Source organism: Cinclus cinclus, chromosome 11 (genome assembly GCF_963662255.1).
Source record: "Cinclus cinclus chromosome 11, bCinCin1.1, whole genome shotgun sequence".
In the NCBI taxonomy this organism is placed as follows: Eukaryota; Metazoa; Chordata; class Aves; order Passeriformes; family Cinclidae; genus Cinclus; species Cinclus cinclus.
Genome location: NC_085056.1, coordinates 6,618,831 through 6,863,336, shown reverse-complemented (window position 1 = coordinate 6,863,336; position 244,506 = coordinate 6,618,831). Strand labels below are relative to the sequence as shown.

The window sequence follows — 244,506 nt, the reverse complement described above, 5'->3', positions numbered from 1 at the left end:
GTGGGAGCTGCCCAATGTGCTGTAGTGGGGGAAAAACCAGAGGAAGAAGATAAACAGTGTTCACCTTTCAATGTACAGGGTGGGTTCATGGTAATCCTATGGAAGGTCCCCTCTCCTTTCAGGTGGATTTCTGCTGGTTCCAGATGAGCCACTTGAACCTGGAAAGTCCTGCAGAAGACTCCTAGCTTTCCTGGCAGATAATAGACTTTCAACACTTGCTCCTTGCCAGGTGCAATGGAACCCTGCAGGGACAAAAGAAGAGGAGGAAATGCATCAAAGAAAGTTTCATGAGGATGGCTTAGGTGACAGACAGGCTGAGAAGACAGGCTCTCATCTAGAAGATGAGATGAGAGCTCTGCTGCTCATGGCATATACCCTCTGCCAGCAAGAGCCATGTTCTGTGGAAAAGGAGTGAAATACCTGCAGAAATGCCTCAGGAGGGCCAGCAGCCCCTGTCACAGTACATCAGCAATTCCAGGCTGGTGTTGAAGGGCCTGACCCCTTATTATGATCTCAACAAAAACACCTTCTGCCTCTGTGGTTACATGTGCATCTTGACTTACAGTTTCTTTCAAACATACATCTCTGGAAATGCAGGAGCAGAGGCTAGGATGAGATCTGGGGATGAGAATGGTGGCAGGAAGGGCCATCCTGCTCTTTAGGCTACCAGAAATGCTGTCCAAGCCCCAGGCTGGGCTCACACCAGTGAGGTTGAAGGAAAACACGGCTCTGGGTGACAGGACACAGCTGCAGCTTTCCTTGGCACACTGGGCTGGACCCTTGGTTCCCCATTCCCGTTCCCAGTGCAGGGAGAAGCAGCTGAGCAGAACAAACCCTGCCCCTTGGTCTCCTGAGTTACTCCTGCACACAACACAGCTGCAGCTGATGCCTAAAGAGGCTACCTAGAACACAGGCTAGACAGCATTAAAGGAACAAAGTAGGTATTTATTAAAAAGGCTTTCAAAGGATACACCTTGGGCAGTGCAGGAGCCTGGACAAGGCTACACCCAAGATGCACAGTGTGTCACGAGTTTTCACACTTTTATAAGTTTTGGTCCATTTATATATTGAGGTTCATTGTCCAATTATAGCTTCAGGTTATGAAGTCCCATCCTCCCAGATTCTCTCCTCAATTCACTGTTGTTTACTTTTTGGACTTGAAGCTGCAACAGTGTCTTTGGTTCTCAGTCTGGAAAAGGATTGTTTTCTCTGACTAAACTGTGAGGAGAACTTGCTAACACGTCATATGAAGTTCAGAGTTATAATACTAATGCAGTGCAGAATCTGGAAAATATGAAAGCTAAACCTTAAGGCATCATTCCCCCCTAAAGGGGAAAGGGAGCCCAGCCAAGCTGCCAGTACCAGGATGCTGTTACAGCAACTGACTTTACAGCCCACGCAGGGCTGTGTCTGCAGGTGCTCACAGGAGGAGGGCATCAGCATGACATCCCTTGCACAAGAACACATGAAACAATGAGAAAGCCATAGTTGGCTTCCCCTTCCCATTCTAAAGAAGGCCAAAGACAGGAATACTGCTAAAGCTCCAACACATCAAGGCAGGACTGAGAAGCTAGGATGGTGGGATGCTGAAAACTGTTTTCCTTGCACTTTTAGCCCTGCTCCTCCCTGGTCCCCTCACTGCCCCACAAAGCTCCTGCAGAGAAGCAAAGCTGGAGGAGGAAAGAACCAGCAGAGATGCTGTGCAGTTTCTAGCAAAGGAGCTTCAACCCTAAGAAAGGAAAATGTAAATGCTGCTTAGTGCTGGCAGCAGCGAAGCAGGGACAAGGGAAAAAGCAACCCTCAGAAGAGCCAGCATCACCCCACTCCAGTATCAGCACAGCCAGAGAGCTCAGCATTCATGCCTTTGGCCAGTGTTACCTGCCAGCCAAGGCCATGGGGGAGTCTAGCAGGTGAGCACTTGCTTGAGCTCTGCCCCCAGCAGCAATTGCTTACAGCCCTGTCTCTCTGGGCTGGGATTGGGGGTTCCCCCTCACACTTTTTTTCCCCTCCTTCTTTCCCTGTTTTCTTCCTTTAACCCTCTCCTGGGCTACCTGACATAGGGCCAGAGCCAATGATCTGTGCTACTCACTGTGCTGGGCATGGCCAGGGGCACACCAGGCAGAGGGTTTGCTGCAGTGCCAGTGCTGGGGTTTGGCACCATGTAGGTAAATTCAATAACCCCGGTGTTCCGCAGGGTGACTTCTGCTTTGAGGACTTTGTTAAACACCTGGAGAGAGGATAGAGTGGGGAAAGTTATAGATACAGGCCTGATGCTGGCAATCTCCTTCCTCCTTCATGGGGTTGAAAGCAAACAGCCACAATGCAAACACGCAACTACAGAGAGGTGGTAAAACTGTGTAAGGGCCAGTAATAAATGAACCAGGGGACACTGCACTCTAAGGAGTCACCAACAGCTGGGAGAAACAAAGGAGGTGGCACTGAGGCATTCCAGAAGAAAAGGCACCTGCATGCAAATATTGGCAAGAAACATACAGGCAACAAGAGAAACACACAGGGCAACACAGACAGGCCAGCAGCTGGAAATATCTGTGGGCTTTTAACTGAAAAGAAGTAAAGTGGGGATTATTCTGGGCCATTGTCTTCAGATACTGAGGGACTGAAAGCCCAACTTCCTCCCTGGATTATTTTGTGGATTAAGAAAAAGCATTATACAAGAGCATCTCCTTGGAGCTCAAGCTTTAGGAGCAGATCAGTGGAGGGATGTCTCAGGGGCATGTCCCTCTGGACATCTTCACTGGGATCCTGCCTTCCCCGGGAGGTCGTGTTAGGTGCCTTGAGGAGGACAGTGTGATGTCCCTCAGCCAGGGGGAAAGGGAGGGGAGGGGTGGAGATGGCCACTTTAAATCAGCTTGGATGCTGGACTTGTCTCTCAAAGGTTGTATTCTAAGCCCCAGAACCAACACAGGAACCAAGAAGGGGAGAGAGCCTGGATTTGAGATGGGCAGGAACCCACTGGCCATGATTCCAAGACAAGGAGCTGTGCCAGGAGAAGCCTGTGGTACCTGCAGCCCCCAGTCAATCTCCTCCACATCCAGTTGGTAGCTGGGGCATGAAGCCTCCCCGGTCACCACCACCTCGTAGGTGGGGCCTCCCTCCACGTGGCACAGTGCTGTGACACGGGCGACGATGTTGGCGTGGCCAAAGAAGGTGAAGGTGACCAGCTGGCTCTGTCCTGGCTGCAGCTCACCCCACAGTGGTCGGACATCAAAAACCTGAGGGGAGGGGAGGAGAGATCAAGGTGTTGAGTGTGGAAATGGATGCAGAAGAACAGAAGTGTCTTGGAGTGAAGTACAGTCATGGCTGGAGGGGCCTGTTCTCCAAACACAGCCAGATTCACCCTGATCTCATCCTGTGTCCATGGCACTGTGCAGAGCAGGGACCGTGGGGGAAATCTTCTCCCATAATCATTTATCCATGAGTATACACTACATTCAAATAAACTGGAATATCTCCTGACAGCAAGAATTTCTCTCTGCTGCAGAACTTTTATTTGGAAACAATTCTCACTGCCTTCAGAAAAGCAGGAGACTTGGAGGTGGGAGCCCTTGGAGCTAGGGAAGGACTTGATCCCAGCTCATGTGACTTCTGAGGCTTTTCCCTCTCTCCCTGATTTATGTGCTTCCATCCCAAGCTGCTACAGCCAAAGTTCCTAAAGAAATATCCTGTCTACCACCTGATGAGGTAAATGGGAGCAATGTCATCCACAGATACTGCACAGGGAGCATCCTGGGGCAGCCCTACAAAACATCCCTCGTGGCCTCTGCAGTGACCAGTTGCTTCAGCACAGCTTTGTGATGGGCTTGGAGGGATGTGAGCCCCCTCTGTGAGCAATGCTGAGGGCCACTACTGGGAGTGGGGCTACAGAACTGCTTCTCACATTGGGAACGTGGAAGTGAGACAGATTCCCACTTACCTCCTGCATGCCAGGGTTGGGGTGCTTCACCTCTGAGAATTGACCCAATCCCCACTTCCTCACCGGCCTCTGAGGGTCCACAGCAGTGGATGACAGCACCTGGAAAACAAGCACCACAGGCTGCAGCGAGCAGCTGGCTGCTCTGAGCAAGATCTCTCTGCTGCAGGCTCCACCACCTCACCACAGCAGCAGCAGCAGCTGAAAAAGAGACCTGGGCACAAATCAAGTGTGGAAATGTTCATGCCATCAGTCAAGTGTGGGTCCAAGCCCACGCACAGATGAGACCTGGGCTCCATCAGCACTTCCTGCATCAAACTTGCGTGAGGGAACTGGGTGCCCCCAGCACTCAGGCAGGGCACAGGACAGAAAGGCAGCAAAAAGGGATGTTGGCACAAGCATGACTTTTTGGTGGCAAGCTGAGGAGGCAATGCAAGCGGTAGGTGCACAAGAAAATCTACCTCTGCTTCCAGGGAGTCCTCTGCATCTGCTGGCTGCTGGGCAGAGTCCTCTATTGTTTTTGGGGTTTTGGTCAGCTCCTCCACATGTTCAGTCTTGGAGTGTCTCCTTGGAAAGCCTCCCTTCTTCTTTGGTGACTGCTGTTTGAACTGAGGTGGTGAAGGCCTGAACCTGGAAAATAACGTAGCTATGATCATGGACTTGTAGTGGGAGAGATGCCTGCAAGAGCAGCTTCTCACCGGGATGCGGCCCCTGGCTGGGTACTGGGGTGTTGAGCTCAGGAACAGCCACTCCAAAAGCAGGCTGGAGCAGGTCCATGCTGGAGCAGCACAGGGATGATGCACATACCTTATGGTGTTCACCTGGCGGTCTGTCAGGAATGACCAGTGGTACTGGGCAGGAATTGGACCGCAGTTGGTCATCTCCATATGCAATTCTTGTTCCGTGTGGTTTATGATGCAGCCAAAGTCCACGGCCTCAGCCTGGAGATGGAGATTTGGGAAGTAGACTTCTCCCCGAACAGTGATCTGCTCCTCATGAGGATGCTCCATGAAGCGCATCCTGAGCACCCTCTTTACCATCCGGCTGTTCAAATTCTTCTTATAAGCTGGGTTAAACTGGATGTAGAGATGAAGTTCCTCCCCTACATCCAGCATCATGGGCTGCAAGGAGATGAAAAGCATTAATCACCTTTGTGATCAAGTCCCAGGGTCTGACAGCAGGAAACAGTAAATGTTCAAAGTGTGACCCCAGCGTGGGATTCTTGGTTCACCCTCATTTCTTTACAGTGAGGATCTGCTGCAGACCCCACTCTCTGGTCTGAGATTCTCTCAGGCTCACGTTTCTGTGCTCAGCAGCAATACAAGGGGATGGCTGCTGGAGAGCTGGGATGCTTTCCAGGAGACACCTGTACTGTGTGGCTTACCCTGATCTGCTTTCCTGCCCCCCTCTCCTCATGTCTTAGAGCCAGGATGATACTCCCAATTCAAATGTGATTTTGATTCCTTCAGCACTCTGCTGATTCAGTTCAGGCCATTCCACTGCTGGCACTACAGAAAAAACTTCTCTATTTGAGGACCTCCCAACAGAAATGCACCACCACATCCCTCCTCTTCAAACCCCACTGAGTGAGCCCACAGATGCTCACCTTGGAATCTGCAGGGAGGGGCTGCTGGTCCACACTGCAGATTTGGAACGGCTGCTCCAAGTCCAGCACAATGCTGAATGGCAGCGAGCAGACATTTTTAAAAGACAAAGGCTGGTACTGCAGCGTCAGGACATCACTGGGTTTCTACACAAACAGGAGACAAGGGAAAACAACCTCAAGTAGCCATGGACCTCCTTCCCCTTCCGATGCATTTCACATTTTTCAACACCAGAACTGCATACATCTCTATTTACTTCCAGCCAATTTAATAATTACACCTTAAAATGCCAGGATGCAATCCAGAGACTTACCTTTTCCACACGGAAAGTGATTGCTCTGGCAGACATTTGCACAACAGGCAAAATGAACTTGCAGGTGACATCCACTTGCATTATCTGTTTCTTTGCTGTCTCTTTCCCCACAGTAGCATAACACAGCAGCCGCTCCTTCACCTCCTGCATGCAAGATTCACTTGTCACCCAGTGCGTGCTGGCAGGCCAAACGCCCCACACTGCCTTGCCACCCACCCATGGGTCCTATTCCTGTCACTTATTAATTAGTAACTGTAATTAATCTCTGCTCTCCTCAATAGCTCTCTTTTCTTTCTGTGCTGCTGCCTGTTTATTCTAAATATCTGTTCCCAGGAATCCTGAAGCCAGGGAATGCATACCAGGGTTAGCTGGCAGTTTCTGTGCAGAGTTTCATTTCCCCTGGAAAGAAAGGTCGAGGTCCCAGACTCTGCTAAAATCTCTTCCTTTGAGTTGCTCTCCAAGGGTACTGCAAAACCTGGCTGCCCCTGGGACACCAGGGCTGGCTGAGAGACTGGGGCAAGCACTAATAGAAGAGTTGACAAAAGTCAGTTTCTCAATTATAATGATCGCTGGGAACAGTTCCCCTCGTGGATGGACATCACACTGATCATTAGAGCTGGCACACTGTGGTTTCCTCCTCCGGGACTCGGAGCTAGACCAGCCCTCTGCTCACATTTGTTTGCAGAGGAAAAGCAGTGCTGTTCCCAGACACTCCCACCCTTCACAGGGCTTTTGTTTTACTCCTTGCTTCTCCCGAATAAAGCGCTTGGAATTTGTTTAATTTACTTCCTACCTGGCTTCTAGTCTTAAGTGTAACTCACTTTCCCTGCCCTTCCTTTCTGCCTCAGCACACAACACTGGTAACCTCCTGTTTGCCCTGAAGGAGCAGTATTTCCGTCAGCCTGTATTTTGGGATCAGCACTAGGTTTTGGTAGCTATGGAAACACAAAAAAGCCTTAGCAACTGATGGTGGCCAGCAAGGAAAGCAACTGGTGCTGCCATGGAAACCTGTGGCCTTAAAACAGTTTCTTGAAGTCACTTGCTCCTTTTCCCAGGCAAACGTCAAGGGGCTGCAGAAGCAGCCTCAGTGGAGGGGATCTGATAGGGGGAAGGCTCAGCCCTTGGCAGGGGCCTCACCTGGGCAGTGCTGGAGCAGCCTTCCAGCACCATCTCCACACTCTGGCCCGGCCTCAGCTCCATCTGCAGCGGCCACAGCTTAAACACGGGGCTGCCAGGTCTGGGGCTCTGGGAAGCATTTTTACTCTTGGGGCCACTGAGGGCAGGGGGACGAGTGCTGCGCCTAAAGATGCTGAAACCTTCTGTTCTCCAGTACAGCCAATGGATGCGGCGTCCTTTGTTCGTCATTTTGAACTGGTAATGGCAGGAAGTGAAGCTAGAAGAGAAGCAGAGATGGAAAACGTCATGGGAGCTGCCATTTCCCTGCAATCTCTCAGCTTCAGCTTCATCCTGATGGCATTCCCTGACTGCACACTCTGCAATAAAACTTCCACCCAAAAGGCTGCCCAGGCTCAAAGCTTCAACCACAGTCAGGCCTTCCAGTTTTTCCATTTCTATGGCTTTCTAGGATATCTAATAGCTCTCAGATGATGTATTTCTAAAGGAATTCCTGTGGCTTCAGGGAAAGAGAGCTGGAGTATTGAAGAAGATCTAGCCTTAAGGACTATGGAAAAATTGTTCCTTACTGAGCCCACAGCAGAAGTGGAAGCTGAGAGTCTCCTACCTGAAGTGGGGCTTAAAGTCAAACTTTGGAGCAAGAGGTTTGTCAGTGACAATTGTGGTGCCAATACCCTCAGCCTGGACAGAGATGATCATTGTAGGGCTGTTCTCAATGAACACCTTCACCTTGTCTCGGAATTTCTTTGTGTCATCCAGGTTTGCTGTGACAATCACAGACACCTGAGACTTAGGGGGGACAACTCCTTTACTGGGTTCAATCCTCCAGTGTGAACATTTCTCAGCCTGTAAGACAAGCCAAACACAAACTTAGGAGGGAAACCATGGACTCTGCTCTGTTGAGAGGTGCGGGAAACAGGAGGACTAAAGAGAGGATAAAAATCATAAAGCCTTTATTACTCTAAACCTACTCTAAACCTACAGAGTCTGGCAACAGCAACTCTCCAAGAGCTTACACAACCTGTATTTTACTCTCCTTTAAGACTCGTGTCATTAGCCCAGTTTTGCTCAACCCAAGGGATGCACATCCTCACATAGAAGGTTATTCTCCCTCCACTCTCTCTTTGGAGTGCTTGCCAAGGGAAACTATTTACTCTCTCTGGCTTCCTGACAGCAGAGCTGGGTCTGCACAAAGGTTCAAGGCCAGAAGAAGCCAGGACTGCTCAAATCCCAGCCCAGCAACCACACAGCTGGAAGACATTGCTAAGAGCCTGAAGAATAACTCTGCAAAGCCAGCTGAGCAAAACCCCATCACCAAAGTTCCCTTTCCCAAGGGGCTGTCACTGCTTCTCAACAGCCCCTGAAGGACTGTTTACATTTATCCCCCAAACAGCTGGAAAAGCAGCAAGAGGAAAAATCACCCCACTCCTCCTTGGCCCAGGAGGCTGAGCCTGTACTCTCACACAACACCCAATGCTTTATCCACAAACACAAACAATTCCACAGTGTCAGGGCTGGCTTTAACCAGCTCCGGAAGTGAAACCAAGATGTAGAAGATCAAACATCTTCTGAAAGCTGTTTTCAAGCCTCTCACAAGTGCACCCTCCATCAGGGAACACATCCCACTCAGCCCCAAGCCATGTACCCTGCCTGGCTGCACCAGCCTTGCTCCTCCTGCCAGAGGAGCAGCTACAGCTCCAGCCCTGCCACTCATCCCCCCCTGTGTAACCTCTATGAATTAAATAGGCTTTCTCTGCAAGTGATCTCCAGAGATATTCTGCAATGCTGCAGAGACCACAGGCTCTGGGGGTGCACAACCCTCCCAAGTGCATTTGTGTGCAACAGCCCTACAGGTTTGATCCACAGGAGCTGTGAAACTTGCCTTCCCTCTAGCGCTTTGAGGCCAGATCTCACACCATGGTTTCTGCCATTAACAGAAGTTTGACACAAAGCAAATGCAGATGGAATGGGGAATCCATGGGGAAATCCATGCCCTCTCAGGAGCAAAGTGCCACAGGCTTCTCTTGATCTCAGAGCTTCAAAACCATGACTTGCACAGCTAAGTATCTTCCACAAAATAAGGAGAGAACTTGCAAACATGATACAGACTAATTTCTGCTCCAATCTCTTTGCCAACTATTTCACTGAGTCAAGCCTGGGATCCCCTTGCTGCACTCGGATGAAATATCTTACTTCCACTCACACTGAACAATACAGAAACATTGCATACAAAAAACAAGTCAAGGGCTGCTACTAAACAGCCATTTTCACTGAAAAACAGCCCCACAGGCACTTACCATCTCTACCCAGAAGGGTGCAGGAATGTCAGTCTGATTAGAGAGCTGAAGAATTTTGGAAATATCTTGTAAGACTCGGATAGTGCCAAAGTTTATCTTCCTCGGATGGACACAGACCACCGGTCCCTGGCCAATGCACTGTAAATGGATTTCCTGTTCCATGGAAGAAAGTAGAAAAGATTAAAAAAAATACTAAACAAGGAGAGTTTTAAAAACTTAGCCAGCATTCCTAGACTGGGGATACGTATGGCTGTTAGAAGTTGTCAGTGATGTAGACTGAAACAGAAGGCCTGGAGCAAGTATGGGGTCTGCAATGATCCCACCTGAAAGCCACAAGCGCCCCTTATCAGGAGACAAAGAACTGGTGTTTGCAGTGTTTGCTTCTTCACACCTCCTTCACATTGCTATTTCCTCTACCTCCTGTCTGCTTCCTTCACTGCTCCATCTTGCCCCAAACCACCTTCCCAACTTTTGTGGCTGCACAGCCATCCTTGAACACTAAGTTGTTTAACAGTCTCAAAACTACACTAGTGAAACCAGCACAAGTCAGAAGCAAACCAGGCTTTGCAGAGTAGAGATAAGGCAAAGTTAGCTGCCTTCAATTCATGCTTATGTGTAATTTTCAGATATATTAATAAAGGGCATTTATTAGTAATTGCATCGTTCAAGTATTTTTTTTATTTTAAAAATAGTCTGAACTGACTTTAAAACAGTCTGAAACCCTAAAGGGCTGTTCTTGCAGAGCTGGCACAGATGGTGGGACAAGAAACACAGATCCCTTTGCTAAACTACCTGCTCACACCAGTGGAAATCAGGAGAATTTATTCAGTCTTGCTGGATTTTACTGGTTCAAACCACCTCAACTCTTACACAGGACTTTGAATGCATAAAACTCACAACATAAATAAGATTCACTGGAAGGCTTGAAGTATGATTTAACTACAGAAGAAACCAGCCTCCATGATGTAAAACCTTTAGTGATGTCTGACTTGAGGGAATGGCATTGACAGCTGCCAGAATTACCTTCAGTTAGAAGGAGCAGCACTCAGTTAGTGCACTTCAGTTAGAAGGAGAAATGCACTTCCCTTTGGGACATACATGACTGTGTGCAAAGAGGAACCGAAAATTATGTACCATGGCTGGTACCTCAAGAATAAGGAACTAAAGCCTTGCATGATGATAGATCTTTTATCCCTCTGGGATAAGGAAGGCCCAGAGGGCTGCAGCCTGGCTGATGCTGCCCAAGGCTCCCTGGAAGGAGAAGCTGGAGGGAGGATCTGTGCCTCACCAGCTGCCTTTGCTTCCAGATGACGGTGGGGCAAGCAAAAGCAGGGCAGAGCCCTCTGGAGATGAGCAGAATAGCACCTGGAGGATGCCTGGCCCAGCTTCAGTTAGGGCATAACAATGGGATATAACTTCACTGGGGAAAAGGTATATCAAAAAACCCAAAAACTTCATCTACAGTATTTTTAGAAGGGACAAGAAAAGCCCTGTACACCAGCATTACAGGCAACGGGACACACAGGAACAAGAATAAAAGCAGATGGCAACTCTGTCCTCAGTGTTACTGCTACACACACACCCCCACAGCCTGCAGCACTGCTGGCTTTGGTGGGGTGGTAATGTCAAAAAATCAGACTATTTAGGGATGAAGAGCAACCATGCCTGGCAGACAGGGCCTACATTTTGTAGTCACTGTTGCTGTTATGACATATGTCTGAATCCTCTTTTAGGAAACCTTAGTTCAGGAATTGTTTGCCTCATCCATTTCCAAACTTGGTGAAAAAACAAGCAAAGTCTGTGCTCCAGATGCAAGTTGTGTGTACATTCGTGTGTCTTTGGCTGGGCTTCTGTTGAGGAGATATGATGGATATTTCTCAGATCTGAGGGACTTGACTTTCAGAGAGGCCTCAATCCAGCTCTGCACTAAACATCCCTTCAGGGTGGCCATGTACACAGTGCTTGCTTTAGCAGGAGTCAGGGATGTCCCTATGTGATCCCAAACAGTTGTCATGAAGCAGCACTTGTGTTCATGTGGTAACACAGCAGAGTGTGATACCCAGGGACTGGTCTGGCTTTCAGACCGGGCTTGTTATCCCATCTCCCAGATTTGGAGCTACGTGCTGGGCCAGGCACTGAGATTGCCACCTATGAGGGTTCCACTCTTCCTCTTTTCTAGGCAGAAATTGCTGCTTGTGCCACCAATCCCTTCTGTCCTTGTCCACACCAGCCATGTATCACAAGTTCCTGGAAGAATCCCTGTCCACTTTACGCCCCACTGGGATGAGTTGCTCAATGCACACATCTCCCCTGGCTCTCACCAGTGGGGATCCTTCTCTCCCAAACACGGCGACCTCAGCAGTGATGTTGCACACTCCCAGCTGCTGGGCCTCAAGTGTTATTGGGATCTCCACCGAGCTGTGAGCCTCGATAATCCCAGATGGCATAGAGCTGGAGTACCGTGCAGCAACCTTCTCCTTCTGTTCCTACAAGGGACAGAAGCAAAAGCATCTTCAGAGCTGAGGAAACTTTGAACTCCTTAATGTCTACCACATCAGCAACTCACACACACACTTGTAAAAATCCTCAGGAGAAAGCAAAAAGGCAAAAAACAAGATGCAAGATGTAGGTGCTGAGCATCCCCACAGGGTCCAAAAGTTGCTGCATTCACAGACACCCATTTCTGTGCTAGCAGCCTCCTTGCATCAGATTTTCACAACCTTCTAAGCTCTCCCACTTGAAAACAAGTCAAAGACTAGAATATAAACATCTTCCTCAAGATGTTAAACTGCTTCCTAAATTGGTATTCAGGTAGGTTCCTGCTCTTAGCAAACCTTTAGGTTTGAGCAGAAACCAGCAAGGTCTTATCCAAAGCCTTTTATTCCCCTGATAACCTGCCCAGTAGCTTTCGAGGGGAGGAGCTGGAGGCAAGCCCAAACCTGAGGGAGAACACCGTAGCAGCCAGGAAAGTCGCTGTCATTCACAAGGGTCACCTTCTCCTCGTAAGGGAACTTTAGGCAGCAGCGCTCAAACCTCACGACAGGGTTGAGCACTCGCAGTGCAGGAACAACGCATCTGAGCAAAGAAATGACCCCAAGGCAATTAGAGATACTGAGAGCATTGAGAGCTTTTGTCCTCAAAGAGCATGGAATGGAGCCATAAGATGTTTGTCAAATCGAATAGAGATTTAATAGTCCTACAGTGATAGATCACCTTTCACTTACTTTTATTCAAACACCTCTTGTCAAGGAGGGGCAAACGCTAAGGCTCAGTACTACAGAGGCTTCCAAGTGCCCAGGCAGAGCACATGCCCTATTCCAGAGCTGTCTTTGCAGCTTTGCCCCTTCTTTGGCCAAGGACACTTGCAAGGAATCCTCCAATAGTCCCAGTGGTCCATGAGCTCTGGGGGAGACTTGCCAATGAGGACCAGTGCCCACTAAAGCTCAAGGAGCACAAGACTGGTGTATCAGTGAAAATCACTCCCTCTTCTCCTACAGCACTGTTGTCCTGCCTGAAAACTGAGTCATCTCTTCAGCAGTGGAGGGCACAAGGCCCACAGAGTGGGTGATCAACCTCTTCCAGTGCCTACAGCTCCCTTGATTCTTTACCTCACAGGTCTCTACACTGACTGTCCCCACTTGCACTTGCTTGACAAAACTGCAGCCCAGGCACTCACTGGATGGCTCTGCCTGGGAAAGGGAACTGCATCTCTCTTGTCATTAAACTGATGCCCACAGCAGCACAGCAGGATGGAGTTTGGCTGCAGCAACAAAAACTTTTGGCCTCAACTCTGAGAATATTACTTAAAAGAACCAGAGGGAAGCAGTGAAACCTGAGCCCACCTGCCACATCAAGGGCTATATTCCTCTTCCCAAGATCTTTTCCCCTCCCCACTGCTGCCTTGAGCCTCTTCCCCACTGCACGTGCACTGTTGAAGTGAAGCAGAGCCCAGCTCTCAGCAGGCTACTCACTGTCCCAAACCAATGCTGCAGGGTGGTCACAACCCAGCGCAAGTTCACCACTTGCAGTAAAAAGGAAAGACAGCCCTTGGAAAATCTGTTACAACTCAAGCACCAAATCCCAGGCCACCAGCTAATGCTCCCTTTAGAAAAAGGCCTAGGGCCATGCCTGGCTGTGAGAAGGGGGGCATCTCACCATGGGCTGCTTTTCTAGCGCTGTTCTCATATCTAGATGGGCAGATGCAGCACATTAAGCAACACTTCTCCTTTGGACCTGCAGCCAGGCAGTGTGCTGGTGCTGGATGGATGAGGAAAGACTGCATGGAAAGCGTTAGTACCTGGCTGTGAGGGGCAGTGCCAACAACTTCTTGCCAACACCAACCACGTCCACCACCAGCTCCAGCTCGTACTCTCTGACAGTGTTGGAACAGAGGGTGACCTGGCAGAAAAGAAAAGAAGAGCAGTAAATATTTGGTCACTCCCAAAACCTCATCACCCACGTGTGCTGTCCTCCAAATCTTCCATGGTACAGAAAGGGAGGATTTTGCCTTAACTCTTCTGCTGGTCCATAAGTAGAGCACAGTCTTTGGGAGGCTAACAAAAACCCTCTGGCAATATCAGATTTGTTAAAGGGACTAATTCTTCACCTAACTACAACAACATAAACACAGAATAAATCTATTCTCTTGTACTGAATGAGTTCAGCTTTACAGTAGGAAGCTGAGGGCAAAGTTTGTGGCTGCAGAGTATTTTCTGTCCCCACTAAAGGTCCCTGCAGTGAATACAACTCATCTACTCCCCAGGAGAGGAGAAATGAGACCAGGGAGAAAAGCAAAGTGCTCTACACACAGTGATATCTCTCTTTCTGTAACAGCCACCTTCTGTTTTCATCCTTCCTCTGCCCACTTTCCAGGAAATCACTCTCAAAAACACAAGAATGGCTTCTGCATTTGACCATCCGGTAGATGATTTCAGCCTGTGATTTTGGAAACAAAACAGTGCTCCTTGAGGAATATCCTGAGTAACCCAGCTAACCTCACACCAGTGCAGATCTCTCCCTCACACGATGCTCAAAGATGGCAGAGCCAAAACCCTCCCACACACCAGCAAAGCTTCAGCACCACCAGCTGGACTCTTCCCATACCTCGATATCCTGGGATCCCAGGGCATGGACAGTCCCTCTGCAGGGACTTATTTTAAATTCCCTTGGCTTCATAAAACCTTGGGCACCCTTCGTCCAGGATGGGTGAGTGATTTTGAATATCTGAACAGAGCTGCAAATGCTGGGCTCTCCCAAGCCATCCTCAGGAATGCAGAGGTTGAAGGCCATGGGTGCCAGGGAGGTGTTAGACAGGCAGCACCTCAAGGTGCGAGGAAAACCTAAGAAAATTACACAAATTTAGGCATCAATTATCTTATTTTTCCCTGTGTGAATGTCTTGGTTGGATAAAACTGCTTAGCTCTTTGTTATCTGAACTACAGCTCATTGAGAAGCGGAGGGAGGAATTAATCCTCAGTTCCCTTTGACACTGATCCCAGATTGCTGCCTTGGCAATGCTCAGTCTTAGAACACCACAAATTCCTCTCTTACTCTGACAAGGAGATCTCTCACTTGCCCCAAAGCAGCACCAGTTATTTCTCACAGATGAATGTACATCCAAACTGACCAATTACTCTGAAATTTCAATCTAAAATTCCCTGTTAACTCCACTAACACTCAAGACATAAAAGCAGTGATTTGTCATCAAGGCAAAGCTACAGTTAACAAAAAGGGAGGATGGAATTAGGAACTAGAACATGATGAAAAGCACCCTAAAGCAGTTTCTCTGGGCAGGATCCTTATGGCATCTCCTGATTTGGGGCAACCAGACTGAGCTCGTGACAACTCACAGCCCACCCCACTGGAGGCAAACCTGAGCCTTGCCTCAGATATTAGGAACCAGCTCACACAACAAACGGGGACATCACACCCACGCTGCTCAGTGGCTGTGATTCCTGCCCACAGAGGTTTATACCAGTTCAGCTCTGAGACTTGGTTTCCATAATGGAAAGCCAGGGATACAGCAACACCTCATGGGGATGCCCTGCAGAGCCAGGACACCAGCCCACAACCTGCTCTGCAGGGACATATGGCTTGGCTGGCCAGTTATGTGTGGAGCAGATATCTCCCACAACCTGCTTAGCAAGAGTCACTTGAACACAGAGGGGAGGCAAAACCAACTGCAGGCACAGCCCAGAGCTTCTCCATGCCTATGAACAGTGACTGCTGCCAGCTCCAGCAGTGACTTCAACAGAGGCAGGAGGGGCACAAGATGGACAAACAGCACAAAACAGGCACAAGAGAGGCACATAAAGGATGCCACAATCCCAAATGCCACAGAGGTAACTAGATGCAGACAACAGTCAGCCTCACAGTTAAGAGAAACAAAGATAAAACACCTGCCCTCAGCTGAAGAAGCTTTAGGAATTAAATCAGATTAAGCAAGATGCATCTGCTATTACAGAACCATATTCCTGCCTGGTGCCTTTTTTTATTGTGCCACTCATTCAAAAGGAAACTAAGTAACCAGTGATGCTGACTTTCTATTCCTTTGGTCCTATTTGATCTCACAATGGCAAAATGCTGCCTAAGGCACCAGTAGGCCTGGAGTTAACACCCTGAAGAGGCTGTTGTGGAGGAACACGAATGATAGATGCTCTTATGTTCAAGTGCTCCATTTCAGCAACACATAAACCTCTCACACGCTGATGCGAGCCCAGGGCACACTCACCAAAGGAGATGTCACCGAAGTGGAGGGCAGGCACATCGAAATGGAAATTTGGTCCCATGACGCAGCCCCTGCGAGGACAAAGGCAGGGAGGCGGAGGCTTCGTTCAAGGGAATTGTAAAGGGTTGGGGTGTTGTTAGGGCTGGGGTGGATAAAAGCTGCTGTCAGAGCCACCCTGGGTTTTACATCAACCCAGCACCCTGTGCTCAGCACAGCACCCATGTGGACAGGAGGTAGCCAAAGCAGAACCATCAGCAGCTGACAGACTGTCTGGGACAGGCCCTCAGGCTGCTGTGGTCCTGAGAAGTGAGTTTTACTTCTCCTATCACCACTTTTCTTTTTTCCCACCCCTACCCTTTGCTGAGTGAGGATTTTATCTTTTGCAATGGCACCAGCCCACAGGATGATGCCCACGTCCTTGGGACAGCTCCTTCTGCACAGTTCCCTGTCTCTCACATCAGCCCTTTCCTGGCTGTGGAAAGGAGGTACTGTGGAAAGGAGCACTCTGCACAGGAGCTGGGAGCACAGCTTGTCCCCCACACCATGGCCATGAGAGGTGAAGTGAGACTGCTGCTGCCCATTTGGGATGGATTATTAAGGGAAGTTTTTAAAATCACTGCTGCTGCCCATTTGGGATGGATTATTAAGGGAAGTTTTTAAAATCACTGCTGCTGGTGCCCAATCACCCAGGCTGGCCCATTTCCAAAGCCCTGGGGCCTTGCTGGGTGTCCAGGTGGGACATCCCAGAGCAGCTACTGCCCAAAACTGATCCATGCCACTGCCTGCCACAGCCTAAGCAGGAGACATCCCTACAGGGAGTAGTCACTCCAGCTCCCAGGTAGCCACACAGGGCAGCAGGCACCCCCACATTAAAGGGATGCCAGAACCAGAGCCAAGATTAAGACCTCAGGCAATGCCCTTTTTCTCTGCTCCACCACAAAATGATGTGGATGGGAGGTGATTACCCAGACACAGCTACAGATGTGCCCAGCAAGCTCCCAAAGCCCTCCTCACCTGATAGTCAAGGTCACAGGCTTAGGGGATCCAGTCACATGGAACCAGAATTCTTCCTTGAACTCCCCCAGGATGGTGGGAAAGAAGGAGATCTGGATGGCCTGGAGCCTGTCTGGTGCCACGATGCCCTCCTGGGGCAGGAAGGTGAAGCAGGAGCCCATGGCTGTGCTTGGAGGGAGGATGCTGAAGGGAGCCTCAAGAGGCCCATTGTTTAACAGGATCGCCTGCAGCAGCAGAAAAGCAAAATGGAAATGCATGAGGAATCTTCCTTTCTTACAGAAGTCTGAGTTACTTTCAAATTAAACAATTAACACCTGTAAAAGGCAGACTACCTCTGCTTCTGCATGACAGAAGCCAAAAAATACAATTTTGAAATAAAACTTTGTATGCCTTTGGGTTTTTCATGCAACACAGTGATAAATTTCACATAACCAGATTCACTCTGGGGTTTTCCCACTGGCACAGACAGTCCACTTTGACCTGCAGCACAGAGGAGCTGCTCAGCATCACCAAGTCCATTCACACCCAGCCCTAAGAGCAACCCTGGGCATTGCAGCACTGCGAGTGAAATCAGCACAGAGCTGCTGCTGCTGCTGCTGCTGCTCCAGGTGTGCCCAACCCCACCATGGGCTGGGCACGTTCTGCTTCCACTGCAGCCAACCTGTTTACTGCATGTGGGAGAAACCAGAAGCAAAGTTGTAGAAAGTTCCTTTTCTTCCTTCACAGAAATACTTTGCTCTTTCTAGAGCCAGAGATACAGCAAGTGTGGTGAGGGACTGGTCAGCAAGGGAAAACACTGCCAAGCACTCTGAAAGAGCCAGTGCTGAGCCAGGAGGAAGGATGGCTTTCCTCTGACTCTCAGAACAGGCAGGAGGGACTTCACTAAAACTCAGATGCAGCCAGTTTGCTCCAGCTGCTCTGTGCTCCAGCCTGAGCAACCACACATCAACAAAACTTCTCTTAACTTACACATAATATTCATCTCTTAATTGTGAGAGCCAGTCATGCCATTACCCACCTATAACACCTTCCCCAGGTGATCTCAAAGGGAGGCTGCCAAAAAGCAGGGATTGGGGTTTCAGGAACAACAGACACACTTTTCCAACCCCACCAAAAAGATCCAGATTCCAAGAAACCCTCCAAATTTGACTGGTATCACAACTGCCCAAGTTGCCAGGAATTCCACAGGTCCACCAGGCTTACTGCTGCCCCTGGAGCCACCAGGATCCAGCCCAGCCCTGCTGCTCACCTCATATCTGTGGGTTGCTCTGAAAAAAGCCTCCCCAATGTTCAGTTCCTCAAAGTCGAAGCAGAGCCTGGGCCCAACACCTTCCCCTGTAAGGAGCAGGGGCAGCCTGGTTTCACGGCCTGGGGAGAGATTTCTATTTCAGTATAATAATTCCTTCTGCGATCTTGCATTTTCCAGGCTGCCTTAATGCTAGTCCCTGTCTCTGAGCTACCTGGGAGCAGCTCCTGATGTTCCAGGAGAAAATACAGACCCTTCTCTTCCCTCAGGAAATACGGTACACCCATAGAGACCACCCTTTCTTCTACCCCTATGTGGATAATGGAACTTCACAAATTGCCAAAAATTTTGTTGTTCCTCCTGGGTGCACCTCAGAGAGTGTTTTTCCAAAAGGAGGAGGAGTAAACTAAATATAGGCTGCATTCAGAACAGCTGAGAGGGGTAAAAAACAAATAGAGGAGATCCCCTGGAATCTGCAGGGACAGTAGGGATGTGCCGGCACTGCCCTGCTGGCCCCTGGACTCTTCCCAGCAATCCCACAGGAGCCCAGTGAGCTGGGGGAGTGTCTGCACCTCGCCTTTACTGGGCTGAGAGGGGCAGGGGAAGGAGCCGTACCTGAGATGTCACAGTAAACTGCTTGATTATAGACCTGGGCTTCCTGGGGCTTAAAGAACACACTGATTTCAGCTGAACATTTTGGCCAGATCTCTCCCTCCTAAAGCAGAAGGAGACAGCAAAACATTTATCTTCAAGCATCACATTTCTTGTTTTCAGCCATAGCCTTCTAAGCCTTTATTTAGAGCATCAGTGACAAGCCAGGAGTGATTAACTTATCAATAACACTGATAATAGAGTTTGGAAGCTTTAGTCAGGCTCCTGTCCCTGCCAGGAGCCCAGAGGGCAAAAATACTTTCTACATCCAGCACTCTGAGCTCACCAGAATCCTGATGACTTCTCTCTTGGCACACAAAGGCAGCTGAGGCAGGGATCTGTCAAGTGACCTCATTCAGGGATGAGGAGGAAGAGGAGGAAGAGAAGCAGGAAGGGAGGTTCTCAGCCATCACTTACCTTTGGCTCAAGGCAGAAAATGTCATTGTAGAACAGCATAGGGTCTTCTTGCACCTTTGCCCTCACTCTCTGGAGGGTGTGGGTGAGAAGAGCAGAATGCTCTCGGCAAGTGGTGTCCACTCTCCTCTCCTTCAGAAAGTCAGACAACTTGTCCTTGTCCTGCTGACACAGCCTGTGATACTGCCTGCAGCCACAGGAGAGACAAATCCAGCAGGCTTTTTAATAAGCCACATATTTGCAGGGAGAAGTGGAAGTGCAGGAGGAGCAGCAACTCCTCAGCAAAGGGCTGACCCCAAGCTACAGGGTCCCAAATGGATCAGAGGATCACTTGTTGTTCACTGGCACAGCAGGTAGTTCTACTCCACACTTAGAAGCTCAGTAGATGTTTTGAAAGCCAGCAGTCCTCAAGAGAGGGCTCAAAGCCACTGCCACAACTGAGGGAGAATCCACCAGCCACCTCAACTGGCTTTACTAAGCCATTCAAAAGCACCCATATCTCCTGAAGCCATTATAGTTTTACACATGGACAGGGTATCTCATTGAAATGGATCTTTCAAACCTACCTCAGCTTCAGCTGGTCCTCCTGTTCCTGAGTATCAACAGCCTTCCACTGGAAGTGGGCTGTGATATCACTCAGGTTGTGGATGAGCACGGTTGCGTGGTTTGACAGTGTGATGTACGTCTTCTCAAATGTCACACTATTCCTGTCCAACCCGATGTGGACATCCACAGCTCTTCCATGAAGGCTTGTGTGGGTGTCTTCACCTGGAACAAAGCAAAGGGGAGTCTCTGCTTAGCTCACTGCCTGATGGAATCACAAGGGACAGAACAAACAAGAGGTCCCAGAAGGAAGTGTCTCAGCTTTTAGTGAATGAGCTGTTCCATGGATCAGTACCTTTAACACAACCTGAGAGTTGCATGTGCACAGCATGAGGATGTCCTGGACAACCTGCCAGCATGTCACCCTCTAGAACAGACCCCTACCAAAGGCTCCTTCATTTCCAGAGCTTTCAAACCTTCATTATTCACAACCAAGTAAGTCCTGGGATTCATCTGGGCTTAAACTTCAATATCAAGCTCACCTTTCCTTACTGCATGTGAGTGTTTCCCAGGAAAGATGGAACATCAAATATCAGACATGCTTTCTAGAAATGGCATTTATATGGAGCTCTACAAAGATCCAAGATAATAAATCACTACAAAATTAACACCATGAAACCTACCATCATCCCTCTCTTTAAACCCATGGCCACATTAGTCTTTCTGCTTAGAAAGGGCTGTGCTCTGAGAGATGTAGAGAGTGCCCTGTGCAGTGCCCAGCACTCACCTGTGTCGTAGCGCACAACAAGGGACGTGGAGCAGTCACCAGTCCTCAGTGGCAGAAATCCCACTGTCACCTGCATGCTGTCACCAATACCCAGAGTTCCCATGGCCGGAATGACGGAGAAAGGGCTGCAACACAGAGATATCAGGACTTTTGAGGGAGATCTGGGGATCTTATCCCTTTTGCAGTACAGTTCACTTCTGTTCACTTGTGCAAGCAGGGAGAAAACCAGCCACAGTCAGCAGAAGACAGAACAGACAGGATCAGAAACAGCTACTGACTCTAGTGGGAGGAAATATTGCCCTCACAAGATCCTGTGGGATAAAATTACCTCATCTGCCCATCCTCTGCCTCCAGCTCTCTGCAATGAGGCTCAAGGGTCATTTACATCTTGCTTACTTTCATCAGGTATCAGCTCTCCATATTGACAGAGCTGGGCAAAAGTTATGGCCATGAAGATATCAAGGACCAAGTACTTCTGACATAATTTAGAAACAGAGATGAGAAGTGAACAAAGATGGCAGTTCTGTGACCAAGGCTCTCAAAGCATCATGCACCTGCACTTTTGGTAAATTCCATGTGCAAGGAGGCTGCAATCAACTTCAAGTCCTGTGGTATAGTTATCTTCTTCAGACAAATTTTCTTTTGTCCACTGGTTCCTTAACTGCCATTGTTAAGTCCTTAGATTTTGGGAGAATTGATCTCATTAAAAGCTACCTCTCACCCCAAGGAAGACAGAAAAAATATTGCTAATTGAATTGCCTCCTCTGTCCATTAAATCCTAAGAAACCCAAATATAATTTAATCTTAACATTTATTACTTTTTAGTGATGATGTAATAGCAGACATCAAACAGCTCTGACTATTCTAATAAACTCAGTCTGTTAGGTTAAAGCAGCCATTGCTCCATCTTTGTGCTGAAAAATTCTGTTTTTCATAATTTTCAAGAATCAGCAGCTCACAAGCTCCATCTTTTCCCCCTGTCACTCAGGCTCTATTTAATCTACTTCAATATTTAATTCCCAAAGTTCAGAAACGCTTTAAATGCTTATCAAGCAGGATCCAACATGCTGTGTAGCACTCAACAGAACAGCTGGCAAGTACATTGCAAAAATATGCCAGAATTTATTGGGTATTTATTTTGGCGGTGACAAAACAGATCTGGAAACCCCAGAGAAAAACTGTGTAGGGATTTACAAGTTCCTGCCTACATATTTGCACAGTCAAAAGCAGCAGCCTGTTTGAACAGCATCTGAGGAGCCTGCTTAAATAGCTTTGGCAAGCTTTGGTGGAAGCTCCTCTCAGACCTTCATGTTTCACAGCAGAAAACATTTTGACCCGTTGACCTCTGTTTTGCCAGGGAAAAAATCAACTCCACTCAGCTGCCCAGGTTAGAGAGCAGGTCTGTGCTGCATTCCTCACCACCTCAGCTCCTACACCAAGACGTCTGGGGTCACCTAACCCTCAGCTCACCACCAGCCAACTGAACTGGTTTCCTTGCAGATACACTGTCAAAAATGAAAAAATGCACAGGAGAAACAGTGATTGTCTTCTGAGACTGACAGGAACAGCACAGGCTGTCTATAATACAGCTCACACGGGGCATCTCATGAGAGGACCACTGGACAGCCACGTGCCTGTGGCCTCCTAGAGAACAGGTCTATTTGGCTGCCAGCAGTGAGTAACCATTTCAGAAGCTGCTTGTGCTCAGGAGGGTGCAAGCCAGCTACTAACATGTTCCAGCACTCTCCAGGAAATCTGGGACAGAGAAAGCTCAAAGGTTGCATCCTGTCTGAAACACCAGAAGCAACAACAAACCCCACAATGCTCTGGTTCCTTTTGTTGCTCTTTACCAACTGTTATCACCCAAAGGTGTTTTGCACAACAGAAGCTTAGCTGCCTCACCTCTGGGTGCTCAGTTGGTAATGAGCTGCCCGGTTACCACAGTTTCTAACCAGCAGAGTTTTCTGCGTGCTGTACTTGACTGGGCACTCTGAGAAGTTCAGCTGGTCAGGGAAGTCCAGGATGGCTCGGGCACCAATGGTCCGAATTGGCACAATGAACTCTTCCCTTTTAGTGATGCAGAGGAGCTGGTGGAAATAATCCTGCAGGAAAAGAAACTGTCTCAGCACAGGGCATTTATCCCCATCCTCAGCACGGGCAAAGAGTGTCTCCCCTTTCTAGATCCAGTGCAACTCCGTTGAAACCAGCAGAGGTCCTCAAAACCCAGGCCAAATGCCCTGCATCCAGCCTTGCAGGCTCGCTTTCCACTGAAGCCTCCAATCCCTTGGGAGCTGCAGGCTCACCTTGTTCTGCTCAGGGGTGAAGAGGATGCGGACAGTCGTAGAGAGGCCCGGTGGCACCTTGCGGTACGCATCGTTGGGGCCCACCAGCTGGAAATAAGGTGAGCTCTCCAAGGTTACCTTCACCAGATGAGGAACCTGCGGCAAAGACACGGAATGATGGTTTTGCCCCTTGTGGAGACAGGTGGACGTGGCCTGGAGCCATCCTTAACCACCCTTGTGCGCGCTCCTCTTCCAGCACAGCGTTAAATCTCCACCTGCCAGCACTTACCTTGTCCCTGTTCCTCAGAACCACTGGGATTTCACAGACCTCACCAGGGGTGTAGTTCTGAAACACTACCTCTGGTGGGCAAGGCTGAATTGAGCTCTGCTTTGGGTCAGCTGCTGAGACCTGCAAGGAGAGGCAAGAGAGAGCAGGGAGAGCTTCAGCTACTGGCAGGAAGATTCTGTTCTGATCCCCAGTGAAATACAGATTCTGGGTGAGTGCATCTGCCCAGATCACACTGGAGAAACAGTGGCTCTTCCACCTCTGCCCTGGCTTGATCAAACACTCCTAGACCACACTGAGCAGCCTCAAGCCAAGCTGCTCTTTTAACACCCTCCTCAAATATCACATCAAACGGCAAGGACAGGGAAAGGCTACCTTGTGATGGGACATCTCATGCTTGTGTTGAGGCTGGACAATCTGGGGCAGATTCAACTTCTTAGTGCTGGCCAGCCTCTGCTTAATGGTGAGAGACATCTTCTGGAAGGCAGAGAGAATCAGATGAATGGTAAAAAACCACCAAGAACCTCAGAAATGCACTTGTTCATAGAGGCTTTTCTTGTTCACTTGCTACTGATGAATAATTTGTGATCACAGCCACTAGAACAGTTCTGGAAGCCCTGGAAGTTACCTACTGAAATATTTAACATTAGTAAATTAATGATATAGAGCAGAATGCACATGCTGTAACCACGTGGCTCTGTCCCATTAGCTGCTCCGTGATTTGATGTGACATGTTTGGGGATTTCTGCTCTTTGGGCATTTGTTTCCTCTTTAGTTTCACTGGATTGAGCTGGTGACCTTTGCAGAGAGTGGGGAGGAGTTATCAGAACTCCCCTTACTCCATCCTTGTACAACACTCACAACCCACAGTGTGCAGAGGCCACTGCTGGGTGGGTTCGAGGGAGGCAAGAAAGCAGAGCTGTGCCAAGACTGAAGTGCACAGGAGTGGGTCCAAGTTTCAGTGCTCTCTTTTTAATTAGCATTTGTTTTCTCTGTCTGGCCTCACAGACCCCTCCACAGAAGAACACAGAGATGTCCTTGACAGAGCACCAGCACCAGGGCATCTCCAGTGAAGTGAGCTCCAGTCAGCAAAGGGACATTTGTGGGTGGGAAGAAGGAACTGCCCTGACTCCACTGCTGGGCTGGATCTGTGCTCCACACAGGAGATGAGACAGAGCAGCTGGTTTGGAATCTGTTCTAGCTGGGACCAGCCATGTCTCTCAAGGCTCCAGGCAGAGCTTGAGCTGCCCTCCACATGCCAGGTGCCCAAGGGCAGGTTGGTGAGAGCAGCACAGGTGAGTGTCCAACCTGACAGAGGGAATTACACAAAGGGGATAGAAAGAAGCACACACACACTCATGGCTTCAGCTTTACATTGATTTAACTTGGCTCTAGTAGTACAGCCAGGCAAGACAGTGGACTGTCCCTGAAGCAAAACACAGTGTCCCCTACTATACCAGGACAGCCCCCACGAACAGGATCACCCATACCCGCTCCTAGTTAGCAGAATTCTGCTAAGGGGTCTCCTCATGCTATGGAAGCACTTCAGCAGGACAGAGGGAAATATTAACTCCGGGATAGAAGCAGCAGTTTTTAGCCTGGGTGGCTCAGCCGAGGAAGCAGGAACAGCCTCACGATGGCATCGTCTGCTGCGGCGAGAGGCAGAGCTCCGCCAGCTCGGGAAACTCCGCAGGAGCCTCCCGGGGGCAGAGCGCGGTGTGAGCTCCTTGGGGCCCTTTCAAGAACAGAAAAGGACGAAAGACGTGTGTCCCTTCCTCATACCATGTCACATTAGGGCTGGGGGGTCAGCTCAGGGCCCTGACCGAGGGCTAGGCATGGGTGGGTTTGTTCCTTATCAGCCATCCGGTGGGCGCCCAGGGGAAGCGGTGCATCCTCTGCTGATGGGGGCTTTTCCTCTCGGCGGATGCTGGCCAGTGGTGGCCGGGGGCTCAGCTGCACCACTGCCCTGCACCTCTCCCAGAGACAGCATTTGTCCCAGCACTTGAGAGTGCTACCCCATCCCTCTGTCACAGCTCGGAGGAGCCCTCAGCGGGTCCTGCTCCTTGCAGTTGGCTTGGTCCTTAAATTTCACCCCACCGGTCTGGAGTGGGTGAACCTGCAGTTCTCTGGAGTCCTGGGCTGGGGCTGGACAGGGAGGATACCCGCACGCAGGGAGGACTCTGGGCTGTGGTCCAGGTCAGTGAGAAGGGACAGACACGTCTGCTCTTTGTGCACAGTTTTGTTTTGGTGCACAGTTATGGACAGGACTGCTTTTGCTCATAGCCCTGGTTTGACATCAGCGCTGTCCTAGGGGGCGAAATTGTTCCCCAAATAACACTTTGAATCCCACACATACCTCATCTTTGCTTTCTCCAGTTCTTCCCTGCTGCCTCCTTGGGTTGATACGAGGAATCATAGCCTGGGGCAGGAATCTCTTTACCCTTATCCACGGCACTCTCTTAACTCTCCCCAGCCAACAACAAAATGCTAATGTCTGGCATCTGTTGCTCTTTTAGGCAACAAGACAGCTGCATTGACCCTAAAAACACACCCACAGTCACGACAGCAGGTCAGAAACTCAAGAATCTCATGCATCAAGCAGTGAGACTGGCATGACGCTGTCATGGCTCCAGAAAGAAAGCTTGGCTAAGGCAAAAGCATGCTGCCCTGGAAACAGGCTGACTCTGTTCATCTAAATGCACTGCTGAGGGAGCAGCTCCCCTGGGTTACAGCTGAAACCCACGGGAGTGTGGAGGCTCTGGACAGAGGCAGAGGGGGAGGATGCACCCTGTTCTTATAATGCAGGGTGCAGAAAAGCTGGGGTGGGAGAGGGAAGGGGTCTGGTGACTGCCGGCTTTCTCAGCTGAGCCAGCAAGGCTTGAAAATGGTTAAGCACCTGGGCAGGGAAATGCTTGCCTGGGCTTGTTTTTCTGCCCAGCCCAAGTGTACATTTATTGTGCTGGGCCAGGGAAAGACTTGTTAGCTGTTGGAAGCTGTGCAGGCTCCTGGACCTGTTTGTTGCTGCCTTTGTGTAACCCTGGGCACTGGTGAGGGCTTGGGACATGCCTGTGACTGAGGCACAGAGAGCCACTGGATGAGTGGGGTGACAGCTCCAGTCTGGAAGGCTGTGATGTCCCATTTTATAGGAAACGTGCTGGGATAGAAGGGCTCAGCTCAGCCCGGGGGCTGCCAATGCCCCAGCACAGGCACATCCATCAGGTCATAACACTACACATGGCAGCCCCCTTTGTTTTTGGGGCTGGTCCACAGGTGCCACCAGCCCTCATGGAGACACTGCTGGGGATCAGCCCCATGGCTCCACTGGAGAGAGGTTTGGGGATCTCTCCTTCACCAACCATCACTGCTTAATGATAACCTCATGTCAAACAATTCCCACAGCCTTTGCTGGAAGGCTCACAGACATCTTCTGCCAAGAGGAGATGGAAGATATGAGCCTTTCTGAGAACAGAGCTGCTTCTGGTAAGCTCCATTCTTTGAGACTGTCAGCATGTGCAGACACGCTGGATGGAGAAGTGGGAAGAGGGGATGTGGAGAGGTGCTGATTGTGTTGGCCTTCGCACGCTGTGGGATGGGGCCCAAGGGCTGGCTCTGTTGGGGGAGGACTCACAGCACCCCAGGCAAAGGGATGGGGCCAGGACCTGGCTGTTCCTGCCAGGAAGACCCTTCCAGGACATGAGGATGCCTTGCACAGGCACTGGCTGCTCCTGTTGACATGGGAGGGAGGAATAGGGAGGTAAGTGGGGTTGCTGCAAACAGGCACATGCCTTATCTTCTCCCACAGCCAAGGCAGCAGGCACTAGCCTGGCCTCAGGCTCTGACAGAGGTGAAATAGCAAAGCCATGGCACTTTGCTGCTCCCCATCTTCTGTCCAATCCACAGGGCCTCCAGAAGAATCCTTTCCCAGGAAGCAAAGGAGGGGAGACCTCCCTTTATCACCCGGGGACAAAACACAGCACAAGGGAGAGCCTGGCAGCAACTCCAACAGCAGCCATGGTCTCCTGTGGCACATGGAGATTTCTGCCTTGCCTTCCTGTTGCTGCCAGTCTCACCTCTCCTTCCTGCAGGGCAGTGGCAAGAGACTGCCCTTCCATGGATCATGGAATCACAGAACAGTTTGGGTTGGAAGAGATCTTTAAATGCCATCTAGTCCAACACCCCCTGCCATGGGCAGGGACACTTGCCACTAGACCAGGTTGCTCAGAGCCTCGTCCGACCTGGCCTTGAACAATTCCAGGGATGGGCCAGCCACAGCCTCTCCACCCTTATAGGGAAGAACTGATTCCAGATATTTAATCTAACCTTGCCCTCTGTCAGTCTGAAACCATCTTGCCGCGTCCTGTCATTCCATGCCCTTGTCCAAAGTCCCTCTCCAACTCTTTTGTAGTCCTGTTAGTACTGGAAAAGCTCTAAAGTCTCCCTGGAACCTTCTGTTTTCCAGGCTGAACAACCCCAGCTCTTTCAACCTTTCTCCATAGCAGAGGTGCTCTAGCCCTCAGAGCATTTTGGTGGTGTCTGGACATGCTCCAGCAGCTACACATTTCTCCTGGGGCCTCAGAGCTGAGGGGACAGGTTGTCTTTCCTCCATCATGCCAGCTTTGTGGAACTGTTCCCTCCAGGGTCTGCAGCTACATAGAAGGGTTGGGACATCAGGATGTCTCCCCAGCTCCGTAGGCAGAGCTGGGCAGGAGCCCGGGGCTTGATGTGTTCAGGAAAGCCTGTTCTGGTAGAATCCTTTCATGTTCCTTCCCCTCAGCTGAAAAGCTGCCCAGGTTTCACCTCTGCTATCCAGGCACCTTTCCCAAGAGTTCCCCATCCCCTTTCCTAGGAAAGAGCTTGCTCCCAGTGGCTGTGTTGCTCTGTGGGAGGTGTCTTTCTCTGTTTAGAAAGAGCATAACCATGTTGTGCACTGAAGAGCTCTGTGTTTGTTTCTTTAGACACAGTATTTTCAAACAGCTTCAACCTTGTTCCTTGCAGCAGACAGTGCAGCCCTTGGCAGCCTTCATGGGACAGGATGAGTTTTCCTCAGTCTGGGCTGCTCCAGCTGCCAAGGAGAGGCAGCAGTTCTCACTGCAGGTGTGCACCTTTCCCTGCAATGTCCCACTGGGATCAGCCAACAGTTTGCAGTGCAGGTGTGATGCTGCCGGGGGAAGAGCTGCATTCCACAGCCTAGCTGCCTTGGGATGCTGACTGGTAGCTGTGGGAAATACAGAGTATCAGCATTTTACACTGTGTACTGGACCCCAGATTGGTTTCATTTATAGAGAAGGAGGAAGCCACTGTGTTCAGAGAAGTGAAAGTATGATGTTCTTTACTACTTTTGAAAACATTTTCTATGTAAAGCAGTTTCCTTAAAACACAAGCCTCAGAGCGGTCAGTACTCCCAAAACTGGAGTTTTTCTGTCTCCTGTGGAGACACTGGCTGCAGACAGGTCCAGACATCTGCTTCTCATTTCCTGCTTTATTCTCAAATGTGAGAAAATACAAAATCATGTGGTGCCAAGCAGACTCTCTAGATCCCCTGCCATTTAATTCTCTCCCTTATTACATAATAGTTCAAGAGTTCTACATGGAGCACACAGGCTTCTCCAAAGGGCATCGCCAAAGCAAGAGGCCACATTTGGCCCTAAAGAACTTTCTCCTGAGTCTAGCACTGGTGTCCTTGGCCAGGTGGGTTGGTTTGTGTCAAAGCAGTGGCTGAGCTGCCAGTGCCACTGAAGAGAGGTGGGTTGGTGTGAGGATGAGGATGAGGCATCTGGGAGCTTTGTCAGGGGGAAGATAATCCCATCATTTGCCCAGAGCTGAAGTCGTGTGTCAGTGTCTCCCTTGCAGCACCAACACTGGCTGGGTCATCCCAAAAGCTAAATGTTCCTGCTGCCTCTGTCCAGCAAACCTCTGGGATGGAGGACAATACTGTGAGCAGACAAGGATGCTGTCAATACATGTTACCAGGCCCTGCTCTAGTGTCACCTACTCTGAGACCTTGGGAGCTCCTGAACACACTTCCCATAGAGTGGAAATCATCAGCATTCTCATCTGACCCACTCTGGCATATTTCTTTCAGGTCAGACACAGTCTCCTAGCTCTCACTAACTTTCCCTTTTATTTCTCGCTCTTGTCCTTATTTCAAGGAATACAAATCTACTGCAGCAAACAATTCTTTCACAAAGAATCAAATAGCAAAAGAATTGCCAGCATGGAAACTCCCTGAAGGAGATGGGAGGCTTTCTGGGGCCATTTCCTGTTTGTTTAGGACACAGCCCACATTCTATTCATACATTGTTTTGCATATGAAGTCTTGCAGGTCCAAGGTGCTTTTTGCCTTCAGGAGCAATTCCCCAGGCATTAGTCATATATTCCCTAGACCTGTGAGGACTTTGACCCTGGGCACAGTTTAAGCTGGTTGTGAAGAGCCCTGGCAAAGCTGTGGTGGGTGGGAAATGCTGGAGCTGCTTTCATGTCTCTCCTGGGTAAGATGGGACCTGGCACTTTGACCTGGGATATCTGTGGTTTGGAGCAATAAACTAAGTTCCTGGCTAAGGGTGCCAGGGAGCAACCAAAGTGCAGTGGATGACATCAGATCAGATCCGTCTTCTGAGTGTGCCTGGTGCCTGTCACCAATGTCCCCTTGTTCTCCTTTTGTGTGCATCAAAACCTGTGTTTAGGTAGCAGAACATGTGTCCTGATACAAAAATGTCTTTAGAGCAGAGCAGGAGCTGGAGGCAGAGAGCTCATATTCCAGCATGGACACTGAACTCTCTGGACATCTTTTTGTGGATGCTGAGGGTCACGAGGGTCACATCTGGGGCAGTGCTGGAAGGGGCAGATCTTGCAGGAGCCCCTGTTGGTGTCCAGTGTCCGGTGTGTGGTCCCTCTGCCCACACTCCATGGCAGGAGCACAGGTGAATGTTTGTGAATGTTTTTCTCTTGTCCATGTTTCCAAGCCTTCCTCAGCCATACTGTAGTTACACACATGAGCGGAGGAAACAACCCTCTCCCTGTTATCTACTGCTTTTTTTTTGGTGCTGTAACACCCTTCAGAGAGCCTTTGGGTGCAAAAGGTAACCTCAAGAAATCTCTCAAGGAGGAATGGAAACAGGCTGGGATAAGCTGGCCCTGGTTCCCAGTTCCTCAGATTTTCTGCTCTTTGTTTCCCCAAAGGCTTGGATGTCCCTGACTTGCAGGGTTGTACACTGCATCACTTGGATGTTGTGATTATGGGATTGCTCGTGTGGGAGGTCACCTGCCTGCTTGTGCTCATCCATATCACAATTTAATCTACAGGTCCAGCTCTACACTTAAAAACAACCTCCTATTCCTGGAAACTAAAGTGAAACTAAATCAAATTGAGAAAACAATTGAGAAAACAATTGCCCAGACAATTTCTGCTCTAACTAAAGAGGCTAAAATCTGTTGAAGGCAAGCTCAGAGAAATCCTAAGATCCTTCACTGTCAGACTGAAATAACACTTGTAGTTTACCACTAGTTATATCAGGAATAACTCCTGGAATACATCAGATCCTCTGACTTTATGTTCTTCAATGCTGCAAGATGTCAGAGAAGTACAGTAAGGGTCTGCCACTGGTGTGGAGGAGCAGATGTGAGATGGATGGGATGGGATGGGATGGGATGGGATGGGATGGGATGGGATGGGATGGGATGGGATGGGATGGGATGGGATGGGATGGGATGGGATGGGATGGGATGGGAGGCTGATAGAGGAAGTGGGTCGGGAGTGATGGTGCCAGTTTTCTGCCAGCTACATTCCAGGTTTGTCAGTACTCATTGGAGCTGCCTGCTCCCATTGGAGGCAGGTGCTGTGCCTCTGTGTCCTGCTTTTGGTGGGAAATACAGGGCTTGGTGGTGGCTTAGGCCCTCACTGCTGCCAGCACTTGATGGCTCATGGTGTCCCATGAAGCCATGATGAGGCTGCGGCTGACCTCCACACTCCTGCTGTGGAATTTCCTTGTGCAGATGTCACCTCCAAATCCAGCTGCCGAGCTCATACAGAGGAAATTGAGATGTCCAAAAGTGACCTAGAGGAGTCCTCTGCCAGGTAAAACAGCTCCAGCCCAATCTGCAGAGGAACAGCAGCTGCATTATCTGCCAGAGCGCAGCTGGTGCCTGAAAACAACAACGCCTATGGCAAGTCATGCCTTTGGCAAACAAAGCACTCCCCCTCCCACTCACCTGAATGTCAGAGCCTTTCCTCAGTTTTACCTATCTCTGGCAGCAAACCCTTTGCAGAAGGAACAGAACCTGTTTCTTCAGGGGAAATGTGAGCATGTGTGGGCTGTGCCATCGCTTGCAGCAGCCAAGTGCCCGATGGCTTCTGGCAATGGCATTTCCCCGAACAAAAGTTTCCTGTAAGGCTCTGTGGAGCCTGAGAAAACACCGTTTGGGGAAGGGCCAGAAAACTACCCAGCAGACTTAGCATGTTCTGCTCTTGCTGGATCAAACAGACTATTTAAAGCCTTAATTTTTATTTTATTTCCTTGAAATGGGCTTTTTCTTATAATACGGTATAAACAAAAGCTGAATTGCAGGCTGGGATTTTCACCAAATGCATTATATGGAAACCTGGGGATTTTCTATTTTGAAATCTAAAATCCAAACAATTGGAATTTCCCACAGCACAGAGATGCCAGACTTCCACCAGCCCTAAGAGAACTTCAGCCAGAAAGATTTTTGAGGCCGTCACAGACTCAAGTCTTGAGCTTATCTTCATCTTTCAGTTGAGGGAGTCGGCAGGGGAAAATTGTTCTGTTTGCTGGGACCTGAGATGAAAGAGAAAGTGCAGGATGTGTTTGCAGTGTTGGTATGTCCGCTTCTGACCTGGCTTGGGGCTGGTGCCGGAAAGCCCCGAGACAGCTTGGTTCTTGCAGAGCTGGGGGTCTCCTGCTCCTGCTCTCAGCATCAGCAAGCCCCTGTGTATATGGAAAATCAGGCTGGCATAGTGAGCACACACTGCAGACAGCATGGCCAGGGCACAGGAGCTGCCTGCCGAGTCACTGGGTCCCTGCTCACCCCTTTCTTTGGTGATGCTCCTTAGGGGCAGCCTAGCCTGAGATCAAAATGTAGCTGATGAACCCATCACCCCGATTAGTAAATTCCTTCCCTTTTGGCCTAATGACTGATGTTGTAAGATGGCTGCCAAAAAGGAAAGAAATAACTGCTTTGGCGTTTGGGTAAATTAATGAGCTTACTGAGCAGCGGGGAGCTGTAGTTGGAGGTGGGGAGAGCTTTGCAAGCCTAAGGACAGTGAATAAGGACAGCCACAGGCCAAGAGACACACTGGCGGGAGAGGAGGAGGGAGCACCCGACCGCTGAAAGTCCCTGCCTGCATGATTTGCTAAGTAGTCCGCGCGTGTTAGGAAAAGCTGGGAAATTCCAGGAGCCATCCCGCTCCGCTGCAGTCACTATTCCCTCCCCTCTCCCTCTCTTCCCTCCGCCTCCTGTCGTCACCGTGGACGCGTGTGAGCGAGCTGAATAACAACTAAAGCTCTGTCGCGGGGCTTCATAATCCTGGAATGAGCGGCCGCATCTGTGTTGCTCCTGAGGATGCAATAAACAGCCGGGAGTGGGAGATACTGCCCGTAATCCCTCCCTGCCTGCCTTTCCTTCTGCCGACCACGGGAGCATGAAGGCTGCCTGTCTCCAGCTGCTGCTGTGGGCCCTGTGCCTGCTGACCCTGGCTGGAGGTGAGCCACAGCTCCGCTTCCCCCAGCCTGCCAGGGAACCGGCAGGCGCAGGAGGGATGGGGATGGGGACGGGGCTGTAGGGACCTCCGTGGGATGCAGGAGATCTCACAGCAGGATCAGACTGGGTTTGGGAAGCGGGACGGGGGAAGCCAATGGCCGCAATCCCGGCAGCAGGGACATGCGAGCAGCCCCGGGATGGCTTTTGTCACGGCTGAGGGCAGATGGGGAGAGGGTCGGAGAGACTTCCTGATAACCTGTATGAGGTAAAAAGCATCGTGTACTTCTTGTCCCCCTTTTTTCATGTCCCTGGGGACGTGACAGGAGGACTGCAGCCTGGCCAAGGGTAGGTGGGTGTCTGAGGAGACGACACCCTGTCCTGGAGGTGCCGGTGCTGCCATGGCTGCGAGGCAGGACTGGCACCTGCAGTGTGTGTGCGCGAGTGGGAAAATCTCTGGATAAAGACCTCAGCGAGCTGCGGGGCAGCTGAGCGGGGTCGGAACCGGGACGAGGTGGGCTGGGCTCCGGGATCGCCCGGCTGTGAATGGGCTCGCCCTGCCCTGGGGGACTCGCCCTGCCGGTGCCGGGCTCGCTGTCCGTGGCCGTGGCACAGCGCAGTGATCGCTGCCCAAGGCTGCCCTTCGGCAGGGCGGTGCTGGGCTGTCACACAGGCTCTCAGCAGGCAAGGCTGGGCTTTGCCCAGCACCGAGGGGTGATCTGTTCCCGCGATGGGAAGGGAGAGGGGCAGAGAGCCGCTGGGATCTGTGTCCTGTTGCCACCAGACGGGAGGGGTGAGGACAGCCCGGGCAGCTGGGCATGGAGCTCCTCCCTCCTCACACCTCCGGGCAGGTTCTCCAGGGCTGGCCAGAGCAAAGTGGACACCAGGCAGCTTACCCTGCCCTGGCACTGCCTGGCTCTGCTCAGCCGTGGCCAAGCATCCATTCCCCCACAAAGAGGATACAGGGCTGGCTCTGCTAAAAAGCTGCTGGAGCTCCCTGAGTCTTTTGAAAAGTAGGTGTCAGTGGCTCCTAAGAGCAGTGGTCCTGGGTGGAGAAACTCCCAGATCCCTTCGGCAAAGACTCGGATGCAGCTCAGAGAAGCTGGGCTATGCTCCAGAGGAGGAGGGCTCCATGCTCCCTGTGGCATCCCTCTGTCCTTGGAAGGTGCTTTCCAAGCTACTCCACTCTAGGAGAAACCTACCAGGAGTTCAGCCAAATGGAAACCATTTGCATTGGTACCAGTAATTGTAAAATCAGTTCAGGGTTCTTAAAGGAACAGGGCCTTTGGGAACAGTCAGGGACTGCTCCCCACCGTGCATGTCCCTGGCTGCCCAAAGGGACAGTGTGGCCCTCTTGTCACTGTGCCTGTTTTGTTGAACTGTGCTCTTGAAGGTGGAGGACGCCAGCAGAATATCTTCTGGCTAATGAGAGTTAATTAGCAAGTCAAGTTCCTGAGCAGGGAATCCTTGACCCTAAAGTGCCACAGAAGGCATTATTGCATGAAAAAAGTTTTGCTTTAACTTGACTTGACCTAGAGGTGGAAATAGGCTTCTGTACAGGGGCCACAGGAGTGTTTGCTTGGGACTTCTTTGCAACCAGGGTTTTCCCCTGTAAATGATTCAGACTGCTCCTGAATTGATGCTCATTCTTGTACCTGATACTTGGATCATTCCTAACTGAATTGCAGAAAATTCACCACATTCACTTGGGAATCAGAGGCAACATTTTGTAAGAGGAAGCCTGATTGAAACCAGATGCCAGTTCCTTTCCTCACAGAGGTCCCAGATAAACCAGGGCTTGTTTTTGTAAATCTTTCCCCCAGGGATATCAGGAACAAGTCGGCAGGATGTATTGTGCAAGTGCCTGTTGTGGGAGGCTGGAAGTAGTAGATGCAGGCATGAATGATCCCCAGTGGTGTGACTGGCCTTGCCCTTGAAGGGGTCAAGGAGGGGTTTATTTCTACACTTTGCAAACTGAAAACTGTATTTTCTGGTGGAGGTCAAAAAGATGTGTTAGGCAAGCTGGGCTGCTGAGATGTCTGTGGTAGTGAAGCATCATTTACCACAAGGTTCTTTCTCTGCACCCTTTCTCCGAGCCCAGGTGGTGTTCAGAGATCATGTACCAGCAAGCAGAGAGATGGGACACTCACCTGGAGGGGAAGTCCCACAGGAGGAAAATATAAGACTGATAAGGAGAGAGCAGAGCACCCTGCCCCTTGGTGAGGGTTGCAGCAGGTCTTTGGGGGATGAAGAAATATATTTTCCAGGCATCGTGCTGAGACCAGTCCTCCTGGTACCCAAAGGGGAAAGGACCTGCAGGTCCAGGGGCTTGCACATCCTACAGGACAAGCTGAAATGCTGTCCCAAAAGCCCACAGTTTTCATAGAGCTTTTTTTTTTCCCCTCAGTTTTCTGGATACATGTGTGGGTGCTACAAGCAAATTTGGTTTTGTCTTCCTCAGGATCTGTCTTTGTCTCAACTCAGCAGGGGTGGGGAGCTTTTGTGGCAAGCTTTGGACTCTTCCCTGGAGAAGGGGGAAAAGAAACTGTGCTGATTTTGAGAGGCCCTGATAAAAAAAAAAAAGCCAATGCTTAATGAGATGAAATTTTTATTTCAGGGCAACCCAAAGCACCTTTGAAGTGTTCAGTGGAGTGCAGAGGTTTTACAAGGCAGTTACCAGAGAAGCAGATCAGGAGCTACCGCTTGACCGAACCCAGCTGCAAAAAAAATGCCACCATGTGAGTGCTGCCCCACTTTCAAGTGTGATCAGGGTTAAAAGGATGGGGAAAGGGACTGAGGGATGTACTTGACAGGAAAGATGGGGAGGGAGCTCCCATGTTTCTCTGAAAGCAGATATTTTGTCTGAAGACAGATTCAGACTTGTGAGCTTGTCTGGAAATGAGAAAAGCTCAGTTTCTTTTCTGTGGGATAATTGTTGTTTTCTGCTTTTGCTAAAGTTGATGCACCATTGCACCATTTTATTGCAGCCCAGGGGGTGGCTCCAAAGTGAAGTGCTGGGTTGACCTTGGAAAGTCTCACATCACCCAGTAAATCAGAGGGTTTTGCCTTCATGCATGAGTGCCCCAGGGCAGCTGGTGCCTGTGGAGCTTTCTGCCCTGAGTGCAAGAGGGAAATGCTATGTCCAAGCAGGACAATGCTTTGGAAAGTGGAATCTTCTTAGGGGAAAACCCTTCACCAGTGAGTCATGTTCAGCTGATACTCATTCAGTCAGATATCAGCAGCACCTGCCTGCCTTTCCTGAAATGAATCATCCAGACAACACTTGGTGTTTACACACCTTCCCCATAGCTCTGAACAAGTGTTTTCTTTATTCAGTAAGTGATCCCTTTTAATTTTCAGATTTATTACTCTGAAGTTCAAGGAGATTTGTGCAGATTCAAACGAAACCTGGGTGCAGAAGATCAAAGACAAACTAGACAGGAGTAAGACCACAGTGATGCCACCACGTGCTGTCACCTCAGCAGAAGAGCCCGGTAGTGTTGAGAGACATGTTGGTCTTCCAGAAATGGCTCCAACTGGTTCCTTCCAGGGGACTGGAACAACAGTGAGGGAGAGAATACATACTCCTGCAGCCAGGACAGAGGTGTCCAGCAAGTCCCCAGTGGGCAGGCAGGACCCCACCCAGCTCCCTGCAGGATCCACCCCCGTGGTACAGGAAGAGGCTGTGTGCTCTGAGGTCACTCCAGAAGCAGAGAGTGAGTCCTCAAACTCTCCTGTGTCTTCAGCAGCTGTTGCAGCAGGCGTGGACTCCAGCCAGCCCACCCCCCACCCCACTGTTCAAGATAAAACTTCTCCTAACTCAAATTCAGACCTGATGCCTGTTACTAAAGGATCAAACCAACATGTACTTTCTCCAAATGGATCCCTGGACCCTACAAGTGCCAGAGCCAACACACCAGACATCGCTTCCAGCAGTTCTAGATCAGATCTCCCCTCCACCTGGGACTGTATGAAGGCCACAACAGCCACAGAGACAGCACCAGAGCCTACTTCAGTTTCTCCTGTAAGCTTCACCACTGCCATAGACAAAGCTGCTTCTGCACATACCAACAGGGTTGTTGGTACTACAACATTTGATCATTCATTGCCTGTAGGGAAGGAAGAGCCTTCAGACACAGTACTTTTTACTCACCAGTCATTCTCAGGTCAAGCCAGAGTGCAGATGATCACAGTCAGGCCAAAAAATCTGCCTCTGCCCAGCTTCTTGTCAAAGTCTCAAATGCACTTTGTCATCCCAGTTTCTGTGGTATGTGGACTGATGGTTAGCAGTGTTGTTCTTGTGTGGGTGTATCTGAAATTTGGAGTCAAACCAGAAGAAACGTCAAGAGAAATGGTACAGGGCTTGCTGTACCAGCAGGCAGGACATCAGGACAATGCCTATCCAATGGAAGTAATATGAATGCTCCATGGCATGGACATTTCTGGCCTCAGCTATGTGTGTTGCTGCAGAAAAGCTGTTCATGCTGAACTGGTGACCAGTAGGAAGCAAGCCTGGGAATAAAAATCTCAGAGAAAACCGTTTTTTTTTTTTTTTTTTTTTTTTTTGTAGAGCAGAATGTCCAACAGTGTATCTACTTCATCACTGACCAATCACAGTGTTTTGGAAATAAGAGAGACACTTCTTTTCTACTGGCACTGTTATGTACAAAGGCTGTGGCTGTTCTATTGCTGTTGGTGGCTCTCTGCCAGGTGAAGTGGTTATCCAAGTCACTGTTGGGAATTTTTCTGTGGTTCATCGTGGCCCAGGCAAGAAGCCACTCACCCTCCCACACTGTTGGACTTGGGCTCAGCCACCTTGAGCAATCTTAACACCAAACCCACACAGTTTGCACTGAAACTCTCTGCTGCTTCTTTCTTTGCACTTCAGGTCTCTGCTCTGTCAGACCAAGACTGAAGCTGGTGGCCAGCTGGGTGCTGGCTGTCCTTGGGCTGGTTGAATTTACTCTCATCATTTTCTCTTGCTGAAGACATGAGGAATAGCCCAGCTTTTCAGGAATAGTTGACCAACACTGCATCTGATCAGGGGACTGAAGGTCAGTGCTGCAGATCTTTATATGCAGAGAAGCTGGCAACCCACAGTCTATCTCCTCCTTGAAATCAGGCCCTTCCTTTCAGCAGCTATGGGTATTTCTTCTTGCAGATTAATTCTGAGATCTGGGTCTTGGCAAGCCCAATAAATGCAAATGCAATAAACCCCTTCTGCCAGCTGATGAACCTTGTGTCCAGCTGCATCCAACACCAGGGCAGGATAATGCTGGTGAATCTTCTCAAATGGGAGAAAATAAGAAGTCACCCAATAATTTTGCTATCCCTGTGTTTGGAACATTGTTGCTGTTCTCTGCAAGCACAAAACTGAGAAAATGTGGAGCTAGAAGCAATTCTGGATGTAGTCACACAGGAATTACTCTACCACAGCAGACATAACATCCTTGTGATCCCATTTTCTCCCTAGAAATAAGCACATTTGCTGATTCACAAAAGCACAAAATGCCTGTTCATGGTCCTATACTTCAGCCACATTTTAGTTTTTCTATTTTGGATAGCACTGATCACCAGGCTATGAAAGCACTGTAACAGAACCAGGCTTTTTTTAACCCCAAATTAATTTTGATTTTGACACATCCTTACGTTGCTGTACCTAAGTCTTATGTTTTATCTGTGGCCAAGTCCTGAATGCCTGTATTAAACTTTGACTCCAGGATGAATTCTGCTGGAGTGTGCAAAGGTCTTGATGCTATATGATGCTTTGTGAGCAGATACATATCAAGGATCAGATCCTAACCAACCTCAATGGATCAGATCCCTAAGAACAAATATGTGTACAGAAAATGAAAGGAAAAGCACAATAAGAAAGACCATAAAAAATGATGGCCCAGCTGTAAAGCAGAGCTCAAGGAATGTGGCCTGTTAGATCTGTCAGATTGCACCTTCAGGGCATCCTTTAGCCCTGCAGGGAGAGAGGACAGTCTTCAACTGTGTTTGCTTTCTGCCATCTCACATCCCTTATTTCTGCATTTTGCTGACTTGAGAGATTCATCTTGGCCTTTGCAAGCACGGGGTGCAATCAGATTAATTGCAATGATTAATTTGGAGTGAAATTCTTCCTTGTGAAGCAGCTCAGCTGTGGAACTCTGGTTGGGGTTGATTTTCCTCGAGGGTAAATTTGGCTCTGCCAGTGCCACCTCCCCATGCACCCCACTTGTTCACAGCTGGAACTCGTGAGGCAATGTACTGTGGCACTATTTTTATATGATACACTAGAAATGTTATTTTTGTAAAAAGGTTTTATAGCTTTTTGAATGTAGTTAATGTCCTGTCTGAGCTGCTTGGAGTTGAAACCTTTTTGGCAGCACTGGAAAACACTGTGCCTTGTCTATTTTGTTGCTGGTCTTAGATGGCTTGTGCATGTCCATGGGAGCTGGATCACTCTCCAGGCCCTTCAGCAGATGCAGTGGACACTTGTCTGCTGCAGGTGAAGTGTTTGTCTTGGAGCAGTGCTTGGGAGATGGATGGGCACCAGTCAGACCACCTGGAGTCCCACCAGCCTTTGGAAGGACACTGCTTTCAGCTCTACCACCAGCTCCCACCGTCTCCCAGCTGCTGTGATCCCACTGGAACTCATCAGGAGGAGGGAGCTGCTTCTCCAGGCTGGCCCTGTCCTTGTGCTGTCCCTGCTCCCCTCTGCTATCCCTGCAGGCAGGGTGCTGGCACCCTCACAGGGAACAGGTGAAACCAAGGACAGGGGACACTGCTGCTCCTCTCTCTGCAATGGGCAGTCAGGGAGGGAAGGAGGGAGGGAGGGAGAATGGAGCCTGTGGTGTCACCCATTTTTGGGGGTTAAAATACCACTTGCTGTAGAGCACAGTGACTGTTACAAGCTCCAGCTCATTTGTATATTGAGTGTATGCATGAGATATGAGCTGTACATTTTTACAGATGTAAAAGTAATAAAGTACTTATGTTAAAAACTTTCAGGGGATTGAGCCTTGAGCTGGGTTACCAAGCCTGGTCCCTGCAGAGATGAACACCCATGATCAAGGACTGTGGAAAGCATCCCAGCATCACCAGGAGATGGCAAAGCTGGCACAGCTGGATGAGGCCAGGCTATTGCTCCATCACCTTTAACGGTTTTGATCTTGCAGATGTTTTCAGGAAATGTATTTCCTCACAGAGATTTGTGTTTCCCATCTTACTAAGGCAGTAGAGAAAACAAACAGCTGGGGTTTTGCAATGCTTAACCAAAGCTAAGGCCAAACAGCAGCTCAGAGACAACAAACATTATGCTCCAAGTTGTTCTGTAAGGAGACAAGAGGGCAAAGGCTGAGATAAGACCTCTCCCACCCCAGACAGGGCTTGGGCTGCCCTTGTGTGCTGCTCTCTGGTGCTGGAAAGGTGGAAACTCAGTGAAAGTGTCAGTTCTCAGGAGTTTGACTGGAGTGGGGAGCTGGCAGGAGCAAGAGGGATGAACGTCTTCTCTACATTTCAGGAGCTCTCATCCCAAGCATCTCTTATCTCTCAGCTTCATACCCTTCTGGGTAGATGCAGAAATCAATGAAAATTTCCTGCAGATGATTCACCAGGCCAGAAAGATCATTTGGGGGATAACGAAACTCTAAGGAAACGAAAGCACATTTTGTTTTTTTAATTTCATTTCTCTGTTGTGGAGAGGGAGGCAAGGGAGGAGGAGGTGGTGCAAACCAGCCAGGCCTGACAGGATGAATCATTTCCAACGGCAGAGCTGGTGCCAGCAGGGCTCTTGGGGGCTCCTCTGGAGTTTTTGGGTGCTCAGTCCCTGGGCTGCGGGTGGCACACGCTCCCTGGCTTTGCTGGTGTTGGTGTCTGGGAATGCAGGGAAAGAGCTCGTGCCGAGGGTGTCCCTCCACACACCTTCCCCTGCTTCTCCTGGAGCTCCATGGGCTGCCTCAGGGGTAGAGTTTGGTCCAGGGGATAATTAATGGCACATCTGTTCTGCTCAGGGGGGATGAGAGTTGCATTCTTCACCTGGTGTGAAAGATGCATGTCCTGCCTTGATGCTTTCCCACAGCCCACAGGAGATGGGGGACCCATGGTCATGAATTGACCTCTGTCAGCCCTTACTAACCCATGTGTTTCATTTCAGCTCTGCAACATCACCATGTCATGAGCAGCTGCTTTGTTTGAGCTTGTGAGAAGAAGTCACTGGGACTCCATACAGGCTCACCTCCATTCCCTTATGTCCCCACAGAATCCATCAGATGTCAGGCCTTGAGGGCACTAACTGGCTATAATCATCCTGACCTCATCTGTGGGTGGGTTCACCCCCACAGCAGCTCCCAGTCCTCTGCCCAAGCCTCAGGAACCCCACCTAAGCTCAGGCTTGAGCCTCTGGTCCCTGCTGTGCTGTGAGTGCTGCTTTCATGTCCTGGCTCTGATCCAGCCTCTTGGAGAGACCTTGGGTCTGTGCTGTAGGTATCTTGTCGCCTGGCTGGATGGACCCTCTGGTGTTGCAGCCCTGTCTCTGTCCCTGTTTCCTGTTACTACTGAGAAGATTCCCATAACCTTCCCAAATGGATTCTGGATTTGGTTCCTCCCATTGGTGTGCCAGGGACCATTGATGGAGGCTCTGACCCCTGTGGGCTGTCACCTCACTGGTGAGGACCCAGCCTGTGCTCAGGTCACCCTTGGCTGCTGCCTTGTCCCCTCCCACTGCTCCCTGAGGTCTGGACCTGGCAGAGACCCCTCTGCCCTCTGCCAGCCTCTCCTCCAAGCTCTGACCTCTCCCCAGGGCGGTGCACGAGATGAAGAACAGAAGATGCCTCCTCCATCCTCTCTGCTTTGGGCTGTGATTTATGGCATGTCTCAGCACAGCTGCTTTCCTGTGAAATGTTGCACAAGAGCTCTTCTGCTTGGGGCAGCCTCTGGTGAAGCTGAAGCACCACTGTCACACTGCTGGCTCAGCAGAAGGCAGATGTCCCCCAGCTGCTTTGGCTCTCAGGTCCTGCTGCGTGCCTGTGGTTCTGCCAGGCTTTGCATTTGCCTTGTCTCCACTTTTATGAGATCTGTGTCCCTGTTGATGTCACTGCAAGGGCTGCTCTTGTTGCTAAATTCCCCCTGGGTAACACAGAGGTTGTTGGGACCTCTTGGGTGGTGGTCACGGGTGATGGAGGAAGGCTCATTTCTTGTGCCTTCAGAATTCACCCTTGAATCCTGCCACAAGCCGAATAATTTAAAAAAGAAAACGATAGATACAAGTGAGAGTCACCCTTCAAGGAGGGATGTGATGTCAGCTTGCTGACTCTGACCATAACTCCATCACAAACACATTTTAATTACACTATCTAGGTACCTTAATGTGTCTTGCTCATCACATCACATTCTTTAACTGTATTTATTTTTCTGATTGGGGTTTTATTCTAATCAAACACTAAGGAGCAGATAAATTCATAACTTATTCTAGTGCCATCCTTAAATTATCAGGACCAACTCTGTTCAGAATTAAGTCACTAAAAATTCTATTATCTCAGCTTTGCTTTAAAAGCTGAGCTGAAGCATCTCTCTGCTGCTTGCTTAAACACTAGGAGTTCTAAAAGGCTCAAGGTTGAATAAAGGAGCCTAAAGTCCTCATCAAGCATCATTTCCTCTGATTGCTACTCGACACAGAAGCCTCTCCAGTGCAGAGTCTCCCTCACATCCCAGTCATCCTTCACTTAACCCTGAAGTTGTTGATTGACCTCATTGGATAAAAACAGAAAAATGTCTCATTTTGAGTGTGTTTGAGGAAACTGACATCAGATCTATTATTTTATGTTCATTAGTAAGATAAGACCACTTCCAGTTTCTGGCACAGGTGCATTGAGCTGTGGCTCTTCTTGGCTGTAGTTGTGAGGTTTCCTGCATGCCCACAGTGAGTTTCTGCTCTGTCCCTGTGCCTGTGGATGAGCTTGCCCAAGGAGTTAGAGCAGACAGAACCTTGGGGAAGGGCTCCTGGACCCAGCAGCCTCCGTGTCTCGTGACTCTGGGCAGAACTTCCCGCACAGGATGCACCTCAGATCACCAGCTTACAGTACTTGGTGGTCCCCTGTGTCCATCTGCAGGAAGCAGACTTTGGAAGAGATTCTCATTTTTCTAATTTTAGAGTGTCTTTCCAGGCTGTAGGACTTGGCACCGCTGTACCTGGAATAATGGGGATTTGGGGAAGGAAGAAGAGGATCACTTTTGGTTTCTGATTGTGTCCTGAGTCAATCAGGGCTTTGACATGGAGCTGTGGAGACCCTGGAATAAGCACCCCAAAGAAATGTGAGGAGCTTTACACACAGAAAGGGTAAAGAGGATTTAAAGAAGCCAAACAAGAATGTCTCATATTGTAAATGGAAAAGATTCAAAGTGACTGAGTAGAACAGAAGAAAACAGGGAAAACTTATTCCACTAAACCCTCCCACTCCCTCCCTGGGAACATGTTTCAGGCACTGGGTGAAGTTCCCTTTCTCCTGCCCTGGCATCCCAGCTGCTCTTGCAGTGCCTTCCCAAGGGGAAGATGTCTGGGTTGTGTTTTCCAGCACAGCTGGGAGTGCTCAGTCACCCACTAGGACCCCAAATCCTTTGTCCCCTCACTGGCACCATTGCTGGCAAAGGCTGAATCTGATGTGTCCCTCAGTTTCCCTACTTCTCCTCTTGCAGAACATTTTTTATGTAAACAAACACATTCTTCTGAGTCCATTCAGATTAAAGAAAAACTTGGGCTGGCAGAGGGGCTTTCCAGCACTTAACAGCTTTTCCTTTTCCAAAGTGTAAAAGAAGAAAAATCGAAAGGTCACCTGGGAGTTGTGAGTCATCTGGCTTCTGCAGACATGGCTTCAAATCCTGGGAAAAGGGAAGCAGAGCATTCTAGGCCAGATCTTCTGCCAGTAAAAGAAACACAACTCTGCAGAAGCTTCTTGATGTCCATCCAGAGCAATGGATCTTGAACCCTCATCAGAAGGAAATGTGTCTGATGACTCTGGGCTTGGGGGAGAGCCGAGCATGACCAGAGCAGTTCTCAGCATTGGGTGGTTCTTCTCCCAAGTATTTTAAAAATCTTCCAGGGATGACAGTCCCAGGGACAATGTCCTGCTCCAGAGAGTGGCTGGGGGGTGAAGAAGGGCCCTTGGATAGTTCACAGGGAGTGAGTGGGGGCCATGGTGACAGGGGATCTGCATGGGACCCCACTGCTCCATGCACCCACTTAGAGGTTAAAAAGAGGGAAAGGTGAACATGAGGTGAGCATGAATGACAAGGAGCTACAGAGGGGCTCCTTGGAGCTTTGGAAGGGCTGAGGAAGGGGGATCCCAGCACAGTGGGGGAGAACTGTCCCCCAGGTTAACACAGATGGGTTGACCCCTTCCTGCAGGATCTGGGATGCCTCAAGGCTGTGGAGGGAGGAAGATGATGGAAAGACACCCAAAAAACCTTTGAACAGTAAGTTTTCCATCCATTCCCCTCAGCCTGATGCTGATTCCTGCCCTGCCCTGTCCGCAAGGAAAAGCTCAACTACCCCCCCTTCTCTTTCCCCCCTCACTGCTCAGTTATAAACAGGGAGTTTTGGTGGAAAACTTGTGTTCCTCTCCATAATAGCAACATGTAACAGGATACAATTTCTGCCAGTATTTGCCAACTTGCTGCTTTCAAGCCACAGAGGGCTGGTGGCAGCAGCAATCACTGTGCTTCTGTTTAATGCTTTCCAGGATTCACAAGCCATCCAGGCATCTCCAGCACATTTGTGTTGGCTCTGGGCTGTGACCTTGCATGGAGCACCAAGCTTTGCATTTCCTACGGCTACAAATCCCCTCTCTGAAATACCAGGAGCTCTTGACCTTACATCTGCAGAGAAGATTTCACTTCCCTCATTATTTTCCCTGCACGAGTTAACACAGAAGCTGACACAATTTATTTAGTTTTTCCAGGTATTGTCTGTCCGTAATTTTGATGATCCCATGTGACATGAAAATCCCCACAGGCAATGAAGCAGTCTCTTTTCCTTGGAATTAGTTCCATTTTTTTGAAAACGGGTAACTGGAGAGGAGGAGTGGAGAGTATAAATTGCAGCACCTCCTTGCCTGAGCTCAGACTTGAGCACCCCCAAAGAAGCAGAGCAGCACCCTGCAGGAAAGAGCCTTCCTAGAGCCATCATGCTCACTGCAAGGACATCCCTGCTGCTCGTGGTGCTCCTCACCCTCTCCCCATGCTCCAGTGCAGGTACAGTACCTCAAGGGCCACTGCTGCTGGTTGGGACTCGGGGTTGTCCCATTGGGGAGGTCAGGAAGGAAACCCCAGTGTGGAGCAAGGATGGTGCTGCTGGCAGGAGGGGCAACCCTTGGCCAGGGCAGAGCAGCACATCCTGGGGTGCAGGGGAGGATGGAGACTGCTCCTGGGGCTGGGTGGCTTTGGCAGAGCTGCTGCAGGGCTGGCTGATAACCTGGAGCATCCTTCTGCCCTGGGAAGGAAGGAGGAGAGCAGCTGGGGCTCCTCATGGCAGCATTTGCGATCTTGGGGGATGTTGTGTTCATCAGCCTTGTCCTGGGTGAAGGTCCTGCAGACAGGCTGCCTTCCAGAGCCAGCACTCACCATTTGTTTTCTCCAGGCCCTTACTCTCCATACGAGTGCTGCTTCCGCTACGTGAAGCGTCCTCTCCGCCTGGACAACCTCCTGGGTTTCTACTCAACTCCCAAGGAATGCTTTTCCCCAGCAATTGTGTAAGTACTGGCAACTTCCCCACTGCTGTGCTGTCTCCTGGGCTGCCTGGGTTCAGTTAAGCTGTTCCATCTAGGGGCAGGACAGGGACAGGTCTACGTAACCTCCACGGTCTTGCAGCATGAAGAGGGGAGGATGTGACTGTCTGGGAATTCTATGAGGCCGTCACAGCTCCTGAGAGCTCTGCTTGGGCTCTAGAGGGGCTGGGCTGCAGGGTGAACTGCATGTAGGACACCAAGGACACAGGGCAGCACACAGGGACGAAGGGAAAGGAGAAAGTGCAGGGGAGGGAGGATGGTGTGGGTGCAAGTGGAATCACAGCTGTTGTTCCTCACAAAGCTTCACCTTTAACCTTGGCAGGTTTGAGATCAAGGAAGGAGCCAAGATCTGTGCAAACCCAGAGGACAAGTGGGTGAAGAGAGCACTTACAGAGCTTCCAAAAAGGAAAGGACTTCGTGCCTCGTGATGTAGAGCGGGTGCCCTGGTTCAGGCTACCCAACATCCTGGTGGGAAGGAAGGTTACAGTCCCTGTAAACTCCCAGGAAAGGTTGTGGATTTGTGGATGTTCCAGCTGCTGGGAGAGAGCACTGACTCCCCAGAGCCCTGCACTGCATCCGCAGCTGGGCACCAGCTCCTGGAAAGCTGCTGGCCCTGCCAGCACCTGCCTGCTGATCACAGCCACAAAATAAAATTTACTTCATGTGGTATTGGAAAGTGGTGTCCTTTCTTCTCACAGCTCCACAACTGTGGGGCTGGGATGGTGGCTCTTCCCACTGGGTCTCACTAGGGCAGGAAGGGAGGGGGATGGATGAAACTTCAAGGGAACCCAAAAGGGGATGGAGACTCCTCTGAGGGTTTTTAGGTGCAAAACTAAAAGCCATCAGTTTTACCCTTTTGCTGTCCCGTGGAGGAGCACAGCCTGTCTGCTGTGTGTGCCCAGGCCTGCGGTGTCTGAGCTGGGCTGCAGGGGAAGGGTTTCTCTGCACAGCTCCCTGGGCAGGTAGGACAGACAGGAGATGCTGAATCAGACCGGGATTCCTGCACATACAGCCCTGGAAATTTTACCCCTGCCAGGGGCCATGGAGAGCTCAGCAGTGATCCTTGCCAGGGATTTGGGAGGGGGAGCAGAACTGGAAGGGCAAGAGTGAGGAAAATCGTGAGATACAGACAGTTTAATAAATAAAGCAAAATAAGGGATTTGTTCTCTCCTTCCCATCAGTGGGCAGGTGTTCAGCCATGGGGAGCAGAGCAGGGCTCCCTCATGTGTAACAGTGACCTGGGAACACAAATGTTGCAACTCTTGAATGTCCCCCTACTTCCTCTTTCCCCATGACCATTGAATAAAGGGGAAAAAAGGGAGAATCAACCAAAAAAAATATAGAAATTTACCAAAAAACCTTACTTTTCAGTGCCCCAGATGATGCTCAGCCAGTCCTTGAGCAACAGCCACCCATAGAGCCTTGCTGCCAGCACTCACAGCTCCTGGGGAAGGGGATTTTGTCTGCAGCAGCTCCAGGGATGCTTTCACAGCAAAGGTAAAACCCACCCAGAGCTGAGGGATGACCCTGACATACTGCAGGTCTGGAACCTGAGGTGTCACAGGCACCAAGAAGGTGGAGAACTCTGAGTGCACCAGGAGAGGCTTCAGGCTGCAGAAGCCTCTTAAACTGCTCCAGGAGTCCTCAGGCCATGGAGTCACCCTGTTTGCTTGGAATTGGTGCCCTCCCCTGACAGACCTTGGGGCAGGGCAGGTCCAGCCTGACATGGGCATTTATCACGGGCAAACAGATCACGTTCTCTCTTAAGTATTAAATTTTGTGATTATCTGCTCGAAACCCAAAGCATTTTATGAGTCAGAAAATATTTTGCACCTCTACTTTTTTGTTTGTTTTTGGTTTCTTTTGTCCGTGCCTATCTATTTTAATTTCTAAAGCAGGGGTTTTCCTCAGTCAGAAAATTTGTATTCAATTATTAATTATAGTGAGGTTGCAGGTGGTTTGGACACCCATAACATCTTCTGCAGAGTCTGTACCCCCTCTTCTCTCCACTTGCCTTTGCATTTGCCTAACCAGGAGCTGCACACCTGGGAAGAGGCTGTGCCATTGGTGGGGATGGCTCAGGAGGGCGCTGGGAATGCCCCAGTCACTGCAGAGGAGGCTGGAGACGACTGAAGCCAAACCCAAAGTTCCACTGCTGGGGAAGGGACACAGAGGGAAACCCAGTCCTCCAGAGCCTTGTGGGGTCTTTCCAAACCTTCAAACATACAGCATGTACTGATTTGCTCTATCAAGAATAGATAATGGAAGGATCTACTAATGCTTCTGGAGAGAGGAATGAATAGCTAAGGGAAAGGAGGAGCAACTGTGTGCCTCAGACAAGCCTGAAAAGGGAGCTCAGGGCTGGCATGTAAGGTTTTCTGCGCCAGGAGGTGCTGGTTGGAAAAAGTCATTAGCTCAGCTCTCCCTTAATTACAGTTATGTGTTTTTAACCAGTGCCCAGGAGCTGGTGTGACCCTGGTGGCTGCTGGCCCAAGGGTCTGTGCTCTGGAACGTGGACAGGGAGGGCAGGAGAACCTGGGGGTTATACAAAGTCCGCAGAAGAGGACTCAGACTGCTTTGTGTCACAGGCATTTTGTCCCTGCAGAGCCCTGCCAGGGGACAGTGGCTCTAGAGCCCAGTGAGGCTGTGCCCAGGTCTCTGCGTGACCACCCTGCCCCATGTAAGGCCAGCAGACCCCACATCCTGTAGACCATTTCTTCTAAACCAGCATTTTCAGCACACTGGATCTGTTTCCTTCTCCTTTCTCCTTTCAGAGAAGTCGTACAGACATGAGATAATCTTCAAAGAAACCTATTTCCATCTTTCTTCCCCTCTGAGAAGCCTTGGGTTGTCTCACCCCCCCACAAGCCACAGCCAGGTCCTCTCCTGTGCTCCCACTCAGCATCATCCTCTGTGGGCTCCCAGCAGGACCTCAGCAATTCCTCACACACCGCTGCATCTGCCTTCCCAGGGAACAGATCCTTGCATGGAAGCTGGGCTGATGTCCAACTGTGCTCTATGGTGCTGCCACTGTGATCTGTGCCACCTGTGCCTCCTCCCTGGCACCTGGGATGACTCTCCTGGGGCTGTGGTAGGATCTGTCCCATCTCCCTGCAGGAATGCCCTGTTTGTGCACTGATGGCCACAAGCCTTCATCTCCCTGACTCTCATTTCAATCCCAGTGGTGGTGTGGGAGGCAGAGGCAGCACATGGGCTCAGCCTTGTGCTCAGACCCAGACCCTGCTCAGACACCCCACTGCCCCTGCCCCATTGCTTCCCCTTCTGTGAAGTCTGCTGAGCCCACCAAAAGCACCTCTGACACCCCTGCTCTGGGGTCCCTTCTGGATCAGACCAGTGTGGCTTATTCTGCCTGACATTCCATTCCATTCCATTCCATTCCATTCCATTCCATTCCATTCCATTCCATTCCATTCCATCCCATTCCATTCCATCCCATTCCATTCTATTGTGCTTTCCTTCCTAACCCAGTGCTCTCTGTGTGCCCAAGATGTCTGGGGAGCTCAGTTTGGATGGGACTCCATCACTGGCCTTTGACACTGGGCAAACTAATTGAACCCACCCAAGACCTGGGATGTCTCTCCTTTAGAAGCAGACAAGCACTGAACTCAATGTTCTGCCTGCATGGGAAGATGGTTTCAGTTCCACCAAAGTTTCCTGGAAGTTCCCTTGCCACGTCATGGCTCTGCCATAGAATGCAGAACTGCTCTTCAGAATTTTCCACCCACCGCTGGATGCGTCCCAAAAATAAAGGACAGAAACCCCCTTCACCCTGGCTTCTTAGTACACGTCTGAAATTTTTGGAAATGCAGCCCTAGTGGGCGGGCAGGCAGAGGATAAATGTCAGCATGGAGAGAGCCACAGCCACAGCCACCGGGCAGAGCAGCACAGAGCACAGAGGAAGAGCCACCCCACAGCCAGCCATGCTCCCTGCAAGGACTGTCCTGCTGCTCACCCTGCTCCTCACCTTCTCCCTGCACCATGCCACAGGTAAGGAACCCCAGGGGCCACTGCTGCAGGCCAGGGCTCTGAGCCCCCACTGGGGACATCCCTTTGGGGAGGTCAGGCAGGGAATGCCAGAGGCGAGTGGGGATGGTGCTGCTGACAGGAGGAGAAATCCCCCTGGACAGGGCAGCACATTCTGGAATACAGGGATGGTTGGAGAAGGTGCTGGGTGGTCTCAGCAAAGCCAGACGCGGGGAGAGGCTGCAGGAGCTTGGAGGAGGCTCTGGCAGTTGTTCCCCAGGTCTCAGCTGGATGAGCAAGGGGTCGGAGGGAGGGAGAACATGCAGCTATTTGGAGCCTTCCAAAACACCCTGCAAATTGTGCCCCTGCCTTGGAAAACCCCAGAACCTCATCCCCAGATGGAGCACCCCAAACTTACCATGTGCTCTGGGGGCTGCAGCAATTGGGGCTGGGAGGTGGCAGGTCCCAGGCTGTCCCCTGCCCCACCTCTGTCCCCATCCTGTGCTTGCTGTGTGGTGACAAACCCCTGTCACAGGGTGCTCTGGGAGCTGCTGACATGCTCCACAGCCTCCACGTTGTGCTCCAAATCCAGTGGTGCCATTGTCTAGTGATGCAATTCACAACATCCCCCCCTTCCCTCCACAGCTCACTTTGCACCCGTGGAATGCTGCTTTAAATATGCACAGAAACGCATCCGACACCCTCAGAGCTACTACGAGACATCCAAAGATTGCCCCAAGCCTGCAGTTGTGTGAGTATCTCAGGGTTTGCTTCCCATCCCAGATCTGGGATCCCAGATCTTTTGCTCCCCCATCCCATCCTGCCCCACAGACAGTTCAGTCCCAGCCAGGGGAGGGGGGCTGTGATAGGAAAGCAGGTCTGGGGGGTGGGCAAAGAATGGGTTTTAGTGCTTTCTGCTAATGCTAGTGATCTGGGAAGACTCAGACACTCACCATCAGCCCAAGGAAGGCCCAGGGTGCTGGAGATGGCTCCAAACTTCAATGCAGGATGGGGCTGCAAAAAGGGAGGGGAGAAAAAGTGCACAGGAAGGGAATTGCTCATGGTTCGTGTTTTCACTCTTTTTCCTCACTTTCTCATTGCAGGATTGTGGCTGCCAATGGTGATGAGATTTGTGCTGATCCCAAGAAGGACTGGGTGGCTAAAACCATAAAACGGCTTCAAAAGAGAAAATAAATCCATCCACTATCTGATTCACCCATCCAGTCCTCCTGTCTCTCCAGGGAGCCAAAGGTGCTGGCAGCTCTTCTCCAGCAGGTGCTGTGGCACCGGCACTGCAGGAGGAGCCATCCCTGCACCCCGGCAGGATCAGGTGTCCCAGGGCCATGGACCAGCCAGCTACCGAGCTCCTCCTGCTGTCACTGCCCTGCCAACACGTGCCTGTGGAGCAAATATTTATAATAAAGACTCATTGCCACGAGTTGCTGTTTGAACTTCTGATTATCCAGACCAAGGAATAGATCCTAACAAACCCAGGGCATGCTGCAAGCCACAAAAGCCTGTGCCACAAGCTCGTGTTTCTCCAGCAGCAAACTGTGCCTGGTCACAGTGTGCTTCACTGGGAATGTGATAACAGAGCCAGGTCTTGACCCAAAGGTCCAGGACCCACAGGTGAGGTTACCCTCACCCCTAGGAAAAGCTGCACATCCTCAGGGTATGCTCACAGCCCCCTGGGCTTTGCAGGTGCTCCAGAATTAAGGGAAGGGTTCTGGGAGAAGACATTGATCTACCAAACCATTAACACCTTGACAGTTTCTAAATGTCTGGTGGCCACTGTGAAGTATCTGAGGGAGATAAGGAACAACGTCCACAGTGCCAGCAGGGTGAGGACACAACCCTTCAGCTGGACAGAGGTGTCCTGGCCCCTCTGCGGGGCTGGGGAAGGGTGGGAGCAGCGGGATCCCAGATACTCAAACCAGGCTGCTGGCCCATCTTCTCATGGGAGAGGTGCAAAAATACGAGGGAAAACCTCAGAAAGGTGAAAGCAAAGAATGTGGCAAATGATCCTCAGCCTAAAGCTTCATCAGTGTTTTGTGCTCATGGCTAGAAAACACTTCAGGGCAGTATTTTCCAGGCCACTGAAAGGCACAGGAAAAGCATCCCTAATGACGTTTTTTGCCTATGAACTGTAAGCACCATGGGAAGAAACAATGGTGGAAAGGGAAGCTGAAGCAGAAATAGATACTGGGGGACAAACACCTCAAGGACTGTGCATCCCCTGTCAGAGGAGACACGAGCATCGTTTCCTGGTGAGCAGAGACTGACAAAGCACACAGCTTGACACTGGGTCTTGCACATGGATGTGTATTTTAATAAAAATAATTCTGTCAATATACAGGAGAATGTCGATTTCTTTACCATATTTCCAGTATATTTTCATAGGCTTTTTCTTAGTTAAAATCCACCCCTCCCCAGCCCCTTCTTTGAAGTTTTCATGCGAAGCATCAGATAACTTAATTCACAAATACTAAGCGTAGACTGAACCAATGTGCACAGTTTGTGTAATGTCCACGTAGCCAATGTTGTACCAAAGAGGTGAAACTCCCTTCTGAAGGCGATGAGAAGCCTGGAGTGGCACAGGGAGCTCTGCCCAGCAGTGGCTGCTCCTCCAGGGCTGCCAGGAAACCTGCAGAGACCTCGCACCCCGAGCTCCAGCTGAGCATTTCATACCTGAGTTTTGAGCAACCAGCAGGAAAGAAGAGTTCACTGTGTGCTGGGCAGGTCCTTGCACTGCTGAGTGCAAGAGCTTCAGGGGCCACAGCCTCCTCCTGCCTCCCTGGCTGCACAGGGGGGACCGATGGACATGATCTCAATCCAGCGCCAGTGCAGTCCTTGGTCTGGAAGTCACCATACTTGTGGTTTTCAAACTTCCTTTAAAATCTGGATTATCCCCAGTGCTGCTGCTGCTTCTCCTTTCTGTAAGTCTAAGCCTGTGAGAAGCCCAGCATGAAAAAAATCCCACTGTGCTCCCTTCTAGAGGAAAGATGCACCTAAAGTCCCCCAGAGCAAAAACATCCGAGCACAAGCCTGGGCCCAAGTGGAGTGACCAGAGAAAAGGTGTCTGCCTGGCCATGGGACTTTCAGCAAGGAGCAGAAGGTTGCATGGCCTCCAGGAATGCTTCAGTGGTGACATGGGTACAAATTCCACATGGGAGTTTCCTGTGAGCAGGAGAGATTTAAGCTTCCCTCCTGGAAATAAAACAGCTGGCAGGACACGTGCTCCTCAAGCCTGGATGATGCTCTGGCTTGCCAGGCACTGGTCCAGCTCAAGCTGCAGGCTCTGAGCTCTGGTTTGGGATGTGGAGAGAGGGCCAGACATGCCAGGTACACTCATCCATCACTGTCACCTCTTGTTGCAGGGAAGGATGGTAGAGAGCAGCTAGTGCTGTCTATGGAAGAAGCCTCCAGGCTCTCAACTCCTCCCTTTTCCTCCCAAATCTGCTGTAGCCCCTCTCACACAGGCCCAGCAACATTTCCTCCAGCTCTGCCCTTACACAACAGATGGGACAAGGCTCACAGCCAGCTCTGGCTCTGACCAAGAACTGCTCGACTGCAGTTCCCTCCGTCACTCATCCCTCTGGGGCAGAAGGGTCCAGCAGCTCCCAGCATGTCCCCTGGCATGTCCACACCAAGTCCTTCTGTAGAAACACCTTAGTGCAGCTGGAGACCCATCATTTGCTCTCTACAAGAGACCTGCTCTCTCCCTGCCCCAGTACTGAGGCTGCTCTCATACCAGCAGGGCTGGAAGGAAGGTGCTCCTTCTCCAAAGAGGACTCCTGGGTGGACCAGGGGCCCTTGTTCCTTCTCCCAGGCTGTGACCAGCTCTATGGGGCCTCAGTGCACCCAGGACTGGAGCATCAGAGACCTCTCTTTCCACCTGCTGCCACAGCACAGTTCAAGTCTGCGCTGCTTCTTTATGGGAAGAAATTCCTGATCCCATGTGGTGCACCACACAGCTTCACGGCACTTACACACTGCTCTACAGCCTGGCTGCCAAACGTCACCTTGTTTATCAATCCCACAACAGCAGAACTCTGAAATGTGTGTCTAGGCAACATGTGCTATGTATTAGCACAGACAGGTACCAAAGCACAGCTGCAATCCAGCCTGGCTTGCTCTGCTGAAGGAGGAGATGGTTCATCATTCCTCATACCCAAGGTGGAAAATTATACATTCAATCCCCAGAACTAGTTCCAGCAGCTCTGGTTGCTCCAGTTTTTCAAGGCAGCCTCAAGAACAAAGCTCTTTAGAGAATGATAAAAATACCTTAATAAAACATGAAAAACAAGGATTAAGGAGAGATTGAGATGTCACTGTGAAAAATGAGAAGGAAGGATCTGGGAAGATCCCAGGTGTAGGACACCATGAGGAATGATACTCCCAGAGTGGCCCACTCTCCATGTCAGCCACAGCTCCACCTCCCAGTGTCCAAATCCAGTGGGCAGAAGCACAGCAAGGACCACCAAGATGCTGGAAATAGAAACAGGCTGTAGCACCCATCTTTCACCACACACCTTTGACACATCCCAAGGCAACAAGCTGCAACTTTGGTTCACATGGGGCTGAGGAAGAGCATCCACTGGACAATCTCCCCTAAAGGGCTGGACGCTGTGTACTGTCCAGTGCTTCACTGGGAGTCCGTCTCTGTTCTGCTGGCCACACACAAGAGCTCCTAAAGACTCCAAAAGAACAGCAGAAGTGGTGCAGCCAGCCCAGCTGCTGGCTGACAGGATGCTGCATGGTGGCCACAAAGAAATGTCACATGTGGAGCTGCCCCTTTATGGAGCTGCCCCTTTATGACAGCAGGGAAGAATGAGGCAGGAAGGGCAGCTGGAGTTGTCATATCTATACTTGGCACAGATACGAGCCACAGAGCTGGCCCTGGTCTTGGAGCAGCTCCCACAGCACCCAGCACTGCAGATTACCATTGCGGTCATGCAGCTGGGAGAATACTGGGATTGTGGGAGACAGAGAAGCAAGAAAGGATTGCTGATAGCAGTAAGAAGTTTTCCCAAAACCAGCTAGCTCTAGGAACACACTGGAGGATGCACAGGAAATAGTCTTGCTCCCAGGACAGCTTGACTAAGAGCCCTCTCAACCCTGTTTTGAAATAGCTTTGGTTAAATACTTGCTAGGGTAGGCTCATGGAGCAGCAAGAGTAATCATCTGGAACAAGACGGTTCCAAGAGGGACAAGATTTGGCTCCCCTGGTAAAGGAGAGATATCCACAAACTGGAATCCACCCAGCAGAGCCACTAAGATGGACACAGGCTGGAGTACCAGGTGTATGAGATGGATACTCCTCCAAGAAACACTTATCCCAGCTACTCCAGTGCATCTCACTCCAAAGTTGTCCCAGTGTATTCTTGATGCTCTCACTCTTAGCTTGTGGGGGCAGCATGAACCCTTGTCCATGGGGAGAGAGGCCTGGTGATGTAATTCAGCTCCATGAAACTCTCTCCACAGAACCCCCAAAGGACACTTTAACCAAGGCTCCAGGTCTGCAGTTCCCAAAATGCTCCTCTCTAAAGGCCACTTAACAGGCAGGGTATTGGACTCAAAGGCCAGGATGTGCAGACCTGAAATCAGGTTCCACCAGGCGCCTGTGAAATGTTTTCCTTCTGCAAGGCCTTTACTGCAGTGCCAAATGTCAGAAAGGTGGGTGGGGTGTCCAGAGCACAGAGCTGGAGGGTGTTTGCTGCCCTCTAGACCACAGCTCTTTGGTGGTGCCTCTACACTGATCAGGGGACAGCTGAGACCCTCTGAGTGTGCAGCAGCCACAGCAGAGCTGGAAAAGGTTCAGTTGCCCCAGCAGTGGCATTTCCCAGGTCCTGGGGAGGACATGCAGCTGGAGAGTCTCTCCTGGGGCTGAGAAATGCTGCTTGTGCAGGGTCCAGCTGAGCTCTGCATGCAAAACCTTCTCCCAGCATCTGAAGCCATCCCAGCAGAGAGCGACCTGAGCCAACCACACATGATGGAAGTCCTACATCCAGTGCCATCAGCACTACAGGGCTGTAGCTGAGTCCTTGTCCCCTCACCAGAAATGGGAAACCAGCAGTTCCTCCTACAGGCTCCACTGTCATTTACATGGTTTTACTGACAGGACTCTTGGGAGTAGTGACCAGGTTGCTTGAGGCACTTGGAATAACAAAACCCAAATCATTTTTATAAAAGTAACTTCTGAATTGCCATGTAGCCTCTGGTTAGGTATAAGCCACATTCAGTTATAGACCCCATTTCACTTTAGCTCTGTTTGAAGAAACTACTGCAATAATCCACGTTTCAGCTAACGTGAACAATCAAAGGGCAGCCAGGGAGATAAAAAGGCAAGAAGCTTTGAAATACAACCTGAGAAAACCACATCAGAAATGCCATCTAGGAATCAGGGGTAGGTTGGTACATCCCACCACACACCACAAACATGCTTCTCTTCCCCATACTGAGTTATGGCCACATTAGTCAGCATCTGAGTACAAGAAGCAGAAACCACTGGTGAAACCACAAGAACACTTGAAGTAAATCTAAAAAACAAAAATAACTTCCGTCACACGTTTCTTGGCACCAAAATAACCAGGTATCTAGGAACATCTCTTTTTTTTTTTTTTTGGTAGCGAAACCAAAATAAAAAAAAAGGTGCTCCAGGACAGTTAGCAAAGCTTTGCTGAGAGACCAAATGGAGCATTAATATGACACATGATGAAGAGACTTTGCTTAAAGAAACCACAAAGAGAAGGAACACAAAAAAAAAAAAAACCTCAGAAAGAGATAAAGATGGTGTTGCTCCAAAGATGAGAGAGAGGTCTGACTGCAGCCAAATTGCTGCAAAGTGCTGACCAACAGCAGAATATGCTGCCAAATGGGGAAGGCAAAGCAAGGAGTATTCCCGGAGAATTTCAACCTCAGTATCCAGAATCAGCCCAGCAGTGTGCTGTCAGCCTGAGCCTAAGGAATGTAAAACCTGTAGGAGAATCCCAGCAGGCAGAGTTCACATGCTGCCTTGGCACATCTGGGAGCAGAGGCTTTGGGAAGGAAACCTGCCCACGGAGTTATCTCTACACTTGCAGCAAGGCAAGGACAGCAAGCTGGGCTAAGATCCAACAGCAGAATTGAAAATCAACAGATTTTCAGGCACATGAGCTGCAAGAGAAGACCCAGACTGGCAAGTTAAATCTCTGTCTCTGTCTCCCTGGAAGAAAGGCTGTGGTAGAGCTCCCTCTGCTTTTTCAGCTGTAGCAGTGATCTGATAAAAGCATCTTCTCCAGCTCTAAACCTCCTGTTTTCTTAGACCACCATGGCTCTAGCACTGCCCCTACACACTGCACACACCTTCACCAAAAGGCAGGGATAAAATTCCCAACCACCTCCAACACCATTTGCACATCCACTGCCACAGTCTGCCCTGGCACCTGCCCCCCCACTCTGCCTTGATTTCAGACATCATGTGGCAGCTACAAATCCATTCTGCAAATTCAGAAAATCCTTAAAGCTTTGGGCTGCTGCTACTTTCCTTCTCAGTGGTACACAAAATTCCTCAGTGCTTGAAGCCCTGGCACAGGCTAACCTCCATTTTAAAGACAAACCTCAACAAAACCTGTTCATCATTCATTGACCTTCCAAAAAATAAATTTGTGAACAGCTGTAAAAATCATGCTTGGTTTGAGTTCCCTTGGGTCCTCCCCACAGTTACTGACCTACAATTAATTTGGTGTAGAATTCCAACTCCTCGAGGACCATGCAGCCAGGCTGAACCTGCCATCTCCTAAGGGTACAGCAGAGGATGCAAAGCACACAGTGCTGCCAGGCTGCCAGGCCAGGTAACAGAACATGCTCAGAAACATTCACAGGTGGTTTGAATGCTTGGTGGCACTCAAGTCCCTGGGCCTGGCACACAGCATGGGTACATTAGTCCATTTTACTCAGAGGTTACTCACCCACAGATCCTTGTTGGTTTCTTTTGAGCCTGAAACTTTGATAATTATCTTGATAATCCCTAAAGAAATATTGCTGCTCCTTTCTGAATGGCTCAGGCCTGACAGAGCTGGAACTGACCCCCAAAGTGCAGCCTGACCTCAGCTTGCTCCACCTACAAGGACAAGCACAGCTCAACCCAAGTTTCTCCAGACACTTCCAAAATTTGGAAGTGCTCATTTAGATCACTGTTACAGGGGTGGGAGAGGGCAGGAAATACTGTCGTGGCAGAGCCCTCCTCCACGGCGAAAAGGAGGATTTGTTATTTAATTAAAATTGTCAGCCCACCAGGGCAACACCCACGGATGTTTCTGGCCAACTCACATGATCTAGTTCTACCCATACAGTGGCAAATGACTTCATATTCATCAGTCCTGTCCCTCCAGCTGTCCAGAGAGCTGGATTTAACTCTTCCCCAGGGCTGTGAGATGCTTCTACAGCACGACCACCAATGCAGGCAATGTCAATCTTCTACTCTTCCCACTCACAAAGCCAAGATTGAGAGCCTTGGGCTGTGAAGAGAGGCACCATGAAGGACCAGGCTCCTCCAATTACCATCATTAGTGTGTGACAGGACCTACCTCACCCGGCCTCCTGAGGGGTTGTATGGTGTGTGTGGCTGGGACCGAGTCTGTGGGCAATAAATACATCAGTGACTTTGTGGAGGTGGAAGAGACCTTTTTAATAAACATGATTCAAATAAAATAAAAAAAAAATTCCTCTGAACTGCCACTGTGAGAAGAGTTCGGATTACTAGCACGGATGATGCTGTATGTGCACGATGGAGGGAGAAGGGAAGAAAAGAACAAGCTGTCACCAACTTGATGAGCTTCCTCAGTAAATCAGCATAAACCAGCTCAGCAAAACTCTCCAGATAAAATATCGGTGGAACCATGAGAAACAACTCAAATCAAAACAAAAGAGAAAAATCCCTACATCAGAAGGCGCTACATTAGAATAACCAGCGAAATACTGAGTGCCGCTGGAGCCGCAGCAAAGGCAGGGAGATGGGTCAGATCTGCCAGTCTTCCTGGGGGAGGAACAGCCACACAGTGAGGGACTCACTCAATCCTTGCACAGGCAGTGTGTGTGTGCTCCAGGGGTGTCGGTGGCAGGGAGGTCAGGCTATCCAACGAGGTGGCGGTGCAGAGTGGCAGCAACAGAGGGTGAAGGGCAGCACTCCACGACAGCAGCTCCGTCCCGCTCGGGTGTCAGTGCAAATAATCGTCTACTCTGGCAAAGGAGCACGAGCCCAGGCCCACACGAGCCATGAGCCGCAAACACTCTGAGGCCTGGCCCAGGGCGAGCATCAGCGGGGGCTGCTTTGGCAGGTTCTGAGATTCTGTGGGGGCAAAGAAAGAGCTGTTCAGAAGGGCTGTTCTGGCTGGTACTGGCTCACCTGTGCTCACACCTCTCTCCATCCCAACTGGGCACCAAACTTAGATCCCTGGCAGAAGGTGCTGGCTAGGGAAAGAAGTTACTCCCAAATACTGCCAGCTCTGTGCTGCGGCTCCACACACCCCACCACCCATGACACATCCCACAGCTCAGCAGGGCCTTTGAGAGAGTGCTGCTGTGGTGGCCAGAGCAACAAAAAGGCAATGAAGCTACTGCTGATGCCGTTTGCCAGAAAACCCTTAAAACATCAGATATCAAAGAATGGAGGAATAAGGAATGGCAGGAGAATGTGGTCCCAGGTGGGAGGCAACCTCTCCATTTTTCCCACTTGTGCAAGGCTGCACAGCAGCACAAGCCGTGGACAAACTCGCTCTCATCACCACGTCTTTCCAGTGGCATGTTTTCTGAGGGAGCCCTCAGCTGAGCTACACAAGGAGTCCGGTAACCTGTGTGAGGAAGCATGTCCTCAAGCACTGGACAAACAGCTGCTGACTGTCAGGGGAAGGGACTGAACTTCCCAAAACATGCAATTTCTGTTCCTCTGCTCAGTCAGAACAAGAGACCTCATGGGTCTGTCCATCTAGTTGTTCCTTTCCCCAGAATGTAATCTCTTAAATTCTGGAACATTCAATGTGAGATATTCAGATCCCACAGGAAATCTGCCTGGGCACAGTGAGCCAGACTGTGCAGAGGATGCAACTGCATTCCCTCCTAGAAAATAGGATGATACCAGGGCTGAACTCTGCTAATCCATACAGCTGGATAAGAGCCCTGGTAAAGTCCACAAAATTATTCAGGTAGGTTCAGAGCATGAAGGGAGAGGGGGTGGGAAATCCATCAGAGAGATCTTGGTTTCTTCAGTAAGCAGGAGAGGAAAATCCTGAGGCACATCCTTGGGAGCAGCATTGAGAAGGATGCAAAGAAGGGAGTCAAAATGGGAGTGTATCAGGAGATCTGTTCTCTGCAGGCTTCCCTCCTACTCTCCTTCCTGCATTACAGCCCTGACAGTCCCCAGCAACAGAAAGAAAGGCCAAAGCTAAACACAAGTATTTCTGAATTTCCCTAACACTCACAGGCTTGCCTGCCACAGGACAGCCCTTGAGAGTAGGTATGTCTGGAGAAACACTCCCACAGGAACCAGATCTTACCCAAAATAGCACTATTGAGAGCAGCACACACAGGTTCCCTCTGGATTGGGTCCAGCTGTTGGCCAACGGGGCAGTTCCAAGGGTCTGAGTAAGCTAACAAGCTAAAGGCATCCTGTGAGAGAACAGAAAGGCACAGTGAGACCAGGCAGGGCTGCAAACAAACAGGAAAACCATCAAGTCCAGCTGGGGCACCTCCTGCAATCACCATGGTGACAGGTGCCTACCTCCTGAAAAGAAATGGCCCTTTTCTTCTTGGCAGCAAGGGACCACAGTGGGTCATCAAGACAGAAGGTTAAAGAGGGTATCCCCTCCACCTGGCAGGGAAGCCAGCACAGCAAGGCAGGTAGAGTGTCACCTGCAGAGAAGAAGAGCATGCAGTTGCTCCAGGAAGCCAGGCAGGAGCTGTATTTCTTCTGCCTTGTACTCAGAATTTGGTGTAGATGCTCTACATTCGTGTTTTGATCTCTGATCCCTTCTTGCTCAGCAGGTGCAGAAGTGGGGGCTTCCCAGACGTGTGCAGGGGAACCCCCAACCCAGACCTGGCCCAGAAAACTGCTGCAATGCAGCACAAGGCCCTGTGCCTCACCTGAAGCATCTTTTTGTGCATGGTGTTCTTCCCATACTCTCTGCAAAGCTGCTCGCTCAGGATCTGCAGCTCCCGTCCAAACTGGATCATTCTCTCTGTGGCAGCGTGGTTCCCTCCACAGAGCTGCCTCTGGGGGCAGCTGTCTTCTGAGGAGAAGCAGTAGAGAAGGAACAATCATCTTGCATTCCCCACCAATGCCCACTGTGTGTCAGGATATCCACAAACTCCCTTTTGGAGCAGGTAGCTGCTTCCTAAGCAGCTTCCCCAAGTTTATCCCAGTGGAAGCTTTCTGTGATCCCTGCCCTACAACAGCCAGCAGTGGGTTTGTCATAGTGCCCATACATACAGGGAAGATTCAAGCTGTGTTTAATGCCTGAGGACTACCTAGAAATCCTGAGAAAATCCTGGGAGCTTGCAACTCCAATCTGCTACCCCTTCATGTGTGTAACACAGCATCTATAATATAATCCAGAAACCCCTGGTCTAACAAATTCTGGACTCAAAAAACTTTCAGTAAGAGATGCCAACACCATCAGCTTCCCAGTATTAGTGGCCACAACAGCCATTATAACTGGATGAATCAGTTTCAGAGGTAGTGCAGCTGATTCATCTGCTCCCTCCTGGCTAAAGCACTGACAAACAAGACAGTCATGGCTGACAGCTGTGCTGAGGCCACTCTGCAGCTGGACATCACCAGCCTGGCACAGCCCAGCTCAGCTCAGCTCCCCAGCAGGCACTACTGACAGGTCTGCTCTGAGCTAAATTTCATGACCAGCACAGAACAAATCTTCGGCTTCTATTGTTTTCCCTGCTCCTAAATATCACCAGCACTGCTGTGAGCCTATGAAAAGCCAGACTTAGTTTTAGTTCCAGGACAGATTACTTTTCCCCCTGAAGCAGGCACTTCAGACACTGGGTGAGGAAAGCAGCCCAAAGTACATGCTTTTTCCCCACATTCCAATCACAGTTTTAATTCTTGACACCAGCTCCTATTTCCCTTTACCCCTCCTGCCTCTGAGGACCTACCCATGCTGGACTCATCTGTCTGCAGGATCTCTTCATGTTTGTAGGTGCCATTCATTATCCTGGTGGATGAATTTTCCAGGACTCCGTTGGGGTAATGCTCAGCCTCCATTTCCATCTCGCTGTCACTGAGGTGAAGGGAGGGAAGAAAGGTCAGATGACTACATTAAAAAGGAAAGAAGTGAAGAGCTTATGTGCCAAACAGCACCCAGCAATGGCCAGCACACCAAAAAAGGTGCCAGTTGGACTACAGGGAGCCAGATGGTCCAAGTCAGTGCAGAAAAAATTGTTGCAGGCTTCTGAAAATTTATGAAATAGGCCTCTGTTCCCTAAGTGCCTGTCATAATTCCAGGTGCAGAACATTTTGCATTTTCCCTTCAGGAAGCAGTGATCCTTGGGATAGTAAACAGCAGTCAGGTAATAGATAACACACTCAGAGACTGCACAGGAGGGAAAACCTGGCTATGATACATCCTCACTCCTTGCAAACAGTGCACTACTGAACATTTAAATGTCCAAGACAGCAGGCTGACTGATACTGCTGATTAACTATGATTAACTGAAATTACGAGATCTTACTGGAACTTGGGCTCTATATATATATATATATTAAAAAAAAACCCAACAACAAAAAAGCCTGACAAATCATTAAATGATTCTGGTAGATTGAGTCTGAACAAGTGTTTCTCACTCAGTTACATGCTATACATGCTAAGTGGCCCTCCAGAGGTCACAACTGAGCCTACAAACTGCCCTGCAAGCCACGCTCAGCACAGCACTTGAATGAGTGCCAGCTGCAATTAGCAAAAGATTCTTTTAATCACAATGACACCCTCTGCTTCAATGAGGCCTCAAACAGCCCTGCAACAGCAGTGTGGTGAGTGAACCCAAAGGAAGCTCAGTTTTCACCACAGGTTACTCTGCTCCACACTCCAGAAAAGGCAACAGTGACTGCACTGAACTGCTGCATCATTTGTGGCTTCTTGCACAAGGGAGGCTCAGTCTGATCTGCTGTCACCAGCATGAAATAAAATACTGCTGGGTCAGAGGCTCACCTGGAAGGAACAGGGCAACAGGTAGCCCAAGGAAATTACACAAGAGGCCACTGCACCAAGCCAGTGGTGGCCTGAGCTGCTGTCTCACCCAGTACAGGGCAGGAAGGCTGCTCAGCAGGAACAACTGCCTGGCTGAGGCAGCTGAAACATCACTAGGCTGACTGGGAAAGCTTCTGGGCAAACCATCACACTGGGATCAAAAGGCACCAGTGTAAAGGGACAGCTTGGTGCCTGAAACAAGAGCATCATAATATTCCTTATGAGATGAACCTCCAAGCCTGAGCCACAGGGGAGCCAGAAAAGGTTTGTGTATGCTGGGCATAGCAGTGAACCTTGTACATAACCAATACTGTTCAAAAGGGCAGGACAGATGCCCTCCAGGCTCCTTAGAAAGCAGACTGAGACTTTTTCCACCATCTCACCCCCCTCTCCAGAGGAAAAACAATACCTGGTTTCTTGATTACTCGTACTACTGTGCTGCTGAGATTTGGTAGAATCTGTAGAATTGGACTCAGAGTAGTTCACAGATGAAGGGGAAGAGGAGGAGGAAGATGAAGATGATGAACTCAGTGTTGGGTATTTACTGTGACTCTGTTTGCTTTTTGTGGACATGACTCCATTGCTACAGGTTGGACTATCTGCTCCTGAAAGCCAAGAAGAAAGAAAAATGAGACTAGACTGACTATGCCACTCTGTAGTAAAGCCAACAATTTAGCAGGACAGCAGGCCCCAAAGAAAGCAAGCAAAATAAGACTGCAAATCTTAAATTATGTTTAATCATTCTTAAATTCAATGGGGTTTAGAGAAGACACAAATAAATATGAAAGGAACCCCACTGCTCACCAGCAACATCTGAGCTTCATGAAGTTCTAAAAATGGGCTGTAAATCAGAAACTGGCAGAAACAGTTCACAAATACAGAAAGTACTGCCAAAAGCAGAACTGCCCAGGCTTTCCACAACCTATCTAAAGTTAGAGATGTACATGATTCACACAACACTCAGCAAGTAACAGCAATCCTCTTAATGAGCACAAGCTAACCTTCCTTGTTCAGGAGAACAGAAACCACTGAGAGTCAGGGTTGAAATTTCACCTAATCCTCCACAAAAGGTGCTTATCAAGCTGCAGAACACACTGACACAAGACACAAATGTTTATTCATTACCACAAGTTTTATATGGATTCAGAATTGACAGTGACTAAAATATTTTGGAAAAACCTCACTATGTTCTTCTTCATGTATTCTTCCCTTGGCAACCAGTATTGATCACAGGACCTTGGTTAAATGATGTGACCTGTCATGGCTCTTCTCCAGAAGTGATGGTGATATATCCAAATTGATCAGCTGATCCCACAATTATGTTTATAGCAGGGAATGTATTTCTATTGTCTATCACAGCAACACAAAGATTCAAATGGGCTGTTTTGTGCATTGAACAGAGTACCCTGTTCACACCAGTTCTGCTTCATCTCTGAAATATGCTCTGATGAAACTGCCACTCTTTTGAAAGAACAAGGTCTGACAGAGAACTGTAGAAGGTGATGTCCATGTGTAGAGACAAATATATATAAATGCTGCCTTGCACTGCAGTTGCAGATGTAGACATGGGTATTACCAAGAGCTTTTATGGACTGATGGGATCATTCATACTATCTAGTCAAAGGAACACAACCAGAGTTTCTCGCAACACAGCAGAGGAAAACAAAGATACTGGCTTGGAAAGGTGAGTGACAGCTTGGAAGTATTCAAGTAATTACGTTTTCCTTAAATATTTTTCCTTAAATATTTGGATGTCCACAGTTTGTCACAGGAAGCAGTGAGAATACCAACCCAAAACACACTCAGATGGCTGTGAGCAGCTCACAGCTCAGTGAAGCAGCTCAGCCTGTTTCCAAGGGCTCTGCAGGTCATTCTTACTGGCTCACTCCATCTCCAAAGCTGCAGTCAGTAATTACCTAGGGAAGATATCTCAGGTGTCCTCATTTATCTTGTTCTTTCCACTACAAAACTTAAAGTTTAATTTCCCAAACTCTGAAGAGTTGATGCTCCAAAGCTGGGTTTTACTGGAACAGAACTGTTCCCTTCTCACGTGTTTAGAGCTTGAAAGGTAAAGTCCATGGGGTAGGGAGAAGCTTTTTGTGCAATGCATCCCCCTGACCTTTTGCTCCATTGGCAAAGCAGCTTCAGTTCAGTTCTTTCTGGAAAGGAATTATTTTGCAGACTCCAAGGTACAGAAACCAGGCTTTGCTTTTCAGACCTCCTCTCAGCATTCCATCAGTGAAACACTGAGTCACAGGTGGCTGGAGTAGAAGACCGCCTTCAAAACCTTCTTTATTCTGAAATAAACCTGCTCTGCCAGACAATTGTGGAAAATAACTAATCCAAAACAAATTCTGTAACAGTGTAGAGACACCCATGGTAAAAAACAATCCCCTCAGCTGGGGAAGGGAAGGAAAATTTCAGAGAATAACACAAGGAAAGCAGCAGATAACGTTAAACACCACCACATCCACCTTCATCATCTGGAGACACAGGACACACTTACCAGTACTGTGAACGTGTGAGTTGCTTGATCCATGTCTAGGACTTAAGCTGGGGGACCCGGGGTAGCTGTCCTGGGATCTGGGGCTGCGGGCACTGAAGCACCGCACTTCGCTGTCGGTGCCGTTCACCATCTCCACAAACTGCCGGCACCTGGTTTCATGGGAGGCAAGAGGAACAAAAGGGTGCGTGACAGCCAGCATGCTCTGCACTGAGCTCCCGAGTGGGGAATCCTAGAAACTTCCAAAAAGACGTTTCAGACTCCTGATGCCTTTGTATTGTGAGTGCTCTGACAACGCTACAGAGGAAGGAGCTCGGAAACTTCATCTTTGATGCTAATGCATGTTGAGACATTCCCAAAAAGGCGAGTTTAATTCTACTGTTCTAAGAAAAAACTGTTCCCTTGCAGCTTTCACTTCCAGCGCTTCTGCAGGCACTCCAAAATTCAATTGTGGAGGGTTTTTTTCAGGGAGAAGGTACTAAATCTGTCAAATACCATCACTCCTTCACTATTCTGTTAACCTAAAAATACTGGTGCCCAATGGAAAATAGAGAAGGAAGAGTAAAAAATGCAATATCCACAATGACAGTGAGGACAGCTCCTCATTTAGCTTTACCGGGAATTGTCCTCATACGTCTCAGAAGTCTAGGGAGAGCCACTCTGTACTGCTGGGAGAACTGGGACACTTTTTCCTTTAATCTCTACCCCAGACAGCCTTTTCCATGCATTTGCCTTTCTAGGAACCTTCACAGTGCCTGAAACTGCTCTAGCACTGCAAGTTCTCCACAAGACCAGTAAATAAACTCCTCTGAAGGAATTTCTGGCAGTCAGCAGAACTAAAATTCACCCACCTATGCCTGACCTCATGAGGCAAAAAGCTATACTGGGTCTGAGCAGCAACACATGGGCTACATCTACAGTGCTACAAGCACTGTGCAAAGGACTCCCAAAGGGAGCTCAAACAGTTTGAATTCGGAGTAAGGTGTGCAGCCACACTGAATGCTTGGACAGGTTCTTCCCTCCTTCATTTACACATTTCAGCATTAGTGAGCACAAAGCTTTTCATACTTACTTTAACATGAAGAGCAGGTTGGGGTTATGTTCTAGGAGGCCAGGATAGAGCTGCTGGGTGGCTTCTATAGCCTCTCCCACTCTGCCTGCTAATACTAGCTTCTGTATTCCTGAAAGCAAAAGGAGACCTAGTGACACACAGGCCCACCCCACAGGAACAGCCAAAAGAGCTGTCTCATCCATTCCACCCAGTTCCCCACTACCACCTTGCACAAGGGCTTGGGAGAACTGGAGACCATAATTGGTTTCTTATGGATTAGGGTGAGGAAAACCCTGTGAAAATGCGAAAGCATATCTCAGTAGCCAAAAAACATCAACAGTAGAAGGATCTGAAGGATGAAGTAGATGGGTTGGAATGCTCTGAGACTTTAGTCCTTTAGTCACAGAACTCTGCAGCTATGGAAACAAAAGCAGGACATGCCAGCTGGATGGAAACAAGGAGGCTGCTGGGGAAGTGACAATTTCAGAGGGCAAGCTCCTAGGTCACCTTTGTAATATACTCTCTGTCTGGCTCAAGCTGGGAAGCAAATATATGGCTCAGTATGAGATAAATAAGAGTATTCTTAGAGGGTCTGTGGTCTTAAACCACAGCACAGTACTGCTTCCACAACACTCCTACTGCTAAGCAGAATGATATCAACAAAACTATGTTCCTGCAAGTCCACCTCAATGTATTTCCAGAGAAGTACCAGCTATTGACTATACTAGAAACAGCTCAACGACTTGTACACTTCTAGGAGGTGCAAAGACACGAGGCAGAAGACATTTATCATGCTGGGTGTTCATGTCCCATGTATGTTCCTTCAGCAGGTCAGAAAACAAAAATGCAAGACTCAACTCGAAATCCCTGAAAGCTCAGAGAAGCTGCTGACCTATGGTGAGTCACATTTGTTTTTTCTAAGTATACTTACAGATAAAAATTACATGTACTTAAAACTAAAACTGTATTGTTTTTCCAGCACTCTTTATGAACAGCACAGGGAAGGTTTGGGATGGCCCATGAGGTGTTTTCCAAGCTGGGCCTTTGATAACAACAGGCTGCGGCTTTTGCAAAGTGTTGGAGCAGTCGGAAGCCCAGCCTGGTAAATCTTCATTAACAATCCCAGTAACAAACTGCAATCACTTGTCTTGTCTCCCACTTCTCAGGGTCTATCTGGTTGTTATTGTAGTTGAAATCGGGAACCAAAGCCGTGGCTCTCACACCAACACAAGAGCTCTCATTTCACTCTCTTGCACGTCCATTTTCTTGTCTCGCTGCTTTTGACAACTCTGCTTTGCCTTGTTTGGCAACTCTCACAGATGTCATTCCCTTTTATATTTCCCCCTCTTTTTGTTTTCCCATCTGTGTTTTCCTCACACCTTTTATTCGAGCCCCAACTTCAGGGCTCTGTATTCCTTCCCTCCATCTGCCTTGTCACCTGTCCTCAGACAAATGAGCCCGCACTATCTCGCGTGCCACCCGTCAGGCTCTGCCCGTGAAACCCACACCACTGGGAGCACTGGCTGGGGTCAGGGTTGCATAATGCATGACCTGGAAAGCACAAAGCCATCGTCACTAACAGGCAGCAACTGCAAGTTATTTAAGAGCAGAGTCCCCAGATGAACCTGAATGCTGGCTAAGCACATGCAATGTATGGACAAAGGGCACAATGCTCTGATACGTAACAGTCACACGAGAAACAGTTCACAAAGGGAAGGGAAATGTACAGAGATGTGGCCTGAATTGAGCAGCCAGGAGAATGCAGAAAACACACCAACATTCTGCCACTTTGCAGGCTGAGCCTGTGAACAGAAAACTAAAAAAAAAAAGGTAGAGCAGGAGAAAGCTGCAAGCCTTAATCTGCAGGACCGAAAGTGCTGACAGCCCTACCAACTGAGATGAGCCACTTGGGAGCAAACAGCAGCAACCCAAAAAGACACAGAATACAAATTCTTCACCCTGTGTGAGCTTAACACGTTGGCTGTAAATTTGAAAAAACCTTTTTTCATGTAAAAGTTACCTGAAATTACAATGTGCAGAGGGACTGGAAGAGTCCTTAACTCGGAGCTGCAGTGAAACTAAACATATGTGTCTGAGTCCCTGTGCCCAAGCTAATGGAACTGCTCCTGCTGCAACAGCCTGCAGTGAAGAGCTCAAATCCAAAGGGAACTCTGGGCCACAATGACCTCAGCTCAGGTAAAGGCCAAGCAGAGCAGACAGGGACAAGAAGGAACAGGGCAGTTCTCCAGGCAAAGATGACAGGATGGAGAGGGCACAGTGATTTATGATAGGAAAAGTGCTCCTAGCAGAGGTTCCTGAGCTCTGCTCCATGGTCAGCAATGTTCTGTGGACAGCTCTGTACTCTCATGGAGTAACTTCCACAGCACTCACTCCTCTGCAGAGTCACAAAGGGAACACATTTGAGGAGTGACACCTGAGAGACTTACTTTGTCTATTCTTTATTGAGGTCTGTTCTTCTTGGATTGTGGTGTCTGTGACTCTGGCAAAGGCAGTTGCTGTTGAACAGTAGCCGTGGTGAACCAAATATGATGAAACCATACTAGAAAAAAAGAAAACACAAAGAGATGATGAGGCACTGGTGAAGCAGAGTCATCACATTGCAGAAAAGAGAAATCAACACAACATAAGTTGCAGTTTCACTGAGAAACTCAGCTTCCTTAGGACATAACCAAGGTTCTACTTCTGGGTCTAAACTGTGTGCATTTACAAGACAAACACCTGGTCCTCTGCAAACAGGAAGGAGGTTCTAAATTCACTTTACAGTGTGGAAAAGAATTAAAATATGAAGAATCTCAGTGCATATACAGTATTTACTTATGACTGCTGTCCAAGGGTCAATTGTAAGGTCTCAATACTGTATTACTGCCAGTGACATCCTATACAGACATAAATCTGAACCTCAGAGAGGTTCATGTCTTTCAAGTAGATCTAAAAATGAAGAAAGGATTCTGGTCCAAAATTGCTTCCATCACTTATTTGCCAGCAATTATATCTTTAATAGTTCAATTTCCTTATGAATTCTGCACATTCACAGATGCTTTAATCTGGTGACTGTCAGCATGGATTTCAGAAACATTAACAGGCTTCGAAGTTGTATTTTTAAAAAATCTTGGGGAGAGAGGAGTATGGCTGTCAGAAAACAAACACAACAAAACCATCTTCCTGAACAGATAATTTCTAACACACTTGTGCCTTCCCAGAAAACAGTGACTCAATGTAAATGACCACTGGATTTTAACAAAATCTAAGAAGCCAGCAATAGGATTTCATAGCTTTTCAAGATGAATCTCAAAACAGGCTTCTAATAATGAAGCTGGCATTGATCTGATCAAGTCACAGCTCACAGCACACACTCAACTTGGCTGCTTTCAGTAAAAGAAAGAAGTATTTTAGGAGTCAGCAATCATTTTTAGGCATAACATTGTACATTGCAGGTGTGTGATTTTCAGAAGTTGTTTTAAATACAAGTACTTCTGCCCAAGAGCTCCATAGGAGGAACTCCAGAGTGGTGACCCTGACAACAGCACTATGCACATCAGACGAAAAAGTTCTGGAGAACACAAGGAACAAATACAGGGATAAATTGGTCCCACTGCAGCAGAATCAACAGCTCTTGTTAAGGGAGGTCCTGGCTTTCTAATTTGGTCCTATTTTAGAAGGCAAATAACAGCATCAATAACACTCCAGACCTCTGACAACTCCTGCCAACTGTTCTCATCAAGTTCCACTCAATCCTTTCTGCAATGAGAAGTGCTTTCAATATTCATAAATTTATAAAATGCCATAACTATACTTTCTGTTAAGTTTTGAAGCCTTTGGTTTAGGCTATTTCTTGCTCTTTCATTTCTGAATTCAGCTGACTTACATACTGACTTTTCTCCCACATTAAGAGTTCTTATGGCGTCTTCTCCCCTCCTGCAGTGCATCACCCCAAAATGTGTGTTCTTCCATTCCTACAAGCTTTCATGCAATCTTTGCCTGAAAACTTCTTCCATATCTTCTACATTTGAAACAGCAGCAATCTACACAGGAAATACTCTTAAACAACAGAACAGTTGGAGGGTAGAACAATTTGAGCAAAATGTGCAGAATGGCAATTTTTGCCATAAGAGAGCACGAATTAGTATTTAAGAAGTACTTAAAGCCTAACAAAAGGGAAGAAGCTGAACACCAAGGCAGTGACTTACTTCTGCAGCATGGCTTGCCACTCTCCCAGCCTGTCTCCTATGGGAAACCGCTTAATGGTGCTCTGGATCTTCGCCCTCCACTCCCTCATGTAGTCCTCAATGTCAAACACAAAGGGCTGCTGCCCAAAGTTGGCATCCACGATCTCTCCTGGCGTCTGGAGACCCACAGTAGGGTAGAGGTTTGACTGGGAAAGAAGAAAAACAAACCTGCATTAACCACAGACTTCTCCTTCTGGTTCCAGTTATGTGGTTTGGTAATATCAAAGAGCTGCTCTTTAAATTGAAATAAATATCATGGAATTGCAAGAGGCAACAGCCCTTTGGGTATTTCTCAAGGAATTCTGTGACTTATTGTGCATTTATGGAAAGCTATTGCATCAAACCAGAACAATAGGTTCAATCCCCCAGCAGCCTGTGATGGAGGCCATGACTGCTGTCTGTGGATGGCCACTTCTGGTTTAGTTTTCTGCAATTTCTACCAAGCTTCAAGAGCCAGCAGGTAATATGACAACAACAACAACAACATGAATAGTAATGGAAATATATATCAATATTAAATAGCATAATTATTAATAAATATTAATATTAAATAACAATAACAATGAGAGGTGCGTTATCTCAATCTCTGTATTCCCTCCTGTTTCAACCCTCTTTTATTCCTTGGAAATTGTTATCTCAGTATTGTACATCTCTAATGAAAAGGGAACAGAAAGTGGTGGAGCTCTGAGGTTAGGTCTTTGATGATACCAAGACATTCATACAAGAAATTACACTACTGAGAGAAGAATTTCATTTTAAGAATAAGTTTATGGATCCAAATGGAAGCTTTGACCCATCACCAGAACATGAGGAAAATAAAAAGGTTACCACCATGAAAGTGCTTCTAAAATTCAGCCAATAATTCAGCTTCTAAGGATGATCTAATTGAAAATTGGTGTTCAAAGCCTATCAGAAGCTCTCTGAATTCAAGCTATTTTAAGAATAACATTATGGATATAAATGGAAACCCTGAGCCCACTTAAATGTTGGGAAAAGGGAAAAAGCATTCAGAAAAGGTAGAGGGGTGCCTTGTTCTCATCACTCTGACCACATTTTTCAAGAGCATGTTCCATTCACTGTCAAGTGAATGTGCAGTAAAAATAACTTTTCTGTTTGCAAAACAGACACAAACTGCACTAATTCTCTGCTTCACAGCATGTGCTGAGTCTGCAGGGTAGGGGAAGAAATCTCTCTCATGCCACTCAGGAACTGTTTGGTGCTGGGTTTTCTCCACTTTGCTCTAAAACAGTGGAGCCAGAAACTGGACACTGGGCAAGGCACAGGGACACATGTATGGAATGGAAGAGCCTGGCTGTAGTGCCTTGCTCAGGGCTTAACCCATATCAGATATTAGAACAGTAGAGGGGCAGACCACTCTCAAGTCCTATCAGAAAGCAAGGATGATCCTCTCCTCCTCTATAGCAAGAGACACGTGCTTTCCTATGATTATCTGGAAAATTTCTTCAACTGAAGTCTTCAGCTGAAGAGTTTCACTCTTGCAGATGATGATGATTTAGGCCTGGAATGGGTTCCAAGAGGGACTGCAGCATCTCTGTTCTCATTTTCAAATCTGAACTGGGTAAGAACCTGACCAACCTCCTCTACCTTTGAAATCATCAAACCTCAACAAACAAATGAAAGAAATGAATTGATAAATACAGTCTGGAAATTGAAAACAGAGATCAGGATGACTACATTACTGGTGATTCACCACACCTCCTCCTTTCCTGCTCCCACACCAAGGAAGTCTCTAGGTCAGAGATGTGCAAAGTAAATACTGCATGATAAAGGAAGAGCTACCAGAGGAAAATGCTGTAATTACATTTAGTCCCTCCATTCTTTCAAAACTGGCTGACACAGAAATATCTCTAATGAGGGATCAGATATTTTTAACAGTCTATACTTCAGACTTTTAATTATCTTCTCAGTATCTTAAACCCAAGGGCTTTCAAAGCAGGAATCAGACACCAAAAATACTTGGAAACTGGAAGCAAACCCACCCCAGTTTACAAGATGCCATGTATTTTTCAATCACTTATGGCTATGTTCATCTTTGAGCAGAAGCTGCCTACCCTCTACATCTCTCAAATCATCTTTGAGGTAAAATTCCATTTTTTACAGAGGGATGTATTCTCTGTTTAGCAGCTGCTGGGAACTACATGTATCTCCAGCACCCTGCCAGATGCAGGCAGACACGATCCCAGAGCCCACTGATCCAGGAGATGCTTTTCCTGCCAAGTTCTTCAGGAACACCTTCCCCATGACATTTGGCACACCTGCTGCCTTGATGTTAATCACCAGTTGCTCACAACCCCCTTGTTCATCTTGACCTGGTTTTAAACCTCCTTGTCCCTTTGTACTCCTACAATTCCACCCTGGGTTCTTCTGTTTTTTTTCATCTCCTATTATTCCTTCAAACCTCCAGGCAGGATAGACCTGGTCCAGGCTTGTGTACATAAGAGCTGGGCCTGAACACTGACTTAAACTTGGACCAAAAAAAAAAAAAAAAAAAGGGAAACTCCCCAACTTCCTCTTTCCCTCCGTGGGAATTCACTCCTATTTCAAGCAGTTATTTTGGTTTTCACTTCAGCCTGTGCTAAGCCAAAATGTGTTTCTTCCTATCACTGTATTTTTGTACAAATGAAAACAATCTTCAGAGGAAACTGAAACAAGCCCAAGCAAATATGTTTCAACATGTGGGCCTCTGGTTTTCAAATTAAAGTATCCATTTCAACTTCTGAATATTGTGAATTTTGCAAAATAATTGCCTTCACCATTTGCCTCTGAAAGAGGAACTCTGAAACAAGCATTTCAAGGAAATTATTTCAAATCTGGCAATGTTTTAAAGGGTCAATTTAATTCCTTGTGTAATCTCACTGATATGCCAACCCTAAAATTTAAGCTTAAAAAGTCTAGAAGTAATAATGGGGCTTATTGGCCAAGCTTCTCACTGATGGGTGTTACCAGTCAGCTTAAACATCCCTTAGGCTGCAATGCAAGGAAAAGCTCTCCCTTAAAGCCCTCCCGGAGGGGTGAGTAATGAGGAATGGATCAGAGCCAAAAAATCCATGTGGAGCTGCTCAAACCAGAGCACTTCAAGGGTCACTCAGGTAAGTTTGCTGTTCCCACTCCTGTTTGCAGTTAAATTTTCAGAACTACAGCTTTAGCAGGTGATGAACACAGACCACATTCCATCTCTTTCCTGTAATGGAAACTTTCTCTTCTTTACCTTATAATTACTGAATACTGTGTTTGAGTCTGGATTACAGAACTAAAAAAAACTAAAAACATCACCTGCAAGTGATCAAGAGTTCATATTCTCTACTGCCTCAGGAACTCTACAAGCTCTGACAATATTCATTATATTTAAACCAAAGTCCTTCCTGGGTTCGGCATCCCCTTCTTTAGGAAAGGCAGTAACTTGAACTCTTTGAACAACCAATAATCCATGGACCAAGGAAGCAAAAAGAGCACATGGAATACACTGGTACCTTCAAGGGTGAAGGAAGAAGGCAGTAATCCAAGTGAAGGATATTGGAAAAGAGAATGTTGAAGTCAGGTACAGGCATGCTAGGATGAAGCTGCCAGCAGAGCAATTTAGTATATGCAGAGGGATGTCCTAGATCCACTTGGAGGTCCCATCCTTGCTCCCATCCACAGTTAAGGGGTGAAAGGACCCCACCAAGCTTCTCTCATCCTCTTTTTATAGAGGAATTATCCCATGAAGGGTAATTCTCAATAGTAAGAGGCCAACAGGGCATCAGCTGTTCTCCTTCCTGGTCCAGAAAAACAGTGTTATGGATTAGCTGCTGCTGTAAAAGCCAGAAGGGGATTTCCCCAGAAAACAGCTCAGCAAACTGGCTGGTAAAGGCACAGAGACCATTTACACACCATTTAACCACTGGAGATTCCACCACAAGGCATCTGCCAAAACGTACCCTGGCCAGATCTTCTCCCAGTTTCATGCTAAAACATCTCCTCTGCACAAGACACACAAACAAACAAGCCTGAGATCCTGTGAGGATGATCTGACCAGATCAAGAAACAGCAGGATAGGGCAATGCCATGGGCTCAGGAGAGTTTTGAGCTCATTCTCACTGGCACTGCAAGACCTCAGTGCAGCAAACACCCTTCTGTCTGCTCTGCCTTCCCAGCTGCTCATCCCCTGTGCCTAACAGAGACTCAGCACAGAGATGAACAGCTTACATATGAAACATCAAATGTCTATGTCAGCTCTCTGTGCACTCCAGGATTAACAAGAGGCAAGTTAAGCTAAGCAGCACAGGGAATTTTTCAACCTGCCAAAGTTGTGCTGTGAAGCTCCACGGCAACACTCGAGAGCTGTAAATGACAGAGCAGTGGTACATGTGCTGGACAGCTGTTTTTGACTGACAGGAGCCTAAACAGCCATTCTCTATCTCAACATGGAGACTGCTCCTGTAGCAGAAGGAGAAGCAGTCTAGCCAAATGAGAAGACAAAGTGGTGAAATATTAGAAGGAATATGATAAATCTGTGACCACTAATGCAATCTATATCCAGAGGGAAAACAAACAGCACCAAAAAACTAAGGAGCATATCAGAGAATCACCTTCTTGCCATGGATGCAAGGTTAGCACAATAGCTCACTCCAAAAAAGGCAAATCCTCACGGAAAGGCAAACTATTCTTGGACAGAGTGAATGAACTGCTGTGAAACAACCTGCATAAAGTTTCTGTTTTAGAACACACTGCAATGTTACCAAGTTCAAAGACCCTAGGACAAAAAACCCAAAAAACCCACCTGACATTGATGTGACACCTGATGTGAAAAGCCAATCAAATAACTGCAATTTAAGTGCAGGCCATAGTTGGGATATGGGAGAAATCTGTCAAGTCCTAAATCCCTTTGGGAAGATGAACAGGGAATGCCAGCCACTATTTCTCACAACACAAAAATTAGAGAAACATGAGAAATTTTTAGACAGGAAGTACAGGACAAAGCAAAGCCTCACACAACAGGGTAGTCAGCCAATGAAAATGGATCACTTTGGTGGCCTAAAAAAGTTACTGAAACTAAGAAATTTGTCAGAGGAAATTAATTTGGGGTTATTCAGCACAAAGACAGGAGTGCAACCTTAGGGACAAGAAGTTCTGTGTATGAGAGATGGATGCAGTGGATGTGTTGGTGTATTCCTGACCTGGTTTTACCTTTTTTCACTGAACACATCCTCCTTGTCCAGGAGCACTTGGGTCTAGAAAAGAGGGAACATTTTCTTGTGCGTGACTCCCTGTGCTTTTGTGAGACCTGACTTGACATCGGTGTAACTATGCACATGTATTCCTCCTCAAGCTGCATTTGGAAGACAATAACCTTTAATAAAGTTTCCATCCTTGTTTTCATTCCAGGAGAAGGAGCAACATGTTCTTAGAGGTGGTGAGGGATGAGAGGAGGCATGTGAAAAGCCCACAGACCCAGTCACAGGATAACAAAGTTTCAGAAAAAGGAGCATCCACATCATTCAGTAATGTGTGTTATCATGTTTTTTTCCAACAGGGCATCAAACAGAAAAAAAAAAATCACACCCCCACACTCTTCCCCCTCCCTTCTGTTTGCATTCTTAGTTAAAATACTGAAAATAGGTGTACTTACAGGGAGGTCTGTAAAGGCTATACCTGTGGGGGGAAAAATATTAGAATTAAAAAGACAAAGGATTTTTTTTCCCTGCTTGCCTAGATCCTTAACATGCTACAAAACATTACTGCATTTCAAATCTCAGCTCTGGCCTTGCATTTCACCACCTCATGTGTTTAGAAGTAACTTCCTGCCCCAGTCCCCTCCTCTGCAAGGTTCTGCATCTGGAGAAAGGTTCAGGAAAAAGCCTAAATGTTTTCAACATTTCTCCCAAAAATTTGATTTTCTAAAAGCAGCTCCTCTTTCCTTTGCTTCTCCCTCTGTTACTAGGAAAGAGTTAGTTTTCAAGACTCACTTTGGTGGTAGAAACAGTTTTAGTATAAAATTTCTTTGGTTTAGGCTGTAACTCATTCTTCTTATCAGGCAGAGAAAAAGAAATGAATATTCAGCCCTTGGCATTACAGCTGGGGAACAGCCCTGTAACAGGACCAAGCTGCAGCCAGGAATACCTGAAAAACACTGTGCAAAGAACAGACTCATCCTCAATTTGGCTGATATAGTTCCAAATAGAAAAGCTGGAAAAAAAGAAGTGGATGGTTTTCCTTTTTATTTACATCTGGCATATCAGAAAAGAGGTATTTAAGCTGAGGCAGCCATTGCCTGGAATGGCTAACAGAGTTTTGGCTAGAGAACACACAGCCAGGCCACCCCAGGCACAGCTCTGCATCTGATTTAGAGTCCAGTTACTGCTCCAAAGGATGGTGCCTCTCCTCCCTCTCCTGCCACAGGAGGGATCCAGCAGCACAGGGAGATGGATCAGCCAGACCCCACAGGCTTTGGGTCACCCTCACCAACAGCACAGGGGTCACTGCTGCCATCACCTCATCAGGGTGAGCTAAATCCAGACTTCCAGCAAACATTGCAGGAGTCAGTCTGGAAGCTGCAGTCTTTCCCCATGTGTGCTCCCAAGAATGCTTTCTTGTCCCCAGCCAGAGGAAGGCTGGTACCCACACCAGAACACCCAGTTCTCACACACGTCCCACCTCTCCTCCTTCCCTTCTGCCTGGCACTGAAGGCACTGCAGAAGCAGGAGAACACCACCCTCTGTTTTTAATTTTAGGACTATTTCAACCCAGAGCAGCAATGTAACGTTACCAGATCAGTCTGAAATGGTAATTTAAACCAGTTTTAGGAGTCAAGATAGGAAACAAGTAATTTCTATTCAAAACAGCACAGATCCAAATCAAATGCTCAGAAAGAAATACTAAATATTTTACTAAATAAACAGCCAATAAAGTTAAATTAACATAATGGCATATAGTCAATATGGTTTAATGAACATCCTGGCAGTTTGGACCTTGTTTATTGAGCACCCTCTCTACAACCCAACCAACGATTGTGCAGACAGGTGATGCTGAACAGGTGGCAAAGGAAAACATTCAGCAAGCATTTCTCTCACCTGGTCACTTTGCCCTGATATTGTACCTCACTCAAATCTTTTTTTCACTTTGCAGTTATTTTGCTCAGCTGGATGAAAAGGTGGATGAAAGCTTGTTCCTACCCTTATGCTAGAATGAGGCCAATCTCCTTGAGCCTGCTGTCCACTGGAGCCCTTCTCTGCCCCCAGCACCTCTCAGAGACAAAGGAGGCCAAGGCTTGTGCAGCTGTGTGGCTGGAAGCTGCTTCCAGCACCTGGACAAGCACATGGTTTTTGAATGGACTACATGGTGGGTGGAAAATTGGCTGAACTGTCAGGATGGAAGAGATGTGATCAGCAGCTCGAAGTCCAAGAGTTGTCCCTCAGGGATCAACAGCAGGGCCAATACAGTTTCATGTCCTCACTAATGACCTGGACAATGGGACAAAGTGTGCTCCCAGCAGGCTCACAGGTGTCACCAAACAGGAGAGTGCACAACAGGCTGGAGGGTACAGTGCTACAGCTGGAGAAATGATCCAGCACAAGCCTCCCAAAACTCAACAAAAGCAGCCTAAGAGCCTTGCCACCAAGTTACGATACTCCCAGAAAACAGGACAGGACGAGGCTGACTGGAGAGAAAGCAGATCTGCAGAAAACAGTCAGGGTCCTGCTGGGCAACAAGTAAAGCAGGAGCCAGTGGTGGGTCCTTGCAGCCAAGGAGATCAACCCCATCCTGAGTTGTATTAGTGAGAGTCTAGGATCAAGGATGGGATTTCTTCCTTCTTTTCCAACACTTGTTAGTCTACACTTCAGTTATGATGTTCACTTTAGGGGTCCCCAGTACAGGACACAGTGAGATTGCAGTGAGTTCACAGTGAGACTGCAGTGAGTCCAGGAGAGGCCAGCAAGACAAAGACAGGCCAAGGGAAAAGTCTCTCTTTACCCCTAAAAACATTAGGGCAGACACTAATGCTGCCTACAACTGTCAGATAGGAGGATATATAAAAGTCTTTTCTCAGAGATGCATGGTGGCAGGAGACAGGAGGCAACAGAGATAAGCTGCAACATGGGAAATTCTAATTAGAAAAATTCAGTATGAATTTTGGTCAAACACTGAATCAGGACCAGAAAAGCCCCCAGGGTGATCTCCATTCTTGGAGACAGTAAAATTTGATGAGGTTCTGAGTAATATGATCTAGTTTGGGTCTGCTTTCAGCAGGGTGTTGGATGACTGACCTCCAGAGATCTCTCCCAGAGAAAATAATTCTATGATTCTATAAATAAACTTATTATATTGCCTTTACAATGAGACAAATATATGTTTTCCACATTCTGTTACATAACTCAGACTAATAAAATGCTTTATGCAGACAGCACTTGGTCTGTTGCACAGACATGTCTGCTTAAGAGTTTCTGCATCTGAACTGCTACACACCTGCATCCAGGAAAGCCAACAGCAGAAAGTGAAATAATCACAGCTTGAATGTTAAGATATTTTCTTTCTTTGCAGCCCCTCCAAAGCCTGGGTTTAGTTTAAAACCACAACCTTCTTACACTGGATAAATCAAGAGGTCAGGAAGCAAGAGCAAGTGTATGGAGGGCCTCCTTTCTAAGTCCACGAAGTTAATGTGATCATTAAGGCACTGATATAAAGACATTAAATGAAGGTTCAGTTCTAGGGCACAGTGTGACTGACATCTTCACCTGCCAACCAACCAAAGAACTCCCACTTTCCATGACTGAAGTGCACTCACACATGACCCCATGCACACAATGTGTTTGTGGACCTTCCAGACCATCTCAGCTCTCCACCCAGCAACAGTCACCCTGTCTGCCTCACAACTGGCCACTTAAAGAGAATTCAATTTGCACAAGACAGCATGTATTTGGGTGATCAGCCACAGCACTCCACTGCCTGCATAGCAGGGTACTCCTCCAGCATCCATTTAGGCAACTGTGATGCAGAGCATCCTTAAGAAGTGCTGGTGGATTGCAATAAACAAACAGGTTCAGCAGTGTGGGCAACCTAAAGAGCAACTAGGAAATGCCAGCCCAGGAAAATACTTGAATACTTCTCCAATGTGCTGCTGAGGAGAAGCACTGTCAAACACACACAGCTCTACATGCCCTTGGAAACAGATATACTCCAACCAGGCCACCTGGGTAAAACTGCTCATACAGGGAACAAGGCTTTAGCCAAGTCTGCTATTTTCTGTTCATTTTAGTAGTGAATGTGGGTGGTGAGGCCCTGGCACAGGTTGTCCAGAGAAGCTGTGGTTGCCCCAGCCCTGGAAGTGTTCTAGACCAAGGTGCATGGGCTCCTGGTCTAGTGGAAGGTATCCCTGCCCACAGCAGATGGGTTGGAACAACATGATCTTCAAGGTCCTTTCCAACGCAAACCATTCCAGGATTCTATGATTTTAAATTTGATGAATCTGAAGTCTTGTTTTGAACACCCCAATGCTCTTGTTCTCTGGAAACTTCCTTTGAACCTTTGGAGTCAAACCTATTAAACCTGGGACTGACACCTGCATGTCTCTGACAAGAGACTCCTGCATTACCCCTTATGTTCCTCCTAGTCTCTAAACTGGCTGCAGAACAGATTATTTTACTTTTTAGGTTAACTTGGTCTTTCCAAGAGCCTGCACTAAAACTCAAAGTACAGGAAGTTTTCTATGCCAAGACTTCAGAGGGTTGCGTGCTCTTTTTATAGCCCTACTGCTCCATTTACCTTGGTGTGCTGTCAAAGTCTGAGATCTCTGAGACACTCCTACATTAATCCCTGAGCAAACTCATCCACTTAAACCCAGAGACCTTCAGCAGTCACATTTCCTCCTCATGTCCTGGTCCAAGACCTTCTGCTTAATGGCTGGCGCCCCAACATTTCTCCCTCTTTCTCTCCAAATTCATTCTCATCACACTTCTAGCCACATCTCACTGTTTTTTACTGCCAGGACTCTGCTCAGGACTTGTCAAATGTGTTTCATCAGCAGCCAGAAGACATTCAAGACATTTTCCAGAACAGAGAATTAAGACTACATACGATGTCAAACAGTTTTCATGTGACGTCTCCAAATAAAGTTCAAGACTTAGCTCCAACCAGAACATCCAGAATTTGTGATGGCCAAGAAAACAGTTCTTATACAGTGCTCCTGATGGATCTGATTAAATGAAAAAGTATGGAGACAATGGAAGATAATAGTTAAGCAACAGAAGAAATTACAAGGAAAACAAAAGGGGGGTGTCTAATTAATAGAAGAAAAGGAGAGGACTTAAATGGTGAAGAGTGGATTGCAAAGACAAAGCTACAGTAATTCCATTAAAAGGAAGACAAATGCAAATTCTGAAACCCTGCTCTCAAGCTAACTGGCCTCACAAAAGGACTGATTAGTCTCATGAATATTCTTGGTATATGCAGTAGGATTACACAATTACCTCATCTCCTAAGAGGAGACATACATGCTTCCACAGCTTTATGTCAGGGAACACCTAGAAAAAACACATTCATCCCATTCCTGGTAAACCTTGGGTTTACACAACACAGAAATGAGATTCTCAGGTTAGCACCAAGTATCACGGAAGTTCAACACCTTCAGGGAGTTACTTCTTTCAGGGAAGAAAGAATTCTGACTTCCAAATAAATCATTGCTCCTGCCTCCATTGGGCCTTAGTTCCTCTGGTGACACCTGTCTCACCCCCTCCTCACATCTCTCTGCTCTGTGCCCACGAGGAGCTGTGTAACCCCTTGTCAAGGGGCTCCTCTCCTCAGCATTCCATTGAACACCTCTCCTGGATGCTGTGTTTCTTTATCAGTGACACACAGACACTGCTGGCCCTTACCAACAGCCTCCTCAGATGAGGTTTCATTCTTCTTTTGTAAGAAGGCAGTAATATGCTCCTGCAGCTTTTGTGGGGTCACCCAGCAAAGCCTGAGGTCTGCTGCTCCCTTCTGCACTTCCATCCCTGTCTCCTCTAACCCACACCATGCCTCCTCTCCCAGTACAACCATTATACCACTAGAGCTCAAAGAAGAGCTGATACACACAGGAGCCAGCTGTGAATGCTAAGGAGAGGCTCCTACCTGTCCTCTTCTCAGACACCTCATGTCTTGTACCATACATCTGAAGAGCTCAGGAGGACACCCAGGTGACAGCAGTGCTTGTATCTAATGCTGTTCTCTAAGCATAGTAACTTTCTTGTTGCATTTCCTTTTTTCTTCCCACTGGCACAGGTTGTTCCTCAACGGGTCATTCAATGCCAGATTAGAAAACCATGAGCTTTCCATCCAAAAAAGCCCCATCTTTGAAGGAAAAGAAAAACTTAAATTTTAGAAAGGAAGACTAGATAACTTCACTGCTGAAAAGAACTCTGAATGTCCCAAACAAAACAAATCTTTGAGCAAGGACACGAGGCAAAGAATCAGAGGGTGGAAATGACAAAAGGTAACACAGAAGTTACTGAATGGGCTCTTTATTTGGCTTCATCTGCCCAGACACCCATGGACAACACAGTCCTGGGTACAGAAGAGAGAAGGAGAAAGCTGCAACTTTTCAACTGATACAGCTTACACTGTGGAGATTCTGGTCATTAGAAAGAAATTTATTTTCAAATGAACAGACTTGTATTCATTAAATAGAAGACCTGGCCTCCTCCTTACTCTTACATTTCTGTTAGGATGAAAAGTAACAGCACCATCAGGGTGAAAAACAGTGAAGCTGGAAAACCACCCACTTGAACAACAGAAAATATCCAGAAGAGCACAGCACAAACCACTACAGGGCTTCTGTGTAAAAACATGCTAAAAACCAAGGACAGCAACTAAAATAAGGCATTTTTTAAGGTATTTCATTATCTCAGTTGCTGTTGTTTTATCTTGTCTAAAGCAAAACCTCCTGCTCTACACCATCAGCTGTTGCTTTCGAGCCTCTACTTGTCTTACCAGAACTGGACTGACATGAGCAGCCAGAACAAACCCAGCTCTCCAGCCTTTCCTCCTAGGACAGATGCTCTAAACCCTTCATCACTTTGGCAGCCCTTTGCTGGACTCTCTCCAGTAAATCCATCTCTCTCTAATACTGGGGAGCTCAGAGCTCACCAGAAATACTGCACTCTCCAGGCACACACTGCACTCCAATCCCACTCCTTCCTTCAGCCCAGACACTAACTCAAAACATCTTTGCTCTCTTAAGTGTTTTGAGCAGGTATTTTTGGTATTTTTCTACCAATTTAATATTCAATTCAACAAAGTAGAATTGACACAGCAAGGAGAAGCAAAGGAAAGGAGTGCTCATCCCTCCCTGCCAAATCAAATGAATCCCAGCACAAAAAGTGAGATGAACTTACAAGAACTTACTGCACATCTTATGTGATTAAAAAAAAAAAAAAAAAGACAAGAATTTATCTGGGGTAGAGAGCATGTCATCCAAGGAAAAGGTATTTTACGGAAAAATGGCCAAAAATTTCTATTTTAGACAAATAAGATACGACAGATGCCTGGACAACATCTGAGGTATTAATTTCGGCAAAATTTTTAAGTCCTTAACTTTAAGAGAGTTACTGAAACAAGTGTGGAATGAACCAAATCACAGCTCAGTGCTTAAGTAAGACCTCTTGGGCTAAATTAATATCTGGCTTTGGGAATGCTTGGACCTTGTTGGAGCTTTCAGATGGACAAGTCCCTTCAGAAATGAAGACACCAGTATTGTGGCTTTGGAGGTAGCTGAACAACACACTAATTAAACTTCCCACTTTTTTCCCTCTTTCCCTCCTGTCCAGCCATTGGACATCTTATCCAACCTCCCACCTAGTGTGTAGTAGCAGAGGAAAGCAGTAGAAGCTGTGGATGAAATTCTAACTTATCTAAACAAACTGAGCAGCATGGAAACCATTTTACCTGCTGGAAATATTTCTGTCTTGGAGCCAATTTACAACTGCTGACAGCTGCTGAGTGCTCTTCTCCTCTGCCATTTAAACCTTACTCACAGATGTGGGACAAGAGTTACAATACAAGCAAAGTATTAAAGAGCAGTGAGAGGAGGGCTGGAGCATCCCTCTCCTGAGAGCACCTTCCTGCACTTACCTAAACTGTGGCCATTTTTTGTGTAGAAGCAGGTGTTGTTGATAAGGTTGACACAGCAGCCAATGACATCTCCAGTGGTGAACGTGGGGCCGTAGGGCTGCCCTGTCCCCGAGGAACAGAAGGAGTGCCCATCATCACCATGGTACCCATAAGAATGTTTATCCCATCCTGCAAAAGACAAGGCAAAAAGAACAGGACAGCAGTGAAGCCAGTTCAGCAAAACCACATGGAACTACTACAATTCTCAGGACATCATTTTCTGTGGGAGTTTTAAAATTTGATTCCCACTCCTGATTCATCCCAGTAGTAATTTTCACATATCAGTAACAGAAAATAAGCGAATGGTCTTTAATCAGAACACATCATTTACATTTCAACCCATTTCTCTTTTATCTTCCCTGAGATGAAACAAACTCCTTTTGTAAAACACTTGTGCTTCCCAAAACCAAAACCTTCCCACAAAAGCATTAAACAAAATAATTCTTAGAAAGTTGCAGCTTTTTCTGTAAGTGCTGTCACAGGTGTATCAAAAAGAGAGAGCCAGTTTTTGCATCCTCAAATCTGTATTTCCCTGCTAACAGTTGATAAGGATTTCTGTTTCCCTTGGGATACAGTATTTCCCATTATGCAGACAGCTTAAAATACAACACTCAAATGTCTAAGGGGAGTTCAATGCAAAGTGGTCGGTTCCAGTATTAATATCTTTTATTTCTTCTGCCAGTAACACGGTGCTAAGGGCAACAGCTGGGCTCAGGGATTGCACCCTGCCCACTTGTTCTTTTCTGTATATCCCAGTAATTTCATTTGGAGCATTCCTCTGAATTGCACAATCAATGCCACATCTCACAGAGAGACAGACTTCTACCAGAAAGTGATACAACATTAAAAACAGACATTTATGTTTTATATGGATATGGCTGGATCCTCAGGGAAGCAAAAGAAGGTGCTTTGGCCATCTACTGACCTTATACACCCAAGGGTAGTGCAGATTCTGTTAAATGTGGAGCGATGGCTCTGGCAAAGGGACTATGTAAGAAACACAAAGACTGTGCAGGAAGTGCACATCCTGCAATGAGGCACAAAATGACTGAGCACACTGAGAACTACAGAACAGAGCACTGCAAAGGTGGGCTGCAGCACTTCTGTGAGCCAGGATTTTCCTCCAAAACCAACAACAACATGAGGGCACTAGAAATTTAATCCTGTAAAATACTGCTACAACACTGAGGCATCAGCATCCAAATGCTCAGGGTTTCTCAGAAAAGCACAAAACAGTCAGGGCATATCTAAAACCCTGTTTATTGTACCACACCAAATGAATGCCAGCAGGAAGGCAGGGAATGAAGCAAGACTGGAACATGCCACAGTCCAAGATTCTGGACCTCAAAGCAAAGTTTGGGAGTGAAAGGCATGAAGGACTCCCAGCAAATTCTACTTTAGAAATTGTGAGTAATTTCCTCTGTTTAGTCCCACACATCCAACAGGAACAGACTGAGATGTCCCAAGAGTCAGCTCCGTCTTCCCTCGGATCAGCTCCAAACAAGCTGTTGACAGTAGCACCAGTCCTGTTTCAAATCTTCATGAAAGACAGGGACAACAGCACAAGCAGCACCCTCAGCAAGCACAAAAGTGATGCCAAATCAACTTGCCAAAACAAAGGAGGAAGTGATAGGGGCTCTAGAGTCTGTTGTCAAACTTCCACTGCTAAGACTCCATCCAGTAAAAATATCATTGAAATATTTTTTAATTTTTAAAACTGTGGCTCGTTTCCACTATCCCTTTTATTTGGTCTGTTGCCATCACTGATATTTTATTTTAGTTTTCTCAAAAGCAGACTTGTTACATGAGTGTCAGTTTAGAACTTCTTTAATGAAGCTGTTGATAAGTTATAATTCAGATGATAACTTAAATCAATTTCTCAACCTACTCATAATACATTCCTAATACAAACTTCTAGATCTGCATACAAAACGTTCCTGGCATTACAAAGTACCTACCAAGAACTTGTCATCAGTTACATCTAAGCACATCAGGTACCAGGTAAAGCTCCTACAAGAAATACAACAGCGTGTCCAACTATGAGGATGAGCTCACTAAATGCTTGGGCCAATGCAGACATTACTGGTTCTGCAGTGTAAGAAATAAAGATTTCATTACCTGCAGATCATAGCTGAACCTACTGAAAAAACCCTTCTCCTGCTCCTCTAGAATGTCAGCTCTTGCTGTAGCACCAACAGTGGTGGTGAACTCCAGTAAAAAGTGACTGAATAAAGGCCTTGAAGACAATGACTAATGTGGTACACATAGCAACAATGCCTGGAAAAAGCTTGTTTTGAATCTTATTCTCCCTAGAAAACCACTAACATAACCAATTAAGGAAATCCGCTCACTCAGCACTTTGCTAATGTTATGTAGAGTTTACTTTTTCAACTCAAACGTTGCGTAGTGTTGAACCTGGACCTGGCACCACACCAGGGGCCTTAAATCTACACTGTCACCCTTATCAGATCACCATGGTCATCTTAAACAACAAGTCAGAGTTGTTTCAGTGAACTTACTGTACTCACTGTAAACATAAGCTGAGTGGCATTAATTATATGCCTAACAGTAAGTTATTTATTAACAAAAAACAGACCCCTATTCCTAAAATTCTGCCCGAAATAAACATGAGGGCAGCAGCATACATGTCATTCCAGCACTGGCCAGCTTCAGCCAATCTTCTGAAATTTCCTAATAATCTGAATTAAAAACAACATCAGCATTTCTAGTACTTCTAGGTCAAAGTTATCAAGGCCTGTTGATTTAAATAGAGTATCCCTATTGAAAGCATTTGGCATTATCCTGGATTACCAGCAGAGTGAGGAGTAACTCATCACAAGTATTTTGAAAACACAGATTCCAACTTTCCTCAAAACACTTCCTGAAAACTTGGGCTTTTCCTGCATCATTAACAATTTGCTATCGCCACCTAGGAATGGGTCCAGCATATTACAGCCTCCTCTGCGACTCCCACGACACCCTTTAAGCTTCCAGTGAGTTACTCAACAGCTTCCTCCTCTACAAAATCCAGCAGTGCTTTAATGAGGACTGAATCAGAACTTCCCAAAGGCCCTCCCCACAGCTGCATCTGCAAATTCTCTAGACAGTTTAACCTCTGTGCCACTTGTACTCAAGTACTTGCAGAAGTCACTGTTGTGACCTGGAAAGCAGAGATGAGGTGATACCCACATGCTCTTCAAAAGGCTGTCCCTGTGGGGTAGGGGGTCAGCCCAGACAAGGATGCCCTTCAAGAAGTGAGACAGCAGAAATACAGGATGTGCATGTATCACACCCTGACTGAACAGTGTTACCACTTTCCAACCACCTGTATTTCCAACCACCTGTAAGCAAAGACAGACTGAACCACACAGAGATTCTGTTCACTCAGTACTCCTGAAAGGATTTTGTTTCCATTAAATTGTTCAATCCTCCATTAAGAACACACAAACAGTCATATCATTCACTGTGTCCTGCAAGAAGGAGTTTGACACCGTAACAGCAAGCCGTGGAAAGGTGCCTCCTATTACTTGGATATAATCTGTTGTTCTTGCACTGGGGAAGATGAAAAACTATGGATTTGGTTGTCTCCATGTCAGTATGCAAACCTCTGCAAAATCCCCCATAATTATCCCTTTTCCAGGCTTATAAATCCTAACTTATTTAGCTATTTCTGCTTTTCTGACCATCACCATCTGAACCTTCTCCAGATTTACAGTGCTGCTTGTGAGAATGGAGATGAAGGTGCCCCATGGAGAAGGGGAGCAGGCTGCATTTGCTCTCTGCACTGCTCCCTAGCCCTCTACAAGTTAATCCCAGCATTTTCCCTTTATCGTCCTTTTTACCACTGACCTGATGGTTCTATGAAGTCATTGTCATCACTCCAAAATGCATCACTGCTCTTGTGACAATGCTTTGCACAGATTCTCATGTGCACCTCCCTGCTGGGGCACATAGCCTCAGCTTGCTCCCACAGCTCCCCCCAGCACCTCTCACCACCCCCAATCTCACAATCCTCAGCAGCTCCAGAAGCCCATCCCTGGACAGAGAGGGGCAGGCAGCTGCTCCTAAGACAACCCTGGGAGAGCCCATGCACTGACAGTTTGTGTGTGACTGGTAGCTCATTCCAACAAGGCTGTTTACAGAACATCCCATTTTGGTCTCTTGGTGATTGCTATGTCTAGAGCAAGGGACACTCGGCACCAACGTGCAGTTGTGGCCAACTCTGAAAGTTCTCAAGTACAAGCACAGATTCCTTTCAAAATTTCAGAAATCTGGACAAAATTGGAGAATGTGCTTTTTTTTGTAAAACACAGATCATGGACTCCTGACTGACTATACTCTATTGACTGAAATCAAATGAGCTAGAGTGGCTGGCTGCAGGGTCCAGTTTACAGTTCTTTCCTTCCCCATCCTCTCTTCAAAAGCACAAAATCATTTTAAATAGGGGAGACAGGCAGAGAACAGAAAGTATTTGGCCACCTAGCCAATGGCAGTGGTCAAAGCAGAACCTCAGCATCCTGACTCTATTCTCACAGCTCATTTTGAAGACAGCACTTTGAACATGCAAATATAGAATCACAACCACTACAGGTAGGACTTCAGCAGCTATCGAGCAAAAAGAGGTTAAATTTACATACCTTTGAATTGAACCCTTCAATACCCAAACCCAAAATATACCTATATATTTATCAACAAGATGCAGAATAGCTCAGATTGTGCAACCAAAAAAAGGGAAGAAAGAAAAGCAAACAACATGAGCAGGGCTTGGGAGGTCATTTTTGTATGTTCAACACCAAATCGAAGCTCTGTTTGGCCTGCTAACAAGAAAAAGCTGATATGCTGACCTTCTTGGCAGACTACCTTGATCCCAACACATAGGGGAAAAATGAACAGCAAGTTCCATCACTGCTGCTTGATAAACAGGTCAGAATTATGCAATGCCAGACACGTGGCAGAAAGGACTTGAGTTACTTCAGGACACAGTTACAGGATAAACTGATAAACACTCACTCTTAAGCAAACACTGGAGTTCGATGTATGCTACTCCTATCTCTGACTGTCCTACATCTGTCCCTGTTCAATCCCAACTTCCCCATTCAACGTCAGCCTTGCTTTACTCCTGACTTTTTCGTCAGATCCTGACTCCTGTACCTGAGATCAGACTCTGCCCCAGGAGGCAGCAAGTGGGAAGTAGCTCTGTTGAGCTGGGTGACCATCTACATCTCAGCACCACAGAAATAACGTGGCAATTTAGCTCTCTGCTTCAAGAGCCCCAGTGATGAACACAGAACTTCTGGTAGGTTCTGGGCAAAACTGGAATCATGGCTACATCACACACCTAGGTAAACCAGGACCTGGATAAACTGCTCAACCTTGAAACTGTGGAGTATCATGTAGAGGATGGATGGATGGATGGATGGATGGATGGATGGATTCAAGTTACCAAAGGCAATATTTTCACTATGCCTTTTCTGGCTTGATGCTTTGTTCACATAGGGTGGAAAAGAGAGCCAAGGGATGACATCCCCAGTGCATCAAGGTTCAAACATATTGAATTTGCCACTGGGCACAAGGGAACAGGGAAGCAATATCCACAGGAATGTGTACTGAGATCCCCTCTGATGACATGCCAAAGGACAGACACACAAGGCTCAGTGATCATGGAAAATATACTTTTCCAGTGAGTTATAGCCAGACACGTCAGTCTCTTCCTGCTCTGCACTTCCTGGGCTAAAGATGTTGGCAGACAGATGAACTTTATCACTGACACACAGACCATTCCCTGTCCATGAACATTCCAAATGAGAAACACATTCCAGTGCAACTCAGCCCAAGCATTCAATGCAATGGGTGTAGAAGCTGCTGCAAAGGGCAGGGCCTTGCTGACCACACAGTGGTAACTTCCCTGCCATCAGGGATACCTGGGGCATCTGAAGCTGTAAGGAATGGTGGAGTAGGTCTGGGCATATGAAGGGAGGATGGAAGTTCCTCAGAAAGAATCTGAAGATTGGTAAAGAAGGCTTGTGTCTGTTGTATCATGACTAACGGGAAGAGTTTGAGACTTAATCTCCAGGACAGGCACCAGTGACCAGTCAGTCTTTCCAAATTTTATCTCTATATGCTTTGTCTCTTTCATATTTTGGAACACTTTTCATTTTTCTCCCCTATCTTGTCCAGTATTTTGCCTGTGGCACTCCTCTATCCACTCCCCTGTCCAGCAATCCTAGCTTCCCACAGCTGCCCATGCCAGGACAAGTGGTGTGCAAGCACTCCTGCAAAGGGACAAGAACTTGTGTCAACAAACTGAAATAAACCAAACAAAATAATTTATAAGATTTACTGAATCCAAAGTCCAGCAGAAACAGATGTACAAACTTTGCTTGTACAGTGCTTGGGGAATGGGATGTGGAGGGTGGAGGCAGAGCCCAGAGTCGCTGCTGGACCACGTTCCAGTTGGAAGCAGGGCTTTCTCCATGACTGTGCTGAGCAGGCTGCTATTGCTCAGCCAGCTATAGGTCTTTGGCAGCAGCAGAGCATGAGGGCAGGGGAGGGAAAGGTATGTTCAACAGAGGCTGAACAGATGGAATATGGTGCACAGAGAAGTTGGATGTTGCTTCTACACTATCCCGGGCTGAGCAGTCCCAGGCAGGGACAGGACAACCACAAACACGGTGTAGGAGCCAGTACCACAAGAGCAGTGGAACCACCCTCTGTTGATTACTCCATCTTCCAGTGGATTTGGCTCTGCAAGTGATGTGCCTCTGGTGTACATCAGTCCAGAACAGTGAACACAGGCCTTTGCTCCCAGCAAAGGGAAGGCTCAGCAAGCTCTGGTGTATTACAGCATAGAGATGGTCTGTATGCCTCGTAAGAGGACACTGGTGGTCCTACAGACTCAGGAACCAAATGCCTGGTCATGAGAAGTCAGTAAATGCCTGGCCATGAGAAATCTGCTGCCCCAAGAACCATGTGAGGTGCTGGAGCATCTCAGCTGTCATTCAGTTTTATAGCATTTATGCCAAGCCTTATGAAGCTGCATACACATCACATGCTTCGGTGAGAGGGTGGCTGCTTCGCTTTCCTTTATTCAATCGTGCTTTAGAATCAAATCAGCTATTAGTGCTGCAACACATCTTTCTGTTTCCTTAACAAGCCTACAAAAACAGCTGCTCAGTGGCCACAGCAACCTTTGTTACAGAACTGGGGATGTGGGCACAGGGGAGGCACGGCCCAGGCATGGAACAACTGTCTAGGTAAAGTCACAACACCAACTGCAGGACAGGAATAGGACCAGGGAACAGCATGCTTAACACATTACAGCATCTCCCTGGCAGAAATTCAAGGGCCTGGACATCTGCCCAGAACATGTCATGGGTAAAAAAAAATAAAAAAAAAAAAGGAAAAAAAATCCTAAAACCCACTTAATCAGTGATATGAAGAAGCCCCCAACTTTTCTTGCTTGCAACAGCTTCTATTTCTTCTACAAGGTGGCAAAACAAGTGAATGCAGTAGAAGGCCAAACCTTGCACTACAGGACCAATGTTTGTATAGAGAGTAAAGCCACTTTATCCCACAGAGCACAAACTTCCCTAAGTAGGGGCTGGATGGGTTCAGGTCCCATAACCTTTGCAGAGTCCCACTGAATCCTGTACAAGGCCATGGAACACTGCAGCACAGCACCACACACACCCCGGAGAGGCACTGCTGCTCACAGCCTCCCCCTCACCCCAGGTCCCAGCAGACGAAGCAGAGTCAGCTTGGCCCCTGCACAGGCACAGCAGATGATGCTAATCAGAAAATGCAGGACTCTTGGCAGGCCTGGCTGCAGCTTTGGCTCAGAAGATATTCCATGTTTTTCAATAAAGTACTTGCAACTGTAAAAGAGACAAAACTCAGACCAAATCCTCACAGCAAGACTTATGTGTGGCAAGAATCCAAGGGAGAGGAAAAAAAGGAATCACAACATCTCTCTCATATTAACAGAGAGCAGGAAGAAAAGGACACAGTGACCCAAAAAATCAGTGTGACTCAAGAGTATGAGAGATTGAGCAGAATGTAGGTGCTAAAAAGCACTGCCTGATCTACCACGCAGACAACAAGCAGAGCAACACTGTACAATTCAATTTTTCACAGTATTGATCTGGCCCAGTGCTTTTTAGACCAGATTAGAAAGTCCTACCATTAAACAACCATTGCGTGCTAACTAACAACCATTGCTAGCCTTCAAAACAACATCAAACCACAGTCTACACCATTATATAAAGTGGCACTACCCACCGACTCATGAAGAAAAAAAAAAAACCAGAAGGTTCTGGACAGCTGCAGCACAGGCAATACCTTTTCAACAGGAAAGGTCTGTTCCACCAGCCCCAGAAATTTGTAAGGAGTCCATTTCACTATTACTTAGCATGCACCATACCACAGAATACAGTAATCAAGATAAAAGTCATACTTCCTTGAATGAATAAAGATGGCAAGTCCTCCTAACTTACAAGCTTGATGGGTCCATCTTCTGCCAGAGTCAGAACCTGATCTGGGTTTCCCTACACCAGAGAGGTCAAGATGTGCTACAAGCCATTTACAGTCCTGTGAAAAGCACTGCATGGTGAAAGCAACTATAGAACAGGCTGTTTCTGTCTACAAAGGAAAAGCTCTCCAGCACGATCAGGACACCACTGCACTATTGTATCCATTATACTCCCTGACACACCACAGTGGAGGGGGTGGGAAACAGAGTGGGGGTACCAAATAATGCAGAACAGGGATGGACAAAAAGAGTCAGATGAGCTTTTCCATTAATCTACTTAGGAGAAGGGCTAAGGAACAAATTACAATCAAAAGCTTATCACATACACAGGCTTCGTATCTCATCATACTAAATAATTCACATGTTCATTTATGGGCCAACTTTTCAACCTTCAGCTGATGGGCAAGATCATCTTTATAAGACACTTCAAGCAAAACCATGCAAGGTAATAGGCAAGAGTTATTTTACAGAGACATCAAGGCAGGACAGTTTAATGACTCTGCCAAAAGCAATGTTAGAGTTCACTGCAGAATGCAAGGGGTTCATGCCCAGTTACTATTAAAAACAATCCCAAAAATGGTTTTTAATGAGCTAAGAAAATTACCAACAAAAAAACCACTTATCTACAAACAAGATCTTATAGAGGGAGAAGTCTTCCAGAAGAAGCACACCTCATGATGTTAAGAGGTTGCAACAAGGACTTCCACATTCTAAACTAAGGTTTCTTAAACGCATTCCATACTAATCAAAGTGAAGCGACAGGGTTTTCTGAAGAGGATCATATTTATCCATCAGTGGAAACAGCTGCTACCCAGAAGTTTGAGCTGCAGTGAAACTGAGCTTTGTGTTGATATTATCCAAAAGGCTCTGATAACAGGCACAGCCACATTAAAGAATTTGTTTTAGTCTGAAAAACAAGCAGTGCTGTGATTACAACTTGTATTGACAGCAAAACTGCTGTCTCTAAAGTGACAGTCAACTCTCAGCTGCCACTAAGAAACCTGGATTTTCCATAATCTGTGCTACAGCTGGAGATGCAACCTGTGGCACTGCTGAAGGCCAAACCCCAAACCTCTCTGTGCAATGCCATCTCTGCTTTCACATGGCACACAACCAACACAACCTGCTGGATGACAGAGAGATCCAGGATACCCATACCACACATCTCTGGGAACATGCTGCATGAGGACAGAGCACAGAATCTCTAAAAGAGGCCAGCCCAGCTCTTCAAGAGATAAAGCACAGAAATCAGGGCATGGAAAAATGCAGGACAGAACTGAGAATCACTTACCCACATTGATGCCTGAGCACTTAATGGCCAGTGGAAAAACTTGCTTTGGTTATTTTCCAAGGCCAGGATTACTGTCTTGAAATACTGATTGATGGTTTTGTTCAACTTTAATGGCAAAGCACTTTCCCAACTACTCTATGGTAAGGCACAGCTGCTGAGAGTTCAGCTGGAGCCTCAGTCTGCTTCTCTAGTCAAACCTGAAGTCTGGGTGCTCCAAGCTAGCCTAATTGAACAGAACAAAAGAAAAAAAACAGAAAAGAAACCCAACACTTCCCTAAAAAACCTAACCAAAATGATGGCAGTGGTTTTTCCGATTGCAGGCAGGATAATCATCACAATCAATACAAGCAAACACGTGACCTCAAGTCAGTCAGAAAGGGAAAAAGGCAGGAACTTTATACAGTCCTAGTTTTCATATACATAGCCATAAATGAAACATTATATAAAATTTAACCTTAATTCAGAAAGTAATTAATCCCAATTCTGTGGTTCAGGAGCTGGTTTTGTTACTCTCCAGCTCTGAACACACCTGATAGCATCAGGTCTGACTTCATTTGGGGACCTAATCACTCTGGTGTCACCCCTCAGAGGTATCATGAAGGAAATAACACATCTGTCCAACCCCCCCCCCGTGCCACACCAGCTCAGCCAGTATCAGCCCTGAGCACAAGGCTCATGTTCCAGAAGACATCCACCCAACCAAGCTGTGCTCAGCTCTGTGCATGATAAGCACCACAGGGGCAACACCCCAAATGTGCAGAGCACAGCAGCGTGGGAAGATGGAGCTTTTTGTCAGAAAGCCCACTAAAGAGTTCTGAAAAACTGAAGAATGGCAAAGAAAGAACTTCTACCTCTTCTAAGGGACAAAGATGGGATGTGAATGAATGCACAGCACATACAACAAATCTGTTTCAACATTCAAGCTGTAATTTTCATATTAGTTCAGGTGAACTCAACACATAAACTGAAAAACTGAAAAAAGAAAAAGCTGACATGGGACAAGACAAATGAGCAGTTCAGTGGAACTCAGCTGAGGTTGACAGGCAGTTGACAGTCAACCACAAATAATAAAGATTCCTAAAGACACGAAGAGTTGTTTTTTTTTAAATAGAGATCATATAATTTTGAGAATCTGAAAATTTCAAATTTTAAAAATTTTGTGGTTTTAAATTCTAAAATTAAAAGGTGTTCAGCTGATCTGCAGCAAGTAGAAGTAAGTAGAGAAAAGATGAGTTAAGTAATGTCAAAGGAACTCAGATTCTTCAACATATGATGCAGCAGGGCAGCCATTAAAATATATATAGAATACATGTACACATAGAATTTAAAGTGAAGATGAAAAAAGAAACAATATAATGAGTTGTGTATGCCTAGGATAAACAAAAATTAAGTGCTCCTCAGATTACTTTCCTATGATGGTATTTTATATATACTGAACACAAGATTGATTCCATATGGGAAAAAAAAAATCTTAACACTAAAAATATGTGAAAGCTTAAGTTCAAAGGAAATAATTTTGTTTTACTACAAGACCCCCAAATTTTTTATTAATTTCCTTTGTATGATCTCAATTTTGACTTAAATTAAAATAAATAAATAAATAAAAGCTATTTTGAAAATAGCAGATGGTGCAGTACAGTAAGAGCAGATTCAAGAAAGAAACAACCAGTTTCAACCAGTCTCAGGATACTTCCTCCAGTATGATATTTTTTCTTTTTTTTTTTCAAATGGGGCTGGTTAAGCTTTATTGCTTACCTTGTGTTGTGGACTGAACACTCAGTAGTGGCTGGATTGCACTAACTGTGATTCTGGAATGCATCTTGCAGTTTAGTTTAGAAGAAACAGGGGTAGCACAACCAAAGGTGTAAATAAAAGTACAGGCAGTGGTGATAACCAGGAGATCCACTCACATAAAAAAAACCCCTCTCCTCCAAAAATAAGAGACTCATGTAGATAAATTCAAAGAGCTCTGACTTACAAAGGCCAGAAATCTCAAATCTGCTGTAACATGTATTTTTTTTGGCAGCGTATGTTTTTTATCCACCACTATTCTGTGCACCACAATAATCTTCACCCACCCAGGCAAGCTCTCTTGTGGTGAGGAATTTTTCTAAAAATCCATTCTGCACAAATGGACTCAATAATTCCAGAGCTGACCCATCACATAGAACCACTATGCCCTCTTTTCTTCCACTGGGAAGTGCTAAAGCCTGCCATTTCTAAATAGATCTCTTAGGAGGTAAAAATTATGCTTTCAGGCAAAAACGTAGTTAACTCAGCAAAAAGGCTACTCAAGTGAAGTTTCATGAGAAGTTCTCAGCCTAAATAAAAATTCAGGGAGACAGTGCCTGGAAAGATGCCCCTTTGTAAAAATGTCTCCATGATCAGGATAATGTTAACTGGGGGGAAATTTAATTTTGAGGTTTTCAACATATATCTCTTTCTATAAAAAAAAAAACCCTCTGACCACTGTTAACCACGTGATTCAGGAGAATAAAGTTTCCCAAAGGAGCTGTTTCAAATCTGCATTACCTGTGTGATGAACCAGGCAAGTGGAGAGATCTAAGTTAATAACAACCCCAGAATCAAGCAGTGCCCCCCACCCATAATTATTAACCCAATTACATGACCCATTTCACATGCAGCCCCACAAACTGGTTTGATAGGATAAATTAGAGGGTACCAGAGGCATAAGCAATTTTGTGGACAGGAACTGGCACAGCCAGCTGAAGGATTCACTGCATGTTTAACTAACACCTGTCTAAGGCTTTGCTATGACACCCTGTGGAAATCCCACATGCCTTTTTGGACAACTGTTTTGAAGGATAGTACTGAAAGAGCTTTGCAGCAGGACAAACACCATAAGGTACTACAGGCCAGAGCTTCATCAGCTGCATAAATAAATAAACTTAATAGAAATTACTTCTAAAGAGAAAATCAAGCAGTGTGTCCAAGCTGCTGATGCAGCCAAGAGGCTCTGAAAGCAGACTGATTCCCTGTTTGTTTGCCACGTACTGCTCATGTATTTAATCCCATACTTCAGGGCTTTTGCTTGCTCTAGAAGCCAAAGGCTTTCCTTCCCCAGGTAACCATGTAGCTTCTTCCCCTCCCGTTTCTGCTGAAGCCGTAAGAATTGTGAAAGCTTGGCAAGGATTTTCCTGTGCCCTTGCTTGCAAGATGGGATAAGAGCCACTTCCTGGACTTGCTGTGAATGTTAATGTTTTCTTTTACTATAAAAAGTAAGACACTGGTGCTTATCAGTATTACCAGTGATTAAATGTTCAGAAAACGTCTACAAGAGTTGTCGTAAATCAAGCAAATCTGACAGACAGGGAAGGGTGAAGAGCCAGGGATGTATGATTTGGATAGAAGACCACAAAGCAGTGATAGAGGTCTTTGTGTACATAGCTACAAAGAGGAAAGAAATTAATTATTTTCCACCTCCACGTGATCCAAGAATAGACTCAGACACATGGAACATTCAGCTTTTGTCATCAGGAAAAGTTTCCAACACAAGGGTAGTGTTGGAAGACGTTGCCAGAAAAATAATGAAAGACTGGTTTAGACACACACCTGTCAGGCAGGACAACTGCATAATTGAATTCACTTCAGATCAGATGATTTGGTGAGGTCTCAGCTTCTATAATTACTACATTTAGCACTGGGACTGAGTCCTTTAGCACAGGTCCTTTGCTTGTCAGTGCAGTCATGGAAAGCAACAAGCCAAAGCACAAACTGAAAACTTCCTTGAACACATCTGAAGTGGAAAGGTTCCAGGGCAATCACAGGAAACAAAAGAAAAAGAAAAAAAAAAAGAAATTAAAAATAAACCACACCAAAACCAAACTGGCTAGAATGAAAATCTGGAAGACTTCAGTGGAACTTCCCACTTGTAGCAGGATTAACTAAAGAGTTACATGAGGCTGCGAGAGTCTTGTGGAATTGAAGTTTGAAAATCAAAATACAGAGCCTCTGCAGAAACCCATCCCTAACTCTGATGAGGAATAATATCTTCCCATGAGAATTTTACTTATGCAGGACCAGGAGTCAGACTCAATGATCCTCGTGAATCCCTTCCAACTTGGGACATTCTGTGGTTTTATGACACAACACCTACCCAGCCTCCCTTCTCTGGTTGCTCCCAGGGGGGAGCACATCAGCATGAAAAACCCTTGGGAACATCCCTAAGGAAGAAACAAGTAACTTTTTCCTCTCAAAGAAAGGAACAGGATGAGAGTCCTCCAAAGTCTTGCTCCCCCCTGCTTGCATCTCCTCTGACAGAATGTAAAATAAGCTGAGGAGAAATAAAGCCCTACCTACAAATGTCAATAGAAACCTATCAGCAAGAAAATTCAAAGGAAAGGATCTCCAAACAAAGCTAAAATGGAAAGCCCAGTCCACACGTTGGTTTATGGAAGACAAAGGATGCCTTTCACACAGGAGGAGAGCATGTGGAATTCTTAATTGCCAGGGCTCATTCCTACTTTATGTCTAGATAAATGGGTTACTCACAAGGACCTTTATGCTGAACAAAAGACTCAGGACACCTGGACAAAATGTTTCTGGTTTTGCTGACCTGGCTCAAAGCACTATAGACCCAGAAACCAAACTCCAGTAAGGAGCACATTTCTGTATACCAAATTTCCCTGATTTATCTGGCTGCACACTAATTGAAGTCTATAAAACATTCTTGAGAGATTGTTCTTTTAACAGAGAGTTTGGAGCAGGCAGATAGTGAACAAGCCAAGCAGTATCTTTTTGTTTGAAAAGCAAGCTGAAAAAATTACCAGTGTTTCTGAAAACCAAAGAATGGTGAGTGAAAGCTGGCACTCCCTTCAGCATGCACAATGCTGCATTGCAGGGCAAGTCATTTATTAACCAGAGGGTGTTTAAAGTCTCTAGAAGTGATTGGCCAGCTCCTATCTATGCTGTTTAAGAAACTGAAGCAGGGTATGCCTAAGGGTGTGCTTTCACAACATTTTAGGCTGAATTAAGAACTTGCTGTTACGTTAGAGATTCATCCCTCCTTCCCTCTCTGCCTGGCTCTATGTTCCTGCCGGGTTACCCTCAAAGAGCTCAAACAAATGAAATGTTATTTCTCAACAGCATGAAGACTTCAACTAATGCAGAACATCACAGGCAGGGGAGACCCATGTCCAGTGTGCAGTCTCACCCATGTTAAGGACAGGACACATCATCTTCCCATTTTATGAAGGTTTGGTGAAACCTGTAGCAAACCACCGATGCATTTTCTGCAGGGCTCAGAAAATCTTACTGGACCGAGGGCTAAATAATAACAATAATAAAATGTTAAAAAAGGATGCAGATATGTTACGTGGAGGATGCACAAGTAAGAGCATTGCTCCATGAGTCCTGAAGGAACCAGCCCACCACAACCCCAGCACAGCAGAGACAGGCAGGTTCCTGCCTGGCCTGAAAGCTGGCCTGGCCAAGGTGACAATAGGCAGAGCCAAAGGCTTGCACCAGAGAAGAAAACAGTGATTGTGCAGATGGGGTGGGAAGGAGGGAAGGGTCAGGTTTCTCTCCTTTGATGACAGGGAGTTGGATCAGTTCAGCTGCAACATGTAATTTCATCCTCAAATACCAAAATGCTGAGCACACGTGAAAAAAAAAATATTGAATGTGGGGAAAGGAGTGAGCAGACATTTCACTAAAAACCACTGGTTTCAAGCTGAATGCTTATTAGTGAATGTTCTAAATGTCTTTCAAAAATGTTTAAAAATCAAGATATGACAGGGTCACAAAAGTTGGTAGTTAGTAATAATCCTACAATTATTTCAGACCTGCTGACTGAATTTCAAAACACAGCACAAAGAAACCCTGAGTTGAACATGGACGAGGAACTCCCCAATTATAAGCAGTCTCTGTTCTCAATGCAGAGAGGGACAGTTAAGGAAACTCAGCTCATGTGGCTCCAATCACACTTGTAACCTTCAGAGAAAGCTCAGCACTACCCCCACCAGAACCCAGCTGGGCTGAAGCCAAAATAAATTTGGCAATAAAGCACAAATGCCCTGACTTGGAATTGGATATGGCCAAAGTGTTTGTCCTTGTGGGGGAAAAGGAGTTTGAGACAGAACCCAGCAGCAAGATTGTTCTTTGAATTAGGACTCCCAGAGTGCCACCAAGGATTCCCAGTGGAACTGGGAACAAGAAAGGGACCAACTTTGGCTCCTGTACCAGGCTCCCAACAACCACTTGTAGTGGTTACACACTTCCCTGGCAGCACTCTGAGTGAAAATCGATCTGTTAAAGCAGAAGTGACTTAGAAAGGGTCTAAGAAGACAAACCTGGCAGGGTTTCAGGTCACAAAAAGTTAAAATTACACTTTGACCTGAAGCCAAGTCAAGACTCCAAAGTCTGTCACTTCTTTGTGAGCTCTCACTTACCCTGTGCTGTGAAGGACCTGATAACAGTTAAGCCTGGAAATGTTTCTCACTTCAGTTACTTGAACAATGTATACTAAAAAATAGTTTAAAAAAAAAATCACACATTCTCCAAAACCCAGGAAGATAATTACTGAGCTGTAATACAGAGCCACGCAGTTAAACTTACAGAGATGATGGGAGAGCAACCTAACTATGACCACAGAACGACTCTTGGCAGGATAATGTGGATGTGATCAGACACACAACAGGTTCACAGGACCAAATTTGTACAATTCACTGCTAAATAAGCACTGTCTCAAGTCTCAAGTTCACTTTATGCTTTTCTTCACAGAGAAAAGAATTCCATGTCCATCACACGCACCCTAGAAATGACAGGGGTATACAGGCACTTGGACTCAAATGGTCACAAATGCTGCCCATGTAACCATATAACTCCTGGGCTTTAAAGCCATTTACCAGAAGTGGTTTGGGTAATTTTTAGTCACCGAAGGGAAAAAAAAAAAAAAAAAAAAAAAAAGAAGAAATTACACTGGCTGTTAAATTTCAGGACAGCACACCTGAGACATTCAGTACACACCATCTCAGGTTAGTATTGAACAGTGTATGTACCTGTATAACCCCAGGAAAATCCTAAATTAAGCATAATCCAACCAACCATCTGCAAGTCTACAAGACATTCTCCCATCTTTCCAACACACATGCCATAGAGCCATTTCTTGAACAGAACAGGCTCCATTAATAGCCCAACAACCCTTTTTCCAAGCACTACAACCCTGGAAAGAGATGATGGGACTAGAGTCATGCTTTGCCTTGTACATGGCACACAACCCACTTGGATCAGGAGGACTGGGGGGAGAGAAAGTGCAGAGAGAGTAGGACTGACTGATGCAGTTGTCATAACAATTACTAACAAATACAGTTTGCAGTAAGATGCACATTCTTTAAAGCACAGGTGCCACTCAAACCAATCTCCCCAAGACAGTTATCAGACCTTTCTTTTGTTAGGACATTCACAAAACATTCTCCTTTCCAGATACTAAGATCCATAACAAAAGCTTGAACACAGATTTAATTTTTAAAACAATTTTACCAGAAGTAACACCTAAAGCCAAAAAAGGCCCCACCACTGACCAGTTGTCATTCATTTTGGCATCTGGAGAACATTTACTTTCTACCAAATACAAAGTTCCAATTTCAAACCCAGTCGAAAGAATTTCTGGCATAGAAGTCACTGCATCAATACATATATAGAAATTGATATTTTACTCTAAAAATTGGATATTATCAAAGAAGGATTACCAATTATTTGTTTCTAAAAAGAAGCCACTCAACCAACATAGCAGCAAACCTCAAAACACACATTTCAAACAAAATAAGCAATAATATTAACTGGAAATACCACTCTCACATTTCTGTAGTCTTTCAGTGGGAAGAAGGAAAGAAGACAATACAACAGACCAATTATCCTGTCATTTTCAGTTTCCTTCACGTAAATTTGTCATGCAGAGTATATAGATTAAACGCAAAATTATTTTCCTACTTACTTTTCAGACATAAAGAAGAGAGTTTACCTGTCTGAAAGCTCATCATCTTGCCCATTACTCATTAGTTTAGTTTTAATTTCTATTATCAGCTAAAATCATCATGGCTGTATTGACAACACCATTAACTCAATTTAAGATAACACTCAATAGGTTGAAACTTACAGATATAAGACAATTATAATAATGCAATTTTATTAATAGAAACACATTCACTAATTCATATATATAAAGAAAATGCTTTATTTTAAATAAACATTCAACACAGATTGTAAATCAAAACAAACCTTAACAGTGACTTACCAGGAAGCCTGTTCATGTTGACTCCTTGAGCAGAAAGTCCTATTCCCATGTACCTTCAAAAAAAACCAAAGTATCAGTCAAGCAAAAGAATGGTCACAGCACAAGATTCCCTGCAGCAGAAGTATAGCACTAAGATATTACAAAGATACACACAGATTATTTAAGAATGACAAAATTACTAAAGATTTTCCATTACTCATGTCTTTTATTGAATCCAAGACAAAATGTAAGTCTCCTTTAGTGACTGACAGGTTTCCAATGTGTAACTACAGCTACTCTTTAGCTCTTAATTGGCAGGAAAAGGACTGGACAACAATCAGCAATTTAATTTCCAATTTGGTATTTGTGAGGTATTTTTACTCATAAATCCGAAAAAAAATATATATAGGTGATTAACAAGACAGTTAAAATACACCTAAGTGTAGATATAGTATATGAGGACAGATGTCTGTCTAGCATGATGTACTGTCTCCAAAAATAGCTGACAGTGGATGCAGAGAACAGAGCACACAGTTGTACTTTCCAAGAACACTCATTGTTCAGCTCTTTGAAAGGCAGCATCCTACAGCTCCCCATTCAATTCCTGCCCAACCCGTTTTTTTCTTCACACCTGCATTTTTAACACTGGAAGAGGGAGGAAAAGCATTTCCCTCATAACTTTCTTGAAGATTTTGAAGTCCTGATTCACACCCAACCCCCTGGAGGTCTCTTCTCAAGGCTGGTTCATCTCAGCCCACTCAGCTGTTATGGGAGCTCATCTCTACCTCAGTGCTCCTGCTACACTTCAGTTCTGTAACTCTGAGAAGCAGAGAATAACCAGAGCCACCAGCATCACACAACACAAGCCCATGGTGATTTTACTACAGATAACAGCATAACAATGTTCTCTGTTTCAGTTTCTATTCCTCCCCCTCCCAATCTCTATTATTCCATTTGTTTTGACTGCGATGAGAACTGAACTCACTTTTCCATAGAAGTGGGACACAGCTCAGAGGTCATTTTTTGTATCAAGTTTGGATTGTTTATTCTGCTCTCATGAGAATCATTTTGCACCTATCCAGCAGGACAGTAAGGTAAAGCCAGCCTCCACAAAGTCTCTTCTTCCTTACTGCAATACTTAGGCACATTCCCATTTTGTGTCTTCTGTTTCTTTCAATTTCATGGTCTGCAATTCTCTTAATATGTTCTGGTTACACAGCTCAGGTTTTATTTCAACACACTCCCATATTGTTAGGTTACTGAGCTTTGAAATTAACTCTTGGGCTGTTGCTCTCCCAAAGGTAAGAATCCAAGTGGGCTACAGGCAGTGTCCTGCTGTTCTTTCACTCTATCAGTTTTGTTTCTGTGGTGTCCTTGGCTGCCTGCTCCATAAAACATTAACCAGGTATGAAAATATTATTTTAGAATTTCACCCCAAAGTTACATTTTGTCAAGTTATGTGCATTAAGTCCCCGGCAGAAACTGTTCCCTGTCCTTGACTTCCCTATCTCAGTCACTGTCACATAGAAATGGCAATAACTGATTTTTGTTTACACTGAAATTTTGATTCTTAGAGATCTATAAGTTTATCAAATCTTAACCTATCATTTTTTAATAGCATGAAATAGAATTGTTTTGGTAGAACCTGTAAGACCGTTGAGTCCAGCTATTGACCAAAACTGCCAAGCTCACCACTGAACCACGTACCAAAGTGCCACAGCTACTCATCTTTTAAATCCCTCCAGGGACAGTGACTCCACCACTTTCCTGGGCAGCCTATTCCAGTGCTTGACAAACCTCTCCATGAAGAAATTTTTCCTGATATCCAACCTAAGCTTAACTGGTGCAACCTCTGGCCATGTCCTCTTGCCCCATCACTTGCTACCTGGGAGAAGAGATCATCTTTGCAAACATGGCCCACTCTCTTGTACACTCCATGTTTTGGTAGCATGACTCTCTGGATTTTCAAATCCTTGAAGCCCAGTTTAACAGTGCTTTAAAATAAGTCAATCCTGTATTTTAAAAGCATGCCCTGTTTCTGAAATGCACCAGATCCCAGAGGATCCAGACCCCTCCTTTGCCCAGGAGGAGCAAAGAGGCAGCAAACTCTCACCTTGCAATGCATAGAGCAGGATATTGACCACACAGAGCAAACAGAACTCCCTGAGCCACACACACAAACACAACTCCTGATGTGATCATACCAGCTAAACCCAGCTCTCTTCCTAGTGCCCAAGGAGATGAGATCATCCAGAAAAGACTGGTTGCTGCTGTACAGCACAACCCTGAACTCACACACTGCACATGCTGTAGTGACAGCCCAGCACATCCACCCTGAGCCCTTCAGCTCCTGAACCTCATGTTCACTTCAAGAGAAGCAACAAGGAAAGTTCTGCTCTGATCTCAGGGATGGAAGAGACTTTAGAGGAAGCACTGTGTGATCTCATTCCTCTGGATCCCTTGGGGAGGGGAAAACACCAATAGAGACATATCTTTTCTCTGTAATCCAGACTTTTTAAATGTCACACTCCATAGTCCATGGCTCAGCTATTTCATTCTTTAGAACTCTTGAATGAAGACCAGATAATCCCAGTGATCTGTTCTGTGTTTTATGGCTTGTTGTGTTAATCCTTAACAGGAACCAGTTATCATTTAAAAACAAAGTCTGGCCTGTGTTTTGTTGACAAACAAGACATTGCTGCTATATTAACTCTTTTACTTCAGAAGGATAATCCTTTAAAAGCAGAAGAGTGGAATTTGTGAGCCTCTAAACATTCCTGTTTTCAGAGTTCTTCATAAAAAGTTCTCCTGCATTATCTCCTGGTTTTAGAGACTAGCTTGCTTCGCATCCCTGATGTGCTGGGAAGGAAAAATATTCCTTTAAAATTTCAGACCTTTAGCTAGATGTCCCTCAACTCATTTTGGTCAACCTTATTGGGTTTTTTTTAAGTTTAAAAGTTTGTTCTTTCAATTTTTCTCATTGAATAAAATTTAAACTTTTGAGGTGTGTAACCCTATTGCTTCTCATCCCCGTGTCTAATTTTGTCAACTGTCTGGTCCTCCAATAAAATGTCTATTTAAAGATGGTCTATTTAAAGATGGTCTCTGTACCATCTCAAAGTATTTAACCTTCTCATTTATTAGCTATACTTAAACAAGCTTCTTCAGTCTATAAGGTTTGTTTTCTGTTTTTTTTGTCGTTGTTGAGGGTGGGGTTTTTCGATGAACAATAAAGTAGCAGGGTCTGAGGGCCTTTTATAGCACTTCTCAAAGGATACCAAACATGAGTTGTTATTGTCAGTGCTGCAGAGCAACTTCTAAACACACCTTTGCTGTAAACATTTTCTGCACTGCTCAGAGCACGAGTCAGAAGTTACATCCTCATGAGTTCCCTGACTCACAAGAGCCTGTCCAAAGCAGGCATTTATGGCATCTAAAAATTCAGCCTCACAGTGTCATCTGACATATATGCATCTCTAATAAACTGAATTTGGGAATATTTTTACAGCCTTATAGGCACAATATGGAAGACTTTCCCCTGTAGCTGCAGGGAGTACTCCAGCTCTTCCCTGCCACCTTCTTAATGCACTGGCAGATAAGAGAGCTCTTGTTCAATTTCTGTATTTTGACTGAGTCTGGAGTCTTCCGCTGCTACAGAGATTTCCTTACTACATGGTGGGTTTTGCCATGTGTTTTTTTCCAACTACATGTGCAAGCAGCCAGGATCCCAGTCCACAGCTACAACTGCACTCAGCTCTATAAAAGGAGTGACAAGTGCCACCTCTGCCAACTGCTCAAGCCTGAGGGGAGCTGTGAGTCAAAGCACCTAATTACTTCAACCCAATGTAAAAGCACCATCTCAGCCTGCAGCAGTAACACCAGAGAGCTCATCCTGACACTGGCACGTCTGAAACACTTAGCAAAGTCCTGTCCAAGAGCAGACCATTCTGCTCCTCTGGCAGAACCATCCCCACCAACTTCACCAGGTCACACCACCAAGCGCCAGACCTCCCAGATTTGTTGGCTGTAACAAATTCTGTTCAAAGAGCAGGACATGCCTCTTGGCATAGGGAATGTTCCTTATGTCCTGATCCATTTGGCTCAGCTGAAGGTAAAACACTGTAAAACTGTGGCCACTTTGTCATGTGGTAGTGTCAGATTCCTTCCTTTCAGTATCACACAGCACAACTCTGCTGGCACAGGGCCATGAGCTAACTCCATCCCCCCTCATTGCCCGAGGGTGTTTGTCTGCTCCTCTGCCTCTACATCTGCTGCTGCTGACATGAACATACCTCGAACTGAACAGAGAGGACACCTCTGCACACAGCCTTGGCACAGCTTCACTGCAATCCCAGCTGCAGCACTTCCATGGATGCCCTTTGTCCCCATCCCTTGCTGGGTCTCTGCACTGTATTGCACCATAAGGGTGGCAACACCAAGGAAAACATTGGAAATTAGAGGAAATAACCTAAATGTCAAACTCAGATAAAATAGGTCATCACTCACTCCAGCTCATCCTGCTTAACTTCCTCATTTTCAATGCAGATTCATCACCTCTCTTTTGTGTACAGCAGCAAATCTGATGCACATAACCAAAGACAAAACTTATACAATAGTATCCTTCCATTTTCAGACAACATAGCTTTAAATTGAGACTGGAAGCTTGTATTTTTATAAAAAGCAAGCACTACAACTCCACAAATTCTAAATTTAGGATTACACTTTAATCTAAATACACAACACCATGGAAATATGTTACTAAAAAAAAAGGAACATGACCACAAACCTTCCTGGTTCACAGTTTTTTCACTCTTCAACTTCTGCTAAAGCTCAAGACAAACTTTAAAAATAAGACCATAATGGCTGTAGAACTCTAGACAGAATTTGCAGACAACCTAAAATAAAAAGAGACTCCCTCACCATGTTGAGTTTCAACTCCACAGCCCACAGCTTATATCCAGAACTTCAAATTGTCACAGACTTGACTGCTGGGTTTTCTTTTAGAAAGTGCTACTTTGCTTTTCCCATCTATAATCAATTTATGTACCAGAAGTAATGGATGAAATGAGCTTTAAGATCAATAAAGCCTCAGAGGAAAAAAATCACTCTATTCTCTTGAAAATTGGGAGGACAAAAGATTAATCTTCAATTCCACCACCCCCAAAAGCACCAAATGCTTTCTGAACTTCTTGGTGCAGTAGAGCTTCTCACTTCCTCGATTCCAAATGTTCCAAATCAGTTTTGTGTATGCAACAAATGCAATACTAGTTAAACAGTATTTGTGGGCATCATCAAGAGCAAACTACTGCCTTTTTTTTAAAAAAAAATGAATCAATTACGATACTGAATATCATTCAACATAAATCTCTATGGCCTGCCTGCATCACCCCTAGTTTTGAACCATAATGCTGTGGACAGACTCCCTGTGGGGCATCACTTAACTGGAGTTCCTTCTTGAGAGATTCAAAGAGCCTCTTTAAAAAAAAAGGATACACAGGAATGTCAGCACCCTCTCTCAGACTGAGAGAAACATAATTTTGGGGGTAATAATACATTTATATCCATTATCCATCATAGGCAAAATGCAAAGCTAAGCAAAAATGACCTCCTAAAACCATCTTCTCATCAGTGAACACCTAATCTGAAGCTTCAAAAATGCTGCATCAGTAGACCAATTCCAAATAGAACAGACTGACAAAAATAAATGCAGACACATGCTGGGGATTCAGTCAGAACAGTCTTGTTTCCACTCACCAGCAGCCTCGGCAGTTACCATAGCACCAAATTTTTCCAGACTCCTACTTCACCTCAGCCCTGCCCAGTACTGGATGCTTCAGAAAATGTGACTGAATCAGCCCCACTTAACCACCAGCCACAACATCAGCTCTGCCTGTTTTATCCACGCCCTGGCTCCCCTTGGCCTCAGCAGAAGAATGAAAGACCTTGGTTAAAAGCTCTCATGTCAAAAGATGCTGGCTCCACACACAGCCAGCAGTATTCCCAGGATTTTTTTCCTCTGGGTTTTACAGCACCATGACTGTGCTAAGATTAAGCTCAAAGACACAAAGCTTTTTGGGTCTGTTCCCAGTTCCCAAGTACTTCAGCAGTAAACACCAACATGTAGCTGCTCCAGCACAGTGACATCCAAACAGGACAGCATTCACTTCTGGCTTCTAAGACAACTTGGGTGGTGGACTCTGCAGTGCAGATGTTTTCAAAGCTGCATTTTAAATCTGAGTTTTTTTGTTGTTTGTTTTGAGGTTTTTTTGGTTTGTTTGTTTGTTTCTATCAATAAAAGACTTTTGCTTGGAAAATATACAGAAAACTAAAATGATAAATTTTAATTCAGAATTGCAGTTAACTCTTAAAGATAGAAAATATGTCAAATGCACTGACTCAGGAAGAATTATATATTGTCATAGGGCAGAAATTTTCTGAAAAACAATGAGAAAAGTTATTTCACAGGAGTGACAACATTTGACTGACCTAAACTGAAACAAAGAGATCTCTTAATGAGGCTGCTCTAAGCATTACAGAGTCACAGAAGTAGAGACACTGATGGCTCCGTTTAGTTTATCCCAGAAGGGGAATCCACCCATATGAGAAGCAATTCTTTGAGTCAAAAGATGTTTCTCCAGAGCAAACATGATACCCAGAGAACCTGCCAAAAAGTCAAGGTAAGAGAAGTTTTTTGTAGCTCTAAAGCTACTTTGTATAAGAAAACCCACAAAAATCCTTGTGAACCCAGCAGAAAAACTTCAGAACAGACCTGCCCTTTGACAGCAAGTGGCTAATGCTGAAATTCCAGCATTTACATCTACTTGGCTTTTCCAGTGCAGGACTGAAGAACTCATTGAATAGAACAGAGAGGAAAACAGCAACAGAAGTCATGTAGACCTGTACTACGTTCTTCAGTTTCAAGAATCCCAGGAGCAAAGAACACCTCCACAGAAAGCACTCAGCACTTGGGAAGCACTGTTATGTACAAAGTAAAGGCAGGGCAGAAGGAAGGAAAATCAGCCCATGGTCCTCACTGGACAAGCAGTAATACTTTAAAGAAAAGAAGGTATTTCTTTACCCAAAATGCTGCAAGACTTTCTCCAATAAAGTTGGACTGAGTACTCATCTCTAACACTAGCTGACAATTAGCAAGGCAGATTTATTAAGGCTCTGCCAGGAGAAGACAGCATAAATAATAACTACAGGTTTCCCCTGTATTTACTGTTTAACCTGTTAAAAGGTACCAATTCAGGATGCTGAAACAATCCCTGCCACTCTCTTTCAAGTGGTTGTGAGGTTCACCCAGATGCCAGACAAAATTCAACCCATCTGAAAGCTGGGGAGACAAAAGGGAAAAAAATTCATTGGTTTAGCATTGGCTGGGTAATGGCCACAAGCCCAAACTCTTCTTTCCTGAGCCAGGCCCACCCTGGCACAGTACAGGAGGCTGAAACAGAACTGCCAGGGATGCCACCAGGCATTGAGGTCCAAACATGAAAGAGTTAAGACCAGAGAGGTTATGTAAATTGTTTTTTAGACCACGACTTCCAGTGAAGCAGTCTTTCCCTGTTCAGTTGTGAACCAACATTAACATGACACATGGTAGAAATTCCTGGGATTGGCATTTTATAGCTCAGCCAAAGCCAAGCAATCCCATTGAGCCACCAGTTAAACAAGGGATGTTCCACTCTTCCAGAAGTTTGTGATTCAGAGGCTTCCTGTATCCTGCAGTTTCTTCTAATAACCACACCTACGTGGTAGGAATACTGTCCTCCCAGCTATCATGCACCCCACTCTTTCAACATGCACAGTTAAATCTAACATAAACAAACTAAATTATTAAGTTAGAGGTGAATAATACACCACACTGGTGGCATTTCAGAGACTTTCACAGAGTCTTGTGCAAAGCTCTGAGCTATCATTCTTGTCTGAGGTGGGTCCTGATTTCATGCCAGGTTTAAAGAGTGGTTAGAAATGATAACCCTTATCAACTCACCACTTGAAACCACATTGTCGCAGTTCTGGTGGGGGAAGGGGAACAATGTTTTAAGGCAGTGAAAAAACAAGTTACTTCTGTTTAAAAAAAATTACCTATGGTATGTAAAATACTGGATTCCAACAGTCTCCAATTCCTCAATCTAACAACTAATATTTTGGAACTACTTCATAATGGAATATAATCTCTAGAGTGGAAGACGTTCTGGTTTTATTTGTGCATATTGTGCTGTTCTGTGATGGTATTTCAGAAATAGCACTGATGGGCTCCAGGAAGAATCCCAATTCCCCAAGAAGAGGTCAGTAAAGACAAATAATGCAAGGCTGAAAAGAAGGGGATAAAGTGAAAAAAAATAATTTAAGAGCTCATTAAAAACAACTACAAATATCCTGAGGAAAGGAGACCACTGTACATTAGTCCTTAGAAAGGCAGAGAATCCTTAAAAGCTGAAGACTGTGGAAGAGAAGGTGAGTGAGCAGGACAAACTGTGAGGCAGCAATCCAGTAACAACACATTATCTCAGGGTGGTTATGAGTAATTAGTGACAAAATGACAGAGGAAGAATGAAAAGCTATTTTTGACAGACCAAGGTATCATATTCCCAGCTCCCTTCCAGCTTTAGGATCATGTTTAACTGGTACCTGCCAGCTGTAAGAAAGGCCAAACCCACCCCTTGTCTGTGCTACCTTGAGGAAAGGAAGACTGATGATGTAGATTAACAATGTTTGTAGGAGCACTGAAAGATGGAAAACACAGAGATGAAAACTTGACCTGAGCACCATTCAAGAAAGAAAGGCACAGTATGAACACCACCAGGGTAAAATCACCACTAAAATCTGTCAAGAATAACCAGTTTCTCCATCTGCTACCCCAAGCATCACCACATCCAACACAACCCCCAACCCTGTGGTCAAATGCAAATGTAGCTGAAGCAAAGGTGTCCCACCAATTTATTATTTTTTTCCACTCTTGGCAGCTGACTCATTCTCCAAGTCAGGTGATATCCAACAAAGTTCACACACAAACCATCTCAGTGACAAATGGTGCCTAAAGTCTGGGAACAGCACAAAGCATTACTGATACTCATTCTCTGATTATTTTTTCTGGTTACACCCAAGAGACTAAGTAGCATTTTTGTTCAGGTTGTCCTACTGATTAACAAACCTCACTTCCAAATGCACTACTCATAGTCACTGAAAATATATTAGAGAAGTTAAACAGGTTTCCATGACTGAATGGACTTAAGATTGTTTGACTGCCAGTCTAAGTAACAGAGTATTTTTTTCTGCCATGAACAAAGTTAGAAAACAGTAAAAAAAGATGTTAAGAGTTACCACAAATGTCTAACAGAAAGGCATCCAAAAGAGGTCAAGTCATTTAAAGACTGTTTCATTCTGGTGACTAATCTTGCATTTCAGTCCATCAGAACAGATTCAAAATGCACCTTGAGCCCGTTTTTTTCCTCTGAAAAACAGAGGGAACAGTATAAACGTAATACCAAATCAGAAGAGAACACTCCATCACCAGCTACCTGTCTCTTAATGGGTATTCTCACATCCTTATAGGCTAATTTCCTCTGCTTTAGGCCTGAATGGTAACAATTCTTATAAAAGGAGGATTTACCTGCTAACAATCAATGAAATTACAGAAAGAAGTAGCTACAATATTTGCATAAGATCTGGAGGGGGGATTAATTATGAAGAAAGTATCTCAGAGTAAAGGTAACACCTGAAGTTCTGAGATGTGCTGGTGAAATAAGAACACTTCCTCTTTAAACAGCAGCAGAGAGTCAGAGCTGGGGCAAGCACTGGGAAAGCAACACACACTGAACCCACAGATCTTTACACACTGACATCTCCACAACAAGGGACAAAGGCTTCATGTGGACCAGAGCACCAGTACAAAGAACTTGTAAACAAGCAGGCAGACTGCAGTGTGGAAACAGAGATCCAGTCTTATATCACAGGTACAATGTAAATCCCACTGCTAGAAAAGCAATTTAAAAAATTAATCTGGCCACAGAGTTGATATAACACAATTAAGCTTCAGTGGAGAGCTGAAGAAAAGAAGTCAAAGCTTCACACTGGATGATAAATTCTCCAGCAGTTCATCATTTCAAGCCTTCTCAAGTGAAAGAAAAAGGTTCTCCCTAGATAAGTTATCCAGCTTACAAAACTGACTTATTAAACAGAATTCCTTAGATCTGCAAGCTTAGAATATGTAAATAATTAGTTCCCATTATTCCATGATTTAACTGCAAACATATTCTGAAGAACTGAGCACAGTAATGTTTTACACATATTCTAAAGATGTTGATTTTGCTAGTTTGCTTTTGTCACATTCTTACCTTTTCCATAACAGATACTCAGAAATAGCAGAGGGAAAGGGGACAAAAAAATAACCAAACAAAAACAACCCCTTCCTGAAATTTTTCTTCTTTACTGTGCAAAATTTCCTAAGCAGATGAACAAAAAAACATAACCAAAAAAAAAAAAAAAAAAAAAAAAAAAAAAAAAAAAAAATCAAAGTCTGAAATCCAGGAAATCTCAGACCTCAGAAATACCTAAATCCATACAACACAAGTGGAAAAGTCACATACCACCATCACTGCTTCCATTTCATTGCCTCATTTCACCAATTATTTTAATGATAAATTAATACTGAAATATTACAATGGATGACCCATGATACTGCTATAAAACACTCAATTTAAATTTCCACTTAATTGATAAAAAAAAGAAAGGAATTAAAAAAAGCTATCAACTGCAAATCAGATATTCCAACCTCATGACTCCTTTACACTGAAAATTACAATGCTCTCAATATTACTCCCTTTTGGAAGAGTGTGGCAGAACAATGACAAAGAAGTAACAACTTGTAGGAGGTGTCATCAATTGACATGAAATCTTTGCAGAAAATGAGTCTCCACACCTGAGAGCACCAAGGCACAGCTGGTAACTGAGCAATCAGGACTTGCTTGGGCAATCTGCAAGTGGGAACAAGGCAGGAACTGTTTATGGAATCTACTTGGGGGCTTTATTTATGTGTTGAGTCATTTAAATGACTATCTGCAGAACAGCATAAATTCAAACAAGCAGACCTACCTGCAATCAGAACAACCCCCTCTCTGTGCTGGTTTTGGATTCTTGGAAACCAGGATGGAAAAAAAAAATAAAAAGGGGGGGAGGAAATCAATTATTTACAGGCTTACCAGTGACAAATCAGGGATCACACAAGAAATCCTCAGTTCCTGTAGAATATCCCTTACCCTTCCCTACAGCCACATCCAGACAGTCAGGGCACTCCAAGGTGTCTGAGCATAAGCAGCCAATGCTGTCAGAGCTCTCCACGGACAGGCCTCTGTCAGCATCTGGAACCCATTAGAGAACACAAGCAAAAGGCTTTTCACAGAGCCATCACACTCACCATATGCTGAGGAGAAATGGAAAGTTGGCAAGGAGAAACATAAGCAAGGAAAAGGGGCAGATGATTTGTTACTAATGTACAGACTGCAACCAACCAACACATCTGACCTTTATTTTTCTTTTTCAGTCAGAGAGAAACTAAGCTATTTTTAAGTCTGGCTTATGGTGCACTTGTGTATGAAAGATAAAGGAAGATTTTAAATAAACTATGGTATGGACTGAGCTCGATTATCTCTTCAGCCACTCTGCGCAAAGAACTCTTTCTCCCTCTCCCAGAAAACTGTCCTCGACCTAAGCTAGGGCTGACCACCATCTCTGGACAACAGGCTGCACAGATCAAAGCAACTGTGGAATGGTGCTGGAAGAAGGATACCAGCATACCCTGTGGCTGGTGTCTTTCCAGCTTCCCTCTCCTGCCTTTCTGGAGACACAGAAATCTCTGTTTCAAGTACTGATCCAGCAGAAAGGTTGTCAGTACAATCGAGCTCACACCACAGTCACTAGTGCTGGCACAAAAAAACACATCATGGCAAAAAGAAAAGCCATACTGAGATGCTCCCTGGGGTTGCTCAAAGTCTTTATGAAACCACTGGGCTGCCCTGGTATATAGAGGGCTGGGCCCCCGGCACCTCCTCTGCCCACAGAGCACACTTGCTGTGTTTGCACTATGGGCAGGCAGTGGCTCTGTCTCCACCAGAGAGCTCAGGATGCCAGCACAACAAAAGTATGAGTAAACAGCTGTCCAAGACCAAATCATTCCCAAAAAATACAGCAAAGGCAATCCACAGGCTGCTGGGCTGTCTATTCCACAAGCAGCTCAGAAATGGAGAGGAAGTGGCAGGACAGGTGACTTTTGCCAGGATTCAGAGCCCCATTCATCATCAGGGCTGGCCTCTGGAATGTCCTCCCCAGTCACACTCCATCACAACCCAGCACGTGGCTGGGGGAGGTAAAACCAGTCAAGAAACCAAACTGGTGGTCAGGAACACGCACTGCCACCTTGCCCCAGCATAAAGAGGACAACAAGAATGACTTGTCCTTCTGAGTCACAACAGCCTCTAAGTTGTGGGTTGGATGCCCTTCCCTGATGAGTCTCTCCCTGTTCCTGTTTACCAAGCAGAGATCATCTAGTGGGGAAACAGAGGCTGTGAGATGTGCTGACAATTCACCATGAAACAGAACCACGTATTGGAGGGAGAGAGGACAAGAGTTCAGTGCTTCAAATACAGCTAAGGTTGAACTGTTACAAACAGCACTAGGATAAAAGCCTGAGTTATTTGTGGCAGCTCAGGAACAGAGGAGTCACAGGCATTTCTGCCAATCTGCTCATCTGAGGAATGCTGGAAGCAAGCCATCCACAGATTTACGGAGAGGTTTGGACAGGAAGGGACCTTGGGACATTCTTTCTTCATCCTTCTGCCCAAAGCATAACTCTGAAACTTCTATCCGTCAGCAGACTGAAGGCTCCCCCAGGCAAATTTGATGAGGGAGATGCCAGTGCCTCTTCAGGCATCCTGTTTGGGTGCACAACCATTTTCACAAAGGAAAATTCATTCTTATGTCCAGCTGGCATTTCCCTTGCCACAACTTGTGACCCACTGCCTCTTGTCCTTTTGTTCCAGTTGACAACGCTCAGGAGACAAGCACATATTGGTTCAGGAATTAACCATGGGCAAATCTTAAAACAAAACTGTCAACAACACTTTGAATGGAACTGAGGGTTGCTGCTCCCAGCTCAGGCCATGCCTTTAGTGACTTGTCTTCAATTAATAAAGGGAACCCTGAAAAGTAGTCCTCAATTTAAAGAGAAAAAAAAGGAGCACTTTCTGACACTGATGTCAACAGATTAAATCATCATCCATTATTTTCTGGCCAGCTTTCCACTAGTTATTTCCCTGAACCAGCTCACCATAGAACAGGGTAGCAAGTCTGTCTGAATGAGGGAAGGAGTAGAAACACAGCAAATACAAGGGCAGAATCCCACAGCCCTGGCATGTATCTTCCCAAAGTGCTGCGGAACCAACCCCTGTGTGCTCAGCACAGACAAGGAGGTGACAAGAGGGCTGGGACTAGAGACTGCAAACTAAGTTCTCCTCTGCTCTCCAAGCATAAGAACCTTGGAAATCTCCCCCCTCAAGAAGTAGAAACAGATCAGATTTGTTCCATGTTACCTAGAAACCTTGTCAAGACAATTTTTCAATGGTATCCTGGTAGCATCCCCTCTCCCAGAAAAAAAACAAAACAAAACTGCACAAAAAACAAACCCAGTAAATAAACATGACCTCTTATCAATTAAGACTAAATGCACCAGGATAAAAAACAGCCACCATTCAACTCAAAGTAAGCTTGAATCATGCTTGAATCATTCCTCTCAAAGGACTGTGGTTTTATCTCATGAGCAGTGGAATATCCAAAGCTAAGAAAAGCTGATCAATCTTAAGTTTCCTACACAGACCAAACGGACTTTTTGGATATTGTACTTGCTTTGAAATATCCACCAGTAAATGACTGCCAATGCTGATACAGAAAAGCCCACTGATGGCAAAGGCAGAGTTTTCATAAAACATTATGTTTGCTTCTTTAACAAAAGCACCTTGCTGGGGAAGGTGCATTAAGGCACAGGGGAGACAAGGCAGTCCAAAAGAGGAAGTTTTTTTACCAGCTGTGGCAGGGCAAAGCAACTTGTGTCTGTGCTGCTGCAGTCCCTCCCTCCTCCCCTGTGCTGGCTCTGGGGTGAGCACAGGAGTTCTCAGCCTGGAAAACAGGGGGAGGCAAGGATGTGTGCTTTGACTGCTAGGATATGATGTGGTGGGAGAAAACAGGAGAGAACCGGAGCATACTGGTTTTAAATTCCCTTAGTCCAATGAAAAACAGGGGAGAAGTTAAAAAGGTGGTCCTGACAACTGAGTCGTCTCCATAGCTCAGGTTTCTCTCCCACAGTGACATCACCAATCCAAAATGGAACTGCCTGATGCCAATTCAAGCCTCTTATCAAGCATGTCACACACAGAGGCAACATCCCTTGGCAGGCTGCAAAAAGGCATTTTGTGAGCTTTGGGATTCTCACTTCTCCATTAAGAGCCACTGGGAGCTTCTATCCCATTTCTTATCTGAAACTTTTGATTCTGCTGTTTATTAGCAAGTGGCAGTATCTAACCAGAGTACAGAGCCCTAAACTAATAATGCTGAGCACAGAAAGACAACAGCTTTCAGCAAAATCAGACTCAACACTTCCTGAAATTCACTTTACCAAAGCCGTTCCTAAGTCTAGTTTCAAAACCAAATCACTCACATTTTAAACCTAAATGTGAAATGCCATCACAAACTCCAGAAAGAGATACACAGGGACTAACTTCACATCCATACCTCACTACCTCAGACAAATAACCAGCTCTAGGGCAGAGACTGAAATATCCATTCTGAAAACAAGCTTAGGATTCCTCTTCCCCTCCCCTTGCTGAAGGGCTTCCAGTGTTGTTTCTAGGGACAGGCTTTGCCACTTACACTGCTTGAAAACTTCATTCCCTCAATCCTTTCTTTAGATGTCTGGACCTTTAATCCTTTAAACTGAAGTCACCATGATGGAATAAACACTGGGGAGCCTCCTCAGAAGGGATCTCTGCCACAGTTCACTGCTACAACACACTGAGCCTCCAGCAGGAACAATTCAAACTATTAAAGGTGAGATACACAAAAGCACCTTCTCAAGTAACAGCCAGGCAGCAGCTACAGTGGAAATTCACAACCACAAATCCCCAGAACCACCCTGTGTAAGATAAAAGGTGGATCTGTCTCTACCAGCAAAAGAAAAACAAGGCACAGGAATGGCTGAGACATCAGAGAGGCTCTCAAAGCCTCACCACTGCCCTGCTCTCAGATCAGAGATATCAGCAGCTCCTGCTCAGGCTGTTGTATTAAAACACATGGTTCTGTCTCTTTGGAATTATTCCTGGAAAGTCACTGTAATTACAGGACACAATAAAAACAACAGATCATTAACACACAAAAATCTGATCTTGGAAAAACAAGCAGAAAATTCTGTTATCTCCCTTTAAGATTGATCTAGACTGCAGTAAGGATTAAGTGCTGTTCAGTGACCTTTTGTAATGTGATTTCTTTGGAAAACTATCTTGAAGCTCACTGCAAATTATTTCAGTTTTAGCAGTTACATAAACCAATCAAGGGCTGTGTTTCAAAACAGCAAGCAGTTAATAGCCAGGTCAGTGAAATGAAGGAATAAGGATGGTCTTCTCCCTGCATTTATAAGAAATTCAGCCCAGCATCCACCTTTGCAGACAACCTAGTAATTATCAAGGGCCTAAATGCAGCACAACCCAAGATCCTTCACAAGTCCCTTTACAAGTAGGCCACTCCTCAGTTCAACAATGACAGCAAAAAAACTATAGCAAATTGTCACTTTCATTTGGTTTTTAGTAGGAACATCTGCTGCTCTTCCCCACAACCATTAAACTGGTCAGAGTTCAAATGTCATACTTGAAGGACTGGATTAATAAATTACACCAAATCCCTCCTCCTGTGTGGCTTTCCCTTCCAGATAATATTCCTGCCATATTCATCCTTTAACAATGAACAATGCCAGGGCCATCCACACAGAGCAGACTGACACTTTCATAGTCAGTAAAAATTAAACCCATGTTAACAAGAGAACACCAGACCTTGTTAGAAATACCCCTTTATTGCTTTCCCCAGCACTCCAGTACTCCTCACCACAGCAACACCACTGCAGTAGTCCAAAATTAAGCTCAAGGTTCCTCCCTTCTGCTTCACTTCATTTCTGAGGCATCACAATTCCAGAAATCAGAGTGACCAGACCTTGCCAGCAAGAAGAAAACCTATTTTAATTAATATTGCACCAGACCTCCAGTTTACTGAATTCTTTACAAGTGCCCATCTCCAAGAGCTCAGGACCCAGCTGTGCCAGTGCCTCTGCTTCCAGGGCATTCCACCTCATTTACATCCATTCATCAGGAGGACAAAACCTGCCCATGCTGTGCCTGCCTGCTGCACCCAGAAGCCACGGGACCTCACACCCTTCCGGAAAGGAGGCCAGAGTCCAGCAGAGCTGCCAGACACACATCCCCAGCCACTGAGCTGCAATGAGGCACTTACCCATCTCTACCTTTACTGACGATCTTCACTTCAAAGTAATAAATGCCACAGGCTGCAGGGATGGGGTGAGTGGCCCTGACCGAGGCAGCATCTTTGTGATTTTTACCGTGACCTAAGAAAGAACAGAAATGTAAGTACGGAGGGGATCTGGCTTCTCACACATCCTGATCTAAAACCTCACTACCTGAAGCCAGAAGAGATGCTTCTACACTGAGCCAGCCATTTAAAGCACACTTTCCAGAAAACCAGAATATACAACCCTGCACTGCCACCAAGAACAATTCCTACAGCACAAGCATTTCAGTTTTCCCTTTGTTTTCACTATGAAGTTTTTGAGAAAGACTCTCACTACCACCTCTCCCCCTCCCCACAGACATAATCTGAAGACCAATGTACACAGACAGAAGACAAAAATGATTACACAAGAGGGGAATGACATCAGTGTTTACTAGCCAGGCAGGAAAAGGAATAATCAGCTCTCCGCTGGGTGGGTAGGGAGAACAGCTCCAATAGCGAGCAAGGAAAACATCGCACTACAAGCCTGTGAGCAGCTATTTGGTGTAAACCCGAGGAGCCGAAGCCCCAGTTACGCAGCGTGTCGGAGCCATCCGACCCCTGAGCCGGGTTTTAAGCAGGATGACAGAGTAAACAGACGGTCTAGCTGCACCGGGCCCGGGCGAGCGACACTGCACAGCGTTATATAAGGCCACACACTCCGCCGAGGAGAGCCCCCGGCTCCCCAGCGCCTCCGCTCCCGAGCAGCCCAGCCGGGGCTCCGGGCCAAGCAGGCGCCCCGCCACCGGAGCTCGGCACCGCCCGCCCCGCGCTGCTCACGGCGTCCCTGCCCCGGGGCCGCCGGACCCGCTGCCGGCTCAGCCCGCACGCGGCGGGCCCCGCGGAGCGGCCGGGCCGAGGGCCACGCCGGGGCCGTCCTGCTCCCGGCCGAGGCCGAACCCGGCGCCGCCGCCCCAGCCCGGCACCTTTGTAGTGGACGCGCAGGTTGCCCTGCGAGAGGCCGATGTAGTTGTACTTGTCCTTGGGGCTCCAGGAGCGCGGCAGCGGCGTCTCGTCCTGGTTGACGGCGGGGTAGAGGCGGCGGAGGCGCCGGCTGAGCTCCTGCTCCTCGGGCGGTCCCGGCGGCGCCGAGTCCCCGCCGTGCGGGCTCCCCGCGCCCGCCTCCGCCATCTTGGACCCGCTTTGTGTCAGCGGGCGGGGAGCGAGGCCCGGCCGCGGCCGGCAGCCAATGGGCTGCGAGCGTGCCCACAATGGGGCCGCGCCGCCCGACGGGAAGCGCAGTCCCCGTCAAACCCGCCCGCTCGCCGCTGGCTTTCACCGAGACTACAATTCCCTAGAGGCGGAGCATGCAAAGCCCCGTCCCCCCCTTCGGCGCGCTGTACGCTGGGAACCGTGTCCCCGTTCCGCTCTGCTCCCATCAGTGCCGTAGGGCACGAGACTCCCACTCCCAGAGTGCTCCGCGGCAGCTCGGAACCCAAGGGCCGCCCAGCGCTTGCAGGCGCCCGCCGGCCGCCTCCGCTCACGGGCCGGTTTCGGCCGCCGCGCCGAGCCCGCGCGTCAGGCGCTGCGTGGGCAGCTATGGCGGCGTGCGAGGAGGTCCTGCGGGCGTGGTCGTTGCCGTAGCGACGGGTAAACGGAGCGCGCGCGCCACGGCGGGCCCGCGGCGGAGGAACGAACCGAGCGCGGCCACGGCGCTCCGGCAAAGCCCGGCAGCGGGGAGCACCGGCGGCTCTGGGCTGCGAGGGCACGGATGAGACACCCCGGCTGACCCGCTGCTGCTCGCAAAGGCTCCTTTGGCTCTCAGCAGGATCCATATGGCTACACAGTCTTTGAAGGCGTTTATATAAATAAGTTTTGAGAATACACTACAAAAAAGTGTATTCCTGCTGTGAAGCCACAGCCAGCAGGAAGAAAAACAAGATCCTTGAGCAGACTTATACTATGAGTTCGTTCCTCTGTATATGACACGTAATTCCATGTTTCCACTCTTTCCATGGCTGCAGAGCAATAAACAGGCCCTTGTCATCATTCCACAGCCATGACTGTCAAAAGAACAACTGGAGACCTACTTAAGGCAAGAGCTGCCTTCTCTTGAGCCGCAACTGAAGTTACAGCTCTGACACACGGTGCTCATGACAGAATGATCCTCTCTCTTCCTTAAGAATATTTTTATAGTTATATATTTAGACTTGATATATATACACTACATATATAGTTACGATATATATATTTAGGTATCTGTACAAGCCAGTTTGATACAGAAAGTTACAACCTCTGAGACTCCACACTGCCAAACTGCTTGGGAAACACCCAAAGGAAAAGGCTCCAGTGAGTTGGAGAATCCCTGGGGAACAACACCCAAACCCAAGGTCAGCCCAATAGTGTGACAAGCAGCAGGTGCAAAGCACTGTCTTCTTCCATTCCTCCCTTTGGGAAGCTGCACCTTTTTGTGAAAAGTGAACTCGGACACACAGTGGAGAAGGGAATCCCATCCATGCAGGATGTGCAGACACTGCTCCCAGCAGAGCTTCTCAAAGAACCCCTTTCTTTCTAACACTTCAGTCACACTGTATCAGCAAAAAATGCTTTTTGTTGTATTAATGGAATTATGTTTAAATAAACGCCTTGCAAAGTGCCTGCCCTTTGGATTCCCATTGCCTGTTGAAGAGATTTTAACTCTATCGGCCATTATGTCCTTCGGTGTTGTGCAAAACCTGTTTAACTTCCAGTTCCTGCTGTTAAAAGAGCTGGGTTGGATTTCCAGGAGTCCCTACAAATTGTGCCATTTGGCTGTTGTTTGAGGAAGATCTATTGCACACACAGCATAACCCAGAGAGGAGGATCCATACTTGCAGAAGGATTTAAGACAGCCTCAGGTTGGGGGGGAAACTACTCGTGTCATAGTGACTCTTCAGAAAGACACTGAAGAGATATCCATCAATATCCATCTCCATCCCTCTGAAACTGGTACATGTGACAGGCATTCTTTCCCAGCTTCTGAACTGTTCTACAAAGTCACAGTCCTTGCCCCACTTTGCTGTGTCAGATCTCATTCCTAGTGTGGTTTAGGCTCCCTGGAAGCAGTACAATCATACACAGAAGTTTTGCTTTGTTTCCCTGTGTGAGGAGCACAGCATGGACCAGCTCCTCCATGCAGCAACTGCCTGTATAGAAACACCAGTGGAAAACAAAGGGGGGCACCATGGCTCTCACTGGGAGCAGAGCCACAGAAACCACACAGGTGTGTCAAACACACACCTGGTCGGCAAGAAGAGCACCAACACAACTAAATGCCTGCTAAGAACATTTTGGACACCACAATGCAGGAGCCTCTCAGCACACTGGCATCACACAAAATACATGTAACGTTTTATTTATCAGATCTGTACAAATATTCAAAGGTAACATACAAAAATATGGATAGTCAAATGACTTGTAACAAAAGCTGGTGAGACCCAGCAGGCAGGTGTGGTGGCCACAGCACAACCTGCCTCCACTTGGGAGAACATCCAGCAGTCGTTGCCTGACTGGTTATGTGTGGAAAAGCATCACCTGGAGCAGTGACATGGAACAACCCACAGCCAGCTCCTGAGAGCAGGCCACCTTCCCACCCACAGGGGCCAGCCCTGCACCTTCACTTCCTTGGGATCACTTTATTTCCACTCACTGCAATTGGAATCAGGAGCTTCCGGTACTCCAGAGGGAGGTAACGCTCTATCAGCACGTTCAGTGGCATCCTGTCTGTCACCAGCCCTTGCCTTTGTCCAAACAGAGAGAAGAAACAAGAGCTGTTAGTGAAATGTGTTTCCATTTGATATCAAAGTTTTCTTGCAGGGATGTTTTTTGCATTTAAGAGCTGAAATGCTCTGGCTGCTTGTGACAAACAGCTCCAGACTCGTGTTTGCAGGTAGCTTCTCAGCTCCTGTGCATGGTGCAATGCCAGGATTGCCCACACAGCAGAGCAGACAGACCCAGAGGGTTCCTGCACAGCAGCTTCCCACAGAGCTTCCCACTGTTTACCGTGGGGATATTCATCTATATTGATCAGGACCAAAGTAGAGGCTCATTGCTTTTTAAATTCACAATCCACCTACCACGGGATAAATTCTACCATTTGAAGACATGCACAGAATGTTGTGAGAGAAGGAAATAGCTCAGTACCCAGATTTTTTTACAGTCACAACGCAGAGGTGGTTGGCATTTGCCAATTGTGTAGGCCATGGAGTTTTCCTGTACACCATTTAGCTGACTGGCCTGAAAAAAAACAGCATCTCCCAGTTTTGTTGAAAGAAAAAAAAAAAGGGCAACATTTATTCACACTTTCTGTGTGGAAGGAACAGAAATGCTGTTCTTATGCATGAGCCAGCAACAATTCCTGATCTCTTTATGAGGCAGTAAAAAGGCATAAAGACAACTAGAACAAGGTGAAATGACAGTACACAGAATTCTCAAACCAGTACAATCAACCCATCGTGCCTCCTGGCCTGTTCATACCAACCTCAGCACACACCTGTGAGGTGGAAAAAATGAAGTCTCTGGATCAAGACAGCAACAGATTATTCTTTTTAAGCAGCAGCACCACCTCACCAAAGAGGCCTATGCAAAGCCTTGGTGACACATGCAAAGTGTCATCAGCTGTGCCCTGTACTGTCCCCCAGGTGACTTTAACATCACATTTGAAACTCTTCCAGTGCAGATTAAGAACAACAACCCAGAGTAACGACTTTAAATGAAAAGTATTGGATTGCTTTAGGCCTCATTGAGTTTTACAGAGGGCTTCCAAGCCAAGAATAAATCCCTTGTGTTGTGGTCACAGAACAAAGTAAATTCAGGCAGGAGATGGGGCAGCTGCAAGTGTCCAGAGGACAGAACACCAGTGAAGCAGCTCTGAGAACAGCTCTTCCAGGCATGTTGCTGTTAGGAGAAACCAGCCCTGCCCACCCAGACTGGGAGCTCCTTCTCCTGCTCTGGAGAGGAACTGCCAGTTTGGATCCCAAGTATCAGCTTGTGCAGCAGCAGGAAGAGGTGTATTTTCTTTGGAAGAACAAGTAACCAAAACAGTCAGCAGGACATGTGAAAATGCTCACAGTGTCAGTTGCAGATGATGTGAGCAAAGAGATCACTTGAGGATGGTAACAGTGCAGCCCAGCCTACCTCTTAGCATTTCTCTGCTTTTTCTACACATTTCCCAGACATTACTGCTTCACCCTTACACAAATCCCTCTCCTTTTGATTTGTCAGATGACTCCTTGCACTCACAACCCCTCACTACCTCCTCTTGCCCCTCCACCATCACCATCACTGAGAGGTGCAACCCAAGTCCAGGGATGCCTCCTGGAACAGAAGTAGCCTCACACAGAGTAAATACAGATCCCACACGTACTATGCAAACACTGCTGGTGCACATTCTGGCAACAACCAGGTGTTACTGGGCTATCAAAGCACCACCAAACACTACTGCAGGTTAGTAACAACCCTTCCATTACCTTCTCATGAGGACTTCCAGGTCAGCTGCCTCCACTGTCTTCCTCCCTGCATGGTGGGCGTAAGTTTCCAGATCATTGCTCAGCTGCTTGAAGTACTTCTCAGAGCTGAGGGGGGAAATCAAATCAGACTCTGGAGCGTGTGAACACCAGCTACTCACTTCTGCAGGGCAAGCTACACTAGAGCTGCTTGTTGTGCAGGTCACAGCCTGCCAGGGAAAGCTGGGGGAGAAGAAACTCTCCAGCCCACAAACAAAGCTTGGCTTCTCAGCCCAGGCTCCCTGGAAACTTCACTGCCAAGACAGCTGTGAAACAGCTGCATGTCTGAAAACCAGAACCCTCCCCAAACTTCCCACACATGCAGGAACAGGGGTAGACAGCAGTGACAGAGAAATCAGCACTGAGATTCAGACAGTGGTTGCTGCAGTGGCACTGTTCAAAAAATACACAGATTTTACTCGTGAAGGTAAGAAGGTCTAAGGTTTCAAAAAGCTGACAAACCTGGATTCCAGGGGAACACTGCACACCCTTCACTGTGCCCAGCATGATGACCATTGTCCAGCCATCCTGCCCATGGAAACTGATAATGACAAGACTGACTGCTACAATTTGCTGGGACAAAACTCAGACACTCCTGCAAGGCTGCACTGATCAGATACCCACATGGCAGCCCAAAACACTTTGCACATTTCTGCCCATTTTTATCAGGCCTCCCAAGACTCTTTCCAGCTGAAGAGAGAGGGCTGTCAGCTTGTCAGCAGTACTCCCAACAGGTTTATTACTTCAGAAGAGAAAAGAAAGTAAAAAACCCTCAATACTAAAAACAATGAAAGAAAAGTTTGTTGCTACGTACCATTTTTCAACAACTTTGAATGCATCTCTGGTCATTGGCATTTTAGCAAAATGTCTGAATATCTCCCTTATCAAACTCCTTGGTACTTGAGGCTCACGTGGTTTCCTCTGGGATGTTCCTGATCTCATTGGAACTGTCTTGGGCTGCAGCTGCTGCAGGGCAGACCTTTGAGGAAAACTGAAAATTCATACATTGAATGAACAAGGGAGAGGCAGAAAACACCAGGCTGAGTTCAGAGAAACCCTAAATTGAACTGGAAGGGACAAGAACTGCCTTGAACTCTTCATTCTTTCTCCCTCCCAATTCTTCAAAACTCTCATGCCTACACAGGGCAGTTTGCAAACAGTTCATGTGGCATCATGGCCTTGAAAGAAGCAATCCAGGCTCAAGTTCACTCGATTCCAAAGTGTTCATGTAACACACTGCCAGCAAATTGGAGTTCTCTCCAATACATGCCCGCAGCTTCCACAGCATCCCTGCAGTATTCCCTTTCTAGTAGTGCACAAAGTCTGAGGCACCACAGGTCACGTCTGCATCTGTGGACAGGGGAGGCTGCTCTGCAGGGAATCCTTCCACACTATTAAGAACTTCAATGGGGGCTTTTTCTGCTGGGTTGTGGGGTTCCCCCACCTCCCCCCTTAAGTCTTAAGTACTAAAGGAAATTACAATTGCCTTCCCTTCTAAATTAAGAAAAATAGTAACATGGAAGAGTTAAGTGAAATCCAGGGATTCATTCAGTACATAATTGGAAAACAACAGAAAAAAACTAGAACCTCAGGCTAACACATGCAAAAACCCCAGAGAGAGTGTGTGGATCACCCGACTCTCTCCAGTCCACACATATGTGGGCACAAGAATTTTGTCTTCTTGTTTATTGCTTTGAAGTCATGGGCTAGAAAATTCTTCCTGTTCCCTAGGACCTACCACTAGTGCTTCTGATGAAGCATAGAGCTTCAACAAATTTCTAGTCAAGAGGGTGCAAGCATTAACTAATTTGGAGTAATGCAGTGGACAGGTTCACTTTCTGCCTCTACCAGAGTTCCATTTTAGTCAGCACATGGCAACTGCACACAGCTTTAGGCTTCTGCAGTCAATACAACTATGTCATCCAATGTGATCAGTGTCTTGCCATCCATAATTCACCCTCCTCTGCAAGGGCCTCTGCATCCCACACTGCAGTCTATGGTTCCAGAGTGGTTTATCAACTGGAAAACTTCTAGGAAAAGTTTTGACCTTCAGCACGAGAAGATATTACAAGAACGTGCATTGGAATGCCTTAAGGCATCGACCTGCTCTAGAAGAGCACTGACATTGATTCAATTCCCTCTTCACTCAGCTGCTACAGCAGTGAAAAAACCAAAGACTTCAGCATTGCTCCCTCCTCACGGCAGCTGCCAGAGCAGCTGACAAAGCTGGGTCTGCTCTGCCCTCAGCTCCACTTCTGCCAGGCCACTGCTGGATGTGGCTTAGGCTTACCTGGGAGCATCAGGTTCTGCAACACGTGGCGTTGACACCAGGAGGTTGGAGGCTGGAGCACGGACAAATGCAGGAGTCTTCATGGAAACCTCTGGGAAAAAAAAATATTTGAGGAACTGAAGTTTCTTTCCAGAACTCCTGGAGCAGGCAGTGCTGCCACAGCAGACAGAAACCCAGCCAGCTCCCCACATGCCTGGTCCTGGTCACACTGCCTGTGTCCCCACAGCACCCTGAGCCAGCACAGCTGCTGGCTGCTGCAATGCCACCCCCTCTCCCCCCACACAGGCTGGTGGCTCCCCTTGGCCCAGGTGGCTGGGCAGGCTACAGGGACACACACTCAGGACCAGGCTGCAGGGGCCAATAGCTGGGTTAACTCAGGTTGCCACAAAGCTGCAGCTTTTTTAACCAGAGAGAATCTCAAAGTCTACAAGCTACCTCTGTCATCTTGCTAAGCCACTGGCAAATTCTCCTGAACAAAGGGACAAGCTGAGCTACAGGATCACATTACAAGGGCCAGACTATTAACTTCTCCCTGTCTGTAGATTTTCATAACTCCCTCCAGGCAAGACTCCTGTTATCAGCATCTCACCTGTCCTCCTCTATGAACCCATAGCAGTTTCCTCCAAGTCTAACCTGCACTTGCTTTAACTTCACTCTTGAACTTCTTCACTTCATAACAAGTGAGAGCAGGAAAGAGAACAGTGTTAACAGAAATGCTGAGCAGCTTCCTTACCTTGACTTGCAGAACGTTCAGTTTTATCCTCAGCAGACTCTTCCACTGAGCTATTGAACTCTAGCATGATAGCCTGGTCCTGTAGTTCATCTTCTTGTTCATCAGTTTCATTGAATGGAATCACCTCAGGTTTATGACATGAGGAAAAGGCATGAGAGTGCCTGCCCAGACTTTCAGCTCCAATGCCTCTGGTAATCTCACGTTCTAGATTTCCAAAACAGGGAGGTATAAAAAGCACTGAAACAAATACCTTTGCCTGATTCTGGAACATCCACTAGTATATTTTAGTCAAAGATACCTGCTGTAACTATACATTTCTGAACACTACTGCCAACACAATCTTGGTTTCCCTTTAAATAAAATGCAGTCTTCACGCTTAAAAACATCAAATTGGTTTGATATTTCCCCAGTAATAAGCCCAGGATCCAGAAAACAAAGGAAGTTAACAAAGGAAATAAACAAAGGAGTCTCTCTTAGCACTGATGCCAGTCATGCAGCATGAGAGCACTCTGGCACTACAGAAAGCTGTCAGCATTAAAGGTGTCCTCACCAGCTCCAGGAGAGCCATGGGCTCCAACGCTGCCTTCTGCCAGTTCCTCTCCTGCTGAAGGAGCCATTTCTGTTTCAACTCTGCTGTCCCGTGCTGCAGTTATCTGCAATTCTGCTTTTTCAGACAGTTTCTTCTCTAAACGTTCAGAATATCCAGCACTTGCACCATGTCCTGCAGCTATTCTATCATACATTTTATCTACAAAAAAAACCCCAACCAACCACCAGCACATCGTTTAACCACCATTGGAATTTATTTGTGATAAATAAACTCAGCCATAAGCTGTAAATGAGAAAAACAGATGCAGTTCCTTTTACAGCTGAGAAATGCCCAACTTTTCCAGTGTTTGCTTCCCAGCCTCCTAATGAGGAGCACATCAGATCCCGATGAAGGAATTTTACTTACAGTAAGCAGAGCTCCTTCAGATCTGCCATCTCTGTGGCCATTTTCAATTTTGGTGATTGTGTAAAAGACCAATTCCTTTTCCTTTAAATCTAACAATAGCTGGGGTTTGTGCTCAGATTCTCCTTCTCATTTCCTCTGTTTTTCTGAATAAACAGTTTTGTAAGAGATAGATTCCATTATAGAGAGAAGAAAGCCTAGAGTGGTTTTAACAATCCGAGACAAGCCTCTGGCAGGCAGGATAGGAAATATACAGACACATGACTTGCTTGTGTTTAAAAACCTGAGCTACTGACTCAAGTATTCCTTTTTCCTTTACACTAGACATATAGTCCACATATCTGTTACTATGTATCTCAGTTAGCAGAAACCCACACAGGCAGCTACTTTGAGGAAACTGGGCACTCTCATAATGCTGTCACTTACTGAAGGGCTTGGAAATCTTGACTGAATCCAGAATCAAAAGCTATCTAACTGCACTTTTACCATCCTCTCCAGTGTGGGACCTGTACTTGGGACCCAGAAGCCCAAGTGAAGGACACAAGGCAATCTGCCCAAAGGTGGTGCAAAAATTAGTTTTAATTCCACTAACCAGAATATTGGGCTGCCTACATCAACACAGGCTAAAGTGAAGTGAAGTATTAACCAGCTTAGATTAGCCAGACATATTCCTTCCTTGATAAGAGAGAGCTTTTCATCTTTCCTATGGGAAGTACTACAGACCTGCCAAAACTTATTATTACGTTTTTACCAAAATTTATTCCACTTCCAGTAGCGGCCCACTTTTAGAAAGCTTGTCTGGAAATGTCCAAGTGTCTCTGCTATGACTTGAATTAAATTATTTCCAGCATCTACTGCACAATTAAGTCTTATTTTACTCTGCAAGTCACCTGAAAAACTGTTTAAATCAGATTATACTCCATTCCCTTTCTACAATGAAGGTATTTCTTACCCTCTTGGAAAATCTTTTCCTGTTCCACTCCATTCACTGTATTAATCATCTCTTCTTCTGTATCGCTTATTTCTAGGTCTTCAATTATATGGAAGACAATTTCTCTCAAAGACATGCTGGAAACATTTAGAGTGACTGGGGATCCAAAATATTTACTTGAACTTGTGTAGAACAGAGAGGAGCTCCATCTATAAACACCTAGAATAGATCATTACTGTGTCTCCTGGCAGCTTTTTGAATTTTCTTTTAGCTTTCCTGGTATATAAAAAAATCAACCGAGGGAGAAGACACACAAGAAACACTTATGTGTATTCCAAGCATGTTAGGGAGTTTGCATTGAATCTTAGAAACCAGCTGGAAAAATCCTTGCAACTGTTTTTCAGTTGACCCTGAGGAATAACACCACCAGAACCCTTCTGTGGTAGAGCATAATTATGTCACAATTAACTTCTGACATTAATGCCTTACTAACTTCGGCATCTTAAAAATCTGATCACTTCCCCTCACCTTCCTCTTTTTATCCAGTCCCCTATTCCACATCCTCCCTACTTTGCATTATCTATCCCTTTATCCTAAAAATACCTGCCAGTGAAGCTCCTCTGCGCAATGAACCTTTTTCTGTTGATTCCTTCTCTTGTCCTTTCAAAACTACTCTTGCCTGGTCCAAAAAGTATGAGGAAAAGGTGGTCCCATTTACACATCCAGGACAAGGCATGGGAAATGAATACCAAGGAGAGGCACCAGGGAAAACAGGAATAATAGGAATTGCAAAGCATAGGTACAGAGTGAGCAGGGAGGGGACTGCCTCTGTCCAAACATTTTTAAGGCCCTGGAGACAGTGAGGAGACTGGCTGTGACAAGTAAGTGACCATACCACAGTGAAGGTCTGGACAAGGACTTCCAGAGATTCCTTCCAAGTCTGTCTGCAGCATGTGCCACATATTATCTCCTTATTTTTTGTGACCAATTTAGAGTGCCCACTTCTGAGCTCTCAGAGCAAAAGAGAGATTGACACAGTGGAGAGTCCAGCAAAGGCCCACCATGACTGAAGGGAGTGAAGCATCTCTCCTAGAAGGAAAAACTGAGAGAGCTGGGACTGTTCAGCCTAGAGAAGGCTTGGGACAGATCCTTCCAATATAGACACGTGTCTGAAAGCAGGGTGTAAGGCAGACAGAGCCAGACTCTTTCCAGTGATGCCCAGTGCCAGGAGAAAAGGCAACTGGCACAGACCAGAACATGGGAGGCTCCATCTGAATATAAGGAAGAGAATTGGCAGTCATTACCCTTGGAGACTCGTAAAAGCCACTTAGAAAGGGTTCTGGACAACCTGCTCTGTGTGGCCCTGCCAGAGCAGAGAGGTTGGAGAAAATAACCTTGAGGTCCCTTTCTACCTCAACCACTCTTTGAGTTCAGGTAATACCTGCTAAGCCTAAGCCTTAAACCACAGTACTCACTGCAAACCATCTCCTCTTCAGAGAAAGAAATCTCTGCCATTGGGTTACTCTGATGGGAATGATCCTGCTTTTCTTCTTGCTGTTTTGCAGGAGTTTCTGGAGATACATCAGTCATTCTCTCAACATGCTCACGATCAAGGTTTGAGCTCTTGGAGCTTCTTTGGGTCCTTCTCTCATTTGTGCTCACACTAGACACCAGGCCCTCCAACCTTGTTTTCTCTTGATCTGCATCAGAAATCAGGCTCCTTTGTGCTGAAGTTTTTGAATCTGACAGCTGGGGTTCAAGAGTAGAAGATTTATTTTGGTTCTGTTCATCCAGCTGGGACTGAACAAAGAGCTCTGTGCTATTCATCATCATTTCTGCATCACTTGTCAGGATGCTTGTTCGAATCCCAGATGCAGATTGTGAGTCCACAAGATAGTTCTGTCCTGATGAGAATGTTTTAGAACAAATTTTATGTGAAAAACTGTTCAAGGTCATAGGGACATACTTTACCACCAGGACCCATGTAATTCACGATTTAAGTCATTCAACCAAATTCTACTCCTCCTCAACAGATCAAACATTGAAACTGTATGACCACACTTCTGTGCCCACAGCTCTGCCTACCAAACCAGTAGAGACTTCAGTACCCACCAGTGAAGATGATCCCAAACAATTCCTGTGGTTTAAACAACCACACTGGGCAAAGCACATATTTAAGTACATAGAATCAAATGAACTACCAAGACAGAATCTCATTCTAATCTTGCTTCCCAAATCCCACTCTACTACTGTGAATGTGTTCAGTGAATTTTAAATTCTAAATTTTATGTTCTAAAATACCGTGCTTCAACAAATGCTTCTAAAATGTAAAGAATGTATCCCTTTAATGTAAGGCCCTGCCTCCCAAAAGAGAAATAACACCACAAAAGTAACCTTTGCTCTTCAGCATGTTCTGTTCCACTCTGCCTTCAAACTCTTGCATGTCAACTGCCTTGTGGATTTTTCGCCTCCGCATCAAGCCCCTCTTTTCAACGGTGTCTGGGGCCAGCAAGGAACCCAGAGACATACGAAGGGATCTGTAAAAAGAAGGAAGAAATTGTCAAAATCACACACTCCACTCTTACCCCCAGAATACAGACATGATGGCACTAACAGTGACACATTTCACAGAACTAGGAGAAATCTCCCCAAAAACCCCTTGAAGATTATATGTCAGTCTTTAAATGAATTGTTCGTTTTCATACTATCACCCAACATCAGGACATGTATCACAGAGATCAGGAAGCAGGCTGTTTTACAGTCTCCCTGAGACAGTGCAACACTGCAGCTGACAAAAAGGTTGGAAATTTAAAAAACCTTAAATAACAAAAAAACTGGGGAAAACAAATGTTTGAGAGTAAAGACATACTCTAGATAACAATGGGGTGGTAAGAGGACTTCCCAATAAGTTTAAGAATCTACTAAGTATCAATACTCTCAGCAAAGTACAGCTACCAACACACTGAGTATTTTAAGATGAGAGCTGACAGCAACACCAAAAGCATAGGAAAAGATGTTTCTCACTGTAGGTGTTTTGCACCCTGAAGACTGACCATGCTCAGTCCCTCCTGTCCCTCTCTACAGGCAACCTGATTAAAATAATGTGCTGACTTTGACTAGGGTCATTTCAAAGTACACAGGCAACACCAGAAAGTAAGTTCACTAAAAAGCTTTTAAAGTCCAGAAAATACTGCATAGATGCAACTGATGGGATAAAGCCATTAACAGGCAGGGTTAATATTCTAAGGGATATTGTGTACTGATTTAACTGCTTGAAGCACAAGAATGAAAGGAAAAAAGGAATGATCCTGACAAGTATAAAGAGGAGCAATAGTAGCAATACAAGTTAGACCAATCCAGACACACAGTGCAGAGCCCCTCTGCTGATGGAATCTGAAGGTGTTGCACCACACACCTTTTGATTTTCAGAAATCAAACACCTTCAAATTCTATCAGCAGAAGGGCAGATAACTGTGTTATTGATAACTCTAACACAGGTCTTTAACATGAACCCAGGTATCTGCACTGCCCTTCACGACTTCAGATGTGATCATACATAGGACAGACAGAAGTTAAGACATTTTAGGTTAAACTCACCGAGTCATAATTGTGCTGTCCAACGTTGACTGAGCTAGAAAAAGTTGATCACACATTAGTTGAGAAATTACCCTTTGCATAACTGGCTATGGAAACATCCCAATGGATCTTCCTCATTTCAGAGCCAGTCATGCTACAATCCTCAAACATCATACTTCGGTGCAAACAGAATTAGGTAACAGGGTCACCTTACTATTTCTTGTCTACGTTTCAGAATTGCATATTAGAAATCTAATAAATGATTTCTGAAAGGGTAAGAAAATAGTTATTTCAATAAAAATTTAACATGGCATAATTTTAATTTTACCACATTGACAACAAGATGTTAGACCTTGGTCACAACCACCCTTCAGTAACCTAACCCAAACACATCTGGAGCTTTAGAAACACAGATTACTATTTCACAGACACTTCATGAAACTGGAACTCAAACCCGCTCTGCTCACAAAGAACTTTATTTTATGTAATTGCAATGGAAAGTATACAGCTGCTTGCATTTTAAAGTTTCTAGAAGTGAGAAGACAGGGATTGCTTCCTCTGGAGACACTTCAAAACTCAAAAAGCACCAATTTGCAAAGGTAGTCAAAAAATAATATATAGTAGTGAAAGAGCCTAGAACTTGGCTTAAAAAGGTTTATTTCAAATTTGATAGGATGGGGACTTTTACTTTCTCCATTATCCTCTTTGCATGAGAAATTGCTATCTGGATTCCAAACCTGCAACTGCCCAACTGGGCACTCCTGACAACTGAGCTGAGCAGGTGAGAACCTGACAGCAAATGCAACACTGAGCAAGGTAATTCTTGACAAGAGCCTTACCTTGGTACTGGGGAAGTCGTCTCTCTGCTGCTCTCGCAAATTCAGAAATGCTCAGTTTCTTTCTCTTCTTTTTCATGTGGAACACAGTGATAGGTATGTCCTCAGGAGCAACATCTGGCAGCTGCAATTCCCCCCTGCCAAAACAAACCAAGCTGGAGAGGCATTTCTGATAATCCCACTGGACAAGATGCAGTTCTGATCACTCAAACACAAGCAGAGAAGTCCTGCTCCCCCATCTCACCACAGGAACTGCAGCTATACCTGGTAGTGTAATAAAAGTGTAAATTATAAAAAAAATACTCTACTTACATGCTGGAAGCCCTCTTAGATGGGACTTCTGAATGAACTTCTTGTATGTTTTCATGGTAAGATATCCGAGGTGCCAGTGGTGAAACTGGGGGTTCTGCCAAAAAACCAGAACATTTCCATTCCACAATTCAATAAAGCAAGAGCACCAAAATGCAGCAGTGTCACATCTACACTATAGACTGTAAATAACATTTACTAACAGGTTAAAATAAAGACCTAGTGAAAACTGTTTGGGTTCTACTCCTGGGAAGGCTGGTAGTGACAAAGCCAGTGGTGGTGACAGATGGCAGCACGGGTGTACCCTGCACTGCAGCAAAATGTGCCTCTACAACTCACACCTGATTCTACAGCCAAAAGCAGCACCAGGATAGGAAAACCAAGTGAATAGGATTTTTAAAAGGATTTTCAAAGCTATGATTTCACCAGTGCAAGGCCTGCTATCAGGCAGTTTTATTCACGTGCCCTGGAGTGATAAATTACTGTTACATAAATCAGTCATAGAACAATCTGACTTCTGTTCCGTGTAACAGGGAAAGAATAACGGGCTACCAAAGAACACCCTCTTTTTTCTCAGCTGCACAAAAACATCGTCTTTCTGTTCTCAGTTCTCCTGGAAAAAAAAAAAAAAGACACTTACGGCTCTGCATGACTCTCTTGAGCATAAGCCGTGGTGTGCCATTTCTGAGATCAGGGAAAGTCTCTGCCAGTCTCTGCTTCGCCAAAGGGCTTCTGACAGATTTATTCTTATTTTCTACACTCAGTCCAGTCTAGAGAGAAATCAAGAGACAAGCATTTCAAAACGAGTATTTTCATTATTAAAGACGCCAACATCAAAAGCATCCGCCACCCATACTCTAACAACAATCCGAGCAAGCCGGTAAGAAATTTCTCACAAATTCCTAAGAAAAACTGCGGGTGTTGGCTTTTTGACAAAGGTGGCGCTTTCCGTGTAGACGAGAGACAATTCAGCTCGAGGTATCTATCATCCAGGTGGGTTCCAGCACTAAACCCTCTTGTGGACGAAATCCAGAGTGGCGTCAGAGCACAGCCGCGACCTAAACCCGCCGAGCTGCGGGCTACTCGGCGAGCGCCCAAGTCAGGGGTTTCGGCTCATTTTCCACGTTTAAAGCCGAACAAGCGGGAGGGAGCGGCCTCCACTCCTGCTTCAGAGGTCTCGTTTCCGTCTCAAACCGAGAGCGAGCGGGCGAGCGGCACCGGGCGAGTCCCGGGGTACGGTCGATCCCAACAGCGACTCTCTTTTCCTCCCCTCTTTTTTTTTTTTTTTTTTTTTTTTTCCCTTATCTTCCCTCCTGCCCGCCCTCCTAGAACCCTCGAGGCACCTGGGCCGCCGCCCGCGCATTGTGGCGGCCGCTGCGCCTGGGGCCGGCCCTGCTCCGGGACCGCCGGTCAGCCATGTTGGATCCGGTAACGGCCGCACGCCTCCCGCGTCTCGCCGCCTCTCGCGAGACGTGCGCGCGCGCCGGGAGGGTCCGCGGCGCAGTGTGGGGCGGGTAGTTCCGCCGGCGGCGCGGTGCATTGTGGTCCGCGTAGTTCCGGGGCGGCGGCGGCGGCGACGGCGAGAGGCCGCGCGGGCCTTGTGGGAGCTGTAGTTCGGCGGGGCCGCTCGCCCCGCTCGCCGCGGGTGTCCCCCCGCCCCGCGAGGCCATGCCGGGCTTCACCTGCTGCGTACCGGGCTGCTACAACAACTCGCACCGCGACAAGGCGCTGCACTTCTACACCTTCCCCAAGGACGAGGAGCTGCGACGCCTCTGGCTCAAGAACGTCTCCCGAGCGGGCGTCAGCGGCTGCTTCAGCACCTTCCAGCCCACCACGGGCCACCGCGTCTGCAGCGAGCACTTCCAGGGCGGCCGCAAGTCCTACCTGGTGCGGGTCCCCACCATCTTCCCGCTGCGCGGCGTCAACGAGCGCAAGGCTCAGCGGGCCCGGCGCCCCCGCCCCGCCGCCGCTGCCGCCGCCGCCGCCCCGCAGGGCCCCGCGGCCGCCGCCGAGGCCCCTGCAGGGGGCGCGGCCGAGGACGTGAAGCCCATCGACCTGACGGTGCAGGTGGAGCTCGGGGCCGCCGCCACCATCGGGCCCAGCCCCGTGCGGCTGCCGGTGCCGGTACCGGCGGCGGCGGCGGCGGGGGAGGAGAGCCCGGTGGAGGGCGGCCCTCCCGATCACTCGTACTCGCTGTCGTCGGGCACCACGTCGGAGGAGCTGCTGAGGAAGCTGAACGAGCAGCGCGACATCATCGCGCTGCTGGAGGTGAAGATGAAGGAGATGAAGGGCAGCATCCGCCGCCTGCGCCTGGCCGAGGCCCAGCTCCGCGAGGAGATCCGCGAGAAGGACCGGCTGCTCCACGCTGCCAGCGCCGGCACCCGCAAGCGCCATGGCCTCTGAGGGCTGCTGGGGCCCGGCCCGGCGCGGAGCTCTCCATCCCGGAGCCTCCGCCGCCCTCGGTGCGGTGCCGGGCAGAGCAGAGATGGGATGGACCGCGGCCCCTCAGCGCCCGGCTCAGCACACAACACAGCAGCCCCCGGCTGGGCAAGGCCTCGCCATCGGATTCCCCTGCCTGGACTGGATCAGCTCGGTGCCCAGCCCCGTCATCGCCCCGACGTTATCTCCGGTGTCACCTCACCGGGCCCATCGAACCCGCTGTGTGCGGTGTCAGAACGCGCTGCTCGTAGCGTGGATGGGACCCGAGTCGTTACTAAGTGGACGTAGGGTATCAGTTTTCAACAAATAAACTCGCTCTGTGTCAAGTGAGGTAACAGCAACACTACCCTGGAGAAGGCGTGTCCCACTGCCGTGGGCACTGTGCCCATCATAGGAATGGTCGGTGATGTCGGGTTCAGCCTCGCTCAGTGGAGGAAAGCTTTAGAAACCCTCTCAGGGTGATGTGTTTCTTCAGTAAATTACTGATGCCATAAAAGACTGCTGTTCCTAGTGTGACAGAAGCCCCAGATTAAAGAGTGTTCTTGTACTGTGTAGTTTCTGCTTTCTCTGCAGCGTGTGTGTATTGGTTACAGATGTCTCGATGCTCTCCACACCAGTAAGGATTACAGTCTGGTACAAAGAGCACGGTGGCATTTAACAGCTGTAGTTTATCTCATTGGCTTAAGACTCCCTCTAATGAAATGGAGGCTTTGTAACACATTGGAATTCTAATCCTTGGCTTTTGTTCAGAGAACCAGGATGAAGCAAAAGTGACTTTACCTGCAGTGGTTGCAAACCTCTCCTGTCTAATCCTAAACTAGTTGGCATGACTAATAACCTGTACATTAGGCAAGACCATACTAAAACCTGCTTGTGTGTTCTAAACCAAGATTTAAGAGTATTGTAACAAATCTGTGTGGAATGGTTGTGTAGTTTCTGTTTCTAGCCAGCATCAGTCCCTTCACTTTCTGCAACAGGAAACCAAATCAGCATTGGCTGGAGAGAGGGTGGAGTGAGGGTAGCAAAGCCACGGGTTTGGCTTGGTAATGCACATCCAGCCTGGCTGGTGGAACAGATCCCTCAGCAGTTTGGAGGAGGAGAAGGGGAGTGTCTGGTACCCCAGCACAGCTCCATGTCAATGGGCAATGACAATGGATGTGGAGAACAAAAGGCACTTTTGAGAGCAAAAGGCACTTCACCACAGTGTGCCCATATTCACCTTGGAGGGAAGAATTCCCAGATGTTCCCTGGGTCTGTGAGATCCTTCTGGAACTGGAATGCATTGTACTCAGTAGATTGGGATGTCACTTTTACTAAATTTTATAGGGGTATTTTCTAAATGTAAAAAAGTATCTTTAGTTTGAAATTATGTAATCCTTGTAACACTGGCTAATGTAACTGTACAACCATCAGCTTCAACACTGTATACAAACAAAAGAGCGTGGTGGGGTTTTGTAGCCCGAGGTTTCTCTGTAGATCCTGAAGCCAGTTTAGCTGCAGGTTGTCTCAGCCTGCTATGTGATGCATGGGTCATTTTTTTTTTAACGTGTGTGCCAAGTTGGATGGTCATCTGTAAGGATACTACATGTCTATCTGTGTACTAAGTCCTTCCCATTACTTCAGTTTAATTTATTCTCCAATCTGAAATGTAGCTCTCCAGCTCTGTGCTATACTGATTTTTCTGCAAGTCAAGTTAGCAGAAATGTTTTTGTTTGGTTGGTTTGGCTTGTTGTTTTGGATTTGGTTTTGGGTTTTCTTTTTTGTAGGACAAGCAGATACCTGCTCCACCATGGGATCTGACATATGTGATTGGTCCAGCAGCTCTAGATGCTCCCATCAAGACAGAAGGCAGCACAACATCCCTCCTTGCAAACGAGGCTGGTTGTGCATCTGAGCTTGTTGAGAATGTGCATGTCGTGACAGTCATGGTACTTTTTCTACCATTGGGATGCACTTCAGGATGTTCAGCCCTTCAGCCTTGCTGGACTGGTTACCTGCTGGACTGTTTGACTTCTCCAGGTTACACTGAGGTGCTAACATGCTTAATTTTAATAAAGTATATTTTGTTTTCTTACATTTCCTGTCTCCTTGTGGTTTATATGTCTATTTCTGAAAGGCTTGTGGCTGTAGCTTTGTCTAATCTTTTGTAACATCTTTTTTCCTGTTGTGAGCAGCACAGCTGGAGCAGTGGAAATATCTTTACATTCATGTCAGGTGAGGAGGAGGAGTTTGAGTTCAATTCTCCCTGTGCAGAGGTTGGAGCCATTTTCACGAGCAGTCAGTCACAGGGTGCTCTCTGTGAAACCAGGAGGGATTTGAGCAGGGAGCCAGGCTTCCCACAGTTCTTCCCCCAGCATTACTCTCCTGTCTAATGCCTGGTGGAGGAAGGAGACGGCATGGCCTCCCATGAACCAGCCTAGTGCAGGGAAGAGCTTGCCTGTGCTCTTACAACTTGTAATTCCACATGCCAAAGCTCCTGGTTTCAGATTGGTTTAGAACTATTAGTCTCAAGAAAATGTATGCAGCAAAACGTTTCAGCTGTGCCTCAACCATCACATTTTTGGGTGGAACCCGGAATGTTAAACAGCTGCAGGATGGCGAGGTGATTGTCCCCCTCTGCTCTGTGCTGGTGCAGCCTCACCTCGGGCTCTGGGAGCAGATTTGGGCACCGTAGCACAAGAAGTACCCAGAGCTGTGACAGAGCGTCCAAAGGAGACCATGAGGATAGTGAAGGATCTAGAGGAGAAGCCATGTGAGGAGCGGCTGAGGGCACTTGTCTTGTTCAGTGTGGAAAAGAGGATACTGACAGCAGAGCTCGTTGTAGGCTGCAGCTTCCTCAGGAGGAGAAGCACCGATGATGGCTGCTCTCTGTGACCAGTGAGAGGATCCGAGGCTGAAGCTGTGCTAGGGGAAGTTTAGGCTAGATGTTAGCGAAGGATTCTCCACGCAGAGGGTGGTCGGGCTTTGGGAAGAGTTCCCGGGGAGGCGCTCGCAGCCCCGGTCCGGCGGAGCTCACGGAACTTTTGCACAAGGCCCTCAAGTGTAGCACGGGCCGTAAGGAACGCGAAGCGGTGTCAGGATGGCCGAGCGGTCTAAGGCGCTGCGTTCAGGTCGCAGTCTCCCCTGGAGGCGTGGGTTCGAATCCCACTTCTGACAGCACGTATTTTTTTGCCGGTATTAATTAGTCAAACGGTTTTAACTGCGCGCTTTTGGTCGGTTTTTTTTGGCGTTTTTTTTTTTTTTTTTTTTAATTCGTGCTCCCACCCACCTTCCCCAGCTAAAAGAGGCCGCCGGGCGGCGCAAAAGATGCTGTCAGAAGTGGGATTCGAACCCACGCCTCCAGGGGAGACTGCGACCTGAACGCAGCGCCTTAGACCGCTCGGCCATCCTGACCTGCCGCTCAAGCACGCCCTGCAGCCGCGTGCCATGGCAGATGCCAGCCGAGCTGTCGTGTCCGGACACGGCGGGGACAGCCCCGAGCCGCGGTCTGCATTAACGACCTGCGTGATGGGGCCCGGGGCGCCCCGGGCACACGACACCAAACTGGGAGCAGTGGCTGATATCCAGAGGGTCCTGCTGCCGCCTAGAGGGACCGGGACCAGCGCGAGACACGGCTGACAGGAATCTGGGGGAGTGAAGGGTGATGATACTCCATGCAGATTGCCCAGAGAAGCTGTGGCTGCCCCGTCCCAGGAAGCGTTCAAGGCCGGGCTGGAGCAAGGACAGGGGCTTGGAGCAACCTGGTCTAGGCGGGTGTGCCTCTGCATGGCAGGAGGTTGGAACCAGGTGCTTTAAGATCACTTCCAACCCAAATTATTCCAGGATTTAACAAGGAGACGCGTGTCCCTCGGCCCCCGCAGAGGAGCAACGCCAGGCACCAGGATGCGCCGGGGGCCACCAAATGTCCCCGGCCAGCACCGAGCAGGACGCGGCTGCACAGAAGGTTCGCGGTGACCCTGGCTGCTCCAGGCAGAGCAGCGCCAGGATGAGGGGAGCGGGGGCTGTCACGGCGGGGTCACCCTTTGTCGGAGGTACCCCGGTACGGGGACACGGGGACACGACGGGAGCGCAGCGCGGCGCGGGGCGGAGGCTCCGCCGCATGCCCGGGGGTGTCGGGGTGGGGCAGCCCGGGGCTCAGCCCGGCCGGGCCGGTGCCACCCGCGCCCCGCCTGCGGAGGGGCCGTGCCGGGGCTGTCCCGGGGCCGGTGAGAGGCATGGCGGGGCTGCCCGCCGCCGCGCGCGCCCGGAGCGCCTCCCCGGGCTCCCCCCCGGCCCTGGACGGCTCCTTCTTGCTCTCGCCGCTCGGGGGGCTGATGGGCGCCCAGGCTGTGAGTACCGGGGAGGGGGAGCGGCGGAGGAGGGAGGGAATCACCCACTCTGGTGATTTTCTACTACTGGAAACAAACCGGGTTCTCTTCGGCTGCCAATCCGACCCCATCTCCGCTGTCTAATCCTATTTAATCCCTAATCCCAAAAGAGTGCAGCCCCCACTCTCTTCCTTCCCTCTGTAAAGCCAGAGGAAAAGTCGGATTCTTGCCCTCGCACCCCTTGCCGGTTGTAACTCCGCTCAGTGCCGGGTGGTTCCCAGTGCCAGGCACGGGCTGATCCCCGCGGGCATCTCCGCAGGGCACAGCCAGTGGGTCGGGGGTGTGTGAAGCCCAGTGACTCCAGGTGAGGTGTGCTGGGGTTGCTCCTGAGGATCTCACGCTCCCTGGAACACTCTCATCCCTCCAGGTTGTTCTCCCAGGCTGCTCTCAGAGGAGCCCAAGGGTCCGTGCACCGTCAAATCGAGCAGAGCATCGCCTCCCCATTGCTTCAGCATCGGAGGCAACCACAATAATCTCTACTCTCCCGCTGGTGCTCTCCCCGGGAGCGCGGGTGCCACATGAATGCACGGGAGTGGGTGTTCAGCTGCGTACTGGGCCATTTGTGACCTGCCCACGGTGCTGCCCTGCTGCGTGGGAGGTGTTCACTCGTCCCCTCTCCTCGGGGCAGCGTTGTGGGATGTGCCCTGATCGGCCAGTGTGGAACAGCTGGCACAAATCTGGCTCCTGGCTCCAGATTCCAGCCCCTGGGCATAGCTGAGCTGCAGGTGACACAGGGACAAACGCTCAGGGAAGGGGGCAGGAAGGATGCTGCTGGGGGTGCCTTGTAGGAGCGTCAGGAAAGAGAGATGGAAGCAAGACCAGCAGCAGACACCTTTCAACTCTGCAGCTGGTGCCACCTCTGCAGCCCCTGGCTCGGGCCAGGCTGTTAAACAGGGAAAGCTGCTGCTTCCCCCCCCCCAGCAGCTGGAGCGGGGTAGTTCACACACGCAACTCCTACTCCTGCAGAAGCCCCCTCTACATGTTTCTCCCCAGCACATATTTTGCAATCACGAGTGTTAGAAATAAATGTGACAGACAAGGAGGCATTGTCGGGGCAGCGGAGCACCGGGGCGTTGGACGCGGGCAGGACAAAGGCTGTTGTGTTTTTTCCATGACAATAAGTGGTGAGGGCTTACACAGGAGCACAGCGGCTTTCCAAGGAGCCCTTCTGCCGAGCGTGCCGCTGCTTTCCTGGAGTGAGGGGAACCCAGCTGCTGATGGTGCTGGTGTGCCTGGGCCTGTGGGAGATGTTCAGTATTCCTCCTGCAGGAACCAGCCCCTGAGCACATTCCCTGTTTCACCCCACAGGTGCTCGGTTTACTGGTGTGGTCTCTCATCGCAGCCACAACGTACCACCTCCACGCGGCATACGGCTGGGTGATGTTTGTGTCCCTCTTCTTCTGGATACTAACACTCCTTTTCTTGGTGACTTACCTCCTGCAGCTTCATCAGAAGTTCTACATGGTCCCCTGGCCCCTCGTGGTGGGTAGCTGAGAGAGAGCGAAGTGGGATCCCGAGAGGGAAACATCTTGGGAAGGTAGTCTGGGAAGGCTTCAGCCTCTTCTGGGCTGAGGAAGCCAAGTCCCCTGCACCTTGCACAATGCCATTGTTTCATTCTGCCCTTGAATTGCTTAGAAAATGCTCAAACCAGAAAGACCTGTGTCAGTCCATAAAATTACAGCCACCAAGTGCTGCAGTTGTGGTGTCATCCCAAAACCTCCCAGCACAACGTGGGGAGCATTCAATGTGTTCTCCTGGGGAATGGGGAGGAATGTTAACCTGAACCTTTTGCTCCTGCCTCTCCCCACTGTGCATGAGCCTGAGCCCAGACCTCACAACCTCCTCTTTGCTTTCCTCAGCTGATGATCTCCAACGCTGTGGCCACCGTGCTGTACCTCACGGCCTTCGTGACGTGCGCGGCCGCCGTGCAGCCCACGTCCTGGCGGCAGTGGGACTACAACCGCAGAGCTGCTGCCTCCGTGAGTACTGAGGGACAGGGGAGGGCCAAGGGGCTGGGGCAGCCACCGTGGTCACACGGGGGACGTGCTCCTCTTCCAGTTCTTCGCCTGTGTCACGATGATCACCTATGGGGTGAGCACCTTCTTCAGCTTCCGCGCCTGGAAAGGGCTCGGCAGCAACGCGGCCACCAGCCAAGTGACTGACCACGTGTAAGGACTGGACAGCAAAGCACAGCCGGGGCCACCCTGCACCAGCTTGTGCCAGGCTTGGTGGCTTGGAGCCTCGTGTGCCACCAGGGCTCGTTTTGGGACCAGCCTGTGCTGGCAGCAGTGGTCAGAACTGGGTCATGTGGATGCTGCCCTGTGGTTTCTGATGATGCTTCCAGCTGATGTGCCCACAGCACAACCCCACCGGCATCGCCTCTGGGGGACACAGACTGGTGGGGGCTGCAGCTCCTGCTCATTCCTGGGGGTCACCCGATCCTTGCTGGAGCAGCTCCACTGAGGGGGCTCAGCCAATTTGGCAATTTGGCCCAATACTAAAACCCACTAATCCAAGCCCAGGCTCCCCTCTCTGCTCATTCACAGCTACAGTGTAAGTAATGCAATTAATGAGATGCAGAAACAGTGGCAGAGCTGGAAGATGGGAAGTGAAGCAAAGGAAGCAGTCATAACTGCTCTTGTATTGATTTCTAACAATTTCAATACAAATTTTATGCTTTAAATAAAAACATTCCTAAATCCAGCACTGGAGTCTGTCATGAGAAAACTTGTCTTGTGTGGAGGCAGCACATACAGCATGGGGGACAGCAGAGATGTCACTGTAGGGGTGGGTGTTCCTTCCCACTCCATGTGGTTTTTAGCCCCTGTGGGCTATGGAAGGAATAAGTGCAGAGAGCTCACCTCAGGGTTCACCTCTCGTTGCTTAATGCAGACACACGCTCAGAGTGTGCATCCAAGACCACAAGAACACAAACGAGGTGCCTAGGCTTTGATCCCTCCTTCTTCCTGACTCAGCACCACACACTCCCGAGTTCACCTCATTAACCAGCAAGTCAATTTTGCCCATTAGCTGCAGGTCATTTAGAGAAATTACAATCAAGACTGCAAAAGCTCTGGGAACACAGGCAAGATCAGCACCTCAGGAGAGGGAAGAACCACACTCCTCCCCCATGCTGCAGACCACAAATTCACCTTTCGGGTGTTTGTCAGAATGAGAAGTGATGCTCAGCCAGGCAGAGCAGCTTTTCTTTCACACCCTCCTTGTACAAGGCAGTAAAAGTAGATTCAGTAAGTTCAAAAGCTGGTGCATGGTGAGCTACACTGCAAATCTTACTGCATGCTCTGCATGGGAGAAGTTTTACCAGGTTGTCTGCAGAGGCAGGATCAGAAAATTGAACTGCATTGATGGAAGGTGAGAACTGAAAAGGAACTGGACACATGGCATTGGTCCATGAGACAGATCTGCCTTTATTTGGTTGTCAGCAAGTAAATCAAGGGTGAAATTTCCACAATTATGAATATATAGACATACATATATATATGTAACAGGAACAGTAAGAAAATAAAAACAATAAAATTAATAGAAATTAACATGGGAGGTCACCATGGAATTCCACAATCTAAACAGAAAATTTACTTACAAACACTGATAAAGGACATTGGTCTCAGCCTTCCAAACTCTGATATGTTCCAAATTAGTTTAATCAGTATTTCTCCAGGTTCAACTGCATCACCAGGCAACCAAGGCTCCAGAATCTGAATCTCTCTGGGAAGGATGTGACCAAGAAAATTATGTGCTGTTCCTATAAAGCAGCTGATCAGCATGAATTCTGCCTTGGCACCTTGTAAAAAATTTCCTTGCTGGATTCTCAGTTAAAACCACAGTCCTGAGAACTGAGCACCTTTTACTGCCAGGTGGCCAGGCTGGATGGGATTGTGAGCAGCCTGCTCTAGTGGAAGGTGTCCCTGCCCATGGCAGGGGGGTTGGAACTGAATGATTTCCAGTTAAGCAATGAGGCTGCAGGAACAGAAGGAATAAACTGTTCTCTGTGTTCAGCAGAGACAGGACAAAGAACAAGGAGCTCAAACTGCAGCTCAGGCACTTTATATCAGAGTGCAAAAGGCTCCCTGCAGCAGCAGCAAGCAGCTGGGCACTGCAGAGAACTGCTCAGACAAACCACACCAGCTTCTAAAGAAGATCCTGCAGACATATAAAGAGAAGTTTGGGTAGAGCTGGAGAAAGGAAGACTGTCTCTCACAGTCTCTTCCATCCATTTTGTAAAAGAGAATAAAAATTCCAGAAAGTTTTGATTTCAGCCCCTGGAGAAGAATGCACAGTCCTGGCCCTGCCCCACCGCACACCCACCTCCCTGACAGCCGCCGTGGAGCCGAGTCCCCGCCCCTCTGCCCCGGCGTCTCTCGGGAATCGCTGCCTTTCACCTCTGAAAATTGAATAGACCTTGCTTAAAATACAACAGAACTCCCTTCAGAATGACTTGTTTAATGGTTTAATGAAGTCACCACTAACGCACTGCTTAAATCCAGACTTCGACCTTCTTTTTCCTAGAAACATGGAGAAAAAAAGAAATCCGTGACTCCACAGTGGAATAAGAATTTCAAAAAAAGAAACAGGCAACAGATTCTCTGCTGCATCAAACCATTATAAAATTACTTGAGCATCTGTGATTGAATGTGAACCCAAGAAGATTGTGCAGGAATCCCTGGGGTGAGGGGGCTGTCACCCTGCCACTGTCTGCCCATGTCAGGGCAGTCTTGCTCACACCTGGAGCACACACAGGGATGCTGTGCCAGTGGCTCAGGGATCTACAGAAATCTGGCTCCTGTCATTTGCTTCTCAGAGACCCCAATCTGCAAATCCCAACTGAAACTCCTCCTGCTGTTGATACATGGACTGACTCTTTCTGTTCAGCCTGTCTCCTTTTCCACAAAATTCACAGGGATGGGGAAGGGGCAAAGGCATAACCACAGCTGTGATTGTTTTGCTCCTTGTCAAACAGGACTGGACTGACACTGGAGAGCACTGATTTTCATTCTGTTAGGAAAAACCTAATCCAAAAATCTCAGCACTTTTGTAATTTTTCCAGCTGACACAGAGAGGAGGAGGAGGCTTAAAAAGTGGATTTTGGATAGACTAGGAATAAAAAATAAAAGATACTACAGAGTCAGAATGGCCAAGATGGAAAGGGGTCTATGGAGGTCATCTGGGCCAAACCCCACGTTGAAGCATGGTCACTCAGGACTGTGTCCAGACAACTTTAGAATATCCCCAAGGATGGAGACTCCACAACCTCTCTGGACAAGGAAGCTGTGACAGTGCTCAGAGACTGTCACAGTGAAAAAGTGTTTCCTTCTGTGCATTTGGAAAACAACGTTCACAAATGCAGGAAGTTCACAAAAGCAGGAAGAGCTCGCCCACTTCATTCATATTTTCATGAATGTTCCCATGTTTTCATGCCAGCTTCATTCATGTTTTCTAGAAACTATTAAATGTGCAGTTTGAGTTTAAAAAGCCACTCAGTGAAGTAATTTTTCTTTTGATTCCATTGCAGCCTTTGATTAAATACAGCAATCTACTGTAGTAGCTTTCATTTGGCACTCTCAGGAGCTACACCCAAATCAAGAGCCATTCTGCCAATGAAAATAAACAATGTGATATACTCACAGCTCTGTATTCCAAGAACATTTCTTTGAAAGCCAGAAAGTCTGTAAATGTGAGCAGCAGATCAAATATATCACCTGGCATTTCATCTTTGTGCTGTCTACAGAGAAAAAGAAATTGGGGAATGAGAAAAATTAGTTATTTTAAAATGGTACAAGGTCAAAACAGACAAGTAAAACAATATCAGTATTTAAACAAGAATGTTATTGCAGGTTATCATATAGCAAAAATGCAGCCAAATACTACCATGTAGTATCTCCAATCCAACTACATTGTTACATTTATCTAAATCCAAGACCTATGAGTATCCTATCAGTCCTTGAAAACCAGACCTGCTTATTTAAGAAACATTAAAAATTAAACAGATTCAAATATTTTAAGATACTCAGTTCCCAATTACACTTGCCTTTCTTATCACTAAAACCAGTGATCTTTCAAAAACAAGCTCTTCAGGAAGCTGGTTAAGCTAAAATGACCCAATGCAAAAGCTGAACACAAACCAAACTCTTCTCTGAATGCTCCATACAAAAATTGCAATAAAGGAATTTAATCACATGAGTGAAACACTACCAGGCTACTTGAGATGCCTGGAAGAGAGAAACAAGACCAAACCTTTTAAGGGTCTGGCTTCGAAGTGACAATAAATATGAAAATCATCCAGTGCTCTCATTCTGATTTCTCTTCCTACCCCTTCAAACACAAAATATTTCAGCATGAGAATTGAGAAATTTAGAGTAGCAGGACATGCTGAAGGCAAGAAAAGTGGTCAGCCACTGCCTGCATGAACACTTCATTTTTTAAGCTAAAGTGGAACCATCATCTAAAGGGAGAACAGTCAAACCCAAGCTTTAATCTAGATAAAAAGAACTGAGAGGCACATAAGACACTCCTCAACCAAAAGCAAAGCAGAGACTTACTGCAATGACACTGTGAAAGCAACCATATCAAACCCACGAATCCGATCAAGCAACTTCTCTTCAATGTATTTCTCTACTAAAGAGATCTGAAAAAAACCCAGACAAACCACCCCAGTAAGATGACAACAGATTTCAGAAGCAGATTTCAAACAGCATCCTTACACTGACACCTTCTTGACACTCTGCATGATCCTCAGTGGGCACAACTGCAGATCCTCAGTGGGTGTTGATGGTTCTGTTCTCACACCAGCCCTGAGGCACAGAGCTGCACATTTTTTGCTGGGCATCTTGGGAAGAACAAACACTGACTATTTGTATCTAGTAACAAATATTTTTCCAACTCATTTAATGGTACTGAATAGTAGACTGGTCTAGTTTCTTGATTATGCTTTGCATGAAGAATGTGATTGAATTATCCAATACAAAAAATAATATAACTGGAAAAGAAAAAACTTTGTTTGCACACATGCTAAACACATTATTTACTACATCAATTGGCTAAATTTCTGTTCAAGAGAGCTACACAACTTCCAAAATAGCTCTAGAAAATGTTGTGTGAAACAGTGAGAAAGGAACCTAAAGCTTCAAAATTTTTTCTTGCTCACAGATCATGGTTGTGCTTCTGAAGAAAACAGGAACACATTGGGATCTGCTCCATGTAAGCCCAGTATTTTATACAGGCAGAACTATTAAAAAAAGTAATACATATGAAAAATAGGAAAAGGTATCTTACATATTCATTAAAAATGTCCGTATAGATGAGCTTGTTTTCTTCTGAGTCATCAAACTCCTGGTAGTGCTTCTCCAAAAAATTCCTCTGTATTAACTGGAAATCATCATCTGGGCCACAACAGAAATGCAGCACAGTTAGGAGTTTAGTCATTCTTTCTGTAACACAAACCCCACATTCACTGGTCCTCTGCTTCCCTGCTGTAACCACAGAGCCCTGCACACGTGCAGAGTTCATCACATCAGCACCACAGCTGCTGCCAAACCACCACTTCTGACCCATCTGTGAGAAGACAGAGGCTGCTGGTGAAATATTACCAAAACAGTCTTCCTGTTCTACATTTATTAATACTTATTTATTCTGAACCTCTTTTTGTTCTGGCTCTAAAGTCAGCAAAACATTTGTATTTTTATATTGAGTACCTCTTTCCCACAACAACTCAAAGTAAGTTTTTTTCTTTGAATTTAAAAATACCAGTGAAACTCCCAGATTAAATTTTCAATTGACAGCCAAAGAAGTTTATTCCACTTGTGGAAGAAGAGTAAAAATAAACATGGTAGGTCACCATGGAATTGCACAGAACCGGTCTAAATAAAAAGTATATTTATAAACACTGGTAAAAGACACCAGTCACAGCCTTCCAAACTCTGATGGGTTCCAAGTTAATTTAGTTACCATTTCTCCAGATTCAACTGCATCACCAGGCAACCAAGGCTCCAGAATCTGAATCCCTCTGGGAAGGATGTGACCAAAGAAATTATGTGCTGCTCTTGTAAAGCAGCTGATGGCTGATCAGCATGAATTCTGCCTTGGCACCTTGTAAAAAACTTTCCTGGACACACTGACTTTCAGTTAAAATCACATTCCTGAGAACTGAGCACCTTTTACTGCCAGGTGGCCAGGCTGGATGGGATTGTGAGCAGCCTGCTCTAGTGGAGGGTGTCCCTGTCCATGGAAGGGGAGTTGAATGATCTTTAAGATCCATTCCAACCCAAACCATTCTATGATTCTGTGATCACCTTTGTGCTTTAGGGCTGGATACAAAGAATAAGGTTCCCCATTCTTGCAGCTTTCAGTGCTGGAATAGAACCAACTCTCAGTCTGCAGCTCAGGCACTTTCTATCAGAGTGCAAAAGGCTCCCTGCAGTAGCAACTGGGCACTGCAGAAAACTGCCCAGATAAACTATGGTGGCTTCTAAGAACATCCTGATAGACATGTTAGGAGAGGTTTGGGCAGAGCTGGGGAAGGGAAGCCTGCCTCTCAGAATCTCTTCCACAAAAATCCCAGAAAGCTTTGATTTCTCTGTGAGATGCACAAACATCTTTACTGTTTTCCCAAGAAGCAGTGCACTGCAGTGATGTAGAGAATAATTTTCAAGAGTCATAAGCACACAGAAGAATTTTATGTATATTTTTACTACACTATCAGGTTAGAGGTTCATGGTAAGAAAGGAAGGATAGCTTCCATGAAGCAGGCAGGAGCTCTGTATGTTGGCTAATTACCAGAAGAGCAGCTGGCAACATAATTTATCAGCCCTGTTGCTGTCTGTACCTACTTGCAGACCTTACCCATTATGATATCCTCCAGATAGCCAACAACTGCATCAAACTCATCAGAAGTGGTGGAGCTGAAAGCAAAGCAAGACAGGACTGCATATATATTCTGACCACAGCAGAAATTAAAGTTAAATTTAAAAAGAATTAACAAAAGCCTAAGTACAAATAAACCCAGATAAATAAGATAACTGAAAAACTTCCTAGTTTCAACCTACAAAATAATCCATCCAGCATTGATGAGAAGACTGCTCCATGGAGATTCTCATTAGGCCTCTACTCTATTTCCTCCTAGTAAGGTGCCTAATTGCAAGAAAGAATAAATGTTGTTTTACTGGCATTACTGTCAAGGTAATTCTAATTCTGGTGCAAAAGAATGTAAAGAGTGTAATTAGATTAGCAAATTAATTAAGCCTTTTCCAACCCACAAATCCCAGCTGCTATGTTTTGCTTCTCTTTCCTGCACATGGTGATCACAGAACTGTAGACACTCTAGAGAATATTTTGAAATTTTTGGTCTTGTGGTACAATTTAAACTGAATGTATACACAAGTATTACATAATTGAAGAAATTTAAATATTTTTCTTATTCTTCCAAGAAACATCCTTATATGATCCAAATAAATGGGACAATATCCTTAGGTTATTATACCATGAGCAAACATAAACACCATTATGGATCTGAATTCAGCCAGGGAAATCTTTGGTGCCAGCATCAGGAGCCTGGATCTATTATTGTGCAACTTGTTCAGACACAGTAAATAATCCACAGGATGTCTTTGGCATTCACAGCTCATCTTTAGTGGGAGATGAACTCTTCTTATTTTCTCCAAGGGATGAAAGACAAACTTTTCTCACACATGAGGGAAAGAAGTCTCAAAGAAATAGGGACATTTGTATTTAAGAAAATAATTCGCTTCGATCAGTGAAAGCACCATTTAAATTCAATTGAACGTCTCTTTCTCATCAGTAAACAGAGTAGGATAGCCCTTCAGACTAAGTTTTGAAAAGCTCATTAAAGTTACTTTGCCATTAGAGAATACTCCAGTGAAGTTAATCCAATAGTAGTTTAGCCGACAGTTTAGCTATAATCAGGCTCGTTCTGATCAGGAAAAACTGAGAGATCTTCGATTTAAAAGGTGTCTGCCCAGCTAGCGACAGGATCGGTGCTCGGGGGAGCTGCGCGCAGCCAAGGCCCGGGACAGGGACAGGGACAGCCCGCGAGAGGGCGGCACGGGGCCGGGAATGGGGCTGGACACCCTCGGGCAGCTCAGCTCAGCTCAGCTCGGCTCAGCTGGGCTCAGCGCTTCCCTCGGCATGCACTGACTTCGCTAGAGATAATTCCCACTCTTCCCCCTCCCCCCCCCCCGACCCCTTCCAAATAAACGCTACTCCTAGTTTTACAGCTTAGCCTTACAGAAAAAGTGTTAATTTAAACCCTGGTTTAAGTCTGTGCAAATAACGGAATTTTAACTGTTCCAAAAGAACCCGGTTCCATCTCTTTATACAACACGCCTACAGAGGCACAAGCTCACCAACACTGTGCTTTAATTCCCTGTCACCTCACAATGCCCAGTCTGGGCGAGCACACTGTGCTGCTGGGGCAGCCCTGGCACGGCTGTTGTTCAGAGCCTGGGGGTGAAAGAGTTAAATCCGTGCATGACAGAGGCACAGTCACACAATCCCCTCTGCCACAACTCTTGGGAAAAGAGTACAGCAGACACTCGTGGGGTGAAGCAGCACCTTTGCATCTGCCACTGTGAAATTTGGCTGAGGTCACCTGTGAATGGGCTCAGTTTTAGAAGGAGAACAGAGGAAGAGTCTCCTCTCAGGATCAGCGACATAAGACAACTAACACTCTTGAAAAGGAGAAATTCTGAATTTAAAATGAACACCAGAAAAAGCAATTTCCAGCCTTAGAAGGCTTGCTCTGATCCCTCAGCAGAGCTACCCAGTGTTACACTGACCCCAGTGCTATTTTGACTCCATCTAAACTCTGCGCTGATGTTATTTCCTCTTGCAGCTTTGCATTCTGCACCTTTGTTCCCCTAAGAAGCAGAATCTGCTAAACAGTGTGATGTAAATTCATTCATGCAATTATATTTCCATCAAGGTATTTTAACTAGTAATTAGCTTACTGAAAATCCGACACACGAGAATGTAGCATACTCACGTGGCTACGCCCAAACTTTCTCCATCAGAAGTCTCCATTGTTCCTGCCTAGCCAGAATGGGAGAGACAATCTGAATGTTTCAGCTATTAGTGGCTATTTCTTCTTTATGAACAAAGTGCTAAAGAATAACATGACTTAGCGTTAATAGAAATTCAACTGCTAAACTTCCATACATTTCCTAAAGAGCAAATCAGGAGATAAATTCTTAAACATGGGAATTCCAATATCACGTTCTTCCAAAATTATTACTACCGCTTATTTTTTGGTAATAACCCAAATAATCTAGAAACTTTGTCTATTCAGAGAACAAGCTCAAAATTCAGCCAGTCCCTATAAAGGGGTTTTGGGTAACCTCTACATCTTTTCTCCTGAAACATCTATGGCTGACTATTATAGAAATAAAGCCAGGTAAGATGCAGGACAGGCTGGCAGGCCAGGCTTTGGACAGCGATCCTAGGCAGGACGCTCGGCCCGTGGCTGCGAGCAGGTGCCGGAACAGGGCACACAGCACCCCGGGGCCGCTGGGCTTCACTCTCCGCCGGCCCTCGGAGCGGTCCCGGAGCAGCACCGCGGGCAGAGCGGGAGCGGAGCGCGTCCCTCTCCCGGCACCCAGCCCGTCTCACTCCCTCCCTCTCCTCCGAGCGACCCAGAGGAGCGAGCCATCACCCACCTCCCCCCACTCCACAAAGCGCCCCGGCAGTGCCATGTCCCCATTCCCCCGCTCTCTCAGCCGTTCCCTCAGACCAAGGCCCCGCGCCCCCCCGCCCGCACCCACCGCCCTCAGGCACAGCGCGCAGCCCCCTCCCCTCGGGCCGTCTCCTGGGGAACGCGCTCTTCCGCCTGGCCCTCAGCCAATCACAGCGCGGCTCCGGCCCGCTGGGCCCGCCCCCGACGCATCCGCCCAATCAGAGCGCGGCGGGGGCCGCGCGGGAAGGCGGTGCCGCCGCCATGGCGGGTTGGGGAGCGCGTCCTGCGCCGGGCCTGAGGGAGGGACGAGGAGACAGCGGTGGTTGTTTGTAAATGGCGCTGGTAAAGCGGGTTTCCCATCAGAGAGCAGAGCTCTGAGTGTTAGGGATAGGCCCCAGCTGCTGCAGCCCAGCGACCCCACCTAGGGCTCCCCCGGCACGACGGTCGCAGCAGACTTGCAAACACGCACCTTGGTTTCAGCCGAAAAGGAATTAAAGCACAACAACCAGCCTTCAGGATGTTTTTATTATTGAAAGGACAACTTTGCTACAATTCATTTCCCCCTGCGAGGGCCTGTGGAGTCACCACCTCCCGTCCCTTTCCCCAAAGCCAGGGGAGTGCAAGGAACCAGGGTGACAGCGGCGTCGGGGTCATGGGGTATCCAGCTTGACAAAAACGCCCCCGGTGTGGATGGCGGCAGAAAGCCAGTCAAAGTGTACAGTCTTTACATTTGTGAAATGAACAGGACAGTTCTCTGCAACACAGCTCCCTCCTCCGCCACCCTTGACTTCCTCTGCCCAGCACCAGCTGCATGGAAGACAGTCTGGGGCAAAATTTTCCAAAGCATTCACATCTTTTCCGTAAAGAACGCAGGCACTTAGTCCCATGGCCACAAAGGCAGCGAGGCTCTAAGGGCAGCTGCATTCCGAGGGGACAGCAGATGCCTAGAAGCCATTGTGGACTTGGGTCTGAAGACCTTAATTTCACAGAGCAGTTGATACGAATAGGAGTCCTAGGCACTTCTGAAAATTTTACCTCAGTTAATCCTGGCCAGGGAAACCAATGCCCTGAAATTACTAGACTCTATTAAGGCAGAGTTCAAAATGGTTCTGTCCCACCTCTTCCCTAAAGTATTACTTGTAACTTTGTGCCTTAGGGATAAAAATCTTCGTGGCATTTGGAAGCACTTAAAACTTCATTTCAAGTGATTCTGAATTCCTAACACCCTTGTGGCAGTGATGGTGGTCACATTTGCTCATTGAGCACAGAGCTGGAAGGGACTCGGCCCCAGCTGAAAACATGGATACAGCAAAACATTGTAAAGTACAGTCAGCAAAGAAATGAGATCCCTGTGACACAGATTTATCAATCAAACCAGGCATCCAAGGTGGAAGAGAATCCACGTTTTAGCAAAAACACTAACCAGCACTCCGCTGCTGGATTCAGTCTACATTTGGACAAAAGTCAACATGAAAATGATGGACAGAACTTTCCTAATTCACACAGCTCTGGATGAAGTTCAGCACCCTTGAGTTAGCAAAGGCGGAAAGTGAAAGGAGTTGCTAGAGAGCTGGGTTCTGGGACCTAAGTGCAGAGCTCTCAGCTCCTGCTGAGGTCTGTAGGAAGCCAGAGCACTCAGCAGAAAGAAGCAGCCTCAGCTCTGCTTTGTTAGTACTTCACAGTACAATAAAGATAAATGATTTTAAAAATAAGCTACATCACACCATGAGAATTCGCTATAACAGCCTCTGCTGCTGAATCACTGCCAAAAGTGGGATGGTTTTGGTGTAAGTTGTGTGTGAATTAGGAAAGTTCTACTACACAGACAGATATTTTTAAAAAAATCAACCTGTCAGGACTTGGAAGAGACCAAGTCACATCCTCAGTTGGTGCAAAATAAGCAGAATCCCACTGATTTTTGTGCTACTTCACTGATACCAGCTGCGAACCCTGATTCCTTGTAGAAACCTAGTAAAAGTCAAGAGCTGCCTACTGAAGTGCATCCTTAATATACAAACATCACAAATGTGTAATTGAAGTGGAGCAGAGATTCCCACTGTATGATCCCTACCAAAAATAGGAAGTGTGGCCCCAAACCTGCTCAGAGCAGGACTGACATGTGGCAAAGAAGGTGCATTTTTAAGGAGTTCAGAATAAGACTGAAATTGCTATCCAAATAACCTTGTTTTAAATAAACTGGTCCAGAATTCTCCTCTAATATTTTAAGATATTGGAAAACTTGAGCTAGCTTTCAAAAACAACACTGATTAAAAAAGATGTTCGATGATACCTTAAAAAATACCCAGAATATCAAATTAATTCCAGTCCAGCATTGTAATTAGTTAAGAATACCTCCTGAAAATTATAACCTCACAAAAAAATGTGGGTATTGAAGTTAAAAGCATCAGAAACATTATGTACTTGAAAATACTACTGATCTTTTAACATTTAAAAACAAATTGGAACATTCTTTGGAATCACCAAGTTATTAAAACCTGTGAGTTTCTCTACAGTCTCCACACTGTCTTTTCAAATCAGTCTGTGTACAGATCCAGTCTTTGAGCAGTTTAATATCAGAAATTACAGAGTCTCTGACCAGCAGGAGGCTACATTAAACAGGAAAACATTGGCATTCTCTTTTTAGTACTGACTTCTGCCAAAAATAGAGACTTTCGAGCACAAGACAGCACGGCCCTGTTTTAGGAAATAGTTATTTTCTCTTCTTTTCTAAAATGCATTGTATGTGTACTTCCAGTGAAAAGTTTTTCAGCACTTGCGACAGGTGAGAAGGAAAAGGGGAAGAAGAAACAACTCCCTCTGCTCTTGCTCGGAGGAACCAATAGCCATAGCTCTTGACTGCTGAAACCAGCTCCCATTGCTGGCAGCTGGAAAGAGCTTATTAAAGATTTCAGTTTTAAGATAAACAGATTACAGGTTAGCATGAAATCTGGCCGTGGCTATGGTTCTATGTGCATAAAGATTGGTTAGAGATGCTTTCCCCTCTCAGTATTGGTTGGAGTTCATTAAAAACAAGTCTGTGGTGTTTCTCCACGTGTGTCATGAAATGTGAGAGATCTGTCTGACTCTGGTTTGTATTTCCTGTCGACACAAAGGGCAGGTCTCCAACTGCAAGGCACACTCCATGCACAGGTCACTGAAGGAGAAAAAAAACCAGTTAAAGCCTGCTTTTACGTACAAAAAAAGTAACCAACAACAAAATAATACAAGCACTAAGCAGTTTAGTCAGCCTGCCACAGGCACAGTCAAGTCCCTCAGTGGGGAGATTAGGCATTGCAAGTCAGGTGTTGTGGATCCATTTACAGGCTTTGAGAGGAGCTCCTGCAGCTCAGCATCTCCCAGTCCTGCAGCTGCTCTTGCAGTTGGTTGGGATCCCACATCTCTGTGCTCATTAATCCTAGCACTCATTCACAATCCTAGCAGCAGCCCCAGTGCCCTGCAGCAACTTTTCCACTTCTTGTTGGAACACACCAGGTTCATCTAATTTTAACTTTCCAGCATCTAGATACATGGCAAGACTCCTTCCATGAGTGCTCTAAGGAGTTTGACTTAAATAGATTCATTTCCTAGTAGGCTGCTTAAAGGCAGGGAAGTGTTATTATAACTCATACTGCTGTCTCATTTTTAGCTTTTAGAGGAATTTGTGACTTGAGACAATCCATTTGTTGAACATTTAATGAGTATGTGAGTATATTACGAATTCTCTGCTCTCATCATGTGATCTGGATTTCAGAGAGCCAGTATCAAGAACTAATTAGCAAAGCCTTTGACATCAGGGAAAGATGATTCAGTAGCCCAGGGCAGCACATAGATACAGCCTCTGTACTTCCCCAAATACACACACCATTAGAGGTTCAATTTGCTCAGGTCTAGGATGAGGGGAATAGTGGGAATATTGTGTTTAACATCTACACATCACATCCTTAAAAGGAAGGAAGGTTATTTCCTTTGTCCTGGGGAGTCAATTAAGATGAGTAGGGACTGCATATGGCCTCATCTAAGCTGAACATCACACACACATTTTCCTATTTCTTTGGATTTGGGCCTTTTTAAGGTTTTACCTGTGTCCACACGGCCTGAGTTCTGTGTCTGCTACCTCATCACAGCAAAGTGTGCAGCAGTTCTCTCTGATACTCACTTGCTTCAGCAAAGCCAGGCGCCTGTGTCTGAAGGGAGAGACAGACAGATCCCCCCAAACATCAGTTTGACTCAAAGCAGTAGATTCAAAACTATTCTGAGAACTGCATCAAGGCCAACATAACACTTGTAGCAGTGCTACACTGCACTGCTGATAAATATTGATCATGACTGCCCACAAAAAAAGGCTTAACACACCCAGAGACCTGCAAAACAGTCTGATTTCCTACTCTGGTCTGTCAGAAAAGGGACAAAAAGAGGATTAAATAACAATTCTCCTAGTTCCCACAAGTGAACACTTAAAAAAATTGTTCTTTTGTACCTGGGTACTTCTAGGAGTTAAGAAAAGAAACCCCAAACAACAAACCTCACTAACCCATGTATCAACAATATACAGAAACCCTATACTGCTCTAACACAGTTTACAAGAATAAAACTGCAAATTAAATTAACATCCCAGTATGGCTACAGCCACAAGGGACAGAAAATAGGTAAAAATCCCTCATTTGATGAAGTAAGACATTTCCCACCTGGAACACACACACACACACAACACCTATCACAGCTATTCAGTGGCACAGTGATGTGTCTTGCCCCAACACCAGAAGCACTAAATTCAGCACAACTCTGCATGAGTTAATGTTAAATTTTGTGATGGATAATTAGGGTCCACTCATACAGGCCTTTGCCTTATCTCCTATCACTTTTAAGATGATCAAAGCCATCTTTTAGTTTAGGATTGGCTTATCATTTCCAAGCAGTTCAGGCTGTAGGGCAGGGATGATCTTTGTTTAAACGAAGAATAACCTTGAATGGAGCCTTTCACTGCTATTGTATAAGGAAGAGTCTGTAACACAGGAGGCCAAGTTTCACCAGTCAGGCATCAACAGGCAACCAGTTTCCCCCAGTTTCTCTCTCATATTTTGACACAATCATGTAACTGCTCTCACAGCTATTGCCTGAACATTGCAAGAGCAGTGCCAGAATGAATAAATCTGATCTGAGCATCAGCCAGAGACTACAAACTTCTCAACCCATGTGGGACACTACCAAGACAGAGGAACACTTAATTTGAAAACAGAAGGTGACAAATTTGGGAGGGTGACAAAAACAGATCATCTTAAAGACTACATCAGACTCTCACTTAAAGCACCTGCAAATCACAAGCAGAAATAATTTACTCTGGCTATAGGTAAGCACAAAACAATTCTGCAAGTTGCATTTGATTTTCTCTGCATAAATACAATATCCTGAGCCTCAAACTTTGCCAATGTGTCTTCAACCCAGAAGGTTTTTTTTCTTTTCTTTTTAAACAGTAAGATACTTAAGTATCTCAAATACACTTGATCATAGCTAGATAATTCAAACCCAGTCTCTGAATTTTATTACAGCCAAGGGGTACCCCCCTCCAACAACCCCACTCCCACTTAATTAGTTGCAATTTAAGATTATTTCATTCACATACATCAGCACAGCTTCAAAGCTAGAAATTCAAGGTACACCACACAGATTACACTGTACACTGTTACTGCTTGTGTTCCAGTAAGTTATTTTATTACTAATAACTTGAATCGGACGAGCTATTTGTTTTTCGTTCCTGCCAGAATTTTGGTAAAAGCTAAAGATGAATGTATCCAGACCTGTTTCTATTCTGATTGAATTGTATTTAGGTGAGAAAACACTTCTATATTTGAATAACTTTTGTCAGTACTATCACTCAAAACCTGGGAAATTTTCATCAGGATCAGAAAAGGACAATTTCAAGACTTACAATCATTCAGCACCTCCATGCTGCCAACACTACAAATTGGGTAAATTTTAAATATGACATCTTTTTTTTTTTTAATTAACACTATCCTTCCTCAATCAACCTAATAATCCTTAGATGGCAGGAGGTACTTCTACTAAAACAGCTTACTGTGTGGTACTATTTCATTTTAATTTAGCTTAATATTACAAAATATATTTCAATTTCATGGATTTTGGTTACATATCTCCTACCCTACTGATGAAATTGCACTGGAGCCTATTGTCTCATCCTTTCACAAGAGAAACCCACGGAAGTATGACCCTATAAATTAATTTTGCAGAGTACAAGACAAGACTTTGCAACTCAGACGTGAAGCATTTTAATTTTCTTTGTGCAAACACACAAGGTAGGAGGATTACCTGGGCAAAATTATTTTCTCTTCTGCTGTCAGAAAGGCATGATCATTGAAGGTACTAAACTTCATTGGTGGTGGGTACTTGAAGGGTTTTGCTCCAAAGTTGAACTCACATTGTTGATAAGACATGAAACTTGCTGCAGCAAAAAACCCTGATCTGCAAAATGAACAGGCATTTTAGAATGACTTAAATAACAGCAGAGTTCTCAGACATGTTACTATTAGCATTTGAAAATACAGCCTGAGACAGAGAGACATTTAATACCAGTGTTTTGCAGCTAACATCAAGTTGCAGCTGCACATACCTACCTTGTTTGGTTCTCAACTCTAGAATTTACTATTGGGATTTATCTGAATTTCTTACTGAGTTAACAAATAAGGGCTGCCTACTGTACAACTTTTAAAAGTCACACTTGTAAAACCACAACTATCACCTCTCAAATTTACTGGAAGGGCCAGAGTTCTGTAATACCCCAAGTTGTAACAAGTACTCAAGTTTATCAATTCCATACTCAAAGAACAGAGCACTAAAAGCTGAATAAAGAAGATACTCAGCAGCTCTTTAAACTGAACTACTTTTCGCCTGCATCTTGAACTTAAATTTGATGAGAAAAAATGGATTAAGTTATTAGCCTGGTAGGAATAACTGTAATGTTTAATTAAGCTGCATAGGAAGCTGCTTTCTCAAGTATTACACCAGCTTATCTTTTCTGAAGTAAAAGGTTGAACTTCCCTATGAGAGTTAGAGGAGTTCACCATGTGTTCATTTTAACAACAGTTGGCAAAATAAGCCCAACGCCTGCCTGCAATGCTACCAAGAGACATTCTCTGATGAATATTCAGTGTGCTGCTCCAGGAGCTGGCCCCAGTGAATGGCAGTCAGTTAACAAGCCCTCTCCAACACTTAGACGGGCTTTGTTTTTCAGAAGAATTCCTCAGGCACCAGAAAATTGTTCATCTTTGCTGCAGCCTCATTCTATTTTTAATGCTATGCTAATTTGACAGTATAAAACACTGAGTTGAACATACCTTCAGAAAGTCCAAAGTATTTATTTTGGATCCTGAAATACACCTGTAAAATTATATCCTTCTTACTGATTTCTAAGCAACTTTCAACAGGGAAACTTGCTTAATGATGGCTTCAGGTAAGTAAATATGAATTTACATCTCAAATTGAAAACGTTCCATATAATTAAAGCAATTATCCACAGAGGTCATGTCCTGCCAAATGAGCAGATACTTACACAGCAGATGAAAATACTTGCTTCTCCGCAGGAAGCTGGTTTCCATTTAAATAGAAGATCATTTGCTTTTCTTGCAAGTCTAGTAGAAATCCTATTGTGTCTCCTTACATGCAAAACAAAAAATAATTTAAAGGTTTCATTTCTGTTAAATGCCAACAGCTGAAATAGTTATTGTTTCAAGTATCACATATGTCACTGTGAGTTGTCTTACTTAAAAGGAACTGTTTGCAAAAGCACAAAAGAAGAAACATTGATACAGACAGTAACAAAAAAAGAACAAAAACCAACCCAAACCAAAACCAAAAAAAAAAAACCCAGGAGAAAATAGTAAAAAAAAAAAAAAGTATTTTAGTCTGCCAGAGCATTAATACTACATAGTTGTAGATGTACTGCAGAGTATTTGCCAAAGCCAGAAGAAAGCTGCACTCTGTCACTCCTTGGCTACTTTACACCTGTTGAAAATAGACTTAAGCAAGTGGGTGTTCTGAGGAGAAATTTCCAATATGCTTGTGCTATTTATTTTTAAGAGGCGTTTTAATTTAGCCATCCTTGGGGGAAAATTTTAATAGAAGAGAAGGCGGCACAGTTCACACAAGCATGGCATGCACAGAATCCTACCAAGATTTCAAAGCTGAGATCAAGAACAGAACTTTGCTGTCCAAGTAGTTATCCAAGAATTTAAAGTAAGCAAGACAGTGCAACTCCTCCTTAAAAAAGAAAAAAAAAAGTCTAATTCAGAGATCAAGGTTTTTTCCCCCTTCTCTACAACAACTCTTTTAACCCAGAAAGGAAGATTTCAACCCTGTTGTGTATGACTACAAGCAAATAGGAAAAAGTCTAATGATTAAATGTCCAATGTTAATTGGTGCTATGATTTTCACTCTGCATTTGAAAAGAAAAAGCATTTAACCAACAAGAGTCTCTTTACACAGACTGGGGAACAAAACTGTAGTGCCCACTGTGCTCATTTCAATCACTCTTAAAGACACACTAATTATTAAACCCTTACAATCATCTGAACTGGGCAGTAACTGCTTCGTTCACACCTACGAACAGACACCTGCAAGGGGAAAAAAAAATCCTGTGCAGAAATCTAGTTAGGACAAAGAGCAGAAGATAGACTGAATACCTTCTTTCCAACAGGGGTGGGAATGTGGTTTACTTCTGGCATTGTACCAGATCAGCTGCCGGCAGCCATCGTACGCACAGGAGTACTCATCGTCCCCGATGCCGTAACCTTCCTTTAGAGAGAGCACAACATTTCAGCCTGCAGCCATTCCTCACACACAGGGGCTAAAGTCTATTTTCGTTCACCCAAACCACTCTTCCACGAGCAGGAAGGGTTTCTTTCTTTCTCCCCCAGGAAGATAATTTTTTTCTTCAAATTAGTTTTAGTTTTGTTTTCACGTCAAAAAGGAATTTGTTGGGGTGAGGAAGAAGGGAGAAGGGGATATTATTTCCAAAGTGTCTTCCATTTTCTGTGACCTCAAATCACTCCTGTCTGTTAAAGTATTTAAAAATCAGAAGGTTTGTACCCAAATAGGTTAAATTTTTATGTCTTAAAAAGTCACCACAGAATAACAACCACTTTCTTATCTTCAAGTCTCAGTACCGACCTCGCAATACCTTCCCCATAAGATATCCATGTGCCACAAGAACCCACAGCACACCAAAAAAAAAAAAAAAAAAAAAAAGAAAAAAAAAAAAAAGAAGCCCCTTCACCTAATTCGTTGCATATCATGCCCCTTTCACTGCCAGCCTCCCTCAAATTGTGAAAACATTATCAAGTGATAGTCCTAAGGTCCAAGGCAAACACAAGACTGAAGTTTCAGAGTGGGAGAAAAGTCTGTCATGTAGCAGAGCCCAACCATGAAACCCAAAAGCATTATGGAAGGGAATTCACTTCCTCGTGCTCAGCATGGTTTGTCTGGAGTGCAAATGCCAGACAGCATCTGATTACACAAGCCTGTCATGTCCCAAATTAAAGCTAAACCCAGCTAATGGGTGTTTAATGTCATATTTAGGACTAGTCTTTTTGTGACAGATGCTGTAAATAAAGAGCATATGGCTTCTGAGGCCTATGTTTGTGACATACTCAGAAGATAATACCATCATATTTCAGGCACACACCTGATGAACTTAAACAGCAGCATTTTGCCACCAGCAAAACAGCTGGAGCAACAGAAAAATCACTCTACTCAGAGATGTGACACCTCCCATTTTCACACCTTGTACAGGATACACAAAAATGTACATACACCAAGCTCCTTAACAAGTAAGTGGGAAAAAAAAAAATCTTTTAAGCCTCTTAGCAGTCTAAAGGCAGACACATGGCCCTTCATTTCAAACAGTTTCTGTTACACTTAGTCTACAAGGACTGTGCTCAGCACAGGTCTGCATGATATTTTTGTTTGGTTTGTGTTTCAAATCAAAAATCAAAAAAGATTCTGTGTATGGTTTATAATTTTTTTCCTTAAACTACACTTCAATTCCATGCTAAAAATGTGGGACTGGACTTCGGATGCAACACAGAGATGTGCATGTTATATATCAGCAGAAGATAATGCTATTTCCATGAATAATTAGAAGAAATGGACCAAGACCTCTGAACTCACAGGAGTAACTAAGTTTAAGGGTGAGAGAAGCTACTCTTGCATTCCCACTGGGTTTCTTGCCACTGGTGTTTGTTTAATCACCTTAATGTATTTATCTCATACCCCCACAATCAATATTTACTCACATGTATGTATTTGGCCTATCTTCATATTAGCTTCTGTATTTAACTCAGCTGTAGAATGACTTTTCTATAATAATCAGAAATGAGCAGTTTTAACTGTTTATCTCTACATTCTTTTCCTAAAATAAATTCCAAAGAGGAACAGAAAGCTATTCAATGACAACAGTAAAAAGTGCTACAGGTGAATTTCTTACTCAAGCTTAGCCAGTAGAAGTGCCAATTGAAAATCCCAGCACTGTTTCCATTCTCAGCACTAGGCCTAACATACCTTTTGTCCTAAAATTCTAACTTGCACTTCAATGAACTTTAATGGTCGTTTGGCAGGGTGATTATATGGAAAATTAAACTGAGGTAGAAAAGTTTTTTGGGTAATAATCATTACTCCTTCTTATTATGGAAATACTGAAACAAGTTCTACCATAGCACAAAATGCATACAAAGTTTCTAACAGCCATGCAGAGTTACCATGAAGATTTAAGAAGAAAGAACTAGTGACAGCTCCACGATTATTGACTATGCTTGGACTTCACGTACACACAGCACATTTTGTTTTATTGCAAGCAAGTACATAATCTTCCAAGTAAATAATAGGAAGAAGAATACTTAGAACTAAGAATAAGATACAAAACTATCTGGAAAAGAAGGACAGTAAAGCAAGCTACAAAATAAGACAGCAGACCTGTTCTGTTCAGGAAAAGGCAAGAAGGCAGAGGGCTTGATCTTTTTGTAAACCTTATTTTTAATTAACAAGAAGCTTTTGCATTCCAAGAATGTCCCATATTGCTGCTACCAGCAAGTCTAATGATACCATGTTATCCCAGAGTGAATTTCAGTTCTTTCCCTTGTGAAAGTTAATTTAATAGGAAAATGTATTGAAGAGGATGATGAAATGACTGCTTGGTGACCTGTGTAAAGGACAGTGTATGAGAAACTGCTGTTCCTAGTGAGTTATAGTTTGCTTCCAAAAACAGACAGTAACTACTGCTATCTAAAGGATTTCCAAGAGATTACGTTACAAGAAATAAGTTCCCTATAGCTTCCAGACAACAGCCTGCAGATAACAAGCTGTCTCTGCTGCAGATCTGCATGACTTAGGTGAACAGTGTCAGTCTGTAGCAGTAGCAATACTGACTTCTCTTGTACCACCAAATTCAGCAAAACCAGCTCTTTATGGACACAGAAAAAATTGAAGGAAACAAGCAAGTGCTCAGTTATGACCACAGAATAACCAGAGCTATTTTCATAGATGTCCTAAGAAGGAAAATACTGACGTTACATTACCAGCTTGATGACATTACAGGTACTTACATGGTTGAGAAATTTGCTGTCTTTGGTTGCCCATCCTATCTGCATCACTCCTGAAGTAATGACTGTAACTTCATAGTACCAGACTCCAGAATCAACACAGAATGTGCATCTTACACTTTCAAAGGACGAGGCATCACATCGTGCCTACCAAAACCAAACAGAAGTTCAGTGTCTACAAAATTAGTATTCAAGCAAACACCTTTCTTCCCTGGATCAAGTTTTCTGCATACAAGAATATACCAACATAATTTTAGAAGCATTTCAGACAAAGTGACCTCTCTTTATAGCAGTAGCATCACAAACTAGTGAGTAGGCAAGACTGAAAATTGTTCAGTGGTTAAGCCACAGGAAAAAAAAAAAAAAGAGTAGAAAGTTGACAGAAACAATTTCAAGATTTAAAGACTAAGACAACCAAGACAGGAAAACCTAAATCTTGGTTGTTAACTGATTCCTGGTAGGAAGGACAAGGAGGCATTAATGTTAATCAAACAAGTTTTTAGAAGGAGTTAGAGAAAAAGGAAAACCCTCCCCATGGCTGAGACAAAAATCTGACTGCTGTGAGCTTTTCAAGATGAGACAGGACAAATAATAGAGTGATATTTTGAGTAAAACTATTTACAAAGTGAGTGAAAAGCCATCTGACTCTGACAAATCCTCCTCACTTCCCTGAAATTTTGGGGCACAGGCGTTACTTTAGGGTGAACATTTATACAACTGAGATCAGTGTAGTGATGTTACAACCCTTTGATGAGAAAGCAAGTCTTCTGTACAAAGCAGGCAGACAACAATGGATTCATTCTACAAAATCACAGGAGCAAGTGCAAAGCAAAAACCTTCCTTTTTCTTCAGCCTCTTTTTCAGGATGAAAACATGAAACAATTTCCTACCTCTAATCCATGTGGTGAGATCTTCAGGTATTCACTGACATCATTACTGTTCAGCATAGCCCTAATGTTGGTCAAATCAACCTTCTCATATGTAAACTGCCTGCCTTCTTTCAAAACTGAAAAAAAAAATCCCAACCAGTGTTAGTTACTGCTGCTGCAAAACTTAATTTTAAAGATTTCACACATTGATAATCTCTCTAGGATCCAGGCAGTTTTTGGCATAACTGAATGAAACACTGAGATTTTGCCTGCATGAAAGCAGCTTCCAATAACAGTATGTGTTAAATACCCTCCAAACATAAAAGCATGACCTGTGCCTCTGACTAGAGCTCCCACAATCTAATTAGTACTTGCAGGAAACCCACAGACAAATGGAAGGCATCCAAGTTCACACCAAGATGCCACTGTTCCAGGATTTACCATTGTATTTGTATATTCAGTGGGGAGAGATTTTCTGATTCATTACAGTGGAAACAGATTTTGGGATAGGAAGAAGGTGAAAACAAGGATTTAAAGGCTTCTACCATCTCATTTTTAGGTGATGAACTGGAACTAAGCCAAAGCAGCTCTCTCTCTCTCTCCTTGCTTGCTCTTTCTACATGGAAGGATTAGAAGCATGTCTCTTGCCAGGTGCCAAGTTGTTGACACATACATATTAATTTACAAGTCAAAGATCTTCTCTTAGGACCCTTCATATATCTCAGAGTTGCTACAACACTTACACAGACATTTACTAAACACAGCTGGCACTGGCTTTCCATAAGCTGACTAAAGCCACTAAAGCCCAACAGACCTTTTACCCAAATTTATCTAAAAGGCATTAGAAAATACAAGGTCATTAGAGCTGCTGCACCCTTGAAATCACAACTAACCAAGCAAAACCAGTGATTTTTAGTAATCCAAAAGATCGACCTAGAGAAGTGCCTTGCCAAATACCTTTTACTTTCGATCACAAAAATCAAAAAGTATATTGAATTTAAAAAGTCTTCAATAATTCTTTGAGCCAGTGTGCCAGTGGGGAATGACCACAGGCGTGGCCATCACCAGAACATGTCAGCAATCCAGATGTTCCAGAGACAGAGCTGCACTGCTGAGCCACTCAGCAAATTTGCTGAAGTGTGGGTTACAGGAAATTAGTGCAAAGAAGAATTTTCATTGCAGCTCCAACTTCCAGAGTACAAACCACTTCCTTTCACAAAAACATTTTCCTTGCCAAAATTTTCTTTCTATACAATTACACTGGATATAGTTTTTTGTGTGTTTTTTTTGGTTTTGTTTTCTTTTTCAAGGAGATGTTACAAATGCAGCCAGGTATACTAAGTGCTCATACAAAATGAAGACAAAGCAGCACTCCATCTCTTCGGAGGAGTGATTACTATTAAATCAATCCATCCGTTTTTTATACCTACACAGATTGTCTAAACTCCACTGGGCACAGAATCCAACCTGGCGTTTTAAGTAGTCTGGATTATCTGTCCATTTCTCCAGCAAGATGAGTTGGTCACTAATGCATGATTCAGAAACTGTCATTTTATTTTCACCTGCAATTTAAGAGGAAAAGAGTAATTATTGCTATAAGCTAGGGCTAAATTTAGGTAAAAATAATATCATCCTACAAATGCAGTAGAACTCTCTACACACATCTAAACCTCAATATTACAAACAGCAGGAAATTGTTTCCCCAAGCAGACGTAGAATTATTTTAATTCAGATTTACTTCTCAGCATGGAGCTGCATCATCAAGAGACTGATCACAGCTGTTCTCCATCTCTCCAATACTGACTGATTTATTTTCAAGTAACAAAGGTCTCATGTCATAAGTCATTATGTAGTAACTTCTAAGATAGGATAAGGACTGAGTTTCAGCAAATATCTTAAGGGTATGTGGTTGAGGGTGTCATTAAAGGAAAAAATATTTTTTCCTGACTACAAACTCCCAATCCTAACTGTTGTCCAGCCCTAACACAAATTTATGGTAGTGACAAAGGCCTTGTGCCACAAACCCTTCTACAGCAATTTCTAACAGGGAAAACAAGTTTCAGCAAGTATCTCAGGGGTTTTGAGGGGTAGAGGGATGTCACTACAGCAATAAATACCAATGCAGACTCAGGCTCACAAGTGATCAGGCAAAGCAAATGACAATAATGCAGCAGAAACCATGGTGTTAAGGAGTAGTACCAGGCCAATACTCACTTGTTTGTGCAAACTTCTCCAGTGCTATTAGTGCAAAAAGCATCACTGTCGGGTGGGACTGGAAGTTCTAAACATGGGCAGTAAGAAAAGGTTAATTAATTAATACCCAGTACAGACAGATAAGAAGAGTTGCAAGTCTGTCACAGAAGGTTTTAGGTTCAAAAGGAGCCTCCAAAGTTCCTATATTCCACCCTCCTGTGGAGAGCTGGTTCAAATAGTTCAGGCTTCCCAGAGCCTTGTTCCATTGACCTCTAATTATTCCCAAAGATGGAGATTCACAGGCTCTGGAATCTCAGCTTTCTGTAACACACACTGCCAAAATTTAGCAAACACTACTCCAACTTTTCACAATAATAATAATAATAATAAAAAAATGCATTCTAATTGCTATGTATGGACATATACAAAAGGATCAAAGACACTTACCAAGCTGTGCAGTAAATATTCCAATATGCCTGGGCTGAGTAAGCCTATGCTTGCAGGACCTGCAAGAATATCAGGAATTAAATCCCTCCACAGGAAGTACTCCTTGCCCATCACCACAGATGTTTTAAACACAGGTAACAAATTACAGAACACCAAACAACTTCACAGCAAAGCAAAACTACAATACAAAACAATTATCATTGTTCCCAGCAAAATACTTGGTGCACATTTAATAATTACACAGTTACTGGCACATTACAGTCCTGTTCAGTTCAGTGCTCTAAGTGGGTACAGAGTTTTAGCCACGCTTCTGAGATTTTGCAGTAAGACTCCAGCAGCCTCCACTTAGCATTTTCATGCTCTTTGCTTTTGAAAGGAAACTGTCTCCCCTTTACTTGCAGAGTCAATGTGTAAAGACCAACTCCACCTAACAGTAACCCAAAATGAGCAAAAACCAGCACCTAGATACAGCCGACTTGATAGTTAATTATACAGCTTGCAGCAGCACCAGAGCAAGCAGCCAATTTAAAATGGAGAAGCCCTGAAATAGTGTCCACTTAATCAAGAGAGACACGAGGGAATCAAACTCTGGCATCTACAAGCTCTTAAGAAATTGCAGTGGGTTCCAACAGTTCATTAACAAATTTGTTGCCTGAGCTGACACAATGAGATCTGTGTCCACTAAGATGAAAGTAGATACAGTATCTTATTTTGACTTAGTATAATAGAGTAGAAGTATTAAGAGTACAAAAACACTTCCAGACCTTGTTCTTTACTTGTTTTTTTTTTTTCCACAGAAATACAAAAATTGGGTTTTAATAACCATTAGGTGACACTAGACATCACATTTTTCCCCTATGTCTTGTCCACTTTCAGAAAAGGAACCATAAAACTAGATACAAAAGAGGTCATCAGCAGGAAGGAAACTTAATCAGTTTCCAACAGTGTTCTAGGTAGGAATGACAGGGAGTAAAAATTCTATATGGAAAGTCACCTTAAAATAGAATCTCAGCAGATTTCTTTTAAGCAACACAGAAGAGGATCTTTTCAGCTATCTAGAATATGAACAGAATAAGATGTCTACTGGAAAAAGCATATTTATTTCCATACAGCCTTCAAGACCACTAACTTGATATTCCTGCCTATACTCTAGAGGATGTGTCCTCACTAATTCACAGCCAGAGTGGGTCTGCAGAAGAGATTGATTACCAGTGCTAAGGCAATATAACAGTGATCCCCAGTCACTAACCACACATCAGAAGGATTTGTGAAGGGTTCATTCAGACATTGGAATCAACCAGATTCTGCCACGCCTGGTACCCCAATGATGCAGAACATTATTCAGATCTAAGAAAACACCTCTGACCTAGTGTGCATCATGGGTGCTAAAGCAGAAGATGATGCAGAGAGCCAAATGCCAGCAATGAGAACCCCAGGACTTTACCTGCTAATTTCTCTGCCAAGCAGCCGAGCACTGCAGTCGTGTTCCGGTGCTTGGCAGGGTGACAAGCATCCTGGCAGGCAGCAGCTCCACTTAAGTTTAATATTTCAGTTAACTTCTGTAATGCATCCTGCAAAAGAAAAATCAGAAATTTCTTCAATGTTACCGACAGATAGTTTCCCCCTAATTCAGTATCATAAGAACAGATTGTTTTTACACATTACTGAAGTTGGCATCATATTACAGACAGCATGGGGTGGTTATCTTCTAAGATAAGATAATGAAGGACAGATAAGAAGAAAAGTTCAACAGACCCAAGGGTTGTAACTTTAAAATCACCATCAGACTGTTGGTTCTTGTGATCAACAGCTCAAGACACTTCTGGACATACCTAAGTGAACTCCAGATGGCAACAGGAACCAATTAGCACGTAAGTCACTACTGCCATCTGATCTATTTCCAGTGTCCTAAAACTCACTCCCTTTTCAAAACAAAAGGACTGTTTCAGATTTTAGAATTCAGGACTAAAGAAACACACCCCCTCCTCCAAAAAGCCCACATTCCCATCATAAATTTGTCAGCTTTACAGGATGTCTGTATTCTTGAGAACCTAAGTTGTTTTCTGTAATCACACAAATTTAGGAAGTAACCAATGAGGGTAATAAATCTAAAATGCCATGCTCTGACTTGCTTTGTTCAGGCAGTATGGTATGAATAAACTTCCAGATAGGTCTAGAGCATCTTCAGGGTAGTTACGAGTTAATCTAGAGCCAGAACAAGTCATCCCACAGGGAGAACCCCACCCTGAAAAGTTCCAAACCCTCCTCAAGTTTCCAGACTTCATGAAAGTTTCAGCTGATTCAGATTGAAACTGCATAATCTCAGGCAAGGATCTAACTAAAATAGAAGAACTCCTCATATTGAAGTCATCAGCAGCCATTTGGAGGAAAAATGAGCACTGCTCAAGTTGAATAGATGTGTTTTTTGAACTGTGTTCTGAGCCACACTCGAATCAGTTGACTGTGCTAGAGTCTGAGGTCTGTACAGAGATCACACTGAAAAGCAGTTATGCTCTTAAAAGGAAAGCCACAAAAACAGAACTGATGAACAGGACTGAGCTAAGTGGAAAGAACAGAGAAAGAAGAGAGAATGACTGAGCTACAGACTTGGGATGGAAAGGACTCACTAAAATTAGACTCTTGACATACTGATAATGCTTTTAGCCATTATTAGAACTGTCAGAGATCAAGTATTTTGAGTTAAATAAAGACTTTATAGAATAAACAGTTTATTGCACTGCCCTTTTAACTTTATGGACTTTATAGCCTGCAAAACCAGAAAATGAAATACAGCCTGCTGCTGTTCTCCAGCTGTCATGAAAGTGAGGCACTGACTTAAAACTTATCCTGTATAGAAAGAAAATGAACAGCAGCACACACTTTATGAGGCTGCATTTGATCAGCAGATCCCACAGCTGCAGCTGCTTGTGCTGTAAAGAAGCTAAAAAAAAAACCAACAAAAAAACAACAAAACAAAACCCCAAAAAAAGCCAGGAAAAACCACTGTGCTCCCCAGAAAAACAGGCACATCATTCCTTGTCTTGATAAGGTCAACTATTTTATAGCAAACTCCTTAAAAGTATTCAAATAAAAGTCATGTGACTTTTGAAAAACAAATCATTTTATTGCCAAGGACATTGTAGAGCCAAACAAAAAAATCCAAAATCACTCTCCCTATGGTGCATTTGCAGTGGTCTCCATTTCCTGATTTCTTTTTTAAAGCAGATAAAGTTTCTAGTCTTAGCTTTGTTTTCATAATAATTCAGCAGTCTCTGTGACAAGTCATAGTACATTTCTCTTGTTGAAAAGTCTCAGATAACTTTAATCAATAGCCTAGAGGAAACAAACCCACTTCAGGTAGTTTGAGAGCTTGACCAATTCTCCAGCCACTGATGCAACCAGCTCTTTATATTCCTAACAACACCCATGGAAGACTAAAATTGGCAGCATCAGGAGCTTGAGAAATGAAAGCAGCAATGATGTGATCATCAGTTTCTGAAGAAATGAGATAATGACAAACATTTGAAGACAGACAAGTTCTGTTTAGCATCATGAAGCTCCTGAGGCTTTCAGTTCCACACCTGCACCAACACAGCACAAACACCTCAGGTCATCTTTCCACCTAAAACCAAATTAATGGCCAGTAAAACAAAGTATTCTCATTTACCAAACCATGCATAGGTATTTCATAGTTGAAAAATGGCATTTGTTTAGCTTAACACACCCATTTGCATTGCATTCCTCGTGTGCAGGGCAGGAACAAATTCAAAAGTGACTTGTAAATGTGCAGCTTTGCAAATGAGAGAACAAAAGGACAGAACTTGGGCAGCTTTTGCAGCACCTGCACACCTTCCCTTCATAGTGTAAGTACCACACAGATGGAGAGAGTAGCAAGAAAAGCAGTCAAAACCCAAGGGTCTCTTGTTCCTTCCCCATGGACCAAATTATCTTTTTGGGGAATGCTCCTAGCAGCATTCAAACACCAAGTTACCCCGAATTAGCTGAAGTTGAACGTTGCACCCATTTTCTCAACCACTATCAGTCTTGCATCACTGGTGAAAGCCATTCAAAGATGACATGGGTGTGGCAACTACAAATAACTGACATTCAGCCACAGATAAATGCATTTGCTTTCGACTCACTTTTGTTGGCAGCGGACATTCATCAAGTAGTAGTGTTATAACAGCTGGTCCCAGGGGATCTTCTAATGGAATAACTCTAATTAAAGATTGGACAACTTCCAACCAGCCTTCATCTGCCAACGACAAAACAGAAGGCACACTGAGAATTAACAGTGCAATTCAGAAATGTTCAAAATACATCCTGAAATGTAAACTGAGAAGTCCTCAAAATTACCCAGTGAGCTTAGAGACATCAGGAAAAACAGTTTGTTTTTTACACCTCTGTCTTAATTTGCAGTAGTTTAGAAGTTTAAATTCAGGAAAGAAAAAGTTTACAGCAGCTTGGGTAATAGTGAACACCTCTACAGTTCAGAGAAGAGTCCTGCCCAGGCCAGAGCATCCTTCAGTTCCTACTACTGTTAGGAAGGAATACTCATGGTGGTATGGGCAAGTACTTTTGTTCTAGTGTGATACTCAGAGTTCAGCATCCAATATCAACTCTTAAATGTTAAATGCTACATACACAGTGACACTGAGGAAATGTCTCTTTTAACCAGAATCAGATCCCTCTTCCTGAGTTCCCTGAAGTAATACAAGGTTCAGAGAAACTCAGTGGGTTTTTCCCCATGCCTCCTGATCTAAAGAACATTTATTTTCCTAAGGAGCAGCTCGCACTGTTGAATGAGTAGACAAGGGCTTTAACTTGCAAGCCAACATCCACTGATAAGATGCTAAACTACTGATAAAGTAAACAGATGTGGATTTACAAGAAAATAGCTCTGTTAGAAGTGAAATTAAAGACAGTCTGTATCTGTATACAGATACAGGGTGAGGCTGAAGAAGCAACGTTCCCTACAACAACACAGCAGTAATACATTAAGGGTTATGTTACATTTCCCTGAAAAACATTTTATTGACTGCTGTAATACCTAACCAGATTGATTTATTTTAATACAGAAATGTATTTCCTAAGGCCACTAAGAATACTACTAAGTAGAGAGAGAAAAATTCAACTAAACAAGAAGTTTTATTCAAGTCTTAAGCTGGGAGAATTTCTCCTACTGTAACAAAGTTGAAACAGGCCTTGCACAAATGTGGCATGTCTTGCAGGAGCACTCAGGGATAGGGTTGGGACAACACATCAGTAAAGCAGAGGTCTAAGGTCAGCACGGCCCAAACCAGAAGGAACATGCTATGTGCCAACACTGGAGCACATGGGCTTAGCCCCTGTCTATGTTCATACACAGGATGTTCCTGCTCAGCTGCAAACAGCCATTCTCTGTGGTTTATGGTTTAATGCCACCACAGTTTGTTTGTGGCCATCCATTGGCTGCTTCTGGAGATTTCACGTGGGAAGTTTAACTGAATTTAAAAAAAACTCAGGCCAATGCATGAGCTCAGTGAAGCTCTGAAGGGCAGAACTGTGTTCTGGTTCCCACACCGCCAGAGCTACACCACATCCCAACACACCTGGCTGAGGTGTATTTTTCTTTGCAAAGAAAAGAGGGGCTTGGGGTTTGTTTTGTTTCTTTTGCTTGTGAGTCACAATTTAAATGCCCAACACAATGCCTTGATACCTGTTTCCGCCATTTCATGCAACGTGATCATTGAATAAGGAGGCTCCTGGTCACTGAAAGAGATATTACACAGGTCAAAATTTACGCATAATCATCAGCATAATACATTGAATAAAATGATTACACATGGACAGAAAACAAATCCAGTAACCATTTAACAAAAGGAAGCTACACAGGCTGCAGATTGCTAATGTCATTTTCAGATCTCAAACACAGATGGGATTTGAGCCTCTCTCTGGCTCAACATCAATATCTCCATGTCTGCAACAGCTGACAAGTGAAATTGTGATCCACATCTGCATGTCTAAATGGTGAACATAATGCCTAGGCTTGGTGCTGTTCATTAGCAGGTTCCTTGTAGTACATAATGAGGCACTGCATGTCAGAGGTCACAAAGTGAACCCAGAGCAGTGCACAAAAGGCATCACTTCAACAGGATTTTTTTCTCAAATTCTCTGCTAAATATATAAATATTAAAAAGCACCACAGAACTTAAATGGGAAACCACCTAAAAGCATCACAGTCTTCAACAAGAGATGTAAAAAAAAAAGTTAAGGCAGTTTAACAGAAAATATTTATTCCAACCCATTTTCCAACATGAAAACCACAAGAAGTTCAATAGATCAGGTCCTCAGTCCAGTTTGCTGGAGTAAGGACACAAAGCTATGGACACATTTGTGTATCTGAGCAGGAACTGCCAGTGAAGGTACCTAAAGCAAGACCCCAAAATCCTGTTCAGTAAGCACCTCCAGGTCCAGAAAAAACTTATCCAGCAGCATGTCCTAAAATACTTTATTTAGTGCTCCTTAGGCAGTGCAAACTAACCCCAGGCTTAGACTTAATGTTCCATGCTCAATCTCTATCATACAGCTCTGAAAAGAAATTGGAAATGTGAAATACAGAGGAATTTTAGAAAATTTCAACAAACATTACTTATGGAGATAACAAAACTACCTAGTTTGAGAGATTAATCATGAAGAAGAAGTAAATCTCAGCTTTGATGAAATATATGACATAAATACACGTCTTGTTTTCTTTACAGAAAGGTGAACACATTCTTAAATATTTCCACAAGAAAATGCTAAAGTGAAGCTTAATGTACTTTTATATTGACATAACATTTGAAACAAATAGTTGGGATGTTTTTAACTCGAGGCATCTTCGCTTTTCTTCTGGAAAGTAAGCTGCCCAGAAGGAAAAAAGTGCAGTTTTACATCAGGAGAAAGGACAGAAAGGTTCAAAGAAAGGAGGAAAAAAAAACCAAGCAAACAACAATCCCAACCATAAGCACAAGTAAAGGCTATGGTAAAAAAGGATGATATTTTTATCTGCAAGATTTCTGATTTTGTCATGAACAGCAGGTTTTCACAGTACTGGCAATGAGAAAAGGACAATCCTGTCTCACTGCCATTTTAACCACTTAATTTCCAACATCCCTTCTGGGATACACCTTCCTTATTTTGAAACAAAACAGCCATTTTGGTAATTTCTTAATTTGCGAGGCAGCTTTTCATATAAACCCCAAAATACAGAACTTATCCTTCTGAGTTTATGAAAATAAACTTCTAGGATGCAACTTCTATCTCTAGATAGAGAAAAAAAAATCAGTTGTCAGATGTTTCAGGTCAGGACAGATTTGATAAAACCAAAAGCAACAAGAAAAAAATTGAATCCCATAAAAACAAACAAATAGCAAACAGGGAAAGCAACTATTCATAGCTTATCACAGTGCATTTTACTATAGTCTAAAAGTATAAAAGCCCCTGTGAAAACACAGTAGCTTCAGGAATTCATCAGAGACAGGACTCCATGGGCAGTGAAATAACCATGCTTATTGTCTCTCAGTAGCATAGGAAAGTGCTTACAAGATTACAAAACTGATTTCAAGACCCACAGGAATAGGATTAACTGTGCACAGAAGTTTTGTGAAACAGCTTAAGGAACTGAACTTGCTGGAAAGGGGGGACAGCATGTGAGACTGGGCAGAGACTTTAAAAGACATTTGCCATGATTTGAAGACAGTACAAAATAAAACCTGTTAAAAAAAAACAAACAAGCACACACCTTAGACTTAAATGTTCATGAACAACATCAGTCCTGGTATTTTCACTTAAAGCCTCTGACAGCAGGAAGGCAAACTCCTCCTCTGCAGGCACATTCCAGAGTTGATGCAGGTACATAATCAAGGCTCACTTATTCTGAGCCTCATCCACCCTAAACTCAGCCCCCAGCTATCAGGCTGGAATTGTGTTTTTCCTTCAGTTCTGGTCTTTCCAATTCCTAGCCTGCACCTAACCCAAAATGTGTTGAGCTAATTTAACCCATCATTTTTAAGGTCCCTTTAAAGCTTTGTAGAAAGCAACACAAAACCAAAAAAAAAGACCAAAAAAAATGGATGAACCCATAAATATCCCCCATGTCTTTAATGGATGCTTTGAGCATGCCAGGAATGCAATACTGGGACTGTGAGTTGGGCAGTCACAACATGTGATCTTTAAAAAGTAGTCAGACTTACAACTGGAAAGAAAACCTCAGTCTGTTTATCCAGGCTAACAAAGATCAGAGCTCCCTATTTTGCTTCACCATTTCCCAAGAAGTAATATCCAGCCTGCAAATAGAAAACTGCACAACAACCAATTTTTAGGACTGAAGTTCCCAGCCTCTGGAGTGTTTATTGCTTCCTAAACTGTTTATCTATGCCAGGTAAGAAGTCCTGAGCACACTCCTCATCCCACATGGATGTAGACCCATACAGGAACTGTGAGGAAGCTCCTCAGCTCCTGGAAGAGTCTGTACCTGGGCACTCAGGAGCTACTTCTATTACCTAGGGAAGGTGCTCCTCTCCTAAGCCTCCAGATGGAAACACGTGGCTGCTTCAGGGAGGGTCAGGTGTAGATCGGTGAGAAGCTGGAGCCACAGTTTGAGAGAAGACAAGAACATTTCATTCATGTTGAATTATTCCTTGAGGAGGTACTTACTTATCTACCAACGTCCGAATTACAGCCAGTGTGTCAAGCACCAGCCCATCCACATTCTGTTTTTTCCTTCTTGGTTCATGAGGCCCTCGACCCCTCCTGGGTGGACGGACAGGGTCCCTTGGGTGGCTTCTTGCTTCAGGGATGTGTGTTCTGCTGTTTTCTGTTTGCCTGCCCTGAGAGTCCCCGTTGTCCTCGGCCCCGCTGTCGTCACGGCAAACACATGAATTTCCCATGCTGCCAGCCCCAAAGGCTCCCAGGAAATGGGGAATGTGGTGCTCTAGAGTCAACAGCAGACCTTGGAAAAGGCTTCTGCTAGCATAGAACACAACCAAAGCAACTACAATCATCTAGGAAGTTTTAAGAGAAACGTTTGTGTGATCCCGGATTGTGATCTTTTTGCATTTTAAACGTTGCTACCAGCTGGAATGAGCGGGAAGTTGGAGACTTAGTTGCTGACAGAATCACTTAAAACACACGTTGGTCATCCAGAAGGAGGTCTGAAAAAGCAAACCCAGAACAAGAGTCAGCGTTACTACTGCTAGAAAACAACAGAAGAATTCCTATTTTAATAAACACCACTAGTTTTGGTGGATAAAGCAGCTCAGAAACACAAGGCTTTACCTGAAGTCTATTGTGGGGAAAGGAAGGAAGAGGAGGAGGAGGAAGTTCCCTTGGTAAGGAGCTCTCGCCCACACACCATTCCTTTCTACACTACCTATTACCTCCCAACTCCCTCATGGTTTTTGGATGCAGAGGAACAAGTTTGCCTGTAAATCTGGCACACTGCTACCCTTTAAATACTAAGTATCAACAAACTATTTCATATACCTTTTACAGAGACACATGGCTTATGCAACCCCAATAAAGGCTGTACACTTAAGGTTCTCATTTCACATCAGGAACATTTCCAAACTATAAAATAGACAAATTTGTAAAGAACTGATCTTACAATTATTGTTTAGCTCAATAAACAACAGATTTAACAGAGAGTCATCTGATCCACCTGCACATAAACACAGATTTTTGGAACATGCCTACATCTGCTTTCTCAACCAAAGAAGCACCAACACTGAATTAAACAGGAATTACAGACACCATTTTAATACCTTACAAATCTAACTGGGATTTTGAAATGGGTGTTGTGTGCCTGTTTAGATCTAGTGTCAAATCAGCCTTCCCTTTTGTGGGGAAAAAAAGACTTAATTCAATCACTCTGTTCTTCATTCAAATGGTTTGGATCACATACAGGGTCAGTAGCAACTGAGACCATAGGGCAGTCTCTCCCAATTATTAACTTGAAAACGCAAGAGAAAAAGGATTCAAACCCCCATTTCATCACAAGTTCTATACCATATGGTATAGAACATTACTTAAAGTCTCAGGTAAAATAAAACCCTACAAAATTACTTTCACTTCAGGCATGTCAGAATAAGTAAGTAATTTTTATCCTTTCAAGAATCAACTTTAACATTAACACTAGAAGTCATGGTGAAAATCCTGTAAGAGGTTATTACTATTCTTCAATTATTAAATAATCTCATTAATCGCAGACATGCAGCACCCTAAATTCAAAAGAAAGTCACAGAGAGCTGACACCTTTTAAATATGGAAGGCCCCCACCATCAGAGCCAACTGGCAACTCTGCAATTGCTGGCTGCCCTTTGGGACAACAAGATCACAACAACACTCAGGAAGCCAGACAATGGTCATATGAGCAAGTCTTGGGATGTCAGCTGTCACTGGACAAACACTGCAAACAAGTTCTCACAGGCTCTTCTGTAATTTGAAGCACATCATCTTTTAGCACAGCAAAATGTTCAGTATTAAGAAATCAACTGGAGGCTAACTAAGAAAAAAAAAATCAATTCCTCAAGGGACATTAATTGGAAAAAAATACAAGATTTTGACTTTTTGGTCAAGAAATTCCTAAACCACAGATCATCAAAAGAGTTTCAGCATCATATCATGTTTGCTTTATGCCCTAAGCAGTTTGGCCATCAGGCTCAGAGTCCTTCCATCTGAACCAATACAGCTGTCACCTTCTCAGAGAACCACAAGCAGATGAGAGGTGCCAGTGCAGATTGCAAAGACCTCAAACAATTGTCTGAGCTCACAACTGGTTCAAATTACTTTCTTGATTTTAAAAAGAACTAGTTACATTAAATGCAAAACATGTCTTTCTAGGGAATATGCATGTATTTATGAATCTGGGTCATTTAAGGATATTTTAGCAAGGCAATACTAAAATGTAAAGATTTAGAATATGAATAAAGTTTTTCTTTAACTTATAGAAATGTTAACACAGTGAATCTATCTTGTCATCAAAACAAGAATGGAAAAGCTGTATTTTAGAGATAATAAACAAGTAAGAACCTACCTAAAGAAACAAAAACAGGCATGTCAAGATTAAAGCTGCTTATTGAAGCCTAAGTTTTTCTGGCTGACAACTTAAAGCATGATTAAAAACAAGTAATTATGATCAACTCGCCTGTAAGTTTGCTTGGTTCAGGAATGGCTGGGGAAGCTCACAAAGTGCTGTAGCAGAAGTGGATTGTTTTCCTTCAGGGCACAATGTATCTGGAAAAGGCAGCTCCCTGCAAGCCTTTATGGTGGGCAGTGAGTCATTTACTGACTCCTTGCACTCCTAGGAACTACGCTGAGGAGAGATGGAAAAAAACCAGAATTCACTTGGAAACTGCACCTAAGGTAGACATACTCCACCTCCTCTGTACACCTGCCATGACATCAATCTGTGCTGTTATTTTCAGTTATATCCAGCCTTTACAGAGGGAATTCTCTCAAGACTTCTTCATGACTTCTCAGTTTGTCATCTAAAAGCTTTAGGACTACACAGAGAGAAAGAAAACCCAACCTGTTTCTACAGCCTTGGCATTCCAAACACCACAGCACCAAGTGCAGAGCAGCAGCCAATTCCTCACCTCAAATTACTCCCTACAGAAGGAAGAAGAGAGCAATAATATCTGCTCCAGATCCCCTCAAGTAGACAGAGCAGAAAATAAAAGTACATTATAAAAGCTGATTAGATAACAGGAAGAGATAAATGACAGAATAAACTCCCCTTATTTAGTAAAGAGCTGGGTTTGACAGCATTTACTTGGCTCTTGCTCACCCTCACATACAAGGAGCTCATTGTCAAGCCTCAAACTGAAAGGCTAAATAATTAGAAACACAAGGTAGAAGAGATTGCTACAGATCTCACCAGCCAGCTTGTTTGGATAGAGCACGAATGCAGGAAGAAAGGTTCTGAAGTGCAAAGGAAACTAATAAAAATACAAGTTTTTATTCTACAAGAACTAGCCGGTACTCCAGCTTTCACCAAACAGCACAAAATGCCTGACACCTCCTTTACACCAGAGAGCCCCTGTGGGACACACTCAGTGAACAGCTGCCCCAGCACATCATGCCCTCAACAAAGCCCCTGGGTCAGATGCTGCTGGAGCAGGACACCTTTCCTGCAGGGGAGAAAAGCAGCTGCCAGCTGCATCCTCCTGTGTCCCCCCACACCTCCACTGGCCACTGGGACCATCCCCACCACAGATAGCAGCTGCTCTCCTGGCAGGCTCGAGCACATGCGTGGGTGCACAAAGGAGTTACAGGTTCCACAGCCTGACCAACCTGCCATGGCTGGAAGTCCAAGTGGGAAAGACAAAACCATCATCCATTGAAAGGGATGCTCTGGGAGTGGATTTGCACCTGCCTGGCAGTGCAGATGCCCAGCCTGCCCCAGAGGGGCCTCCTCTGGATCATCGGACTGAGAACACCAGTGGAGGAGTTGGCTCCAAGTGGCACTGGGATCATTTCTCTGCAATGTGCAGCCCAAGAGTCGGTGATTCATCCCCTCAAATATTTGGTTACAGCCAACCATAATACTGCCTCATGACGGAAAGTGCCTCTTCTTTCCATGAAATGGAGTGCACTGCCAAGCAAACAGAAAACCCCTCACGCACATAAATGGGGAAGGTTTCAGCTACCAGAAACACTTTTCCAGTTTCTACTACCACCACAAGAGTAAGACCAGTGATTTCCCCTCTTGACCAGAGTAACACAGGAGCTCAGTCAATAAGCCACACAGTAAAGCTGACAGGTTTTCAAAAGCAAAACTGTAAGAGTTTTGGCCAGCAGTTTCCTATTTAGGAGATAAAATAATTAGAAATATTTCCTCAGCATTTCTTTCCCAAAGAAATGATGTTCCTAAAAAGGAAGAGATGGAAATACTTGTGATGCCTGTCAGATGAAAGTTCAAACCAGAAGGAAACACATTAATTGCTGCAAGATAATCAACTTTGATACAGGAATAAAAGAAAGAAGAAGGCTGTTTGATAAACAGGCTTTTATAATAAGAATTTTCAGCTTTGAAATGATGGGGATAGTACTGAAAGCCAAGAATTTCCAGTAAATTACATACGACTAGAATGTGCAATGGAGACTTTGTCAGGAGATCCCATTGACATGCAAAGTCAACCTCTCACCTGTGAGACTTGTGCAACTGAAGAGAAGCATCTGCTGTGTGTCCAGCATGGTACCACGCAGTGCACGCAGTCAGGGGACCAGCAGGAGCAAGTAAATACCCTGCTGGTTCTTTTGCATGTGGTAACCAACCACCATGTTGTGCAATCTGAAGCAAACCCCTAATTCAGTTCTATTTTCTTTAAAAATACCTTGGAGGGTTAAGACTAGGGTCAAAACACTATGGGAAGCAGCCTTTACTGGCATGCAGCATTTCACAAAGCCATTGCCACAGCTGGTTGCTTTCTCAGTGAGGCAAGAGCACCCTAAACCAAAAGCAGACTTGACCTTGAGTGTGCCAGTTTGACAGAAAGAGAGGCTCACCACATTTCAAAGCTTGCCAGCTCCTGCACAAGTGCTCATCAGTGAAAACCCCCAGGGGTGTACAAGGTTTACACAAACAATTGGGTTTTAACCCTGATGTCTTCTCTAGGTAATTCATCTTTGTCACAAACACAGAGCTGGAGGATTTGATCTCTTGTTTGATTTGATGTGAAGCAGAAAGCAGCAGACAGCAACTACCACCACAGTAGTTTCTTTTTCCGTAGACTCACTGTGAAAGTCAGATTTTATAGTTACTTGAACACTGCAATACTTTGTATTTTCACTTCCTTTAAACCCCATTTTAAGCTCGTACAGGAACACTAAAATTGCAACTCCGTTTTAAAGTGAACTTCAATTTCTCACTTAAATGAGTGTTGCCAGAGCAGGCCTGGTAGGGATTCCTCCCTGCAGTTTTTCTCTTACCTCTGGATACAGAAACACTAGCGCTCAGGATACGTCAAGCATCAGACTGTTCATCTTTCTTTCTGAAAGGGAAACTGAAGCATTTGCCACCTTCTGAGCTTCCCCATCTCAGAGGTCATCATTTGTCATCTCAGTCATTTAGGTGGAACTGTCCTTTGTACTACAGAAAATCTCAACTTTGCTTCATGTCTAACACTGGTATGGATCACATTTCCTGCTTCTCAGCTCCCTAAGCCACAGATGGATCATTAAATTTCTTATCACAGACTGAGCTTAAGTTACGCTTTGAGGCAGATGAAAGCACTTCTGAGATAATGATCTTAAAAAAGATAGTGGTGTCTGACAGCCCAGTGAAGTTGAACAAGAGGTGCCTCCAGCAGGGTGATGTGGCCTGGCAGAGCTGAACAAGCTCAGCAGTTGCCCAAGGAGCAGAGTATAATGCACTGCTTCAGAAGTGGCAGGGAGATAAAGACAACGCCCTGTAGATGGCAAGGAACACTAATCCTATAAACTGCAGGGATACAAGCACATGAAATAAAATCGATTAGCTATACCCTATTAAGTTTTGGCACAGACATTCATTTGGAAGCTTATAAATAACTCTTTCAATTAATTCAAGTTAATCTTCCTTACTGCACAGAAAGTTAAAGGCGTTATCAGCAACACAATTCTGACAAAAGCATTCATGACATCAGGATTCAGTATTAAATTAAAAAAAAAACAAACCAAAACTCCCCCAAAAAATCCAGAAGAAATTCCAGAATAGACAATGCTGGGAGGAAAGCGACTATTTGGATACCAAGCAGAGGTGTAGAATGGCAAAGAAGTCGCCAAAAAAAAAAAAAAAGGAGGCTTTTTTTAAGCTTTATCTAGTAAAATTTACAACAGTCCATTTCAGAAAGGATAAGGCTTTATCTATATCAGTATCCAGAAACCAGTGAAAGAATTCTCTTCAGTGACATAGAGATCAGCTCCTTGCAATACTTAAAGAACCTTGTGAATGAGCAAAATCTAAACCACAAAAGCATTTTGAGGGGCAAGTCAAGAGACTGAGCAGCTCAGTCAGGGAAGCAGAATTAGGGCTAGCACAGGGCATCCAGGTCACCACATTGTGGGCACCAGCAAGATGCTTCAAGGAGGGACCGCTGAAAGCAGGAGCAGATTCTTGTCAGCAAAACATCATCACATAACCAAGTCAAAAGAGTGGCAACTCAGGGTTTGGCTGTTTCTTTTCTAAACTAATCTTTGTGCTTTTCTAACTCAGAGCTGGGCTTGTTTTCAGAGTAACACTGGGTGCAGAACTATTCTGTAGAAGGCAGTGCAGTATCCTGCTGTAGACCACAGAATTAAGCCCAGCTACGTGGTGTGACTAAGGTATTACAAACACAAAATTCACACATCCAAATACTGTTTTCAGTGTAACATTTTGATAACATGACTGAAAAACTCTGCAATGCCTTGGTTGGAAGCTTGCATTATCAGCTGTCTGACAACTGCCTTAGCAAGCAGGGCACAGAGCAATATCTAGAAACAGGCTGAAGAGAGTTCCATGCCTTGATAATGGAAGCAGCATCAGAGGATGGCCTGATCTTTCATGGACCAGAGTTGAGAGCCACCTTTGTGGTGTTCCCTGTTAGCCACGGGAAGCTGACTGCTCTTAACTAGACAAAGTTCAGGACTGTACTGACAGACCAGGAAATGTCCTTCTAATTCTTTTCTCCTGTGAGTGGATACAGTGACAGCTGCTCAAGAGACTGTCATTTGAGTCCAATACAACATGTAGGTCACTAGGTTAGCAAACCTGCTTCGGAAGCACTCATGGAAAGCACAATCCCTGAACTACCTAGGGCTTCCAGAGCTGAAGAATACAGAACCTGAAACATGGCTCTGAGCAGGTCACTGGCACCCCTTTACCTCACCTACTTCACAGAATCACTAGGTGGGAAGAGACCTTTAAGATCACTGTGTCCAACCCATGCCCTAACACCTCAACCAAACCATGGCACAGAGTGCCACATCCAACCCTTTTTTAAACACATCCAGGGATGGTGACTCCACCACCTCCTCGGGCAGACCATTCCAGTACTTTATCACAGAACTTCCTTAAGACAACAGAAAACCCACACAAGAACTCAGCTTCATTTCTCCCCATCTGTCTCTACAGGACCTTTCCTTTCTGCCCTGCTACAGGTGTGCCAGCAAAGCACGCTGCACAAAAGACCCCGGTGTGGATTCGCCAGCCACGAGTAACAAATGCTCCTGCCAGGTCTCACAGGTGTCCTGCTCCAACCACCGAGCTGCAGTATTTTCTTACAGTGCTTAGGGCCTCTGTCTGTACAAAGAAAGCCAGAGGAAGTTGCTCAATGTGCTGTGGCCATGGAGGGGAAGGGGCCTGACTATCCGAGAGATGGCTTGGACAAGTGCAGGTGGGTCAGGAAGTGGGAGGATGACGGGCAGGTTTGTGTCTCACAAGGCAGTCTGAATATGGCTTAAACAAAACTGTGCACCCAGGCTAGTCAAAAAAAAAAAGGGCAGAAAGCTCAAAAACTATTGAAGAGGCTTTCAAAATCCTGTAACAGTACCAGGAATGCAATGTCTCAGCCACCTGGGGTTTCTGCTAAGTAACTTTCTGAGGAATTTCAGGAGAATTAAGAAATTGTTTTGATAATTACATTTAAACACCATTTCACTAAATGTTACAAATTGATAATGCTCTAAAGAAAGAATAACTCACTGTTGTCATTTTTTAAAAAAAACCCTTTTATATCAGGACTGATAAATTAACCAGAGTTGAGTGCAAACACACACACACACCATTCTTCAACTCACCATTAGCTGAACATTTTTGAAAGCAGGGAGGACAATTCTAACCCTGCTCCATGCCAAACAGCTTTGCCTTTAGAGGAGAAAAAAAAAAAAAATAAATAAAAAAAAGAGCATCAGCAGGTTGCTGGATTTCCTTTTTTCAGTATGACTTTCTAGCATGTCCCACTGTCTGCAGAAAGGTATAAGATACACGTGAATGGTGCAGCCTCCTGGCTCATAGTTCACCAGCTGCCCTCTAACCCATAATTCAAGTTGTAATTGTACCAGTTCATGCACCTGCACTGAAGCTAGCAATCCAAAATCTCATGCCAACACTTGAGATCACAATGTCCTTGACACTCATCCTTCTCACACCTAACAAAAAGCCAAGATATTCAGATACTTAGAGCAAAAGGGAAGCATTTTCTATGAAGAAAAAGAAAAATAAGCCTTAGAAAGGGAGAAAAATACTTACAGTTGTGTTTCATATGCTCAGAAACTACTATTTCCCTGAGGGGAGAGATTTATAGGAAAAAGATGGATTTCTTGTTACTGGTCATGGTAACTCACTGAATTCTATCTAACAAACATGCATTAAAAATCAAAGAGCAGCACCTCATCCCAGACTTTGGACTGCTAGGTATCCCTGCTGCACAGGTAAACCCCACCAAGCACACAAAGTTCCCATGGCAGAGCTGTGCTTCCAAAGTACAAGCCTGGTCTCAGTAGTGGCAGATCAAGGGCAGGTAATTACAAGCACTTCTGAAGAGAGATCGTGATGCATTGGTCAGTCATGCAACCTCATGAGTCATGTGTGAACATTTGACTTTTATTAGACCTCAGCAATATAATGAAGAATAGAAAAGGAAATAAAGATCATGCTGGCACAGCCACTGCCCTGCAATGCCAACTTTACAGTTAACACACACAGACCAGGAAAATAAAAAATACTGTCAGGACAAAAGACAACAAAAAGTACATGAGATACTGGAAAGATAAGGAATTTCAGCATAAGAACACTGCCTGCACTGCTTTAAATAATGAATAAATTCAAAGTCTACTGACCAATCGTAAGTTAAACAGAGAAAAAAAAGCCACACAAAAACCAGTCTGAAATGGTGAACAGAACATACTGATAACGGCGCAGAACAGGACAAATATCACGACATTAGCTGGCCTTCAATTTACTACAAGGTGAGAGCATTTTAAGTTGCTGCCTCTGTGTTGAGAGGAAAACCAGACAGTGCATATGCTCCACTTTGTGAGGGTATCACCACACAGCTACATTATCAACAGAGGACATTACCAAACACAGCACACTGCCAGGTAGGGGAAATAACTATATGAAAGGAAATTTGAATGAAGAAACCTAAAGAGTTCTATGACAGATCACTGGCTTTATCACTAACTTACTGCTTACACTAACAAATATCTTCCTGTCATTCCTTAATTTTAACAAACAAGCAAATCTTGAGGAGAATTGACTCTGATTTTATCTGATGGGCAGAATATGAGGGACATCTTACCTTACAGGAGGGAACCAAAACATTGTAAGTGATCTATTTCAGTCCTATCCATTAGACTCACAGCAAAAGAAATGCATTTCAAGCTAAGACCTCCTATGTGAAAACACTGATAATGTACCAAGGGAGAGCACTGCAGGGTTGTGCAGAAAACCATCATGTCCCTCTAAGAGTAAAAAAAATAAAATAAAATAAAATAACATTAAGGAAAAACAAAGATAATGTATCAGTGAGAGAACAAGACAGCCACTGAGTGACCAAATTATGAGGCCACACAGAGTGGAATACCACCACGGCTACTACCAAGGGTTGCAGTGAAACTCCATGTACAGGAGGCTGAAGGTAAATAAAAAGGAAAGTTAAAGACCTCAAGGAAAGCAATAAGCCCACCCTCCTGCAAACACACACTGGTATCACAGCTGATGATAAGGGAGGTGTGTGGACAAGCTGGATTAGGTCTATCAGCAATCTAAGAGTGGGTAAACAACCAAGGCTAAGCTAATAAACAATCAGCATCAGCAAGAAGTACAACAGGAGTTGTGCAGAATGCAAAACACAGCACTAAAATACCCTGGAGGAGCTTCCTATTCAAGTGATAGACAGGGAAAGCTGAAAAACTTTCATTTAGCAGGAACCTCAAGAGAACATCTGGATGAAAAGGGAAGAGACAAGAAGCAACCACGCAACTACAATTGTGCTGTACTCATCTGAAAAAGAACACACCACGGGAAATTCACAATCTGTTCAAGCAGACCTATAAATAGGAACAAACAGCAGAGACTGGGGCACAAAGCAGTAATAGCAATGTCCTAAAGGGAGGAACAGAGGAATGGGTGCCAGGAGGAGAAAGGGCCTCTTTTGCTGAGTGGACTTCAGCAGAGAACAAAGACACAGGCAAAAGCGCTTATAGAAGAATGGGCCAGATTTAGATCAAAGAACAGATCAATTCTGTGCAATTAGATAAACGCAAAACAAAACCATTTAACAGCACTGCAGACTCTTAAAATAATATGACAAGTTTTGAGATACACAGTCCTCCGGAAATCCACAAATACTGGAGTCCAAGAGGAGGCGACATGCAAGGGAATATTTCAGATGGCTCAAAGGTGATGAGAACATTCACTGTTTAAAAATCTGTAAAATTTAACATAACAAAAAGTCAAATACCAGGAAGAAAACAAGGGAAAGTCACAGCACAGAAGTGGATGTAGGCTTCCACATTACAGTAATCTCAGCAGTGATGGATGCACAGAAAATTAGTAGAAAAGAAGAACTGAGCTCAGGACCAGCATGAGAAAAGAAAACAACACCAAAACAAATACATGCATTCAATGCAAGACAAAGGACAGAAAAACTAAAATCCTGAGGGAAAGCTAGTGCTAAGTAGATAAAAAAATCTGTTATATTGAAGAAAACAAACACTGACACAGACATAAAAAAAATAAATCACCAAACACACCAGCATTCAGAAAACAGAGCAGGCTGAATAAATTTAGAAGAAAAAAGGCAGCTCTTATGCCTGTATTTCTCTATGGACCAAAGTTTCACTGTGTCAGAAAAACTGGTAACACTGGCTGAGCACCAAAATGAATTCCGGGCTCAAGGATGACAGCTGGCAACAACGAAATAGAAAATGAAAGGTAAGAAGGTGACTACCGTCATCCTTGGGACCTGCATTAAGACTGTACCTAAAGGGACAGTGCACCTACTGCTAACAGCAGAACATATAAAAAGCCAGCAGTTCCTGAAGAGAGGGGGATCAATGAAGGCCTGCGAGACAGAAACAGCGATCAGCAGGACAGAACCAAAGGGCTTAAAAGAGAAACTCATGCTCCATATGGGCATAATACAAGCAGTGAACAAATCCTGCTTTACAAGCACTGAAGTGGGAGAGCAGAGCAGAGCCGAGGTGTTACCGCACCCGTAGCAAAGGTGCCGCTGTATGATCTACCTCCCAAAAATTCGAAACAAAAAAAAAAAATCCACTAAACGAGTGCAATTTGGGGCCCGCTCCACACCTTCATATCTTCCTCTGCGAAGACAGAAAACTTGCTGTGGAGAAACATTTTCGCATTTCGAGCAATAAAGTTTCCAGGATTCTGACTCCTCACATTCATGTAACAATATTCAGGGGCTCAACAACGCAGTCGCTGTTTCCGAGCTGCCAGAGCAGCACGTCGGGGCCGCGATTCCAAGATTCGATGTCACTTTGCCCCTCGCACACCAACCCCGCCGTAGCCAAGCCCTTGTTTTGCAAGTCATACGAGCCCCGGGAGCTCTCCCCGCACCCGGGAGGCTCCGCTAGGAAGTTCCAACCCCTCCCGGCCCCGAGGAGCGCCGGACTCGGGGCTCGCCAAACCCTCCGTCCATTCACCTTTCACCGCTTTCTTCAGCGAGCTCCCAACTCCGCACGCCAGCCCAGCTCTGCCCAGCGCCGGGGCCTCCGGGCGAGCTCAGCGAACCCGGGGCTGCACCGTGGCCACCCGCCTCTCCGCCCTCCCCGGGAGGGGAGGTACCGCTAGCCCCGGCGAGGCCGAGGCAGTCCCGGGGTACCTACAACCCCTGGGGGGCACCTGCATCAACCGCCAGAGCCGACGGGACCCTGGGCCGCTGCCTGGGGCCGGGGGCTGCGCTGGCTCGGTCCCCGCTCCAACCATGACCTGCACCGGCGGCCCCTGGGGAAGTGCAGGGCGGGGTGGGCCGAGCACGGTGCCTTCACTCATTAACGCACGGCCGGCAACGGGGCCACCAGCGCCCAGCCCGGCGCTGTCCCTTCCCCTCAGCCCGACGCGCGCGCCCCGCTCCACCCCAGCTCCGCGGCACCCTCCAGCCGAGCAACACCCGCCCTGCCTCACCTCAGCTCAGCTCCGCACAGCCCCGCCGGGAGCGCAACGCGGCCGCCACGGATCCCGCGCCCTCCACCCCTGCCCAGCCCCGGCCCGGCGCTGCCGCCGCTCCTTTGTGCCGAAAGATGGAGGCGACTCACGGAGCGGCCCCGCCCCGGCCCAGGCCCCGCCCCTGCCCGCGACCGCGCCCCCCGCCGTCTCCCGGGCGACCCGCCCCGCCCTCTGCCCCGCCCCCGGAACCGGAGATTCGCCCAATCGCAGAGTGGGGTCGCCGTGACGTCTTCCCTGCAGCCAATCCCCGTCCGCTCCGCGCGCCGCTTTGCCCGCTGTAAGAGCGGCGGGGATTGGCTGCCGCGTGGGCGGGGCCTCCGAAGGAAGGGCTGTCTCGGTTGGCTGCGGCGGGCGGAAGGGGCGGGGCGGCCGGCGGAGAGGAGCGGGGTCAATGGCGACGCTGCGGGCCCGGCGGTGCCGCTCGCTGTGAGGGGCCGCGGTATGTGCCGGGGGCGGGCCCGGGGCGGTGGGGCCGGAGGAAGCGCCCGCGGGCGGGGATAGCGGCTGTGGCCGGGCCGCCGGGCCCTTCGGGTGCAGGGGTGAGGAAGGCCGGGTCTGGGCCCCGCGCGCGCGGCGGGCCATGGGCAGCTCCCGGGACGAGGGGCTGGAGGGAAGGTGAGGACAGGAGGTGACAGTGAGGACTCGGAGCAGATCGAGCCCGGCACTCCCGGGAGGGTACCGAGCTCCGGGGGCGGGTTCGGGCTGGCGGGGAGCGATTCATCCCCTCCGTCTCCGGGGCGGCTCCAGGCTCGGCACGCAGAGCCTTATTTGACGTGGTGCGGGGAGCGCTGCCCCGCTTGGTTCAGTGGTGGGTTGATGAAATGGGTATGTAAGTAGTCTTTGTTATTTAATGAGGGCTGAATATATTGGAAGGTGCACTCGGGTAACCAAGACACTGTCGCTGCTCTACATCTGTTCCAGCCTAAGTGGTGGCAAGGGTTATGAAGTTTGGGAGGTTTTTTGATCCTGGGGGTGTTGCCATCTGGTATTATAAAAACCTGCAGCAACTGTGACAAATCTTTGTCATTTGCAGTGACAGCATAGCCCTAGAATACAGTCACCAGATGCAAACATATGTAAATAGGGAGAAGTTGCCAAGTGCATGTTTTTTGCCGGGTCTGGTTTGTGTGTGTTTGCCTCTAATGGGAGAGGACAAAGAATACAGCAAGATCAGCAAACTTTATAAGTGCAAGTGAACTTTAATCTGATGCTGCTTGATGGGGTTTTTTTCCCCAAGATGGGGTTGTCAGTATCAGACAACAGTGTTCAGAATGGTGTTGAAAACACCATTGCTGCATCTCAGGCCATAGTTAAACCTTAATCCACTTAACATATCTTAAAATATATTTTCTGACTACTGCAGGTGGTTTGCTGCTTTAGTCCCCAGAGAATACTGTGTTCTTGCAGAATTCTTCTCTCTCAGTTTGCTTTTATTACTTTCTGTCACCATTGTCTTAGAATCTTTTGTTTCCTCTCCAAATATATAGGTTGAGATGACACAAGTGGAAAAACAAAATATGTTGCTCATGTAGCATTTGGATAGGAAAGCTCGCCTTGTGATCAGGACCTGTATTTGGCAGTGAGATTCAATTTTTATCTTCTGCATAGGTTTCCAGCTTCAACCACCTTCAGAAATTGCACTCAAAGAGCAAGTTGTAAACAAGTGTTCCATGCTTTCTGGAAACTGGACTTGTCTTAGGGTGGATTTTTTTTGTTAGATATTAAAAAAGATAAAAAAGTTTAAAAAAGAGAAAATCCACAGCCCTGGATGTATCTTTCCTGTCCCCAGCTCTTAAGAGAATTCTTTTTTCTTAATTTCTTTTAAGAATAGTAACCTTAAGAATGCATCCTTCTGTAACAAATATTTGTCCAGTGCTGTAACCTGGATTTCTCCTGAGACCTCAGTTTTTTCATTTTTGTTACAAGCAATACCCCACAAAAGTATCAGTTTTTGTAAGGATTTCAGGATTTTCTGTAGAACTGATTCGTTGTGCTATGAAAGGAGGATGATAAACAGCTTTCTTCCCTTATTTGGGTTAATGCATCCCTTCTTCCTTGGAAAAGTGACTGTTCTGGGATATATTCCATGCTGAAATGCAGACAGGGTAAGATCCCAAATGAACAGTACCTGGCAGAACTGTGAGCAGTCACCTGCAGTCCTTAACTTGCTGCAGTTATACCAGGGAGAGAATAAAGTAGGAAAAAGTTATGTTTGCATGTCTTTAAATGAACAGCTCTGTGTTACTGTGTTTTATCTTCTTTTTCTTTTCTGCCAGAGTTGGGATTAAATGCTTGAGAGGCAGTATTTTGTGTTTGGACTTAGCTGTTTGTTAATTCTTATTTATGTTACAGTGAGTTTTACAATACTTCTAGCTAACAAGCTAAAAATGGCCACACATCTCTCTCTACAAGGCTTTTTAAGCCATTTATGTCCATTTAATAATGGACACTTAAATTGTTTCTACTTCTAGCCTAATAACTAATCGCCTGTGACCCACAATGAGGAATTTTCTATTTAATTACAAAAGTACCACTTAGACTTATGACGAAGAAATTTCCGTCCTGAAACTTCCATCTTGCTTTCTATATATTGATACATTCTAAAACCTTAAATTCTATTTTTTCCACCATGTAACATTACAAACTTTTATTCAAACTACACACCAGTGATCCCAGTTTTATCATTTAATTTTGGAAGCTTTCTCCATGGCCTCAGGTCGAAAGCAGTGTTCTCCTCAGGGTCAACACTCATCAGCACAGAAAGCCCAAACCCCTCAGTTTATAGGGTTAACACTGTGTATGTATGTGTTGTTTGTTTTTTTTTGTTGTTTGTTTGTTTGTTTGTTTTGTTTTGTTTATGCTGTACTTGTGTGTACAGTTTTGATATACAGGCTTGAAACAAAAACAGGCATTAGGGCTTCATCGTGTAGTATGGAGCTGGCAGAATAATTCTGAAAGGAGACACCTAGGACTTACAGAAGCAGTTTGTTTCATCCTGGGCTTACAGGTGTCAAGAAACTGAGTTTCCTTGTTAGCTCAGCTACTTGGAGCATCTCCACACTGCCCCTGGTATTGAAATCTTGAAGCAGAGGGTGGCTGCAACTGTATGGGAAGGGGCTGTGCTCTCTCCAAGGGAAGTGCTGCTCATTTTCTACCTCCAGCTCTGTTTTAGCCACAGGGAAATCCCTTTCTCACTCATCTGTTGACTTCCCAGCCAGGTCGCCTTGGTTTCTATACCAGGCACAGTGTTCTGTGGTCATGATTCTCTGGAATATCCCTTTGGCCAGTTCAGGATAGCCAGCGCTGTCCTGGCCATGCTCCCCCACAGCTTCTTGTGCAGAGCCTGAGACACTGAGGAGTCTTTGACTTAGGCTAAAACTGCAGGAGTGTTATCAATGTTATTGTCATACCAAACCCAAACCACAGAACTGTAGCACTTACTAAGAAGTTTAGCTCTGTCTCAGCCAAAACCAGAACAGTTGCTAAGTTCTGAAATCTCACTGTTAATCACTTCTAAATATATGCATTCAACAACTGAAAACAGGCAAGCTTTCTCAAATTGTCGTAGATGGGGCAAAAAGAGCTTGGGATTTGATGTTTTGCCATCACTTTATCTCTCTTCAGAATTTATGTGGAGGAACAGAAATAAAAGGATGAGAGTGTAGGTGAGGGTGTTTAATTTTATTTTTAAAAATATTTATTTAAGCAAAATAAATCCATTAAACATGACTTTCAGAGAAACAGCCTGAGGCAGGTGACAAGCAAGAAAGACATGATTATGAAAAAAGAGTAAAGAAGGAGTAATAGATGATGCTTATTAGTCTTAGCAGTTATGCAGTGACTTTGTGTCTCAGTCAGTGCTTACTATGCAGTGTTCTTCAGAGAACTGAAGTTATCATAAGGGCAGCAAGTCTGTTTTTCCAGGTATTTAGTAATGTTTCACTCACTGAAAAGCATAATCAGACTCCTGATGTTTTTTGCCTGTTGTGTTTTTAGGGGACACTATTCCACAATGGATGGGGGAGATGGAACTGCTGACCTCGTGATTAACAAGAGGTTTGTGTCTGAAGCAGAGCTAGAGGAGCGGAGAAAGAGAAGGCAAGAGGAATGGGAAAAGGTCAGAAAACCTGAGGACCCAAAAGGTATGGGCTAAATGTTGGTATTTACAAGAAGTTGTGAGAATTTTTCCCTTTTGTGCAAAATAGAAAAAGTAATGGCTTTTTATATTCTATAATTTAAAAGGGTTTTACGTGAAGGAACTGGGAACTGTTGGTGGTTTAGTGTTTCTAACATATGGTCTCCCTTCCTGATTTATTCCTTTCAGAATGCCCAGAGGAGGCATATGACCCACGGTCCTTGTATGAAAGGCTCCAGGAACAGAGAGAAAAGAAGCAGCAGGAGTTTGAGGAGCAATTTAAATTCAGTAAGCACCAGCAGCAAACTGCATGTGTTGTATGCAACAGCTGTGCACAACTTCTGACTAGAGGACATGTCTGTGTGTCTTGTCTCCCTCTTTGAGAGGGAAACAAAGGCTTCAGGGGAGTATTATTTAAGTCCTGGATTTTTAAAGGAACACCTTCTGGAGACTGAGCACTGCACACATGCAAAACTCAAAAAATGTTTGCAGTTATCAAGCTGTAAACTGTTGAACACTGAGCTTATATTACATATAAAATAAAAAAGCAAAAGAAAAAAAAAACACCCAAACAAACTAACTTGATAGCAATCCATGAAAAAGTGGAAATTTATTGTGGTTTTGTGATTCATGAACTCATGCTTTAACATGTGCTTGAATTAATTACAGAAATCCTGTTAGAACAGCTGTTACATTTCCAAACCATAATTATTGGACTTAAAGTGATTTAAGAGTTAAGATTATGATTTGGAAGAAATAAATTTACATGTTTTGATTCTTCAAAAGTAGATGTTTGATGCTTCTAATGAAATGGGAACATAATTTCTATTGATATTTGAATTTCTGGTTTTATAGAAAAGCTCTTTGAAAAGTGGCAAGTACACATAGCAGCATTAATGCATTAAAGTCTCCAGCTGGACCTACAGGATTCTTTTCACCTAGAGAGTTAACAGTAAACTTTTGACCCCAGTCATTTTTGGTAACATGACTAAGCAATTCTTCCCCAAGGAGCCACCCAAAAATTGCCTGCTGTCAGCCTGAATGGGAAGGGCTTCTGATAACTGTCTAAATGAATAGTTTTTCTTGGCCAGTTATGTTAGATCTGCAACCCCTTTGCTTTGGTAATCCAATTCCATTCATTTCCAAGGAATAGAAAGTAGCCCTGAGAAGTAAACCCACTTCTGCTTTTAAGGCAACCACAGCAGAATATCAGATACAAGCTAACCTGGAGAACAAAGCCTGCTGCAGAGTGCTGGGAGGGAACCTCAATAAAACCTGAGCTCAAAGGACCTCAGTGGCTGCTCCTCTTAGTTAGCAGATGAGGCAGGCAGAAAATGAAATTAATTCATGTTACTATCTTCAAAAAATGTCCCGAGTTTGACTATTTTGCTCTCTGAAGGGGCCCTCAGCAGTAGTAGTAAGTGCTACAAGTTGCTGTTTAAAGATTTATGAATGAGCTCTGCATGAGTTGGAAGGAGCAGGGATTGGCTTTTATAAAGTAACCTCAAATAATAATTGATTTCCAGAGCTTTTCTGTCAGACACAAGCTTTCCAATTATCAGTATGAATGGATTTCCTAATTTGCCCTTAAAGTGATTAGGGCTTGCCTATGTGGGTGAAGATTAAAAGTATTATGACTTCATATCAAAGCCTAAAAATCCTCCTATGGAATTAAACTTTAATGAAGACTAAAGGTGGTATTTGGGCTAAGATCTCTGATGATGACTACAAACAGCAAGATTTGGTCTTTCTAAAACATACTGTTTATTGTCATTCTAATTAAATAATTTGCTCAGGAGGCATTGAACATTTGCAGAACAGGAAATAAAAACTTCCTGCTGCACTAGCATGTACTTTCCCTAAAGTAGGGTAGCATGTTTAGAAAGAATTTGTTTTTATTTGGAAATTAGAAGTCGTCTTGCTTCTATTTTTTAAGATTTTTTGAACAGGTGTTAAAAACTAATTAGGTTGGAATTGTTTGTTCTAAGAAAATGTACTTCCTCTTTTGAGGCAAGATTTTTGAGAGAAGGAGTAGTGTGGTTTTTATAGTTAATGGTTGGTTTAAGAACATTGGGAGGAGACAGACTTAAACTTGGTGTCTGAAACCAACAAATTTCTCCTTTCTTTATTCAGAAAATATGGTAAGAGGCTTAGATGAAGATGAGACTCATTTCCTTGATGAGGTTTCTCGGCAGCAAGAGCTACTAGAAAAGCAACGAAGGGAAGAAGAGCTGAAAGAACTAAATGAATACAGAATATCCTTTGCACTAAAATGGCTGGTGGTTATCCAGAGGAGGGTAAGAGTGGGTTGTAGTTTGTTCTGTCAGTTGACATTCTTTTTATAAAACTGCTTTTTACAGAAGGTGTATAATGATACACTTTCAAAGTTTAATGGTTTCATTGTAGCTTTGCTAGAGTACTGCAATGTTTGATATTCCCCCCTCAACTCCCACTTTGATACTTTTCTTTCCTTCTCTCCATTGTTTTGGGGTTTGGTTGTGGTTTGGTTTTTTTGTGTATGGAGATTATGAAATACCATCACTAAAAAGAGAAAGAGAACATAAAGAAAAAACAGCCTATTATTTCTGATCTTTTGCTTTTGTCTTCTTATGGAAAATTATATATATTTTTTTTAACTGCCTGATTTTAACATACCTGTTTGAAATAATGTGTGGATTGCTCTCTCTATTACTCTTCTTGGGGTATTAAGGTACTTTCTTCCTTGCTGATATCTGCAGGATGAGAAATTAAATACATCTGTGCAGATGTGCTGACTTTCTTCTGGCAAGTCAGTGCCCACGGAGTCTCGACTCCTTTGGGTAATACACTTGTAGGCAGGACTAAGAGCAGAACAGTTTGGCTTTGCTGTTAAATGCCTAATTTTCTTGTAGATATGCTAGAAAATAATATAGGATGCTTTTTCTCTCTAATTAGTGCCAGTCAAGGAAGATTGCAATGATCTAAGAATTTCTGTTCTAAGCAAAATGTTGCTCTTTTGAGGTTTACTGAACCTATGCAGAATCTGATGGTTTCCTTGTCTCCATTGCTTTTGAGTTATGGGTGAACAAAACACAAGTTCTCAGGGAAGCTTATTATAACTGAAAGAGCTTGTAGACACAAGAAGGTGACCAAAACTAGTCAGCAAATAACATTGAATAGTGCTGATACTACAGAGATTGGTGTTGTCTCATGTTAGTCAATGTTTTACAATTTAGAGCGTGTGTCCCATGAAGAGCATCTCAAGTAGCTCAGGAATGCGTTTATGAAAAAGCCATCCTGATGCATTTTTTTAACTTCAGAAATAGGCTGCAGTTAGCTGATGATTTGGAGTATTTTCTTGATTTGCTGGATCTAATCTTGGGATATTCATGGGATATATTTAGTTTTGGTGATGGTTGCTTGCGGGGCTGGCTGAACCAGGGCTGTGCAGTGTGATTGTGCTGTGGGAGCAGCTGACACCTTTCATTATGTCATGTACATCTGGGGTGAACCATACCAGCCCTGGGGGAATCTTAAGTTGCCTTGAATTAGCCACATAACACACAGATCCCTGAACAGCCTGATCAAGATGTACAGGCCATCTTACCTCAGTCTTTGCACTCTTAGTAATATTGATGGCCCTGAATCTGAAATCTTGCTGTAAAAATAAAACTGTAGAACTTATTGCTGATGGGGTGGAGGAAGGGAGAATGTTTTATAGTCACATCTCATGAGAAAATCAAAAGCGTTGCCCATTTAATTTCCACTTTTAAATTATTTTTATTTAACCATAATATTTCAAGCAACCTCAGAGCAAAATGACTTGTGTTTGAAATTTTTGGTGGTGGTCTGAAATGCAAAAGTGTTTTTTGCTTCTGCAGGTTGTTACTAATGGTTTGTCACCGCACTGACAAAAACCACTGTGCTGCATCTAAAGCTACTGTTTGAGTGCTCTTCCAAATTAATAAGAAGAATGTCAACCCAATGGATTGCATTATTTGCTCCTTTTCCTGATATAACATCTAATTTAAGCTACCCAGAGGCATTAATTTAATGGTAAAAACTACATCAATATTCAAGTACAGAGATTTTTTTTTTCTTTAACTTTTCAGGTTGAACAGTCACAAAATTATACATCTTCAGGATAAATATGCCTTGGAATATTTTAATGTACACTTGAACATAAGAAATTAATATGCATGGATGAATAGGAATTTTTCTTTCTCCTGAATGAACAGCTAGGTTTGTTTGTTTGTTCGTTACCTTATCCAGACCCCCCCTGTTCAGATAAAGATTTACAAATATTTTTTAAGCCATTTCCAGTAAGTATTTCAGAACAAGATCTTGTCTTCACTGCCGTCTAAATGTAGGAACAGTCCCCCTCCAAGAAGCTGGCTTTACTGAAGGACAGCTTGTTTAGTGCAGTTGATATTTAAGATTGAGAGGTTTGTTTCTAATGTTGTCTTCCTGAGAGGGAACACTTCTTGGCTGGGTACAGCATTACATTTGCTAATGACAGCAGGATGTATAAAATACCTACTAAAAATGTGCTGTACCCTTCTAATTGAGGAGTTTTAGGATGGAAGCTAAAAGCCTGCAATTTGGTATCTTTTAAAAGAAAAGCCTTTGACTTCCTCAGCCAGGCTTAGAATATAACAAGGTAACGAACCTAAATGTGGCAGTTGAGCACTGCAGTGTATGGAAGAATTGTGTGGCAGCATCAAATCATTTGGCACAAGGAGCTTTCAGATGACTTCAGGCAGCCACAGGATGGCACTCCTGTACCATCTCAAAAATAGATAAAATTGAACAGTGGTTTGGGCTGAGAACACTCAGTTGAAGTAAGTCTGGGTAACTGCTGTATCCTTAGGAAAATCAAATAATAAATGGCATCTGAACATTCCTGTTTGTAAAGTCATTGGAGACTGAGTGTCAGTTCAAAGCAGAGTCTTTTAAGTTTTTGGTTTTGAGATGTTCAGTGGGGGGAAAAGCTATGGCTTCAAATATATGGGCCATCATATGAAATTCACTATCCAATATATGTCTGCAGTGACTGGGGCACCTGTAAAACTCCAGCTTGTGGAATTGTAGTTGGAGGAGAAACTGTTAGAGCACTAGATTTGAGTTTATAAACATGCTTTTAAACTAGGTTCATTTGCCTTTGCCTGTGCAGTTAAAATTTTTGCTGAATTTTGTGTGACTCTCCTGGCACCTCATCTACAAACAGGGTCTTTGACAGATTTCTCTTCATCACACAAGGAGATGTGTTCTGTGTGTGCAGAGTGTGCCCTAACAAACAGACCAAGCTCCTTCTTATCCCATCTGAGAACCTGCTTAAGCTTCTTCATTTCATTATAAGTTTCAGCTGCATTGCACCTTGCTAACACTGTTTTAATCTACTTAGCTTTTCTGAGCAGTTGCAGTCTTTTTTGGGTGAATCTTGGACCACAGTTCCCCTTAATCAATGTCTCCTTTCTCTTGGGATTTGTGCTCAGACCAGCAGTAGAAGCCTTGTGGTCCTTACAGAGATATGAGCTGAAAAGGTATAGTGCTAAAGACCAAACACAAAAAATGCAACTGTTCTGTCTTGCTAGGATGAAGTCTGCTGGGCTCAGCAAAAAGAGGGTTTGAAGAATGGCAGTGAGTGCATAGATTGCTACATAGCTTTTCTGGTAAGGATTAGAGTGTGGAGCAGCAAATTTGAATTACAAATGTGTTGATACCCATAGAAGGGGAAGTACTGCATTGCCTATCTGGTTTGTTTGTTTTGGTCCAGCCTCACCTTTTTGCTTTTCTAAGGCCTTTAGGAAAAGGCAGGATGGTGGATATGTTCATGGGTGCTGGGTGTTTTGTGTTACACCTTTCTGGCTTCAGAACAGGAGCTCCCAGACTGCTGCCTCGACATTTTCACAGGGAGAGCTGATCCTGCTACCTGAGAGAGCTCAGACCCCAGAGGGCGAAGTATCTTCTCTTTTGGCTGAGGCTACCAGCTCAGTGTCATTACAAATAAGTTTATTTTGATAGAATATGTGAATGAACTTAGGTCGCTGCTGTCAGCAGAGCTGGCTAAATATATCAGGGAGGAAATGTCTGTTCCCCCCCTTCCTTCCCAGTTGATCCTTAACCCTTAATTCACAGCACTCTCGCTAAAGTGGGAGTCAGTATGGACCCAAAGAAGGAAACTGAGAAGAAATTGCCCATGAAGTCAGTGGAAAACAAGAACAAATTTTCTCAGGCAAAGCTGTTGGCAGGAGCTGTGAAACACAGAAGGTTAGTTTCACACCTCTATAAATTCATGAGGAACGGAACCCAGTTAGCAGTGTAAAGGGAGACCGGCCAAAACTGCCTCCAGAGAGTGAAGTGTAAACCTTAGCCCTAAAGAAAAAAGGGGGGAGGTATAAGAAAAGACCAGTCTTGTTGCTATAGGCTCTCACAAACTGTGGGGAAAAACATGAAGCAAATCAAATAGATAAGTGTGTGTAAAGCAAGTGGGTAGGATCTTCATTTTAGAGTGCCAGGCTTGGGCAAGCCTGCTTGGGGTTCGAGGGAATCTATTTTATGTCTCTGTAGATATCAGTGTCACTTCAGGAATGCAATTTCATTCAGGTTGCCTAATTTATCAGCCAATTATACCTGTGTTTAAAATGGATTTTTTTAATTGCTGCTGGGGACAGCATGGGGAAGACAAGGTTACTAGAGAGGAGCTTTGTGTACCAATTTGGTCCTGAGGATATCAGAGAAACTTCCCAGTAGTTTGCACTGATACATCAACACCCTTTCCATCCCAGGGAGGTGACAGCTGCATTTGTGATGTGTTTGCTGCTTTGATCTTGGCCTGGAAATACAGCTGCTGGTGTGCTACAGGTTATGGAGAAACCAGGCATGTGGGACCAGAGTTATTTCCACAGATGAATCATCTAATACTTTAGATGATTCCTGGTATCTCAAAATCCAGTGTGTTTGAATCGTCTCAGAGAATGTGATATTATTTTAGAAGCTTATCTTGTAGGTTGATGTTTAGCTCCCAGCACAGCAGTTAATTGCATGTCTGAAAACTGAAGTAAACACTTCCACCACCTAATGTCTGTGGGGTTGGATAATAGTTTGGATTTCAGGAAGGCAGAAAAGAAAAACCCTGAGCTGATAACAAGCAGCCAATAATGTTGTTTTTGTCTTGTAACTAATAGTACTTAACCCAGTAGGATGTAGAAAAGGAGCTGACATGTGCTTAATAGTACTTCTAAAGTCTGCAGATGGCATCTGTTTAAAGAGAGCATCTTAACTGACATGTCAGTGCCATTGCAGACTTGCTTTGCAGTCTTCTATTTTTGCCATCTTATCTTCTATTGCAAAGTGGCCCAAAGCAAGTGTAGTGTGAGCTCAACATCTGCTCCCTGAGCTTTGTAATTTCCTGTAAAGGATGTATTACTATTAAAAGCTCTTAGCACAGAATAACCTTTCATCTGTACTGCATGTTCTGATAGGGACCAAAAAGAGTTAATGCATAATAATGCTCATGCTTCATCAGTTCATCACTGCTGATGTGGGAAGCATTTGTTTATGTGGATGCTTTAGAATTGGGTACATGCAGGATTTTGGGGGGGGAAATCTGAGCAGTGACAGGGGAGAGCTATAGAAGCTCTGAAGAGCCAGAAGTCCAAGTCATGCTCCTTTCTCCCAGTGCCACTTTGGACCCAGAAAGGACCTTTCTGGACACTGTAGCTCTGTGAATTACTGTAAGAGTGTCTGGGTTTACTGGGTGCAAGATTTCCAGATGTTTTAGAACAGGCTCTCTAGGTCCTTGAAAGAGGGGAAGGAAGTCCTGCAAGGGGAAAGCCATGGATTGTTGGCACCAGCAAGCATGATAATCATCCACGTGTGCAAGGCTGTGGTCATGTGGGTGTCTGAAGCTCAGGTAGTCATTCCCTGTCTCCTGTGGGGCACATCCTGCTGAATAGGCAGCACTAGGTTGCTGTATGAGGGTTTGATTTGAACTCTGAGAGGTGTGTTCCTTTCCCAGGTTAACAAGTGTTACATGCAGTGTAGGTGTTGAAGCTTTCTTGGATCCTGCATATCCTGCAAGGAGCCTTAGCTAATGGCAGTTGGAAGTGGTGATGGTCATCAGGGGACCCTGCTGGCCCTTGCTGTAGCATTTGAGGCAAAGCTGTAACAATGACTTCACAGTAATTAAGTGGTTACCTGTGAAGAACAAGACACTTTCTCATTTTTTCCACAGTTCAGATAGTGGTAACAGTGTGAAGAGGTTGAAACTAGACACTGATCATGATGAAAAGAATCAAGGTATGTCCCGACTTCTGCATGTGGGAAGCTGTGTGTCTGTCACTGAACAGCAACTGAGTTGGGGTTAAATCTCATAGAGGCTTTGCTTTTCTGTTCCTTCGCTGGGTAAGACAGCATGGACTTTGGTTGGCACATTCTCTTTTAAAGCAGTAGAAATGGTAAGTGTGGGTGCTGACAGCCTTCATGGAAAATAGAGCTGCAGGGAACCTCTGCAGGTTATCAGGATGTCCCCTGCCCAAACCAGTCCTGACAGATATTTATCTTAGAAGCTCTTAAGTGTCCACAGATAGGGACTGTCTTCCTTCAAGAAGTTTATTAATCTGAAAGAGTTTAACCTGATAACTAATAGAATTGTCCTTAGGTGCATTTCAAGTTTAATGCTTGTTCTGTGGGCAGGAGATGTGGAGAACAGATCATTCCCTTCCTCTTCACGGCAGCAGTGTATGGGATTTGTATACATCCACTTCAGCTTTATGCTCTGAAGTGATTCAGTCCATCCTGAAATCAATTTGTTTCAGAAAATTGTGGGGAACTAGAAGAAAAATTAAGTTGTGTTTCAGCTTTAGCTGTCAGGGCTGCAATTGACTTGCTGTCAAGATACTCTGACACAAATCGGGTGAGCTGCAGTTGTGTAACTACAACCCAAGGCGCTTCCTGAATCTCCTTCTGTTCAGTAAACTTTCAGAACAGCAGAAATAATTAATTAGCCATGGAAAGATGGGTGATGTTGACTAGCAGAATGATGGAATAAAACTTTTTCTCAACTATGCTGTTATATTGCAAAAAAAAAATAAATACTCAATTACTCAAAGCAGAGACATTTATTCTTATTTAGTGGGTTTGGTACATGACAAGCATCAAACTGACAGCTTTAGAATAAAAAATCTGTAATGCCAGCATAGAGCTGGGCTTAAACTAAGGATGAGAAGAAAAAAATCCCCTGAGGTAGCAAGTCCTCCCTGCCAGAATAGCTTTATTACAGCATAAAGCTGCCTTATGCTCTAATTAAATCCTGAAATCATCCGTTGCTGATGTGGGAAAAGCAGGTGAGTGACACGTGGCGGTTCCTGGGCTGATTGAAAGCCCTTTCCTGCACTCCAGTTTTTGACGGGGGTTTCCTCTCTTCCAGAAAAACCCTCCTGTGTTCCCTTGGGGAGCAGCTCAGTGGGAGGCTCCACAGTGCATTGTCCCTCAGCAGCTGTGTGCATCGGGATCCTGCCTGGCCTGGGCGCCTACTCGGGGAGCAGCGATTCGGAGTCCAGCTCAGACAGCGAAGGCACTATCAATTCCACTGGGAAGATTGTCTCTTCTGTCTTTCGTGGCAACAGTTTCTTTGATGGTCCATAACAAAATCCCTCCGTGAGTAATGTAGTGCAGAATATCTTCCAAAGTCCTGATGGATGCTTGTTGCATCCTTCTGCCCCAAATATAATCTTTCTAGCTAACTTCTCAACTTTAATACACTCAGATGCTCCTAAAGTAACTCATCATTCCCCCCCCCCCCCCAACTTTCCATTTCTGGGGTGCCTACTGAGCCTGGAAGAAAAGCTGCCATCCAAAAACAGAAGGCACTCCTAACCATGTCACAAAGGTCTGAGGGTATGGAGGAGAGAGCTTTAGCTTTTACAATTCTTACAGAAAGAATTATGTTGATTTAAGAAGTTTATACAAGACTTACAGGCAAAAAATAATCACTTGAAGCAGTGAAGTCTTGTAGAAGGAGCCATGTGTTCTGTTTTAAAATGTCATTTTTATTCTGTATTTGAAAAATGGGGGCAGAACCAAATTTGAGCAGATGGTGAAGTGTAGATTGCCATGACACTGTAAGGAAGTTTTAGTGTTACATGATTAAAGACGTTCTGAATGCATTTTTTTATCTCTGCCTGTGCCATTCATAATTGTTCTCATTCCATTAATCAATTTCTGCTCTACCCAACCAGCCCTTCCCTCAAACCACAATCCACAAGAGGTGTAGGTCAGCTTCCCACAAAAGTAGAGGTGCTGATGGAACACTTGGTCTGAGTGAGTTCACAGGAACTGCAGTTGGCCTTTCTGCTCGAAGGCTGTTGCTCCAGCACTGGGCCTTGACAAGTCATGCAGCTTTTCAGCAGCAATGTCCTGAAGGGCATGAATCTAGAGCAGGTGGGACTTCCCTGTTCAGCCAAATTCCTTTGTACAGAGGATGGAGAATTCCAGAAGTACGGCTGAGGGCCCATCCTTTCAATCTCAGTGTGTGCCAAAGGGCAGTTACCTGGAGGTGATACTGAGGGACTTGGGAGAGAGCAGCTGAGCTAAAAGCAGAGAAAACAAGGCCTGCAGTGGATTTATGCCTTAGCTTGAGTGCTGAATTTTCCAAAGGAAATGGGGAGAGTTGTGCTCACAATGAAGCTGTCCTTAGCCAAATACCCTTTCTGTTTGCACAGCCACAGTCAGATCCTTACACACTGAAATTCCTCCCCTGTTCTGGGCTGCCTGACACCTCCTGTGTTTGCTCCAGAGTTGTTCCTGCCTCTTTACAGTAATTATGCCACTTTCAGGTGGAAAATAAGTAGCAGCCTCCCTAATGCTTTGCTTTTGATGACTTTCGTCTTACTGAGCTATGGAATGAAATGGAAGTGGTGCACAAAAAAAAACCAAAGCGTATTTTTTTATTAAAGTTGCTTGGGCAAGAGCCTCAAGGAGTTGGTATGAGAGCTGTTGGTGTTCTTCCCTGGCATTAAACTGGATCAGTAATCTGACTTTAGAGTCAGAGCAGCCTGGCCCAGCTGTCAGCATTCTGGGGCCATTTTCCTGAGTGGTATCTTGTACAGCTGCAGTCATAATGCCTGATTTAGACAGAAATTTATGGTGGGAGTTTCCAGCCAATTGTGGGAAATGCAGAGGTGGGCTGCAGGTGAGATGGTGTGTATGTTATGGTGTGTACATGGGCTATGCAAGGCCAGGAGGAGACATAATCCAGGAAAGGCAGATGTGAGGGCCCTCTGCCTTTCTCCTGTTCCTAGAAGAATGGAATAGGACACCTGGGGAATGCCTTTGAGTCTGCTCTGCTGTTCTCAGGGCCTGGCCTGTGTAGACAAACTGCAGAGCTGTCCCAGCTCCTCACTCCATCCCTTGGTCCCATTTACCTTTATACATCAGAAGCCATCTGACATTAAAATACTCCAGTGCTCTGGGAGATGTGCTGGCAAGTGCAGAGTGCATGGGATGGAGGATAAAGCAGACCTGAAAAGGGCAGCTATGGAAGTAACCTTGCCCCAGGCTGCCAAAGCTGGGGACTGAGAGCTGGCTTTGGATGGCTCCAGCAGCTCATTCACTGGTGGATTTAGATTTTTTTGTTGTTGTTGTTGTTATTTTTAAGAAAAAGCCATGAAGCATAGTGTGTGCTTCATCCCCTCCCCAGGGACAGCTCAATAAACCACTTGTTGTCTGTGGTAGTTGTTAAAGCTTCAGCGAGGTGTTAAAAAAAGCCCAACAAACCCCCACAAACACTCTACTAGCAGAAGAGTTTACGAGCTCCTGCAGCTGCGTGTGAGGTTCTTGATGGAAATCTAAAAAAAAAAAGAAAAAAAAAGTTTTTTCCAAAGCCGCAGACTTCGATCTGGAAGCTGAGCTGGATACAACATTATTTTTAAACAAGCCACCCTTCAAAGGCTGCTTCTCCCTTTAGAAGAGGGTGGTGTTGGTTGTTTAATTTCCCTTCCAGGTTTTGCAAGGCAAACGTTTCTCAGAGCAGTCCCACCTCTCCCAACGGATGGGGTCTCACCCAGTGCTGTGCTTGGAGCTGACTGACTGTGGGACTGCCTGGGGCCATCTGTGTGCTGGTGACTTGGTGGCAGCAGTGACAGCCACAAGGTTGCTGGTAGAGAGAACAACCAGAAGCACATGCCTGTGCAGAAAGGGCTACAGGCTTTATGTAGGGACAGCAACCTCCCACCTCAAAAGCTTCCATTAACAGGGAGGAGACTCAAGTCAAGTCTGTTTGAGTTTGGAGCAGTGCTGGTGATCCCTGCCAGATATTCAACAGCATACTCAGCTTCAAAAGACCTTCATCTAGTTAAGAACATCATAAAGCAGCAATTAGCACATTGCTGATGAGCAGCTCAAAGGGAGCTGCTGGAGAGCAGGATTTCATTACCCAGCCCCTCTTCTCCCAGGCAGCAGGGAGCTTTTGTTACTCAGACTTGTTCTAGAGTTGAAGCAGCAGTGAACCATGAAACTCCCTTTGATGGTTTGTTGTGGGGGTCACCAGGGTTTTCCCAAGCACACAGACTAAGCTCAGGCACGCATTAAGGGCATGCTGCCTTCCCCAGGATATCCACCTTCACTCACTCCCTCTGGGATGCTGCCATTGACACTGGGGGGCTGATCCTGGGGCGCAGCCAGCAGAGCAACTGAGGGACCAGGACAGGCCCTGTCAGGGTGACTCCAAACACCCAGCACTGCTGACAGTGTAAGCCGCTCCCAGACCTTCCCATCTAGGAGACTCTTAGTTTTAAATGTCCAAGTTTCTTTATTAACCTGAGTATAACAAATATAACATGTACACAGTATAAAAATGAACACAGAACCTGACAGGTGTACAGGTACAACACAAATACGTGAACTATACAACAACCAGTTCATTAAATGATAATAATATATTAAGCATTTAATTGCTTGGAAAAAGCAAATTTTGATCATAAAAATTGTATCCTGTACCACTGAAATTATACAAAGTACATTCAATACTGAAAAGTGACTCAACGGAGCAGGACCAAGGCATGGCCTGGCTGCTTAGTGTTACCTTGGGCCAAGACTGTACAAAATGAATCCAGACACTTTGCTGGGATGAGTCTTAAGAACTTAGCAATTAAATTAAGAAGTACAAAGTGTTTCAGGAAGGGTATTCTTCTCTTTAAAAGCATGTGGAACGTGCTTTTGGCAACCAACAGGCTTCGGCAACATGCAGGGGGTGCAGCCTGGCACAGCTCTACGCAGGCTCTGAGTTGATGGGTGGCAAGTTTTGGTGCTTGAAGTACTGCACAACTTGCTGGGGCAGCTCTGCCAACACAGCTTTGGCCAGGGTCTCCTTGGGGACCTGTGAGGCAAAGGGAATCAACACCAGTGTTAGGACAGCCACAGGGGACTGACTGAGCAAACATGGCTGGGCTGTCCCCAGCTTCAGATCTTGGCATTTCATTTAATACCTCCTACAGTCTCTTGCTAGCCAGCATTTTATACACCTGGGTTTATTATATTCTGTACTACCCTTCCATCCAGGAGAGAATCCACTGGTACAGAGGAATAAAACATCCTGGGTAGGTCAGAAAAACCAGACATGAGTACCAGGAGGTAAAATAGATAGACACTGATTAATGAGGGGAATTAAAAGAGGGGAAGATAAGCACAAGCTCCATCCTTGGCAATCAATCCTGTGCCAGCAACAGCCTCTGTCTGAGTTGTCTCCTGGATGATTGCAATGGACCCATCCCACAGAGGGAATGTGCAGGGCCATTGACACCATTGCCCCTTCCTACAGGGGATGGGGTTCCTTCTCAGGACAATTCAGCATGAAACCTTTGGTGTGGGGCACATTAGGGGTGCTGGATGAGGCCTGAGTGGGTCTCACCAAAACCATTACAGGACTGTGGTGAGGAACATGAGCCCAGTGCTGCACCACCCTGCTGCAGGAACCCAGATCCTGCTCTGAGTCACCAGTTTTTGCTCCCACCTGACAATGACAGGGAAACATGGCATGGTCAGGTGGAGCCCACTACAGAACTGCAGAGCAGTTACCCCTCCCTGCCCCTGCCTGCAGCGCTGATTTATATGATCCATGCCAGACCATCCCTGAAGGTAAGACAGAGCGAGACAGGCAGGTACCTCTTGTTTCTGTCTGCCTGTACCGTGGTTGTTCCAGGGTGTGATTCCAGGTCTGACACCCCATTTCCCCCCGCGATCACCTCCCCTGCCCTCGCTCACGTTGCGGAAGTTCCGGAAGGGCACGAACTGGACGATGTCGCGCACGGCCTCCTCGCCAGTGTAGGAGTGCAGCACCCGGCTGTCCCCGTCCAGGAACTCCATGGCTGCAAAGTCAGCGTTGCCCACGCCCACGATGATGATGGACATGGGCAGCTTGGACGCCTGCACCACTGCGTGTCTCGTCTCGTCCATGTCGCTGATCACCCCGTCCGTGATGATGAGGAGGATGAAGTATTGCTGTGGAGGGGAGGGCACAGGGTCAGACCCAGTGGGATGGGTACACCCTCACACTGCAGCCAGGGCTCGCTCTGCAGGCTGTCAGTAGCCAGGGTGCTTCACATGAGGGGTGGCAGGTCCCCTGGGGATTTGGGGGTGAGGTTCACCATTTCCCAGGACAGCTGGCATCATGCCCTTTAGCAGAATCCAGAAATTCAGGTGTTCCTATTTCCTGTGGTTTTTGAAAGATCTTAAACTGCAAACCAGTTCTCACTCCAAAATATTTTTCTGAATTACTGATTTGCTGTACTTAATGATGAAAAAATCCCCAACTTCTAAACTGTACAGGATCTCTGTCAGGGCCAGGAGGAAATCAGGGTTGACACATAAGCCCAGCTGGGAGATGAAATCTCCCTCTTCCCGCACACAGTGGGGTGTGTTTTGGGGTGCTCCTCATCAACATCTCCCTGCTCTGATGGGTATGGGACACACTGAGGGGGGATACAGAGGATAATGGCAAGCTGGGGGATGACAGAGCAGCAGCATTAGAAACTGCTCCCTTTCCCTTGGGAAAAGGAGGGCACCAGGGCCACTCCTGAAGAACTGGGGAAGGATGGACAAACAGATGGCCAGATGACCCTGCTGGACTAAGCTCTGCAAACCTGGAGCATGTGGACCCCCCAAAAATCCCATCTCTGTCTCCAGGAAAAGTAATGGCTCAATTCTGGCACATTACAGAGCTTGTGCGTACTGGAGAAATGACGAAAACAAGCACTTAAGAGCATTAAAGCCCTTTGTTCCTCTCCTCATTCTTTCCGTTTCCTCTGAAAACCGCTAGTGCAGCATTCTGGAAAAGCAAAGGAAGGAGTGCTGCCCCAAGCCTGTTTTTCTGGTCTTCTTCCAGTCCCCATCTCCTGAAACCTTCCCTAAGCTTCATCTGCTCTTGATGATCTGCAATGCTAAACTCCAAGTACTAACAAAGCTGGGTAGAGCTTAAACACAACCCAAGGACACGAGTGAGGAGATTTTTCCAAGTCTGGCCCTTCCCCACATCAACCCCTTTTGATGAATTAATCCTGCCTGTACAGCACTGTCCAGGGCTTTTATCTAAATATGAACTTTTGAGAGTAAATCATGGTGAAACATACGCCTGCAGAGCAGGACTGCAACATCTGAGTCTGGAGGACAAACTCCAGGAGAGGACCTGCACTGGTCAAAACTGGAAACAGGACTTAGACCTCACCCCATCTGGGAGCCAGTATGGGAGGAAGAGTATAAAACCTTGAAGGGAGCAGCTGATAATGACTTTAAGCTGGTTCTCCCTTCTCTGCCTGGCCCTTCTACTGGAAACATGGAAAGGGTTATTTCCCTTTGTTCCCTTTTTTCTGTGAAATCCGTAACAGGATCTGAGAAAAATGCTGGAAAGTATGCAGGAAAAGGGGTGGGGAGGCAGAGCTTGTCAAATGTTTATCACAACATATTTCAGAAGAGCTGATGCTGGGGATCAGCCTCAAAGCCCAGGGGCTGTGTAGGGGTGATAAGCATCACTATAAGCAAGGGACCAGGGGGCAATGCTGGAGACCATCAGTGGGAGATTCCCCAGGGAGCAGTGACAGTTTTGGTGGTGTCAGTAAATGACAGCAGGACAGGAGTGCTGGTGGCACCTCTGAGCTCCAGCTGCAGTACCCAGCCAGGGTGGCATCTCTGCCAAGCCACAGAGCTGCTGGTGCACAAGGACCAGGCTGAGGGGGGGTCTATTGCACATCAACACAGCAGCACCTGCCTCCTGTCTCCTGTTTTTCTTATTAAAATGGCTGATCTCTGCATCCCCATGGGCTCCTGGGATGATTCCTGATCCATTTGTTAATGATACCAGCAATTAGGCTCAGGCAGGTGAGCAGGACTTGGAGGGATTAGGCAGCACTGAACAGCATGAGGTGAGAAAAGGGGCAGTTTGGATGCAGGGACCCTGCTGGAAAGGTGAGTTTTAATTCCCCAAAGCTTATTAATCCTTCCCCAAGAGTCAAATGGTGTAACATCCCTCAGCCCCTCCCGCAGCCGTGGGATGTTTTATTCTCCCATCCCTTAAGAGCTGAGGGCTCTGTTTGTGATCTATGTTGCTATGGAAAAACTACAAGGTTTTTTGGTCTTATTTGAAATGCTGGGAGCAAACAAGAGGGGAGGAAGAGAAGGGCAGGTCCAGGCAGCCACCGAAGCCATCAGCACCAGGAGTGGCTTTGATGCACGAGTTGAAGATGGGAGGGAAGAGGAGAAGACCCTGGGGGAGTGAGATCCCTCATCAATAATGCTTTGTGCTGCCAAAAAAACACTGAGCCAAGCCAGGCTTGCCTCTGATGGCACTATTAGTGCCCATTATTTAAAATCTCCCTTGATTAAATTATTAGTGCCAGCAAAGGGGTGCAATTTGCATACGATTAGTGCCTCTGCTCAGTGCTGAGCCCGTGGGCTCTCCCTCCCCCACTGACAGCGACACAGAAAACGAAGAAATGAGGAGCAACAGCACTCACAGCAAGGCTGGAAAAGGTCCTTGTGGGGAATAGGTTTTAGGTGTGATCCTGCTTTGCTCCAGGCAGGAATCAAGGAAGTTTTTACTCCAGTATCTCCTGCCATGCAACTGCTGATGCCCAAGCTGAGCTTTTTTCACCAGCAAAAGCCAGGGGCCAGATCTGTCATTCTCCATGGGCAGCCTGCTGCCACAGGGACCCAAGGGAGTTCTATCTTGCAGACTTCAGGTGCTCTTCACACCCCTAAGAGGACACTTTGGTCACCACTGGCAAGGCTGGACCCACAAAGAAGGGAAAGACATGAAAGCCAGCTCAGGCTTTGTGATTCCCTGCCCAAAGCCATCAGGATACCATCACAGCACGGAATCTTATGGACTTACCGATGCAGTTTCCTGTTGGGTGGCTTGAGCTGCAAAACGGGCCACGTGGTTGATGATGGGGGAGAAGTTGGTGGGTCCGTAGAAGCGGATGTGGGGCAGGCACGCAGAGTATGCTTGGACAATGCCCTCCACACCTTCAGGGAAAGCAGAGAAACCAGGCATTACAGAGTGTCACAATTCAGGACCACAGCAACCCCAGTTAGGAATTATTAGCTCATTCTGTCATAGAGCTGAAGTCAGATCTATTCTCCCCGCTTCCTGCCCAGCACATCCAGATCTACAAGTTTCTTCCATCCCAAATTTCTGAATATGCAAGCTTTGTTCTTCAGTCACATTGCAGTGGGTCCTTAGACCTTCTGTGGTAGGGAAGTCCTCGTAGTGCCCACAGTCAATGAAGGCATTCCTTGGGACTGTGAAAATATCTCAGAATCAGCCAAGGAGGAGGAACAAAAAGAAAAGCAACTCCTGGTCTCTGAACATAATCAAAAAACACATAGAGTCCACTGTAGCCCTTACCACTTGAGCAGTCCTTTAGCCACCCCTGTGAGCAGCTATCAGCTGCTAAATGGAGTGTTAAGTCTGAATTCCCCATCTGCTAAACAGGCCTTGTGTTTCTTGCAGCCTTCCTGGGAGAGCAGACGGCTGGTAGGACACACCAGACAGCAGAGTGAAGGTGGATTTTACACAGTCTGAATCCAGTTGCATCTTACCCTGGGCCTTCCTACACACCCCCAAATTTTCTGTGCTTTCCTCCGAGTGTGCCTTTAGCATGTGCTCTGCTCCACCATCCATGTCCACCTCTGAACATGCCTTGAAAAATCCCCATGATCACAGAATCATGGCATGATTCAGGAAGGGACCTTCTAGATCATCTAGCACCAACCATGCTGACATCAGTGGTGATGCCATCCACCAGATCAGGTTACTCAGGGCCCCATCCAACCTGGTCTTGAACACATCCAGGGATGTAGGTGTTACTGAAGAAATGCAGAAGAAGGACAGAAGGCATCTAAGGAGTCCTAAAGGTCTGGTAGATGCTTACCTGAACAGAATGGATTCCTGGGATTGAAATTAATGGCAAACTCATGGGATACCTGTGGAGAAGAAAAGACCCAAATTAATTTGGAGGAGCAGTGCAGGGCAGGCAGCTCACTAACAGTTTAGCTGATGCTGCAAGGCTGGTTTAGGTGTGATGCTCCCCTGGAGCAGAACCAGGTGGTCACAGAGTCCTGCTGGGTCTGTGACACTTCCCAGCCCTCTGCTACCAAACAGCAAACATAAATGTGGTCAGGGCTGAGCAGCACTTCAGGATGAACCAGTTACCCAGTGCCCCATCATGGAGCCTCCTGAAATTATCACACCATACATTCTCCCAGTTATCAAAGCAGGTCTGTCCCTGTGGCTTCCTGCTGGCTGCCCAGCTAGTTGTGCCATCTCACCAGCCACTAGGAAAAATTACTTCATCCTATTGTAAGCTTTAAAGGGAGAAAACTCAAACTAATCACAGGGAGTCCCAGGCCTGGCAGCATCCCCATTCCCCATCTCTCTGCACAAGGATGATAAAGCAGGAGGAAGGAAGGCACAGAGTGAGCTGTGTTGAAGACCTGGTGTGATATGTCAGGTACAAGAGCAAACCAGCAGCTGATTAACTTCATCATGTGGACCAGCATGAGGGTGAAAGGCAGTGTGGGAGAGGAGATGTGAAAGCTTGGTGTGATGGACAGTGAGTCCCAGCATCATATGGGCTGGTTTTCATTGCCCATGAACCCATCCTTCCACCACAGCATATCCAAGATCTGGAAAAGGAGCTTTTCCACCACCTCCTTTCAAGCTGAGGGAGATGATCTTGCAAAAAGGTCTTGTGGCAAGAGCAGACAGCCCTCACATCTTGATCCCTGGCCTGATGCACTGGACAGCAGTTGCTTTAAACCTGTCTCTGCCAGCAAAGAAAGCTCAGCAGCCCAGATGGCAAGAGAGAGCTCTTGGCTTCCAGTATGAACCTTTCCAATGCTGGTGTGGGTCAACAGCCTGCTTGTGGAATAGCCACCAGACATGTGGGGTTAGACATTCCTCACTCTGCTCCCAGCAATTTAGGCACTCTTAAGAAGCAAACAGACTCTCAGGAGCATCAGGGATGTGCAACTGCCTCTTCCAGCACCTCTGAAAATTTAAGGGGTGATTTGGGCTTTCAGGCCACCAGTTCAAGGACTCTGAAACAAAATGCTCCCACCCTGTTCGTGCCAGTGTTACAAAACAAGGATATTGTCTCCCTCTCGGAAGGGTGGAGGTTTGCTGAGCTTTTCAGCAAGGGAATTGCTTCGGGACATGCATATTCCCAATGCTGGCAAAAACGAGTGTCCTCCAAAGTGCCGTCTGAAGCCAGAGTCCTCCCGAGGCTGCAAACACAACACACGTCTGATTCAGACTTTCCAATTATGCTGGGCATTGTGTCGAAAGCAGCAGAAACTGTTTTTACAAGAGGCTGTGCAGTGGGAAACAGCAGCCAAACAAAAGTAGTCAACCAAAAGTCTTCCCCACACTGCAAAGCTGATGGGCTGCCTGACTGGTGACTGGCCACAGCCTGCTCAGGTCTCTCCAGGGCTGCAGAGCACAACCAGGAATACTCACAGACACCAGGTTAGAGACAAGCTGAATGTACCACAGTGTTTTGTGTACACCCCTTCTCACAGAAGCCTTGATTTTGGGCAATATACTCAAATTCAGTTGACTTGCAGTTGTAATGGGCTTGCATCTTTTTTTGTTTTAGAAGATGTTCAAAATTCTGCCACAAGTATTTATAGACAAGGCAGACAGAAATATTTCTATGTTTTGCTCTGCAAAAGAGGTGTTTCTCTTTCTTTTAAGAAGCAATGAAACGGTTTCAAGCTGCGTTCCTCACTGTCTACAGAGCAGAACCCCTACATGGCAGAAGTGCTGCAAAACCTCCTCTGAAGTTTTTATGAATTTTACATATATATAAAAATATATATATAAATATACATATCAGCTAAAAAAATCAGCAGGAGGGCTTCAAAATAACAAAAAGTTTAAAAGAAAGGATGTCACTTCATTTCATTTCCCTTGTACTTTGAAAACAATTTATGTGGAGTCCAGTTAAATGTACATGGAGAACCTACAGGTATCCCATTCCCCAGTAACTCACAGGGAGAAACTTTTGATCCACCCCAAAGGGTAAGACCAACCTCAGAGAGGGTTCTCTGCCGCCCCCAGAAGGAATCCCACCAGTGCTATATATATATATATATATATATATATATATATATATGTAAGTCAAAAGGATGGAAACCATTGGAGGTTGCACATCAAGCTGCCAGCTTCCTTTGGCTGATCCCATCCCCCAAATCCAGGTGACCCATGTGGCTCCAACATTAAGAATCCCCCTCTGTGCTGCTGCTTTGCCTTTGCTCATCCCCCAGAAACCACAACCCATCTGCTCCCCTCTCCTGTTCCCTACTAGGAAACCACTCGAGGCTCTCTGCAGAGCTGTTACACGGCAAGATGTTCTTTGACATTTCCAACGCGACTTTTGTGTGCAAAACATCTTGCTCTGACGGGCGCCTGAGAAGCGTTGGGGGAGCCATGGCAACGGGAGCACAAAGCACCATTTATACCTCTTGTATCTCTTGGCAATCTTTACTTGGGTCTGTGGGTCACTGCTTTCTGTCCACCATCACACAGGGCACAGGTTTTCATGAAGAGCTGCTGCTTTGGCTTTGAAATTACCCAATAAGCCTCGATTGCTAAAAAATGTTTAGTGAGTGAGTGGAGGCAGTGATGCTTAGAGCTGGGGAGAGATGAAGCCCCAAGCTGGAGTGGTGCAGGGAGATGCACCAGGGATGGCCCCACTGATAACATGAGACAGCTGATGGGTCATGGGGGCCCTGCAGGCATGGGCCAAGCACATGAGGAAGAAGAAGCTTCTCCCCATTAGGGTTTATTTGGGCTTAGAAATAATTCTGGGCAAAAACAAGGTGGTTTTTTTTTTCTGGTAGCTTTTGCAGAGCATCTCCAGGGCCACAGGAGGCTACAGGAGGCACGTGCAGAGCCACCAGCCCTCATCCTCAACCCAGTACCCATCTCCAGTCTTGCCAGAAGGGCTCTTTTCCAACCCAGCAGTGCCCTTCCCGTGAGCTCTGACTCACATGGGCAGCAGAACAGTTTGCTCTCCATGACAATCCCGAGCTGCTGTGCCCTTTCTATCCCTACTGCATTTGCCATTCCCATTCTTTTCCCCAAGTAGTAAAGGAGCTGGCAGCAGCTGGCTCTTAGATCTTGGAAGCTACCTACCTAGATTTTACCAACAAAAGTGATAAAGTGACAGACCAGAGACATTTGCAGGCCAAGGAGGATGAATCAGCTCCAAAGTGCACATGGAGGGATCTCCTTCAGTGGCTGGCAAAGAGCAAGAGCTCCCACTTGAGTCATATGAATTCTGGCTGCCAGAAGAGCATAGAAAAGCACAAAGCCAGAGCGGGCAGGACATCCCCAGCCACGAGGGCTGGCAGTGATGAGCTTCCCAGCCCAGTTCCCAGCTGCTCATGACTTACATGCCCCGCTGTGCTCAGCCCAGAGCACAGCTCCCCTCCCACAGAACACAAAGGGCTCGCTGAAATTCAACCCCAGCCTGAAGCTGAGAACGCCTCAAAACCAGTGAGCAGAAAGAAAATGCACATGAAGGGCGTGAGCAAAGAGCGGCCAAAAGACCCAGCCAGTAATTAATGATGGTGGTGTCCCAGCACATTGTCTCAGCCATGAGAAGATGCTCCCCATCTGCCAGCCAGGCTGCAGGAACAGCCCCATTCCCTGCCCTCCAGATGAGCAGGATGTGCAGCTCAGCCCCTGTAGGATCAATGTCTAATCCTAACCAAAGATCAAGGTGGATTTTTGGGAAAGCTCCTCTGTTTCAGTCCTTGCAGGCTCTGCCTGTGCAACATCACAAGGCTCCTAGCTCCCAGCCCCCTTCCAGACTTAGCTGCCGTCTGACACATTCATCCAGAGGACTTTTCCCTTCCCCAGAACTGTTCCTGCCTTCTGCCAGGAAAATGAATCAATGCCTGGCTCTGCCCATTAATGCCAGGATGCTGCTGCTTTCATGCCAGTGCAGAATGAAGGAATGGGTTGCTTATGCCCCATCCCTGCCTTGTTGCCCACCCACACTGACACATCTCACTGGCTGAGATTCCACATATGCCCATTCCCCCTCTTCCCAGCAGCTTTTCCCTGACCAAGCACTGGCAGCTCTGCTCCTGCCCAGGCACTATCAGGACAAACCCATCTCAGACACTCAGGTGGCCACAGCACTTCACCTTCCAGTCTGGCGGGAGCTGGGCGCCGAATCCCAGAGCAGGAAACATCTTGTCCCTAAAGAGAAGGAGGAAAACATATGGGTGTACTGACACACACAAAGCAGGCTTGCACAGATTTTCCCAAAACATACAGTGCTTTAAAATGGGAGATGAACAGAGAGAACAGATATTCCCCCTCAAATTTGATCTTCAGAAAAAAAAAGAGTCCAGGTTTTCTCTGTTTCCCATAGAGACCAGGAACATCCTCTTGCCCAAACACTTGTGTCTCTTGCAGGCATGTAACCCTGGAGATTTTAAAAAATGAACAATCCATTTTGGTCACAAAAGCAGACTTCTGTTTTGTTTTCTCTATCAATGTCTGAGATGACATTTTTCTGGTATTCTCTCCACTCCTCAGGATGTCTGAGGAATGAGGCAATCTGGGGTCACAGCTCTGACAGTAAACAACAGCAAGCTGAGGGCACCTGCCCCCAGCAGAGGATGCTCCACCTCTGCTAACACTCCTTCCTCTCCACAGCAGCAGTGGGGGGAGAGGAGAAAGCCTGTCCCAACCCTCTCCTCCTGCATCCTGATGTTTATGGTAAATGACATCCTTAAGGTATTACTTAGCAGATGCATCCCAGAAGCCTTTTAGGAAGCAAGGGAAACATCTGCAAAACAGGAGAGGTGGCAGAAGGGCACGGTGCTTACGAGTCATAGTCCTGGATGATCTGGCCGACAGCCCAGATGGCTGACAAGTACTCATTTGTCCCCAAGGGGTTGATGTAGTGCAAAGAGGAGGGTTCTTGGGGGTTCCCATTGGAAGCTGTGAAGTCAATCCCAACCTGGAGGACAAGAGAGATGCATAAACCCACCCCCTGTTAGCAAATGCCAGCAGAGACCTGGCCACCAAACGCCCATTGCTGTGAAGCCCACACACAGTTCCCTCAAACCCCAAAACTCAAACATTTGAAAAAGTTTGACAAAATCCATTTATCCACCTTCCTTGCAAAAAGCTGATTAAATACTACATATATTAGGCAAACTCATTCACTCTTGCCTCTCCACTTTTCATGAGAGAACATCACATAAGGTATCCCCAAGCAGCCCCAACTCCTGGAGCAAGCCACTACCATCTCCAGCTGAGGACTTTTGCTACCCATCTCCCAGGTGCACAGGAACTGAGTAGCCCCAGGGACACCAAGGCAGCCAGGGCCATCTGGGTATTTGGATCTCAATTTTTTTGACCAGAGAATCACAACCCTGAGCAGATCTTTCCCTGCAGGCAGGAAGACCTGCTCTTCACCAGGCTTCCCCAGGGACCAATATATGCTGAGCTCTCAGGGGACTCTGTCAGGAAGGCACTCATTTTTCTCCCTCCTAAATTAGGCTTTCTATTTAAAGGCATTTGTAGAAATGCCTATCTCAGACCCAGATAAATCTGGCCAGAAGAGGCAAGATGCTGAGCCATCCAATTTGATACGATGGGAAGGAAGAGTTGGGATGAGGCAAACAGGCAGCGTGACAGCACTTGACTTGTTTGCTTAGCAAAGAGGCAAAACCCAAAATAACTCCACTGGCTAAACTGAGCTCAGGGATTTTGCAGGAGATTTTGCTCCATAATGGGAGAGGACGAATGACGGTTTGGCTGAGAAGGGACCTTGACCTGGCTGGGCCAAGAAGACATCACAGCCCAGGATGTGCCAGCACCTTGTGCCAGGGTGGCTGCTAAAACACACATGGCAGGACAAGAGAACATGCTTTTAAATTGGAAGAGTGTGGGTTTGGATTGGAGATAAGACAGAAATGTTGCACAATGAGGGTGGTGAGGCACAAGTTGTGCAGAGAAGCTGTGGCTGCCCCATCCCTGGAAGTGTTTAAGGCCAGGGGTTGAAGCCCTGGGCAAGCTGGTCCAATGGAAGTTGTCCCTGCCTGTGGCAGAGGGGTGGAATGAGATGATCTTTGAAGGTCACTTCCAGCCCAAGCCATCCTATGGTTCCATGAAGACTTAATTTCTTTGTCAAACAACTATACAGCCTCACCACACCTGTAGTTCACCTCTGTAACACCCCTGTGCCCAGCTCTGGCCAAGCCACCACAGCCAGAGAGCAAGAGGGAAACTGAGGCACGGGGTGGGAGCTCAGACAGGCAGGGCCCTGCTCGTGCAAGCAATGTCATCAAGAGCAGCACTCGGGCAGTGTGCCTGAGAGGGACACAGCTGGTCTGCTTCCAACATGAGGTGTGACACTGGGCCCAAAACCCTCTCTGTGGCTTCAGCCCCTCTCTCCCGAGCCCCTCCCTGGGTGGGGAGGACACCAATGGCCTTTCCAAATTGCAGGGGGTTTGTGCAGCATCCTCCTTCCAGCTCAGGTGTTTCTGCAGTGTTGCACCCTTTAGAAACACCCCCTTTGGACCAAAGATGCCTTGGGAGTAGGAGGAGCCCTCCAATAACCAGCAGATCTTTAGAGGGGGGGAAAATTTTGGCATTCAAACCTAATTCACGCAAGAGCTCTGTACTACCAATAAATTCACTGATTTTCTCTTCTATTCACTCTCCAGCACCAAGACCAAAGCACATAGAGGCAGAACAGCACACAAAAAGCTCTCCCAATCATTGCTGTTCCTATGGCAACTCTTCCTCCTCCTCCTACTCTTCCCCCATCATGTTTTCAGATAAAACAACAAAATACAAACTGATCTAACTGCGAGTGCCTGCAGCTCTCTGGATACTGCACCAGGAAAGTTTGCAAAAATTGAAAAACCCACTTCTGCATTGTGGTGGTTTCACTCAGGATTGTCATATTCTTGCTTATTTACTCCTGACAAGCTGTGGTCCAGCTTGAAAGAAGGTGGAAATGTCAGTAAAAATGCAGAAAACCATCTCTGTAACACCCCAAAGCCTCCCACCTGGGTTCAGAATAGGGAGAGCTACCATGAGAAAATGAGGGTGGTTAAAGCCTGAAATGGGGAGAGAAATTGGTGACATTTTGTGAAGGGTCAGAAGGTCTTTTTGAAAGTCTGGCCTTCAGCCAAAGTCCAGCTGCTCCCTCCATGCTACTGAATGTACCTCAGCATCCCCAGAATCCCCAAATCCACATGGTTTAACAGCAGAAAGGGAAGCTCCTCACTGTCAGGAGAAGTCACCCCAAGCTGGTGCCAAACTTCAAACAGAACCTCACTCCCCAGCTCTGCCCATTACACAGGTGTTACTATTACTGGGCAAAGAGAAGCAGAAGTCCTTACAGTAAACATCAGTTGGCAGCCTCCAAGGATGTAGTCCAGGAAGGAGAAATCTCTGGTTATCTGAAAGAAAAAAAAAAAAAAGCCCCAGTGCTTCAGCAATTGTCATCAATATTCAGGCTATGCAGGTCCTTGGAAACACAAGAGAGGCTGAGGCAGAAGGGATGGGGGGAGCTCAAGAGGACACAAGCTGAGTCAGGGGCTGAAGGAAACATCTCAGTAACACACTCACTTTGCAGGACTTGACAATGATGATCCCAGAGTTCTTGTAATTCTTTTTCTTCTTTTGCTTTTTGGGGTTAATGCACTCTAGCTCGAGCTGTAACACACAAGACACACCCTGGTGTGAGAGCAGTGCTGGGCTGTGCAGATGCCACCAGCAGCATGTCCTGGGGTAGCCTCCCTCCAGTGCTGAAGAGGAAGATTTTATTGCCAGGATATAGGTTGCAAATCCAGAGGAAAAATGGGCTCGATGCCTGCCTCTGGCACCACCACCTTGTGCAGTCCTAAACAGAACACTTTCATGCCTGTGTGCCTCAGTTTCCCCAGACAGGAAACTCAATGCACCACACATGGTGTTTTACACCCCGTCCACGCCTCGGCCAAGATCTCCTGGCTGCAATCCTGGTGAAGACAGCAGTGCAAAGCCCTGCTGCTATCCAGGGGTCTTCACAACATGCCTCCAATCAGGAGACATCTGCCAAGGGTTCTGGCCAGCACTTCAGGGCAAAATGGGGACACCTTTGGCACAAAACTGGTGATGAGTTGCAAGGGAGCTGGCACTCCTGGGTACCAGGCTGCCCCTGCTGCAGATGCAGCCCCAGCAGGAAGTCACACCTCCCCTTTTGGCCCCCCCAAATCACAGAGCACCCCCAAATCATGAGTGCTGCTTCAGACATCCCAGCAGAGCCTGATTTTCAGCAAAGTCTGCCTTAGCTCTCTCTAGCTCAGATGTTTTAGCTACAACCATAGCCTGGGTCACTCATGGTGCGGGTGGAAAGAGAAAGAAATTCAGACTTAGCTTCTTCTAGCACAGATTGAGGGTGCAATTACCAAAGTCCGTCACCAATCCTGAGGAGCCCCTTCCTCATTCTTCCCCAAAATCATGTCAGCACTTACTGGAGAGGCATCTTGGGCTTCACACAACCTGGCCACTGAGGTCTGAAACTCCCCGATGAAGTCATGTCCCCCATCACTGTCGTAGTCATAACACACCACCTGGGGTGGAAGGAGCACAAACCAGCCTCAGAAACAGGAACTGTCTCCTGCAGGACCTGCTGAAGTCCCCAGCCTCTCCTGCTGGAGAACCCAAACAAGTTTTTTGTTGCTTTGGAGTTTGCTAATAAGCCAGCCATCGGGGTTCAGATGTTTAACAGACAATCCCGAAGGCTGATCCCAACAATACAAGCCAAGGGCTCCCGGGTACCTTTATCAGCTTCTCCATATCTCCATCACACAGTGACACCAAAGGCACAGTGAACGGCTTCCAGACAGGATCCAGTGTGTATTTGATCACCTGGAGGTGGGAGCAGAGGGATGCTGTCACATCGGGTACACCCCAATCAGGACAAAGCAGGGACACATCTCCATGAGCGACCCTGAAGCAGGCTCCCAGCCCAGGCAAGCTGTCTCAGCCCTCTCCTGCTTCCATAATTGAGACACAGAAGCTTCCCCTTCTCAGGCTGCAGCATGTGTGAGTTAAAACAGGTTTGTTTTCAGGTGTTGGGTGATTTATCCACCTCTGGGAGCAATTAGGAGAAACTGCCTGAGAGAACAGCTGTGGCACACTGGGCAGCACGAGCACAGCAATGCCTGAGCACAGGCACAGCCACTCACTCCACAACTCCCAGGCCAGCAGCTGCTATTAATGCCCTCTGCATCCCACTGCTTGCCCCCTACTCAGTGCTTACAGCCCCCCAACACCCAAACACAGCCTGAATCCATCTGGGGTCTGACCACTGAGAAGATGGACCAGCAAGATGCTGCAACCAGCCCTGGAAAGCCAAAACAGCCTTGGGCACATTAAACTCTCTTGTCTCATCTGTGTAACATCTGCTGCCTGAGCAACAGAAATATTAATTGATGCTTTTTGACATTTCCTGAGAGAATGCAGTTGCTTAGTAGAAACCTAAGCAAACTGGAGCAGGCTCCAGGCACACGCTGTGTACATCAGAGGTGCCTGCAGGGCAGGCAAAGATGCCATTCACAAAGGTGTGGTGCTCACAAAGACAGATTCACATGGATATTAAGAAAGTCAGGCACAGGCAGCAAGTTAACCCTTCTCTGTTCAAGGCAAACACCGGGGATATCTGGCCTGGAGAACCCTGGATCTTTGCAGCTGGGACAGTGACTGCACAGAGCAGTGTCCCCACGGCTGCTGCTGGGGGAAAACTGGGAGCTGCATGGGACCCAGAACTGGCATCTTGTTTGACAGCCAGGCTCTTACTGAGGGTGGGGGAAACCCTGACACTACAGGAACAGTTTAGCTGAATTTACAAACACCTCCTCCAGGAGCCTGGGAGAGCAGGGAGAGCCTACACACCCCAAGATGCTGCCCACAGGCTGCCAGGTCACCAGGGTGGGTGGGGAAGGATCCAGCGTTCCAGCTGAGCATCACATTTGTGCTTAGACAACAAGCTGCAATAGTGCACTAATCCTGCCCTGTCAGATCTGCCCTGTCCATTGGTAGGAGAAATGCCAGCATCAGACCGAAAGGTGTTTCTATTCCTGTACTGAAAGCTGCAAGAACGTAGAACTTCATTTCTTCGTATATAGCCTCAAAACACAAAGATGGTCACAGTATCACAGAATGGTTTGGGTTGGAAGGGGCCATAAAGACCATTCAGTTCAAATCCCCTGCCATGGGCAGGGACATCTTGCACTAGACCAGGTTGCTTCAAGACCCATCCAGCCTGACCTTGGACACTTCCAGGGATGGTTCACCTAATGCAGTATTCCTCCCAGGGCAGCTGGATGCATTCAGGGTTGATAAGGTGGAGGCTGTGGGAGCATCCATTACTTGAAATGGACCTTGATCTAGACCTTGATCCAGTGAGACAGGACAATGGGCAGCAACTCAGAAGAAATACTAGTACAGACATCTGCTCCCCACAAACCTGGCATGCTTATAGAGATCCCAGCAATGGTTGGTGCACAGTCACCTTCCCATGCCTCTTCCAAGAGAAAGGGCTGGAGGCCACTCCAAACCCCCACATCTGAGAAACATGTCTTGTTGAGTCAAAGCCCAGCTATACACACTGAATCATGAGGTAAAAAACAAGTAAGGTCTGATCCTGCTCCCACAGAAATACAGGAGAAATATTAAGGTTGATATGAACTAAATATGCATGGAAAGGTGTGTGGGAAAGCACCAAAAAACAAACAGCAGAGCTGATGCTATAAGAATGGCCAGTACTGGTACCACAGGATACAAGGTGCTACCCACATCCTGGTGCTCATGTGCATGTGGGTGTGTGAGTGAAGGAAATCCTCATGGACTTTGCACAGAAGTGTTAAAACCGAACATATGGAGAGACTTTGTAAATAAACACCACTCCCTCCTTCCACCTGAGCTCCCCCTGTGTTTTGTTACAGCAGTTTCCTGTGATGGTACAATAGGCTCCTTAACCAGACTTTGAGGGGACAAGAAAAGGGATGGAGAAAGAAGGGTGTGAGATGGGAGCTCTCTTCCTCTGCCATGGAATCTGCTGTGAGTCCTCCCTCCAGTGATTCTCCCTCCTCTCTCTGCCAGCTGCCAGGAACTATGTGCAAACTAAAAAGAGCCTGGAGAAAGCTTTGAGGAGAAGAAAAAAAGCAGTTGAAAAGTACTTATTAGTCCATTGTTAAAGTAAAAGCCATCCTTTTTTCTCCTTGCCTATGCTGTGCCTGGTATTCCTAACATCATTGGCTTCAGCAGCTTGAGAATGAGACCAGAGGGAGCTCAGATATAAAAGAGCAGGTATAAATGAGGGAGAGGAGGGGTCAGCTGGCCCTGATCAGACCCAGCAAGACCCTGGTACAGGTCTCTGCCTCCCTGGCTGTGGCTCTGGCTCATGAGAGACACCTGAACATGCAGCTTAGGTGAAGGTGTGGCAAAAGCTCATTTCAACCTTTCCCCGCTTCACACCACCTCTCTCCACCATCTCCCCAGGTCACAGTTCATCCTGATGCTCCTGCATGTGGAGGGAGAGTGGTTCAGGGCTCAGTCTAAGCCCAGGATGAGACTAGAGATTTTTATGAGCTTCAATACAATCTCCCTCTATGCATGCTAGATGCAGCAGTGGGTAGTACAGAAAACTACTTCTATAGAAAACTATTTCAAGACTTTGCTGGCCTCAGTGAATCTTCATCTGCTGGAGTCCAGCAGCTTCAACTAGACACCAGGCAGCGAGCTGTAAGGTTCTGAAATCCCTGGATCCCACCCTGCTCTACAAGCAATGGATGAGGTAACGCCATGGAGGACAAGAGGAGCCGATGTGAGGATGGAGGAGTCTCAGCAGCTCAGGTTGGAGTTTTGCTCACCTCTGTTCTGTGAACCAGCATCCACTTCCCATCATCACCTGGTTTATAAAACTCCAGGAAGGGGTCTGATTTCCCAAAAAGGTCCTGGAGGAAGAAGAACAGGATGGGTTACATGGTGCTCTGCAAGCAGCAGAGGTCCAAAAGATGTTCCTGTGTCACTGCCAGCCCTGCAGACACTCCCCTGTCCTCATGGGGCCAGGTAAGGCACACTGGCAAACAGGCAGCACCCACAGGCAGCATCCTGCCCACCTCCCTGTCCTGGATGTGTGAATGCCCCTGATTTCCCCAGCACATTTTGGCGAGGTGGGTGTGTTGCGTCTGTACCCAACAAGCTCTCTGGACACAGATGCCACGGAAAACAACCCCAGCTGGGAGGCAGCTGCGTTTGGGCTTGGAAAAACATCCAAAGCCTCAAAGGAAAAACAGAATTATGAAGTGCATGTCTTGGGGGAGAAAGGAAGAAAATCCACCCTCCTACACACAGCAGTAAAGCATAAGCAGAGGAAGTCTTTAAGGAGCGAGCTGCCCTGGTGTTGACAGAGATCATGTAACACCCTCTGAGATGCGCAGCCCTGAGTCAGTGTGTGCTGCCTCTCCTGCCAGCATCTCCTCAGATAATCCCCCGACAAAGGGCTGCTGCTTTATGAGGAACATGTACACACACACACACACACACACACACACCCCTGCTGGGAATCACGGGGGATGATCAGCACCCGCAGCCTGGGGAGGGGGAAGGTGCTGGTGGCACCGACAGGGAAACTCCAGCTTTTCCAGGCAGAACTTCATTCCCATTCAGAAAAAGCTAAGGAGTTGCTAATAAGAAACCAAGTCCCAAATATTCCAGACAATCCATCGAGAATCCAAGTTATTTCGGTTGGGTTTCCCTCCTAGAGGGAGGTGGGTGTCTGAATCCTTCAAAGAGCTGGAGGAACTTTTTATGGGTTTGAACAGGAACTTTTTTGTGCTTTGGAGTGATGCAGTGGGGATGTGAGGGGCTGTGCATGGAGCAGGAGGAAACATGGACACTCCAGGATCTCCTGTTCCCAGCCAGCCCAGGAGATGGCAGCTGGGATGTACATGGGTTCTAGTGACGTCCCATCAGAAAATCCATCAACATTTCAATCTAAATCCTGTTTCTGAAGCCAGCCAGGAAAGCAAATCACTGCAAAGTGTTTTGGCTTGTGGGTACTACAACTTGCTTCAGTCAAAATTCTTCTGTAGAGAAGCAGACCATAAAGGCTCACAGGGATGCTCTCTGGTGAGACAAAATTCTTTTTTCCCTGTCCTTTTTCACATATTTGTAAGACATAAACACAATCCATTCCTTCTGCAGCATTACAGCTACAGCACAGCTCTGATCCTGCTCACCCACCACCTGGACTTGGCACTTCCAGGTTTCACAGAGAGATTAAAGAACCAGGGGTGGGTACCCAACCTTGCCTGTGCTGGCTTAACCTCCAGCCCAAGGCAGCTTCATCAGCACCAGCCCAGCGTGGGCTGGTGGAGGCACAGGCTCCGAGGGCAGTGGGAGCTTTGAAGGATGTCTGCTGTCATCCCACATGGATCAGCCTGGCTCGCAAGTCTGGTCAGCCTTGTTCTGTTCAAAGCAGGGTGGGAGATGCCTCCAAGCCACAAGACTGTGGGCTGCTATTTTAAAACATCAAACCCACACACATCTCACCCCTGCAAACCTGGCAGGAGGTAGAAAGTGAGCAACCAAAGAAGCTCAGATCAGAAGATCGATCTGCAAATTGATGCAAGAATCAAAATGATCCAAACTGGTTTTAACACACCATGGAGAAGGAGGGTGGAGCTAGCACTTCCAGCTCCCTAAATCACAGCTTCCAGCAGCAGTCCTGACCCGCAGCACTTGCTGTCCCCCAGCCACGCTGAAGGATCACTGCCCTCCTCCTGTCCCCACTGTGGTGGCATGGACAGCTCGGAGCTTCTTGTGGCTGGTCCCAGGTGGAAATGCCTCCTCTTCTGCAGGATATTTTATCTTCCAACAACTCTCCCAAGAGCTGATCTGACATAAGGTATAAGAGCCCCAGGCTGAATCTGCTGCTGACACGCTCCCGCTTTGCAGCTTCAACACCGAAATCGAGGTAGTGAGCTGCAGGTGGAGAGAATGGACTTGTGATGGGGAGGAGGCCCTGCCTGCAGCCTCAAAGAGATCTCAGCCCCAGGGTAACCACGGCAGAAGGAGCTGCCTGGGGCTGCGCACAGCTCCAGGCTGGGTTTGTGGCACAGCTGCTGTTAAGGGATGACAACAGCTTCAGCTCAGTGTATGCACTAAAGATGATCCCATGACCCCACCACAAAATCCTGCGAGATCCAGTCCCTTCCTATAATGTCTGAGCCTGCAGCCATGCTCCCCAGCTCCATTCTGTGTGGTACAGCTGTAACTCCTCAGGCTGTAACCTTAGCCTTGTTCTTTCTTTTGTTTATTCAATTCTTCACTATCTTTCCTAAGCTTAAACAGGTTTTACCCAGCTCCTACAGCTGCATTCCACCCACAACCAAAACTGGCCCAAAAATACTGTTTGCCATCCAATTTCCTTGCTCAAGGGCCATTTTAATGTACTTGAAGTGACCTGAGCATCCTTTACTCACGAGCAGGACTTTGAGCACTGCAACTCTGCCCTGCAGCATGGAATTGTCAAGGAAACCTTGTCAATTCGTGGTGACAGCAGGTGGTGACTGAGCACAATCTTTCTGCTGACACCTATAGATGAAATAGAGTTGTTTGTTATTTGTTACTTCTTAACTGGGGTATTTGGCTCCTTGCACCAGGCAAGGTAAGTAGAAGGGTGAGAAAAGAGCAGACATTTCCAACAGGTGGGAAAAAAACACTTGATACACCAGATACCCAGTGAGTTTTAACAGTGGGACTGGATGAATCCCCGTCCTCTGCCCCAGCAAATACCCTTCTGCTTGGCTGCTTGCTTTATCCGGTTTTCAAGAAACTGAGGGCCATCCTGCCAATAAAACAAGCTCTGGAGAGACTAGGAAGAAGGAAAAAATAATATTCCCATCGATTGCTTAGCAACAGGACTGGTTCAAGAGGAATAGTCTGGTTGCCTGGTAAATAAGGTCAGAAGATGCTGTTCAGAGAGGCTCACTGTTTCCCGTGCATCACATCCAAAGCAAAGCTCATGTGTTACCTGCCTCTGGGAGATCCACACTTCCTTGGAGAAGACAGACCCTACACTTTGATACAGAAGTAGATTTTTGCCTCATTTCCAGAAGGGCTGAAGGTGACAAGCCAGGATCTCTCAGCACATCTGAGATATAGAGTCAAGGGTCATCAAAACTTCCAGTTCTGCCAGGAGGCAATTCCAAACAGCTGCCACTGAAGCAGTAAATCTGCCATCTCTGGGACATGCTGATACACAGACCCTGTGCCACACAGAACCCTTCCATCTCGAGATGTGTGATGAAGGAAGAAGTGCCGTGACAGCAGGGAAATTGAGGCACAGCTGTACCCAGCAGCCAGAGGATCTCACCCAGTTTCACCCTGAAGTTTTCTCCAGTGGGACTGCTTTCTGTCATTGCTATGCCCAAAACAGAGATTGCTTTAGATCCCAAGGGCAGAAGTTTAACATTGCATCTTCCAGACACAGCTCCACTTACCTTTTTATCCAGTTTTCTGCCAGCCATGCTCAGAGTAATGACCCTGTTATCTGAGAGCTCCTGGGCAGCTATCTGAAAGACAAGGGAAGGCTGCAATCATTTCCAGGATAAAAAATTAAGCTTCTGGTAAAAAACTCAACCTCTTTCTTGGGTGTTATGCTAGACTCGGTCTCACATGGCTTTTTTGCACCAAGGCTCAATCATCCTCCAAGGAGGAGAAGCCATATAAACCCTTGTCAGCAAGATGTGCCACCTCATCCTCCATGTCCTGGGCATGGCCAAAACAGGCATCCCATCCCTTAGGGGAAATGCTGGTGGAACCCAGGACTTGAGCCATGTCTCCACACAACCACCTGGTAAGGCAGCCCCAAGGATGAAGATTCCATGATTGCTCCTGAGGAGCTGCAGCAGGCAGGAGCACAGCTCAGACCACTTCAGTTTAAGAGGTTTTCTTCACACATGCTCCAGAAGGGCTTCAGCTGCCAACTCCCAGTGGGCCAGTTTTGTCTGGAATATGGTCTAATCAGTCTCTTGGTATTTTAAAGGAATGTTTATAACAAAACCCCACATTTATTCACTTTTATTACAAGCCATTTTCTGAATCACTTGTCCTTATTTTCCTGCCCAAGCATCTGCTCCCCACCTCTCCTTCCTCTGATCTCTTGAGGTGGGCTGAGCTGTTCCCCAGCATTCCCAGCTGCATCCTCCTTCTCCCAGCTGGAGCCAGCACCAGAACAGCCAGGAGCACAGCATGGACATTGTCCTTGTGCACAGTGTCCCAAGCATGGTCGTTTGCTGGCTCTCACAAGGGGCTGTCCTGTACTGAAGTTATGCAGTGTCATCACTCCAAGGCTTTTAGAAAGACTTGCAGAACTCCAGGGGACAATTTTCTACAGAATGAGCAATCAGAGGGTTATTGGCACTTGGGAGAGCTGGGGAGCTGGCAGAGGTGAGGAGGCAGAGATGCAGCTTTTGCATCTGCCTGGGCAGCTGGGGGAGGGGATGAACCACAGCTCCTGGACAACCTCCTCGTTGTTCCCATGTGGACACAACTCTTTGGTCCACAGAGGACCCAGTCACTGCATATGAACCCCAGTTTTCCCCTCTGCTCCATAGAGAAGTTCACTATTGCCATGCCATGGAATTACTTTTCTCTCCCACCTAGTCCTTGGTGGGTGTAAGCAGTCACCAAAACTAGCAGGGGGAAGAGGAGCTGCAGGGAAGAGGATGAAATCTGTCCTTTCCTGAGCCCCACAAAAGCATTCCCAGTTGGAATCCAGCACTTTAGGGCTCACTGTAGGCTATGTAAGAGCCAGGATGTGCAGACAAGCCAGGAATGTCCTTGTGCCACCCTGGCACAGGTTGCTGGTGGCATCTTCTCTTGGCCAGCACAAACAATAACAACATCCCTACCATTATGTCCAGCAGAGGTGTGCAAGATCTTAAAACTGACTTCTACAAACACAGAGGTTTGCTTTGGGATCTTTTCTCTTCAAACCTAGGGACCCCCCCACAGTCCCATCTATTCAGCCAAGATTCTTCTGCTGTGTTCACTTGTGTGGCATCTCAGTTAGGAAAATGGATAGTTGGGCAAAACTGAAGGGAATAAGGACAAGGAAGTCAGGCTTTGTCTCCAAACTCCCTGAGACCTGCTCCTCCAGTGGTATCCATAGCCTCTGCTCCAGCACTGCACCAAGCAGCAGGGAAAGATGCTCACCACACACAATGCTGTTGTCATCACCTGGTCCAGGCCAGGACAAAAAAAGCCCCGATCAAGAAATTTTATCAGTTGTACAAAAGGAAGCAGATGTCTCTGCCCCCTGGATGTTCAATGACACATTAGTGACAGAAAAGGACCTTCCTTTTTCTAAGCACATAACCTTTGAACTTGACTGGAAACTTTTCCAGCTCTTCCCAAGCAAGCATCAGATGGGATGTCGAGAGCCACTTCTGAATGTCACTGTGTCTTTTCCTCTCCATTTAAAAACTAACTGCAGCAATTAGGAGAGAAAAATATCTTCCCCTAAAGCAAACAGCAATGGAGATGTACCAGGTCCCAGGCTTTTAAATCTTTCAAGTGCTTTTAAACCTGACAGAAGTTTAACTCCTTGCTGGCCTTTCCTTCCAAAACTTTGCAGCCCAGTGCACATCTCACAAAACCCATAACACAGCAGAGATACAAAAATGATGGGAGCTGTGGTAGAACAGAAACACACCTAAATTTAATCTCTTCTTTTTGAAAAAGAACGTTGCTAAAGAGATCCACAGCAGGAAGGCCACTGCCCGAAGGGGTCTGCATCAGAATCAGTGGCTGTTGCTATGAGAGTCGTTGCCATGGCACATCCTCATCCTACAAACAAAATCACCCATCCCTGGAAAAGGAATGAGCCCCTTTACCTGTCACTGCACCAGAGAGGTCTGAGCAGGAACCTTGTACCAGATAACAAAAAACAGCAGCATAGATTTACTTTGTACTTCTCCTGACTGAGGTATTTTTTATTTCTGAGATTGAAGCAGAAGTTGAAGACTCACATTGCAAAGCACTGGACAGACACTGAGCAAGACTGTCCCTGTCTCAAATAAACTGTCCTCCAAACAGACCAAAGTGGCCAGGAAAAGAGGAGGGAAAGGGAAAAATATTCAAGAGATACACCCCAATCTCCTGGCCCCCATGTGAGTGTCCTGCATTGCCCCCATCCACCTTTACACACCCAGCAGTAGCATAAAGCAGCAAACATACCGTTATCATCCCCTTCCCAGCTGGCTTGCCGTTCCCCAGAAGGAGAGTCCGTGTTATTTTCTTGCTGGAGACAATCTAGAGAAGCCAAAGACAATAAAGCCATGATTGTACAAATGATCAAAAGCAGACTCATAAGCAACTGATCATTGCTCATGTTGGTTAATTCAGATGAAGCATTTGCAAGAGCAGAAGAAAGGCACCAATATCCAGGGATGACTGTGAGAGTGGGAATATCACCACTGACACCCCAGCCCTCGGTGCAGAGAAGTGATGGCACAGGAGGCTGAAGCATCACTTCCCACTGAACCCTGGGATGAGTGGAGGAGATCAGTGGGACCTCACATAGACAGAGCTACTGCAATCTGTTCCCAGCAAAATCAGCACTCGGCCCCTCAAAGCCCATTTCATACACTTCTACCACAACCCCTGCCAGCCCCTTGATTGCAGGACGTGTTTCCATGGGTGGATCCTGATTACAAGCTGGATGCTCTCCCCCAGAATCATTCTGGATCCCCTGCACATGGGGGGTGTTCTCCCCTTCACTTCTGGTTTGTAACAGGGTAGACAGAATAAACTGGGAGATTAATTAAACCCTTGAGAATTCTCCCAGCTCAGTGAGTTTCAGTCTCCTTCAGGTCTGGAGATCCTGTAGTTTTTCCTTATGAGGTGCAGATGCCCACATGGAGATCCAGCAACCTCCTGGAACTACCTGTGCCCTGATCCCACATCCAATGGGGCCCCCTTGAGACTAGATGAGCTTTAAAGGTCCTTTCCAACCCAAACCATTCCGTGATCCTATGACTCTTGCAATTTCAAAGCAAAAACCCATTCCATTTGTGAGGAGCCAGGGAAGTCCCAGTGCTTCTGAGGCACAGGAATCACCAGCCAATGTCACCAGATCTTTGTGCCACACTGGATACAGGCAGGACAAACCTCACAACCCTGGCTAGCAGACACCCTTCAGCCTGGAGTCTGATCCCTGCTACATTTTCTTTGGCCACAGGTCATTAGAGGCCTGTGACTAATCCAGCTGTCCTTTTAAATCCTACTACAGACCTCATTAGCTGCACTAAGCAATCCAGCTAATCTGACAGCTCCAATGCAAACTCAGAATTGAAAAGTCAGATCCTCACTGCACAGTTGTTGCTGCCCACAGCTGCTCTCTGCTTCTGAGAGCTTATGGAAACATCTCACCAGGCAAATTCCAGCCACCAGGAAAGCCACAGCAAGGTGGCTGAACTCACAAGCACCCATCCACTATGCTTCAGCCCTCTCCTCAACCTTGCACAAGTGCCACCCCTCCAGTCTACCTCTGCTCCATGACTGGGCTGTGCTGCTATCCCATGCTGGCCACAGAGAGAGGAGGCAAACAGGATTTCAGGGGAAAAAGGGAAATTAAAAGATTCTTCCATTCCAAGCTGGTGCCTTGTTGTGGACTAAATGTTAACAAGAAGCTGACATGGGAACTGCTGCAAAAATTTGGCACAGGTCAAGCTTTCTTTTTTAGAGTGAAAATACTGATGTAAGTTTACAGAGTTCCAAGCTCTCTTCTTCCTGACAGACTACACCCACCAGCAGTGCCCAAAGACACAGCTGACAGTGATGCCACCATGGCAGAGCCATCAGCTGTTCTGAGAGAGCCCCTGGATGTGAGACCTGCCAACAGCTGCCCATCCCCAGCATTACCACAGCCCAGAAGGGTCTGTCCAGGCTCATCTCTGACATAACCACCTTCCCAAGCACCAGAAGGATTGAGATCATCTGGGAGACCCAACAAGCAGGAGGAGATGGTTCATACCCTTCTACCTTCCTCCTCACTGCATGTGGATAATGTGCTTCTCCAACATGAGCCTGCAGAGCCACATTCAGGAACACAAAGTTTCATCTGTGTCCTTATGTCCATGAATTCTCTGCTTGCAGCTTCCACCAAGACCATGACTTTCACAAGCAGCCCTTGCTGAGCTGCCCCACACTGGAGCTGGATGTGTTTCAGCAGCAGCAGAACTAACAGTAAAGGATGGGTTTGGGCTGAATCACTGAACACAGGCCAGAGCTGCTACCTGCACTTGTCTCTTAACTTCTGCAGGAGCAGAATTAGGTCATCACAGAGCACTTCCAAAATTCCAGCCATTAAACTTCAAACTCTGTAAATGTCAGTGCTCTTCTAACACATCAAGCTCTTGAGCTAGCAGTGATAAAGTCCCTGATCCTGCCTGTCACAGGCAGTGCCATGCTGCAGTCTGTGGAACAAAGCAATTGTGTTCATGAGCCTTCCTGAGCACCTCGGGCTGGCTCCCCATGCTGACCCACCTATTACAGTACCTCCTTCCTTCCCATTTCCCAGCACCAAGCACAACAGAAGCAGTTTCTCCCAGCCTCTCTGCATTTGTGCCAGGTACCACAGCAGCCCTCAGCTGCCAGATGCTGCAAAAAGATTGAAAAAATTCCCCTCATTCCCTGATTCTAGGCCAGAGGAAAAAGACATTTGGAGAATGTAGCTGCCAGCTTCTAACAGGGTCTGGCATCATGAATGAGAAGACCTTTCAAAAAGGTCTTATAAATTGCATTGTGTCTCAAAAGCTTTTGCACAGAAGAGCAGAAGACACATTCCAGCACCAACATGCTCAAGCAGGAAGAATGTTTAGCTAAACAACAGCAATGGACAAAACTTTCAGAAAGTGAAAATCCAAACTGAGAAAGAAAGCAGGCTGCATGCATCTTAACTTTAAATATCTTGAAGTTTCCCAAGCCCAAACTGGTCATCAGGGTCCTTACTATAACCCAGGGTGAAGACAGAGCCAGAAGTTTCCAGCTGATGTCTCTTTGCCAGCAGCAGCAGAAACCCACACCATGACTAGCTTAGACTTGAGCAAGACAACAGCCCTAACATGGCATAGTTCAACCTCAGCAGCTGAAATGTGACAAGCAAATTAAATTTGTCTTTCCAGAAAGGAGCCAGAAAACTACACGTGACATAAAACAGCTGTAATCTCACCACATCCCTGTGTCTGATGTGTTTTGGGGTCCCTTTGCTGCAGGGACTTCAGACTCACCGTGCCCAGTGTGCAGGAGAACTCGCCCAGGAAGTCATGCTCATACAGCTGTGTGCTCGACTTGTCCTGGTCAAACAGGGCAAACTTCAGCTTCTGCACTTCTTCAAAGTGGTAGTCAATGATGAACTTCTTGGCAAAAGCTGGGTTGAGGTTGTTCACAGCTGTCTCTGTCCTGTCCAGCTGCAAAGAAAAAGAGACTTCAGGCAAGTGCATCGTACAGCTTTGCCACTGAAACTGGATTCAGCCAAAGCCACCCAGAAACCCCATGGTGAACATCAGAACGAGCACACTAGGCCCTCAGCAGAGCTGTCCCTAAACACAGGCTGTGACACTCAGGTGCACAAGCTGGGATCCATCTAAGCACACAATGGCATATCATGCAGAGCTGCCTTTCCAAGGATGGGGTACCTGGGGCTGGACAACCCACCCCATCCAACAGCCAGGATGGAATTGCCCACCAAGCCAAGGCTTGGCATGGACTTGAGGACCACTGAAGCCAGAATTGCTTCATTTGCTTCTAAGCCCTGTTCTCCCAGCAGCTGAGGCTCTCACACACCTCTGATCCTCAACCAGACCCTCACAGCTGTAGTGCCAAACTTGTTTCTTCCAGGCTGCATGGCCAGCAACAAGGACAAGCAAAACAAGAAGTGTCATGAGCCAGAATACAACTCTAGCATTTCCTTCCAGAACTCAAACCAAAACATCCATGTTGTTTCTGCTTTATTTGCCTTCTATAGATAAAAAGATAAAAAGCCATCACGCAGTCCCTTTTTCATAGATTTAATCAAGCATTAGCAGCAACAAGAGGAAGAGCCCAGAGACAAAACTTCAATTGACATTGTCACCCTGAGCTATCGTGAGCAGGCTGGAAGCAATGGTGAATTGGAAGGGCAGGCACAGAGAGGATGATGGAAACTGGAGTGCTTGTGGGGAACCCACCATGGAGGGGAAGCACCATGGCTCTCTGCAGCATCCCCCAGCCAAGAGCAGGGATAGCAGCAGAGGAAACTTGGCAGGCAGCTTGTGGAATTGTGGGTTTACAACAGTGCATGGCACGGGTGGTCAGAAAGACTTGTGTGAGCCAAAAAACCATCCTGAGGAGAGTCACAGTGGAGATCCTGGAATGCTACCCTCCACTAATGGAACTTTGGTCCCAGACCCCACAACTCTCAGTGCAGGAAGGGTGGCAGCACCAGCAGGGATCCTGTCAGGAGCTTGCACAAAGACAAACCCCCATGATTTTGGCCAAAGCATTAGAAAACTGGGAAACTGAGGAAGAGAAAAGCTGGCGTATTTACTTCTGGAAGTCAATGGGCAAGGAGAGCCTGAACTCTAATATCAGGACCCATATTCCTCCCAGACATGCTGAAAGGCAGGACACAAGGGCAAGTTTAGAGCCTGACATGCAAAATACCCTCATGAAACTGAAAGGGGCAGGAGGGGCATGGGCAGCAGAACCTGAGAGCTGAAAATGCAACACCCACAGCTGGGGGGAGAAATCCTCCAGCATGCAAAGCAAGCAGGAGCTTTGTCAGAAGAACAGCAGTTGGTTGATATCACATTGATATCACTGTTCAGCCTGGAGAAGATAAGGCTCTGGTGAGACCTCAGAGCACCTTCCAGCATGTACAGGGGTCCAAGAGAGCTGGAGAGGGACTTTAGACAAAGGTCTGGAGTGACAGGACAAGGAGGAATGGCTTCAAGCTGACAAAGGGCAGGTTTAGATTAAATGTTCTGAAGAAAGGCTTGCCTGTGAGGGTGATGAGTCACTAGCACAGGTTGTCCAGAAAAGCTGTGTTCATCCCTGGGAGTGTTCAAGGCCAGGTTGGATGGGGCTCTGAGCAACCTGGTCAAGTAGAAGGTGTTGTGACAGCACTGGCATTTTGCTACATCACCCCATTATCCCAGGATATGGTAACATGGATATTAAAGGAGAAGGAAGCACAGGCACTATCTGGTGTGATTTTATCAAAAGCTGCTGCCCGTGGTGTCTGGAAAGACCACGCCATCTCCCTAGGGGACAGCATAAGGCCTCCGGCCATGCTGTGGCCCTGGCTGGCATTCCACCTTGTCTTGCAGCCAGGACACCCAGTTCTGGGCAAGGCTGAGCTGCCTGTGCATCCCAAATCCAGGGCAGTACCTCTCTGGAAAGCAGCTGACATCCCTGGGCAGCACCAGGCTGTGGGATGGTGGTAGGTCTGCCAGAGCTGCCAAGCCAGGACTAAGCAGAGTCGGGGAAAAAACCAATCAACCAAAAACAAACAAACAAACAAAAAAAAGAAGGAAAAAAACCAAACAAACACATACCTTAGTCCCAGAGAAACTCATTCAGCACAGAAGGCAGGTTTTGGAGGGGCTCAGTGGAAATGTGGTGAGTTTGCTATATATACACCCAGCGATCGCAGGTTTTTTTTGAAATTGCTTGCTTAGTCTGTCTTAATTGCCAAGAAACAACTACAGTAAATGCTGTGTTCCCAGAATAGCCACCTGCTGCACCCCGGGGAATCAAATCCATCAACACCAGTGGGCTGTGAGCTGGCCAGGGCCACACAGCTTCTCACAGATCCTCCCCTCTCTGCTGCCATCCTGTACCAAAGGAGCCAAGCATCTGCTAGGGGTGTGCTGGACCAGGAGCAGAGAGCATCCACAGCTCTGCTTTGTTTCAGCAGCACAAGGCATACAAATCCCCCTTCAGGCCTAGGAGATGAGACTGCACAGGCAGCAGAGATAGATTTTAGGTCCTTCTACATTCTTTGGACGATTGGGAAGCCAGAGACCAAGGGAAACCAGTCCTTTCACACCCAGACCCCAGTCTGAAGGAGGTAATTTGAGGTCCTGCCTCCAGCTCTGCTCTGGGAGAGGGGGTCAAAGGAAGGGTATGAAAATCCCAGCCAGGTTGAGATAACCTTGGGAGTGATGGGGCTTTCTTCAACACCCAGGTTCAACAGTTTAATCTCCTGCCCAGTGCCAGTGTGAAGCACAACAATATCTCAAGCCCCAGCTGACAGCTGCATAAGGTTTGATCTTTGGTTTGGTGAGCACAAATCACCTGCATGGTCACCATCACATATGAGACCTCTTCACACACCATCCCTCACCTGACATCAACTCCTGCCATCCCTTCACATCTGCAGTCCCTGGAAAGAACAGAGGTGCCTTTGCCACCAAAAAGCAGAAAAGCGCAAGGGTTTTTAAGAGGCAGCCAGGCTAATTAAAGAAATCTGTTTGGATAAGAGCCTCAAAGGGCCAAAAAGACACTTAGAGGGATGGAGTGCCTCTCTTGTGAGAAAAGGCTGAGAGACTTGGGGTTGTTCAGAAGACAGAAGGCTCAGGGGAGACCTTACAAATCCTGAAAGGGCTACAAGACAGCAGGAGAGGGACTTCAGACATTGGCATGGAGTGACAGGGCAAGAGAGAATGACTTCACACTGACAGAGGGCAGGGTTAGACTGGGTATTTGGGAAATATTGTTCCCTGGGAGAGTGGTGAGGCCCTGGCACAGGGTGCCCAGAGAAACTGTGGCTGCCTCATCCCTGGAAGTGTTCCAGACCAGGCTGGATGTGGCTTCAGATAAGGGCCATGGCAGGGGAGTAAGAACGAGGTGACCTTTAATTCTACAAGTCTGCAAATCAAGCACAAAACCAGGAAATCATCTCCAGGAAAAGCCCTTCAGTGAGTGCAGCTGGATAGTCTTGCAGTGCTCAATGGGAGGTTGGCTGGAGACCTTCAGGCATCCCCAGCATGTGGAGATGCTTCATGCTCCAACTTGGGGAGATGCTGTCTGAAGTGTCAAGGGGAGCTCATGCTGAAGGTGCAGGACTGCCTGGATGACTCAATGGCACGAAGGCAACTGCAGGGTTGAATCATGTGTCCCTTGTCCCTGTTCCTGGCACCACAGGTCAGCTCTTTCATGGCTTCTGCGAGATGACATCACCAGGCAGAGAACATTTAAACATCACCCATCTTCACTTCCCAGCCTGTGGTTTATTGACCCTCCCTCTTTCCCTCCCCCACCCCTCCAAGGCTGATTCACAAAGATTTTTAATTCCTATTAAGCTCAGTGAGACAAAATAATTGTATTTGGGAACAAATGTTACAGCTAGAAAGAACAGTGAGCAGAATCTTCGTCTGGCATCAGCTGGTGCCACAGCCCCACCTCCCAGCCCAGAATCAGCACCAGGACAGGTGCCAAAGGAGGAGATGCACCACCACAAGCAGGTCCAGGGCTTGGGACATGCCCCTAATCCAGTGTGGAGGACAAAGGGGCAGTGGGGTGGGATGGGTTCACATCAATGAGCTTATTCTGTCCCCATCCATCCCTTACACTTCAGCTGTGTTATTAAAGCCACCACTTTCAGACAGCAGAGGTTCCACTTAGGGCACATCTGTGTGGCCAAAATCCATGCAGGACAAGGGGGTAGTTCTGAACCACGAGGAATCAGTTGCCAAGAGTCCACCGAAGACCCCATCTAGTGAGGTTCTCATGGGCAATCCCCCCTCTCCTGGCCCTGCCTGGCACCCAGCCACAAGCCATACCCACACAGCACCCCTGATAGGTGTGAGAGCTGGGGCATCTCCATCCCAGCAGTGTTCCCAAGGTGCCACTGACCAGAGGCAGCTCAGAGACACAAGCACACCATGCCCTGTGCCAGCCCATTCCACCTCTGCTGACACCAACACAGCACTGAGCAAGCTGCTGCTCAAGGCTCACGTCCAGTGCCTACTGTGCCAATTAAAAACAAGCTAAAAATAGGAGAAGAAAGAAAAAACAAACCAAAAAAACAACCTGAAAGCATCATACATTTGTATTGCAAAGAAAGCTTTGGGATCAAAACCGCTGGACTGAGACATTACTGACAGAAAGAGAAATTCCTGAAAAGCACAATTAGGTCAGAGATGACACCCATCAAGACTGGAAAGCTCATTAGTCTCACCCAGGCTGTTGAAAAAAGTTAATTGCAGGCTGTGGCAATGTGGAGTTTTCTCCTACACTCTCCCTGCTGAATGTGAGATAAGCTGCTGGACAGCTGAGGTGGTGCTGGTGATTCCCCAGCTCCTTGGCCAAGTACCTGAACGAGACCACCTAATTTCTCAAGGAATATTTTTGTTCAGTTTACATAATTTAAATCCCTTAATGCTTATTTTCTGTTGCACCCAATGTGGGTGTCTGTATCCATCACATATCCATACTCTGCCCACCATGCTCCCTCCCAGACCACCCATCTACTGCAGGTATAAAATGGAATTTGCAGTTAAAGCCAATTCCCAGCACAAAGCAGAAAGCACTGATGAGAGAAGGACCAGTTGTGACACAGAAGAATTCACACACTGGGTATAGAAAAGCTTCCACTTCTGCTCAGGGAGGAACAAACACAGAGAGAGGGACACCAGGAGGAGCAAATCCACACAACATCAGGACTTACCTCCACCCACTTCCCGTTGACTTCCATGAAGAGGACACAGAAAGGGTCAGATTTGGAAGTGACATCCCTGTCCAGAAGGTTTTGGCCACAGATGGACAGCTCGACTTTGCAGACACAGTACTGGGAGCCGACGGGCCCCTCCGGAGAGGGAGTCATGGTGTACGCCATGGACCTGGGTGGCAGCAGCTCCAGGCAGTCTGTGGGACAGCACAGGGACAAACCTCAGTGCTGGGAGGCAGCAAACATCCTGTCAGCACTGCTGAGCAGTGTGGCCACAGGCAGAGCCTCTTGCTCTTAAGTTAAATGTGGGATCTAAGCCATGAGGATTCATCCTCCATCCTGGCTCCATCTCCCAAACGTCCTGAGTGAAAGCCCAGCACAGCACCCACTACCTGCTGTGAGTTTGCTCCATAAATAACAGATTTTCAAGGAAAATCTTACCCCCTCAAGGGAGAGGGAACTCCCCAACCTCTTCTTCCAGCATGCTGGGCTTCTGTTTGTACTGAGAAGCCACATTCCCACACCCCCTTTAAGCACAAACCTGATTGTTGTCTGGCTGTCCCCAGACAACAGACCATGGACCAAGGCCATGAGGGGCATGCTTGAGCTCTGCCCTGCAAATCATCATAGGGAAAGGGATGGGACTGTGAGGATGAGTGTGATGCAGGGCAGCTCCAGCCCTCCATCAGCCTCATCAACGCTCAGGTCCCGAGACCAGCAGAGAACAGTGGCTCTGGCAGCAGCTAAAAAGTGGCAATAGTTGTTTCAGAGCAGTGAAGGCAAATGTGACAAGCACTGCATGACCTGGAGCACAATTTACAGGGCTCTGACTAAAAATCCATTTAAAATCTTATCAAAAGTCTGCTACCAGAGTAATTTTGCAGAGATTAATGTGTTTTATACCACTATTAGTGCAAAACCCCATCCCACGGGACAGTCTTGATTTCTGATATACATTTTACTTGTCATGAACCACCAGTGGTCTTCCTTGGACAAGAAAGGGGAGAAAAAAGAGGAAAATAAAGCATTTGTTCAGATTAATTTATCCTAACAAACCTTTGTGGCTATGGTTGCTAGCGGAGAGCGAGCTCTTCTCAGCAGCTGCTTCAATATCTTTTGTCTTCTTTTTCAAGAGTGGCCCCTGGCTCATCCACTTTATCTGAAACCCCCAAACATTGCCCTTCTCCACCTTAATAAACCATCTGCTTCTGTTTGGCATTGAAACCCCAATTAATATTATCTATTTGTTTTGCCTGGGTATGAGTATTTACAAGCCCTTATGCTGCCAGGAGCTGGGGTGCTGCCCTTTTCCCTTGCAGCTCAGCTTCCAATCTGGAATGGGGATAGAGGGCAGGGACAGGGCTGATCCCAGCAGGGCTGTGGGAGAAGGAGCTCTGGGCTCACCATCGGCTGTCCCAAGTGCTCAGCCCTGCTGCAATGAATTCTGAGCAGAAAACAGCTCCAGTTCCCAAGGCTTGGAGCCCTCCTATCCTGCCTGCCAAGGTCTCTGCTTGGCACTAAGTCACCAGAAACAAGCCTGGTTTTAACCCCCACTAGTAAACACGAGTTCTTCACCCCAAACTTCTGCTCAAGGAAAGAGTGGTACAACCATCCCAGCTCCATGAGGACTCAGAAGCTTCTCCAGAAGAAGGAAAACCCCATCCCTGGCTGCAGACACTTGTGTACATCACCAAAACAGCACCCACATCCCTTTCCCAAGCATGGCTCCCCGTTCCCTAGACCAAACCTGTCTTGTGCCATCACCCACTGTGCACAGCAGCACAGTGCCAGAACGGTGGCAGTGTAGCACCAAAACTGTGGCACACATGGGCAACCTTCCACCTACTGCAGCTTCAGGGAGGAGCACATGGAGAAGTAAAAGTCCTCGTGGTTCATCCACCATGGCTGGGGGACCAGCTCCAAGGTGCCTCCCTCTGCTCCACCTAAGCCCATGTTGCCAGCTGCAGCTGAAGTGAAGATTTGACTTAATTATTTTTCTTTAATGCACATATCATGTAATCAATGTCTTAAAATAGCCAAGCCTGTTCTATTTATGCTGCTGTCTGTCTGCTACTCCCTCTGAAAAGCAAACATGGGGCAGCTGTGCTGGCATGAACTTGGTCCTGCCAGAGCAGGGAGATTGGGCTGAGTTTTCCCATCTCCCCTTCCCCCAGATCTCAGTACTGTCTCATAAAAAGCAGAGGCAGCAAGTGACTCAGTGGAAAAACCTTTTTTTTCCCAGGGCTGGCAGACGCCAAAACATCCTCTTGGTGCACAGCACATCAGCTGAGCTCCAGCCCCAGAGCTCCCCAGGGTCAGGACAGGCACTGGGATGAGGCAATGGCCAGCACCAGCCAGAGCAAACACTGGAAAGCCACCCCTCCTGCCACTGCACTGGCATGGATCCTGCACCTTCCTCTTGCTACACCAACATGGATCCAGCACCTTCCACAGAGCCAAGTATGGGTTCAGCCCCTGCTGCCTCAGCACCAGCCATGGCTCAGAGGCTTCACATCTGAAGCACCATCAGTGAGCCAGCACCATTCTAACACCCTACAAAAGCTTTCAATTCAGGGGGTATTTGAGCTGGCACTGAAAAAGTCAGCATGCCATCATCTGTATTCCAGTCTCTCCTCCCATTTTTGTTCTTCTCTCCCCACATTCGCTGCCCTGAACAAAGTCCTGTGACTCGCTCAGCATCTGCAGCCAAATATTCTCCTGGTGTACAATCCCAGCTGCCGGCTCCGTGCCGAGCTCACAGACACGTGGTCTCCCAACTAAACACGGCCAGGTTACCAATGAGGGCTCTCAGGGACAAGCCAGAAGATTTGACTGCCCCACGGTCCCATCTGCTATCAAGGGGTGTCACAAGAGCAGGACCAGAATGCAGGGACATGGTCATCAAATCCTTTTTGGGCTCCAACATCCAGGGCCTTCTGAATTGAACATCTTTGTGCTTACAGCTTTCAAGTACTTTCTCCTCCATGGCTTGGTCATTTCCAAGATGCTCCATGTCCACAACATCCCACAGAGAAGGGTTTTGTTGGCTGGGGTCTGCCTGGGGCTGCCCTGAATATCTAAGAATATCTAGCAGTCCCAGTTTCATCCCATGGCACCCCAATCTTTACAGCAGATTGCCAAATCATTTCTACAAAGTGTAAAAGTGTCAGCAGAAAAATCAGGGAGCAACCTTTACTTCCTCTTATCTGAAAGGGAAAGAGGGGAAGGAGATACCCATTTTGCAAACTAACTTGTGACTGAAGAGGTTTCCTTCCCTCTGCAGAAGAGCAGCCCCATGAGCAGCGATTCCTCAGGCCATGCTAAAGCTCTGCTTTAAACATTAACAAGAAAAACAGAAGGGAAAAATAAAGCTGTGCTATAGGTGAAACATTGGAGGGGGGGTTCTATCTTAATAGTGCCTTAAATTCAGTGATCTCCTCTCATTAAAGAAATAATTTATTTTCATAGCCAATACCAGGCACATTTGAAACAGACACAGAAGCATCGACACCCAACAGTGATATCATGCAAAACTCTGCTGTGTCCATCCCAGGGAACAGGTGGTCCTTCTTTGGGATGATCCACTATTTCTGTAATAACCCACAAAAGTCACCTGTGACTGTTTGCCCACTAAGGCTGTCCCAGTACAGCCTATTGCAATTGTGGAAGCAAAATTCTTTTTGGGAAAGCGAAAATGAAAGAGGAGTATCAAACAGGTAAATTGGGGTTGTTATAAATCACTTATCTGAGCTCACAGGCAGTGGAGACACAGAGGGAGAGCAGCAGTACCCAAGGGAGGATTAAGGGCAGGTGAAAGCAGGTTGTCAGAAGATTGAAGCAGGAGAGGAGTATGAGGATACAGAAACTGGTTGCCCAGAGCAGCAGAAAAGCTGAAACACAAGACACATGGAGCTGGAGACACCAGGAAAAGACAGGATGCACTGCAATGGACACCTGAGGCAGCTCCCCACACCACCACAACTCAGGGGTCACTTTCTCTCTCCTGCTGACAGAGTCATCTCCAGAATTCTTCTGCAAAGCAAAAAGCATTTGCCTCTCAGTCCCACCTAGGCAGTTGGGTGGATTCACAGATTGCACCTGGTCCTTCTAGCAGCCTCGTGGCCTTTTGCACACGGGTACAATCAGTCATGTTCACAGCACCTTGCTGCCAGTCCTCCAGCAAATGCCTCTGCCACAGGTGAGCAAGGTGGGCAGCAGAAAGGGAATGCTTGGTACATCCCTGCAGATGTTCCTTGGGTACCTGTTACCATCAGAGGATCTTCATCTCTCCCACTGGGCAGGAAAAGGCTGAAAACTCTCTGACCATCCCAGCACAGGCAGTATGGCTGGGACTGAGCTCAAATTCTTTCAAATTCACAGAGATTTGCAGCAGACCCAGCAGAAAGATGCCCAGACAGGCTCTTGTTTCCAGCCTGACATACAGGTCCCACAGTCCTGACCGCTGGAAGCCAAGGGGACCCTATTGAGCTGCTTTGGGGCCTGATACAGAAGGACAAAGTGTTTCAGGACAACCTAATAAGGTGATATGTCCAATGAACCCCTCCTGATGGAAACTGTCCCTGATGGGTTACAATAGACAATGCTGCTCGTGCTGATAGCTGGGCTTCTCACAGCAGCACTGCAAAATTCCCTCTCAAGGGCTGCTGGCCACTAGTGTGACAGTGGCTGCTTCTCTATTTCACACCTGGGCCATCCCCACCCACAGCACCAGCTCCTCTCATACTGCTGCTGTCCCCAGGAAAGCTCTCACCCACCAGGTCTTTGCAGGTTTGGTGCCAGTGAGGGCAGTACCCACCTTGCTGAAACCCCAAGTGGCTGCACCAGCACATGGGCAGCACCCAGCAAAGCTTCTCCAGGGGGTGATGATCAGCACAGCCCTGAGAAGTCACTTGAGGTAACCTGGGAGTCACAAATATTAAAAATCTCTGAGGCAAACCCTGTAAAACCAGAGCTGGACGCTTTCAAAGTGGCTCATCTTATTTTGAAAATATCATCACCTGAAAAGCAACTCCAAAGCACTCTCCCATGCCCAGTACAGAGCTGAGACAGCCACTGCTGATGTCAAGCACGGCTCCACCACCTCCAGCAGCCCCTCTGGCATCTCCACACGTGGCACAGCAGCTGCTGGACTCCGGGAGGCAGTGGCATCAGCGAAGAGGCTGGATCACACTGTAGGATTGCAGGGTGGGAGTGACTCCTCTGCACAGCCTCCTCCTGCCTTGCATCCCTGCTCCCTGTGCCACCTCACAGCCCTGACCACGATCTCGAGGGTCCCCCTGTGACCACCAAACTTGCCACCCAGGCTGCTTCCTCCAGCTGAGCAGGATCTGGAAGGACCTGGGGCTGCTCTGTCCCGAGCAGCTGAGGTGAGCTGCCGGAGGGCACCGGGAAAGGCAAAAGCCCCTGTGCCAGCATCCCTGCGGGGTGAAAGCCGGTCCCTCTGCAACAGCAGGGGCACAGCCGCTGCCTGGCCACTGCTCCAGGACCAGAGGATGGACTCAGGTCCTCACAGAGCGGCTCACACCCACAGGGACACCAAAACTGGAAATCTCAGCAATTCAGGGATGCGAGAGCAAAACCAAACGCTTTTATGTGCTTCTGGCATGGAGGCAGCTCCGGGCAGAGCCTGCCCTGGCACTGGGGACCAAAGAGCAAATTTGTTCTCCAACACTCTGCAGATAAAATCTGAAAACGTCCCCCAAAGCATCTAAGTATCTAAACCCACTTACCTACGAGAAATCACGAGCCCCAAGAGCAGCAGAGCCAAGTGCTCCAAAGAGAGGGGGGCCCCTGAGCTCTCAAGGTGTTTCCACAATCCTCAGCCGCCGTCGCAGAGCCGAGGGCTCCCGGCTGGCAAACGAAAGCAAAAGCCGCTCCTCCACACCCCGAGGTGACGTGGGGACCGGGCCAGCACCACTGGTGACCGCTGGTGGCCGGGAGGAGCTCCTGGGGCTGGACGTGTTTTGGGAGCGTGCTCAGACAATCGGAGAGCGGAGAAAAAAAATCGAACACACACACAAAAAAAAAAAAAAAAAAAAAACCCAAACAAAAACACAGGGAAAGAAAAAATCCTTCCTCAAAACCGGAGAGGAAACAGAAGGGCTCCGACGGCTGCTACCAGCCAGCAGCACCAGCGGTGCCTGGGCAGGAGGCAGAGCCCACCTTGGCGCCCATGCCCTGCTCACACAGCCCTGGGTGCTCTCCAGGCTTCCAGCTCCACCAGGAGAAAGGGCAAGCGAGGAGCAGAGCGAGGTGAGAGCGCAGCAGCTCCCCCAGCTCGGGGCACGCAGCGATGCCCGAGCCGCACACACAGAGCCCGTTCCCGTCTCCAGCGGCACGCACGCACTTGGCTCAGATACGCGGAGAAGGGCTGCACATTTTCGCTTGACTACGAGTTTCCTCTGGGGCTCAGTTTAGGGAAATCTGTGATTCAGGGCAGAAAACACGGTGATGTCACCGTGAATCGCGGCGATCACATCAAACCATGCACACAAGAGCCCTACGAGGCGGACCCGAGGGAAAGGTTGGTGTGCCGGCTCCGCACCCACTGCGTTCCCAGGCAGAAATCCACGGGGAGTGGGAGGCTCAGTCCTGCGGGAGCAGCCACACGCAGCACTCTGTCCGAAAGAGGGA

General features: G+C 46.3%; 11 protein-coding genes and 2 non-coding genes across 25 annotated transcripts; 7 read left to right on the top strand and 6 right to left on the bottom strand.

Moving 5' to 3' along the window:
• The first annotated feature begins 32,887 nt into the window (after nt 1-32,887).
• On the top strand, nt 32,888-38,123 carry LOC134048422 (fractalkine-like). Its single transcript, XM_062500166.1, has 3 exons — nt 32,888-32,948; nt 35,561-35,681; nt 36,304-38,123. Exons 1-3 carry the CDS (start codon nt 32,888-32,890, stop codon nt 37,361-37,363), a joined length of 1,242 nt encoding a protein of 413 aa, XP_062356150.1. The 3' UTR covers nt 37,364-38,123.
• A 6,984-nt stretch (nt 38,124-45,107) lies between these two features.
• LOC134048508 (C-C motif chemokine 14-like) lies at nt 45,108-46,135 on the top strand. Its single transcript, XM_062500292.1, has 3 exons — nt 45,108-45,174; nt 45,560-45,671; nt 46,030-46,135. The coding sequence occupies exons 1-3, from the start codon at nt 45,108-45,110 to the stop codon at nt 46,133-46,135; spliced, it is 285 nt and encodes a 94-aa protein (XP_062356276.1).
• A 3,432-nt stretch (nt 46,136-49,567) lies between these two features.
• CCL17 (C-C motif chemokine ligand 17) lies at nt 49,568-51,100 on the top strand. The gene is made up of 3 exons (XM_062500285.1): nt 49,568-49,715; nt 50,337-50,442; nt 50,795-51,100. The coding sequence occupies exons 1-3, from the start codon at nt 49,574-49,576 to the stop codon at nt 50,883-50,885; spliced, it is 339 nt and encodes a 112-aa protein (XP_062356269.1). The 5' UTR covers nt 49,568-49,573; the 3' UTR covers nt 50,886-51,100.
• An 897-nt stretch (nt 51,101-51,997) lies between these two features.
• Nucleotides 51,998-119,751, bottom strand: RANBP10 (RAN binding protein 10). Of its 9 annotated transcripts, none has more exons than XM_062499882.1 (14): nt 119,456-119,751; nt 118,476-118,587; nt 101,946-101,998; nt 83,835-84,002; nt 76,357-76,379; nt 70,689-70,873; nt 68,928-69,040; nt 66,502-66,610; nt 65,433-65,581; nt 63,336-63,531; nt 61,836-61,960; nt 60,810-60,952; nt 60,224-60,335; nt 51,998-59,019 (listed from the first exon to the last, which is right to left on the bottom strand). In XM_062499882.1, exons 1-14 carry the CDS (start codon nt 119,658-119,660, stop codon nt 58,889-58,891), a joined length of 1,824 nt encoding a protein of 607 aa, XP_062355866.1. In that variant the 5' UTR covers nt 119,661-119,751; the 3' UTR covers nt 51,998-58,888. The 9 variants fall into 9 exon arrangements, with proteins under 9 accessions (XP_062355866.1, XP_062355865.1, XP_062355872.1 ...); XM_062499881.1 differs by having other exon boundaries at nt 60,810-60,955; nt 119,456-119,749; XM_062499888.1 differs by lacking the exon at nt 119,456-119,751 and adding an exon at nt 118,897-118,992 and having other exon boundaries at nt 60,810-60,955.
• Nucleotides 119,752-121,837: 2,086 nt separating this feature from the next.
• On the bottom strand, nt 121,838-135,423 carry CENPT (centromere protein T). 3 transcript variants are annotated; one of them, XM_062500338.1, is made up of 13 exons: nt 135,333-135,423; nt 134,280-134,409; nt 133,643-133,736; nt 133,334-133,467; nt 132,516-132,549; nt 131,313-131,455; nt 130,394-130,822; nt 127,586-127,783; nt 127,036-127,239; nt 126,303-126,393; nt 124,827-125,003; nt 123,977-124,081; nt 121,838-122,248 (listed from the first exon to the last, which is right to left on the bottom strand). In XM_062500338.1, the coding sequence occupies exons 2-13, from the start codon at nt 134,302-134,304 to the stop codon at nt 122,125-122,127; spliced, it is 1,758 nt and encodes a 585-aa protein (XP_062356322.1). In that variant the 5' UTR covers nt 134,305-134,409; nt 135,333-135,423; the 3' UTR covers nt 121,838-122,124. The 3 variants fall into 3 exon arrangements, with proteins under 3 accessions (XP_062356322.1, XP_062356321.1, XP_062356320.1); XM_062500337.1 differs by having other exon boundaries at nt 135,322-135,375; XM_062500336.1 differs by lacking the exon at nt 135,333-135,423 and adding an exon at nt 134,983-135,309 and having other exon boundaries at nt 124,827-124,991; nt 127,586-127,762.
• Nucleotides 135,308-138,154, top strand: THAP11 (THAP domain containing 11). Its single transcript, XM_062500340.1, has one exon. The coding sequence runs from the start codon at nt 135,308-135,310 to the stop codon at nt 136,040-136,042; it is 735 nt and encodes a 244-aa protein (XP_062356324.1). The 3' UTR covers nt 136,043-138,154.
• Nucleotides 138,155-139,151: 997 nt separating this feature from the next.
• TRNAL-CAG (transfer RNA leucine (anticodon CAG)) lies at nt 139,152-139,234 on the top strand. Its single transcript has one exon. It is a non-coding gene; the product is annotated as a tRNA-Leu (tRNA).
• A 154-nt stretch (nt 139,235-139,388) lies between these two features.
• TRNAL-CAG (transfer RNA leucine (anticodon CAG)) lies at nt 139,389-139,471 on the bottom strand. Its single transcript has one exon. It is a non-coding gene; the product is annotated as a tRNA-Leu (tRNA).
• An 821-nt stretch (nt 139,472-140,292) lies between these two features.
• Nucleotides 140,293-144,636, top strand: PLLP (plasmolipin). Its single transcript, XM_062500271.1, has 6 exons — nt 140,293-140,406; nt 141,754-141,927; nt 142,305-142,424; nt 142,504-142,613; nt 142,992-142,998; nt 144,466-144,636. Exons 1-6 carry the CDS (start codon nt 140,293-140,295, stop codon nt 144,634-144,636), a joined length of 696 nt encoding a protein of 231 aa, XP_062356255.1.
• Nucleotides 144,637-144,852: 216 nt separating this feature from the next.
• Nucleotides 144,853-152,275, bottom strand: ARL2BP (ADP ribosylation factor like GTPase 2 binding protein). Of its 3 annotated transcripts, XM_062500180.1 has the most exons (8): nt 152,235-152,269; nt 151,460-151,506; nt 149,505-149,589; nt 149,302-149,360; nt 147,736-147,842; nt 147,165-147,289; nt 146,089-146,185; nt 144,853-144,968 (listed from the first exon to the last, which is right to left on the bottom strand). In XM_062500180.1, the coding sequence occupies exons 4-8, from the start codon at nt 149,303-149,305 to the stop codon at nt 144,906-144,908; spliced, it is 396 nt and encodes a 131-aa protein (XP_062356164.1). In that variant the 5' UTR covers nt 149,306-149,360; nt 149,505-149,589; nt 151,460-151,506; nt 152,235-152,269; the 3' UTR covers nt 144,853-144,905. The 3 variants fall into 3 exon arrangements, with proteins under 3 accessions (XP_062356164.1, XP_062356162.1, XP_062356163.1); XM_062500178.1 differs by lacking the exon at nt 149,505-149,589 and having other exon boundaries at nt 152,235-152,275; XM_062500179.1 differs by lacking the exons at nt 147,165-147,289; nt 149,505-149,589 and adding an exon at nt 147,003-147,088 and having other exon boundaries at nt 152,235-152,275.
• Nucleotides 152,276-152,661: 386 nt separating this feature from the next.
• RSPRY1 (ring finger and SPRY domain containing 1) lies at nt 152,662-184,683 on the bottom strand. Its single transcript, XM_062499950.1, has 15 exons — nt 184,041-184,683; nt 175,938-176,434; nt 172,960-173,012; nt 171,404-171,516; nt 168,706-168,832; nt 167,262-167,320; nt 166,836-166,902; nt 166,052-166,183; nt 164,643-164,758; nt 163,756-163,899; nt 160,840-160,951; nt 159,711-159,813; nt 158,471-158,623; nt 156,226-156,330; nt 152,662-155,300 (listed from the first exon to the last, which is right to left on the bottom strand). Exons 2-15 carry the CDS (start codon nt 176,282-176,284, stop codon nt 155,204-155,206), a joined length of 1,728 nt encoding a protein of 575 aa, XP_062355934.1. The 5' UTR covers nt 176,285-176,434; nt 184,041-184,683; the 3' UTR covers nt 152,662-155,203.
• A 4,125-nt stretch (nt 184,684-188,808) lies between these two features.
• PSME3IP1 (proteasome activator subunit 3 interacting protein 1) lies at nt 188,809-203,401 on the top strand. The gene is made up of 7 exons (XM_062500200.1): nt 188,809-188,875; nt 192,433-192,578; nt 192,761-192,859; nt 194,705-194,826; nt 198,687-198,820; nt 200,787-200,851; nt 201,981-203,401. The coding sequence occupies exons 2-7, from the start codon at nt 192,449-192,451 to the stop codon at nt 202,196-202,198; spliced, it is 768 nt and encodes a 255-aa protein (XP_062356184.1). The 5' UTR covers nt 188,809-188,875; nt 192,433-192,448; the 3' UTR covers nt 202,199-203,401.
• A 2,419-nt stretch (nt 203,402-205,820) lies between these two features.
• On the bottom strand, nt 205,821-238,035 carry CPNE2 (copine 2). Its single transcript, XM_062500372.1, has 15 exons — nt 237,853-238,035; nt 232,430-232,609; nt 229,377-229,451; nt 226,637-226,708; nt 223,001-223,084; nt 219,906-219,995; nt 219,599-219,697; nt 218,712-218,798; nt 218,483-218,542; nt 215,951-216,084; nt 215,261-215,315; nt 210,976-211,027; nt 209,934-210,067; nt 206,813-207,049; nt 205,821-205,928 (listed from the first exon to the last, which is right to left on the bottom strand). The coding sequence occupies exons 1-15, from the start codon at nt 238,018-238,020 to the stop codon at nt 205,821-205,823; spliced, it is 1,635 nt and encodes a 544-aa protein (XP_062356356.1). The 5' UTR covers nt 238,021-238,035.
• Between the last annotated feature and the right edge of the window lie 6,471 nt (nt 238,036-244,506).

Bases quoted from the DNA above. Each gene is read 5' to 3' on its own strand.
- LOC134048422 (XM_062500166.1), top strand. From the start codon at position 32,888: ATGAAGGCTGCCTGTCTCCAGCTGCTGCTGTGGGCCCTGTGCCTGCTG. The intron at 32,949-35,560 runs GTGAGCCACAGC...TTTTTATTTCAG, and splicing joins CCTGCTGACCCTGGCTGGAG to GGCAACCCAAAGCACCTTTG. The intron at 35,682-36,303 runs GTGAGTGCTGCC...TTTAATTTTCAG, and splicing joins TGCAAAAAAAATGCCACCAT to ATTTATTACTCTGAAGTTCA.
- ARL2BP (XM_062500178.1), bottom strand. From the start codon at position 151,497: ATGGAGACTTCTGATGGAGAAAGTTTGGGCGTAGCCAC. The intron at 147,843-149,301 runs GTAAGGTCTGCA...GTTGTGGCCCAG, and splicing joins TCTGGAGGATATCATAATGG to ATGATGATTTCCAGTTAATA. The intron at 147,290-147,735 runs GTAAGATACCTT...GTTCTTCCCAAG, and splicing joins CGGACATTTTTAATGAATAT to ATGCCCAGCAAAAAATGTGC.
- CENPT (XM_062500336.1), bottom strand. From the start codon at position 135,309: ATGGCCTCGCGGGGCGGGGGGACACCCGCGGCGAGCGGGGCGAGCGGC. The intron at 133,737-134,279 runs GTAAGTGTCTTT...GTTTTTTGGCAG, and splicing joins CAAGAGAGTCATGCAGAGCC to AACCCCCAGTTTCACCACTG. The intron at 127,240-127,585 runs GTGAGGACACCT...TTGGAAATCTAG, and splicing joins CCATGGCTCTCCTGGAGCTG to AACGTGAGATTACCAGAGGC.
- LOC134048508 (XM_062500292.1), top strand. From the start codon at position 45,108: ATGCTCACTGCAAGGACATCCCTGCTGCTCGTGGTGCTCCTCACCCTC. The intron at 45,175-45,559 runs GTACAGTACCTC...TGTTTTCTCCAG, and splicing joins CTCCCCATGCTCCAGTGCAG to GCCCTTACTCTCCATACGAG. The intron at 45,672-46,029 runs GTAAGTACTGGC...TAACCTTGGCAG, and splicing joins TGCTTTTCCCCAGCAATTGT to GTTTGAGATCAAGGAAGGAG.
- RANBP10 (XM_062499881.1), bottom strand. From the start codon at position 119,660: ATGGCGGAGGCGGGCGCGGGGAGCCCGCACGGCGGGGACTCGGCGCCG. The intron at 66,611-68,927 runs GTAAGTCTCTCA...TTTTGCTTTCAG, and splicing joins CTCAATAAAGAATAGACAAA to GAATACAGAAGCTAGTATTA. The intron at 63,532-65,432 runs GTAAGTGTGTCC...CTTGGCTTTCAG, and splicing joins CTCACACGTTCACAGTACTG to GAGCAGATAGTCCAACCTGT.
- THAP11 (XM_062500340.1), top strand. From the start codon at position 135,308: ATGCCGGGCTTCACCTGCTGCGTACCGGGCTGCTACAACAACTCGCAC.
- CPNE2 (XM_062500372.1), bottom strand. From the start codon at position 238,020: ATGGCGTACACCATGACTCCCTCTCCGGAGGGGCCCGTCGGCTCCCAG. The intron at 229,452-232,429 runs GTGAGTCTGAAG...TGGCTTCTCTAG, and splicing joins TCTCCTGCACACTGGGCACG to ATTGTCTCCAGCAAGAAAAT. The intron at 211,028-215,260 runs GTGAAGTGCTGT...TCTTCTCCACAG, and splicing joins AGCTCCCGCCAGACTGGAAG to GTATCCCATGAGTTTGCCAT.
- PLLP (XM_062500271.1), top strand. From the start codon at position 140,293: ATGGCGGGGCTGCCCGCCGCCGCGCGCGCCCGGAGCGCCTCCCCGGGC. The intron at 140,407-141,753 runs GTGAGTACCGGG...TTCACCCCACAG, and splicing joins GGCTGATGGGCGCCCAGGCT to GTGCTCGGTTTACTGGTGTG. The intron at 141,928-142,304 runs GTGGGTAGCTGA...TGCTTTCCTCAG, and splicing joins TGGTCCCCTGGCCCCTCGTG to CTGATGATCTCCAACGCTGT.
- CCL17 (XM_062500285.1), top strand. From the start codon at position 49,574: ATGGAGAGAGCCACAGCCACAGCCACCGGGCAGAGCAGCACAGAGCAC. The intron at 49,716-50,336 runs GTAAGGAACCCC...TTCCCTCCACAG, and splicing joins CTCCCTGCACCATGCCACAG to CTCACTTTGCACCCGTGGAA. The intron at 50,443-50,794 runs GTGAGTATCTCA...TTCTCATTGCAG, and splicing joins TGCCCCAAGCCTGCAGTTGT to GATTGTGGCTGCCAATGGTG.
- RSPRY1 (XM_062499950.1), bottom strand. From the start codon at position 176,284: ATGATTGTAGTTGCTTTGGTTGTGTTCTATGCTAGCAGAAGCCTTTTC. The intron at 159,814-160,839 runs GTATTCAGTCTA...TTTGCATGTAAG, and splicing joins CCACCCCTGTTGGAAAGAAG to GAGACACAATAGGATTTCTA. The intron at 155,301-156,225 runs GTAAAACCTTAA...TTTCTCCTTCAG, and splicing joins CTCAGGCCGTGTGGACACAG to TGACCTGTGCATGGAGTGTG.
- PSME3IP1 (XM_062500200.1), top strand. From the start codon at position 192,449: ATGGATGGGGGAGATGGAACTGCTGACCTCGTGATTAACAAGAGGTTT. The intron at 192,579-192,760 runs GTATGGGCTAAA...TATTCCTTTCAG, and splicing joins AAAACCTGAGGACCCAAAAG to AATGCCCAGAGGAGGCATAT. The intron at 194,827-198,686 runs ATATCCTTTGCA...CCCTTAATTCAC, and splicing joins AAGAACTAAATGAATACAGA to AGCACTCTCGCTAAAGTGGG.